Here is a 213322-nt window from a genome sequence, read left to right as displayed (position 1 = left end):
TGCACCAACATTGGAATTATAGGGGTTCCAGAAGAAGAAGAGAAAAAGAAAGGGACTGAGAAAATATTTGAAGAGATTATAGTTGAAAACTTCCCTAATATGGGAAAGGAAATAGTTAATCAAGTCCAGGAAGCACAGAGAGTCCCATACAGGATAAATCCAAGGAGAAACATGCCAAGGCACATATTAATCAAACAATATTAAAATTCAATACAAAATATCTGAAAGAGAAATTAAGGAAACACTCTCATTTACCATTGCAACAGAAAGAATAAAATACCTAGGAATAAACCTACCTAAGGAGACAAAACACGTGTATGAAGAATACTATAAGACACTGATGAAAGAAATTAATGATGATACAAATAGATGGAGAAATATACCATGTTCTTGGATTGGAAGAATCAACATTGTGAAAATGACTCTACTACCCAAAGCAATCTACAGATTCAATGCAATCCCTATCAAACTACCACTGGCATTTTTCACAGAACTAGAACAAAAAATTTCACAATTTGTATGGAAACACAAAAGACCCCGAATAGCCAAAGCAATCTTGAGAATGAAAAACGGAGCTGGAGGAATCAGGCTTCCAGACTTCAGACTATACTACAAAGCTACAGTAATCAAGAGAGTATGGTACTGGCACAAAAACAGAAAGATAGATCAATGGAACAGAATAGAAAGCCCAGAGATAAACCCACACACATATGGTCACCTTATCTTTGATAAAGGAGACAGGAATATACAGTGGAGAAAGGACAGCTTCTTCAATAAGTGGTGCTGGGAAAACTGAACAGCTACATGTAAAAGTATGAGATTAGATCACTCCCTAACACCATACACAAAAATAAGCTCAAAATGGGTTAAAGACCTAAGTGTAAAGCCAGAAACCATCAAACTCTTAGAGGTAAACATAGGCAGAACCCTGTATGACATAAATCACAGGAAGATCCTTTTTGACCCACCTCCTAGAGAAATGGAAATAAAAACAAAAATAAACAAATGGGACCTAATGAAACTTCAAAGATTTTGCACAGCAAAGGAAACCATAAAGAAGACCAAAACACAACCCTCAGAATGGGAGAAAATATTTGCAAATGAAGCAACTGACAAAGGATTAATCTCCAAAATTTACAAGCAGCTCATGCAGCTGAATAACAAAAAAACAAACAACTCAATCCAAAAATGGGCAGAAGACCTAAATAGACATTTCTCCAAAGAAGATATACAGACTGCCAACAAACACATGAAAGAATGCTCAACATCATTAATCATTAAAGAAATGCAAATCAAAACTACAATGAGATATCTCACACCAGTCAGAATGGCCATCATCAAAAAATCTAGAAACAAGAAATGCTGGATGGGGTGTGGAGAAAAGGGAACACTCTTGCACTGCTGGTGAGAATGTGAATTGGTACAGCCACTATGGAGAACAGTATGGAGGTTCCTTAAAAAACTACAAATAGGACTACCATATGACCCAGCAATCCCACTACTGGGCATATACCCTGAGAAAACCATAATTCAAAAAGAGTCATGTACCAAAATGTTCATTGCAGCTCTATGTACAATAGCCCAGAGATGGAAACAACCTAAGTGTCCATCATCGGATGAATGGATAAAGAAGATGTGGCACATATATACAATGGAATATTACTCAGCCATAAAAAGAAATGAAATTGAGCTATTTGTAATGAGGTGGATGGACCTAGAGTCTGTCATACAGAGTGAAGTAAGTCAGAAAGACAAAGACAAATACCGTATGCTAACACATATATATGGAATTTAAGAAAAAAAATGTCATGAAGAACCTAGGAGTAAGACAGGAATAAAGACATAGACCTACTAGAGAATGGACTTGAGGATATGGGGAGGGGGAAGGGTAAGCTGTGACAAAGTGAGAGAGTGGAATGGATATAGATACACTACCATACGTAAAATAGATAGCTAGTGGGAAGCAGCCGCATAGCACAGGGATATCAGCTCGGTGCTTTGTGACCACCTAGAGGGATGGGATAGGGAGGGTGGGAGGGAGGGAGACGCAAGAGGGAAGAGATATGGGAACATATGTATATGCATAACTGATTCACTTTGTTATGAAGCAGAAACTAACACACCAGTGTAAAGCAATTATATTCCAGTAAAGATGTAAAAAAAGAAAAGATCTGACACAGTCAATAAATAAATAAATAATAAATAAATCTTAAAAAAAAAAAAAAGAACAGTACTTCCCCAGTGGCGGGTTGAGAATCCGCCTGCCAATGCAGGGGACATGTGTTGGAGCCCTGGTCTGGAAGGATCCCACATACCATGGAGCAACTGGGCCCATGTGCCACAGCTGCTGAGCGTGCGCTCTGGAGCCTGTGGGCCACATCTGCTGAGCTCGTGTGCCACGACTGCTGAGGCCCACACAGCTGGAGTGTGTGCTCTGCAACGGTGGAGGCCACTGTGGTGAGAGGTCTGCACACTGCAGTGAAGAGTGACCCCTGCTTGCTGCAGCTGGAGAGGGCCTGCACACAGCAGTGAAGACCCAACACAGCCAAAATTCATTCATTCATTCAAAAAACAAATAAGGAACATGACCAGCACTACAGAAGCCTGTTTCATGCCATCTCCCGCTCATTCCCCCCACATCTCCCCAAAGGTGACCTATCTCCTGATTTCTAGCATCATAGATCATTTTTACCTTATTTTTTAACTTTATATAAATGGAATCATATATACTTTCTTATTTTTTCTCAATTGTTTGTGACGTTTATCCATGTTGTTTTGTGTATATCAGTACTCATTTTTTTTCAGTGTTGTATGGTATTGCTTGATTATACACAAATTATCCCTTCTACTACTACTGGTTGTTTCGTTTTAGGCTATTAGAAATAATGCTGCTAAGAACATCCTTGTACATGTGTTTTGGTAAACATGTGTGCATTTCACTTGGGCATATACCTAGGAGTGGAATTGCTGGGTCAATTTACACCCCACAAGCAAGATGTGAGAAGTCAGAAACTCCATATCCCAGCTAACATTTTCTATTGTCAGTCTTTTAAAATTTTGGTCATCTTGGTAGGTGAGTGGTGATATCTGTGATCTTGTTTCCCTGGTGGTACTAATGAAATTAAGCACCTTTTCATATGTTTATTGGCCATTTGGATGTAATGCAAATCTTAAGGTAGTAAGCAGTGTTCATATCTGATTCGGAGTATCGGGTTTAGTTCTGCCCACTTTATTTGAAGTTCATGGACTATGGAATGTGAGAAATGATGGGAGAGATTGGAAACGTTGTCAGATGATGACATTTGGGTGAAAATGGTCGTTGTCTTCCGGTATTTAAACTGAACTGTGAAAGTTGTGGAGTAACCAGGAGATACATGTGCAAAGTCTAATGCAGACCCCTGAATTTAACAAAAGAATCCCCCTACTTTCTCCCTCAGGTAGGGATTGGATTTGGCTAAGCAAGAATAAACTTCATGGGAGGGCTGAAGAGGGAAAGGAAAGCTGGCGTTCTTTTTCCTCAGTGGAGGGAACTACTCTATCAAAGAATAGGTGACCTTAAATAGTATAAGTTCTGTAGGAATGGATGCTCTGAACAGGCTTCCACAGATGGGCTGAGCAGCCATGAACAGTTAGGACTGAGCAGAACTGAGCAGAGTGTAGCTCTATTCCTCTCTCTCTGGCCCCCTTCATTGACTATCTCAACTTTGCTCTCTTTTACTATCATTTGAAAGAGTGTCAGATTTAGCAACAATATAGGACATCCAGTTAAATTTGAATTTTAAATAAACAGTGAATACTTTTTTAATATAAATATATTTCAAATATTGCATTTTATTTAGCAACCCTACTACCAGCCCCTTCAATCTTGGCAATACCATATACTCTTCACATGCACAGCATGGAATGTTTTGCTTTAGTCTTAAAACTCACACTAAAACGGGTTAGATTGATTGATTGATTGATTCAAAAGGATCAAGTGGGATCAATGGCTGGCAATGCCTGGGAGGCAAATTTAAACAGTGTAAGGATGAACATTGGACCTGGGTAGTCTTAGGAAATATTGGATTTTCTTGTGAGAGACTGCATGTCCATCTGCCTTCAAGGTTGTAGAGGTGATTCTCCTCTTTAGTGGAAATATGAATTAGATGGTTGCCAAGATTCCATTTTTATTGAAGTATAGTTGATTTACAATGTTTCAGGTGATTAAATCAGGTGATTTGAAGATTTAGACAGATTTTTCTAAGTTTACGATTACTAGGTAAGGAAAGTAGATGCATTTGGAGATTACGATGATAAATACAGAAGGGAAACTAGAATAACAAAATTATTTGTTCATGGGCTGAAGAGGCAAAGACATCTAAGATGAACACCTCAGCTTTTCTCATGAACACCCATAAGAACACAATTGAAATTTTCTTTTAGAAGACTTAGTTTTCTGCTTTAAGTTCTGCAACATCAGAAAATGATTAGTGATATGGCACATACCACATTGTAATAATAATTTATTAAGACTTTTTAAAAATAATCTTTTAAAAATTAATTAATTATCTATTTATTTTTGGCTGCATTGGGTCTTCGTTGCTGCACACGGGCTTTTTCTAGTTGCGGCGAGCAGGGGCTACTCTTTGTTGTGGTGCATGGGCTTCTCATTGTGGTCGTTTCTCTTGTTGCAGAGCACGGGCTGTAGGCGCACGGGCTTCAGTAGTTGTGACACGCAGGCTCAGTAGTTGTGGCGCACAGCCTTAGTTGGTCTGTGGCATGTGGGATCTTCCTGGACCAGGGCTTGAACCCATGTCCCCTGCTTTGGCAAGCGGATTCTTAACCACTGCACCACCAGGGAAGCCCTATTAAGAACTTTTTAATGTAAAGCATTTTACAGAGGTTGCCTCATTTAATCCTCAAAACAGCACTGTGAAGTAGGCCTCATCCCTGTTTTATAGATACAGAAAATGAAGCTCAGATGAATTTGCCTTAGGTCACATAGCTGGAAAGCAAGCCCAGGTCTGTGGAATTTCAAAGTCCATATTCTTTCTACTATACTACGGTATACCCCATTTGTATGTTTTATGACACTTTGGGGATGTTTATGACCTAGAGAAAATATGTATTTAATTTTAGAGCATTTTCAAAGCATGTTGATGGTACCCTCATCAAATATTTGGCCAATTCAATAACAATCAAGAATAGAGCTTGAAATGAGAGAGGACACTGAGAAAGCATGAAAGCATCTAGGAATGAGGGTACCTGACAGAGTGAAAGAGCAAGGCCCCAAAGATATACCAACACAGATTTTCCTGAATGGAGGGTGTGTGTCCAGTTTTATTCTCCTTAAAGAGAACTCAGCAGTACCCCCAAAGGCAAATGAAACTAAAGATCAATCAATTATATCCATTATTGTTTCTCTAAATATCGTTTCTAGAAACTTCTAATAGATTTCAGTTTTCATCCCATTTTTCATCATTATGTAAAGTCAGGTTTTACAAGAATCCAAAGGAGATACTCTCAACATAAAGGGATAATGTTATCTGTCACGAAAGCTTACCAGACCACTCTAGTCAAGGCAATTTTTCCTCTGAGCTATTAGGGCACTTAATGTTTGTAAACTTAAGTGCTTTATTATCTATTTAAAAATCCTTGATTATCTATTAATCTGTTTATGGCTTCTCTGAATTGAAGCTTCTGTGTGTTAGAGATCACGTTCTACATATATGTTCGTTTCCTCCATAGTATCTTTCTAGAGCCCCTTCACATGGTAGGCATTTGCTATTTGATGACTGATAAGAAGGATATTATGTTAGAAGATGCAGAAGATAGGTAAGTAGACAGGAAGCTAAAAAAATAGAGCATCTAGGGTAAATGGGATGAGGTAACATTGAAACCTTCAAGCTTCTAACCTCACTTAAATGACTGACACAGATATATACAAGGTGGACCTCCATTCCTAGCCCAAGGCCTTCCCACTTTCCTTAAGCTCCCCAACCTGTCTTCTTCCCAAGGGTTGCCCTCATCTTTAGCTCTGCAACCATTCTTTCTACTCAGACTCCTACTGACACATACCTCTTCTTTCTTCAAGGCTGAGGACAAGTCAGAGCCTAGATTAGGGCCTAGATCTTTCAGGAGTGCAGAAAACAGGAAAGGGGCCTGGATGACATTATTCAGAAGACAGCAGAAGTGCCAGGTCTGTTTATTGCTGACACATAAAATGACAGTTTTGTCTAAAAACCGTTTTCCTGGCCACAACCTCATCAGAAGCTCATTGTTTCATGGGCACTGACTATGCTTCTGATTGGCTGGCACTGCCCTCCCCTCCCCCACCAGCCCGAGTGGGCCTATTGCTCATGCAAGGACTGTTTCAGGTTCTCTAGACTGGATATTTGGGGCAAGGGTCAGGGAGACTGATAAGGCACCAGACTAGTTTTCACAACTCTTTCCCTATGTGGCGGGTGGTTGAAATTAGGCAATAGTTGGTAGGTGATTATCGTAAAGACAAATATCTCCTGAGTAAACACCCAATTTTGGTCAATAATGATTGTGACTTTTACCAGGACTATGAAATTTACATTACAATACTTCTCTTTAGACATTTTTGTGAGGTAAAAATTTGACCTGTCCCTTCTCACTGCTCAAGCCCATACTTCCACTCAAATTCACCCCACAGGTAACAGCAATACAATGTGGCACTGGATTTGAGTTTCTTCATCCCATGGACACTGGCAAAATGTGTTTTAAGAGGGCGTCATATTTTCTTTTCTTTTTTTTTTTTTTTTTGCGGTCTCCGGACGCGTAGGTTCAGTGGCCATGGCTCACGGGCCCAGCCGCTCCGTGGCATGCGGGACCCTCCCGGACCGGGGCACGAACCCGTGTCCCCTGCATCGGCAGGTGGACCCTCAACCACTGCGCCACCAGGGAAGCCGAGGGTGGCATATTTTCTAACAGCTTAAATCAATTTTGATTTTCTAGCTGTTCTTATGTATATCACAATGACAATTAATATTTAGTGACACATTTGTAAAACCTGAATTTTAAAAAGTTGAGCTGAAAAACAAGCAAACATTTTCAAACAAAGCCCAGACCTATAATTAAGTTTACTGTGTATTTCAGAATGTTGAAAAACACAGTTTTCTTAAGGGAGGAGAAAAAGAAGCTCATTTAATTATGTTTGCTGAGTGAATTTTCTGGCATTGTGGAAACCAGTCTTAACATAGTTATATTCATACCTCATATAATTAAACAGACTCCTTAGGGAGAAAGCCAGTATTAATAAATACAAGTACATTCTATCTCTGTTTCATTATATAAACAAGCTCCAGTAAAACTGTTCTGTTTTACCGAGAGGAGTCTAGGCTTTGAGGTCAATCCTTGTTTCGACTCAACCTTTCACCATCATTATAACAACTTAAAAAAACAATCTGTTTACTATGGAGAAACAACAGTATTGATGTACTTTGGATCAATGTTTTTTCTGAAATGAACGCCAAACCATAAAACAGATTAGGTTAAGAATTTATCTCTTACTGAGCCTCTCTACTCCACCTCTGGCCCACCACCCCAAAGCAGCTTGTTTTCTGCTTTAACCTGTGAAAGCCTCAAGAATTCCAAGTTAGGACCTCAGAAGGTGTGCAAATAGGTTAACATATTATATCCTTTGGGCAGCTAAATTAAAACTCCTTTGTTTAAGAAAGTGCTTTTTGGGTCTGTCTTCAATTAATGAGCTTCCCAAGGAGATTGGTTCAAGATGGCGGAGTAGAAGGATGTGCACTAACTCCCTCTTGCGAGAGCAATGGAATCATAACTAACTGCTGAACAAACATCGACAGAAAGACACTGCAACTCACCAAAAAAGATACCCCACATCCAAAGCTTCTCCAAAGGAGAAGCTGCAATGAGACAGTAGGAGGGGTGCAATCACAATAAAATCAAACAAGACAAGGATATCCACTCTTGCCACTATTATTCAACATAGTTTTGGAAGCCCTAGCCATGGCAATCAGAGAAGAAAAAGAAATAAAAGGAATACAAATTGGAAAAGAAGTAAAACTGTCACTGTTTGCAGATGACATGTTACTATACATAGATAATCCTAAAGATGACACCAGAAAACTACTAGAGCTAATCAATGAATTTGGCAAAGTTGCAGGATACAAAATTAATGAACAGAAATCTCTTGCATTCCTATACACCAACAATGAAAGATCAGAAAGAGAAATTAAGGAAACAATCCCATTCACCACTGCAACTAAAAGAATAAAATACCTAGAAATAAACCTATCTAAGGAGGTAAAAAAAACCTGTACTCAGAAAACTATAAGACACTGATGAAAGAAATCAAAGGTGACACAAACAGATGGACAGATATACCATGTTCTTGGATTGGAAGAATCAGTATTGTGAAAATGACTGTATTACCCAAAGCAATCTACAGATTCAGTGCAATCCCTATCAAATTACCAATGGCATTTTTTACGGAACTAGAACAAAAAAACTTAAAATTTGTATGGAGACACAAAAGACCCCGAATAGCCAAAGCAATCTTGAGGGAAAAAAATGGAGCTGGAGGAATCAGACTCCCTCACCTCATACTATACTACAAAGCTACAGTAATCAAGACAATATGGTACTGGCACAAAAACAGAAATATAGATCAATGGAACAGGATAGAAAGCCCAGTGATAAACCCACGCACCTATGGTCAACTAATCTATGACAAAGGATGCAAGGATATACAATGGAGAAAAGACAGTCTCTTCAATAAGTGGTGCTGGGAAAACTGGACAGCTATATGGAAAAGAATGAAATTAGAACACTACCTCACACCATACACAAAAATAAATTCCAAATCAATTAAAGACCTAAATGTAAGACTGGACACTATAAAGCTCTTAGAGGAAAATATAGGAAGAACACTCTTTGACATCAATCACAGAAAGATCCACCTCCTAGAGTAATGGAAATAAAAACAAAAATAAACAAATGGGACCTAATGAAACTTCAAAGCTTTTGCACAGCAAAGGAAACCATAAACAAGATGAAAAGACAACCCTCAGAATGGGAGAAAATATTTGCAAATGAATCAATGGACAAAGGATTAACCTCCAAAATATATAAACAGCTAATGCAGCTCAACATTTAAAAAAACAAACAACCCAATCAAAAAATGGGCAGAAGACCTAAATAGATATTTCTCCAAATGAGACACACAGATGGCCAAGAGACACATGAAAAGCTGCTCAACATCACTAATTATTAGAGAAATGCAAATCAAAACTACAATGAGGTATCACCCCACACCAGTTAGAATGGGCATCATCAGAAAATCTACAAGCAACAAATGCTGGAGAGAGTGTGGAGAAAAGGTGGGAATGTAAATTGATACAGCCACTATGGAGAACAGTATGGAGGTTCTTTAAAAAATTAAAAATAGAATTACCATGTGACCCAGCAATCGCATTACTGGGCATATAGCCGGAGAAACCATAATTCAAAAAGACACATGCACCCCAATGGCCATTGCAGCACTATTTACACTAACCAGTAATGAAGCAACCTAAATGTCCATCGACAGATAAATGGATAAAGAAGATGTGGTACATATATACAATGGAGTATTACTCAGCCATAAAAAGGAACGAAATTGGGTCATTTGTAGAGACATGGATGGACCTAGAGACTGTCATACAGAGTGAAATAAGTCAGAAAGAGAAATACAAATATCATATATTAATGCATACATGTGGAATCTAGAAAAATGGTACAGATGAACTGGTTTGCAAGGCAGAAAGAGAGACACAGATGTAGAGGACAAATGTATGGACACCAAGGGGGGAAAGTGGGGGGAGGGATGAACTGGGAGATTGGGATTGACATATATGCACTAATATGTATAAAATAGATAACTAATAAGAACCTGCTGTATAAAGAAAAATAAAATAAAAAAAAACTTCCCATTTTCTGAAATTTTCTACGTTTTATTTAACACCCGTCATGCACCAGGCACTGTGTTAAAACATTACCTCGATTATCTTGATGACAATCCTATGAACTAAGTACTATTATTTTCCCTATTTTACTCTTGAAAATACTAAAGCTCAAAAACAAACATTAACAAGGTCTCACAGTTAATATGTGGCAGAGTTGGGTTGAAACACAGGGCTATCAGACCTGGCCTTGAGAAAATGTACCTAATGAAGCGATCAATAAGGATTTGTTAGAAAATTCTGATATAGAATTAAACTCAACTAGACTGAGTGATTTTTACCACTGTGAAAGCTTCTTTTATGAAGTTTAGTAGCTACATTGATAGTAAGGACTTCTGGTATACAGTTGCTTTTTTCTAAGTTTTTGAGAGTAGTTATGAAACTGATCACTGGCAGCGAGAGTTTTTGATTGGATATATATTAGAATCTTTAATTTTTAAGATTTAATAGTGGGATGGGTAAAAGTTTTTGGGCAGAAAGGAAGCATAAGACAGTCTGTTGACGGAGCTTCTGAGAATCAAAAGGATTGTCTGTGATTGCATCTAAATGCTACAATTAATTTGACTGACAAGTGGAGCTTAGGAGAACCCATATAGGAAAGAGCAGGTTTTAATGAAAAGCAAGTGAAATACCAATTCAACACGCACATTTTCATAAACTTTTTTGTATCTGTGCCATATTTCATAGCATATGTTTTTCTTAAATGCTTAACCCTAGAAAATACGTACACATGTGTGCATTCACATGCCAAACAAATATAACAGTGTGGCTTGAAAAGAGAAAGCAGTAATAATTTGATGCTTGAGGACCTCTTCACTTTTGCCTGTATCAAATTTTCTAATCCTTCCTCTTCAAAGATGGACAGTGCTTTAATCAACTATACTCCAATATAAAATAAAAAGTTAAAAAAAACCCCAAAAAACTAGACCATGGCAGAAGTGATGGGATATAACTTATGAGATTAGGTTATAAAAAGACTGCAGCTTCTGTCTTAGGAACTCTCTCTCATCCTCTCTCCCTCTCGGATATTTTCACTCTGGGGAAAGCGGCCCTTTTGGTGAAGAACTGATGTCTCTGGCCAAGAGCCAGAGAGGATGTGAGACTGGGCAATATCCATGTGAGAGAGCTCGGAGGCAGATCTCCCCCGAGGTGAGCCTGAGGTGACTGCATCCTGTGATACCCTGAGCCAGAGGCACAAGCCAGAGGCATTCATATGAGCTGCTCCAGGATTCTTGACCCACAGAAACTATGAGATAATAAACATTTGTGGTTTTCAGTTAAAATCACTATAATTTTATTGGTTAAAAAAAATAAAACAAAGATGGACAATGCTGAAGGGTTAAAAGATAAAGTGCAAGGTTTTCAATTGCTAATTGCCAAATTTTGATTATAGTATATTATTACTCAAAAAGTTCTATTTGTCACTTGCTTCTTCAAATTTAGAAATAACTGGCTTTGCTGATTCCTCTGACTACAGTTCTAACCAGGATTGGTTTCACTAGGATTTTCAGAAGAAAGGTCAGTACTCCAAATGGGAATCCAAATCAAATATGAATCCTCATAATGGGGACAAAGGTCACAAACATTTACAGAAAGCTGACTTATGTCCCAGGTACTCTGCTGGACACTTTCTTTCTTTCTTTTCACACACACACACACACACACACACACTGTATTTTATTGGACACTTTCTTAACTTGCCCAAAGTCAGAGATTATAAGTCACACAGCTAGGATTCAAATTCAGGTCTGTCTGACTCTAGAGCTTTTCTGCCACATCACATCAGTTATTGAATATATTTCAAAAATTTACAAATCCTTTGTTACTCTGTAGCTGTAAAAGACTTTCATACAATATACAAAAAATAATATTCTTCACAAGATTCTTCATTTCAAGTTAAAATATTTTAAAACAGTTTGAGGTGTCATGTTGCTGGCCATTCCACAACCCGTTTCTCGCTCTCTTTAGCTCTATTTCCTTTCACTTTTAGCTACTTCATCATCCTTCACTGTACACAGATTATTTAACTTTCCGACTATCTTTTGACTCACTGGAATATGTGTGCTCTTATACGCACACACTTTGGTTGACTAGAACAGAAGGAGGCCAGTGGTATGTATGAGCAGTATGATTTATTATGGACAAATAGTAAAAAAAAAATGTTACTAATATCCGTAGATAAATTCCTTAAGTAATATGTAAAGAGACAATATTATTAAAAGTTTGCTTTATTTTTCTGTTGAATCAAGTACTATCTCCCAATTAGTTAGATTTTATGCCTTACAAATGTTAGCACAGTTAGCATCACCTCATTGACAACTGAGTAATAAATCAAACTAGGTCCCAGTGGTTTGTCCACATCTAGGTTGTTAGGGTGATCAAGAACTCTTATTTGTTTGCTTTAGCTTTTAGTCCTTGGTTATATCTATAAAGAAAACAGAAAGAAAAAAATCATGAATCACAATAGATACATTTATAATAAGAAGGGAATGGGAAGCATATTCCATCTCTTCTTTCTCTCTAGTCAAGAGGCTATACAGTTGTAAATACAATCTTCCCAGAGGCTTATAGGAAGAAACAGGCAGATGGGAGAGTAATCCAAGTAATTCAAATAAAGTTGAATCTGGTTTCCAACTGTCAAAACGTCTTAACTGACATATAGTTCCCTGTACAAAAATATTATTTTAATGTAAGAATATTTTCATTCTGGAACTATACAAGAGTATGACAAACATGTGAATATATGTATAAAGTTTACCAAAACGTGGTCATCTAGAACTTTTAATTTTATACTCACAAAGCATCTTTCCTGAGAATAAAATCAATTGGGAATGGGCCTGTCTAATCACTAAAAATAAAATATAATTCTGTGATGCAGGCAGGCTACTGGGTTAGGAGGTTGTAACACTTAAAGCTTATTGAAACTAAGGACAATTTCTTCAATACTCATTAATTCAAAGAAGAAGTAACCACAAAGCTACAGAGTCTTTCCCTTTTACATCACCCTGGGCTTCATTTACTATTCTTCTCAGCTGAAAATAAAGTGGAAAACTGAATAAGCACAAGAAGGAACTTATTCCATGAAGCCTACCATACCTCCTAGATTTCTCAAAAGGTCCTGATTTCAAATATTCAACAGTATTTTCCTAAGTCCTCCAGAGAGTCCAACATTTATATTTCTAACTAAATCTAATCTGCTATTGTAATTGAAAGGCCAAAAATCCTTTTGTCAAACTAAACCTGAATTTCTGATATTAGAAATAATATTTCTGAATGTGGCACTTAGTGTTCTCATAGTTCTACTATCATGAATTAATATAAGGTCAAAATGAGATGGTGCATGAGAAAAGTACTCTGTTATTAAAATCTCTGTACTAATTGAAGCTTATATTGATATAAGTAAGCCCTAAAAATGGTTGTCAGGCATTGTGTAGAATGAGAGAGTTTATTTATTCATCTATGCGTTATGTGCTAGACTATTATAAAAAGATTACAGAATTAAGCTACTAGTAAAGCTAGGGATGGTACAGATGAATGAAATTAAAATGTACTATACTCTGCAGAATAGAATGCCTTCTGAAAGGAAGGTAAATTATATAGCTCAATGTTTTCTATTTCTTTACTGAAATCATTCAACTTTTTTAGTTAAAGAAAGTTGTTATTCATAATATTGTTTTGTAATTTAGGAAGGTTCTGTGGTTCAAATCAAGCCAGAGCCTTCATCTAAGCTCACTGCAGAGTGTTAACCAGTCACTGACAAATAATATTAATCACTGAATTTTAAAAATTTCCAATGCTCACGGAATACATACTTTCCAATGAAACTAGCAGCCTCACTTTAAACATCATTTCCAATACTATATAACTATACTTTTAAGTCTCACTTTATTATATATGATTGAAAGTAAGTGATAAAAAGTTCATGCAGAAAATTACCTAACATACCCTAAATTATATATGTTATCTTATCTTAATAAAAGAGACTCTGTCAAAGGGCTGCACATCTAGGTAACACACAGATTTAAAACCTAGGTAACATACTGCCTAACACTTTTAACTTAAACCCCCAGGCTTTCTAGAAATGTTTAATGTCTGCTTCAGGCACATCCTGTCTTAGCATTATATATGAATCTTAAAAAGAAAAGTATTGCCAGCCAGATGGCTTCTGAGGCAGATTTTTTTTTACATCTGTGTTAAGCTTACCTCCAAATACGAAAGAGCTGAGAGGCTCCGGCTGTCCCGACAAAGAAATTAACAGCAAACAGACTCCAGTTTTTGGGAATAATTACAAGTGAGTATCTTGACCAAATAAACCCTGTTGAAATAAAATTTTTTTTTAAAAAAGCATAGGTACTGCTGCAATCTTATTTGAACATTTAATATTAGAGTAAAATAATTATAAATAAGACTATGACAACACAAAGTAGGACAAAGAAATGTTATAATTTGAGACTTTAATGAAGTTGCTATAATTCAGCATTACACAAAACACTCAGTTCTTACATCAAAGGGAAATTTTTATAACTCTCCTCTGCCTTCTTTGGCTATAGTCTAATAACTTCCTAGAGATAACACTGTTAATTTCTTCCTGTGTGAGTGTGTGTATATGTATTTCAAACACGAAAACAGTTAAGTACATTGATATAAAACAAAATTATTGAACGCCCTGTATGGAAGATATTCATTTAATTTACCTGTAGCCATCAAAACAGCAGATTGGGCTGTGCTGAGTTTTTCTGCAGGTCTGGCCATGTCAGCCATTCCAGCACACACCAACCCCTGGAAATACACATTAACACATAAGAAAGAAAAAAAGCATCATGAGTATGTAGTAATGGTTCTCAATTTTAACTAAAACACAAACTATTTCAGAGATTTTCAGACTGTAGCTACTACGATTTTAGTATCCATGCATTAAGAAAAAATGTATCATGCCAAAAAGTTACAATGAATTCAGAAATGCTTTTTGAATTAAGTTGTATTTTGTTAATCACATTAAACAGCTTCATATATTTGAAAATCAGTGGTATGTGTATATATTTTTTCTATAAGTATATTTGTATTTTTGTTCTACAAATGATACTTCTTTCACATAAGAATTTATATATTCTTTATGCATGTTGGGAACCACTGGTGTGAAAGATGCCTGAAAGCTATTTGTATAAATTCCTCCTTTCATGTTTTTTGCAACTTTATTCTTTTTTAAAAGTGGAAGTATCAGAAAAACTCTGCTATAATTTTAGTTTCTTGGTTAGATAATTTTTCTTTAATGTCAAAGTATACCTGGTCATTTCTTCTCTGGTATGTTTTTAACACTGTTTTTTATAGAATCATACCCTACCATCAGCAACACTCAGAAAGTCTAGTAATGAGTCTTCACTAGAATATTAGTTATGCTACTCTATTGCAGAGATTAGAATACATAACAGAATGTTTTTTTTGATGAAAAATTCACACCTATGTAAAATAAGAGACTAGTACAAAGAACCCCTACATACCCATCACCTAGTCAACAATTATTGACATTCTGCCATATTTACATCACCTCTCCTCCTCCCTTTCTCCAATTTTAAAATCAAATCCTAAATATGTCATTAGAAAATATGGTTTTAAGAAATTCATTTTCAGGTTTTTTTGAGTTTCTAAAAGATGCTCTTACATGAAAAATATAAATCAGCACAGGGTTTTTTTCTCCTAAATAGAACATATGCATACTTGTGAATTTTTACCAATTTAAACCAAATGCAAATGGTTTTGATTTAATAAAGTCAGTAGATCAAGGAAGCAATGATTCTGGCTTAAAAAAGGGGGGCAAATAGTTAAATACTGAAGTATAAATAGAGGTAAATCATGACCAATACTACTTTTCTTGTTAATTTTCACCCATAGTCCTGTGATTTTCTTGCCAAATGGTTCCTAATCATCACTCTTACATTCTTCTTCCAGGTCCCAATGTACATTTTCTCCGTTGCATATCTGTTCCACTTTGGCAGGGTGGAATACTGCCGTTGTAGAGGGGAAGAAAGGGACTGATTTCTAGCATTATTCTACTCAGTCCACGTATTACTACACTGTAATAGATCTATGATGACTATAGGCTATATTCTAGCATTGTCTTTTGGAGGAAGGTAGCAGCCATGATTTTGTTTATGCTCAGAGTATACATTTTATTTTTCTGGGACATGTTAGTAATTGTGCTCTCCCACAGAGGCCTTGAGGCTCCTCTCCCACATTTCTTTCTCTCTCTCTCTTTTTTTTGGAAATATTTGCTTTATTATCCTCTCTCTTTATATGTATATATATTTTTTCTGACCCATTTACAAAGAAGTTGTAGACATCATGCCCTTTGACTCCCTAGTATTTTAGTGTACATTTGCTAAGAACAAGAACATTCCCATTCTCCTATATACCCACAATCTAATCACAAAATTTAACATGGATAAGACACTGTTGTCTAATACACAGTGCATAAATTTTGACAACTGCCCCCAAATGTCTTTTAAAACATTATTTTTCTTGTCCAGAGTAGTTAGGTCAGGATAATACATTGCATTTGGATGTTATGCCTCTTTAGTCTTCTTCTTTTTAAATTAAAGTATAGTTGATTTATAATACTATGTTAGTTTCCTTTCCCGCATTAAAAAAAAAAAAAAAATCCCTTTCTAGGGGATCTCCCTGGTGGTCCAGTGGTAAAGAATCCGCCTTCCAATGCAGGGGACCTGGCTTTGATCCCTGGTTGGAGAACTAAGATCCCACATGCCACGGGGCAACTAAGCCCGTGCACCATAACTACTGAGCCTGCACCCCTCAACTAGAGAGCCTACGTGCCACAACTACTGAGCCCATGCACCCTGAAGCCTGCACACCACAACTAGAGAGAAGCCCGCGCACTGCGATGGCGCGATGAAGAGCCTGTGCCGCAATGAAAGATCCCGCATGCCTCATCGAAGATCCTGAGTGCCACAACTAAGACCGATGCAGCCAAAAAACAAACAAACAAAAAAAAACACCTTTCTACTTCTATACTACTCTAACCTCATGTAAATTACCTTATAAAATCTTACTGTGAATCTAATCTCTGCCATTTACTAGCTGGGTGACTTTGGTCAAGTTACATAACACATTGTCTTAAATTCCTCATGTATAAAATGAGAATATGAATAGCTACCCTTGCAAAAGAGATATATGATTAAATGAGATAATATGCTTCAAAAATATTTACTATAGTGCCTGGTAAATAATAATATTATTATTATCAACAACAAATAGTAGCTTACATCTTTAGAGAAGCAGAGATAAGGGAATAATTAGTCTCTGTACCTTTTCCTGTATTTCTAGTTTCAGGGCAGAAGGTCTGTGTTCCTATTCTTCTTTGTTATGAACTTTATTCAAATAATAGAACTCTAGAGTCAGAGAGTGTGTGGAGCATATCACAAGATTATGTAAAATACTCCTTAACATGGGGAGAAAGTACCAATTACAGAAAGATCCTCAGTGACTTTTAAAGGGGGTCCTGTAAGTGTTTAAGAGCCTAGGCTTTGAAGTCAAATTAGAACTGAGGGTTCAAATCCTGACTCTGTCACTTACAACAGTTCTAGTTCTTTGAACCTCAGTACCTTTACACCTTTTTTCTGGTGAAGATTAAATATTAGATAATGTATTAAATAACCCAATACAGAGAGTTTGGCATGTAGTAGATTCAAGTTAGTTCTCTGTGTTTCCATCAATTAAAAACTGGTTTTCAAATGTGTGATTCTTTCTGGCACCTGGTTATCTCCACTGGGTGGAGTAAATACTCATCAGATAGTGTAAAACATTTTTTCCTTCCTTTCTTCCTCCCTTCCCTCCAATATTTTCTTCTTTAGTAAAAAAAAAGTCATATGACACTTCTAGAGGAGGGCTAAAAATGAAATACCACTATAGAATATTCCAATTCCAAAATGCTTAGGGATAACAAAGTTCTCAAGATTTTAAACTGCAAATTAGTCTATATAAGTAGTTCCAGCTGGAAAAGCAAGTAGATAGACATTAAAAATCCGCAGAGGTAATCTTGAAATATAGTTTGACTTATTCCTAAGGAGAATAGAGAAGAAAAATTAGCCACACAAAATGGTATACTGTTCAAGAGTTAAATATAACCCAGTCGGGAATTCCCTGGTGGTCCAGTGGTTAGGACTCTGCACTTCCACTGGAGGGGGCCTGGGTTTGATCTCTGGTCGGGGAACTAAGATCCCACATGCCGCACAGAGCAGCAAAAAGAAAAGAAAAAATATATATATATATAACCCAGTCTGCACAAACAGACTATGAACAAAAAGAAAAAAAGCTCCCTCAACTGACCTTCACATAATAGTTTCCCCAGATTAGCCAATGATATCCATTCCTTCTGTAAACAAGCTAACGATGCCCATAGCTGAATACTCACGGCTAGGGGCTATTTATTCTGTATTGCACTCATGCATTTTTGCTCTCACCCGTTGAGTTATATTTTTATCAAGTCACTGTGTTTGTCTTCAAACCTGTTTATACGAGTTTTACTTATTACTGTAATTTACCTAATTTAATGAACTAGGTAAACAGGTGAAACACAGAAAGAGGGTTGTTACTTCTATGAAATCTAAAGTGACTGTTTTAGAAAGATTGAATAAAGGCAAGTTAAACTTGCTGTCAAATTTGGTGTGAATAAGACAGATATAAAAAGATGGGGGTGAGGGGCTTCCCTGGTGGTGCAATGGTTAAGAATCTGTCTGCCAACGCAGGGGACATGGGTTCAAGCCCTGGTCCGGGAAGATCCCACATGCCACAGAGCAACTAAGCCCGCGAGCCACAACTACTGAACCTGCAAGTCTGGAGGCTGCGAGCCACAACTACTGAGCCCATGCGCCACAACTACTGAAGTCCATGCAGCTAGAGCCTGCGCTCCGCAACAAGAGAAGCCACTGAAATGAGAAGCCCGCACACAGTAAGGAAGAGCAGCCCTTGCTCGCGGCAACTAGAGAAAGCCTGCGCGAAGCAAAAAAGACCCAATGCAGCCAAAAACAAATAAAATAAAATAAATTTTAAAAGATGGTGGGGAGACATAAAAATCTAGCAGGTTTCTGTTACATGAAAGTGTCTATAAACTTGCTCTGCTTTAAAGAAAACTAAACTGAAATCATGTAGGATGCACTATGGTATAATTCATCCAAAACGGATGATGTGGAACTCAAAACCAGTGGATCCATACACAGATCAAAACTTTGGCCTTATAGTAAAGGATTGATAAATGAATATATACTTATAGTCTTTAAGTTAAAATAAAATATTTAAGGGTATATAGTATTGCTTTTTAGAATTATCCACTTTGATCTTTATAATTAATTATTTGGTTTCAACTAAAGTGGCTAACAAGGATTCGACCACAGTTAAATCTCTAAAGAAGTATAGTCTAAAATTCCTAATGTACAACTTAGGTGGCTTGCAGCAGCAGCTGCTACGTGTCACGTATAGGTTACCATAGATTAATTATTATCAAATGCTCTGGGAAAGGAAAGCATAAACTAAATATCAAAAAAAGTTTCCCCACCAGAGAACAAAACACAGAAATTTCCATTGCTATGCTGTCATCAGGAGACTATGTATGATGTCAACATGAACTGAAAATAGATATTTTTAAAGGAGACAGTCGAGAAAGCACTTATGAGTATATAATACTGTCCATGTTTCAAAACACTGATGGACCAGATCAAAGAAACATCAAAGCTATTGGTAAAAATCAATAAACTTCTAAACTGTGGTAAATTTGGGGTCAGGGGTGCCCCCAATTCATTGTAAATACATTAAGTCATTCTTATTTTTTAAAATTAATTTTTATTGGACTATAGTTGAATTACAGTGTTGTATTAGTTTCTGCTGTACAGCAAAGTTAATCAGTTATACATATACATATATCTACTCTTTTTTAGATTCTTTTCCCATATAGGTCATTACAGGGTATTAAGTAGAGTTCCTTTTGCTATACAGTAGGTCCTTATGAGTTATCTATTTTATCGTTCTCACTTTTTAAATAATGGTGCTAGAAACAATATTTCAGCAATTAATGCCACTTTGCAGATATATAATTTTAAGCGTTGGTAGGGAGCAAAGAGAACGGAAATAGTAATATACATTTCTTAGTATTATTTTTTTAATATCACTCTTTTAAATGCTTAGAGTACGAGAAGAATCATTAAAGATGATATATTGAAACTTCTTTTTTAAACTGATGGAAGCTTTTCTCAACTTATAAATCTAAAAAGAGAACTGCTCCCTAGTTCTCTGTAAAATATAGCTCCCAACCACTAATTTACTCTAATTTTGTTGTTTTACAGATGAGAGACAAAAGGGCGGAGATTGAACTTGCCTAAGGCCATAAAACTGAGAGACAGGTAATTCCAGTTCTAACATTCTCAACTACTTAGATTTACAGCTGAGTTTCTGAATTGTTCTAACAACTTAAAACAGTACATTTAAGAGAATTAAAATAGCCTACAGTTCCGGGGAAGATGGCGGAAGAGTAAGACGCAGAGATCACCTTCCTCCCCACAGATACACCAGAAATACAGCTACACGTGGAACAACTCCTACAGAACACCTACTGAACGCTGGCAGAAGACCTCAGACATCCCAAAAGGCAAGAAAACTCCCCACGTACCTGGGTAGGGCAAAGCGGAGAGATTCCCGCACAGAGAATCGGTGCCGACCGGCACTCACCAGCCCGAGAGGCTTGTCTGCTCGCCCGCCGGGACGGGTGGCGCTGGAAGCTGAGGCTCGGGCTTCGGTCAGAGCGCAGGGAGAGGACTGGGGCTGGCGGCGAGAACTCAGCCTGAAGGGGGCTAATGCGCCACAGCTAGCCGGGAGGGAGTCCGGGAAAACTCTGGAGCTGCCGAAGAGGCAAGAGACTTTTTCTTCCCTCTTGGTTTCCTGGTGCGCGAGGAGAGGGGATTAAGAGCGCTGCTTAAAGGAGCTCCACAGATGGGCGCGAGCCGCGGCTAAAAGCGCGGAGCCCAGAGACGGGCGTGGGACGCTGGGGCTGCTGCTGCCGCCACCAAGAGGCCTGTGTGCGAGTGCAGGTCACTGTCCACGCCGCCCTTCCGGGAGCCTGTGCAGCCCGTCACTGCCGGGTTCCCAGGATCCAGGGATGGCTTCCCTGGGAGAAGGGACGGCGCGCCTTGGGCTGGTGCAACGTCACGCCGGCCTCTGCCGCTGCAGGCTCGCCCCGCACTCCGTGCCCCTCCCTCCCCCCCCCCGGCCTGAGTGAGCCAGAGTCCCCGAAGCGGCTGCTCCTTTAACTGTATCCTGTCTGAGCGAAGAACAGACGCCCTCTGGCGACCTACACGCAGAGGCGGGGCCAAATCCAAAGCTGAGACCCGGGAGCTGTGAGAACAAACAAGAGAAAGGGAAATCTCTCCCAGCAGCCTCAGAAGCAGCGGATTAAAGCTCCACAATCAACTTAATGTACCCTGCATCTGTGGAATACATGAATAGACAACACATCATCCCAAATTGAGGAGCCAGGAGTCAGTGCTGTGCCTCTGAGGTGGGAGAGCCAACTTCAGGACGCTGGTCCACAAGAGACCTCCCAGCTCCACATAATATCAAACGGCAAAAATCTTCCAGAGATCTCCATCTCAACACCAACACCCAGCTTAACTCAACGACGAGCAAGCTACAGTGCTGGACACCCTATGCCAAACAACTACCAAGACAGGAACACAACGCCACCCATTAGCAGAGAGGCTGCCTAAAATCATAAAAAGTCTGCAGACACCCCAAAACACACCAGCAGACGTGGACCTGCCCACCAGAAAGACAAGATCCAGCCTCATCCACCAGAACACAGGCACTAGCCCCCTCCATCAGGAAGACTACACAACCCACTAAACCAACCTTAGCCACTGGGACAGACACCAAAAAAAAAACGGGAATTACGAACCTGCAGCCTGCAAAAAGGAGACCCCAAACACGGTAACATAAGCAAAATGAGAAGACAGAAAAACACACAGCAGGAGAAGGAGCAAGATAAAAACCCACCAGACCTAACAAATGAAGAGGTAATAGTCTACCTGAAAAAGAATTCAGAATAATGATGGTAAAGATGATCCAAGATTCTATTTCCCAGATCCAAAATCTTGGAAATAGAATAGACAAAATGCAAGAAACAGTTAACAAGGACCTAGAAGAACTAAAGATGAATCAAGCATTGATTAAAAACACAATAAATGAAATAAAAAATACTCTAGATGGGATCAATAGCAGAATAACTGAGGCAGAAGAACGGATAAGTGACCTGGAAGATAAAATAGTGGAAATAACTGATACAGAGCAAAATAAAGAAAAAAGAATGAAAAGAACAGAGGACAGTCTCAGAGACCTGGGACAACATTAAATGCACCAACATTCGAATTATAGGGGTTCCAGAAGAAGAAGAGAAAAAGAAAGGGACTGAGAAAATATTTGAAGAGATTATAGTTGAAAACTTCCCTAATATGGGAAAGGAAATAGTTAATCAAGTCCAGGAGGCACAGAGAGTCCCATACAGAATAAATCCAAGGAGAAATACGCCAAGACACATATTAATCAAACTGTCAAAAATTAAACACAAATCATATTAAAAGCAGCAAGGGAAAAACAACAAATAACACACAAGAGAATCCCCATCAGGATAACAGCTGATCTCTCAGCAGAAACTCTACAAGCCAGAAGGGAGTGGCAGGACATAATTAAAGTGATGAAGGAGAAAAACCTGCAACCAAGATTACTCTACCCAGCAAGGATCTCATTCAGATTTGATGGAGAAATTAAAACGTTTACAGACAAGCAAAAGCTGAGAGAGTTCAGCACCACCAAACCAGCTTTACAACAAATGCTAAAGGAACTTCTCTAGGCAAGAAACACAACAGAAGGGAAAGATCTACAATAACGAATCCAAAACAATTAAGAAAATGGGAATAGGAACATACATATCGATAATTACCTTAAATGTAAATGGACTAAATGCTTCCACCAAAAGACACAGAGTGGCTGAATGGATACAAAAACAAGACCCATATATATGCTGTCTACAAGAGACCCACTTCAGACCTAGAGACACATACAGACTGAAAGTAAGGGGATGGAAAAAGATATTCCATGCAAATGGAAATCAAAAGAAAGCTGGAGTAGCAATTCTCATATCAGACAAAATAGACTTTAAAATAAAGACTACTAGAAGAGACAAAGAAGGACACTACATAATGATCAAGGGATCGATCCAAGAAGAAGATATAACAATTGTAAATATTTATGCACCCAACATAGGAGCACCTCAATACATAAGGCAAATACTAACAGCCATAAAAGGAGAAATCGACAGTAACACAACCATAGTAGGGGACTTTAACACCCCACTTTTACCAATGGACAGATCGTCCAAAATGAAAATCAATAAGGAAATACAAGCTTTAAATGATACATTAAACAAGATGGACTTAATTGATATTTATAGGACATTCCATCCAAAAACAACAGAATACACATTTTTCTCAAGTGCTCATGGAACATTCTCCAGGAGAGATCATATCTTGGGTCACAGATCAAGCCTTGGTAAATTTAAGAAAATTGAAATTGTATCAAGTATCTTTTCCGACCACAATGCTGTAAGACTAGACATCAATTACAGGAAAAGATCTGTAAAAAATACAAACACATGGAGGCTAAACAATACACAACTCAATAACGAAGTGATCACTGAAGAAATCAAAGAGGAAATAAAAAAATACCTAGAAACAAATGACAATAGAGACACAACGACCCAAAACCCTTGGAAGGCAGCAAAAGCAGTTCTAAGGGGGAAGTTTATAGCAGTATATTCCCAGCTTAAGAAACAGGAAACATCTAGAGTAAACAACCTGACCCTGCACCTAAAGCAATTAGGGAAAGAAGAACAAAAAACCCCCAAAGGTAGCAGAAGGAAAGAAATCATAAAGATCAGATCAGAAATGAATGAAAAAGAAATGAAGGAAACGATAGCAAAGATCAATAAAACTAAAAGCTGGTTCTTTGAGAAGATAAACAAAATTGATAAACCATTAGCCAGACTCATCAAGAAAAAAGGGAGAAGACACAAATCAATAGAATTAGAAATGAAAAAGGAGAAGTAACAACTGACACTGCAGAAATACAAAAGATCATGAGAGATTACTACAAGAAACTCTATGCCAATAAAATGGACAACCTGGAAGAAATGGACAAATTTGTAGAAAATCACAACCTTCCGAGACTGAATCAGGAAGAAATAGAAAATATGAATAGACCAATCACAAGTACTGAAATTGAAACTGTGATTAAAAATCTTCCAACAAACAAAAGCCCAGGACCGGATGGCTTCACAGGTGAATTCTATCAAACATTTAGAGAAGAGCTAACACCTATCCTTCTCAAACTCTTCCAAAATACAGCAGAGGGAGGAACACTCCCAAAGTCATTCTATGAGGCCACCATCACCTTGATACCAAAACCAGGCAAGGATGTCACAAAGAAAGAAAACTACAGGCCAATATCACTGATGAACATAGATGCAAAAATCCTCAACAAAATACTAGCAAACAGAATCCAACAGCACATTAAAAGGATCACACACCATGATCAAGTGGGGTTTATTCCAGGAATGCAAGGATTCTTCAGTATATGCAAATCAATCAACGTGATACACCATATTAACAAATTGAAGAAGAAAAACCATATGATCATCTCAATAGATGCAGAGAAAGCTTTCGACAAAATTCAACACCGATTTATGATAAAAACCCTGCAGAAAGTAGGCATAGAGGGAACTTTCCTCAACATAATAAAGGCCATATATGACAAACCCACAACCAACATCATGCTCAATGGTGAAAAACTGAAACCATTTCCACTAAGATCAGCAACAAGACAAGGCTGCCCACTCTCACCACTCTTATTCAACATAGTTTTGGAAGTTTTAGCCACAACAATCAGAGAAGAAAAGGAAATAAAAGGAATTCAAATTGGAAAAGAAGAAGTATAGCTGTCACTGTTTGCAGATGACATGATAGTATACATAGAGAATCCTAAAGATGCTACCAGAAAACTACTAGAGCTAATCAATGCATTTGGTAAAGTAGCAGGACACAAAATTAATGCACAGGAATCTCTGGCATTCCTGTACACTAATGATGAAAAATCTGAAAGTGAACTCAAGAAAACACTCCCATTTACCATTGCAACAAAAAGAATAAAATATCTAGGAATAAACCAACCTAGGAAACAAAAGACCTGTAGGCAGAAAATTATAAGACACTGATGAAAGAAATTAAAGATGATACAAATAGATGGAGAGATATACCATGCTCCTGGATTGGAAAAATCAATATCGTGAAAATGGCTCTACTACCCAAAGCAATCTACAGATTGAATGCAATCCCTATCAAACTACCACTGGCATTTTTCACAGAACTAGAACAAAAAATTTCAAAATTTGTTTGGAAAAACAGCAGACCCCGAATAGCCAAAGCAATCTTGAGAAAGAAAAACGGAGCTGGAGGAATCAGGCTCCCTGACTTCAGACTATACTACAAAGCTACAGTAATCAAGACAGTATGGTACTGGCACAAAAACAGAAATATAGATCAATGGAACAGAATAGAAAGACCAGAGATAAACCCACACACATATGGTCACCTTATCTTTGATAAAGGAGGCAGGAATGTACAGTGGAGAAAGGACAGCCTCTTCAATAAGTGGTGCTGGGAAAACTGGACAGGGACATGTAAAAGTATGAAATTAGATCATTCCCTGACACCATACACAAAAATAAGCTCAAAATGGATTAAAGACCTAAATGTAAGGCCAGACACTATCAAACTCTTAGAGGAAAACATAGGCAGAACACTCTATGACATAAATCACAGCAAGATCCTTTTTGACCCACCTCCTAGAGAAATGGAAATAAAGACAAAAATAAACACATGGCACATAATGAAACTTCAAAGCTTTTGCACAGCAAAGGAAACCATAAACAAGACCAAGAGACAACCCTCAGAATGGGAGAAAATATTTGCAAATGAAGCAACTGACAAAGGATTAATCTCCAAAATTTATAAGCAGCTCATGCAGCTCAATAACAAAAAAACAACCCAATCCGAAAATGGGCAGAAGACCTAAATAGACATTTCTCCACAGAAGATATACAGACTGCCAACAAACACCTGATAGGATGCTCAACATCTTTACTCATTAGAGAAATGCAAATCAAAACTACAATGAGATATCATCTCACACCAGTCAGAATGGCCATCATCAAAAAATCTAGAAACAATAAATGCTGGAGAGGGCGTGGAAAAAAGGGAACACTCTTGCACTGCTGGTGGGAATGTGAATTGGTACAGCCACTATGGAGAACGGTATGGAGGTTCCTTAAAAAACTACAAATAGAACTACCATATGACCCAGCAATCCCACTACTGGGCATATACCCTGAGAAAACCATAATTCAAAGAGAGTCATGTACCAAAATGTTCATAGCAGCCCTATTTACAATAGCCCAGAGATGGAAACAACCTAAGTGTCCATCATCAGATGAATGGATAAAGAAGATGTGGCACATATATACAATGGAATATTACTCAGCCATAAAAAGAAACGAAATTGTGCTATTTGTAATGAGGTGGATGGACCTAGAGTCTGTCATACAGAGTGAAGTAAGTCAGAAAGAGAAAGACAAATACTGTATGCTGACACATATATATGGAATTTAAGAAAAAAAATGTCATGAAGAACATAGGGGTAAGACAGGAATAAAGACACAGACCCACTAGAGAATGGACTTGAGGATATGGGGAGGGGGAAGGGTAAGCTGTGACAAAGCGAAAGAGCAGCATGGACATATATACACTACCAAATGTAAGGTAGATAGCTAGTGGGAAGCAGCCGCATAGCACAGGGAGATCAGCTAGGTGCTTTGTGACCGCCTGGAGGGGTGGGATAGGGAGGGTGGGAGGGAGACGCAAAAGGGAGGGGATATGGGAACATATGTATATGTATAACTGTTTAAATTTGTTATAAAGCAGAAAAAATATATATACAACTTGCTAATCAACTATACTTCAATAAAAAATAAATTTGGAAAAAAAAATAGCCTACAACCCAAGCAAAAAACAACGTTATTAAAACTTGGGTTGGGCTTCCCTGGTGGCGCAGTGTTTCAGAGTCCGCCTGCCGATGCAGGGGACGTGGGTTTGTGCCCCGGTCTGGGAAGATCCCACATGCCGCGGAGCGGCTGGGCCCGTGAGCCATGGCCGCTGAGCCTGCGCGTCCGGAGCCTGTGCTCCGCAATGGGAGAGGCCACAATAGTGAGAGGCCCACGTACTGGAAAAAAAAAAAAAAAAAAAAACTTGGGTAAAGGGTTTAAATAGATACTTTTCCAGAGAAAATGTAAAAATGGTCAATAAGCACATGAAAAGATGCTCAGCATGACTAATCGTATCAGGTAAATGCACATCAAAACCACAATGAGACACCACTTCACACCCATTAGAATGGCTATTATAAAACAACAAAAAAAGTAACAAGTGTTGGCAGGGATATGGAGAAATTGATTGGAACCCCGTGAATTGCTGGTGGAAATGTAAAATAGTGCACCTGCTGTGGAATATGGTACAGCAGTTCATCAAAATATTAAATATACTGAATTACCATATGATTCAGCAATTCCATGTGTAGGATATACCCAAAAGAACTGAAAGCAGGTCTGGAATAGATTGTACACCATTGTTCATAGCAGCATTATTCACACTAGCCAAAAGGTGAAGCATCCCAAGTGTCCATTAACAGATGACTGAATAAACAATATGTGCTATATACGTACAATGAAATATTCAGACTTAAAAAGGAAGGAAATTCTGACACATACTACAGCATAGATGAACCTTCAGGACATTATGCTAAGTGAAATATGCCAGGCACAAAAAGACAAATACTGTATGATTTCACTTATATAAGGTACCAAGAGTAGTCAAATTCACAGATAGAAAGTAGAATGGTGGTTTCCAGGGGCTGGGGAAGAGGGAAATGAGCTAGTGTTTAATGGGTTCAGAGTTTTAGTTCTGCAAGATAAAAAGAGTCCTAGAGATTGGTTGCACACTGATGTGAATGTACTCAACATGAAAAAAATGGTTAAAATGATAATTTTATGTGTATTTTTTTACAGTTAAAAAAAAAGCCTGCAGACCAGTAGTTTTCAAACTTTAGAAGTCCTCAGAATCACCTGGAGGGCTTATTAAAACACAAATTACTGGGTTCCATCCCTATAGTTTCAGATTTAGTAAATCTGTGATGTGGCCTGAAAATCTGCATGTCTAACATATTCCTGGGTAATGCCAATGCTGCAGGTCCAGGGATGACGCTTCGAGAAGCACTGCATTAAGGCAAAACTGGCCCTTCCAACATAAAATCAATGATTTGTTATTAACAGCCATCGCAATTATTTCTTTTCAGCTAAATGAGAGGTTTAGGAATGGAAACTCTGGCATAGTGTAAAAGCATTGGTCTTGGAGTCAGAAGTCCCATATTCTACCATTTCCCAAATATTGATATATATACCCTTGGATAAATTTTTCTAATTTTTGAGAATAACTTTTCTTCCCTCTATTTTAATGTTAGTATCTGAAGTTCTCATACTAAATTAATAACAAAAGTTAATTTGGGGGTGTTCTAATTAATTTAATGTTTTACATAGTCACAAAATTTTAGAATGAAGTTCTATGTTCCTAGGGCCCATAATTATAAGCTTTTTGATAACAATATGTTCCCCAAAAGGCTCTTACCTATCTAAGGAGTTCAGAAAAACTAAAGTAAGTAGTATGCTTTATGCAGTAAAAATGATACATCTGAGAGTATTTGTATAAAATTACTTCAAGACGTACCATGAACATTTAAAAGTACATCCTTCAGAAAAGTTACTTCAAATTAATAAGCTCCTTTAAAGAATATCTTTTTCAGTAGCTTCTGCAAAAATTCAAGACTTACCCATTTCATAATTGGAGCCCAGAAAAATACTGTTTTGGGACCTGAAAAAAAATGAAAAATTTAGCAATAAACCAACTATTTTCAATGTCTTTTAATAGCCATCGCCACATTTCAAAAACTCAAAGGTTTATCAATCTATTTCTAATAATTTTTACTATGCTTTCTGAATACTTTGTATTTAAGTTAAAATTTAGAGTCACCACACTATCAATCTTTCATACAAGTTGTTTTGATCTCCTTGTCAATTATGTGTATTTTTGTGAACTATTAAAATTAGCTAAAGTATAATGGAGATGGTTTCGGAAACCATTCCTAACGTTTTGCCTTGAACATGGAACTTAATGTTATTTCACTTAAGGATAATCCTCAAGTTGAGGAAATGACAAATTATGGAATTTTTGTGATACGAGCCACAGTAGATATTTTTTATTAGTTTTTGGCTGCAGTGAGTCTTCGTTGCTGCGCACAAGCTTTCTCTAGTTGCAGCGAGCCGGAGGGCTACTCTTCATTGCGGTGAGTGGGCTTCTCACTGTGGTGGCTGAGCACTGGCTCTAGGCACGTGGGCTTTAGTAGTTGCAGCACGCGGGCTCAGTAGTTGTGGCATGTGGGCCCTAGAGCACGTGGGCTTCAGTAGTTGTGGCTTGTAGGCTCAGTAGTTGTGGTGCACGGGCTTAGTTGCTCTGCGGCATGTGGGAGCTTCCTTGACCAGGGATCGAACCCAGGTCCCCTGCATGGCAGGCAGATTCTCAACGACTGCACCACCAGGGAAGTCCCAGATATTTATATATTCACTAATTCTATTAATATTTATTATTATAAATGACATGTCACCATGTATTCTAGTAAAACTTCTTATAAAAATTCTATATATTCTAGTAAAAAATTAATGAACCTAACTTTAAAGGGCACATGAGAAAGCGGAAAGCCTAGATTTGTAAGCTCCTTAGTAGCAGGGTCTTTGTTTTAGTTATCCTGGTACTCATCTGCCTCGTGCAAAATGTTCAATAAATGTTGACAGTATTGAAAACGACTATGGTTTCTTAGATAACCTAGAATTTGAGAAGCATGATGTTTCAGAGCTGGAAGGAAACTCAGAGATCATCTAATCTAAATCCTTCATTTTACCGATAAGGCTCAGAGAAGTTCCATAACCTACTCAAGTCATGCGGCTAGTAAGCCCAGAGTTGTAACTAGAACCTAAGTCTTCTAACTCTTAAACATGTGCTCTTTAACCACATGACATAACTGGCCCACTTGTAACTCTTCCAAATTATATGTCTCTTTTAACCTTCCAGGGGATACAGTGACAGGGGAGAAACAGACTTTGTCCATGGTAATTTAAAAGCTAAATCCAATACAAATTAATATGGTATGTACGCTCTCAACACACTGGATCAACAAAAGACATTCATTTCTTAACACAAAAATTAATCAATTTCACATAAGACAACAGTGATTTTAAGCAAATTCGAAATTTAAAAAAATCTAATTATAATTTGTATTCTAATTATATAATTATAAATCTAATTGTATTATTTCTGCCTTAATATTCCACTTTACTTTGTAAGAATAAATAGTTTTTATGGATCACAAAAATCACTTCTAAAATGGCATCATCACCCAAATGTAACACATTTATTTCTCTTCATCTACTCCCAGTAATATTTCTCAAATAGCACCAGCAGGTAAAGATGGATTTATCCAGTTTCCCCCCAGTGGGTGAGCATTCACTGTCATTAATAATCAAGGAATGTTTCTGTTCACATACACATAAATAACATTTAAAAGATAGAATTGACTCAAACCTATTATTTAGGAACAAAACAAAAGATAGTGAAATCGAAAAAGCATGGAGCTAAAAAAATGTAAAAGCACATAGCTAAGTTAAGATCCAGTCATAGTTGTAGGTTTAATTTGTTGCAAAGAAGACCACTCATTCATTCACCCATAATAATTACTGCATGCTTTACAGTGTCGTAGGCACTGGGGATGCACTGGTAAATAAAACACAGTGCTGGCTTTAAAGGACCTAAGCACAAGCTACTAGTCCCCTTATTTAGCCTTGTCTTCATCTGGCTAACTCCTAATATCCTTCAAAAACTCACTTAAGGTTTCATCTCCTCAAGGAAGCCTTCTTTAACATCTCCAGGTTAGATTAAATGCTCCTTCTCTGAACTCCCAAAGCAGCCTGACTACTCTTCTAGTTTTCTGCACTTAACAATTAAACTGATCTATTTACGCATCTGTCACTGTAATTAGGCAAGGTCTAGAAGTCAAAGCCTGTTTCTTAGTTTTTCTTGACAAATAATATTTTTGAACAGAATTGAATTGGATTAACCATATCCAGGAGAGATGCTAATCAAAGATACTCAAATTTTAGGTTTGACCCCGATTTGCCTTGACACTGCTTCATCCTCAGGGCTGGGATTTCAGGTACATCAGGTTCCCTTTACATCAGGGAACTGGTACTAGACTTTCACTCATTAGTTACTCTAATCTTAGACCATGATACTTCCCTTTTTGGCTCCTGAAAATTCTTCCCATGAGTCTGATGCCATAATGCACTAATCCTATAAGTCAATCTTTTCAAACTCTGGTTATTTTATTTAGTTTGAGTTTCTGAGATTCCTATCATCACACCTGGTTTATTTTTATTTGTCATATACAAAGTCATATGCAGTATCAATTACCAAGTTTATTTTTTATCCCTGCATGAAGCTTGGCTTCATCACTCAAGGGTAAGCCAATACACTGTTTTTGTCTCTAGCTTTGGATTCCCCAACAGACTCCTCTCTTCGTATTTCAAAACTGATGCTTCCTCTTCTGCCACCCCAAAAACTGTTTCCTGAGCAATGCCTCTAAGGTTCTGGTTTCTTTACGAGCTGAAATGGTTGACCCTTCAGGGTTAATGAACAGTCAAGCTTTTCAGTAGGCTTGCCTGGTAACTAATTTACTCAACTGCCCTGAGCTGGGTGATAATTTTAAAATAAAAACTGCCCTTCTCCCACACAACTGAACCAAACAAAAACTTTGAACATGAAATTATGGTTGCTAGAACGTGGGCCAAAGAGAAGTTTAAATATTTTATTTAGTGCATAATTTTAAACTATAAAACAAAGCCTAAATTAGTTTAACAATTGGTAAGCACTGAATTTAAAAACATCAGTAGCAAATATATATTAATAAGACATTCTAAGTTTCTAATTTTTCTGAAATATCAGAGGATGCTGACACCTGACACAAATAATTAGGGTTGGAGATCTGTAAGTGCAAACAAGCAGTGTTTTCTTCATTGTTAAAAAAAGGAAAAAATAGCTAGTAATACCCATGATCATATAATAGGTTAACAAAAAATTTTAAAGAAAACTTATTTTAGTTCACCCTTCCATTTTATCTTAGCTAATCATTTTCTACCTTAAAAGTAAAGAAGTCAAATAAATATAGACGTGTATGAATTCAGGAACAGAGGCTATCTTCTTGAAAATAGCAATCAGTCAATAATGGAAATGGTAATGAGGAAACATCCCAACTGATTTTGACATTTAAAATGTAAAGTTTAAAAACATTTGTTTATTTAAGTATAGTTGATTTATAATGTGTTAGTTTCAGGTATACAGAAAAGTGTTCAGTTACACATATATAACTATATTCTTTTTCAGATTCTTTTCCATTTTCTGGTTATTACAAGGTATTGAATATAGTTCCCTGTGCTGTACAGTAGGTCCTTGTTATTTACCTAAAACAAAAAGTTTTGACAAAAACATATTTGAAAACAGGTATCACATAAACAGTGAGAATATAATGTCACATTGTCTTTCTAGACCTGGGAAAAATAGGCTTATGTTCTACAATGACATAGCTATTCTCACTGGAGAGCATTAAAAAAATGAAGTCATTAAATAATCATGATACCTGAAGTGATTATAACACCTTAAAATCAAGATAAGCATAAGTATAAATAGAGTATCTAGTTAACATTCATTATGATGAATGAAAAAACTTGATTAGGCAGAAATTTTTAATTGCTGAAAATATATTGAATAAAAAGCAGCTCTTAAGAAATTTAATTTGAAGTCCAAGATGAGGGAAATGTGTCCCCATCAGATATAAATATACATTCCTTTAGACAAAGAATTAACTAACAGTTAACACATTTTCATCTTGTTTCTTATAAGTCCACTCTTGGAAGTTGGAAAAGGCCTCAAATGCTGACTATTTAAAACTATGAACTATACAGCAAAACAAATATATGGTTACAAAAGGGGAGAGGAAGGCGGGGAGGGACAAATTAGGAGTATGGGATTAACAGATACAAACTGCTATACATAAAATAGATGAGCAACAAGGATTGACTGTAAAACTATGAACTATTTCAAGCATAACAAAAAATACGAAGAATAATAAAATGGTTATTTTCTTTTGTGTTGTTATATGTTTTTCTGATTTTTAAAGTGAAACTGATGTTTTCTAAAGTTCAAACTTTCATGGAAGAATTTGAAAAATTCTGCAAGGGAACATCACAACCAAATACGTAAGAGACATAAGAGACCTACATTTTCAAACAAATTAACAAATCTAGTTGCCTTGATGAACTCTGATGAACCTATTAATAAAACAATGACATAATTTTATTTCCTAATTTCCTTACCTGAGAGGAATGACTGCTAATGAAATACTTTATAAATTCTACCCAGAAAGTATGTCATTTATTGTACGTATGATTCTCTTCCTAGGGAAAGACTTCCTTCTTGGAACAGAATAAGTAACTTTTACACACATGCAAACGTACACATATACAAATATTGAATTGAGGTGCTCCCAGTGTTGAGAATAAAGTTCTTACTGAATGCCGTCCACTACTCCACCGAATCCCTTTCATACCATTTCTCTACGGTTTACTGCTTTCAACATCCCTCAACTTTCCTCTAACGTTCCTTGTATTAAGCAAGCCCATCTGTTTGCTATCATGTAGCCAGCTACTTACAAATTCACACAGATATTGACAGTCAAAGATTACTCATTTTTATTTGTACTAAAGCTAGTTCTGATTTCATACCAAGAACATGAAGGGGCCACCATTTTAGAGCCAAGCAGTCTTTATATCTCGTGGAAGGCCTTGGAAAGAGCTCACTCAAATAGCACCTAGAAAGTCATAGGTGTATAATGATTTTTAAAATGTTGATTGAAAACAGGCTTTGGTGAAAATGCCAAAGAAAAATAACAGATGAAGTGACTAGCTATGATAGCCAATATGCATTTTTGGGTTGATACATTTTAAATTTATACATTTCTTCAGTAACAAAGAATCAATGACTTCTAGATTTAGAAAGACTGTTGAAATCATCTAGTTCAGGCATTCATTTTATAAACCAGGTAAGTGAGGCCCAGAGAGGTAAAATTACTTACATAAAATACATAGCACAACAAGGATAAACTTAGATCCCTAAAACCTAATCTAACAATAATTATATAGTCTTCCCTGATGAAACCTGAGTTTCTTGAAGCCTCTGAAACTAAGGAAAGTCCTAGCAGAAATACCAAATTGTAGACTATTACAGCTGGAAAGAAACTTAAAGAAAATCCAAATTCTTCTACTTTTATATATGAAAAAGGAAAGGCACTTAAAAGTTAAGTAAGTTGTCTCATATTCAGATAGTTCCAGATAGAGCAAGGACCAGAATACAGGCCTCTTTGATTCTAGTCCTCTTTCTGCTATGCCAGACCACACTTTAAATGTATTTCACACTCTCTCATAGACAAAATTAATATTATTACATGACTTGGAAATGACAATTTTTTAAAAACTGAAGTACAGTTGATTTACAATGTTGTGTCAGTTTCAGGTGTACAGCAAAATGATTCAGTTTTATATATATAAAACTGAATATATATATATATATATTCTTTTTCAGGTTCTTTTTGCTTATAGATTATTACAAAATGTTGAGTATAGTTCCCTGTGCTATACAGTAGGTCCTTGTTGGTTATCTATTTTATATATAGCAGAGTATATATAACAAACTATTTATAGCTTCTCTTGGGACTTGCTTCTCCTTTAGTACATCTAGTGAATCAAATTAGATGAGGCATGAACAGTCTTAATTTCTTAAAATTAGTTTAAGATCAGGTTAGTGGGCAAAAGTTATGTTAAGTGTCACACTAACAACTACAACAAGGATTGTATTACTTTTATGATCTCTTCTGAGAATACAAAATCTCTGTGGCTAGAGATTTTAATTTTATTCACTAAAATATCTCAAATGCCAAAACAGTATCTAATATACAGCAGGCCCTCAAAAAATATTAAATAATTCAACTTTCTTGGAGCTAACTAGTTTGAAGATATTCTATTTTTCATCAATGTCTTACAATTGTATTTGAAATCCCAACTTTCCATTTTGGTTCTCATTCCTTAATTTTAAGGTAACAGAGGTTGTAACTGTAAAAAATAATATATGTATATTTATATATTTAGTGTATATATTTAAACATAATATATATTAACAATATGTTTAAGAATATATTTATATAGAGAGATGTATTATACATGGTATATAATACAGATATATTTAATATGATATAGATATCTAGATGTCTATCCTAGACTGGCATTAAAATTCTTCAGATAATCTCTGTAGGAAGAAAATAAATTGTTCTAACAGAGACGCTAAATAACCACGTTAATACATAACTGTGTGGGTTTCTACACTGTTTATTTATTTGACCCCCATTTGGCTTTATTTACATAAAATAAAACAACATATTCTCTGAACTAAGTTGTATTAAACTATCTAGTATAACATCAATTCCCTGAGCATTTAATTTTGAATTTTTTTTTATTAAGATATTCCCTTATGAACACTGCTAATAATGGTTCATTTAGTATGTTTTTATTTTAAAAAATATTCTCTAGGTCTGTAAGATAAAAAGAAAAAAACAATTCTCTTACCTAGGAAAAAATGAAAATATTCCTGTTATGAAGACCTTAAAGTAACTTTTCCCATGAGCCTTCCCAGAGAGAATGCCATGCAATGTAGAGAATATTCTCAGCAACAGCAAACTAAACACTGCAACACGTTTCATAGAAGTATTTCTTCAACAGTTCTTTCACTTAAGCCAAAATGTAATTCAATATAAGCCAAGCTATGGTAAGCAAAAATTATATGGCTCAGATAGATAGCTGTTTTCCCAGCTGACTTAATTGAAGGATAGTTTTTATTTATCTTTATTATTTATTTCTTATTTAATTCTATTTTTCCCCCAGTTCTATTGAGATATAATTTTTTTTTTTTTTTTTTTTTTTCCTGCACCACACGGCTTGTGGGATCTTAGTTCCCCAACCAGGGATTGAACCCGGGCCATGGCAGTGAAAGCACCAAGTCCTAACCACTGGACCTCCAGGGAATTCTCGAGATATAACTCTTTAGAGACTCTTTGGACTCTTTAGAGCTGAAGTCTCCTAACTTCTTTTGAACACATTGCCCCATCAGTTAAAAAAAAAATTTTTGAGCATACATCCCCTATATACAGTCCATATATATACATATATATAAATTAATACATATAGACTCCATAGAATTCAGTTGTGTACAGATTTTCCTTGATTCATGATGGGGTTACATCCCAATAAATCCACTGAAGATTGAAAATATCATAAATTGAAAATTTATGTAATACACCTAACTTATTGAAGTATCATAGCTTAGCCTAGCCTACCTTTAACATGCTCAGGACACTTACATTAGCTTACAGTTGGGCAAAATCATCTAACACAAAGCCTATTTTATAATAAATTGTTGAATATCTCATGTAATTTATTGAATACTGTACTGAAAAACAGAATGGCTATAGGGATGAAGAATGGACGTACTGATTGTTTACCGCATGACTGACTGTGAGTTGTGGCTCGTTGCTACTGCCCAGCATCATGAGAGCATCGTATCACATATCACTAGCCCAGGAAAAGATCAAAATTCGAAATTCAAAGTACAGTTTCTACTGAATTTGTATTGCTTTTGAACCATCTTGTAAAGTTGAAAAACCTTAAGTCCAACCATCATAATAAAGAGACTATTTACACATACATATATATGTGAACGAATTTATTTTTATATTGTAAAACATATACAAAATGGAAACTTTAAAAAGATAAAGTAAGTATTAATAGAAGTCCTCTTGTTTTCTTCCTACATTCCAATGTTTCATTTTGTGCACGCTTTGGGACGATTCACCCCATTTTGGAGCTCATAAATACAAAGGAATGACAGTCCACTAATAAATATTTTTCCCAACTAAGCTTTTAAGTAAACACTGGGCAGCATGACTTCAAGGTTATTTCTTTGAACAAATATCTAGAGGGTAGCTATGCAGCTGGTTAGTGTCAAGTCAAATACTTTTATAGTCAGGAGATGGTGGGGGGAGTGACATATCTTATGAGAACTGAACTTGCTAGGACACACATTTGGTTAGAATTCTACTCTTTTTTTTGTTTTTCTTTTTAACATCTTTATTGGAGTATAATTGCTTTACAATGTTGTGTTAGTTTCTGCTGTATAACAAAGTGAATCAGCTTTTCTTATACATATATCCCCATATCCCCTCCTTCTTGCGTCTCCCTCCCACCCTCCCTATCCCACCCCTCTAGGTGGTCATAAAGCACCGAGCTGATCTCCCTGTGCTACACTGCTACTTCCCACTAGCTATCTATTTTACATTTGGTAGTATATATATGCCAACACTACTCTCTCACTTTATCCCAGCTTACCCTTCCCACTCCCCGTGTCCTCACATCTGCATCTTTATTCCTGTCCTGCCCCTAGGTTCGTCAGGACCAATTTTTTTTTTTAGCTTCTATATATATGTGTTAGCATACGGTATTTGATTTCCCTTTCTGACTTACTTCACTCTATATGACAGACTCTAGGTCCATCCACCTCACTACAAATAACTCAATTTCATTTCTTTTTATGGCTAAGTAATATTCCATTGTATATAGGTGCCACATCATCTTTATCCATTCATCTGTTGATAGACACGTTGCTTCAATGTCCTGGCTGTTGTAAATAGTGCTGCAATGAACATTGTGGTACATGTCTCTTTTTGAATTATGGTTTTCTCAGGGTATATGCCCAGTAGTGGGATTGCTGGGTCATATGGTATTTCTATTTTCAGTTTTTTAAGGAACCTCCATACTGTTCTCCATAGTGGCTGTATCAATTTACATTCCCACCAACAGTGCAACAGGATTCCCTTTTCTCCACACCCTCTCCAGCATTTACTGTTTGTAGATTTTTTTTTTTTTTTTTTTTGCGGTACGCGGGCCTCTCACTGTTGTGGCCTCTCCCATTGCAGAGCACAGGCTCCGGACGTGCAGGCTCAGCGGCCAAGGCTCATGGGCCTAGCAGCTCAATGGCATGTGGGATCTTCCTGGACCGGGGCACAAACCCGTGTCCCCTGCATCGGCAGGCGGACTCTCAACCACTGCGCCACCAGGGAAGCCCTACTGTTTGTAGATTTTTTGATGATGGCCATTCTGACCGGTGTGAGGTGATATCTCATTGCAGTTTTGATTTGCATTCCTCTAATGATTAGTGATGTTGAGTGTCCTTTCATGTGTTTGTTGGCAATCTGTATCTCTTCTTTGGAGAGATGTCTATTTAGGTCTTCTGCCCATTTTTTGATTGGGTTGTTTGTTTTTTTAATATGGAGCTGCATGAGCTGTTTATATATTTGGGAGATTAATCCTTGGTCAGTTGCTTCATTTGCAAATATTTTCTCCCATTCTGAGGGCTGTCTTTTCATCTTGTTTATGGCTTCCTTTGCCATGCAAAAGCTTTTAAGTTTCATTAGGTCCCATTTGTTTATTTTTGTCTTTATTTCCATTTCCCTAGGAGGTGGGTCAAAAAGGATCTTGCTGTGATTTATTTATTTATTTATTATTATTTTTATAAACATCTTTATTGGAGTATAGTTGCTTTAAAAATATGGAATGCGGGCCTCCCTGGTGGCGCAGTGGTTGAGAGTCCGCCTGCCGATGCAGGGGATACGGGTTCGTGCCCCGGTCTGGGAGGATCCCATATGCCGCGGAGCGGCTGGGCCCGTGAGCCATGGCCGCTGAGCCTGCGCATCCGGAGCCTGTGCTCCACAACGGGAGAGGCCACAACAGTGAGAGGCCCGCATACCGCAAAAAGAAAAAAAAAAAAGAAAAAAAAATATGGAATGCTTCATGAGTTTGCATGTCATCCTTGCGCAGGGGCCATGCTAATCTTCTCTGTATCATTCCAATATTAGTATATGTGCTGCCGAAGCGAGCACTGCTGTGATTTATTACATAGAGTGTTCTGCCTATGTTTTCCTCTAAGGATTTTGTAGTGTCTGGCCTGACATTTAGGTCTTTAATCCATTTTGAGCTTATTTTTGTGTATGGTGTTAGGGAGTGTTCTAATTTCATTCTTTTACCTGTAGCTGTCCAGTTTTCCCAGCACCACTTATTGAAGAGGCTGTCTTTTCTCCATTGTATAGTCTTGCATCCTTTATCAAAGATAAGGTGACCATATGTGTATGGGTTTATCTCTGGGCTTTCTATACTGTTCCACTGATCTATATTTCTGTTTTTGTGCCAGTACCATACTGTCTTGATTACTGTAGCTTTGTAGTACAGTCTGAAGTCAGGGAGCTTGATTCCTCCAGCTCCGTTTTTCTTTCTCAAGATTGCTTTGGCTATTCACGGTCTTTTGTGTTTCCATAAACACTGTGAAATTTTTTGTTCTACGTCTGTGAAAAATGCCATTGGTAGTTTTATAAGGAGTGCACCGAATCTGTAGACTGCTTTGGGTAGTATAGTCATTTTCACAATGTTGATTCTTCCAATCCAAGAACATGGTATATCTCTATCTGTTCGTATCGTCCTTAATTTTTTTCATCAGTGTCTTACAGTTTTCTGCATACAGGTCTTTTGTCTCCTTTGGTAGGTTTATTCCTAGGTATTTTATTCTTTTTGTTGCAATGGTAAATGGGAGTGTTTCCTTAATTTCTCTTTCAGATTTTTCATCATTAGTGTACAGGAATGCAAGAGATTTCTGTGCATTAATTTTGTATCCTGTTACTTTACTGAATTCATTGATTAGCTCTAGTAGTTTTCTGGTAGCCTCTTTAGGATTCTCTATGTATATAGAACACTATTCTTACTCTACAGAAGTAGATCATTCTGTGCCAGAGACAATATGTAGGTAAATGGATGATGAAGGCCACAGGTCTAACTCTATATATAATGCAATATTCTACTCTAATATATATTTATATAAAGACATATTTTTGTAACCTGTCTCGAGGTACTTGTCAATGATACAGTGAAATCTCAAAAATTTAGCCTTGCATATTACTGTAAAAACCTCCAGTATGTGAATCTTCTCTAATGTTTAATATAATGATTCAATACATACCATTATGCAAAGTAGTATGCAAAATCCTTGAATATTCACTCTGATAACTCTTGGAACAATAATCAGTGTTTCCTCAGATTTTATTGAATACTTATGAATCAATCAAGAGTTATATTTTTCATGTTTCTTCATTTCGACAATGGTGTGCCTACCCTACAACATTTTAATCACAAATAATTTTGCAGTGATAGCTATTCTTACTCTGCATATTGGTGAAAAGCTTAATAAGAGGGAACTAACACTAATATTTGTTGAGAGTCTATGTGCAAACACTGCTACATGTTTTACAGACAATACAGCACTTAACTTTCACAACAATCCTAAATGGTGATAATTATTATCCCTATTTCATAGATTAGAACTAAAGGTTGGGGTCAAGGTCACACAGCCAAGATTCAAATCCAGGTCAGTCTGGCTTCAAAGCCTATGCTCCTTCCATTACACTGAAAAAAAGGGTTACAATAACTGAACTAGTCCAAGAGTATCCAGATAAAATGCACAATCTACTAACAAATCTCAAACGAAAGATAATTCCTTTTCATTATAAAAGTCGAATAAAGTATTATAAAGAATGATTATAGGTGGTTAAAGCCAAGGTCTTGGAAAAGATCACTATAAAACTACCCTCCAATTCTGTTTTAAAGTAGTTTAAAATTGCTCCTCCTCTATTCTGCCTTTATCCTACAACCCAAACACAGAGCTTAAGAGGGTCAGGGTTGACTACACAGAATTCAGTTGAGTCTGAAGCCCAGATTATTACAGAAACATTGCCCAATTCTCCCTCCTGAAAATCTCTGTCACAAAACACAGCACAATTCCAAAAACTGCGTGTTCAAAGAACCAAAAGGCAAATAAACTAAATAAGCTTCTTCATCAATAAAAACCTCTCCTTAAAGATCAATTTTATAAGGGGTAAACTACTGCAATAAGTAATATTATACTAAAGTATAATTCCAAGACACAGTTCACTCCATTATCAAACTGTAAATTGGATTTAGTAACCATCTCACACTCCCAAGAGCTGCTTCATAGTCAGGTATGTGGGGAGATAGAGAGTTGGAAGAACTGGGATCTTCCAGTTTCTTATAGAATTATTTTTTTCAACCACAAGAACATTGTTTTCCAATAGGTTAAAGAGAGAGCTAACATTTACTGAGTATTTCTGAAGAATCAAATACATACGTTATCTTTAACTCACATCGATCACATTTTACAGAAACTAAGATCTAGGATTTCGCCCAAGGTCACATCGATAGTAAGCAGCAGAGCAGAATTTAAAACCAGGTTTGTCCCCACAAAAAGGTCCAGGGAGAGCTTGTTCAGTAGTAATTTCATAAATAAGGATAGACTTAAACAAACTAGATCTATGGGGCAAGGAATGACACTGACTCAGAAACCGGTTAACACTTCTGCAGGCCTGTCAGCTGGAGCTGAAGGAAGTATGACCTTTACTCCAAACCCTCCAGGGCGGAAAGACAGCTCTTCTCCGCGTGGGTCAATATACCACTACTCATGGAGGGAAAGAGGAGAGAATGAGGTTTCCTGGTGGCCCAGACCCTTTCTTGGCCGCAGAAATGGAGAAGGATCAAACCCAGAGGCCCGGTCCGGGTCTGAGTTGTGCCTAAGGGAAGGGGTGCGACAAAGGTCGCAAAGGGCGCAGACTTGAAAATAACGAGTTTATGAGAGATGCTGGAAAAGAAAACATGAAAAGCAGGGAGCATGGGAAAGTACACGGATTCACTTGAGGGAAGGGGGTTGGGGCTGTGGGTGATGCCTCCAGCGGCAGAGTTGTCAGTGGGCCTCTAAAGGGAGGGAAGGGACAGGGAGGGAAGGTCTCGGTGGGAGCCACTCTGGGTTCATTACCTGCCGGATGGTTGTACAACGGCCTCAGTTTCTCAGGAAGCAGAAGCTCCACTTTATCAAGGACCCGGTGGTAGGTGGCCCGCAGGCCCCGGGCGCCGGCGGCTGCCATTTCTGTGGACGAGAGATCGTGGGCAGCCAGGTAAGGCAGCGGCCGCGTGCTCCTCCCTGGCTGGCAGTGAAGGGCAGCTCTTCACTTTCCCCCGTCTCAATGCCTCGCGACCTCCTCTCCCCCAAGGCAGCTCAGCCTGCTCCCCTGTGAACCGCCCGGCGGCCCGCGCCTAGAGAAGATTGTCGGGGCGGAGACTCTGCGACGGCCCGCCCCGAGCCCGCCTCCTGGCCTCCGACTGTCTAGAGGGAGGAGGAGACATGGAAACAGGTGGCAAAAGGACAGCCTCACCGAGTCAACCCGGCGCCCTACCGGCAGCGCGCTTGCGCAAGCAGAGCGGCCCGCGGTGATTGGCCCGCCCCGGGGCGTGGGCGGGGTCCAGACCAAACCTACAATTTCTTCTTCCTGGCCCGGAGGCCATGTTGGAGAAGGGAAAGTGAAGCTGCACCGGCGCTAATCCCCTTTCACTTTGGTTAAGGAGGCCCCTAGATAAAATGGGCTTTTCAGGCCTTCCATGACCCGACTAAAGATGACGCCGCACAACTCTGTTGCTTCCTTTGGAATGAGACTCGTGAGCGCGAGACCTCCGATTTCAGCTTCTTCCGTCTCTATTCCTCATTTATCCAGAGTATTAAGAATTTGCCTAGAGTGGTCTGAACCCACTTCTCTAGGGTAAGGGCAGCCCTGACACACACCTGCCTCAGTCTCCAGGGTGGTCGTCATCTCGCGAGAAAGGCTTGAAAGGGAGGGTGTCGAGAACGAAGAGAGGGAGGAGTCGAGGCCGCCTCCGCCTCCTCCCCCTCCCCCTGTAGGAGGGGGTGCCGAGGGAGGGGACAGTTGCTGATCTCTGGATGTTCTGGGTAGTCTTGAGAAGGAGAGTATGAGGCGAGCTCAGGCCCGGGTGCGGCCGGGCTTCGGGGGCGAAGGCGCTGCCGCTGCCACCGCCATCTAACTCGCTGCTACCGCGAGGCCCGGCGCGCGGATGGTGCCGGTGCGGCTCGGGTGTTGATCGCGTGTCCCCTCCCCCTTTCCCCTCCCCCACGCGGTGGTCTCCTCTCCTCCCCCGGCCCGGCGGAGCCATGTCTCGGGGTGGCTGCTGCCCACACCTGTTGTGGGACGTGAGGAAAAGGTCCCTCGGGCTGGAGGACCCGTCCCGGCTGCGGAGCCGCTACCTGGGTGAGCGGGGGCCCTGGGGCGGAGGCGCTGAGGTCGCCGCCCAGAGGTGGGGGAGGGGGCCACGCCGCTAGGGCTGTTGGAGGTGGGACAGCGTCTGGGCAGGGACGCCCCGGAGACGCCTAGGTGCTGGGTGGACCTTGGCGGACGGATCCCGTGCCCGTGTCCTCTCATGGCTAAGTCTCCCTTTCATGCTGCCAGCCGCCGCCCTTACTGGGTTTTCCTTCGGGGGGCCGGACAGGGGGCAGACGGTACTGGCCGGGAAAGGTGTTGGGGTCTCTTCTGGAGTGGGACTCGGGAGAAGACTTGTCGAACCTCCCCGAGCTGCCGCGTTCAGAGCAAAAGTTGGCGCTTTTGCTCTTCTCCAGCGCTCTCCTCGCTTAGCCGAAGGACCTAAGTTTGTGTTGACCGCCCCTCACCTAAAGTCTCGGGAGGGCTTAGGTGTCCGTGGCGACACGCTGACCACCCTTGGGGACTCCACGCTCCAAACAGACTCGGTGTAAACTGTTGTGCGGCTCCGAGCCAAAACCTGAAAGTGATAGCTGAGCTCTCCCCACCCCCGCGCGCTTTCCCAGTTGGACTCTGCTGTTCGGTCGTTTCGACCGCTTTAAGGAGGTGTAGGGTTTCACGTTCCCATTCCCACCCCTGTGAAACACACTTGGCATTTACTGTTACTTAGTTAAGCTTTCTAAAAACAACCTTCGATACTTGGGGGAACGGTAGTCCAGTTTTTTTCGTTTTGCGCAAAGTGGATTTATGAGGATTCTGGGTCACGCCTGAGCTAAAAGTGGACGGATTTAGTAGGGGTCTTTTTTCTTCCTTCCTCTGCAATTTTTTCATTACTCTTCTTTTTTTTTTTTATTTGAAGATAAGACAACATCACTAAAAATTTTTGTTTGCAATTTTGTTACTTTTTGCTAGGTATTTGTTGGTGTCATTTGGTTTTGACTTAAAATCAATAAAAGAAAATGAAATTTCGCTACACCTAACAGTTCTGGTTTGTGAGTTATTTGGGAGAAGTTAGGCATTTTTTCCCCCTTGCTCCTGTTTTTTAGTGTCTCAAGTGACATGAATACATTCTCCTTGTAAAAACTTAATAAGAATGAAGCACAAATCCTTGTGATTTCTCCCATTCCAGTTTCACACACACACTCTTTCAGAGGTAACAGTGTTCTCTGTTTCCTGAATATTCTTCCAGACCTTTTTCTTTGTATTCTTACAAGCACATGTGTACATATAGAAATGCTGTAGGAGTGTGTGTGTGAACTGAATATATGGTGTCATACTGTAAACACTGTTTTGCAACTTGCTTTTTTTTTTTTACGTAACATCTTGGAGATCTTTGCATGGCAGTAAAAATAGATCTATACAGTTTTTTAAACTATTGCGGAGTATTTAACAGTATGAAGGTGTCATCGTCGACTCAACCTTTCTTCTTTTTTTGGACGTTTGCTGTTACTAACAGCAATACAGTGAACCTCCTTGCACATGCTTTTTGTGCATTTGTTCTAGGATAAGTACCTGGAGTGGTGATTAATCATTTTAAAATTTAATATCAATAGAGAGTGCTTTTTTAAACCATTAACCTAAAAGTATTAAAAGTATTTCTTTTAACACTTACTTGCTGAGAAAGAACTTAACTTTAGCTTAATAAAAAAACTTGTGTTCTACACCAATGAATTTATATGTGGTCCTTTATCTCTGTTAGTTGGAGCATTTAAATAAGTAGTACTTACATGTAGGTTTATGTATTAATGTTTTTTGCTGGTTCAGTTACTTCAGCTGTATCTATGATAGAGTCAATTAAAATATAAAACCATACATTTTCTTTTTCCCTTCCTCTTCTAGCTCCATAATGGGAGTGGAGTTCGTGTGTTGGGTGGAGGAGAATTGAAGAGTAAGAGTCCACTGTCTTTGGTAGAAAGTCGAAATTATAGATTTTCAAATATATGTATATTCATGCAGGAAATTCCATATCTTACATAATATTTTAAATGTGGTAGTAATATATACTTTATAATTAGTACATCCTTTAAAAGTGTTTTTTTTTAATATTCAAAAATAGCTTGAAGAGTAATTTCTTAGCCTTAGGAGACTTTTTTTTACACCTTTAGTTTATCCATCTCTTTCACACTCCAGTGCTAATCTTGGCTTAGCAGGAAACAGCAAAATCCACATTGGTATTGCTTGAATTAATGAGATTTTTAAAAAGTGATATTTTTACGTACTCTTATAAAGTCTTCTTTTTAAGAAGTCCAAGTGTTTTAAAAAGTAAATAGATTTTTTTGGGGGGGGACTTCAATATTTAAACATTTTGATTGTTTATCTATAGTACTGTAGGTTAAATATTTTTCTAATTTATCTCCATTATATGTATTTCTAATAATGAATTACTTCTAAATAACAGTAAAATTGGGATAGAAGCAATTGACAGATTTTTCTTGTAACATGTGCATTTCAAATTAACCATAACATGTGCCTTTTCAATAGTAGTATTCATGTTTTACAGGTGATTTTATTTAAATTTGGTTAATTTTCTATTTTCCTCCCATCAAAAAAAATTGCAGTTCACAAAACATCCTTTTATATTGTGAGAATAAAGATAATTTGTCATATGTTATTTAGAAGAAGATGTATATGTTTACTTATAGCCCACAAATTCACAAGATTCACCTGAACCAATGAAGTGTTTTGTCTGGCATGGATTCAGAGGCTAGGCCAGGGATTGTAATCTTTATGAGCCCGATCTAAATTTCAATGGAGAATTTATTTTTTTAAAGAGCAATTGTCAAAGTCCAGAGTCAGAGACACCTGTAGGTCTAAATGTTTCTTAAGATACCGTATACTAGTTATAGAGTAGTGCTTTTGGAACTCAATGATTGTTACAATAATTTATTAGCCATACATATTTCATTACAGTTTTATAGAGATAAACATTACTTATAAAAGAAACTATCATCTGTACATTTCTTCTTTCTCTTCCTATTTCTCTCATTTTAGACAGGCTTGCCTACAATTTGGATTTACACTTTTTAACCTTTCTAAATTAAAAGACAGTAATTGACTAACAAAAAGCAATTTAAGGGAAATTTTCAAGGGAGTTGTTTGCTCTAATGTATTATATGTTTAATACAAAATGTTTAAGTTATGATTAGGCAGTGTTTTGGTCAACTTGGGATGCTGTAACAAAATAGCATAAACTGGGTGGCTTTTGAACAACATAAGTTTATTTTTCAAAGTTTTGGAGGCTGGAAGCCTGAGATAAGGGTGCTCACATGGTCAGGTTCTGAGTCTGGTGAGGGCCTGCTTCCTGGTTCATAGCCATCTTTTCACCATAACCTCACAAGGCAGAAGAAGTGAGCTAATTCTCTGGGATCTTTTTTATAAGGGCACTAATCCAAGCCTAATCACCTCCCAAAGATTCCCACCTCCTAATTAGGATTTCAGCAGAGGAATTGGTCCGGGTGGGGTGATGGGGGGACACGAACATTCAGACTATACCACTAAGCCAGTGACAGCCTTATAGTGGAGATTGAAATCTCTTTTTGTTCAGGCGATTAGGAAGTCTATGTCCTTTGAATGTCGTTAGGGTCAGTATGTACTGAAATGGATAATTTTGCATTTAGATTAGTCTTTAGCGTATCTTGAATACATCTATATTCAGACTTACCAAGTTCTTCATAAAGTGTTGCCGGGTTAAAACATATTTTATGAGGGTCAGAAAATTCTGAGTTTTTCCTCCTTGTTAACTACTGGGGAAAAGTTAGTGAAGTATTTGTATTTTATTTCTTTAGTCTTAAAATTTCAATGAAAGCTAAAAAAGGTCTGATTTTAATAGTTAATAATGACAGTTAAATATGACAAATGTTTGTAATAGAATATGCTGTTAATTCCTGAAGATTAGGCCACTAAATGCATGTTATCAGTCATAACAGCAGCAGACAATTGAATAGCTCTACTGTAGATTTCGTTCCTACTTGGTATAGGATGAAAGTGCTTAAAAGGGATAGGAGCTTCTGGTAGCACAAAATTTATATTTCAGGTATGTTTTATGTCAGTGTTTTTCAAATGTTTTGACCATGATCCACAGTAAAAATACATTTACATGGCAACTTGTGATACACATAACTAAAATAAAAGATTCCCCAAATGACATTTACCCTTACTAGGTGTGGTGCATTCTTTTTTCTGTTCCATATCGTGTTATTAAAAATGTTGGTGTTGACCCAGTAGAATATCCACTAATGAGTGTTGGCTTGAGGTTCACAAAGCTGTTCTAGGTGGTGTGTTTTTTTAATAATTGTAATTGAATGTTACTGATTTCAAAGTTAGGGTGGGTGGGTTTCCCAAGTAGTTGTAGTAGACTAAAAAAAATGTTTTTTGAATAGTGCTGATGGCTAATAAAGAAGATATAAATAACAAAACTTTTAATTTATACTTTGGCAAAAATAACTACGGTAGAACACTTTTAAATCCTCACTTTTTTTTTTTTTTGCCACGCCTCACGGCTTGCTGGTTCCCGATCAGGGATTGAACCCAGGCCCTCCTCGGTAGTGAAAGCCCAGATTCCTAACCACTGAACTGCGAGGGAATTCCCAAATCCTCATTTCTTGAGTAATACTTGCAATGGGATTGCCGAGTTGTATAATAAGTGTGTTTAACTTCGTAAGAAACTTTTTCAAAACAGTTGTACCATACTGCATTCCCATCAGCAGTGTTTGAGAGTTCTAGTTGTTCCACGTTCTCTTCTATACTTGGCATTATGAATCTTCCTAATTTTAGCTTTTCTAGTTGATATGTAGGTATAATATCACTGTTGTTTTAATTTGCATTTGATTTAGTCCTAATGATTAATGATTTTGAGTATATTTTCATGGCTTATTTGCCATTCTTATACTTTGGTTAAATATTCAGATTTACCTTCTTAATATTGTAAAAATTCTTTATATATTCTTGATACAAGTCCTTAATCAGATATGTATTTTGCAGATATTTTCTCCCAGTTTGTGTAAGTCAATTTCTCTACCACATTCCATTGATCTCGGTGTCTGCCTTTATGCCATTACTTCCGGTCTTTATAGTGAGTGTTGAAATCAGCTAGTGTGATATTTTGAACTTGGTTCTTTTTTTCAAAATTACTTTGGCTATTCTGAGTCCTTTTCATTTTTTGAATTTCAGAATCAGTTTGTCAATTTCTATAAAAAGGACTGCTGGGGTTTTGATTGATACTGTGTTGAATCTGTACCTTATTTCAGGGAGAATTGTAGTCTTTACAGTATGGAATCTTCCAATTCATAATGGTGGCTTTTCTCTCCATTTATTTTGTTGTTCCTTCATTTCTTTCAGCAATGTTATAAATTTTTCAGTGTACAGATCTTATATATATATTTGCTATATTTATTCCTATATATTTAATGTTTTTATACTATTTTAGATAGTATCATTTTATAAGTTTATAAGTACTGTCAAATTATTCATTGTGCATATATAGAAATAAAATTTTTTTAAATTGGCTTTATATCGTGCAACTTTACTCAACCTACTCATTAGTTCTTTTTTAAAAAAATTAATTTCTGGCTGCGTTGGGTCTTCGTTGCTGCGTGCGGGCTTTCCTCTAGTTGCAGCGAGCAGGGGCTACTCTTCGTTGTGGTGTGCAGGCTTCTCATTGCAGTGGCTTCTCTTGTTGCAGAGCACGGTCTCTAGGTGCATCGGCTTCAGTAGTTGTGGCTTGTGGGCCCTAGAGTGCAGGCTCAGTAGTTGTGTCGCACGGGCTTTGTTGCTCCAGGGCATGTGGGATCTTCCCGGACTAGGGCTTGAACCTGTGACCCCTGCACTGGCAGGTGGATTCTTAACCACTGTGCCACCAGGGAAGCCCTACTCATTAGTTCTAATAAAATTTTTTTTTTGAAGGCTTTTTTGGATTTTATGTAGTTGATTATGTCACTGCATATTAAGATTCTTCCTGGGAATTCCCTGGCGGTACAGTGATTAGGACTTGGTACTCTCACTGCCCAGAGGGACCAGGTTCAATCCCTGGTTGGGGTACTAAGATCCCACAAGCAGCGTGGTGTGACCAAAAAAAAAAACCCAAAAAAACAAGATTTCTTCCTTTTTTACCTATGTTATCTTTTTCTTCCATTTTCAATTTTTTTGCTTAATTGCATTGACCAGGACTCCAGTAGAATCTTGAAAGGAAGTAGTAAGAGTGGACATTGTTGCCTTATTCCTCATCCTGGAAAGCATTCAGTCTTTAACTATTAAATATGTTGTTGACTGTAGGTTTTTGTAGATGCCCATTGAAGAAATCCCCTTCTACTCTTAAATTGCTGAGAGTGTTTATCATGACTAGCTGTTGAATTTTGTCAGGGTTTATTCTGCATCTGTTGAATTGATTATATGATTTCTGTTTCATAGATTATGTTAACATATTGATAGATTTTTGAATGTTGAACCAACATTCAGTTCCTGGGCCAAATCCTACTTGGTTATGATAAATTGTCCTTTATATATTGCTGGCTTCACTTTTGGTAAGAATTTTGTGTTTTTGTTCTTTAAGGATATTAGCTCACAGTTGTTATATTTTTGCCTGTTTTTCGTATCAGGATAATGGTGGCCTCATAAATGTGTTGGAAGTGTTCCTCTCTTTTTCTGACGAGTTTGTGTAGACTTGAAATTACATTTTCCTTAAATGTTTGATAGATTTCATCATTGAAGCCATCTGAGCTTGGAGTTTTCTTTGTGGGAAGGTTTTGTTTTGTTTGGTACTTTAACTTTTAATTTAGAGATAACTGTAGATGCATGTGCAGTTGTTAGAAATTATACAAAGAGATCTCATATACCCTCAATCAATTTCCTAATGGTAATATCTTATACAACTGTATTAATATATCACAATTAGGAAATTGACATAGATCTATGAATCTTATTCATATTTCCCCAGTTTTACATGCACTTTTGCATGTGTGTGTATTTAGTTCCATGCAATTTTAGCACTGATTTTAATTTTTTTAAAAAAATTTTATTTTATTATTATTTTTTAATACATCTTTATTGGAGTATAATTGCTTCACAATGCTGTGCTAATTTCTGTTGTACAACAGAGTGAATCAGCCATATGCATGCATATATCCCCATATCCCCTCCCTCTTGAGCCTCCCTCCCACCCTCCCTATCCCACCCCTCTAGGTCATTGCAAAGCATGGAGCTGATCTCCCTGTGCTATGCTGCTGCTTCCCACTAGCTATCTGTTTTACATGTGGTAGTGTATATACGTTGATGCTACTCTCACTTCACCCCAGCTTGCCCCTCCCCCGCCATGTCCTCAAGTCCATTCTCTATGCCTATGTCTTTATTTCTGCCCTGCCACTAGGTTCATCAGTACCATTTTTTTTTTCAGATTCCATATGTATGTGTCAGCATATGGTATTTGTTTTTCTCTTACTGACTTCACTCTGTATGACAGACTCTAGGTCTGTCCACCTCACTATAAATAACTCAAATTTTGCTCCTTTTATGGCTGGGTAATATTCGATTGTAAATATGTGCCACATCTTCTTTATCCATTCATCTGTCAATGGACATTTAGGTTGCTTCCATGTCCTGACTATTGTAAATAGAGCTGCAGTGAACATTGTGGTACATGACTCTTTTTGAATTATGGTTTTCTCAGGGTATATGCCAAGTAGTGGGGTTGCTTTCTATTTTTAGTGTTTTAAGGAACCTCCATACTGTTCTGCATAGTGGTGTATCAATTTACATTCCCACCAACAGTGGAGGAGGGTGCCCTTTTCACCACACCCTTTCCAGCATTTATTGTTTCTAGATTTTTTGATAATGGCCGTTCTGACCGGTGTGAGGTGATACCTCATTGTAGTTTTGATTTGCATTTCTCTAATAATTTAAATAAATTAATGTTAATCGATTAAAGTGGTTACCACCATATTTAAGGTACAGAACAGTTTCATCACAATAGTCCTTTGTGATCCCATTTTTGGCCACAGCTACCTCCTTCCCTCCCAACAGCTAACCCCTGGTAACTACTAATCTGTTCTCCCTTTCTATAATTTTGTCATTTCGAGAATGTTACATAAATAACATGTATGTAATGTTATAAATAACAGCATGTAAACTTTTGAGATTGGCTTTTTTCACTCTGCCTAATTCCCTTAAGATTCATCCAGGTTGTGTGTACAATAGTTTATTTCTTTCTATTGTTGATTAGTATTTCATGACATCAATATATAACTAATCGTTCATTTGTTGAAGATATTTGTATAGTTTCCAGTTTTTGATTGTTAAATAGAGAGCTGTTATGAACATCCATATACAGGTTTTTGTATGAACATAGATTTTCATCTCTGGGATAAATGTCCAGGAATTGTAGTTACTGCACTGTATGATAAGCACATTGTTTACTTTTGTAAGAAACTGCCATACCTTTTTCCAGTATGGCTGAACCGTTTTATGTTCCCATCAGCCACGTATGAGTAATCCAGTTTCTCTGCATCATCAGCAGCACTTAGTGTTGCCACTGTTTTTTATTTTAGTAATTCTAATAAGTGTGTAGTGGTAACTCGTGGTTCAAATTTATAATTTCCCTAATGGTTAATTTTGAGCATCTTTTTGTGTGCTTTTGTTTTTTTTTAAACTATCTTTATATTTTCTTATTCTTTTTTTTAATTGAAGTGTTGTATTTAATTGAAGTATTTTAAATTGAAGTATCAATTTTTAATTGAAGTTTTTTTTTTTTTCCCAGAAGATTCTTTTATTAAAACTGGGTGACATCGGTAAGGGGACAGTACAAAAAAAATTTTGGTCCATGAAAAAACATAATAATTCAGTTAATAAAAACAGTTATCTTCAGGGACACTGTGTAGGAGTGCTGAGCTTCCTTCTCATGGTTCCAGCCCCAGGGACAGAGGTTGTCTGTCCAGTGTCACTCTGGGGAGAACCTTTCAAGGGAGGAGTGGGATAATGACAGGAAGGGGAAGACCGGGAGAAAGTTCTGCTGTCCCCAGTGTGGGACAGTCAGGGATACGGGCTGGGGGATGTGCTCGCAGAAGCCTGAGGAGGGGGTGGGGAAGCAGGGGCTCTGTCAGTTCTGCGAGTTTAGAGCCCATGCTGAACGGGATTCCCCCTCTGTGCCCAGCTGTCTCCCACCCTGCTGTGTTGAGTCTGCGAGCCTGGGCTATGCTAACTCAGGGGTGATACAACCTGGAAGAAGAATTTGAGGCTCTCCTGGAAAGATGCAAAACCATCTAAGTTGCAAGGGGCCAAGATCACAAGGTCCTGCTGCTACCTGAGGGGTCCGAAGCTTTGAGGGCAGGGGCTGGGGAGTCACAGTCCTGTGAGGCAGGGAGAGGGAAGAGTCACAGACCCAACTCAGAGCTATTCTCCAGCCCTAGGCGCTTTCACTCCCCAGTGCCCTGGAAGTCACCAGTGGGTGTCAACTGGGCAGACAAGGGACAGGAAGACAGGGATGGCCCAGGGCTTTTACCCGTTTGATTTTAGGCCTGTTTCTCCATGAAAGGATGGGGGAGGCAGGGTGGAATGAATGAATGAGTCACACCTCCAAGCAACAGCAGGAAGGAACAGCCTCCGCTGGCAATGACAGTACCCTAGGTGAGGGCCCTTGGGGCTCTGACAGGGAAAGGCAAGATTCCCCCACTCAAATGCCCTGGGTTAACACAGGTAGGAGGGAATCCTAAAAAGCAGCTACAGGGAGTGTGGTGAGAGGGAGCAATACTAAGAGAACAAACTCCAGTACTGATGTGGACCCCCTACGAGGGAGTTAAGAGAAGCACTGAGACAGCAGGCCAATCCGGAGGGCCGCGGACTGACCTGGGGCTCGGGGTGGAGCCCAAGAACCAGGAGTCCTTTAGTGCTAGAGGGCAACAAGTGAAGGGAGAGCATGCTCCAAACCTGTGGAGGGAAGGGAGGAAACTGGATTCTGTATCAGGAAAGCCAAGATCAACTAGCTTATAGAGTGCCCCCAGGCCTGAGTCTCGAAGAAGGGGCTAAAGCTCTCAACTCCTGGGTCTCTGAAGGGCAGGATCAGTGTAGCTGGTCCCCTTGAAGACCACTTGGCCTTAGGCCCAATCCATTCAATGCACTGATTACCACTACGGGTTCTCTCTCTAATACTATCTAGAGGTCCTGTGCAGACCAGGGGAGGGTACAGGCACATGGGAACTTTGTGGGGCAAAGGGAAGCTGGGGGTAGGAAGGGATGGGGTGGGAGAAGAGGGCAACAGGTATCATGTGAGACCCTCTTCATTCTGGTGTTGTCCTAGAACCAACAGCATCCCCTGGAAGGCCCCAAGCAAGACCAAGGCAGGTGCTATGAGGCAGGCAGCACAGGGCCCAAATAAAGAAATCAGTGCAGCCAAATCAGGGCTGTGGGAGAAGCCCTATGTATTTCGGATTCCCAGGGCTTGCTCTAATTCTTGTCGTCTCTGCTGCACCTTGGAGTAGAAGTATCGGCACACGGCCTCCTGTGCCCAAGGCTGGAAGTAGAACTCAGCTCGGCGCTCTTCCTCTGGGTTACCCACCACATCAGTCATGGTCTTGAGGTCCCGGCACTGGGACTGAAGCCAGTCATTGAAACCCTGAGGGTCTCTGGCAAAGCTCAGCATGAACTCTCGCTGGGTCTTCAGCTGATTGATAGTTTCTATGGTCTCATGGATCTTGTTGTCTAGAGTAGCAATCTCCTGCTGGCTGGCAGTAGACAGCAGAAAAGAATTCATCTGGGTCTTCAAGGTATCATCCACTTGCACATCAATGTCATAACAAGCTGTCTTTTTCTGATCATTCGGGTCAACACTGATGACATGATTAATGATGATGGGCTCTGGTGGCATAAGCAAGGCGTGGAGCCGTTGGGGGATCTCTGAAAACTTCATACGTTGAGACTCAAAGATCTGCTGGAGGTACTTGTCACAGATGACAAACTCCCGCTCATGTGGGTCCTGGAGCTTATGCGTCTTAATATATTGCCACAGTGCTTGAATGATCACTGGACGGGTCTGGGTGTGGATGCCCAGCAGCCGAGCCAGACGAGGGTCTAATTTAAACTGAGGAGGCTGGTAATCCAGCATCAGCAGGACAGTACACCGTACATTCACGTCTCCTGGCCGCTTCACCTGGAAGCCATCTGTCTCCTGGGTAGTGGCGGTCCTGTGCCATTCCACCAGATGGTTATCTGGCCCATACAGGTCTTTGTCCAGTTTGATCACCAAGGGCTTAAAAAAAGAAGAGAACTTCCTCTTTTGTTTGGTGGCATCATATTTGGACAAGGCTGAATCCTCCAGGAGCCGTCCTTCTACCCGAAGCTCCCAGGAAGCCACCGTCCCTTCCCCATCCTCCTACCCGAAGCTCCCAGGAAGCCACCGTCCCTTCCCCATCCTCGGCATCTGACTTAGCCGGATTGAAAGTGTTAGAAATGAAAATTCGCAGCTTCCGTTTTTGCTTGATGGGACGTTTCAAGGCCTCCTGGATATCTAGCGTTTCCTCATGATAGTCTGGTCCAGTTTCCTTTCAAAAGCCAAGAGATCCATATAGGCCTGGGATTCTGGTACCAGTTCACGAATCCTTTGAGGTAGAATTTTGTCAGCCATCTTCTTTATCTTTGCATTGTGGTTCCGATTTTGGACCGCCTGCTGCTGGACCTGCTGGATCTGCTGAGGCGCAGGTCTCTTGCGGGACTGGTCCATCCCTGACTGGGCCAGGCCAGGTCGGACTGAAGGGTTCCCCCCATAGCCAGGGGGTCCCATGGAAGGTCCCTGAGGTGTCATTCGGCTGCCTGGTAGCATACCTGCTCTCGGATAGGCCGCTCCGGGCATCGGGGAGCGGTACAGCCCTTGACCTGGCGCCAGGCCATTCGCACCGGAGGCCCTGGAGTCCCGCCCGGACCCAGGGCAGCCGCCGCGCCCGCCCCTCCTGAGGCTCCGGCGCCGCCGCTCAGAGCCACAGACTGGAAACCCGCCCGGGCCGCCATCTTTCCCTTGAGCCGCTGCTGCAGCTGCACAAAGAACCGGAACCGGAACTCCCCCCGCCCCCCGCGCGCCCCGCGCGCCCCGCGCGCCCGCCCGTCCGCCCGGCCAGCCAGCCGGCACGGGAGGCGCGGGGCAGCGAGACTGTGGGCTAGAGCGGGGGGAGACAAGCGGAAAAGGCGTGTTAATTGAAGTATTTAATTTAGTTCCAGGTGCTCAACACAGTGATTCGATATTTCTGTACACTACAAAATAATCACCATGGTCAGTATAGTTACTATCTGTCACCATACAAAGTTATTACAATATTATTGACTATTTCCTATGCTGTACATTTCATTGATGTGACTCATTTATTTTGTAATTTGAAGTTTGTACCTCTTAATCTCCTTCAACTAGTCCCCCCAACCCCCTCCCTTTAGGCAACCGCCTGTTTGTTCTCTGTATCTATGAGTCTGTTTGTGTTCTGTTACGTTGGTTCATTTGTTTTGTTTGTTCTCTGTATCTATGAGTCTGTTTCTGTTCTGTTACGTTTGCTCATTTGTTTTGTTTTTAAGATTTCACATGTAAGTGAAATCATATGATATTTGTGTTTGTCTCTCTGACTTATTTCACTTAACATAATATCCTCCGGGTCCATCCACGTTGTTGTAAATGGCAAGATTTCATCCTTTTCATGGCTGAGTAGTATTCCATTGCATATATATGCACCACAGCTTTTTTTATCCATTCATCTGTTGATGGACAGTTAGGTTGCTTCCACATCTTGGCTACTGTAAATAATGCTACAATGAACATAGGGGCGCATATATTGTTTCGAATTAATGCTTTTGTTTTCTTCTGGAAATTACCTAGGAGTGGAATCACTGGATAGTACAATAGTTCTCTTTTTAGTTTTTTGAGGAACCTCCATACTGTTTTCCATAGTGACTGTACCAATTTGCATTCCCACCAGCAGTGCATGAGGGTTTCCTTTCCTTCACATCCTCTCCCACACTTGTTATTTGTTTTTTTGATAATAGCCTTTCTGACAGGTGTGAGGTGATAGCTCATTGTGGTTTTGATTTGCATTTCCATGATGTTTAGGGATGTTGAGCATTTTTTCATGTGCGCATTGGCCATCTGTATGTCTTCCTTGCAAAAATGTCTGTTCAGGTCTTCTGCCCATTTTGTAATTGGGTTTTTAATTAATTAATTAATTGGCTGCATCAGGTCTTCGTTGCTCTGTACGGGCTTTCTCTAGTTGAGGTGAGTGGGGGCTACTCTTCATTGAGGCGCATGGGCTTCTCATTGCAGATCATGGGCTTCAGGTGCGTGGGTTTCAGTAGTTGTGGCACACAGGCTCAGTAGTTGTGGCTTGCAGGCTCTAGAGCGCAGGCTCAGTAGTTGTGGTGCACGGACCTAGCTGCTCTGCAGCATGTGGGATCTTCCTGGACCAGGGATTGAACCCATGTCCCCCACACTGGCAGGTGGATTCTTTTTTTTTTTTTTTTTTTTTTTTTTTTGCGGTACACGGGCCTCTCACTGTTGTGGCCTCTCCCACTGCGGAGCACAGGCTCCGGATGCACAGGCTCAGAGGCCATGGCTCACGGGCCCAGCTGCTCCGCGGCATGTGGGATCTTCCTGGACCGGGGCATGAACCCAGTGTCCCCTGCATCGGAAGGCAGACTCTCAACCACTGCGTCACCAGGGAAGCCCGACTTGCTAGTATTTTGTTGAGGATTTTTGCATGTGTGTTCATCAGTGATACTCACCTGTAATTTCCTTTTTTGTGTGATTTTTTTTTTTTTTTTTTGGTATCAGGGTGCTGCTGGCTTTATAGAATGAGTTCAGAAGTCCTTCCTCTTTAGTTTTTTTGAATAGTTTGAGGATAGGTATTAGCTCTTCTTTAAATGGTAGAATTTACCTGTGAGGCTGTCTGGTCCTGGACTTTTGCTTATTCTTAGTTTTTTGGTTATTGACTCAATTTCATTACTGGTAATTGGTCTGTTCAAGTTTTCTATTTTTTCCTGATTCAGTCTTGGGAGATTGTACATTTCTAGGAGTTTGTCGGTTTCTTTTAGGTTGTCCATTTTATTGGTGCATAGTTTTTCATAGTAATTTTTTATGATCCTTTGTATTTCTCCTTTTTCATTTCTGATTTTATTGATCTGGGCCCTCTCTTTGTTTCTTGATGTGTGTAGCTAAAGGTTTATCAATTTGGTCTATCTTTTCAAAGAACCAGCTCTTAATTTCATTGGTCTTTTCTATTGATCTTTTAGTTTTTATTTCACTTATTTTGCTGTTTACTATTTCTTCCCTTTTGCTAACTGTGGGTTTTGTTTGTTATTTTTCTAGTAGCTTTAGGTGTAAAGTTAGGTTGTTTGAGATTTTTCTTGTTTCCTGAGCTAGGCTTGTATTGTTATAAACTTCTCTCTTAGAACTGCTTGTGCTAAGTCCCATAGATTTTGGATCAGTGTGTTTCCATTTTCATTTGTTTCCAGGTATTTTTGGATTTTCTCTTTGATTTCATCAGTGATCCACTGGTTGTTTAGTAGCATGTTGTTTAGCCTCCATGGGTTTTTCTGTGTCTGCAGTTTCTCTCTTTATAGTTGATTTCTAGGCTCACAGTGTTATGGTCAGAAAAGATGTTTGGTATGATTTCAGTCTTAAGAAGATTTATTGAGACTTGCTTTGTGGCCCAGCTTGTGCTCTATCCTTGAGATGTTCCATGTGTACTTGAGAAGAATGTGTATTCTGTTGCTTTTTAATGGAACGTTCTTTCTATATCTATTAAGTTCATCTGATTTGATTTTTTTTTCATTTACTGAGGTAAGATACCCAGAACATTTATCTTAACCATTTTGTAAAATGTTTATTTATTTATTTATTTATTTGGCTGCATCGGGTCTTAGTTGTGGAATGTGGGATCTTTTGTTGTGGCGTGTGGGCTCTAGAGCGTGTGAGCTCTAGAGCACGTGGGCTCAGTAGTTGTGGTACGTGGGGATCTCTAGTTGTGGCACGTGGGCCCCATAGCACGTGGGCTCAGTAGCTGTGGCATGTGAGCTCCCTAGTTGTGGTGCATGGGTCTAGAGAGTGCAGGCTTAGTTGCCTCATGGCATGTGGGATTTTAGTTCCCCAACCAGGGATTGAACCTGCGTCCCCTGTATTGGGAGGCGGATTCTTAACCACTGGAACACTAGGGAAGTCCCTGATATGTTGTTTAAAGTTAGTGTTTCCTTATTGATTTTCTGTCTGGATGATCTATCCATTGATGTAAGTGGAGTGTTAAAGTCCCCTAGTAGTATTATGTTACTGTCAATTTCTTTATGTTTGTTAATATTTGGTTTACGTATTTATGTGCTCCTATGTTAGGTGCAAATATATTTACAATTGTTATATCTTCTTCTTTTTTGGCTGTGCCGTGCAGCTTGTGGGATAAGTACACTCCCCTCAGGTCACCAGAGTTGTATGACCTAGGGGTGCCCCCTGTGTGGGCTGTGTGGGCCCTTTTGTTGTGGTGGGGCTGATTGCTGTGGCACTCTCGTACATGGGGCTGGCTCCCAGCCCACTTGGCTGTGGGGCCCTGCATAGTGCAGAGGCTTCTAGCTGCTTGTGGCTGGGGCCAGGTCCTTGTATGGCTGACTGTGCAGTGCAGGAGTCCTGGGCTGATGCTGGGCAGCTGGCAGGTAAGGCCAGGTCCCAACGCAGCTGGTTGTTGGTGCTCGGAGGGGTCCTGCCATCTTTATATTTTCAGTGGCGTGTATTTTCATATCTCTCACTGTTGTGTCTCACTGTTTTTCACTGTTGTTTTTTGAGACTTATTTATATAGTTTAGGTATTAGTCCTTCGTCAGATATGCAGTTTGCAAATACTTTCTCCCAGTGTGTAGTTTGTCTTTTTCTTCTTTTCATAGAGTCTTTTGCAGAGTAAAGGTTTTTAACTTTGGAGAGGTCCAGTTTATCAGTTTTTTTCTTTTATGGATTATGCTTTTGGTCTGATGTCTAAACACTCTTAACTTAACCCTAGGTCCTGGAGATTACCTCCTATGTTTTTTCCCTGAAGTTTTATAGTCTTATATTTTTACGTTTAAGTCCAGGGTCCATTTTGTGTTAATTTTTATATGAGGTATGTGATTTACCTTGAAGTTCATTTTTGTGCTTATGAATGTCCACTTGCCCTAGCACCATTTGTTTAAAAGTCTGTATTTTCTCCATTGAATTGCTTTTGCACCTTTATTAAAAATCATTTGGGCACATTTATGTGTATCTAATCGGTGTTCTCTATTCTCTTGCATTGATCTGTGTATCTGTCCCTTTGTAAATACCATACTGTTTTGCTTACTGTAGCTATATAGTAAGTTTTTACATCAAGTTGAGTGACGTTTTCTCCCCTCAATAATTCTTTTTCAAAATTGTTTTAGCTCTTCTATGTCTTTTGCCTTTTTATATGAATTTTAGAGTAAGGTTGTCCTTATCTCCAAAATACCTTGCTGGGATTTTGATGGGAATTGCATTGGACTCACATATCAGTTTGGGAAGGACTGACATCTTTACTGTGTTGAGTCTTCTGATCCATAAACACAGTACATCACTCCAGTTATTTAGTTCTTTGGTTTCTTTCATCAGCATTTTATAATTAATCAGGATACACATCTTAAGCATATTTTGTTATATTTATGTCTAAATATTTAATTTTCTTCTGAGCAATTATTAATGTATTTTTTTAAATAAATCTATTTATTTATTTATTTATTTATTTATTTATTTATGGCTGAGTTGGGTCTTTGTTGCTGCGTGCAGGCTTTATCCAGTTGCGGCGAGCGGGGGGTACTCTTCGTTGTGGTGCGCGGGCTTCTCATTGTGGTGGCTTCTCTTGTTGCAGAGCACGGTCTCTAGGCGTGTGGGCTTCAGTAATGTGGCTCGCAGGCTCTAGAGCGCAGGCTGAGCAGTTGTGGCGCATGGGCTTAGTTGCTCCACGGCATATGGGATCTTCCCGGACCAGGGCTCAAACCCATGTCTCCTGCATTGGCAGGCGGATTCTTAACCACTGTGCCACCAGGGAAGCCCAAATGTATTGTGTTTAAGTTCACCTTCTACCCATTCATTGTTAGTATGTAGCAGTGTGATTTTTTTTGTTTGTTGATCTTATATGCTGTGATCTTGTAAAACTTACTTATTAATTCTCAGAGGTTTCTGGGTATATTCCAGGAGATTTTCTCTGTGGAAAATCATGTCATCTTTCAATAGGGACTGTTTTATTTCTTCCTTTCCAAACTATGTGTCTTTTTTTTTTTTTCCTTAACATAATTCCAATGTCTAAAACTTCCAGGACTGTGTTTAGTAATAGTGGTGAGAGTGGACTTCCTTGTATTGTCCTGATTTTAAGTGGGAAGCATTCAGTGTTTCACCATGAAATATGATATATTTTAGGTCTTTTATTGGTGCTTATTACCAGATTGAGGAAGTTTCCCTCTGTTGCTAGTTTGCTGAAAATGTTAATCATGAGAGTTCAGTCAAAGAAGCAGAATTACTAGGAGATATACAAACATACACTCGAAGATGCGTTACTGGTATTTGACTTTGTGTAGTTGTGGGAACTCATTACATTGTCTCTGTAAAGTTGTTTTCTTCATGTCTTTTGCTGGGGCTTGACATCCTCAGGACAGACAGTTGGGAAAGGATGATGGTAAATTGGGGATAGGAAGGACAAGCCTGAACCCATGAAAACATAAGATCTATGCCAGTTCTCACTGCCTTATAGATGTCTTATAGTCTTATAGATGTAGGTGTTTTTTTAGGAGAAACTGATACCTTTGTCATGGACCGAAACACAAATTGGCCTAGTATTCCAAGAACCTAAAAGAGGATCTATGGGTAGGCAGGACGGTTATAGGCCTAGTTGCTCCCCATTCTAATGAGGTGAGCCAGACAAGTAACAATGTATATAAACAATATAAGCATCAATAAAAATCAGTATTGCTGTTGCTTTACTTCCACCCACCAATCTTGTGCAAATATGACTGGTAATTCAAGTAACATGAAACATACAGGGAAAAATTTCTGGGAAACATGGTTCGTTGTGAGTTGACACATTTCAAAGCCATCACACTTAACTGCTGCTTGTTGTTCATTGTAAGGCTCTTGGTAGGGATGGGAGCGGGATTCCTGTCCCTCCCTGAAGTGGACGTGAGGGTTTCCTGCCTCTCCCTTAAAGCTAGTGGACCTTTGCTGAGGCTCTTTTTAGCTAGGCCTTCCCCAGTGGCTTAAGACTTTGCTTCCCATGAGAGAAGGGCCTGAAAAGTGACTGGAGTTTCCTTTCTAAGTCTTACCGGACAGGGACTCTCTCAGGCTTCCTGTTGTTTTCAGTGTTTCTTATGAGTACTTGGGGGAGGCTCATGGAAAAGAGCTGGTGACTGAATGTAGATTCTCTCTGTGCCTAGGATCCTAGAGATTCTAAACTGTGTCTCTAGCCCACATTTGGCCTTTAAACATTCATTTGAGTTTTTACTGTTTTCTTCTTACACATTTTGATTGCAGTCACCTCTTTGTCCTGTTCTTTGTCAAAGGTAAAACAGTTCTGTGTTCTTTCTCTCCTCAGAGTTTGTTACACTTTAATTTTCAGTTCTCCTGGTTATCTGGCAAGATGTCTTGGGAGCCAAAGAAGATTATGTCAAGGAGACAGCATTTACCTATGACAGCTAATGCTATGAGGTTATGAAAAATGTGCCTTGAAAGAGACCATTGAATTTACTGATACCCCACGATTTCTGAGAACAAAACCAATGAATAGGAGGGGGCAAAACAGACAGTTCAGGAAAAGGAAGACCTGACAATGAGCTAGAGATGGCAGCGTTTGTAGTTGACTAGGAAGTTTGGCCTTAAAGAGAAGTTGCTCAAAGGGGCAATAGAGTCAAGTAAAGTGAAAAGTTTTGTTAAAGTGCTGTTCCGTCTCTGTTTCTCAGTATCAGTAGCCTTATTCTTTTCTCTTAACCAGTTGAAGTTACCCCAACTCCTTAATGAAGTCATTTTTTAAAAATCATTTTCTCTCGGGACTTCCCTGGTGGTCCAGTGGTTAGACTCCGCACTCCCAGTGCAGGGGGCACGGATTTGTTCCCTGGTCGGGGAACTAAGATCCCACGTGCTACACGGTGTGGCCTAAAAACAAACAAAAAAATCATTTTCTCTCTTTTCAGACATTATTAACTTAGAACAATCCCACGTGTACATACGGAGAGAACAAATCTTAAGTGTCTATAGTAGGTCAGTCACATCTATGAGTTTTGCATATGCTACTTAATTTATTCCAGACAATAAGCCTGTAAAGTTGATGGTATTATTCCCATCAAATATAAAATTTTTACAAATGTAGAACTAAGGCCCTGAGATGTTAAGTTTTGCCCAGTGTATGTGTAGTATGTTCCAAGTTAGATTTAAGCCTAACATTTCTTGTCCCAAGCATCTCAGTCTAATAACAGAGATAGGTACTTGAATAAATAAGTTATGAAGCTGTTTCATAAGTTACAGAGCCATTAAAAATGAGCAGTATGTCTATATTTATTGCCAGTGTGAAAGATGTACACCTTGTATTATTGAGTGGAAACACGTTGAAGAACAGAATCAGTATTATGAGCCTGTTCATTTATTCACTGATTCAGGAATGTATATTGAGTGCCTCCTTTGTCTTAGGCACTGTTCTAGGCACTTAGGATACTTGAGTGAACAAAAGAGTGTTTTTTTTAATGGAGCTTACAATCTATTAATATAGAATAGAATGTAAAAGAGACAGAATTAAATGAGGCAGCTTGCGCTGCAAGAAAGTCTTGGAGAGAAAGCCTCAGTGATAGGTAAATTCATCCATAACAAATAGGTAATTGTTGGGAGACAGTTCTCCACGTCTCTTTTGTATTTCTGCACATCTTGTGAGCAGAGGCACTGGCTGCTTTGTTCTAGACTCTCTTTTCAGGGAACAGACTTGGGAGATATAATAGCTCCCTGTGGAGCAGAGGGCAGATTTATTTATTGTCCAGAATTATAAAGATAATGTCTTCCTTTGGGACAAAGGTTAGGCAGATTTGCTTGATATAAGATTTGCGTTCCTTCAGTTCAGGGTTCCCCAGCTGTGATTCAAACCCATTGCATGTGCAGTATCCCCCCAGACCCCTCTGCATTGCCCTGTGGGAATTGGGGGACAAGGGGAACCAATGTGAACCTGAAGCTCATTCTCCTTGAGGAGTAAAATCCTTTGCCTCTGACTCAAAAGTCCTGTGTCTTCTGCTAGCATCCATGAAATGGTGGCAGGTAGCTTGTTAGCTTGCAAGTAGGCCAGACTCATCACAGTTCTTGATAATAGGCATGAGTTTATTTTTATTTGAGAGGACTCAGTTTTTTTTTTTTTTAAACTTATCGTTCTTATTTTTATCCTAGCTTTCAGCTCCTATTTCTTGGTGTAGTGCATTTAATTACCAAAAGGGTAGAAGAGGTTTATACTAGGTTGTTCAGAAGCCCATTTTATGGAATGTGGGGCAATACAATTTTTTTTTTAAATTAATTAATTAATTAATTAATTTATGGCTGTGTTGGGTCTTTGTTGCTGCGTGCAGGTTTTTCTCTAGTTGTGGTGAGCGGGGGCTGCTCTTCGTTGTGGTGCGTGGGCTTCTCATTGTGGTGGCTTCTCTTGTTGCAGAGCATGGGCTCTAGGCACGTGGGTTTCAGTAGTTGTGGCATGCGGACTTCAGTAGTTGTGGTTCGCGGGCTCTAGAGTGCAGGCTCAGTAGTTGTGGCGCACGGGCTTAGTTGCTCCGCGGCATGTGGGATCTTCCCGGACCAGGGTTCAAACCCGGGTCCCCTGCATTGGCAGGCAGATTCTTAACCACTGGGCCACCAGGGAAGCCCAATACAATCATTTTGATTCCCTAAGTCACATATAAACATATCATTTAGGAGCTGTCTTGTCTCTGTCGTGTCTCAGTGCATGTTTTTATGTACAAGTTCATATGTAAGAATTCTTGCTCAAATTACTCACTTTGTCTTCTATTCTCTCATGTTGCACTACCATTTTCTCTAGTTGGAAATGGCTAGAGCCATGTTTTCAAGCCCAGATTTTAAAAATTTGGAAAAAAAAATTTAATACTTTTTTCTTAGCATTTTATGAATTTTAATTACTGTCGTGTTGTTAATTTGAATACTTTTTTCCTTAACTCTTAATTTATAACTCAGTAGGATTGCCATACCTGCTGATGGACAAAAGGAAAAGATTAAAAATTTTTTTTTCTGTTTACTAGTTAGCATCTTTTTAAAACTGAAAATCAGATTTGAAAAGTTAATTATATATAGTATAACCTAATTCATGAAAATACTTTGCTGAATTTCTGCAGGTTGTTTCATTCCAATAAGTTTAGGAACCATACCCCACCCGAACACACGCAAAATCTTTAACCCACATGTTCATCCATTATCTAGCCATCTTACCAGTTACAGGCAAGGACAGAGAAAACAGTCTGGCTTCAAGACGATCTTGCTCTTTACGTTGAATGCAAGAAAACATCATAGAGTCCCTTGTGACAGTATATAGAGAGCATAGTCAAATTTAATTTTGAAATCTCATCAGCCTGATTACTTAGCTAATTACTATTCTTTGTCATATATTCGGCTTCCTTTCATTACAGCTTCTGAATAAACATGAAGCTTTTTCATCCATTTTTGGTAAAGATGATTCATTTCTTAAAGAAACATAATTTCCCTTTTTCAAAGGAGGAATTTATTGTATTTTTGAAGTATTATAACGTTTCTGCTATTGATGGATATTTAGGCTGATTTAATTTTTTTGCTCTCACATTTCATCACTGTGAAATGAACTTTTGAGTATTTTAGCATTTCTGAAATTGAGATGTGTTTAAAAATAGGTGGCATCTTCGAAAACACTGTTTGCCACCCTTTTTAAAATTGAAAATCCTATTCCCCACCTCCAGTCTCCTCGTATCCCCTTTCTCTGCTTTATTTTTCCATATAGCGTTTTTACCAAGTCACATATTGTTTATTGTCTTGAATTAAGCTAACTAGAGTCAGGGATCTTTTTCTCTTTTATTTTACCATTGTATCCCTAGCTCCTAGAACACGGACCTGGAATGGAGTAAGTACGCAATATATTTGTTGAATGAATGGATGAATGAAGGGAACATTTAAGTGTTTATTGTGGTTCCAGATACTATGCTAAGCCCTTTCTCTCCTTGCATCACTTAATAACCACATGAGGTAGGTAGGTACTCTAATGAGGAAACTAGGGCTAAGGAGGAGTTAATTTGCCCAGTGTCACTCAGCCTGTAAATGGAGGAATTAAAATTAGAGCTTGACTCTACCTCATGACAGTTCCTAGGCTCTTAACAGTGTTACACTTGTCTAAGCAATAAATTGTATGATTTATTTAGTTCTTTCTTTTTAAACAGGAAGAAGAGAATTTATCCAAAGATTAAAACTTGAAGCAACCCTGAATGTGCATGATGGCTGTGTAAGTAATAGTTAATTCTCAACTATGAAGGACTTTAATACTAAGTGTTCAGATGTTTGAGGAACTGCCCCAGTCCTCCCAAAAGAGATTGGACTAAGTATAAGAAAATGGGAGAATTAAGTTTTACATTAAAACGTAAAAGTATACTTTGAATTTAGGAAAGCATATGGGAGATTTTTTAAAGAATGATGAGTTTTCTAACATTAGCCAAAGGTTTTCATCTCTTTCACTCTATTGGTACTGCTTTTGTGACAGTCACTAGTGATCTTCATGTCTCCAAATCTAGTGGTCACATCTCAGAAACTTTAGACGTTGGTTGAATACATTTTCTTTTTTGAAATATTTATTCTCTTGGATTCTGCTAACACCACACTCTCTTGGTTTTCTTTCTATCTCATTGACTTGTTGCATCTTCTCCGTCTTCTTCCCTGACTCCTCCACTTCTCCACCTTCAAATGTTGGATGTACCAACATTCTATCTTGGTTCCTCCCACCCTGTTTTCTCTTCACTTTTCTAAGTGATTTTGTTTAGTCCCATGGCTGAAAAACAAGACTTCCAACTTTCCACTTCTTCCCAGAACTCCAGATTTATATATATAACTCTCTAGTTAACATTCCCAGTTGCATGTCTAATAGCACCCCAAATTTAACAGGGTCAAAACAAAACTTTTGTAAGGTTTTGTTAGAAAAACTTCGGACATTGGACTTCCCTTGTGGCGCAGTGATTAAGAATCCTCCTGCCAATGCAAGGGACATGGATTCAAGCTGTGGTCTGGGAAGATCCCATATGCCGCAGAGCAACTAAGCCTGTGTGTGACAACTACTGAGCCTGGGCTCTAGACCCCGTGAGCCACAACTACTAAGCTCGTGTGCCACAACTACTGAAGCCCATGTGCCTAGAGCCCGTGCTACGCAACAAGAGAAGCCACCGCAGTGAGAAGCCCACATGCAGCAACGAAGACCAAACGCAGCCAAAAATAAATGAGTGAAAGAATAAATAAATAATTTTATTTATTTATTAATTAAAAAAACTTTAATCATGCTTTTCATATACTCAGGACCTGGATTTAGCAGTTAATCAAGATTTTGGCACATTTTCTTTTTCCATTTCATTTTTTTTCTCCTCTTTGCTGAAGTATTTTAAAGCAGATCTCAGATGTGAAATCATTTCACCTCTGTATGTAAGCTAAAAGTAATGGACAATTTTTTATGTAATCAAAATGGCATTATATAATTTAACAAGATAGTATATTTTTGGTATCATCTAATACACAGTCCATAGTCAAATTTCCCCCATTGTTTAAAAATCTCTCTCTCTCTTTTTTTAAACATTCTTTGGAGTGTAATTGTTTTACAATGTTGTGTTAATTTCTGCTGTACAAAACAGTGAATCAGCTATATGTATACATATATCCCCATATCCCCTCCCTCTTGAGCCTCCCTCCCACCCTCCCTATTGCACCCCTCTAGGTCATCGCAAAGCATTGAGCTGATTTCCCTGTGCTATGCAGCAGCTTCCCACTAGCCATCCATTGCCCATTTGGTAGTGTATATATGTCAATGCTACTCTCTCACTTCGTCCCAGCTTCCCCTTCCCACTCTGTGTCCTCAAGTCTGTTCTCTACGTTTGCATCTTTATTCCTGTCCTCCCACTAGGTTTTAGATTGCTTATATGTGCGTTAGCATATGGTATTTGTTTTTCTCTTTCTGACTTACTTCACTCTGTTTTACAGGCTCTAGGTCCATCCACCTCATTACAAATAACTCAATTTTGTTCCTTTTTATGGCTGAGTAATATTCCATCGTATATAGGTGCCACATCTTCTTTATCCATTCATCTGTCAGTGGACATTTAGGTTGCTTCCATGTCTTGGCTATTGTAAATGGTGGTGCAGTGAACTTTGTGGTACATGAGTCTTTTTGAATTATGGTTTTCTCAGGGTATATGCCCAGTAGTGGGATTGCTGGGTCATTAGGTAGTTCTATTTTCAGTATTTTAAGGAACCTCCATACTGTTCTCCATAGTGGCTATATCAATGTACATTCCCACCAACAGTGCAGGAGGGTTCCCTTTTCTCCACACCCTCTCCAGCATTTATTGTTTGTAGATTTCTTGATGATGGCCATTCTGACCGGTGTGAGGTGATACCTCATTGTGGTTTTGATTTGCATTTCTCTAATTATTAGTGATGTTGAACGTCTTTTCATGTGTTTGTTGGCAATCTGTATGTCTACTTTGGAGAAATGTTTGTTTAGGTCTTCCACCCATTTTTGGATTGGGTTGTTTGTTCTTTTGTTACTGAGATGCATAAGCTGCTTGTATGTTTTGGAGATTAATCTTTTATCCATTGCTTTGTTTGCAAATATTTTCTCCAGTTCGGAGGTTTGTCTTTTTCTCTTGTTTATGTTTTCCTTTGCTGTGCAAAAGCTTTTAAGGTTCATTAGGTCCCACTTGTTTATTTTTGATTTTATTTCCGTTAATCTAAGAGGCGGGTCAAAAAGGATCTTGCTGTGATTTATGTCATAGAGTGTTCTGCCTATGTTTTCTTCTAAGAGTTTTATAGTGTCTGGTCTTACATTTAGGTCTTTAATCCATTTTGAGTTTATTTTTGTGTATGGTGTTAGGAAGTGTTCTAATTTCATTCTTTTACCTGTAGCTGTCCGGTTTTCCCAGCACCACTTATTGAAGAAGCTGTCTTTTCTCCATTGTATATTCTTGCCTCCTTTGTCAAAGGTAAGGTGACCATATGTGTGTGGGTTTATCTCTGGGCTTTCTATCCTATTCCATTGATTGATGTACTGTTTTTGTGCCAGTACCATACTGTCTTGATTACTGTAGCTTTGTAGTATAGTCTGAAGTCAGGGAGCCTGATTCCTTCAGCTCTGTTTTCTTTCTCAAGATTGCTTTGGCTATATGGGGTCTTTTGTGTTTCCATGCAAATTGTAAAATTTTTTATTCTAGTTCAGTGAAGAATGCCATTGGTAGTTTGATAGGGATTGCACTGAATCTATAGATTGCTTTGAGTAATATAGTCATTTTCACAATATTGATTCTTCTAATCCAAGAACATGGTATATCTTTCCATCTGTTTGTATGGTCTTTAATGTCTTTCATCAGTGTCTTATAGATTTCAGCATACAGGTCTTTTGCCTCCTTAGGTAGATTATTCCTAGGTATTTTATTCTTTTTGTTGCAGTGGTAAATGGGATTGTTTCCATAATTTCTGTTTCTAATTTTTCGTTTTTAGTGTGTAGGAATGCAACAGATTTCTGTGCATTAATTTTGTATCCTGCTACTTTACCAAATTCATTGATCAGCTCTAGTAGTTTTCTTGTGTCATCTTTAGGATTTTCTATGTATAGATCATGTCATCTGCAAACAGTGACACTTTTTCTTCTTTTCCAATTTAGATTCCTTTTATTTCTTCTCTGACTGCCATGGTTAATACTTCCAAAACTATGTTGAATAATAGTGGTGAAAGTGGGCAACCTTGTCTTGTTCCTGATCTTAGAGGAAATGCTTTCAGTTTTTCACCATTGAGAATGATGTTGGCTGTGAGTTTGTCATATATGGCTTTTATTATGTTGAGGTAGGTTCTCTCTATGCCCACTTTCTGGAGAGTTTTTATCACAAATGGGTGTTGAATTTTTTCAAAAGCTTTTTGTGCATCTATTGAGATGATCATATGGTTTTTATCCTTCAATTTGTTAATATGGTGTACCACATTGATTGTTTTGCATATAGTGAAGAATCCTTGAATTCCTGGGATAAACCCCACTTGATCATGGTGTATGATCCTTTTAATGTGCTGTTGGATTCTGTTTGCTAGTATTTTGTTGAGGATTTTTGCATCTGTGTTCGTCAGTGATATTGGCCTGTAGTTTTCTTTTTCTGTGATATCTTTGTCTGGTTTTGGTGTCAGGGTGATGGTGGCCTCATAGAATGAGTTTGGGAGTGTTCCTCCCTCTGCTGTATATTGGAAGAGTATTAGAAAGGTAGATGTTCACTCTTCTCTAAATGTTTGTTAGAATTCGCCTGTGAAGCCATGTGGCCCTGGGCTTTTTGTTTGTTGAAAGATTTTTAATCACAGTTTCAATTTCAGTGCTTGTGAATGGTCTGTTCATACTTTCTAGTCCTTCCTGGTTCAGTCTTGGAAGACTGTACTTTTCTAAGAATTTGTCCATTTCTTCCAGGTTGTCCGTTTTATTGGCATAGAGTTGCTTTTAGTAATCTGTCATGCTCCTTTGTATTTCTGCAGTGTCAGTTGTTACTTCTCCTTTTTCATTTCTGATTCTGTTGATTTGAGTCTTCTCCCTTTTTTCCTGATGAGTTTAATGGTTTATCAATTTTGTTTATCTTCTCTAAGAACCAGCTTTTAGTTTTATTGATCTTTGCTATTGTTTCCTTCATTTCTTTTTCATTTATTTCTGATCTGATCTTTATGATTTCTTTCCTTCTGCTAACTTAGGGGTTTTTTTTGTTCTTCTTTCTCTGATTGCTTTAAGGTGTAAGGTTAGGTTGTTTATTTGAGATTTTTCTTGTTTTTTGAGGTAGGATTGTATTGCTATAAACTTCCCTCTTAGAACTGCTTTTGCTGCATCCCATAGGTTTCAGGTCATTGTGTTTTCATTGTCATTTGTTTCTAGGTATTTATTTGATTTCTTCTTTGATTTCTTGTGTGATCTCTTAGTTGTTTAGTAGCATATTGTTTAACCTCCATATGTTTTCATTTTTACAGTTTTTTTTCCCTGTAATTGATGGCTAGTCTCATAGTGTTTTGGTCCAAAGAGGTACTTGATTGGCAGGCAGATTCTTAACCAGTGCACCATCAGGGAAGTCCCTGGAATCTGTATTCTGATCAACACTTTAGGTTATTTTAATCTAGGTGATCTGTGGATCATACTTTGGAAAACAGTGCTATGGCTACTAATTGAAAACATGAGACTAGAAAGAGCACATGGAAAGAAATTGCAAACTGAAAAAAGGGTCTAGGCCTTAACTCTAAGGATTCAAACATTTAAAACTTAAGCAAACAGGGGAAAAGTATCTAAAGTCCTATCCTCCAAAATGTTATCTTTTTCCTGTTCACAGTTGTGGTATTATAATTATGCTGTAAATACGCTTTAGGTATCAATATATGTTATTTATTTTAAACCTTAGCACCACTCTTGAGGTTCCCCTGATGCTCATGGTTAAAAATGGATCATAACAAAAAGAAATAGACATGTACTGCCCTTATTCTGTTCTTGTCCTCCTTAAGCCGCCTCTTTTAATCATGTTTTATTTCAGATCTTCTGGTAATTTCTTTCATTTCTGTGTGATAGTGTTATGTTGGTCTTTCTTGAAGTGTCAACTTTGGGTGTTGTCCATTGATTTCCTGCTATGATAGAAGAGGAATTAACTAATTTATACAGTTTTCTAAGATGTAGGCTTCTCAAAAATTTTGTTACTGTTCTCAGTCTCTCCAGCTGTCACTTTAATTTTAAACAACATACTTAAGCATCTTTTTGTTTTTCTGTCATTCATAGACAGTATTTCTTGAATCCCCATTCTGTAAAATATATTTAAGGCTTTCACCCTTCTTCCACCTTCCTATCTCTATTTCACACCCTTTTCAGCTATATATGCTTTTGTATTGTCAATGTTCATTTCATTTGCCTCCTGTTCTGTAGCCATTTTTATTTTCTGAAATTTGTCAATGTATTTATTCTAAAAGTCAAAATATAGTAAGCAGTGTTAATGTCTTATACATATGTATATGTCTTAGTTTTCGTTAAGCTCTTCACAATAGGGAGAGAATAGGAAGAAAATTATATAATATATCATCTGTTTTATAGATGAGCACACTCAGCTGCTCAAAACTCTCTAATGGGTTTCTGGCTTACGTATAGTAAGTCCAAAGACCTTATTGCTTCAGAGACCCTACGTGATTTGACACTTGCCTTCTTTTCCATTTCATCCCTTACTGTATTCCCTGTTATACGTATTTGTTTTAGTCATACTCATCTTTTTGCTGTTTCTTTAAATGCACCTAGTACACCTCTGTCTTACGCATTTTGTTTTTTGCCTAGAACTTTCTTCCTCACATATCTTTGAAGCTTACCTCGTTATTTCATTTAGCTCTGTTAACCTATCAGAGACGCTTTTCCTGACCACCCTAATAGCTCCCCACTCCTCATCAGTATCTTCCTCTTTTTTCTGTTTTTTTTCCACCATAATACGGACATTATAATTATACATTTATTTATTTGTTCATAGTCTGCACACCTGCCTCCCTCTACTCTAGCACTCTGGTCACCAAATATATCTTCATAAATTTATTTTCTTTGTCTAGTGTCGAGGGGAGCGCCTACCACTTATTTGGCACTTATGACGTGTTTATCGAAGAGACAAAAGCATGTGTTACGTATTGGATTTTATGTCTTTCTTTAAGGAACTAAGGCCAAGTCTTTCTCCTTACTCAAAGGAGAATTTTCTAGTTTTAATTTCAGATGGATTCTTGCATAATGTATAACTGCCTTTGTATTCTGAAGTTTTTACAAGCTGTGGATTCTGTATCTTTCCAGTTTTGAATTTACTTTCAGGTTTTACTGAGTATTTTCTCAAATATTTTTCTAAGGATGAGTGGAACATAAACTTTTCTTACAAGCTTAAAGATATCTTTTCTGCTTGCATACTAAAAAAATTTTTGTCCTTATTTTTATTTTGCATTTTTTAAAACAGGTGATGCCTTCTCATGGTACAAAAATAAACTATATAAAAAATACACATTGAGGGACTTCCCTGGTGGTCCAGTGGTTAAGAATCCAACTTCTGATGCATGGGATGTGGGTTTGATCCCTGGTAGGGGGACTAAGATCCCACATGCCATGGGGCAACTAAGCCCACGTGCCACAACTACTGAGCCCACGCGCTGTAGAGCCCGTGTGCTACAACTAGAAAGCCTGCATGCTGCAACTACTGAGCCCACGTGCCACAACTAGCGAGCCTGTGCACCACAACTACTGAGCCTGTGTGCTCTAGAGCCTGCACGCCACAACTAGAGAGAAGCCCGTGCGCCACAATGAAAGATCCTGTGTACCACAATGAAGATCTTGCATTCCGCAACTAAGACCAAACACAGCCAAAATAAATACAATAAATTAACAACAAAAAAGTATACATTGGGAAGTGTGGCTTTCACTCCTGTTCCTGTCTTCCCCATTTTTTTCTGTTCTCTAAAACACATAACCACTTGTTTTAGTTTCATGGGTATCCTTCTACTCTATTTTTCCCCCATCTTTATTGATAATGTACATATATAAATGTATAAGTTTAATGTGTAAAATGTAATGATTTGATACACATATATATTGCAAAATGATTACCACAATAAGCTTAGTTAACACATTTATCACTTCACATAATTTCCATTTTGTTGTTGTTGTGGTGGTGGTGGTGGTGGTGAGAACATTTAGGATTTACTTTCTTAGCATCTTTCAAGTATACAGCACAGTATTGCTACCTGTAAACACCATGCTGTACATTAGATCCCAGAACTTACTCACCTTATAACTGGTAGTTTATACTTGTTGAACATCTCATTTCCTCCACCTTCCAGCCTCTGGCAACTACCAGTCTACTCTCTGTTTCTATGAGTTGAGCGTGCTTAGATTCCACATATAAGTGATATCATACAGTATTTGTCATTCTTTATCTCACCCTCAGCATTCATCCACATCGTTGCAAACGTCAGGATTTCCTTCAATTTTATGGCTGAAGAATATTCCATTGTGTGCATGGGTGTGTGTGTTTATCATATTTATCCATTCATCCATTGACAAATACCTAGGTTCTTTTCGTGTCTTGGGTATTGTAAATAACGACACAATGAATGTGGGGTACCGCAGATATCTCTTCAAGATAATATTTTAATTTCCTTCAAATATATACCCAAAATTGGGATTGCTGGATTATATGGTAGTTCTAGTTTAAATTTTTTGAGGAACCTCCATAGTGTTTCCCGTAGTTGCTGTATTTCCCTTCCCACCAGTGGTGCACAAGGGTTCCCTTTTCTCCACGTCCTTACCAGCACTTCTTATCTCTTATATTTTTGATAATAGCCATTCTAATAGGTCTGAGATGGTATCTCATTGTGTTTTTTTTTTGTTGTTGTTGTCCATGCTGTGCAGCTCGTGGGATTGAACCTGGGCCACAGCAGTGAAAGCACCGAGTTCTGACTACTGGACTTCCAGGGTCCTCCCTCATTTGTGGCTTTGATTTGCATTTTTCTGATGATTAGTGATGTTGAGCACTGTTTCATGTACTTTTTGGCCATTTGTATGTCTTCTTTAGAAAAATGTTTTTCAGGTCTTTGCCCATTTTTAAATTAGACTATTTGGAGTTTTTTTGCGATTGAGTTGTATGAGTTCCTTGTATATTTTGGATGCTAATCCCTTATCAAATGTAAGGTTTGCATATATTTTTCTTCTCTTCTGTAGTTTGCCTCTTAATTTTGTTGGTTGTTTCTGTTGCTGTACAGAGCTTTTAAGTTTGATGTAGTATCACTTGTTGATTTTTGCTTTTGTTACTTGTGTTTTTGCTGTTATGTCCAAAAAATCATTGCCAAGATCAAAGTCGGGGAGCTTTTCACTATGTTTTTTTCTAGGAATTTTATCGCCTTCAAGTCTTATCTTAAGGCTTTAATCCATTTCAAGTTAATTTTATTTATTCTGCATGTGAACATCCAGTTTTCCCAACAACATTTAGTGAAGAGACTGTTCTTTCCCCATTGGGTAGTCTTTGCTCCTTTGTTGTAAATTGATTGACCAAATATGCATGGGTTATTTTCTGGGCTCTCTATTCTGTTTCATTGAACTGTGTGTCTGTTCCTAAGCCAATACCATACTGTTTTGATTAACATAACTTTGTAGTATAGTTTGAAGTCAAGAAGTTTGATGCCTTCAGCTTTGTTTTTCGTTTTCAATATTGCTCTGGCTATTTGGGGTCTTTTGTTGTTCCATACAAATTTTTTTTTTAAAGATTTCTTTATTGAAAACTTTAACTATGCTAATATGTGTTGTGAATGATCATAAGATACATTTAACATACAGTGTTTCCCATACTTAGTTTTCCCCACGGCTCTTCCTTTGGTAAGCATCTCCTGGAAGTATGGTTGCTCACAACACACTTTTGGAAAAGCAAAATTAATCTCGCTGTCAGGGCAGGTGTTTCAGTTGATTGTTTTTACCCAAATGAAGGCTGTAGATTTTCTCCTGATGAGGTTCTTTGATTAGCCTTCACCAGCTTGCCATAATGATTTCTATTTTATATGTATATATGTCAATCCCAATCTCCTAGTTCATCCCACCATACCCCCCTGAACATCCCCCCTTGGTGTCCATATGTTTGTTCTCTACATCTGTGTCTCTATTTTTGCCTTGCAAGCTGGTTCACCTGTACTGTTTTTCTAGATTCCACATACATGCGTTAATATATATTTGTTTTTCTCTTTCTGACTTACTTCACTCTGTATGACAGTCTCTGGGTCCATCCACGCCTCTACAAATGACCCAATTTCGTTCTTTTTTATGGCTGAGTAATATTCCATTGTATATATATACCACATCTTCTTTATCCATTCGTCTGTCGATGGGCATTTAGGTTGCTTCCATGACCTGGCTGTTGTAAATAGTGCTTCAGTGAACATTGTGGTGCATTTGTCTTTTTGAAATATGATTTTCCCTGGGTACATGCCCAGTAGTGGGATTGCTGGATCATATGGTAATTCGATTTTTAGTTTTTTAAGGAACTGCCATACTGTTCTCCATAGTGGCTGTATCAATTTACATACCCACCAACAGTGCCGGAGGGTTCTCTTTTCTCCACACCGTCTCCAGCATTTGTTGTTTGTAGATTTTCTGATGATGCCCATTCTAACCGGTGTGAGGTGATACCTCATTGTAGTTTTGATTTGCATTTCTCTAATAATTCATGATATTGAGCAGCTTTTCATGTGTCTCTTGGCCATCTGTATGTCTTCTTTGGAGAAATGTCTATTTAGGTCTTCTGCCCATTTTTGGATTGGGTTGTTTATTTTTTTAATATTGAGTTGCATGAGCTTTTTATATATTTTGGAGATTAATCCTTTGTCTGTTGATTTGTTTGCAAATATTTTCTCCCATTCTGAGAGTTGTCTTTTCATCTTTTTTATAGTTTTCCTTTGCTGTGCAAAAGCTTTTAAGTTTCATTAGGTCCCATTTATTTTTGTTTTTATTTCCATCACTCTAGGAGGTGGGTCAAAAAAGATCTTGCTGTGATTTATGTCAAAGAGTGTTTTTCCGATGTTTTCCTCTAAGAGTTTTATAGCGTCTGGTCTTACGTTTAGGTCTTTAATCCATTTTGAGTTTATTTTTGTGTATGGTGTTAGGGAGTGTTCTAATTTCATTCCTTTCCATATAGCTGTCCAGTTTTCCCAGCACCACTTATTGAAGAGACCTTTTTTTCTCCATTGTATATCCTTGCCTCCTTTGTCATAGATTAGTTGACCATATGTGTGTGGGTTTATCTCTGGGCTTTCTGTCCTGTTCCATTGATCTATATTTCTGTTTTTGTTCCAGTGCCATATTGTCTTGATTACTGTAGCTTTGTAGTATAGTATGAGGTGAGGGAGTATGATTCCTCTAGTTCTATTTTTTTCCCTCAAGATTGCTTTAGCTATTCGGGGTCTTTTGTGTCTCCATACAAATTTTAAGATTTTTTGTTCTAGTTCTGTAAAAAATGCCATTGGTAATTTGATAGGGATTGCATTGAATCTGCAGATTGCTTTGAGTAATATAGTCATTTTCACAATATTGGTTCTTCCAATCCAAGAACATGGTATATCTCTCCGTTTGTGTCATCTTTGATTTCTTTCATCAGTGTCTGAGAGTGTTCTAAGTACAGGTCTTTTACCTCCTTAGGTAGGTTTATTCCTAGGTATTTTATTCTTTTGTGGCAGTGGTGAATGGGAGTGTTTCCTTAATTTCTCTTTCAGATTTTTCATCATTAGTGTCTAGGAATGCAAGAGATTTTTGTGCATTAATTTTGTATCCCAACACTTTACCAGATTCATTGATTAGCTCTAGTAGTTTTATGGTGGCATCTTTAGGATTATCTATATTTAGTATCATCTCATCTGCAAACAGTGACAGTCTTACTACTTCTTTTCCAATTTGCATTCCTTTTCTTTCTTTTTCTTCTCTCATTGCCATGGCTAGGACTTTCAAAACTGTGTTGAATAATACTGGCGAGAGTGAACATCCTTGTTTTCTTCCTGATCTTAGAGGAAATGCTTTCAATCTTTCACCATTGAGAATGATGTTGGCTGTGGGTTTGTCGTATATGGCCTTTATTATGTTGAGGTAGTTTCCCTGTATGCCCACTTTCTGGAGAGTTTTTATCATAAATGGGTGTTGAATTTTGTCAAAAGCTTTTTCTGCATCTACTGAGATGATCATATGGTTTTTGTTTTTTGTTTTTGTTTATTTTTTGCATTACACGGGCCTCTCACTGTTGTGGCCTCTCCTATTGCGGAGCACAGGCTCCGGATGCGCAGACTCAGCGCCATGGCTCACGGGCCCAGCCACTCCGCGGCATGTGGGATCATCCCAGACCGGGGCACGAACCTGTGTCCCCTGCATCAGCAGGCGGGCTCTCAACCACTGCGCCACCAGGGAACCCCGATCATATGGTTTTTATTCTTCAGTTTGTTAATATGGTGTATCACATCGATTGATTTGCATATATCAAAGAATCCTTGCATCCCTGGGATAAATTCCACTTGATCATGGTGTATGATCCTTTCAGTGTGTTGTTGGATTCTGTTTCCTAGTATTTTGTTGAGGATTCTTGCATCTATGTTCATCAGTGATATTGGTCTGTAATATTTTTTGTAGTATCTTTGTCTTGTTTTGGTATCAGTGTGATGGTGGCCTCGTAGAATGAGTTTGGGAGTGTTCCTTCTTCTGCAGTTTTTTTGGAAGAGTTGAGAAGGATGAGTGTTAGCTCTTCTCTGAATGTTTGAGAGAATTCTGTGAAGGGGTCTGGTCCTGGACTTTTGTGTGTTTGAAGATTTTTCATCACAGTTTCAGTTTCAGTGCTTGTTATTGATCAGTTCATATTTTCTATTTCTTCCTCGTTCAGTCTTGGAAGGTTATACCTTTCTAATAATTCGTCTGTTTCTTCCAGGTTGTCCATTTTATTGGCATACATTGCTTATAGTAGCCTCTTATGATGCTTTGTATTTCTGTGGTGTCCGTTGTAACTTCTCCTTTTTCATTTCTAATTTTATTGATTTGAGTCCTGCTAAATGTTTTTCAATTTTGTTTATATTCTCAAAAAAACAGCTTTTAGGTTTATTGATCCTTGCTATTGTTTTCTTTGTTTCTATTTCATTTATTTCTGCTCCGATCTTTATGATTTCTTTCCTTCTACTAACTTTGGGTTTTGTTTGTTCTTCTTTCTCTGGTTCCTTTAAGTGTAAGGTTAGATTGTTTATTTGAGATTTTCTTGTTTCTTGAGGTAGCATTGTATTGCTATAAAGTTCCCTCTTAGAACTGGGTTTACTGCATCCCATAGGTTTTGGATCATTGTGTTTTTGTTGTCATTTGTCTCTAGGTATTTTTTATTTTCCTCTTTGATTTCTTCAGTGATCTCTTGGTTATTTAGCAACATTGTTTAGCGTCCATATGATTGTGTTTTTTACATTTTTTCCCTGTCATTTATTTCTAATCTCATAGTGTTATGGTTTGAAAAGATGCTTGATATGATTTCAGTTTTCTTAAATTTACCAAGACTTGATTTGTAACTGAAAATGTGATCTATCCTGGAGAATATTCCACATGCACTTGCGAAGAAAGTGGAATGTCCTATAAATATCAGTTAAGTCTATCTAATGTGTCATTTAAAGCTTGTGTTTCCTTATTTATTGTCATTTTGGATGACTTGTCCATTGGGAAAGTGGAGTGTTGAAGTCCCCTACTATTACTGTGTTACTGTCAGTTTCCCCTTTTATAGTTGTTAGCGTTTGACTTACATATTGAGGTGCTCCTATGTTGGGTGCATAAATATTTACAATTGTTATATCTTCTTCTTGGATTGATCCCTTGATCATTATGTTGTGTCCTTCCTTGCCTCCTTTAGTAGTCTTTATTTTAAAGTCTATTTTTACTTTTATGAATATTGCTACTCCAACTTTCTTTTGATTTCCATTTGGATGGAATATCTTTTTCCATTTTTCCATCCCCTTACTTTCAGTCTGTGTGTATCCCTAGGTATGAAGTGGGTCTCTTGTACATAGCATATATATGGGTCTTGTGTTTTTATCCATTCAGCGAGCCTGTGTCTTTTGGTTGGAGCATTTAATCCATTCACATTTAAGGTAATTATACATATGTATGTTCCTGTTACCATTTTCTTAATTGTCTTGGGTTTGTTTTTGTAGGTCCTTTTCTTCTCTTGTGTTTCCCACGTAGAGAGGTTCCTTTAGCATTTGTTGTAGAGCTGCTTTGGTGGTGCTGAATTCACTTGGGTTTTGCTTGTTTGTAAAGCTTTTGATTTCTCTTTTGAATCTGAATGAGATCCTTGCTGGGTAGAGTAATCTTGGTTTTAGGTTCTTCCGTTTCATCACTTTAAATATATCGTGCCAGTCCCTTCTGGCTTGTGGAATTTCTGCTGAGAAATCAGCTGTTAATCTTATGGGAGTTGTAGGTTATTTGTCATTTTTCCCTTGTTGCTTTTAATAATTTTTTTTTCTTTAATTTTTGTCAGTTTGATTACTGTGTGTCTTGGCATGTTTCTGCTTGGGTTTATCCTGCCTGGGACTCTCTGCACTTCCTGGACTTGGGTGGCTATTTCCTTTCCAATGTTAGGGAAGTTTTCGACTATAACCTCTTGAAATATTTTCTCGGGTCCTTTCTCTCTCGTCTTTGTGGACTCAATTCCATTCCACTGATTGATATGTCTATGATCATGACAGTACCACACAGCCTTGGTTACTGTAGCTCTGTAGTAAGTTTTTCTAATTCCTTTTTAGGTGACTTGGTTTTATGTCTCTGGGTATAAAATGGACTAATTAAAATAAATTTAAATAAAACTTAAGAAAGACTCATATTTCATTGTGAATTTATAGAACATTGTGCTTGCCAAATGGCACTCAGTATGTATTTTCACTAAGTAAACTTGTAAATACTATTTACCATAGACATAACGTCATTAGTGATATAAATTTTGAACCATCAGCTAAGTGAAGATGGCATACTTATTTTACTTTCAGTCTGCTTAAATTTCTTTTTTGCTTTCTTTTTAGGTTAATACGATCTGTTGGAATGAGACTGGAGAATATATTTTATCTGGCTCAGATGACACCAAGTTAGTAATTAGTAATCCTTACAGCAGAAAGGTAAAGTGGTTTTAAAATTCTACAACTTAATGAGAGAAAAAAAAAATCAAGAAGCTAGAAATCAAGAAATAGTGAATAATCATGGAGTGGGCATTTGTGAAGAATATCCCTATTTTTCTAAAGTTATATAATTTGGAAGTTATCACATGCAAGTTCCTTAGTTTCTTTAGGAAAACATTAGATTTCATTCAGCCTTTTGACTCTAGAAAATTTAAATATGCTTCATTTTATGCATGTGGATAAAATTGCCAAAAGTGACATTATCTCAATAAGCCATTCTTTGGGGGAAAAATGTGATTTTTTTTCTTTTATGCTCACAGAATCTAATCTTCAGCCAAGCAGTTTAAGAAACTGAATTTTATCAGTTTACAAACAGTGGCTAGGTTCTAATGAAATGCTTCATAACATCCAATTCAGTAAACTGGGATATCATATTGAGTTTTAATTTGGATTATGTGCTGATTTTTATTGGCCCTTCTTCTGACTTTATAAGAGTAAGTATACAAATACTTTTATATGAGTGAGAATACTGTAGATTGGCAGACTGAAGTCATATTTAATATTAGCAATCTTACAGAATAACGTGTTCATGTATTTTTTGTTTTTCTACATTTAAATAGTTAAGATATTTAAATAAATGTTTGTGGTTCTTCAGCCTAAAAAATGGTTTGTATGGAGGCTATCCTTGATTAAAGGACAGGTCATAGTTTTATTTCAGAGATAGCTTTACTTAATTCTCCTGACTTAGCAGAGGGGAGCTTGATGTTTCAGAATCCTCCTTGTCTTAGCTCTGCAATTACTCAGAGAACCTTCCTGGAATAATGTATATGTGGAATGCTTTTTGATAATCACTATCAGAATTTTAATGTTTAAAGTATTTAAATCACTCATCTAGATACCAATGGAATATTTTTTTGTTTTGAAAAGATGCAGAGCTTTACCCTTTAAAAAATTTATTTATTTATTTATTTATTTAGCTGCATCAGGTGTTAGTTGCGGCACACGGGATCTTTTGTTGTGGCGTGTGGGCTCTTCGTTGTGGTGCATGGGCTTCTCTAATTACGGTGTGCAGGCTTCTCTCTAGTTGTGTACAGGCTCCAGAGCACGTGGGCTCAGTAGTTGTGGCGCACAGGCTCTCTAGTTGTGGTGCACAGGCTCTAGAGTGCATGGGCTCAGTAGTTGTGGCGTGCAGGCTTAGTTGTCCTGCAGCATGTGGAATCTTAGTTCCCCAACCAGGGATCGAACCCATGTTCTCTGCAATGGAAGGCAGATTCTTAACCACTGGACCACTAGGGAAGTCCCAGAGCTTTACTCTTTCTTATAAAAATTGTTGTAAAATACGCATTATGTAAAATTAAGCATATTAACCATTTTTAAGAGTTCAGTTCACCGACATTAAGTACATTCATATTGTTGTGATACCATCACCATCATCCAGCTGTAAAACTCTTCTCATCTTGCAAAACTGAAACTCTATACCCATTAAGCAATAACCCTTCATTCTTCCCTCCCCCAGCCCCTGACAACCACTGTTCTACTTCCTATCTCTATGAATTTGTCTACTCCAGGTACCTCATATAAGTGTTTATATACAGTATTTGTCCTTTTGTGACTGGCTTATTTTACTTAGAATAAGGTCCTTAAGGTTCATCCATGAGCAGCATGTGTCAGTATTTCCTTTCTTTTTAAGGCTGACAAATATTCCATTGTATGTATATATCACATTTTGTTCAGCCTTTCATGTGTCAGTGAACACTTGGGTTATTTCCACCTTTTGGCTATTGTGAATAATGCTGCTATGAGCAGAGCTGTACAAATATCTCTCCAAGTCCCTGCCTTCAATTATTTTGTGAATATCCCCACTGGAATAATTTTTAGAAGATCTTGTTTTTCCTTTATTTGCTTATTTAAAAAAAATGATAATCACTTTGATGTATGGTTCCCAGTAGAATATGTATATTTGAAAAGTGATTACTCTTCTTTTTCAGTTTGAGAAATGATTAATCAGATAATACTTTAAAAGATTTTGAGTATAACAGTACTTTATAGTTTTCACATAGTGGTTTTAATAGATCCAAATTTGCTGTCATATTGGAATATTTTTTGTTTTAAAACACTGATGATTCACTACATAGGAAAATAAAGTTTTTTGATCTTGAGTCAGATATTATCTGTTCATATAGTTTTACTCTCTTTTTAAATCCTGTGAGTTCATGGAAAGATTTATCACATATAAAAGTTTTGATACTTTTTAAAAGTAGATTTAATTGTTCCTTATTAATGGCATCATGTCTTAGTTATATATATCATAGATCTCAAATACATAGAAAGAGAAGCTTCTTTTTTCAAGAATTACAGACTAGTTTATTTGGACCAATCCTCCCACTGAAATCAACTCAAAAATGCTTGATTAAAAACTTTAAAAATTATCCTAAAAGTAAATAACTGTCTTGATAGTAAGGAATTATCAGTCCAAAATGGAAGGGAAAAAGGGAATCCAGAGAAGTGAGCATGATAGCCACTTTTTCCCTGAAGATATTTGTCAGTCTTAACATATCTAAACTTTAGTTTTGGTGGCCTTGAAGGTCAAGGTAAATAGAAACAAAGCTCAGGATCCCAGTCAGGTATGGATTCCTATAAGAGACTTTGCACAATATTCTGGGACCCCCAAAGGGCCTCCTCCACAAGGTATAGATGAAAACAGAAGGAAGTTAGCCCTCAGGTAGCCTTGCAGCATCTTCTGTAAAAGAAATCCTGAGCATATGCAAAATTTTTCTTGACTTGGCTTCATTCAGCTACCTTTAGTTCTCAGAGCATAAAATGTTGTTTGTTTCTTCTATGCTTTGCTTCTGCTTTTCTCTCTTTGTGGGATGTTCTGCTGTCCCATGCACCTCCTACCTACTTGGCAAGTTTAATTTCATCCTTCAAGCCTCAGCTCTTATCTGTGATATATCTCTAGCTTACCAAGGCAGATGCAGGCATTCCTTCCTCTATGTTCTCATATTTTATGGATAACTCAATTATTATGTTTGTTTGCATGTTGCTCACCATTAGACTATAACTTCTTTGGGACAATGACCCATTTCTTTTTCCTTTTTGTTTCCTCAACACTTAGTAAATTTCCTGTCATGTAGTAGGTGCCCAATAAATATTAGTAAAAGAAAGGCAAGAAGTTTCTGTATTCAGTGCCTTAGACAAAGGTAGGCATGGGTTGGGGGAGGGGTGATTTTTACTAAGAGATTGAAGAGCTAGCATCTTCTATCTAGATACTCCTGGACCAAGCATGAAGGTTTGAAAGTGTTGTATATAATGTGATGCAGGAGGGAAGAGATACCTGCTTGGCCAGATAGATTAGTCAGAGTAACCTGATGTTCAGCAAAGTGATAGACATTACAGCTAGTTCACTTTCACATTTATTACTAATTGAAGTTAATGTTTTGTTTTGTTCATTTTAGATTAAGTTACTCTGCCAACTTCCACCTCTGTAGGCCATTATTCTTAGATGTTTTCTGAAAAAGTATTATAACGCATTAATCCAAGGAAAGCACAAATAAGAAAATAAATCTAGCTTTCAAAAATTCTAACTGTTTGCAGCTGCACATCTATTTTTTTAAATCGACTTTACTGCTCTTTATCTCCAGTAGCGTGCATATCTGTATTGGTTGTATTGATTCCATTTCAACAATTAAAAACAAATTCTGACCATTGGTGAAATTACTAACTGTATATAGATGAGTACTAGTTCTACCAACAATTATCTATTAATAAATTAGGGAAAGAAGCAGTACAAAATGAAGTTAACATCATTATGCAGGGGTCAGGTAGTAGGTGTGATAGGCTAGATTAAGGAGTTTACTTTTTAGTGTAGTTGAAATAGCTGATCACTAGAGTATTTTAAACATGGAAGTGATATGATTTGTCTTTTTAAAAGTTAGCTGTGGATGCTTTTTGGAGAGTAGAGTTTGAGTAAGATCAGAAGCTAGGAGACAGGAGGCCACTGATGTAAGCCAGAGACTGAGATGAAAATCTCTGAGATTGTAGTTGAGAACGGATGATGGTTGAGGCAGAGATCATGGCATTAAAGGTGGTGAGAAGTAATTTGAAATGTATCTTGGACATGGATTTGCTGGTGGATTTTATATAGTGGATGAGGGAAAGAGAAATGAAGGATGATTCCCTAGTTTTTGAGTTGATCAACTGTGTGGGTGGATATTGATGCTATTAAGATGGGGAATACTAGAGAAAAAGGAGTAAGTTTGGAGAGGGACATCTGAAATCAAGAGATTTGTTCAGAGGGAAAGGACTTCAGTTTTTTACTAATTACTTTAATGGTTACTTTGATTACTTTAATAAAGAAATTTATTTCAATTTTTGAGTGATATGTGATATGCCAGTACACATGTTAATGTATTGAATGAGGTTCCTCCTTTTGTTTCTGGAGCTATACATAAACCTGTTGAATGGAGATAAATCAAAGTGTTAAGAATAATGTCTGTTGAATGTGACTAAAGCAAAGTCAAATGCCTATCAGACTAAGAAACGACTTACATTGTATGTAGTGACTTATATATACTTAGATACTTGGTAAACCATGCTGAAATATTTGACAGCATTAAAGACTATGATTCTATCTTGTTTAAAGACTTTACATTAATTATTCTCTGTGTTATTTCTTGTACCTTAATTGTCCAGGTCTCAGTGTCTTATACTTGGAGAGAGGAATGAAAAAATTTTAAACATTTAACAGTTTTTATTCTCCATTGGCTTTGGTTGATGTAGGTGCAAATTCTCTCCCCTTTTTTATTTGACCTTAATTAAATGTGCATTAATAAGACTTACAGTACAGTACTGTATGGTACTCAGCAAATCCTTATTTTGTTCATGACCCTAGCTCTTAGATAAAATGAGGTGACTTAAATACTTAAGGTGGTCAAGGTAAGTAGCTGCTAATATTTATACCAGATCTGTGTTCTGATGTGGTGTCGTACTCTCACTTATGAGTTTGTCAGTGTTATATAGTAAATACTCACTTAAAACCAAACCAAAAATAAAGTTGAAATATCTTTTCCTAAATTTGTTTTAAGATTTTAAAACTGATGAAAAAGTTGAAAGAATAGTACAATGAACATCCACAAATAGATTGTTTAAAAAGTATTTTAGAGTAAGTTGGAAGCATTATGCACTTCATTCATGAATACTTTGACATCTATCTACTAAGAACAAGAACATTATCCTATATAGCTATAATGCAGTTACCATGGTCAAGATATGTAATATTGAATATAGAGTTGATCATCATTACTTATGGATTCCATATTTGCAAATTCACCTACTCATTAAATTTATTTTTAACCCCAAAATCAATACTTCCAGTGTTTTCCTGGTCATTTATGGCCATGTACATGTACAGAGTGGCAGAAAATTTGAGTTGCCCAGCACATACATCGACACTCACATTCCCAGGTGAGATCAAACAAAGTGACACTCAGACTTCTTGTTTCAAATCGAATACTGTAAACATATTGTATTTTATCCTTTTTGTGATACATTTAGTGTCACAGGTTTTGCATTTTTGTGCTTTTTGTTAGTGATTTCAATGTTTAAGTGGTCCCCAGGTATCATGCTGAAGTACTATCTGGTATTCCTAAGTACAGGAAGTCTGGGATATGCTTTTTGGAGAAAATATGTTAGATAAGCTTCATTTAGGCATGAGTTATAGTGCTGTTGGCCATGAGTTCAATGTTAATGAATCAACAATACATATCAAATAAAGTGTCTTTAAACAGAAACACATGAAACAAAGTTACTTATTGATTAGTTGATGAAAATATTGTGACCAGCGCCTCACAGGAACCTAACCGTGTATTTCCGTAGGAGCAGTGATTCAGCACTTGCTGATTCAGTGTTTGTGGTGACTTTACAGAGCACAGCTACCAGTAGTAATGAGAATTGACTATATGCTGTTATCATATTTGTATAATATATACAGTTTTGTACTGTCGACTGAAAAAAATGCACAACATAAAAGTTGAGAAATATGTTTTATTTGGTGGATATACTGAGGACTTAAGCCAGGGAGACAGCCTCTCAGATAGCTCTGAGGGACTGTTCTGGAGAGGTAAAGGAGGAGCCAGGATATATGAGTTTTTGCAAAAAAACCCCTAGGTAGTCAGAACATCAAAAGATTACTGCTAATTAAAAAACCCCAGACATCTCAAGTTAAAGAATTTAGCTCTTTGTTTGGGAAGATGCAGGAATCTGGGCTTATTGAAATTGTTCCTTTGCTATGTACCTTAACTATCTATGGTCAGTATCCTCTTTTTCTCTATCTTGAATCCCCTCAGGGTGCACCATTGGGGGTGGCTGCAGAGACTGATGGCTTGATGGCTGGCAGCCTGCTTATCGCTGTTCTGAGTTCCCCTCAGGGTGCACCATTGGGGGTGGCTGCAGTGACATCCTTTGTTTACTGATATGGCAGGTGACATTCTTCGTCCATAGTATATTACATATGTACACACATAATACCTGCACATATATACATATATAGTCCATGTTCAAATTTACCCATTTCAGTAACTTTGTCACTGCCATGCCTCCTTCAATCCAGCCCCCAATCCAGCACCACATATTTCATTTATTTGTCATATTTCCTTTGTCTCCTTTAGAACAGTTCATTCAACTTTTTGGTCTTTCATGACATTCATATGTTGTTTTATTGTTATATTGACATATCAGTCAAGTTATTTTATAGAATGTCCCTCCATTTGGATTTGTCTGATTGTTTGTTCATGAGTAGATTAACATTAAACATTTTTGCTAGGAATTCTCCATGGGTGATATTGTAGTACATGATATTAATTTGTCCCCTAATTGGTGATGTTAAGTTTGATCTTTCCATTGTGTAGGTACATTTACCCTTTGTGATTATAAGCTACTGGGGAGTAGTGTGTTGGGACTGTGTGAATACTCTCTTTCATAGCAATCTTTCATACAGTGGTTTCAGTATTCATTGATTCTTACCTTATTCAGTTGTTATAATGTGGTTATCAATAGTGATTTTTAATTCTGTCATTCCTTCTACATTTATTAATTGACATTATTCTGTGAATAAGAGCATTTCCTCTGTCTTTGCCACCTTTTTGAAAAAATTACTGTGGGATTATAGATTTTTATTTTTATTCAATAAATTATAATCTATCACTGATATTCTTATTGATGCTTGAATTGCCCCAGTTTGTTCAGTAAGACATTTTTGGTTGTTCTTTTATTTGTTTATTTATTTAAAACATTTTATTGGAGTATAGTTGCTTTACAGTGTTGTGTTAGTTTTGTTCAGTAAGACATTTAAAGTGAACTAAAGCAACCTTGTGTCTGTGTTTTGACATATTCCCTTATTTTGAACACATTTTTTTTTAAAAAGCACACCAGATATTCCCATTGCATTAAATTCCCATTGTATATAATACGTTGTGGGGATGTACCATAATTTATTCAGCCAGTCTCCTGTGTTTTGCTATTATAAATAACTCAGTAAGTAACTTGGTACTTTTTTTTTTGGTATTACTGGAGGTGTATCGTCAGCGTAAATTCTTAGAAATAGACTTGTCTGATCAAAGGGTTAACGCATATGTGGTTTTGTGAGGTGCTGCTAAATTCCTCTCCATTGGTCTTGTACCATTTAGTAATCCCACCAGAATTGTTTAAAGAGCCTGGTGTCCCCGCCCACCCCCACCCCCCGCCATGCTCACTTATACAGTATGTTGTCAAGCTTCTGAATTTTTGCCAATCTGAAAAGTGGGAATTAGTAATCTCAATGTAGTTTCAATTTGCATTTCCTTTATGAATAAACTTAGATGCTTTTTCACATTTTTAAGGGCCATTTGTATGTCTTTGGACTATCTCTTCAGATCTTTTGCCCATTTTTAAAAAAATCAGGTTTTGTTGGGTTTTTTTCCCCCTCTCAATTTTTAGACACTGTCGGGGGATTTGGTCTTTTACCTGCAGTGTATGTTACAAATATTAAAATGTTTATTTTAAGCTGTATTTCTGTCGCAGGAATTCTGGTCTTTTAAATTATTAAGGAGTTAGAGGTAGGAAGTTCTGCTGTATCCTCATCTGTACCATTTCATTACTTTATGATTCATTTAAATTCAGTTTACTTTTATTTCTTCATCCTGAAAGGGAATAACTTAATAATCATCTAGTAAACAGTTTCAAAAATCAAACAAGATAGTCTTTTTATATTTACTGAGGGTTTATGAATGAGTCAGATACACCAAGTAGGTGGAAATATGTATATTTAATTTTCAAGGCACTGTTGTTGAACCCAAGTTTGTGTGCCTGATGCACAATGAGGCCAAACAAACGTAAATGTCAGAGTTTGGAGCAGAGAAAGGTTTCTTGCAAGGGCCATGCAAAGAGAACAGGTGACTCCTGCTCAAAAGACCCAAACTCCCCATGGGTTTCAGGGAAGAAATTTTTTTTTTTTTTTTTTTTTTATGTGGGTTCTTCCCGGACCAGGGCTCGAACCCGTGTCCCCTGCATCGGCAGTCGGATTCTTAACCACTGCGCCACCTGGGAATTCCCCGGGAAGAAATTTTTATAGGCAGAAATCGGGGGGAGGGCTGCTGGGTGTGTAACCCTCCTCTGGTTGGCTGGTGGTGAAGTAACAGGGTGGTGTTCTAGGAATCTCCAGTTAGTCTGGGGTCCACATGCTTGTGCCCAGCCTGAACTTACCATCCTCTGCCTGGGTGGGAGGGGCTTAGTTCCTATAGAGGAACTCAAAGATATGTATCAAATTGTTATGCACAATCCCTTCTCCTTCCTGCAGAGAACCAGGACCAGTTCCCTTTGCTGTTTCTGCATTTTCTCAGTCTCCTAATTAGTAACTGTTTAATCTGCCCTTTGGAACTCAGGGAAGGCCTAGGAGGCTAAAAGCCTTCTTCCTACAAACAAGAAACAAGGGACATTGAAAGGCTTTTATGCCTGGGACAGCCCCACAGGGTCCTGCTTTCAGTTTCAGTCCCCCGTTTTCTTTGATTCTCCTCAGTCATGAGAGGAACAGGTGTTGGACGAGACGGGGAATAAAATTTGGATAGACAGATTAATCGTAAACTCTGCAGAGGAACTCAGTTTTAGGGGGACTCAGTTTCAGCACTATTCCTGTTGATACTTAATCTTCTTTACATCTCAGAGGGAAATAAAGAAAATATGTGAGATTCTGATTTCTTTTTTTTCTAATTATAATAGTTTGGAATCAAATGATATTTTTCCATTTGAGATGATAATGTTAATGAGAATTTATTCCTGGCTGTGATTATATTGAATTTGAATGTTTCTTTTTAGGAACTAATAAATTACTAAGAACTACTTCCTCTCTGTGTTTTAGGTTTTGACAACAATTCGTTCAGGGCACCGAGCAAATATATTTAGTGCAAAATTCTTACCATGCACAAATGATAAGCAGATTGTATCCTGCTCTGGAGATGGAGTAATATTTTATACCAATGTTGAGCAAGATGCAGAAACCAACAGACAATGCCAATTTACGTGCCATTATGGAACTACCTATGAGGTACAGTATTACTGTGATTTATCTATATGACATATGTGTGTTTGTTTTGTATAAGTGTGTATGTATGTGTAGATAGATATGTGTATGTACATATGTGAAGATTTGTGTGTATGTACACACTCATGTGTAAATAGGTAAAGATATTATTGACAATATCTAGATTTCAGAATTTGAGAAAATGTATCTTGATAGGCTTGTGAATAAAATTAAAGAATAAGATATGAGTAATAGTAATGGGGTTTGTAATTCCTTGAGCAACTATACTTTAAGCAAACAGGTATCAGCCTATATAGATGCTTCTTTATGGTGCTATAGGGCTCTATACTAGGCTTTAACTTCGTAACCACTTTCTCACTGTTTTGCATAGAGTCACTACCGGCATGCTTATCAAATGTTCAGGTCAGAAGGGACGCTAGTACAGTAGACAAAAGAATCCGATTCCTAAAGGATATTAATAAACTCAAGCCCTAAACTGAATTAAATGAGGTGAAATGAATCTGAGACTCAATTATACTGCTTTGGTTCAGAAAAATTGCTTACTCTTCAGAATGCTCTTTTATAATTTTGTCATTTCATTTCTTTGTATCAGATGATTCATTGTTTTCCCATATTCTTTTAGCCTGGTATATCTTTTTCCATTACTTGAATTTCAGTTCTTCTGTACCCTTATTTTATGATGTGTACTTATAAAAATAGTGTTCTATAGCTGGATTTTTTTTCTTATCCATTTCTCACAAATTTGGCTTTTAACTGGAGATTTCAGTCAATTTGTTTATTGTGAGTGCTGATATATTTGGATCTATTTATATGTCTTATTATAAGTTTTCTATTAGAAAAAATTTTCCCCTATTAATTTCCCCCTCCTCTTTTTGCCTTCATTTTGAGTTGCTTGAAGGTTTTGCATTTGGCCCATTTTGTTTCCGCTATTTGCAAGGAAGATGGACATTGATGTTTTACAAGAGTAATTAACAAAGTATAAAGTCAATAAATAACTTTGCCCTTCTCCTGAATGTGCACCTTAGCACATTATAATCTCTTCATCCCTTGTCTAATTTTATATAGATATAAGTTTTATATTGTTCAGAATGTAGTTATATTCTGTTTTTCCCCTCAATAATTAAAATATTATCATTGTTTTATTAGTTAGTGTTTGTTTAGATTTACCGACATACTTACCAATACCTTTGGCTCTTCTGTTACAGATTTTCTATGTGGGGGTCATTTTGTACCTGGTCAAGTACAGTCTTTGCCAGTTCATTTAGGTGAGAGTTTGTTGATCTAAAACAGTTTTAGTTTCCTATTTTCCTTTTCTTTCTTTCATTCACTTCTTCCCTTTTCATCCTTTTCCAGAAAATATCTTTTTCATGTCAGTTCTTCAAAGGTAGTTTTACTAGATACACAGTTATAGTTTGACAGTTATTTTGTTACAGGTGATATTCTGTATTCTGTATTCTGTATTCTGCCCTTACTGTTGAAATTGAGAAGTCAGTCTAATTGTGGTTCCTTTGTAGTTAACTTATCTCTCTTCCTTGACTGAAGGTAATTCTGTTTTTCTTCACTGTTTTTATTTCTTCTTAATTAATGTCACAAGTGTATCAAGGTATGGATTTGCTTTTTATTTTCCATACATGGAATTTATTTATGTTCTTGATCTTAGAAACTGGAATCTTGAAAAATGAGGGAAATTTGTAGTTAGTAAGTCTTTGGTTATTCTCTACCATTCTCTGTATTTTTTTTTGTCCTTTACCTTTTATTTTTTTATTTTTTAATTGATTGATTAATTGATTAATTAATTAATTCACACACACACACACACACACACACACACACACTGTATTTTATTTTTACAAGAGATAAATAAACTGACACCAAGCATTGTAAATACATGACCACAACAAAAGCAACAATGATTGCAATTACCAAACACGAAACACACTCATACTATGTCATGATATTGACATTCAGTCCAGTAATCCTCCACTGTAACAGCTCCTTTACTTTGCAGTGAAAATTGATTTTGCCTCTGAGTCCTTGTGGGTTTTTTTTTTTATTCAAACAGAAAGTCACAAAAATTATAATCATCCTCATCAGTTCACTCAGTCCCATGTAATTAATTTTTTTTAATCTTGATGTTTTGTTAGCACTTTTATGAATTCATCAGTTTTCTATTAGAGTTCTGAAAATGCTTATTGACTCAGTTCAGCAGTATAGTCAGTTACCAGAGAGCTGTACTTGTCAGAGTCTTTTGCATGAATTCCTTGAAGATGAAACCCTTTTATAGGAACATTTTTGCAAAAGCATCAGAGTACACCCAGAACTGTCTGTAAATGACAAAAGACTTAAAATTGACCACGGTTAAAGATTTGATGAAAGTTCATAATAATGCAATTGACAAGGAAATTTAGTTATTTCTGAGATACACATTTTAAAGTAATAACTAGAATTATGACTTATAACATTATACCAGAACATATAAGATTTTTAGAAATTTCATGTAATGCCTGAAACATTTATATTAACATATTTCCATACAAATAACCCAAAGAAAGTTTAGTATTAGTTGTTTTTTGTTTGTTTGTTTGTTTATACTGCAGGTTCTTATTAGTCATCAGTTTTATACACATCAGGGTATACATGGCAATCACAATCGCCCAATTCAGCACACCACCATCCCCACCCCACCGTGGTTTTCCCCCCTTGGTATCCATACGTTTGTTCTCTACATCTGTGTCTCAACTTCTGCCCTGCAAACCGGTTCATCTGTATCATTTTTCTAGGTTCTACATACATGCGTTAATATACGATATTTGTTTTTCTCTTTCTGACTTACTTCACTCTGTACGACAGTATCTAGATCCATCCATGTCTCAACAAATGACTCAATTTCGTTCCTTTTTATGGCTGAGTAATATTTCATTGTATATATGTACCACATCTTCTTTATCCATTTGTCTGTCGATGGGCATTTAGGTTGCTTCCATGACCTGGCTATTGTAAATAGTGCTGCAGTGAACATTGAGGTGCATGTGTCTTTTTGAATTATGGTTTCCTCTGGGTATATGCGCAGTAGTGGGATTGCTGGATCATATGGTAATTCTATTTTTAGTTTTTTGAGGAACCTCCATACTGTTCTCCATAGTGGCTGTATCAGTTTACATTCCCACTAGCAGTGCAAGAAGGTTCTCTTTTCTCCACACCCTCTCCAGCATTTGTTGTTTGTAGATTTTCTGATGATGCCCATTCTAACTGGTGTGAGGTGATACCTCATTGCAGTTTTGATTTACATTTCTCTAATAATTAGTGATGTTGAGCAGCTTTCCATGTGCTTCTTGGCCATCTGTATGTCTTTTTTGGAGAAATGTCTATTTAGGTCTTCTGCCCATTTTTGGATTGGGTTGATTGTTTCTTTAATATTGAGCTGCATGAGCTGTTTATATATTTTGGAGGTTAATCCTTTGTCTGCTGATTCATTTGCAAATATTTTCTCCCATTCTGAGGGTTGTCTTTTCATCTTGTTTATGGTTTCCTTGCTGTGCAAATCTTCGAAGTTTCATTAGGTCCCATTTCTTTATTTTTGTTTTTATTTCCATTAATCTAGGAGGTGGATCAAAAAAGATCTTGCTGTGATTTATATCAAAGAGTGTTCTTCCTATGTTTTCCTCTAAGTTTTATAGTGTCCGGTCTTACATTTAGGTCTCGAATCTATTTTGAGTTTATTTTTGTGTATGGTGTTAGGGAGTGTTCTAATTTCATTCTTTTACATGTAGCTGTCCACTTTCCCCAGCACCACTTATTGAAGAGACTGTCTTTTCTCCATTATATATCCTCGCCTCCGTTGTCATAGGTTAGTTGACCATACGTGCGTGGGTTTATCTCTGGGCTTTCTATCTTGTTCCATTGATCGATGTTTCTGTTTTTTGTGCCAGTACCATATTGTCTTGATTACTGTAGCTTTGTAGTATAGTCTGAAGTCAGGGAGTCTAATCCCTCCAGCTCCGTTTTTTTCCCTCAAGACTGCTTTGGCTATTCGGGGTCTTTTGTGTCTCTATACAAATTTTAAGATGATTTGCTCTAGTTCTGTAAAAAATGCCATTGGTAGGGCCTCCCTGGTGGCGCAGTGGTTGAGAGTCCGCCTGCCGATGCGGGGGATACGGGTTCGTGCCCCGGTCTGGGAGGATCCCATGTGCCGCGGAGCGGCTGGGCCCGTGAGCCATGGCCGCTGAGCCTGTGCGTCCGGAGCCTGTGCTCCGCAACGGGAGGGGCCACAGCAGTGAGAGGCCCGCGTACAGCAAAAAAAAAAAAAAAAAAAAAAAAAAAAAAAAAAATGCCATTGGTAATTTGATGGGGATTGCATTCAATCTGTAGATTGCTTTGGGTAGTATAGTCATTTTCACAGTATTGATTCTTCCAATCCAAGAATATGGTATATCTCTCCATCTGTTGGTATCATCTTTGATTTCTTTCTTCAGTGTCTTATAGTTTTCTGCATACAGGTCTTTTGTCTCCATAGGTAGGTTTATTCCTAGGTATTTTATTCTTTTTGTTGCAGTGGTAAATGAGAGTGTTTCCACAATTTCTCTTTCAGATTTTTCATCATTAGTGTCTAGGAATGCAAGAGATTTCTGTGCATTCATTTTGTATCCTGCAACTTTACCAAATTCATTGATTAGCTCTTGTAGTTTTCTGGTGGCATTTTTAGGATTCTCTATGTATAGTATCATGTCATGTGCAAACAGTGACAGTTTGACTTCTTCTTTTCCAATTTGTATTCCTTTTATTTCTTTCTCTTCTCTGGTTGCCGTGGCTAGGACTTCCAAAACTATGTTGAATAATAGTGGTGAGAGTGGACATCCTTGTCTGTTACCTGATCTTAGAGGAAATGCTTTCAGTTTTTCACCATTGAGAATGATGTTGGCTGTGGATTTGTTGTATATGGCCTTTATTATGTTGAGGAAGATTCCCTCTGTGCCCACTTTCTGGAGAGTTTTTATCATAAATGGGTGTTGAATTTTGTCAAAAGCTTTTTCTACAACTATTGAGATGATCATATGATTTTTGTTCTTCAGTTTGTTAATATGGTGTATCACATTGATTGATTTGCATATATTGAAGAATCCTTGCATCCCTGTGATAAATCCCACTTGATCATGGTGTATGATCCTTTTAATGTGCTGTTGGATTCTGTTTGCTAGTATTTTGTTGAAGATTTTTGCATCTATATTCATCAGTGATATTGGTCTGTAATTTTCTTTTTTTGTAGTATCTTTGTCTGATTTTGGTATCAGGGTAATGGTGGCCTCATAGAATGAGTTTGGGAGTGTTCCTTCCTCCGCAGTGTTTTGGAAGAGTTTGAGAAGGATGGATGTTAGCTCTTCTCTAAATGTTTGATAGCATTTACCTGTGAAGCCATCTGGTCCTGGACTTCTGTTTGTTGGAAGATTTTTAATCACAGTTTCAATTTCATTCCTTGTGATTGGTCTGTTCATATTTTCTGTTTCTTCCTGCTTCAGTCTTGGAAGGTTATACCTTTCTAAGAATTTGTCCATTTCTTCCAGGTTGTCCATTTTATTGGCATAGAGTTGTTGTAGAAGTCTCTTAGGATGCTTTGTATTTCTGCGGTGTCTGTTGTAACTTCTCCTTTTTCATTTCTAATTTTATTGATTTGAGTCCTCTCCCTCTTTTTCTTGATGAGTCTGGCTAATGGTTTATCAATTTTGTTTATCTTGGCAAAGAGCCAGCTTTTAGTTTTATTGATCTTTGCTATTGTGTTCTTTATTTCTATTTCATTTATTTCTGCTCTGATCTTGATGATTTCTTTCCTTCTGCTAACTTCGGGTTTTGTTTGTTCTTCTTTCTCTTCTGATTCCTTTAGGTGTAAGGTTAGATTGTTTACTTGAGATTTTTCTTGTTTCTTGAGGTAGGCTTGTATAGCTGTAAACTTCCCTCTTAGAACTGCTTTTGCTGCATCCCATAGGTTTTGGATCATCGTATTTTCATTGTCATTTGTCTCTAGGTATTTTTTGATTTCCTCTTTGATTTCTTCAGTGATCTCTTGGTTATTTATTAACGTATTGTTTAGCCTGAATGTGTTTGTGTTTTTTACGTTTTTTCCCTGTATTTCATTTCTAGTCTCATAGCATTGTGGTCAGAAAAGATGCTTGATATGTTTTCAATTTTCTTAAATTTACTGAGGCTGTTTTGTGACCCAAGATGTGATCTATCCTGGAGAATGTTCCATGCGTGCTGGAGAAGAAAGTGTAATCTGCTGTTTATGGATGGAATGTCCTATAGATATCAATTAAATGTATCTGTTCTATTGTGTCATTTAAAGCTTCTGTTGCCTTATTTACTTTCATTTTGGATGATCTGTCCATTGGTGTAAGTGAGGTGTTAAAGTCCCCCAGTATTACTGTGTTACTGTCGATTTCCTCTTTTATAGCTGTTAGCAGTTGCCTTATGTATTGAGGTTCTCCTATGTTGGGTGTATATATATTTATAATTGTTATATTTTCTTCTTGGATTGATCCCTTGATCATTATGTCGTGTCCTTCTTGTCTCTTGTAACATTCTTTATTTTAAAGTCTATTTTATCTGATATGAGTATAGCTACTCCAGCTTTCTTTTGATTTCCATTGCCATGGAATATCTTTTTCCATCCCCTCAATTTCAGTCTGTATGTGTCCCTAGGTCTGAAGTGGGTCTCTTGTAGACAGCATATATATGGGTCTTGTTTTTGTATCCATTCAGCAAGCATGTGTCTTTTGGTTGGAGTATTTAATCCATTCACGTTTAAGGTAATTATCGATATGTATGTTCCTTTGCCCATTTTCTTAATTGTTTTGGGTTTGTTTTTGTAGGTCCTTTTCTTCTTTCGTGTTTCCCACTTAGAGAAGTTCCTTTAGCATTTGTTGTAGAGCTGGTTTGGTGGTGCTGAATTCTGTTAGCTTTTGCTTGTCTGTAAAGTTTTTGATTTCTCCATTGAATCTGAATGAGATCCTTGCCGGGTAGAGTTATCTTGGTTGTAGGTTTTTCCCTTTCATCACTTTAAGTATGTTATGCCACTCCCTTCTGGCTTGTAGAGTTTCTGCTGAGAAATCAGCTGTTAACCTTATGGGTGTTCCCTTGTATGTTATTTGTTGTTTTTCCCTTGCTGATTTTAGTAATTTTTCTTTGTTTTTAATTTTTGCCAATTTGATTACTATGTGTCTCAGTGTGCTTCTCCTTGGGTTTTTCCTGTTTGGGACTTGCTGCACTTCCTGGACTTGGGTGGCTATTTCCTTTCCCATGTTAGGGAAGTTTTCAACTATAATCTCTTCAAATATTTTCTCTGGTCCTTTCTCTCTCTCTTGTCCTTCTGGCACCCATATAATGTGAATGTTGTTGCATTTAATGTTGTCCCAAAGGTCTCTAAGGCTGTCTTCATTTCTTTTCATTCTTTTTTCTTTATTCTGTTCTGCAGCAGTGAATTCCACCTTTCTGTCTTCCAGGTCACTTACCATTCTTCTGCCTCAGTTATTCTGCTCTTGATTCCTTCTAGTGTAGTTTTCATTTCAGTTATTGTACTGTTTATCTCTGTTTGTTTGTTCTTTAATTCTTCTATGTCTTTGTTAAAGATTTCTTGCATATTCTCGATCTTTGCCTCCATTCTTTTTCCGAGGTCCTGGATCATCTTCACTATCATTATTCTGAATTGTTTTTGTGGAAGATTGCCTATCTCCACTTCATTTAGTTGTTTTTCTGGGGTTTTATCTTGTTCTTTCATCTGGTACATAGCCCTCTGCCTTTTCATCTTGTCTATCTTTTTGTGAATGTGGTTTTTGTTCCACAGGCTGCAGTATTGTAGTTCTTCTTGCTTCTGCTGTCTGCCCTCTGGTGGTTGAGGCTATCTAAGCGCCTTGTGTAAGTTTCCTAATGGGAGGGACTGGTGGTGGGTAGAGCTGACTGTTGCTCCAGTGGGCAGAGCTCAGTAAAACTTTAATCTGCTTGACTGCTGATAGGTGGGGCTGGGTTCCCTCCCTGTGGGTTGTTTGGCCTGAGGCAACCCAACACTGGAGCCTACCTGGGCTCTTTGGTGGGGCTAATGACAGACTCTGGGAGGGCTCACGCCAAGGAGTACTTCCCAGAACTTCTGCTGCTAGACAAGTGACCTTGTCCCCACGGTAGCCACAGCCACCCGCCGCCTCTGCAGGAGACCCTCCAACACTAGCAGGCAGGTCTGGTTCAGTCTCCCCTGGGGTCACTGCTCCTTCCCTTGGGTCCCGATGTGCATAGTACTTTGTGTGTGCCCTCCAAGTTTGGGGTCTCTGTTTCCCCCAGTCCTGTCAAAGTCCTGCAATCAATTCCCACTAGGCTTCAAAGTCTGATTCTCTAGGAATTGCTCCCCCCCGTTGCTGGACCCACAGGTTGGGAAGTCTGACGTCGGGCTCAGAACCTTCACTCACGTGGGTGGACTTCTATGGTATAAGTGTCCTCCAGTCTGAGTTACCCACCCAACAGTTATGAGATTTGATTTTACTCTGATTGCACCCCTCCTACCATCTCATTGTGGGTTCTCCTTTGTCTTTGTATGTGGAGTATATTTTTTGGTGTGTTCCAGTGTCTTCCTGTCAATGTTTGTCCAGCAGCTAGCTGTGATTCTGATTTTCTCGCAAGAGGGAGTGAGAGCACGTCCTCTACTCCGCCATCTTGGTTCCTCCACCTGAAGTTTTACTTCCTTGACCTTTTAATTCAGCTAAATTGAGGTTCTTTCCCTTGCCTTAGTGTTGTCTGAGGAACACCATCTGAAAGCCCATTTCTTAGGAAGCAAATATTTTAATATTTATTTTGTGCCAGGTATCTGAGGCAGATCTCCTAGCCTCCTCTCTGTATTCTTTTATTCTGGAATTCTGATGAGATACATGTTAAGACCTTCTTATTCTATCTACCATTAAACTTGCTTTTTTCCATTGATGTATAAAACATGTAGGTAAAGTACATAAACACTAAGTATATAGCTCAGTAAAGTTTCACAAAGTGAATCTGTACATATAACAACCACAAAGATCAAGAAATATAAGGCATTGGGACTTTCCTGGTGGTGCAGTGGATAAGACTCCGTGCTCCCAATGCAGGGGGCCTGGGTTCAGTCCCTGGTCAGGGAGCTAGATCTCACATGCATGCTGCAACTGAGAGTTCACATGCCACAACTAAGGAGCCCACATGCTGCAACTAAAGAGGCTACCTGCTGCAACTAAGGAGCCCTGGAGCCGCAAGCAGGGAGTCTGCCTACTGCAACTAAGACCTGGTACAACCCACCAACCAACCAACCAACCAACCAATAAATAAATAAATAAATATTTTAAAAAAGAAAAAGAAATATAAGGCATGAAGTTTCCCAGAAGCCCCTTTATCCTGACTTCCAACGCCTCATTTTTTTTTTTTTTTTTTTTTTTTTTTTTTTTTTTTTTTGTGGTACGCGGGCTTCTCACTGTTGTGGCCTCTCCCGTTGTGGAGCACAGGCTCCGGACGCGCAGGCTCAGCTGCCATTGCTCACAGGCCCAGCTGCTCCACGGCATGTGGGATCTTCCCAGACCAGGGCACGAACCCATGTCCCCTGCATCGGCAGGCGGACTCTCAACCACTGCGCCACCAGTGAAGCCCCCAACACCTCATTTTTCTAACCACCTTAGTTTTTCTGTTTTTGAACATTATATATATGAAGTTAACATTAAATGGTCTTTCTTTTTGTTTTTGAATTTGATGTCTTTTGCTGAACAAAATCTTATCTTACATTTGTGAAATTCATCCATGTTGGGTACAAGTATAATGTGTTCATTTTCATTGCTTTTTAGTATTCCATCGTGTGAATAAACCACAGCTGATTGATCTGTTTTGCTATTGATGAAAATGTTAAATTTGATTTCCAGTTTGGAGAACATTCCTTTACATGACTTTCAGTATATTTATGTTTAGAAGTAAACTTGTTCGGTCACAGGGTACGTATTTGTTTATTTTAGAGATAGCGCCAAACAGTTTTCCAAAGTGTAACAGCTTTCGTTCCCACCAATGGCATATAAGAATTCCTATTGCTCCTCATCTTTGCCAACAATTGGTATTGTTAATCTCTAATTTTGACAGGTTCTTGTGGTTTAAAATGCCTTTTTCTGTTGATACTTCTGAGGTTGAGCATCTCTTCATATGTTTATTGGTTGTTTGGATGTACTGTCTTGTCAAGTGCCTATTCAGACTTCTTTCCTAATCTTTCTATTGTGTTGTCCATTTTATTTCATTATTATTGTTGATTTATAGGAATTTCTTATTTCTTCTGTATATGAAGCTATCTTTTCCACTGTGTGGTTGTATTTTCACCCTCCTGATGGTGTCTTGTGATGAACAGAAGTTCTCAGTGTTGTCTAATATATTGGTCTTTTCCTTTATTGTTAGTGCTTTCTGCATCCTGCTCAAAAAATCTTTTCTTCAGCTGCATAGCACAGGGAAATCAGCTTGATGCTTTGTGGCCACCTAGAGGGGTGGGATAGGGAGGGTGGGAGGGAGGGAGATGCAAGAGGGAAGAGATATGGGGACATACGTATATGTATAACGGATTCACTTTGTTTTAAAGCAGAAACTAACACAACATCGTAAAGCAATTATACTCTAATAAAGATGTTAAAAAAATCTTATATGAAGGTTATGGAGGCATTCTTCTGTTTTCTCTTTTAGAAAGTTTATTGTTTTGCTTTTTCCATTTAGATCTTATAATTCACCTGGATTTGATTTTTCTGATAATATGAAGTAGGAGTCTATTTTTTTCTCCCCTATGGATTTTTTTTGTATAAACATAATTTACTTCTTAGAAAATTACATCAGAATTGCAAACAGCACACAAACAAAAGAGGCAGCCTATATAAGGACATTTTAACAGTATATAACCTTTTGCCAAAGGTGTTTTTTTGCTGAATACATATACACTGTGATTGGAATATAGTTTTTTGTTCAAAACTAAAACTTTGCATCCATTGAACAGTTCTCCTCTTCCCCCTTATCCCAGCATCTGACAACTACCATTCTACTTTCTGTTTCTAAGAGTTTGATAAGTGTAAATACCTCACAGAAGTAGAATCATGCAGAAATCGTCATTTTGTGACTGGCTTATTTTAGTTAGCACAGTGTCCTCAAGGTTCATCTGTTTTGTAGCATATGACAGGATTTCCTTCTTTGTTAAGGTTTAATAGTATTCCATTGTATGTATATACCATATTTTCTTTACCTGTTTACCCATTAATGATCATTTGGGATGCTTCCACCTCTTAGCTGTTGTGAATAATGCTGTAATGAACACAGGAGTGTACAAATATCTCTTCAAGGTTCTGTTTTCAATTCTTTCAGATATATATACACAGAAGTGGGATTGCTGGATCATATGATTATTCTATTTTTAGGTTTCTGAGGAACTTCCATAGTTTTCTCCATAGCAACTGTACCATTTCCCATTCCTAATAAAAGTGCACAGAGGTTGCAATTTCTCCACATCCTTGTCAACACTTGTTATTTTCTGTTTTTTTAAAAATAGTGGCCATTGTAATGTGTGAGGAGATAGCTAAATGAGGTTTTTATTTGCTTCCTTAATAATTGGTGATGTTGAGTTAGCTCTTTTTGTGTATGTTGGTCATTTGTATATCTTTGGAAAAATGTCTGTTCAAGTACTTTGCCCATTTTTTAATTGGATTGCTTTATTGTTGAATTGAAGAGGTTCTATATATATGTATATACACACACATATATATATACACACACATATATACACACACACATATATATATGTTGTTTATGTAGCTGAGTCTGGGTCTGGTCTTAGTTGCAGCATGTGGGATCTTTCACTGGGCACGAAGATTCCTCATTGTGGTGCATGGGCTTTTCTCTGATTGTGGCGTGTGGGCTCCAGAGAGCACAGGTTCATTAGTTGCAGCACATGGGCTCTCTAGTTGTGGCGCGCGGGCTCCAGAGTGCGTGGAGTTTGTAGTTGTGGCACATGGGCTCTGTAGTTGCAGCGCGCGGGCTCTTTAGCTGTGGCACGCGGGCTCCAGAGTGTGTGGGCTTAGTAGTTTCAGCGTGCGGGCTTAGTTGCCCCATGGCCTGTGGGGCTTAGTTCCCTGACCAGAGATCGAACCTGTGTCCCCTGCATTGCAAGATGGATTCTTAACCACTAGCCCACCAGGGAAGTCCCTCTTTATATATTTTGGCTATTAATCCCTTATAAGATGCGGTGTGCGTTTTCTCCCATTCTGTTGATTCTCTTTTCACTCTGATGATTGTTTCCTTTGCTGTGTAGAAGTTTTTAAGTTTGATATTGTCTATTTTCACTTTTGTTGCCTGAGCTTTTGGTGTCATATCCAAGAAATCATTGCCAAATCTAAAGTCATGAAGTGTTTCCCCAGGGTTTTTTTTCTAGGAGTTTTGTAGGGTTTTTTTTGTTTTTTGTTTTTTGTTTTTTTTTTTTGCAGTACGTGGGCCTCTCACTGTTGTGGCCTCTCCCGTCGCGGAGCACAGGCTCCAGACACGCAGCCTCAGCGGCCATGGCTCACAGGCCCAGCTGCTCCATGGCACGTGGGATCCTCCCAGTCTGGGGCACAAACCTGTATCGCCTGCATTGGCAGGCGGACACCCAACCACTGCGCCACCAGGGAATCCCGGAGTTTTATAGTTTTAACTATTACATTAAAATGTCTTTGATACATTTAAATTTTTGTATGTGGCGTAAATAAGGGTCCAACTTCCTTCTTTTACATGTGAATATCCAGTTTTCTCAACACCATTTGTTGAAGGGACTATTCTTTCCCTATTGTGTAGTCTTGGCACCTTTCTCACAGATCATGGGACCACATATGTGAGGGTTTATTTATTCGTGGGTTCTCTACTCTGTTCCATTGGTCTGTAGGTCTGTCATAATGTTTTAAATGTAGTAGCTTTGTAATACGCTTTGAAATCAGCAAGTGTGAGGCCTCCAGCTTTGTTTTGCTTTCTGAAGATTGTTGTGGCTGTTTTGTGTCCTTTGAGATTCCATATGAATTTTAGGTTTTTTTTTTTGATTCTGTAAAAATGTCCTTGGAATTTTGATAGAAATTGCATTAAATATAGGTCACATTGGGTAATATGGACATTTTAACAATATTCAGTCTTCCAGTCCATGAACACAGAACGTCTTTCCATTTACTTGTGTCTTCTATAGGTTATTTCAGCAGTGTTTTGTAGTTTTCAGTGTACAGATCTTTCACCTCCTTGAATAAGTTTATTCCCAAGTATTTTATTTTTTTGATGCTATTGTAAATAGGTTGTTTTCTTAATTTCATTTTCAGGTTGTTCATTGTTACTGTATATAAACGCAGCTGATTTTTAAGTGTTGATTTTGTAACTGTAACTTTGCTGTATTCATTTATTCTAATAGCTTTGTTGCAGAAACTTTAGAGTTTTCTATGTATAAGATCAAGTTTTCTGCAAATAGAGATAATTTTACTTCTTCCTTTCCAATTTTGATGCCTTTTCTTTTTTCTTGCCTTGATACTGTAGCTTGAACTTCTAATACTATATGGAATAGAAGTGATGAGAGTGGGTATCTTTGCCTTGTTCTTGATCTTAGAGGGAAAGCGTTTGGTTTTTCACCACTGAATATATTAGCTATGAGCTTCTCATATATGGCCTTTCTTATGTTGAGGTAATTTCCTTCCATTCCTAGTTTGTTGAGTGTTTTTTATCATGAAAGTGTGTTGTATTTTGTCAAATGCCTTTTCTGTATTAGTTGAGATGATCATATGGTTTTTGTCCTCCATTTTGATAATGAGATGAATTACTTTGATTGATTTGTGTATGTTGAACCATCCTTGCATTTCGGAAGTAAATCTGACTTAAACTATTAGTGTGTTATTGTTTTGGGTTTTTTTTTCTTTTTAGCATTTTGCTGAGGATTTTTATATCAGTATTCATCAGGAATACAGGTTTGTAGTCTTTCTTTTATTTATTTTTTGTGTGTGTGGTATGCAGGCCTCTCACTGTTGTGGCCTCTCCCGTTGTGGAGCACAGCCTCCGGATGCGCAGGCTCAGTGGCCATGGCTCACGGGTCTAGCCGCTTCACGGCATGTGGGATCTTCCCGGAATGGGGCACGAACCCGTGCCCCCTGCATCGGCAGGCAGACTCTCAACCACTGTGCCACCAGGGAAGCCCTTGATGTAAATTTTTTAATGTAAGTGGTGTTGTCAAGCCATCTGGTTCTGGGCTTTCCTTTCTTTGGATGTTTTTGGTTACTGATTCAGTCTCCTTACTGTAGTGTAGCTTTGTTCAGTTTATTTCTATCTATCTATCTATCTAATCTATTATTTAGTCTTGGTAAGTTGTATATTTCTAAAAATTTATTCATTTCTTCAAGGTCATTCCATCTGTTATTGTATTCATAGTAGTCTCTTAGGATCCTTTTTATTTCTGTGGTATAAGTTGTAATGCCTCCTCTTTCATTTCTGATTTTTGCTGAGTCATTTTGCTTTTTTTCTTGTTATTCTAGGTGAGGGTTTGTTGATTTTGATACTCTTTTGAGAAGAACTTAATTTCATTGATACTTTTTTCTATTCTTCATATCCTTTATATCTGCTCTAATCTTTATTATAATTTCCTTCATCTATTAACTTTAGCTTTAATTTGTTGTTCTTTTTTTAGTTCTTTGAGGTGTAAAGTTAGGTTGTTGATTTGAGATCTTTCTTCTTTTTTAATGTAGATATTTATTACTATAAACTTCCCACTTAGTACTGTACCATTTACATTTAAAGTAGTTACTTATAGGGAACTACTCACTATTCCCATTAAAAATTTTTTTTCTGTGTGTCCTGCAAATATTTGGTCACTCTTCCTCTCTTGCTGCTTTCCGTTGTGTTTTATTGATTTTCTTTTTTCTTTCGTAATGACATGCTTTAATTCCTTTCTTGTTTTCTTTTGGCATCTTTTATAGGTTTTTTTCATTGTGTTTACCATGAGGATTACATAAAACATAGTTATAACAATCTATCTTGAACTGATAACAACTTAACTTAAATCACATACAAAAATACTATTCCTTTACATCCTTGCCCCGCTTTGTTCAGTGTCATAAACTATGTCTTTTTATATTTTGTATTCACTAACATAGCGTTATAATAATTTTTAATGCTTTTATTTCTTAAATTCTGTACTCAGAAGTGATTTATGTACCACCATTACAGTATCACAGATTTTTGTATTTATCTGTATATTTACCTTTACCACAATCTTTATATTTTTATATGCTGTGTGTTGCTGTCTAGCTTCTTTCATTTCAACTTGAAGGACTTCCTTTAGCAGTTCTTGTAAGGCAGGTCTTAGTGGTGATAACCTTTCTTAGTTTTTCTTTATCTGGGAAGGTCTTTATTTCTCCTTCAGTTTTAAAGGACAGTTTTGGTGGATATATAGTATTCTTGGTTTGCAGGTTTTTTCTTTCAGTACTTTGAATGTATTATCCCACTTCCCTCTGGCTGGTAATGTTTCTGTTGAGAAATCCACTGATCTAATGGGAGCTTCTTTGTATGTAATGATTCACATTTCTCTTGCTGCTTTCAAGATTAACTCACTTTTGACTGGTTGTTTATAGTATGTCTTGATTTGAGCCTCTTTGGGCCCATCCTAGTTGGAGTCCTCTGAGTCTCTTGAATCTGGATGTTCATTTTCTTTCTCAGATTTGGGAAGTTTTTGGCCATTATTTGCTTCAGATAAGCTCTCTACCCACTCCCCTTTTTCCATCTGGAACTCCTGTAATGGGAATATTGGTCATCTTTGTGATATCCTATAAGTCCCTTAGTCTTTTTCACTTCATTCCTTTTCTTTGTTCCTCTGACTAGATAATTTCAAGTGGCTTATCTTTGACTTTGCTGATTCTTTTTTCTGCTTGATTGAGCCTGCAGTTGATCCTCCTCTAGTGAATTTTTAAATTTAGTTACTATATTTTTCAGCTCCATAATTTTTGTTTCGCTATTTTTCTGCTTTCTTTCTCATTGGTAATATTCTCGTTTTGTTTGTGCGTTGTTTTCCTGATTTTGTTTAGCTGTCTATTTGTATTCTCTTGTAGGGCATTGAATTTCTTTATGACCATTACTTTCCATTCTTTTTTAGGTAATTCATATATCTCCCTTTTATTAGGGTCAGTTTCTGGAGATTTACTTTGTTCCTTTGTTTGAGCCATGTTTTCCTGTTTCTTCATGTGCCTTCTTCGGTGAATTATCTGTTTAATCTTTTGCCCATTGTTTCATTTTGTACTGTTGAGTTTTGAGGGTTTTTAAAAGGATGTTCTGTGTATTTTTCAGGTATGTGACTCAATTTTTTTCTCTGAGTTGATGGCTAGTCTTTTCATTTTCTTTACAGTATCTTTCAAAAAGAAGTTCTTTAATTTTAAAGAAGCCCATTTTATCAAATTTATTATTTTGGGAAGGGAACCAATGTTGTGTCTAAAAATCTTTGTTTAACCAAATGTCACAACGATTTTCTCCTAAAAGTTTTATACTTTTATGTTTTGCATTTGGATCGATGATCCATTTTGTGTTAATTTTTTCATAAAGTATGAGATACTGCTTTAAGTTCATTATTTTACACTTGGATATCTCGTTTTCCAACATTGTTTTTCTCCACTGAACTTTTTTTGCATCATGATCATAAGTCATTTGACCACATCTATTTTCACCTATTTCTGATCAGTACCTTTTCTCTTCCAGTGATTTATGATTATGCTTGTACCACACTGTCTTTATTACTATAGCTTAATATTAACTCTTAAAACCGGGTAGTATAAGTCCTTTCTTCTTCTTTTTCGAAACAGTTTAAGGTATTTTAGGTCTTTTGTATTTCCCCATGGATTTGATAATTAAATTGTCAACTTTTACCAGAATTCCTCCTGGGATTTATTTGAATCTATATATCAGTATAGGGAGAATTGACAACAATTATTAAATCTTCCAATCCATGGTTGCAGTATATCTCCCTCATCTAGGACTTTAATTTTACTTGGCAATGTTTTATAATTTTCAGTTTGTGTGTCTTAAGACCTACCCTTAAATATTTCATATTTTTTAATGTTATTGTAAATGGTATTATCTTTAAAATTTCTAATTTCTGATGGTTTTATTGCTAGTATTTTCACATGCAGTTGATTTTTATATATTGATCTTGTATTCTGCAGTTTTGCTACACTCACTTATTAGCTCTAGTAACTTTTTACAAAAAGATTACATAGAATTTTCTCCTTAGATGATTATGTCATCTGTGAATATAGAGACAATTTTTCTTCTTTTCCCATCTGGACTCCTTTTATTTCTTTGTCTTATCTTATCACACTTATTAGAACTTTCAGTCTAATATTGAATAAAAGTGGTAAGACTAAACATCCTTCCCTTGTTTTGATCTTTGATCTTTCACTATTAACTATGACAGTAGGTATATTTCAATAATGCTTTTTAGCAGGTTGAGTTAATTCTGTTCATATTCTTACACTTATCAGGAATGGATATTGGATTTTGTCACGTGTTTTCTCTGCATTTTTTCATTTTTTGAAAGGATTGTATTGCTTTTCTTTTAGTTTCTTTTTTTATAGTAGAAAAGATATTTTTATGATTTTAAACATTTAATACTTATTAAGAATTGTTTTGTTCTGTGTAGCTACAGTCCATCTTGAAAAACATTTCACATGGACTTGAGATCAATGTGCATTCCACTCTTTTTTTTTTCTTAAACATCTTTAATTGGATCTTTTAGTTTCTTAACATGGTGAATTACATTTATTTTTCAAACGTTAAGACCAATTTAACATTCCAGAGATAAACCTCACTTGGTCATATATTGATATATTATCCTCTTTCTGTGTTGTTGTATTCATTTTGTTAAGGACTTTTTTTTTTGCAGATGTGTTCATGAGAGATGACCTTTAGCTTTGTTTTCTTGCACTATCTTTGGGTTTGTTGTTAGCATAATGCTGCCCTATTGCAATAACTTGGAAAGTTTGTCCTCTTCAATTTTCTGAAAGAGTTTGTGTAGAAGTGGTAATATTTGTTTCTTATATGTTTGGGAGCATTCACCAATAAAGCCATCTGGTCCTAGAGTTTTCTTTGTAGGATGTTTATAACTGCATATTTATTTCTTAAAATGAATATTTGGTGATTCAGGTTATATCTTTCTGCTTTAATGAGCTTCTGTATTCTATCCTTTTCAAGGAACCTATTTCATCTATATTGCTGAATTTGTTGGTGTAAGTTCTTCACAGTACTTCCGTACTATCCTTTTAACATCTGTAGAATCTATAGTGATGTCACCTCTGTCACTCTTTTTTTTTTTTTTTTTTTCTTTTTTTTGCGGTACGTGGGCCTCTCACTGTTGTGGCCTCTCCCGTTGCGGAGCACAGGCTCCGGACGCGCAGGCTCAGCGGCCATGGCTCACGGGCCCAGCCACTCCGCGGCATGTGGGATCTTCCCGGACTGGGGCACAAACCTGTGTCCCCTGCATTGGCAGGCGGACTCTCAACCACTGCACCACCAGGGAAGCCCATGTCACTCTTGATATTGGTAGTTTGTGTTCTCTGTCTGTCTCTCTCTCTCTCTTTATTATTCTTAGCAGTCTGAGGAGAGATTTCATCAATTTTAATGATCATCTCTAAGAACGAACTTTGGTTTCCATGGTTTTCTCTATTTTCTTTTTCTATTTTTGATCTCTGTTTTTTCCTTTCTTCTGTTCACTATGGTGAGTTTCATTGCTCTCTTTCTTCTAGTTTCTTAAAGTAGAGGCTGAAGTTACTGATTTGAGACCTTTATCCTTTCTAATATAGGCAGTTAGTAAAATAAAATTTCCACTGAGTATTCCTTTAGGTAAATTTCACTAATTTTGATATGCTGAACTTCCATTTCTCTTCTGTTAGTAAATTAGTCAATACATTTTCTAGTTTCCATTGTGATTTCTTCTTTGATTCATCATTTATTGAGAAACATGTCATTTAGTTTCCAAATATTTGGAAATATTTGAATATTTGAGTTGTTTTCCAGCTTGGGCTTAATTGCAATTGAATCTATTTTAATCATTTGTGTAACTGTCTTTGTATGGATTGATTTACAGTGATTATTTTCTAGTTAAATCCATCTCAGTCAGAATATGTACTTTGTATGACTTGAATCCTTTTAATTTTAATGAGACTGGTTTTGTGTCCCAGAATATAGTCTATTGGTAAATTTATCTTATGCACTTTAAAAACTGCTTATTCTTTTGTTTGTGGAGTGTTCCATATATATCAGTTATGTCAAGGTGGCTGATAACCATGTTCAATTCATCTATATTCTTACTGATTTTCTGATTACTTGTTCTATCAATTATTGAAACAGGTGTGTTGAAATCTAATATTTTTGGACTGTTTCTCCACTCAGTTCTGTCAATTACTGCTTCATATATTTCAAAGATCTGTTTTTAGGTACATAAACATTCAGGATTTTGATGTTTCTATTCTTGGATTGACCCATTTATCATTGTAAAATGACTCTCTTTATCCCCATTAATACTCTTTGCTTTGAAATTTGCTATTTATATAGTAAATCTAGCTTTCTCATTATTGGAGTTACTGTGGTATCTCTTTCTTCTGTCCTTTTACTTCTGGTCTAGCTATCTGTGTCTTAATATTTAAAGTTAGGATCTTACAGGCAATTTATAGTTGGGTTTTGCTTTTTTATCCAATCTAGCGACATCTGCCTTTTATTTAATTGGGCTGTTTATACCATTTACAATTAATGTGATTATTGATATGTAGGTAGCTGAATTTAAATTTTGTGTCTTGCTCTTTGTTTTCCCTCTGTTCCTGTTCCATCAGTTTTTTCCCCTTCTCTTTTTTTGAAGAACTGAGTATTTTTGTGATTCCACTTTACCTCCTTTGTTGATTTATTAGCTATAACTTTTTTTTGTTGTGGTTGTTTTAGTATATGCTTTAGGGTTTATAGTATACATCATAAACTTTATCACAGTGTACCATCAAGTAATATGGTACCACTTCAAATATAGTATAAGAATCTTATAACACTGTACTTTCATTTTTCTTCTCCTGGAATTTTGGGTATTTTTTCCTTACATTTTATTCTTATATGTTTCATAATTTCCTTAATACATTGTTAATATTCTTCCTTTAATAGTCAATTATCTTTAAAAAGATTTTAAAACAAAGTAAAAATTATATTATATTTACTTACATATTTATTATTTCTAATCTTAAATTCCTTTGCATAGATCCAGATTATGACAGGTATTATTTTCCTTTTACATGAAGGATTTTAAAAGATGTATTTTTTTGTGCTGGTCTGTTATTATAGAGGTTTGGAAAATTATCCTGTAAAATGCCAAATAGTAAATATTTTAGGCTTTGTGTGCCATATAATCTTTGTCACAACTACTCAAATATGCCATTGTGTCAGGAAAGCAGACTTGCATAATATGTAAATGATTGGATGTGGCTAAGTTTCATTCAAACTCTTATTTACAAAAATAATGGGTCATAGTTAGGTAAGAGGCATCCTTTGCTGACTTCTATGCTACTGAATAATCTTTCAGCTTTCTTATTTTTGAAAACACCTAGTTTATTTTTGTTTTAGAAAGATATTTCTGTGGGTATAGAATTCTAGTTTGACAGTTTTTTGTTTTTTTTTTTCTTTTACTACCTTAAAGATGTTACTCCACTGATTTCTGGCAAGAAATCTTATTTTTAATCACTGGTTTTACATAATTTGAGAGCAATGTATTTCTTTATTTTTATTGCTTTAGTATTTTAAGAGTAAATCACAATCTATGTTCTTATTCTCTTACTGGCCATTTGGGTTGTTTCAAGTATTTAGCTAATATGAATCGTGCTGCTATGAACTTTCTGGTACACATCTTTAGGTGCCTTTATGTATACATTTATTTGTAGTGGAATTGCTGGGTCATAGAAGAGGCATATGACCAGCTTTAGTAGATACTGATACATGGTTTTTCAAAGTGATGGTACCATTTTACAGTCCAATCAACGATGTGTGAAAGCCCTAGTTGCTCCATGTCCCCATTGACATTTGATATTAATCTAGTCCCTTTCATTTTGGTCATTCTGGTGATGTGTAGTGATATATACTTAGGATTATAATTTATGTTTAGTTGATCACTAATGAATCTGAGCACCTTTTCATGCATACATAGGAATATACCTTCCATTGTTTATGGGTACATAAAAACCTATGTGAGAATGCTAAATACCCAATTTTGGCAGTTTCTACTTCTAAGGACAGAGAAGGGGAGGAATATGTTGGACAGGAGGGTTCACAGAGGGCCTCAACTTACAGTATTATTGCTAAACCAGAAGTGGATACAGGAATATCTAAAATGTTTCATTTCTTTAAAAAATTTAATTTTTGTAAAATATGCATAATATAACATTTGCCATTCAAACCATTGTTAACTGTACTGTCCATGACATTTAGTACTTTTACATTGTTATAGAACCATTACCATCACTCAAAAAATCTTTGAGAGGTCAGTTTAAATGCTTAATTCAGCATCACATAGTTTTTATAAACATTATCAGGGAGTAAAATTTTACAGTGTATTTCTAATACAAGTGTATATTCACATCCAGAAAACAAAAATTTGGCTATTCAATGTTTGAACAAGCTTTCAAGGGTAGGGTTTTTCTTGTCAAGTTGTTAGGAGTTTATAATTTAAAGAGCTTTCTGTCTGAAGGTACATTAATGTCAAATTTCAAAGTAATGAGTCACATTAATTCAACAGTTACCTCTTGCATATTTCTATATGTATAACACTATTTTGCATTATGATACAGGTAAGTCATAAATAATTAAAATAAATGGTTCTTAGTTGCTTTTGCCATAATCATTTTATGATATAGCAGTAATGTTTTTCAAAGTCATCTGTTTAAATGTTCACTAACATTACCTGTACTTTTGTTTTCATCTTCAGATTATGACTGTACCTAATGACCCGTATACTTTTCTCTCTTGTGGTGAAGATGGAACTGTTAGGTGGTTTGATACACGCATCAAAACTAGCTGCACAAAAGAAGATTGCAAAGATGTAAGAATCAAGTTTTTGTACAAATGATGAAAAAAATTAAGATTATACTTAAAATTGGGTAGTAAGTTATCTCTGAGTTATGAGCTTATGGATAGATTAAGAATTTTTTATTTTATAAAATTTTCAATAAGTATATTTTTATAATCAAAAAAATTTCTTAATTAAAATGTTAATAGTGAAGTTAAGGAACGTATACTTAAATTGTACAGTTCAAATATATTTATAAAAATTTATATGATTGTTCAGTATATACCATAGCATTATAAAAACTTGAAGTATTTATCAGTATATTCCATTTATTTATGGAGGCAATTTTGGCTTACCAATAACAGTGATAAAAGCATGTAGAAGTTTAGTGTCTTCTTTTTATTTTTACCCTGTCCTTTAAACCAAGATTTATTTATATGCTATCTTTTGTTTTAGACAGTTAGATACCATTTTATCAACATGTTCATTCAGATTTAGCTCACTTCTCTAAAGATAGAGCTTCACTATCAATTTTGTATTTTTTAAAATAGTATTTAAGCTTGAAAAAGACCTGAGAAATCAGTCAGTGTAAGGCCTCAGACAACTAACCCTAAATGTTATTTAGAGACAGTAGCTTTTGTCTCAGATCATTTTATAGTAGTAAATGAAGTAAGCAAGTATTGCTAAATACATTTTTACTGATAGTTACAAAAAAAAAAGTTACTAGTAATCAGGTTGAGTGTTTGCTAATTAAACCAGTTAGTATTGTTAACATGCTTTAGGTGGAGAAAAGATTATTTTATACATTGAAACAGAGAAGAAAAAAAATAAAAAAATTTTGTCAGTTTTTATATTGTATACATGTATACACATACACAATTAGGAATGTTGAACTGAAGGCAGAAATAAGTTTAGAATAGCAGGTTGTTTATTAGGGGCATCTGGTTTACCTGTTTCTTAGTAAATTATAGGTCCTAAAATTTGTTATGTCAAAATCTTATAAGCAATATTTTCATATACAATGTAGTTGGATTTAATTTTGCTTTTATAATCAAAAACTCTGTAAAACTAAAGAATAAAGCAAAGCTAATAAGTGAAATATTGTTAAATTTTTTCTCAATAAAACTTCTGATTTCTTTATATGTAAAAAGGAATAGAGAGAGTATAAAGAAAAATTGATAACTAGGGTAATTCTTAAATCCTAAAAATTTAGAATTATGAACAGTATTTGATGAATAAATTCTATGTAATAGGAATAATGTTCTGAGGCCCATAATTAAATACATAAAACTTAGCATAAATGTAACTTAAAAACTTGGCTATTCTGAGAAAAGTGAGGAGTTAGAGTTGTAGATAAAATAGTATAGAATTAACAATACCTTAAAGCTATATTTTTGGGGTGATAGCTCTTATATTTTCTAATGCTTGTATAGAGATAAGTAGTGACATTATAGTGAAGCCTGTCTTTGACATAGTTTGTATATATGTATGTATGTACTTTGTTTTTGAACTGGTAAGGAGGAAGATTTTATAAGTTAACAAAAATATAAAATTTTAATATCAGGTTATGATATTTTTGCTATACTTTAATAGCAGTCATTAAAATTACAATATCATGAGTACCATATAAAATAATGATTATACTTATGATAGACAAAGGTTGATTATACCTCCATCTTTACTGTCCAGTGGACCAATGATAGCAGGCATTTCTAATGACATTAATGACTTAATGACATATTACATAGGTAATGTATGAGTCTTCTAATACTTCTGAAGATGATCATCTTATTCCTGAGTATGAGAATATTTAGGAGGCATGTTGGTTTTTTTCCTTCCTCATTGTCATACTGACTGAATTAGGATTTCTGAAAAAGATTTTCTTGTTCTAATTGAAGGGAAAATGTTTTAAATAGACTATTATCTGTTGTAAAGCTTATGTAACTGGTATTTTTTTATCTTTTGTAGGATATTTTAATTAACTGCCGACGTGCTGCCACATCTGTAGCTATTTGTCCACCAATACCATATTATCTTGCTGTTGGTTGTTCTGATAGCTCAGTACGAATATATGATCGGCGAATGCTGGGTACAAGAGCTACAGGTAAAAAGACATATATTAGAGAAAATATGAGATCCTATCAGTTCAAAGGATAAATCTTTTTTTTTAAATAAATTTATTTATTTTTGGCTGCACTGGGTCTTCATTGCTGCGTGCAGGCTTTCTCTAGTTGTGGTGAGCGGGGGCTACTCTTCATTGTGGTGCGTGGACTTCTCATTGTGTTGGCTCCTCTTGTTGCGGAGCATGGGCTCTAGGTGTGCAGGCTTCAATAGTTGTGGCTTGTGAGCTCTAGAGTGCAGGCTCAGTAGTTGTGGCGCACGGGCTTAGTTGCTCCGTGGCACATGGGATCTTCCTGGACTAGGACTTGAGCCCATGTCCCCTGCATTGCCAGGTGGATTCTTAACCACTGCACTACCAGGGAAGTCCCCAAGGGATAAATCTTTATGATGTATTGCAATTTTAAAATTTCATTAGTTTGACATAAATTTAGTAAATAGAATGTATTTAAATACTATGGATTATTATAAAAAATAGCATTTCACCAAGTTTTTATGACCCATCAGTGTGATACTTTTGCAGGTTATCACTTTAAAAAGTTGTAACACTTGATATATTAATTTCCTGGGTCTGTCATAACAAATTACTATAAACTGGGTGGCTTAAAATAACAGAAATTTATTCTCTCACATTTCTGGAGGCTAAATGTCTAAAATCAAGATGTTGCAGGGTGGTTTTCTGCTGGAGGCTCTCAGGGAGAATCTATTGCCTGCTTCTCTCCTAGATTCTGGAGGTTGCTGACAATCCTTAGCATCCCTTGGCTTTTAAATGTATCAGTCCAATCTCTGCTTCCATATTTACATGCTATTCTCTCCTGTGTATCTGTGCCTGCATTTCCCTCTTCTTATAAGGACACTAGTTACATTGTATTTAAGGGCCACCATAATCCATTATGACCTCATCTTCATAATTACATCTACAAAGACCCTATTTCTAAATGAGGTCACGTTCTGTGTTTCTTGGTGGACATGAATTTTCAGGGGACACTCCTCAGCTCACAACACTTGGCTTTCCTAATTTCTCTTTGCCATCTTTTCAATCAAGGGGATAATAGTAAGCGTGGTGGAGAGAAAAGTTAGGAAAGAACAGTGACTTGGGTGTGTATTAATGTATAACATATTTATGCCTACTTAGTAGCCTAGCTAAAGTACTGTAAATGATGCTGCACTACTGAATTTGAATTTGCCTTAAACTCCTATTTGTTTCTCATCTGCTTTGGGATCAAACCACTTCTGAAATATTCACCTCAAAGCTAACTTCCATTAGCATTTTCTGTCAAGGAAGGTCAAGATTGGACATTCTTTCTCTCTCTCTCTCTCTCTGTCTGTCTGTCTGTCTCTCTGTCTCTCTGTCACACACACACACACACACACACACCCCAAATATACATACATATTACACATTTATATATATATTCACATATTTTATGGCATCAAAAATAAAAGTTGACTTGGGCCAGAAATTAACAATGTTGATCTCAGTGTCAGTTTATGTCCAGTGAAAATGGACATAGATTACTGAAATGGGAAAACCAGATGGGATCTTTTTTCTTTCTTGAACTGTGATTGAGGAGTCTTGTCTATTTGGACATGCATGTTTAGGGGGAACAGAAGTAATATATGGAACTGTAGGCTCAGTTATCATTTCTCAACAGATGGGACATGATTGAAATTTTGGGCAGGGCAGGATAATACAGCTTTGTGGGATTCTTAGAATTTAGCATTCCTGGGTCTGCAGAGCACAAAGTGCCAGTTGTACCTCTCCCTATTGTATTGCATTATGTTGACGACTACCAAAATTAATTAAAATTAGAGTGGTGTTCCCACTCTGTTATCTTATAAGAGGAGAATTTCATGGCAGTCAAAAATCTTTTAATGACATAAAGTAAAAGGTAAATCATATTAAAAAGACACTGTACTGTTTTATCTAGTTTGCTAGTAAATATCAGCTTTCCGATTTATATTATAAAAATTATATTATCTTAATTTGGGGAATTTTTAAGAGATGATTTAGTGTGACTGTAATCACAATATAAAATTGATTAAATAACTCATATTTCCAATAAAACATTGATGTAATCTGGAATTCTAGAAAATCATGAATTCTTTTTGGAAGATATGTAACCTTTATACTATATTCATTTTTATTTTGTTACAAAATTTGACTGATGATTAAAGAGTCTTTTCCAGAAATAAAACATGATAGCTTGGATTTATATTGCTACGTTAAATCACATATCTCATAATTCAGATTAAGAGTTTTTCAAGTGTTTTTCTTGAAAAATATTCTGAAGGTTAAACAATTCCTTTTTTTTAATTTAGGGAATTATGCAGGTCGAGGAACTACTGGAATGGTTGCCCGTTTTATCCCTTCCCATCTTAATAACAAGTCCTGCAGGGTGACATCTCTGTGTTACAGTGAAGATGGTCAAGAGATTCTTGTTAGTTACTCTTCAGATTACATATATCTTTTTGACCCAAAAGATGATACAGCACGAGAACTTAAAACTCCTTCTGCAGAAGAGAGAAGAGAAGAGGTAAGTTTACTCAAAACCATGTTCTTTATTGAATTCAGAAAACATTAATTCACTAACACCTGGAGCATTAATTCAGTAACTCCTAGGGCCTGAAGGGCTTCAAAAAATAGAGCTAATTTTCATGGCATTTACAGTCTAAGGAGCAAAGACATGAAAACACGCCTGAAAGAATGGGAGTAATAAATAAGGATAAGGCACTAGGCGAAGATATTGTAAAAGTATTTTTACAGAGAAAATATTTAATAGCAAAATGTTTTCCCAAGTTTATGGATGCACAGCAGCAGGCAAGAAAGATGAACAGTTCTGACAGTTGCAGAAGAGGCAATTAAAATAATAAATAAATGTGATGTATAAACTTCCAAGGGACTAAATGTTTATATTCATGCAACAATGTTTACTATTCATATGTTGATAGCAGTCCTTCCTGTCTTCTCCTGATTCTGCCTCTTTCACAGTATGAATTAGTGACATGTAATATTATCTCTAGGTACATTTTGTAAAACAATGACCCATATGAGTGAGTGAGAAAAAGGTAAGTTAAAGTGTCTGTACATACACACACAACACAACACATACACAGAATCGGGAGAGGAGGGGATTGCAGTCCTCATATAAATAGTGAATGGTAATAGGTGAAACTCCTATTGGTGCATGAATATAAACATTTAGTCTTTTAGAAGTTTACACATTACATTATATATATCTCTCTATATATCTATATCTGTAGATACCCTCTTTATCAATTTCTAGATATAAATATAGATATATATTATGTATTGGAAACTAAGTGAAAGAACTACTTTTCCTAAAATGACTCTAAAATACTAAATCATTTTTCTTATTTATGAAAAGCAAAAGCCAGAAATAGTATATCCTTGAAAATACACAGCAGTAGAAAAATTTTTGTTTTAACCTTGTTAAGCTTCTTTCCCCACGTTTTTCACTTTGGCTTTTTTATTTTACAATGTCCTATGGTGGTTTTTGTTCTTTTAATTTGGTTGCACCGGCTCTTAGTTGCGCCTCCAGGTCTCCTTAATTGCGGCACGTGGGCTCCTTAGTTGCGGCTCATGGGCTCCTTAATTGAGGCACACAGGCTCCTTAGTTGTGGCATGCAAACTCTTAGTTGCAACATGCATGTGGGATCTAGTTGACCAGGGATCAAACCTGGGCCCCCTGCATTGGCAGTGCAGAGTCTTATCCACTGTGCCACCAGGGAGGTCCCTACAGTGTCCTGTGTTTAATCACTCTATTCTTTGGATTACAAACGTCTTTTGAAATTAACCATTGCTTTTTATTAATTATCAGTGACTTTTAGGTATTGGTCCACTTCTTCTTAATGAATACATTTTAAAGGTACTAAAGAACAATAACAATTTTGTAATTCCTATGAGATGCAAAACTAAATCCAGTTCTTATAGTTGCAGGTTGAGAGAGCTATAAAATTAGAAAAAAATCAAGGTTACTTTATAAATGTGTTTTTGGGATTTTAAATTTGGCACTGTGTTTAAGTGAATTAGGAAATTGGTGAAGAAGAGGGTATGATGGCTTATGAAACAATTTTTGAGTTTATTGGTCTGATTGAAAATGTGAAATCTGCTCTGTCATTTTGTTGTTGCTATGTAATTTCCTCTTGAGATAATGCGCTTCAGTAGAGTTACAGTCATACCTTGTGACTGTTACAGAACGAAAGAGTTGGAAATGCAGAAACATTTTAAGTGAGCCAACCAGCTCTTATCCCATAGAATACTTAGCCTAAAGATGTTTATATAATCAGAGTGAAAGAGGCTTAATTATGAACAGTTGGTTTTTTTGAACATGTTTTTCTCAGTATTCTTTCTTGAATTAACTAAATTAAGAAAAATAATTCTGAAAATGAATTAAAATTTAAAAAATAAATTATCCTTATTGTAATAAATGAAATAATTCACAGGTCTATATAGAAAAAGAAATTAACAACCTGTCCTCCTCTTAATCTTGCCATTTTTTCTTTCAGTGTTTTATGCTAAATCCTTGACAGTAATGTTCAGACAAACTCATCTCAGCTCACCAAATATTTACTGGGTGGCTACTATACTGCATACTATACTAAACTTTAGAAAATCAGGGATGACTGTAACAAAAACATGATCTCTCATTCAGGAGTTTACAAATAAATAAATAAATTTATAAAGGAATAAAGTTTATAAATAAATGTGTGAAACTTAAAATAATAGAATTGTATGTAAGTATTATGTTCTATATAAGTAGACCAAAAGAAGGAATAATTGTTTTTGACTGGGAATGTAAGAAACACTTGAGCAGGGTTTTAAAGTATGAATAAAAGTTTAATATATGATTTTTTTCTTATGTTTTCATATTTTTATATTTTCTTAACTTGTAGGGGTCTCTTTTTATTTCCTATATTATTTCCTTTGTCCTCTAATAATTTGTCTTTCACCCCCGCCCCTTTTTGTTTTGGCCACGCCTCTCGGCTTGCTGGCTCTTAGTTCCCCGACCAGGGATTGAACCCAGGCCTCTGGCGGTGAAAGCTCAGAGTCCTAACCACTGGACTGCCAGGGAATTTCTGTTCCCCTTCTTTATTTAGCATATTCTTTTGTCTTATTCAAATTTTTTCCACTTCTCATTTTCCTTTATTTTGGTATTCCTTTTTCCTTTTTATTGTCTTTTCTTTCTTTCTGTTTTTCTCTCATATCTTTTTGACATTTCCCCCACCTACCTAGCACATTATTGGGCTGCTTTGTTGAAGCCAATCTCTCATTCTCTCCTGGTCCCCATAATTTATCCCTAAAAGAATTGCATGTATCCCCTGCTTTTTGAATGTTTGCTTCTATATATTTTGCTTTTACTAGAGACCTGCTTAGTACCTGCTTTCACTAACTAAAAAATCCAAAGAGGATTTTTGCTTTTACAAAAAAAAGGGGAAAAGCGAAAATGGCATTTGGCGTTTGTTTGCAGTGTGCATCCTGAGCAGCAAGTGGCATTACCAAGCTCCTTCCCAGTGAACTATACTCGACGTGTCAGCATCAAACTGCCATAGCTTTGAATTGTGTCTCTGTCTCAGCCTCAAGCTGTCGTAGCGTTGAATTGTGTCTGTGAGCATCTGTGCTGTTATCTCAGTTTATTCTGTGCATCCATTAGCAAGATGTGTCCTAAGGTAATTGCTTCTTCATTTTACTCCATTTTGACTTATGAAAGTTTTCATAGGAACATTCTGCTTTCAGATAGTAGGGGAAACCTGTATCCAAAATCTGTAGTACTGCTTCCCACTCTACTATTAATACTCTAATCCAAGTCATCAGCATCTCTCCTCCTAGATTATTATGGTAGCTTTCTTACCAGGTCCCTGCTTTCATACCCACCCCCTCCAATCCTTTAGTTAGCTACACAGTAGTCAAAGTAATCCTTTAAAACATAAGTCAAATCATGCCACTGTTCTGATCATCCACACTCCAAAAGGCTCCCCACCTCACTCAGAACAAAACTGAGGTCCTTACAGTGGCTTCAAGATCTTATATCATCTGGTTCTTGTTACTTCTACTGCTCTCTCCTTTATTTACTCTGCTCTAGCTACATCTACTTACTTGTTTACTCAGACAGGCTAAGCTACCTTATGGCTTTTGCATTTATTTTGCCTGATATGATCTCCTCTAGATATCTGGATTTCTTTTTCCTTTACTTCTTATAGGGCTTTTCCTATGTTCCCTTCTCCGTTAGATCCTACCTTACCACATTATTTAAAATTGTAACCCTTAATTATCTGGTACTACCTATCACCCTTTTCTATTGATACTTTTTTTTTTTCTGTAACACTTAACATTTTCTCTGTATATTTTACTTTTTAATTTCATGTATGCTATAAACTCTGTGACATTGGGAATTTTTGTATGTTTTGTACATTGATCTTTCCCCAATACCTAGAGTAGTACCTGACACATGAAGGGTGCTAAAAAAATTTTTATTGAATGACTGATTGAATGAATGCCATATCAATTACAGAATTCTTGAGTAGGTTATTTCGCATATCTCAAAAAATCAAACTTAGGACTGTTTTTAACTTGAAGATCTTGTTGCAGAAATAGTTGCTGAGGTTATAACATCAGTTCTTTGCCTGTATAATATTAAAATTTCTCTCTCGTAACCGTGGAACAGAGCTCTTAATTCTAAGTACAATTTATATACAGGGTGAGGCTCTCTCTTTCTGGAAATGATTATTTGTCTGAGATTTTAGATAACTACCACACTAGGCATCCTCTAATCTTCTGATTATTCTTTGTCACACTTGTGACTTCCTCTGCAGATTTTGTTATTCTCAGTTGCTTTTAACCATACTTACACATAACATGGATTTTGTGTGGTCTTTTTTTTTTTCTGTTTCCTTTGCTGAGGATGGAGACTTTTTTTCCCCCATTTTCCTTGTTGCTTGGTATGTATGGTTTCCAGGAGCAAATAGAAAATTTACAGCTAAGCTGTCACCAGATTTCTATTAAAACCTGCTTAATCGTGAAAGAAAAAAGAATCAATGAATGTTATGTTAGAAAAAATAAAAGGGAGTGACCCACAGGATGGGAGAAAATGTTTGCAAATCACATATCTGGTTTATGATTTAGAATCCAGTATCCAGAATATGTTATATAAAGAACACTTACTACTCAACAATAAAAAGACAAGTATCCTAAATTAAAAAATTGGTAAAGGATTTGAATAGACATTTCTCCAAAGAAGGTATACAAATGACCATTAAGCACATAAAGAGATGTTCAACATCACTAATCAAAACCACAGTGAGGCACCACTTCACACTTACTAGGTTGGTTAAAATAAAAAAGTCAATGACAGTTGTTGATGAAAATGTGGAGAAATTGGAGCCCTCATACATTGCTGGTAGGAGTATAAAATGGTGCAGGTGTATTGTAAAACAGTTTGTCAGTTCCTCAAAAGTTACGTATAGAAGTTATCATATGATTCGGCAATTTCCCTCCTAGATATATACCCAAGAAAATTGAAAACAGGTCCCCGTAAAAACTTGCCCATATGTTCAGAGCAGCATTAGTCACAGTAGCCAAAAAGTGGAAAGAACTCAGTGTTCATCAACTGGTGAATGAATATACAAAATGTGGTATATTCAAAAAGTGGAACATTATTGAGCCATAAAAAGCAATGAAATACTGATATATGCTGCAGCGTGGATGAACCTTGAAAAATATTATGCTAAGTGAAAGAAGTCATACACAAAAAGCCACATATTATGTTATTACACTTATATGAAGTGTCCAGAATAAGCATATCCATAGAGACAGAAAGTAGATTAGTAGTTGCCAGGAGGTGAGTAGAGGGAGAAGTGGGGAATGATTGCTGATAGGTATAGGGTTTCTCTTTACGGTGATGAAAATGTTCTGGATTAGTGTGATACAAGTAGTTGCATAGCTTTGTGAATATACACCACTGATTTGTCTACTTTAAAAGGGTATATATTATGGTATGTGAATTATATCTCAATAAAAAGATGTTAAAATATAATGGTTAAAGGCAGTGATTAAGAGTGTCAGATGCCATAGACATCAAATAAAATAATCTCTGAAAGGTGCTGTTTGAATTGGAAATTGTTTTAATCATTTTATCATTGATCAGTGAACTTAGTCGTTGATCATTCACTGGTGATATTGGTGAGAATGAATTCAGTGGGAAAATGGGAACGTAAGGTTGACTTCAGTGAATTGAGAGAGGAGCGGTAGATAAAAATAGAATGAATATAGACTTATTTTTAAGAATTGGGATATAGTTGTTTTACAATGTTGTGTTAGTTTCTACTGTACAATGAAGTAGAATTCCGTGGGCTATAGAGCAGGTTCTCATTAGTTATCTATTTTATACATATTAGTGTATATATGTGAATCCCAGTCTCCCAGTTGATCCCTCCCCCCAGAATATAGACTTTTTAAAAGAGGCTTGACAGTAAGGCTTCAGAAAGCATGAGAAAAGAGTGTAGCTGGATAGAAATATGAAACTGAGGTGTTCTGTTTATTAAAAATGATAAGAACCTTTAGCATACTGTGAGGAAGAACCAAGAGAGAAGAGATGAATGTAGGTATAGAGAGAATAATTGTTCAAGGAATGAAATAAAAAGCACAGATCTAGATTAAGCTTAAACAAAACAAGTGATCTATCTCCTGAGAAAGATTGGAAGGAATTAAGAAGTAGATATAGGTAAGTTGTAGAATTCAGCTGAGGAAATTGATGTCATTTCTATAGAACTGACTTTATTTTCTCTGAAGTAGGAGGAAAAGTTAATAGTTGAGAATGAGAGCCACAAGGCAGGGTTGGAATAGGTACTGGGGGAGAACCAGAGAGCAAATTGTCAATAATAATAATAAAATAATGATTACTTCTATTGCCAGTTAGGTATTTAGGTACTTTACCTAGACTATATCATCATAGTAGAAAACTTAGGCTCACTGTAGTTAGATAACTTTCCTCTTGTCAGTTGGAAAGTGATACAGGTAGGATTAGATATCATATTTACATGATTTTAAAGTTGCATTCAAACTTTAGGTTGAAGATAATAAGTACAGGCTGTCAACATCAATGGATATGTATGGCTATCTTTCATAGTTTGATTAGCATCTCAGTAAAGGAAGTAAGAAGATGGAAAGAATCTATTAGACTTACAGTGTGCTTTAAGAATTGAGCAAGTGAGTTTTCTCCTCATCTTTTAGTTACGACAGCCTCCAGTTAAGCGTTTGAGACTTCGTGGTGATTGGTCAGATACTGGACCCCGAGCAAGGCCTGAGAGTGAACGAGAAAGAGATGGTAACTATACTTTGGTCAGCTTTTTAAAAATATGGTATTTAAAAATTAATATTTTAACTCGTTTCCATTTTTTTCACTATTATAAGTGATGCTGTAACAAACATCTTCATACATATCTTACCATACTTGTGCAAGTGTATCTTAGGACAAATTCCTAAAAGTAGAGTGTGTGGGTCACTGGATAATTACATTTTAATTTTGATAGTTATCAAATTACCCTCCGAAAAGTATGCACTATTTTGTATTCCCACTGAAAGTGTAAGAATGTCTTTTGCCACAAAAAACATTGGGTATTATCAAATATAGTAATTTTTGCCTTTGTATTTGATATAAAGAGTAATGAAAACTCCCAGTTTCCAATCTGAGAGTTTTATAAGAGCACATAAAGAAATTGATTTTTCCTCCTATCAGATGCCTTTGATAAGCATAAGAAACTACTATTTTGGGAGTGTTAAGATGGCACACTTTTTTTGATACAGAATTTTTTAAAAAAATATTTATTTATTTATTTATTTATTTGGTTGCACTGGGTCTTAGTTGCAGCAGGCAGGCTCCTTAGTTGTGGCATGCGAGCTCTTAATTGTGGCATGTGAACTCTTAATTGTGGCATGCGTGTGGGATCTAGTTCCCTGACCAGGGATTGAACCCGGGCCCCCTACATTGGGAGTGCAGAGTCTTATCCACTGTGCCACCAGGGCACAGTGGATAGAAGTAATGTGTGTGATTTTAATAAACGGATCTATAGCAAAAATCTTATTCTAATGATTTCTGAAATCTTTTAAGATCAAAAGCATATTTCCCAATATATTATTGTTGGTATTATTTAATATATTTTAAAATATAAAGCTACATTATATAAAGGTAATAAAGCATAAAATAAATTCTGTTTTCACAGAAAATTCAAAAACAAATGATTTCCATTTTAAATTATATGATTGTAAAATAGAATTGTCACAGTTTCAATTTGATGTGATACTTAATTTGAAAATGTCCTTAAGAAAATACTCGTATATTTGAGGGGAGACAAGAGGGGAGGAAAGAGATAAATAAAAAATTTTCTGGTTTCCGTTAGTTTCAATTATGTGGAATTTGCAGTAAATGATGATAAAAATAAATTCAGTTTAGGGAAATTTAAGTGAGAGGGCAAACCTTCAGTTGAAGGAAATTTAAGTGAGAGGTCAAACTTTTCTTTCAATCTGTTCGACTTAGAATTCATGAGCCCTTCCTAGCTGTCTGCTCTTAGAACTAAAGATGTGGGTTGGGGTAGGGGTGGTAGTGTGGAAGTACTTAAGAATTGGCAAACATGTAGGAGATGTAAGTCCTGTTCTTGAGGAACTCAAAATAGAGATGGAGAGTCATTCATGTAAACATTTACTATAAAATGTGATGATAGCCCTAATAGGTTTATATATACATTCATATAATTTATTTAGGCAATTTGATTTTTTTAAAATTGCTTTCATTTTAAAGCCTTCAAATCAAGGTTTTTGCATTAATGAAAGATCCTGACCTATTCCTAAATCCACTGACAAGACCTGTGTTGTCATAGGAGAGCAAAGTCCCAACGTGTCATTGATGCAGAGAATGTCTGACATGTTATCAAGGTGGTTTGAAGAAGCAAGTGAAGTCGCACAAAGCAATAGAGGACGAGGAAGATCTCGACCCAGAGGTAATTTTTGTTATTAATTAAAGTTACCAGAAAACCTGCAAAAACTATTTATTGAAGTCAGTTTTATTTATATCATCTAATGTATACCATGTTTTATATCTTTAGTAATCATAAGGTTCTTATTGTATTGTGTGGAGCAGTAGAGAACAAAGGGTATTTGGTATAATTTGCTCCTCTAGACCTAGCCTTAATTTTTTGCTTTTCTCAGAAAAAGTAAGAGAGTCTGATATCCCCTATTGTAAATACTTTTGTATGTGCTCTGAGGAGGGATATAGATAAAACTCTTTAGATAAGTTTTATATAATTAAATAGTTTCTTCTTTTGGTTACTTATATACAATGGCTGTCAATTTCTGTTTCTAGTGTTAGCCGACCTGTTTTCATATTTTGGTTCACTACTTTCCAGCTTTGTGGTCTTTGGCAAGTTACTTATCTCTGTCAAAAATCAGGAGTATGAAAGTTAACTCCTAAATGTTTTAAGTCCCAAAATGAAAAATTCTATTGAATTTCATCCATAAATGGTTCTTGTTAAATTCTGCATACAAACTTAAAAAAATTTCTTAGACTGTGGATTTGCTTAAGAGTTATTATGTTTGTGCTTAAATTTAAACTAAGAAATATTGAAATCAAGATGATTAAAAGAAAAATTTTTATATTCTGTAGTAGTTGGATCTTGCAAGACATGAACTTGATTAGTTCATTCTATCTGTCTTTTAATAATATAGATTTGAAGCAAAATCAAGGAAATTTTTAATGTTTATTGAGTATTCTTAATTATTCCTTTGCAGATAGCACAAGGCCTAGCACAACACATGGTAGACATTCAAGCCTTTTAAAATCATGACTGCATCATGTTATTTTAGTGGTTAAAACGTTACTGCTAATGAAATGGAATCAGGAACTTAATCTTGTTATGACCTATTTGTACCTTTACTCTTGTTAATAAAATTTTTTTATTAAATATTTTACCAAGGACATTATGTTACAGAGTAGAAATATATTAATATAAGTCCATTATCCTGTTATCCAGCTATTAAATCAGAATCATCATCTTCAAACTTAAGGAACTAGACATTATTTATAGGAATCTTTCAAGCTGTTATTTAGCTTTGTGTAAGTCAAGCTACCATACTGAGCATTTTGCTTGAAGGGTTGATTATTATAACAAGAATGTGCCATAGGTAGATTTTTTACCCCTATTAATTAGCCTGGTGGGTGCTTTTGATATCCTGAAATAATCTGTTTCTCTGTGTGTGTGTGTGTGTGTGTGCGCACACACACACGTATTTCTTGAACATATCTCTAGAGTAGTTGGTTTTGGAAAGCATTTAGTATTTGAATTTGTATTACGATGTGTTTTTTGAAGGTGGAACTAGTCAGCCAGATGCTTCAACTCTTCCTACGGTCCCATCAAGTACTGATTTGGAAGTGGGTGAAAATGAAACTGCTATGGAAGTAGACACTCCAGCTGAACAGTTTCTTCAACCTTCTACATCCTCTACGATGTCAGCTCAGGCTCATTCAGCATCATCTTCTACAGAAAGCCCTCATTCTACTTCTTTGCTGTCTTCACCAGTCAGTGAACAAAGGCAGTCTCTTGAGGCATCTGGACACCATACACATCATCAGTCTGGTGAGGATGTTACTCTTTAAATAGGCTATGGTTCATCTGATGATTTCTGATAATGAAAACTTCTTTTTGGGCTATTTTGAAAGATACTACATCACATCAACTTATTCTTGCTGGAATAAATGATCAAAATAACATGTAATATGTGAATGTGTAACTTAAAAACAAAATTCAAGTATGCCTCACTTGCATGAATTTTAGTAAATAGCAGGAATCTTCAGTTTACACAAGACAGTTCTTTAAAAAATGTAAGTACCAGCAGATAGTGTTTTGACATAGTTTAATGCACTTGACTTAACAATTATTTTTATAGACAATTATAGACCAAAATATCTTTCTTAAGCTTTTTTGGTTGTCTGTGTTAAAGTGATAGTGAAAATATAGCCCTGATTATTATTAGATCCATTGTATTTATGTTTTTTTTATTATTTTTCCTCAAATCATGACATACTTTTAATACATTCTTTATGATGAATTTTATGTGGTCTCTTGTCAACAATGTATACAATTTACCAAAAGAATTACTTCTCCTATATTTACATGAAGAAATTATTTTATCAAATCCTTGTCTTCTTGGTATTTGATGTTAGTGAAAAAAATCAACTTCTAAATTCTGTTAAAATTGTGTTTTCCTCTCAATATTACAACTCCTCATGTTCAAACACCTCACCCCACCCCCAGCTATGGAATGTGCTAGTGTTTACATAATAATCTTTAGCAGATATATCTGTAGTTTACTTGACATTTTAAATATATACATGTAATTATAATAACCAACAAGATGTTCATTCATATTTTTCTTTGAGTTTTTCTAAGGAAGTATATTCCTCGATATATAATCAAAAATATTAGCGACTAAGGATACATCTGGCAGGGCTCAGCTAAAGCCTATAAAAAAAAATTCCTAACAGCTTAACTGCCAAGCCGTCACTTTATTCTTGCTTCTCTGAAATCTGATGCCAGATCACCAAATATGGGGTGTTTTAAATTAAGCACTCTTTTATCCGTATATCCCATTTTTGGTAATTCATTTTCAGTTTCTATGGGAATAGAAGCCAGACTCAATTATGTAGCTGTTAAATAACACTTGTGTACAATTTACCTATAATAATAACCTAAAGATGAACTATGAAATTAGATTTTCCATATTCTAATTGATACAGCATTTCAAGTTATGGGAAAATAAAATATTTTGGAGGGTTAAGGAAGTCTGGACAGAATCATTTAAAAGTTTGCTTTTCAAAAGAGGTAAAATTGGTAAAAACAAGGCTTTTTAAAGTGATAGCATTCTTGGGAATAGTCTTAAAGATTCTGATCAATTATAAGTTTGGTCAAAACTTAGCAAGAAGATTCCCTATCTCATGTTCACGTTCCACTGAATCTTAACTGATTCCAATTGTTTCTTAAACACGTTTCTGAGTAAGCTGCTTAGTATGGAATTTCATTTTTCCTTTTTGTCATAGATACTTAACACATTCTAATACTACATTTGAAATTACTAAATCCATTTTAATATTTGATGTAAGTATTAAATACTTGAATACTATTTCTATTTCATTGAATCATTGAAATAGAAAAAAACATTTTTGTGATGATCAAGCAACATTGAACATTACTTGACACTTTTTGTCTATACATTTTTCAAAGAAACATAGGAGATACTTTTAACTGGTAGGTTATGGAAGGAATTTTGGCTGACTAAACTATGGAAAATTGGAATATTTCCATGTTACCAAGACAGTATTGCTGTTGAGGAAGATGATTTGATATTAGATGTAACATCTAAAGATTATGTCTGTGATTGTTTTGACAATAGGCCTTTCATAATCCCAGAGTTTAGCATTTTAACAATAAGGACTTAATGCTCTTTATGTTTTTTTTTCTCAATCTTTTATTCACTTCTAAGTCCAGATGGGTTTGTGGATAGTAGGAATTATCCATGTAGGTGGGAGTATCATCCTAGAGCCATGATTTCTATTATTGCCTTGCATAGAGATGGAGAAAACAAAAAATATGCTTCTTGCCTTGCTGTGGATACCTCTTTATGTAAATGTTTGTATCTTTCATTCAGGTCCCTTGCATTTCCTCTGTCACTTTTACTGGACTGAGGGAGAGGGACAGTGGGAATGTGAAGACTTGCCTGGCAAAACTCCATCTCTGAACCTAATTATTTGCCTTCTCTTAGTCTACAATTGAGTCACTGATAGTGAAGAAATTCATGACCACAGATTTCATTGGTGCTCTGCGTTAAAGCAGTCTTCCAACACTGTTGCTCAGCACCTAGACAGAATGTCTGTTTCACACCTTCATGTCTCTCAAACTTTTAGCACCGCCCTTTACCCTCATCCCACCCCCTAGCTTATAACCTTCTTTCATTCACAGTGGGGAAAAAAAGCGTTCACTTTCCTACTTTTGAATCTCCCAACTTTCCAGCATCTATACTCACATTGTCTGTGACAGAAGCAGTCCCATTTTGGGAAGAAGTGTATCTGCTCCTAACAAAAGCTGGCCAGTGCATCTCTTTCCAGCTTCTCAAGGACTTTGCTCCTTCTCCTGCATCTTTATTATTCCTTTTCTACTGAATTTTTTCTTTCCACCTCAAACATGCTCTATAATTATCTTCTATCTTAAAAATATCTCTTAACTGTCCCATATTCCCCTCCAGACTCATGTCTTTGCTCCTTTTATAATCAGAGTCTTCAAAAGAATAGCTTACATATACTGTCTCCATTTTCTTACCATCTTCTACTTATTTATCAACCAACTCCACTCTGCCTTTTAACCTCCTTTTCCACTGAAACTTTTTGTCAAAGTCACCAGTGACTTCCATTTTGCCTGTTTTAAAGTATACTTCTTTGTTCGTACTTAGTATATTTTTTAATCCAGTTGCATTTAACATAGTCTGTCACTTCTTTTTTGAAACATTTTCCTTTTTTGGCATCTATGACACCACTTTTGCCTACTTACTCTTATTAGCAACTCTGGCTGGTTTTCAGTAACCATTTTTGGTATTTCTTATTCTATAATTCTCAATATTTTAGTAAAACCCCTAGTCTGTGCTCTCTTCTCTACATGTACTCTATCCCTGGTTAATTGCATCAATTCCCATAGCATTTAATATCTCCTCTAAGTTGATGATTCCCAAATGTATATTGACAATCTGATTTTCTACCCTGAGTTATAGACTCCTGTGTCCAACTGCTTATTTGACTTCTTTTTGGTTATCTTTGTACATCTTAGGTTTAATGTGTCCAAACTGAAATTTAATTTATCCTCCTATCCTTTCCATCTCACTAATCTCTTTCATCTTGGTCATTTCATATCTTAGTAAATTGTAACTACTGCTCATGTGCTTATTTTAATGGCCTGTGAATTACTGATTCCTTGCTTTCCTTCGTGTCCCACACCCAATCCATCAGCAAGTTCTGTTGGTTCTGTGTCTAAAATATGTTCTGCATCTTTCCATCTTACATCATTTGTTGTCCACTAATTGATCTCTCTTCATTTACTTTTGTTCCCTTAAAATTTATTCTCCATGCAGCAGCCAGTATGAGTATCTTAAAATGTTAAATCAGATTATATAGTTTTGTTGTCTAAAAGCCCTCAAAGACTTCTAATTGCATTTATAAATATAAATACAAGAGAAAAAACTGAAACTCCTTACTGTGGACCTAAAAGAACCTATATGGCTGGGCCCTTGCCTGTCTCTAGCCTCATTTCATACCACATTCGCACTTCCTAATGATCATTACGCTCCAGCTGTACTGGTTTTCTTTCAGTTCCTTGAATGTGCCAAGTTTTCTTCTGCCTCTTTCTTTTGGATTCTGAGTCTTTGTACTTACTGATCTCTGTACCTGAGAAGCTCTTCCTTTTTTTTTGGTTCTCAGCTCAAATGTCACCCAAGGGAGGTGTTTGATAACTACCGTAGCTAGATTCATCTTCCTTTCCTATCCTCCCTAAAATTTTATTTTCTTTTATATAGCCCTATTTATTTCCTGAAGAGTACTTATACAATTTGTAATTATTTTATTTTTTATTCATTTGTTTATGCCTTATTTTCTCTTATTGGAAAATGCTCTCATAAAGACAGAGGTTTTATTTATCTTGTTCTACGTAAGCCTCTTTTTCTTCCAAACAGTAGTCACTCTTTGACGATACTGTTAAGACTGTTATCTTTAAGCTACTATAACCTATATAGAATATTTAGCTATGTTATAGTCTTTATAGTTTCAGTCCCATTTCATTCATTCTGGATGTTTCCAGTAGGCTCCACAAATTTTATGATACCTAGGGAAGATGCTGTGAATGGATATCCAGCCATTTATTGCTGTTGGATCCATTATTTGCCCTTGGCTGTCCAGACCACATAAGACTGAATAGATATTTTTTCTTACTTCGTTCCAGAAATATTTTATGGAATTACTTTAAAAAATCATTTTGATAAATGATAAAATCAAGACAGAAATATGGGTAGGAAGAAAAAATGGAGCCACAGTGAGGTGAATATATAAAATGCATACCTGAAGAATAGTGTATCTAGAGGGAGCCACAGAGTTGGCTTTGGGTATAGTAGCTGAATTAGGAAGATAAAATATACTAAAGTGGAATTTGAAGTCAGTTGGTAGATCTTTTTTTTTAATTTGGACATCTTCACCCTTCGTATTCTTGAATTCTATTTTCATTCACATAGACCATTTGAAACTACATTCTATATGCATAACTCAGAATCTAACATTTTGATTCTTATGTTATACATGGTCTTTTCTTGAATATTTAACAAAAGACTGTGCCTTTGAAAATATGGTTATAAGATTATCTATTTAAAAACCAGATAGATATGACTGTGAGCTGAAACTATATAGGTTAAAATGAAATCTTCATAGTTTTATTTATAAAAAGTACTTCAAAGTAACTATAAAATATTTTTTTCTTTCTTAGTAATGCCTATCAGACATCACTTTTAGTTGTTTCTTTTTTTTTTTTTGGTACATGGGCCTCTCACTGTTGTGGCCTCTCCCGTTGCGGAGCACAGGCTCCGGACGTGCAGGCTCAGCGGCCATGGCTCACGGGCCCATCCGCTCCACAGCATGCGGGATCTTCCCAGACTGGGGCACGAATCCGTGTCCCCTGCATCGGCAGGCGGACTCTCAACCACTGTGCCACCAGGGAAGCCCTTAGTTGTTTCTTAAACTAAGTCTAGAAATGTCTTCATTTTGTGTGTTATCTGTAATTTTTTTCCATGGTAAGGAGCTTCTTATAATGAGAGAGTGTTAAATGAGGCACTCATTCCAGTGTGTTATAGTTTAATTGCCTACTTTGGTCTTACTTTAAGAAAGAGAAGGTGGTTTCTTTGGATTGGATGGGGATATCAGTACATACAAAACTCAGTTTTGGGGGCTCACCTTGAGAAGTGAGTCACCTAAAGGATCCATGTGTTTCTAATTAATGGACCACTCAGACCATGAGAATTGAACTTTTTAAAGATAGTGTTTCATGGCTTATGCGTGGATTCCTGCTTACTTACAAATTACTGTGTCTGCTCAGGTTTATACATTTATTTAGGTCCTTTCATAATCTTTATAGCTGAATTGAGCTCTGTAGAAAAATTCCTGGGGAATTAAGAACTCTGTTATATGGCATAGCAAAACAAACCTTTCAAAGCCCAGATATTCAGTTTATAGTTTCCTTAAAGGGGATCAGGATCTAGTCAGATGAGATATAGGCAATTTAGAGATTAGAAACAAGTGGAAATATTAGGTTAGTGACTTCCACTTTGGGGAAACTAAAGAAGAGATCAGAGGAACTTGGAAGTCAGTAAAGGAGTGACCAGTTCTAGGAGAAAAAAAACACAAGGATCACCTGGACAAAGTAGCAAGTTGGGAGTGGGGGACAGTTGATAGCAAGCAGATAAAGTACCACCAAATTAGATATAAAAATAATCCAGTGTCCAGGACAAAAGACCCTATGTATTGGAAGAGAGGCAGGACTTGAGGTTAGAACCAAATGGACCTTTGTTGGGTCAACTATAGTTTATTGTTCTTTTCCATCAGTGGGAATTGTCATTAGGGAGACTAGCCTAGAGTCTTTCAGAAAAAAACAAGAAGAGCAAGGTCAGTAGTTTCAGGAGATGAAAGTACAAATTTCCCATTAGCAGTTCCTGACTCATTGTTGAGAATTGTTTTGTTATCGTTTTTAAAATTCAACCCAAAGGTATTCAGTGTATTCACTTTCGATTTTGGCTAATGTTAACAAAAATTAGTTCTCCAAGCATTTATTCATATTACAAATTATATATGTTTGTATATATATTTTTAAAAAGATGTAATGCGGATGTGTCTTATGTGCCTTTAATACTTCAAACTGCTAGCAGAACTATTTGTTTAGACTGGTATTTCTGCTTGGAATTTTTAATTCAATATTTGCCTTTCCTAGTTAGCTGCGTGATGACTTCTTTCCCTAGCCTCAATTTTTTTTTTTTTTTTAAACTTGGTTGGGGAGACATACAACCAGTCTTCAAGTAAGCAAACACGTTCTTCTTTGAAAAGCACTGGGAGCATTGAATTAATGGTTCATGACATTATCATAACTAAATCTTTTTTTTTTTGTAACTAAATCTTAATTTTCCAAGTTATAGAGCACCACTGCTTATATTTAGAGCCTGCTATTGATTTGCTACATCACCTAGTGGGTCTAGGATGGAGACTCATATCCCCGTAAAACCTTTGGCAGTGCAAGAGAGAGGGTTTGAAACAACCAGGAAGTTGGGTGAATTTTTTGTGATTTTTTTTTTTCAGTTTTCTTAGCAAAACTTGACATATCTGTAATCTCTCTCTTTATGGTAATTTCTTTTGAAGTATAAAATGACAAACTTTATGACTGCATAATAATGCTTTATTTTATGTTGCTAAAAGTGTTACTACTATGCTGACAGTAATGATGGGATATGTATATACCTAAAAAGAAGTCACTATACTATTGAGCGTCACAATTTATTTGTTAATGAATACTATCCTACTTGGTACTGGAGAATTTTCTAGGAGGAACTAGCAATGAGAGACTATGATGACACTTGAATTGTTAAACCTTAACTGCCAATTGAATAAAATTCTTTATAAATAGGGGATATGGTAACAAAAGGTTAGTGTCTCTGGCATGATTGATTCTGAAACAAGAAACCAAATTTTACACTCTTATAATCTATATAAAAGAGGCTGAAAGTTATTTGGTTTTGTATAATTTGCTGTCAGTGTCAGTGAGAGAAATTCCATGTGCTCCCTCCATCAAATCTACAACTAATCTCTGCTCATATACTCTGCCTCCTCTTTGGTTAGAGTGGATGACATTTTTATGCACCTATCTAAAGCCAATCCCTCCTCTTATCCACTGTAATTCACCTCCTTTGATCTGCTCAAGGACATCATTCCTGCATTTGCCCACTTCTCATTCATTATCTTTCTTCCTCCTCCCAATTAAACATTGTCCATCAGCATGCAAACATATGTATTATCTCCCAAACTAAGCCAAACAAACCTCCCTTGATTCTGTTCTCCCACCAACAATCAGCCGATTTCTCTGTTCCCCACTGGCAGCAAAACTTCTAGAAGAAGTATATATGCTTTGTCCCTCTACTTCTTTACTTCCCCTTTCTCTTGAACCTGTTCCAGCCACGTTTTGGCCCCTGTGACTTCACCGAAATGGCTCTTGTCAAGGTCTTCTTTGTGGTTAGTTCCCGGTCAGTATCTTTTTCATTGTATCAGCAGACACAACTGCTTACTTTATCCTTCTTGACACACTTTCATCACTGAGCTTACAAAACTTGGCTCACTCAGTTCTCCAGCCTCCTCACTGGATTCTCCTTACTCTTCCTGTTCTTCCTTCTCTTAAACACTGAAGTGGCCCAGAATTTAGTTCTTAGACTTCTTTATTATCACTTACTCTCTTAATGTGGCTTAAAGTAACATCATCAGTGACATCCAGGTCTACTGGTGAATTCTAGACTATTACAGTGAGTCAGTTTCTCCACTCGGATATCTGTTAGTTCTTTTCTTCCCTCTAATACTACTTGCTCCTTCTCTGTTCTTCCCATCGCACTAAATGGCAACTCCATTTTTCCTGTTATCTACACCAAAAACTTTGGGATCACTCTGCATCCAAACTATCAGCAATTTTTTCTGCCATTACCTGTAGTATATATCCTGCATCCAGATATACGTCCTCCTCTGAACATTAGTGCTTGCTCTTTCCTTTGCCTGGAACACTCTTCCTCCAGAAAGCCATGTAGTTTACTCCCTCACATTCTTGAGGTCTTTGTTCAGAAATCATCTTAGGAGGAGAAGCCTTCCCTTTTGACCATACATAAAACAACAACCACTCCCCCACAATCTTCATCACCCTGACCTGACCCTGCCCAATTTACTTCATAACAATTATCCCTACTTGACACAGATAAATGCATACATGTATATTATATATGTGTGTGTATGTGTGCAGTGATGTCTGTTTTCCTCTCAGAACAAATGAGTAGGGACTATTTTTTTGTTCAATGTTTTATTTATCCCCAGAGCCTAAAACAGTGCCTCATACCTAGTAGGTACTCAGTATTCTCTGCAGAATTTCATGTTATACTGTTTTTATTTTTTATCTGTGACCCCTGCCTCAGATAAAGTTTAAGCAAATGTTAAAGATTATGTAAATATTTTTCAGCTCAAAAGAAAAAGTAAATGATAATTCCAACATAAAAAGAAACATTTTAGCTGAAAAATATAAAACTTTTACTTTTTAAAGGGCTCTCTACTAATAAATTTCAAGAGTTATTTCCAAATGCATAACTTTTTCATTATCTTAATTATTATTTGATTGAAATTAGTAGTTTTTGTATAAGAGTAAATGAGATAACTGATTTTTTCAATTTTTCTTAGTATTGTAAAAAGAGATGCAATTAGGAAAGGAATGTTCAGTTTTAAATGTTTTGCTTATGGAAGATTTTACTTTCATTCCATTTAATTACTTAAATACTCTTAGAGAACTCTATGTGTCTAATTCATAGTTAAATAGAAGCATTTGGGTGTGTAAGTATGTATAGTTTATCATAATTTAATGATCAGTAATTTTTTGAGAAATTTGTTTTTAGTATTCCTCTATGAGACATGTGTTTTATTTATACCCTTCTGTCTTTAATGTATAATCAGATTCTTACTATGTTCTGTTTTATTACTATCTTTTCACCTTTCTTTTCCTATCTGTGTCAGAATTTCTAAGGGGGCCTGAGATAGCTTTGCTCCGTAAGCGCCTGCAACAACTGAGGCTTAAGAAGGCTGAGCAGCAGAGGCAGCAGGAGCTAGCTGTGCGTACCCAGCAACAGCCTTCCACTTCTGATCAGTCTTCTCGTGAGGGCTCTTCACAGGACCCTCAGGCTTCAGGTTATTAATGTCAAGTGTCCTTAAGCAGCTGGTAGAGTTGGTTTTTTAACACTGCTGCTGTGTAATAAGATGCTTCCCTTTTCCCCTTCCAAAGAAAGCTGATGCGCTTGCAGCTTTTCCCGCCGTTTCTTGCATATGGTGAAATTTACCATCACATGGCTAGAGGGACAGATTGGCAGCAGCACTTGTTAGAGAGACAAATATAAAATAGTCCATTATTTTATTTGTAGTTTTAGAGAAGGGCAAATATTTATTACTTTTATGGCTAATGAGATACTATGTAATAATCCAGTGAACTTAGAGCCTGCATTGGTAGTTCTATTGAAATTTCCTATATGCTGAGATGATATCTGTACTTATGGCTCCTAGCTCCTCTTCTTTTTGTTTTTGCTTTGAAAGTTAACCAGTATTTCTATTCCCATATAAACCCAGTAATGCCAGATTTTAGAATTATAATGTCGTCTGGCCGTTCTAGCATGCTGACTCAATCATCCCCTTCTGTAATTCTTTGAAATTTTTCAATATTTGCTTACTTATTCCTCCTACACATAATCAACTTTCTGGTATACAGGGCAGCAAAAATATTCCAGTTTTTTGTTGTTGTTGTTGTTGTTTTTTTTTGCAGTACGCGGGCCTCTCACTGTTGTGGCCTCTCCCGTTGCGGAGCACAGGCTCCGGACGCGCAGGTCCAGCAGCCATGGCTCACGGGCCCAGCCGCTCCGCGGCACGAGGGATCTTCCTGGACCGGGGCACAAACTCGTGTCCCCTGCATCGGCAGGCGGACTCTCAACCACTGCACCATCAGGGAAGCCCAATATCCCAGTTTTATGTTCCTGCTTTTATGTGATAAAACTCTGATAAGACAGTAATAATCTGTGCCACTCTCTTTTTCATTGAGTGTTTTAGTGGCTCAAGTTTTTTTTTATGGCCAAAAAGCTCATAATGCTCAATAAACATTTGTTGAAAGAATTAGTGAAAGATATCGCATAAAATAATCTGTCAACTTAATTCTTTCAAGATGGATAGTAGATACTGTGTATCCTGTACTATAGGTACTATAGTAGGTTCTATCATACTAACGAGATTATACTACTTTGATACACTTTGTTTTGGCACCCTAAGGAGTGATGAGTTGGGAATTAATCACTTTGAGAACTCTGATTAAATTACTTGGAATTAATCTGTGTATTGGTAGAACTGGACAACCTCCACTTTATAAATATCTGTTCCACTAAGTGCTGTGGTAATAAAAGCATATTATATAATACCATGGTGAAATAAAATAGATTTAAATAACTGTAATATAGGTGTGATGTTTGGAACAAATTATGGACCTGATTTTTAACTTAGTGTTATATTAATAGAGAGAATATCAGTCAAGCAAAGAAGATGTCTCTCTCCCTGTTTTTTTTTTTTTTTTACTCTAGAGAACTCTTTTCCTGTACTTAAAACTAACAAGAAAGTTTGATTAGATTACAGTTGTGACATTTAATAATAATACATTTTGCTATGATTTTGTGCTGTGTATAAAACTCTAGCTCATAACAGTAAAAATACACAACATATAAAACAATAAGAAGGAAGATAAAATATCCCTACATGTATAAATATTTTTTAAATACTGAAATTTAGCAGATAACAAACCAAGTATTAAAGTGAATTTGAGTATAAAGCAAAACTGTCTACATTATCAGTAGGGAAATGTACATTGTGGACATTAGGAAAATATTGACACTCAGTCTTTATATCTAGTTTATCAACTTGAATCAAAGCAAGTTCTTTTTAGAATCAGAAAGCTTTAGGGTGATCATATGGTCTTTGTAAAATAAGATGCTGTTTTCCCAAGTCTAAGTATCATTCTTATTAAATAGTGCCTAGTTTGATAACCAGTATATTTTAAAAAGCCAAAGTTGAGTTAGATGCCTTGCCAGTTTTGAAGCTGAGAAGCATGTTATCTTAATTTTGTTATTAAACAACTTACTTGGGCTGCTGAGGCTGCCCACGTGGACCAATATTAGAGGCCCTTAGTGCTGTCACTCAGTGTATGTTGCTCCCTTCACCTACAAGGTGAAATACGTCATCTATATCATATGCTTTTAACATAACATTCGTATGAGACCCCTAGTAAGTCTAACCTGTAACATGGCCTGGGTTCATTTGTTAGTGTTACTTTTATCTTATTCTGTCCTCACATGTTAGGAACACTATTTGGTAATTTAAAGCTTTAAGAACAGTTAAATAATGTATTGTTAGTTTGTTACAAAGGACAACTAATAAAGTATATATATTTTGTCCATTTAATAAATTTTGGATGCGAGGAAAGATGAGTTGACTTAATGCAAAATTCTTCATTTCAGAACATTCAAATTATAAAAATACAGAATAGGAATTAAATTTATGAAATTCAACAGGGAGATAGGTTTTATTTGAATAACAATTAGCAAAACATTTTCTTATACTTCATGATGTATGAATACAATTTTGTGTATGTATATTATGGACATTAATTGATCCATTCACTCATGCTAGATGTTACTACTAAAATCATCAATATAGAATAGCACAGAATTAACATTCTAGATTTTAACTTTTTAACACTAGAAGACTGCAATTCTCATAAAATATTTTCCCATTATATGTTGTTGTCTTCACAGTGTCAGCAAGTGATGATACTGTCAATAAATGATACTTCTACCATTTTCTCACCTGTTTAAGCCTTTTAGGTATAAGATCTTCAAAGGAGACATTAATGTGATTTGGAAACCAAGAAATTTTAACAAGTGTAGAATTTCTGAATGATTACATTGTCTGATAAATATTTTATTCTCTTTTCAAAATACAGGACTCATGAGAATATTTTGTGAAAGGCTAAGTGTAAGATGAATCTACCTAATACCTAATTTCTGTAGGAAAATGGGATCAAGCCATCAAGCCATTTTATAGAAATAATCTACATTTTAGTGAGATCAAATGGGAAGGCGCCTGATGCCAAAATTTCTTGGCAGTTGAAAACTAAAACATCATTCCAAGGCACCAAGTGCTATCTAAAATGAGCTAAATAAGATAGATGTTAAGATACGTTTAAACAGTGGTTCCCCCCCACCCCGCTTTTTTTCAGCTGTGAAATCAGAATTTCATAGAGAAGTTCTAATATAAAGTACATAAGAGTGACACTGTTGTGATTGAACATAAAGAGAGTTAAGAAACGACAGCCCAACTCCTTGTCCCTCTTGCCACCCCCAAGCCACCTCCGCTCTCTGAAGCACACTTTGAAAACCACTCCTCTAAAAGAATGTTTGACACCTGTAAATGATAATTATTCATAGCTAATTTCCAAACTTTTTATTTTTCAAAGTCAGTGTATATATATTTTAAAAATATTTTCACTTTAGTTTTTTTTTTTAAAAAGTACACTTTTTTCTAGGCTTTTAGGAAATACATCACAACTTATTTCTAGTCTTTCATTTTTTTTTTTTAATCATAAAGAGATGAATTTGCCTTCATCAGATCACTGCCTGGGTGTTAGACTGGCTGAGTTCTTGTCCCTGGCCCTATGACAAATGACCTTGGGCAGGTCATTTGGCTGCTTTATGCCTCAGTTTCCCAATCACTGATTTATTTAAGTAGCGTGGCCTGCCATAATTTATAGAGATGGCATAAGAATGGGATGGAGAATACTGTATAAAGTTTTTATACTCCTAAGTAGAACAGTACACATAGTAATGGACTGTCTTAATTAAGGTGACTTTAACTTATTACCTCAAGATATCCTCATTTTACGGCCATGTAAGGTTGATAGCATTCAGGGTTTCTTTTGTTTTGTTTTGTTTTTTTGCGGTACGCGCGGGCCTCTCACTCTTGTGGCCTCTCCCGTTGCGGAGCACAGGCTCTGGACGCGCAGGCTCAGCGGCCATGGCTCACGGGCCCAGCCGCTCCGCGGTATGTGGGATCTTCCCGGACCGGGGTACGAACCCGCGTCCCCTGCATCGGCAGGCGGACTCCCAACCACTGCGCCACCAGGGAAGCCCGCATTCAGGGTTTTGAATGAGCTGTATGTATGTTTATCAGATGAATGCCGTAAACAGCTATGGCAGAGGCATTCAGCATATGGCTGATTTTAAACCCAACTCTTTTTTTCCATTTCAGGTCCCCTGAAGTCATGGGTTGCTGGCTCCTGCTCAGAGTGACAACACCCTGTGGAGTCTGCTGGTACTGGCCCAACCACCACAGAGCCCCACTGGAGCATGGAGCCAGCCTAGAGAGGGTGTCAGGTAGGAACTGTTTTTTCACTTTATGGCACGGTTTTGCCGATTGGAAAAGAAAAAAGTAAATTTTATACCCCTTAAAGGGTATAAAACATTGGTGAATATTTTAAAGGGCTTTTCAAAACTGAGCCATATTGGAAAAAATCAGCATTTACCCGGTCCTGTGCAAGCAGGCTCTATACAACATCCAGTTCCCCACAGTGTCCATGATGTCAGGTACACGTAGCACTTCTCAAATGGATGCATTTGACCCAGGTTTTTAGTGATTATAATAACATAAGCAGTTAGTAAATCAGATGTAATGTTGACATAGTTCTGCAAGTACTTTGAATGATAGGGTCCTGAGCAAAATAGTGATGGGTCTCTTGGCACTTTAAATGCGGGACCATGCTCCATGTTTTTCAGAACAGCCTCCTATCATCATTTTTCATTCAACACCATGTTTCTGAAAAACAAGCAAGTAATAACATATATGCTGTCTAAGTAGTTTACATGGATTATCTCATTAAATCTTCATAAGAACAGTATGTGGTAGATATTGTAATTATCCCCATTCTACAGATGGAGAAACTGAGACTTAGAGACGTTAAATAACTTGCCCACGGTTACAGTATTACTGAGTAGGAAAGCCAGATTTGAACCCAGGGAGTCTGACTAAAGAGTTCTTGTTACTTAGATTATAATTCCTTATTTTTTTCTACAGTTGAAAAAGTTCAGATATCAAGGGGCTAAAGAATTTTCTCAAAACTAAAACACGAAATTTTTGGAGATACACAGTAATTAACCATGAGACACCTTGAGCTTAGACTGAAGGAGCTTTTGCTTAAAGTTTATCTCTACTTTAAAAATAATAATAATCTAAGACATTTCCAATAGGCTGACCAACTGTATTACATTTTGTAATAAATTATCATTGGACCATATGGTCAGATTTTTATTTTGTGATAGTGCTTTCTAGAAGACATTTCACAGAAAGATGGAATAGAGTATGCAAACACTGAAGCAATCAGCATTGAACTAATACTTGTTTGTCTTTTTAATATTAGATATTCTGATGATTATTGTGTTAACATTTGGAAATATTTCTGTAAGTTGGAAGTTATGGGTATTGTATTTCTGAATATCTAGTGATATAGAAACATTTTACTTCAAATGTTTTATGTGTCAGGAAAGTAATCCTTCCAAAAACAGTTGCATGGTACCCAAAATTAAAAATAGAATGGAAGCAATGATCAAGAAGGATTTCTTCTTTTTTTTTTTTTTTTTTTTTCTTTTTTTTTGCGGTATGCGGGCCTCTCACTGTTGTGGCCTCTCCCGTTGCGGAGCACAGGCTCCGGACGCGCAGGCCCAGCGGCCATGGCTCACGGGCCCAGCCGCTCCGCGGCATATGGGATCCTCCCAGACCGGGGCACAAACCCGTATCCCCTGCATCGGCAGGCGGACTCTCAACCACTGCGCCACCAGGGAGGCCCCAAGAAGGATTTCTTCTTAAAGATTGGTCTTCAACATGGAAAGAACAGCAACTCCCCAGATGTACACGATATCTGTGACAGACTGTAAAACCCAAACGGGAGCCCTTTTAGCTTAATATCTTTCTGTCTTAACCTAAACTTTGTGAATATTTTAAATACTTCAAGAGTTTGAAAACACACAATTTTGTGGAGATGATAGCATTCTAGATCCTTTCTCAATGTGTTTTATTTAAAAGCTTACATAAGATGCACTTTAATAAGATTTGTACATTCCATAATATTCATGAAAATATTAAATATTTGAAAAAAGATTGCTTGGAGAGTTGTTAGTTTTCTGAGGGTTCTTAATGAGAGTATAATGAAATGTATAACAAATCCAAAGGGATAAAAAATATTTCATAAGAGGCCTTCTAGGAAGATTTTCCAATATTTATTTCACTGTGACTCACATTTTTATTGTTAAAGAATATAATTTTGTTTGTCTCTAAAGACTGACTCGTCTGCTCTTCAAAAAGAGCATAGATAGGAATGTTATATCTAACTCTGAGATGGATATTTGAGAAGTCTTAGAAAAGCAAAGCAAAGCATGGCTAGATTAGGGAACCGATTAAAATACTATCATTCCTGCTTTCTTTTTTGTGTAATACAGATTTGTTGAGCTGAATATTCTGATGAAGAGGTGATAAGTAAGGATACTTTAAGTAAAAGCTATTATTTAAATAATGATCATGCTTTATCAAAATCTAGTAATACAAAAATTTATGAGCACACTGGTTATCTCAGAAGGTAGACAATTTAAGATTGATACCATTAGTCCCAGTAGCAGGATTCAGACTTTTTAAAGTGTACAGATTGAAGCAGTCAACTGGTACAAAATTGCTAAGAATCAAGGATATTTTAGAGAACTCTTAGCTATTGAGTTAAGGACACTTTTAAATCAAAATATTTACCTTTGGGAGAATAATGTGCCATTATGAATAGAAATCGATCAGTCGAAAGTGCAGAGTTTTGTTTTATTAACAGCATTTGCTACGAACAGAGCATAGGCTGTTAGAAACTAGGAATTATTCTTACAGTTAGTAGAGAGCTATGCTTGCTATCCACATTCTCCCTCTTCCTGTAGCTTCACTAGCACACTAGAACCCAAGCCAGGAATAGTAGCCACCTCCTTCTGTTCCCCAGTGCCTTTCTTAGTTACCAGGTCCCTAGGATGACCAGGAAGGAAGGAGAGTGTTGGATCTAAAAATGTGACTTGTCCTCTGTCACATAGCTAGTTATTGTCAAACCAGGGTTGGAATCAACACTGACTAACTCTAGACCGGTGCTTTTTCCATTTTATCCTGCTGCCTTTCATACCAGTGTTTTTCAAGCAATAGAACCCACTTATTTATAAAACAAATTATGGTACATAGAAACTCAGTATATCCAAAGGATAAAAATAAAATGTTCTGTTTGAAGCCAAGATGGAAAGCATGAAGCCCAGACCATAAGCCTTCTCGTTGCCTCTCTTTTCCTTTTCTCACCGGGCACCTAAAGAAACCTAAGCCTTCACAGTACAGTTTTAATATGCACAACATACCACAGAGTTTTAAAAGTTATCTATGTTTCTGTAATGGTAATTACTTCATTGACTATTTCTCTTATAAAACTATTTTCTTTGTCTTAAATCTTCACTGGAGCTCTTTTTTCAGCTCAAGATAACATCTAGCTAAGTGTAGTGAACATCTTATTTCAGGCTCTGAATCCTCCAATCCAAAATGAAAGCCATCTTGAGGAGCTGGAGAGAGGGTTTGAGAAGGACAAGAAGTCTTCCTTTTAGTGAGGGAGATACACTGTTTCTGTTTTATCTACTTGCACCTTGTGCCTGTGCTAAGTGAATTTGGTAAAAGGTATATGCATGGAAGTAGAAGAATATTTTCTCAACTCATTCTCAAAGTTGCTAAACGCTTGCCTGGAATAACATATCTTAAGCACATGGCCCTGCTAACTCACTGCTTGGGAAACACACCACAGTACTTACTTCTATTCCCCAACCTTATACATTTGTTTCTTAAGCTTAGAGATGATCATAACATTGCTGTGCAGTTTTCTGCTGCTTACTTTTAAGTTGAAATCTCATTTTTGTTTCAGATTCTCCTTCTTCTGTGGTTAACAAACAGCTCGGATCCATGTCACTTGACGAGCAACAGGGTGCGTGCAACAGGAGATGCGCTATGCCCATCCATCCATAGTTTTATTGCAATGCATAAACCAAGCTCTCTCTCACTTTTTCAAAGCATTTCATTTCGATTATGGTCTGATAGTATTTTGTGGGCTGAATTACCTTAGGTGGTATTATGCACAAAGGGCCTCCTTGGCCTATACAGATTATTTTCTGTATAAGCTAATTTCTACCTTTGGCCCTTTATGCCAACTTTGGAATCTCTTCCTATAATAGTATTATAATGGATATAATATCGATCCTTTTTTTAATTCTAGCTCTCATAAAATTGTGTAGAACTGTGGATGTGAGGTTAGCATATTACCTAGTGGCTAATTTAGAAAAAGTTATTTGAACATAGTAATGTTCTGTATTACTTCATTGCTATAATAATGATACTTGATTTTATGTCTCACTTATCTGGTAGTTAAACTCCTGTTAGCTTTAACTTTAAGGAATACAATTATGAATGCAGAGATAAGCTCCAAAGCCACCAATCAGAAGGGAAAACAGCTTCCACTTCCACTTGCACTTTTGAAGTAGGAGAGGTATAGAATCCACCTTGAAGCCTTGAGCGGAGGCTGATGACATAGATTATACAAATATTTTTTAAAAATTAAAAAAAAATAACTTAGCACTATAGCCATAAGCTTTAGTTGGCTAAAAGTTTACATATGTAGGATGACTCATAGGTTAGCAGTATTGGGGAAATGAAATATTGATGAAGGACTTATTTAGTGTGAAATAGATCTAATTTTAACTGTCTTCTTAGAGAATTTTTCAGAAACTAATTTCGAAACAAATTAGAAAACTTCTGTACATCTGATCTTACTATTCTTTATAGACCTGAGTTGACAGATATTTGCTATAGATTTTTCTGTTCTTGAGAATGAATGGATGAATTAGTAAATGAATTTGAGAACTAAGAAATTATGCGTGCTTTATCTTTATACATTTATTGTAGAGGTATTATCAGTAAAGAATAATTAAGGTATAACAATTATAGCATTATATTATAATATATTTAACTACTGTTTAAAACTGCCCTCTAATGAAATAATCTGTTTTTGGTAAGGCTATATGAATGTAAATACTACCAGAGAGTTTGTAGCCAAATTCATATTTTATTTAATCTTACAGAATAATTTCCATAGAATTATATTGAATATTATATTTAAGTTGGTAATTAATGTACATATGTTATGGCATATGACAGAAAGAGATGAGAATAAAGGATTACTCCCATATATTTGCCATCAGTGCCTGGGTAAATGATGGTGCCATTTAGTAGGGTAAACTAATTCGGAGGCAGAAATCAAAAGGTTCTTTATTTTTTTGGCCATGTAAAGTATGATATGCCTTTTAGTCATATGAGTAGAGATGTTATATAAAAGGTCAGATATTGCATAGGTTTGGCAGAAGCTGCATGATGATAGACCGTCATCAATGTAGCTTTGCAATAAGTTCTCTGAGCAGAAATGTTCTAATGACAGTATATCCAAATGAATTAAATCCTGAGCTTTTACATGCCTTTTTGTTCAGCAGGATGACATCTTTTAAAGTACTGGGGACTTCTACATTATAGGCTTGTATTACCTAAAGATAACCTCTACTATACAAGTTAACAGAAACTTCCCACAACTGTCTTTCTCACCTGGACTAATGCAGTAACCTCTTAACTGGTTTCCTCACATCCACTCAGGCTGTATCTCTTCTCTACCAACAGCCAGAGTGAACTTTTAAAAATGTACATCTAATCATGTCTTTCATCTGCCTAAAACTTTTAAACTGTGTCCATTTGCCCTTAGGCAATCTAAATCCATACCACTTGGATTGCAGAGCTGTACATGACCTGGCCCCTTCCCTCACTCACTAAGCTTTTGCCAATTAAGCCTTCTTTCAATTTTTCTAACACTCTAAGCTCGTTTCCCTCTCAAATCTCTTGTGTATGGTGTTCCCTCTACCAAAAATGCTTTTCCCTTTAGCAACTTCTACTCATCAAAACTCACTTAGATATTACTTTCCCAAAAGTAATATGACATTCTAATCTGAAATAGTTCTCCCCTCTTTTTCTCTTTGTGACCTGCTATATTCCTTCGTTGCATTTGTCAAAATTTGTAATCATACGTTTATTTAAGGGATTGTTTGTTTAACTGCCTATCTTTCTCTGTATTCTCTAAATGTTTTCATTCACTATAATATACTCAGTGCCTAACACCATATCTGTTTTCATTAAACAGTAAATATTTGTTGAATGAATGAGTAAATCAATTCTTTAAGCAGTGGGATGCTATAGAAATTATTCCAGCTTGGGAGAAACATGACCAGATTTATGTCTTAGATCATTTTGGCAGGTTTATAGATGCCTGATTGGAAGGGAATAAAATTGAAAACAGCAAGACTACATAAGAGGCTATTGCAATAGGCCAGGTGAGAGATGATGAGGGGTCCAATCTAAGGTGATAGCAGTGGGAAATGAGAAGAATAGACAGATTTTTAAAAATATTTAAGAGCTAGAATTGATGGGACTTTGAGACTGATTAGTTATTAAAAATGAGAGAATGGTATCCAGGTGTCTTGATAGGGTGATAGGTAGTAATACTGAACCAAGATAGGGATTTCAGGAGAAACAGCCAGTTATAGGGGGGGAAAGGTGCATGCGATTTTCTTGATATGTGGAGTCTGAAGTACCTTTGGACATCCAAATGGTGAAATATCATAGACAGTTGGATGGAGATCTGATATGTTTCTGGAAGTCACCAGAGAAGCCTGAGATGGAGATAAAAATTAGGAATCGTCAATTTACAGATAACAGTTGAAATCACAAGAGTAGATAAAATTGTCTAGGAAAAGAGGATAAAGTGAAAAGTGGAAAGTCTGTGCCACAAGGGGCAAGCAGAGAAAAGTATCCAGCTAAGGAGACAGAAAAGGAACGGTCAGAGAAATAGGGCAGAAAGAATGCCATAACCAAAGTCAGGAGAAGAGAAAAGTTCAAGGGGAAACTGGTCAGTAGTGCGTTGTGAAGCAGTGAAAGGACAGAGAAATGTTTTTGAATTTGGCCCTATGTGGGTTACTGACTGCTTCGGCACTGCAGTTACATGTGGAGGCAGAAGGCACATAGCACTCAGTGGTTTGAGGAGAAAGATTTTTTTTTTAAAGTGGACACATTGGTATGTAGATGACTTTCAATAAGCTCAATTAAGAATGAAAAGATAGAGAAAAGGTAATGTCTGGGAGTTACAATTTCAAAACTGAGCATGTTTATAAAATAAGAAAGAATCTTTGTAGGAGGTTAAAGGTATAGTGAATAGTTGATGTCCCCAGATAGTCTATTATTTCAAGTTTTAATCTTTGTCAAGACCCTTGTTCTCTATTTTACCCTGTAGAATGGAAAAAGTAGTACTTTTAATAAGTTTTTTCCTGAATATATCTCTAATGATTATTTTAAGCATATTTTAAATGTCTTTTTCATACTTTTAAAAGACATTAATATATTTTTTAATTGATAATTCAGTTTTATACTTACCTGACAGTATTCATCTTCCAGGTGTCCAGGTGCTTTTACATGTTGCTTAATTTAATTTCCCATGGTAGTTCATAGATTTTCTTTCTTTCTTTCTTTTCTTTTTTTTTTTTTTTTTTGATTTATTTTTTGGCTGTGTTGGGTCTTCGTTGCTGCGTGCGTGATTTTCTCTAGTTGCGGCGAGTGGGATCTGCTTTTCGTTGCTGTGCGGTGGCTTCTTTTTTGCGGAGCACGGGCTCTAGGCGAGCGGGCTTCAGTAGTTGTGGCTCGCAGGCTCAGTAGCTGTGGCTCTTGCGCTCTAGAGCACAGGCTCAGTAGTTGTGGCGCACAGGCTTAGTTGCTCCGTGGCATGTGGGATCTTCCTGGACCAGGGATAGAACCTGTCCCCTGCATTGGCAGGCGGATTCTTAGCCACTGCGCCACCAGGGAAGTCCTAGATTTTCTTTATTTTGAGGGATTACTAGGCTAAAAATGTTACTAATAAAATTTTTAAAATTGTAATTGACTTGTTTCATTGAAAAGATTTCTTTTCTTTCAATAATTATATACACATTATTGAACTGGTTGATTGTAAACAGTGTTTTTGCTTATTTATCTTGAATTTTTTAAAAAAGCACCACACTTTGTCTAATACATTTAATGTAAACCATAAGGCCATAAATGCAGCTGCCTGGTTGCCTCAATAGTTTTTATTTTCTTTTATCAAAATAGTTTTTAAAGAAATAAATGATAGGGAAATAAGTGTACAGCATGCACATTGTTTTTATCCTGTGATAAAATACTTTGCACTACTCTCCAAATTTAGGGCTGGGGGTACACACATTGACAACCCTTCTGTGCTAATTAGAAAGTATTTGAATAAGCACAGTTATATCTGTCATGCATTTTGTTTAGTTTGAACAATATATTTTAATGAGTAATTTTGATTTTCCTTTTATTTATATCTCTGTTATAACTACTATATTTTAAGGGGGGAAATCCTCTTCAGACATATTTCTCTTGCCTCTTACTAAAACTAACAAATTTTTCCCGTTAAAAATATTTAGGCCAGAAATTCCCCCTTCTTTTATAAAGTTGCTTTATATTCATTTTACAGTGATAATCATTAAGGGGAAGTTGATAATGCCATTAAGTTTGAAACTTACACCTATAGGCAATTGTGCATCTGTCAGACACTCATTTTCTACTCTAGATTTAAAGAAATAAAAATGCTAATTTGTAGGCGTTAGAAACATAAATGCTAATTATCCATTATTTTATATAAGCAGACTTCTTTTGACATTAATAAAATGCTTACTTACAGAAGGAGACTTGTGGATGACCAGAAAGCAGTGAAACAGATTTTACTAAATCTACTAGGGTAGATTGGGAATGGAAAAACTGGACCTGTCTTGCATTAAGTATTATTCCCTTAAGATTATATACTGTCACCAAGTTGAAATTTTATTTTAATAATATCATCTTGATAATAATACATCAAGCAATATTCTAAGTTGCCATTAAATGTACTTTGATAACTCTAATTTTTATTAAATAAATATCTAATGATTGAAGACTGCTGTATTAGTGGGACATATAAGTTCAGTATTCATCACACTGGACTACCTCTGTATATGTCGTATTTTAAATTCTAGAAAATAAAGTTAGTGAAATCAGACTTCATTTAGATTTTTTTTTATATTCCTTAGAACTAGTTATCACTTAGTTGCTTAGAATGAAGTAGCTAATCCCCTTTTCCCCAACTACTAGTCTAGATTCTTAAAATTAGTGATAATATTTCATCTTTTGGAAGTTAAACACTATTTAATTTTTATTGCATATGCTTACTTGTTACACTCTCCTGCTAACCAAATCAATATCTATATTTCTAGTTAAATTGTTTTCTAACTCAGAATTGTCTATGATGAAAATAACTGATATTTATTGAGTTTTAAATATGTAACTGGCACTGTGTTAAGAATTTTGTATGTATTATCTCATTTGTTGTAATTTAATGAGGTGAATACTAATGTGATCCTCACTTTACTGGTGAAGAAACCAAGACTCTAAGAAATATGTAAAGACAAGTGAAATAAGTGGTAGAGCCATATTTGTATATCTGTTTCATTAATTCAACTCATATTAAATGTCTGTTACCTTGTGGCAAATACTGGGCTTGGCACCAGTTTGCATGAATGAATAAAGCTAATGCTCCCTGTGCTTGGAACAGAGTTGATTAATAATAATAATGATGATAATAATAGTAATAGAGTTGATTAACCATAATAATAACAACATAGACACTTACATTACATTTTCTCTGTGCTAAACATTACTTTGAGCAATTTTTATATATTTATTTACTTAATCCTCACCAAAGCCGTATACAGCAAGTACCATTATTATCCCCATTTTCATATGAGGAAACTGAGGTAAAGAGAGGTTAAGAAACTTGTCCAAGCTCACACACCGTGTGTCTGTGTTAGAGATGTGATTCAAATCCAAGCAGCCTGGTTCCAGTGTCTGTGATCATAACCACTATCCTTTGCTTCATCTAACAGTAAAGACAGATGATGAGAAAAATAAATACAAGTGTCCTAAGTGTTACAAAAGAGGAAGTAAGGTTCAATGGGGAGCATATGAATGAGTCTGCCTCTTCTGGTAGGGGGCCAAATAAGGCATTCCCGAGGATGAGACGTTTTAGCTGCAATCTGAAAGATGAGTATGAGTAAGTTAGGTCAAGGAGAGGGAGGAAAGGGAATCGTGAATAGCATGTGCAGAGGCTCTGAGATAATCACATTAGAATGACTAGAAGCGTCCCAGTATGGCTGGCGTTTGCTCTGGCTTCAAGAGATAGGTAGAGTCCAGATTGAGAAGGACCTTTTAGACTTTTTTATGGTTTTAGATTTTAATTTAGGGACAGTAGGAAGCTAATGAAGGATTTAAAATAGGGAACATGGCCTGATCTGGTTTGTTCTGAATAGAGTACGAAAAATTGATTAGAGACTAATAAATCACTTAGGAGGTTCTTCCGGTAATAAGGATTTTGACCTGACGATAGAAGTAAGGTAGAGATGTGAAGAGATTCATGAAATATTTCAAATGTAGAGTATATGGGATTTGATGAACGAGGCAAAGGATTGAGGAGGAGTCCAGAGTATAAGTTGCAGTAACAACTCCAGAATTTCTATGTGGGAGTGGTTTAGCAATGGCAATCTGCTTGGAGGGAGCAGGGTCAGGGTGTGTCTTAAATCTGTTTTTATACAGTAAATGCAGTGTTTTGACTTAGATTATACATTTATTTGTGGTGGTTTGGGAAAGGTAATAATAGAGACTAGGAGGTGACATTTCTAGGGCTGCAAGGGTAACTCCCAAGTTTTGACTGAGTACAATTGATTGGCTACTTCCTGAAATAGGTGACCCTGGAAAAGGAAGAATATATGGGAGAGGATATATAGAAGGAGGTGGAGATCACAGACTTAGTTTGAATATGTTGAATTTGAGTTATCTGTGTGAGGCATCCAAGTAGGAAAGTCTGTTGGGCAGTTGATTGTATCGTTGTGGCGTTCAGCAAAGATGGCAGAGCTAGAGAAGTAAATTGGAGAATTTTCCCCATGTAGATGATAATTGAAGGTATGAAAGTAGATGCAGTCATCTAGGATGAAAGCAAAAAGTGAGACATCTAAAACATCTCCAAAAAATCAGAAAAAATTCCAGAATTAAATATTTTGCTAGAGGAGAGCTGATAAAGGAGAAGTAACAACCACACTGAGAGGTAATAGGTAAAGTAGAACAGTGCGATGTCATGAGATCAAAAGAAGAGAAAATTTCAAATACAAGAGAGTTGTCTATTTGCTGCTGAGAGGTCAAGTATAAATGGGTTCTAAAAATTCTCTACTAGATTAATCAACACGGAGGTGGATCAATCTCATTAGTGAGAGCAGTTTCACCTGGCTGATAGAGGCCAGAGTAGAGTAGGAGAAGATGAAAAGTACTTCTCAGTGGAGATGAGAATTAAGAAAAGTACTTCAAAACGATAAGCAAGGAGGACAGTAGCTAGAGGGGAAAGTGGTTAAAGAGAGTGTTCTCCTAAGCTGTCTACCTCATTTGTTCATTTTCATCTGGAAGTCACATTTTATCATGTTAAGTAATCTATTCAATCAGAGTATGACAGGTTTGATTTTTTAATAGAGAATATAGGTGAGGAAACAGTCATAAAAAGAAAAATCTTGGATGAGAATTTTGGCAGGGTTTATGTGCCACATGGGGTACGCATTTTTACTTATTTTCTTTCTATCTGTTCTCCCTCCAAACTGAAAGTGAACTAGGAATAGAAGACTTTTATGAACAGAGGGGTATAAGACTAACAGTTCTGAAGTACAGGGAAAGAAAGCTTAGGTAGCATAGGTAAAATGACTACTACATTTCAATCCATAAATTTTAAATATTACAGGGAAAATGGAACCAGGCACAGTCTGATTCTGTATCTATCCCAACCCCATGTTTAAGTTCAATTCACATTGCTGTGTTATGTCATGAAAAAAGGTATTGGATTAAAGTTATTGTCATTGATACACAGGTTGAGTTTTGATTGTCAGGAAGAAAATTTGACTAGGATATTATTTCCAAAAGATTACATAGGGGAGATTTCCTAGGAAATATCAGTATTAAAGTTGCACTTCATTTTTGGCTTTCATAAAATAGTTAATTTCTGTATAAAGTCAGATTGCACTAGTGAGAACACTCAATTTTAGAATAAAAGCCTTGCCTCACAGTCACCTATGTGGTGGATAAGAGTTCTCTGTTTAGAATCTACTCCTAGAAACAGTTTCTGCACTTTGAATCAGAATATGCTTCCTTATACAAATGACTGGAAGACCTGGATATCCAGTAGTCTGAGGTATGCAGAAAAGTTACAGGTTCCTGACCTATAAAATTGGAAATTTTGCATTGGCCTAGAAATTATACTTGAGAAATTTGCCTTTTCTTCTATGTATGCCAAGCAAGTTGGGGTGCAAAATTTGGGGAGATAGTTGAGCTTTATCATTGCTATGTCAGTGTTTTTTCAGAGGATTTCATCATATATTTTGTTTCCTTTTTTTTTTTTTTTTTTTTTTTTTGCGGTACGCGGGCTTCTCACTGTTGTGGCCTCTCCCGTTGCGGAGCACAGCCTCCGGACGCGCAGACTCAGCGGCCATGGCTCACGGGCCTAGCCGCTCCACGGCACGTGGGATCTTCCCAGACCGGGGCACGAACCCGTGTCCCCTGCATCGGCAGGCGGACTCTCAACCACTGCGCCACCAGGGAAGCCCTTGTTTCCTTTTAGATTGATTTTTATTTTAAACATTTGGCAAAATAGAAGGAAAAATATTGACAAGTTCATTGTGCAATAGAAAATCCCTGAGGCAAAGAATATATTATTTCTATATGATCCACAGGATATCTAAGCTACCGTAGGTGCTTAATGGATGATTGTACAGTTAGAATAGTGACCCAGCAGCAGAGAAAATGTTGGGCATAGTGGTTCTAAACAAATTATTGTGGCCATATGCTACTTAATTATCATCATTTTGATAACTTTGTTTAAATTTACAATAGGATGGGTCTCCAGGGCTATCTTAGCTAAAAGACCAAATATCCATATCAATATTTAGATGATATACAAACCTAGTTACCAAGATAGCATATTTTACACTACTTTCAGCATGTTTTTTGAGAACCACAAATGATTAATTTCATAGTTGAAATGCACAGATTGAATGGTTTGAAAACGTGTGTTAACCAAAAAAAAGAAGTTTATTTGTGGTTCTTATTGTGAATCAAAGCTTGAAAGATACCTAATTAAAGTTCAAAGAAGTTGCTTTCAAATTGTATTCCAGCCCATTCTGAGATTTTTTTCTGAGGCAACGCATTAATCTGAAAGGGCTCTTTTGGGAAAGGATCTCTTAAATTTGCTTCCCAGAATCTCATGTTACTGACTATTCACTTCTAACTCCAAAAAATGAAGTCTTTTACAGTATATTGTCTTGATTTTTATGTGGTTATGACTGTGCTTGCTAAAGCATGTATTTTTTTTTTTTTTTTTTTTGCGGTACGCGGGCCTCTCGCTGTTGTGGCCTCTCCCGTTGCGGGGCACAGGCTCCGGACGCGCAGGCCCAGCGGCCATGGCTCACGGGCCCAGCCGCTCCGCGGCATGTGGGATCTTCCCGGACCGGAGCACGAACCCGTGTCCCCTGCATCGGCAGGTGGACTCAACCACTGCACCACCAGGGAAGCCCTAAAGCATGTATTTTAATGGGTGGTCGTTTGCCTGGATAGAGACCGCTCTAAGCTACTAACATCATTATTTGTTTTTAATAATTAAACTACAAAGCAATATATATGGCCATCTTAGCAGTGTTGAACAAGTTAAAAGTGATTTTTCCCCCCACTACACTGTCCTTGTGCTGAGTGCACCACAATTAATTTTATTCTCCTATAATGTTTTTAGAGTGAGAAGAAATAGTTCAGTCTTTCAGTGCCCTGGAAAAGATACAGTGTAGTTTTCCAATACTCTGATACCAAAGTGACAGTTTGGACTACCAGAACTTTTATCAGTTAAAGTTGCTGATATGAATTATACATCACTTCTGAGAAATAACAGTACCAGCAGTTGATATTTCTTAATTAAAATATTTATTTAAGGAATCTTATTTTCTACTGAGTATTCAAATTATTTCCAAGACAGTATAGTAAGTAGGAACTTCATATAGAAAGAAACTTAGGTTACTAGACAAAAAGAATCTAGCTCATTATCATCAGTTTCATCATCTATAAAATGGAGATTAAAATATGTGATACAGAGATTTAACAAAGGATACATATATATCCTGGGACATAGTAATGTTCAAGAAATTTTAGTTACTGTTATGATGGTGCGTTCTACATAAAGTCATTGGGTTTGGTGAAGTTCTAAACCCTAAGGCTGTTAAATTAAAATCTCTACTTGTTAAGCAAAATATTTCAGTAATATTAATATATTTCTGTGCATTATATAAGTAAGGCTTTGAATAATACAGTTTTTAGAATGTGTTTGCTAATTCAACTTTTAACACACAGAGCAAGTTATGGAAAATTAAAATGGTTACAAATATTTCTTCAAATAAAGTAATAATAAATTTATTTTTTAGTTCTTTAAAGTAGATTTTTTGTAGACCTTTTTAGCTTAAAATATGCACTTTATCAGAAACAATTTGTTAATTAATTTACTAGTAAACCAGTGATCTACATTTCCGAGAAAATTCAATTTGATAGGTTGTATATGATCAAGAAGAGAATATTAAACTAGGAAGAGTAGAATGGAACAAGGCTAGGAAATGGATTTTTTTTTTTTTTTTTTTTTTTTTTTTGCTGTACGCGGGCCTCTCACTGCTGTGGCCCCTCCCATTGCGGAGCACAGGCTCCGGACACACAGGCTCCGCGGCCATGGCTCGCGGGCCCAGCCGCTCCGCGGCATGCGGGATCCTCCGGGATCGGGGCACGAACCCGTGTCCCCTGCACCGGCAGGCGGACTCTCAACCACTGCGCCACCAGGGAAGCCCGGAAATGGATTTTTAAACCTCGGATATATACTTCCATTAATGCCTCAGTTGAAGAAACCACGTTCTACACTGCATAGTGTTTCTGCCAGAGACATTATTTATATGCAGTCTACAAGGAGATAACTAGACTAGGAGTCTGAAGTATTTGTAGCTAACAGAAATAATGTGATGCGCCAATTTTACTCCAGGCTGATGACTTCATTGACAACTTAAATGAACAAATTCTGTCAACTATAGTCATTTTATAAATTAAATGAGTACTACTACTGTGCTTTACATGATTTTTACTATATTCCAGAGAGATTAAATAATAACTTGGTAGTAGATAACCTAGGAAGAAGGTTTGAATTAACATTGATCATCTCGGGAAGCTTCTTGCTTTTGGAGGTTGGGGGTGCTCTTGGAGGCTGGTAGGTATTTTCTACACCACTTTGACCTCTTAACAGCTAGCTATTTGTCTACTATATTCCTTTAGTCATAGCATGCAAATATCTATAGCTGCCTCTAATTTTACTCAAAAAGGAAGTTTTGATACAGCATTTAAATGGCTTCTTTTTTAAAATTTTTGTTGGACTATAGTTGATATACAGTGTTGTGTTTGTTAGTTTCAGCTGTTAAACGGCTTCTTAAAACTTATGCTCCCATAACCAAGGTAGATCTATGAAATTTAATCCTACAATTCTCTCACACCTGCTTTCCCCCCCACCATTTCTTCTCTACTTTAAAAGAAAAATAATAGCAAAGCACTTTACAAAATGTTGTGAGAGATAATGAAAGAAGTAGCCCCAGCTCTACCTCTTAGTTTCCTTGATCATTCATTCAGTCTTTCAGCTATCTTCACCAATTCCAGATCCCTAAGGATGACTGTGGTTTTGGCAGCAGTGGGACCAAAATTTTAGCAACATAACTAAAGAATAAGGGAAAACTGTATGTGGACACATGACTGACAGCAAATTTTTCAAAGATTGTCAAGGATAGGACAGATATTTTAAAAGTCCCGTTCAGGAATTCCTTGGTGGTTGAGTGGTTAGGACTCTGGCATTCACTGCCGAGGGATCAGGTTCAGTCCCCGGTTGGAGAACTAAGATCCCACAAATCATGCGGCGCGGCAAAAAAAAAAAAAGTCCCGTTCTTGATAGTTTTATGTAAGTTAAAGATATGTTAATTCGGTTATTTTATCAGAATGCCATTTGGTAAAATACGTCCTCTAAAACATTGAATGTAATATTGAATCTTTGAAAGTCGTAATGGATTGTTAATTTTTTTTCCAGCAGCTGTTTATATCAAGGACATAATCATAAGAAAAGTAGTACAGAAACAAAGTGAATTTATCATTTGGTAGGCCAGCTTTATAATTGATTCATACTTTTATTTTCAAATAGCAATTAATGTTATAGGAGAGGATTTCTCAGGAGTTAGAAGTGAAGACATAAGAATTGATAATCCTGAGTTTTATCAGCTTGGCTTCTCATCTCTTGGGGAGAATCCTTTTTCCTTTCTGCTACAGTTCTGTATTTTTAAGTCTTGTTAATTGTCCTCTCACAGGATAAGAGCTAGAGCAGAGTTTCAGATTCTCTTTTAGTAAGTGCTCCACCGTCTTCAAGAGGAATGCAAAAAGAGATGTCCTTCATTGCAATATAAAGTGGACCTAATAACCAAAAATCCTAAGTAATTTTGATTTCTTTAAGTTGTTAATGCTTTTGTTGATACTGTTTTCAAGACAGAAAGCTTATTTTTAGTACTGTTATATCAAGTCCTTGAACTTGTATCAAGAAAACAGGACACAGAAGAGTTTCTTTATCGAGAAAACAATTATGACACAGAAGCGTTTCCTTTCTGCAAGCGACTGGCAGAAATGTTACATGTTTGATTATATAGCAGTTTTTATTCCCTATATATTTTAATGTTCCCCCAAGCTGTTATTCATCATAAAAAGAAAAAAAATTTAAAGCCCTGTTCAAATTTGTCTTTGAATATCCATGTACTCCTTTTGCGGGGGAGGGGAGAGGTGACTTCAAAGTGGTTTGTATCCATTTCTGTAGAGTTTCTTGATTTTTATTTACCATTTTACAAAGATTTTATATGTTGAGATGGATGTATATTATGATTATCACCTGTAGACTCATAAGGTAGAATTGCCTTTCCATAATTTAGAAAACAAAGTTCTTGCAAGATTAGTCAGCAGAAGAGGATGGAATTATACCGAAATGTATGATCTTATAACATAGAGGTTTAGAAAATAACAGAGCACAATAAAGTTTCTTCTCCCACCTCCTTCCCAATAGTGTACAGGCTGTAATCCCTCCCTAGATTATAAGTCTATGAATTTGGAAGAACAGAAAGAATTTGATAGCATTTAATTGCAGCAAAGTTTTTACTAAACAACTTCTTTTGGAGCCCTTGCATCTTACTTCTCAGTGTTTCTGAAGGAGCCAATGATAGTTATTCTTGATGCTCTAGCAACTGAAGAAAAAGATCCTGAACGTTCCATTAAATAAAAGTACCAAGTTTATAAAGTATGTCATTGCATGTTAATATTCTTTGATTCCCTAAAAACTAAATATGGTTCTCAAATGTGTGTGATTTTCATCTGAATCAAAGGGAGTCATGTACACAAAGCTAGAAAATGATGCAATGCCACTTTTGAAATATAGAGTGTTTCTATAACACTTGCTTTGAACTTTAAGTGAGAACCATACAGATGTGAGAAAGAGTTATGACAAGGACAACCTAATTTAAGTTTTATAAATTTTAGGAAATGTCATCTTTTTATTGGTTTCAGAGACCTTTTTCAAATGTTTTAAACACAATTTTCAGATAACAATAATGAAAAGCTGAGCCCCAAACCAGGGACAGGTGAACCAGTTTTAAGTTTGCACTACAGCACAGAAGGAACAACTACAAGCACAATAAAACTGAACTTTACAGATGAATGGTAAGTTAATATTTTTGTGAAGATGTTCTTAGCCATTTTGTAGGATTGTATTAGATATTATTTTTAGCACTTCATCATCTTTGTTTTGCAATAATACATTGGTTCTCAAACTTTAGTGTGCTTCAGGATCACTTGGAGAGCTTGTTAAAACACAGATTACTAGACCCCACTCTCAGAGTTTGAGATGGAGTCAGAGAATTTGCATTTCTACAAACTTCCCAGGTGATACTAATATTGCTGGTCCTGGGATATTTCTTCTGATAGAAAATGCAAAAGATAAAAATAATCAATCACCAATAGACCACCAGTGCAAAAATTAATAAACCTAACATTTTGGAGCTTTTTGCAGTCTTGGTCCTATGTAAAAGGTATGTGTATGTGTATATATACGTATATATTTTTGGTTTGAGTTTTAAAACATGATTTTAATCATACCTACTATATTCAGTTCTCCCCTGCATTTATTTGAGTTAACTTTATAGGAAATATTCCCACAATACTACTTAGTTTTCATAAGTAGTATTTTATCAGCTGTATAATAGATTCCATCAAGTGGATGTACCATAGTTTTACTTAACCATTTCCCTTTAATTAGGCAGTGAATTTATTTATTTTTACCAAATAAAATTATAATGAATATCCTTGTTTACAAGCTTTTTCCTACCTTTAAGGTTATTGATTTGGGATATTTTTCCAGAAATAAACTATATCTAGATTGAAAGATATTATAGAATTATTTTTAAAAGGATAATCTGTTATTACATTTCTCCCAGCAGCATATGAAAGTACATGTTTTGCTGTCTCCAGACCAATGTTCAATATATTCATTTATTTGTAACATATATTTGATTTTTAAATAATTTTTATTTTTATTTAATTTATTACTGGTGAGTTTGAACTTTATTTAATAGTTGTATAGATTCTTTTTAATGACATTTCTGATTATATTTATTGCTCATTTAATCTAGTTCAATCTTACATTTTAAAAAATCTAGTTATGTGAGCTTCTTGAATTCTTTGCCACTGTCCCATTGCCTGTGTGTGAGAGACAGCACCCAAAATTTTGTATTTGAATTTATTACTATTATTATATAAATTAATATATAGATAATACAATCTTTCTTAATATATAATTAATTATATATTAATATAATTATATGTGATTAATACAGGGTGATTATATTAATCATTTAATAACCAATATATTAATTATCCTATATGATTAATATATTATTATATTAACATATTTAATTGTATATTATTATATATTATATTAGTATAATATATAATATTGCATATAAATAATATATAATATAGTTATATATTGTTTATTAATATATAATTAATTATATGTTGATATATGATAATATTTATTCCAATTCACTGGTTTCCATTTGTGTTTCTGTGTGTTTTTAAATATTAAACTCTTGGATTAAATAGGATTTTCACATATTGTTGAATACCTTTCTACATTCCAAAGACTGTTCTAGACACTGGGAATGCATCAATGAAAAAAATAGACAAACATATCTCTGCCCTATTGGAGCTTACATTCTAGGTATGGGAGGCAGACAATAAACATAATAAGTGAATTGTATAATATGTTTGATAGTATTAAGTGCTATGAAAGAAAATAAGACAGGTAAAGATGTTTGGGAGACCTAGGGAAAGGGTAGGCATCATTGAGAAGATGACATTTGGACAATTTGAAGGGTAAGAAGGAGTGAGCCATGCATATATCTGGGGGAAGAGCATTCTAGGCAGAGAGAAAGCCAGTACAATGGCTCTGAAGCAGGAGCAGTCTTAGTATGTTGAAGGATCTTTAAAAAAAAAAAACAATGTAGCTGGAGTAGAGTGACCAAAGGAGAGAGTAGTAGCAGATAAGGTCAGCCAGGTAAGTGAGAAGGGTCTTTAAAAGTATAAGCATATCTTTGGTTGCTGTGTAGAGAATAGGCCTTAGGTAGAAGCTGGGAGACCAGTTAAAAGGCTTTGGCAGTAAGCAAGGTGAGAGGTAGTGGTGTCTTGGACCAGGATAGGAGCAGTGGAGGTAGTCAGAAGAGATTGGATTCTATATATATATTTGAAGGTACAGTTAATAGAATTTCCTTAGGAACTCTAGTGTTTGACCTCAACTTTTTAAAATAATGATATCTATGGCCCTTTTTCTTAGTACATGATTTAAGATCACAGAAGATTATCATAGTTATTCTTAAGTCTTTTCTATTCTCATGTTTCTGTACGGAAGGGACTGATATCTTACAATCTCATCTGAACATTTTTTAACCAAACATCTTTAGTCCCACTCTTCTTTTGAATGCTACTTTTCCTTCTTTAAAAACTGACCATGAATTATATTCTCTTATTTCTTTATCAAAAAAGTAATTAGCTTTTTTCTGATTATGAAAGTATTCTGTATTCATTGTAAAAAAGAAATTCAAAAGAGTATGCAGTCTGTTTCATCTATGCCAGCATGGTGTCTTGCTTTTATTTTAGTTTCTTTGATCCAGGTAAGGCAATAGAGCACACTGACCAAGAGTGTGGGCTCTGAACCTGACTAGCTGTTGAACCTCTCTAAGTATCAGTTTTCTCATCTGAAAAAGGGCATGTTTAATAGAACCTACTTCAGACTTTGTTGGGAAGATTTAATGAGAACATGCAGAAAAAGTACATAGCACTTAGCACGTGATAGGCTTTAAATAATTGTTAGCTACAACTGTCATCTTTTATAAATTGCCTTTCAAATCCTTTGCCCAGTTTTTTACTGTGGTGTTTATCTTTTTCTTATTGATTTATAAGAGCTATATATTATAGAATTAAGTGAGGGTAATATCATTTGTCTTTCATTTGTTGCAGATATTTTTCCCAGTTTGTTGTTTGTCTTTCAGTTTACTTATGGTAGTTTCGCTTTATGGTTTCAGCCTGTGAGCTAATACTCCTTGTCCTTCCCAGGATTAGGGGAAAAGTTTCTTCTTGTTTTCCTCTTATAGTTCTGTGATTTTATATCAAAAATATATGTTTAATCCTTTTACAATTTATTTTACCATAAAGTATGATGTAGAGCTTATAGCTCAATTTTTCTACATGGCTTTTCCTTTGTCCCAGTACCATTTATTGAGCAATCTAGTCGTTTATCTGTGATTTAAAATGCCATATTAACATATGCTAAATGTATTTACTTGATTACTTTGTCTTTTCCACTAATGGCTCTGTATTCCTACATCAATGCCATAGTGTTTTAATTATCATAACTATTCTACATTGAGCATTTTATTTAAGCCTGTATCATAGCTTTCTTAATGGAAAAAAAGATTTATATATCACATTGGCTTCTCTTTACCAAAATTGCTATGCATTTCTTTCTGGCTAAAAAGAAATACGTGTTCATTTCAAAAAAGAATCAGAATCTAGAGAGAAATTGAAAAAAAAATCACAGTAATCCTACTGAGATGACATTTAACATTGGTGAATATCCTTTCTGACATTTTTCTCTGCTCACGTACCCATGTAGATATACATTTTTCTTAAAACTATATTTTATATGGGTGCCCTTTTAAAAAAATCAAATTGACTTCTGCAATTAGCCTAAAAAGGTTTTTATAAAATTTTGACAAAAGTTCCATGATAATTTGCATTGTTTATTGAGTCACTGCTGTTTGTCTATAATTAACGTTTTTTAAGTTACTGTAGCTGTTCAGTTTCTTTTTCTTGTTCACATCTTTACTATATTTAAGAAATTGTTGCATTTCTGTGAATTTAATTTTAATCTTAGTCAGATTGTTATACATTTTCCTCTATTTTCCTTCCCACTCAGTCCCCTTCTTACACATATGTCATGATTTGTCACAGAATGTTCATTGAAAATTATTTATTTAAATTGGTCTGGTATTCTGCTCTAGCTAAAAATTCTAACAGAATTAGGATCATCATCAGGTAGGTATTAAAACTAAAAGAGAAAACATTATCCTTCTACAAAACCATGGTGCTCAATCACTTGCCATATTTGAACAACAATCTAGAACTGGCAGTGGTCCACAGAGGGCAGTTCAAAAACCAAAGAAATTTCCAGGCCTCTTTTCAAGTGTTAATTTAAAAGTAGCCTAGAACAACAAAGTCTAAAAGGACCTATGGTCAGAGTCTGTAAAATCATTAAGAATTTGAATGTGGTGAACCATCTGTAGTGAGAACAAGAAGAGAGATTATATAATTAAGTTAAAATTCAATAGAGGGACTTGTAAAAATATATATCAGATTGTAGAAGCATCAAAACAGTGAAGAAGTGGTCCTTTCATATTTTTAAATCTCTTTTTAAATATTAAAGTGGATTAGAATAACCACCTAGACTTTCTAAAGTGATGTTTTTCAAGTACTATTAAAATAATAAATCCTGTATTTTATTTGTAGTCAAGTTTTTTGATCAACTTCTCTAGTTGTAAAATATAAAAATTATCCTAAAAGTTCACGTTTATTAACTTCTTGGTGGGAATCACTTATCTTGTCTTGATGGTAGGAGCAGTACTGCCTCAAGTTCTAGAGGAAATGGGAGCCACTGCAAATCTGAGGATCAGGAGGAATCCTTGGTCCCACAGAGCTCCGTGCAACCATTAGGAGGAGAGAATGAAGCAAGTAAGATGTTAATTTTGTTTTTGTCATGACAAAACCCAGTGTTGGATGTTTGCCTATTTTTCTGATACCTCAGTGCTGCAGTTTTGTTTCTTGTTTTTAAGCAGTTACTTTTGCCGCAATAGTCCAGTTACTGCTGTTGATAAACAGATAACAAATGCAAAAGATAAGGACCTTAAACATTTAAGATGGGGCGTCACAGTAAAGCACAGTTCCCCTCTGTGGACACAGTGGCCAGGATAGATGGTCATCGTACTGACAGTACGTTAGATATAAATGTTGGTTTGAATTATCTTTACCATTTTTATACCTAGCAGTGAAATACAGAGTACCTATCTTGATTTTTTTCAAAGAGTATAGGTTGTTTATGGAGGGAAAAAAGGGATGAAATTTAAACAGGTTATGAGTAAATCCTGTTTCATACAAGAAGTGCCATTTAGAGTATGTTTTTAGAACCCTTTACTAGAATATTTTTATGTGATCATCAAATGAAATTTAGGTGTTAGTATAGCCTAGAACAGAGTAGATTTTCAGCACATACTTGATAAATGAAGGAATAAATGAATTGTTTTTCATTAAATGAATACATACCTCAGTATAACAGAGCTAACAAGAATAAAATACATATAAGATGACTGTCTGGTAAGCAAATGTCCAATTAGGAACAAAAAAGACTGATCCTTCATGGGTCTTGGAATTAAATCCAGAAATAAGTATTTTCAATGGCCAAACAGAATTTATGGTGGGGCTAACTTTACTATTTGTTCATGATAGTTCAAATTAGACCAAATGCATGACAAAAGGGCAGAAAAATACTCAGTTTTAAGTTTAGATTCTCTGAAGTGTAGAGGAAAGAAAAGCAAGATTGAGAAATGTCAGTTGTGAGGGATAATCTAAAGCAGAGATTCTTCACATAGAGTTCATGAAGGTCCACACATAGGCTTTAGGAAGAGGCAGTGGGCAGAATTGCACATCTCTTCCTGATAGCGTTTTACAGTTTTGTGGGTACATACATAGTATTTGCATTACACTGGCAGGGCGAGGTTTTATCTGAGTGTCAAAAGTTTCTACGACCCCAAAAGGGTTAAGAACTACTTACATATAGGAAAGCTTGAATATTAAATTGGTGTTTATTTTTCTAAAAAAAAAAATTAGGATTTAATGATAATTTGGTTGAATTCCCAGAAGCTCCTGAAGAATCATCAGAGGATGTGACAACACTTCAGGGAGGTACGTCTGCAGAAAGCACAGTTCAGAACAGTATAGATATAGGTGAGCTGTCTTGTTCTTTTTAGATAATTCCTTCACATAGGAAAATAAGAAGCCTTAATCTGTATTAGTCTCTCCAGAGCTAGAGACCATTTCCAAATAGATGTGTTGTGGAATTTTGTTCTTCATATAGGGGGATTAAACTTTATATTGGAGATTGTCTGTGTCAGCTCTGAAGTTAGATTAAATAATTAGTGTTGCCAACATGACCAATTGTTGCTACTTATTTTCTGACAGCACAATCAGATAAGTTTACTTTTGAGCCATTGGATTCCGGTTCAGGAGAAAGGAATGACTTCAATCTTGATAGCCCTTGTGGGGTTCCAGAAGAATCCACTTTGTCTGAAAAAGGCAAGGAACCAGGAACTTCACACCAAACTAGCACTGAAAGTGCTACCAGTCAGGGTACCAGCAATCCCGAACCTCAGTCACAAACAGAAGCCATTGGGCCTTTGGCTCATGAGGAAACACTGGCCAGGGACTCTGCTCTCCAGGACACAGATGACAGTGATGATGACCCAGTGCTGATCCCAGGTGCAAGGTATCGAGCAGGACCTGGTGATAGGTTGGTAAATTTCTAATTAACATGAACTATAAAGAGTATAATTCACAAGCCTTTGTTTGAACTCACATAAAGGAGTTTCTCCATTTTCGACAGTTTTTTCCTCTAAAGGTGTCTCAGTCATATAAACTCATAGAATTTTCTAAATTATAACTAATTTCATGTATTACATTCTTTGAGCAAACTGTGGAGAATAGAATGTCTCATTGCTCTGTATCTTCAGCACTAAGGCTTGGTCCTCCGTTTACAGATCAAGAGAAAGGAATGTTGAGAATGACCAACAGGTTATTTATGAAGTTAGTTATATTTAGTTGTCAGATTGCCCTGTAGACATCCTGGCCTTTATCAGTTTGGGGTTTTTTTTAATGTTCAGTTTTTCTGCTTCTCTCTTGACCCTGGATTAAGGTAGTGTGATAAAGTTCTCTTTCTGAGAACAGTATGTTTTTCTCTGACTTTTACTAAACTTAGTAACTCAATTTCAAAAATGAAAAATCACACCAAGTAACAAATATTATAACTACAGTAGAGAATTAAATTGCTAATACGTTCATATACCTTTTCCATTTTTCATATTATGTGTTCATAAGGATATATTTTATTTTTTAGTAGATAAAGTAAATCTTTTAAGCTATATTGCATTCCGTACTTCTCTAAAGCTATTTCTATAATCAGTGCCATCATATCTCATTGTGAGTTCTGTCTTCTTCCAGAGAATAAAATTTTATCTTTAAAATCCTAGCTTACACAAGCATGAAGAACCCATATCACGTATTTTTATGCTCAATGTTCTGCTATTTATAAAATATTCTGACATTTCTGTCAAGTGAAAAGATTAATTTCCCATTAAAGAATGGCAATGTTACATAATGATTAAGAGCCGAATGACTTATATTCTGGTTTTACCATTTACTAGCTGCTTCATCATTCAGATTACTTAGTGTCTCTTTAAGGTTCAGTTTCCTTATCTATAAAATGGGGTTATGATTATCTAGAATTGTTGTCAGAATTTAGAAAAAAATCAATCAATCCAAGGACTTGTCTCAAATTGAAAGCACTGAATAAATGACAGGTGTATTAAACAACCAAGATGTTCTGTGTAGCTACTTAGACTTTAAAAAGCAATTACAATAAGAATTGCTACAGGGGTAAAGACTAACAGAGGACAAGCAAAATTCCTGAACATTGTAGCTTGCAGTTCAGTGAAACTGCCTTTTCTTAACTATGAAGATAGATATGTGTCTTCATTTAGTCATATTTGTTCAACATGTTTACTTTGCAGTGACCCTGTTTTTAAATGTAGAGGAAGTAATCTTTGCTTATATTTGTATTTAGAGACTAATCAAACATCTTCTCATTACCTGCCACACATTAGTCTTCAAATTCTTAGTATATATTTTAGACAAGTAAAACTTAGCTTCATTTCTTTCCATACCCAGAGGGAGTCCCTTACAATATTATTACCTCTTGATGTATGCAGATAAGGTTGGCAAGCATAGCACAATTTGAAAATCAAGTTGATGGTTTCTAAAACCCCGGGTGGAGAGCCAGAGTCTGTAATTATTTTAAGTTCGTAAATTTATGGCTTTCTAATGATGTAAGCAAACATATGTCCTTGGTTTTTTTCTGTACTTACATAGCTTAAAATAATACTAAGGTCATAATGGAAAATAAAATTTAAGTATCAACTTTTGGTAAAATGCACCATGTCACTTACCAGGTCTGTTTGTTTAAATAAGAAATCATATATTTTTGGTAAATATTAGACACTTGCAAAAAATCATAATTATTTAGCATCTTCTATTTAGGCTAATTATATACACTTTTACCTAGCCTGCTTTATAGCTGAGGAAACTGAGGTGCTAAGCAGGGATTTTGTATATTCTAGACCTAAGGAGATTTTTTTTTTTTTACACAGTAGTACAACATGAATGAGAAAGGAGGATTTGTGGGGAGAGTGGGTCCTAGAGAATGCAAAATGTCTTGCAGCATATTGTCCTTATTTTGGATATCTGACTAGAAATGATAGTATCTTTCTACAGAGTGTTATCACTTACTTATCATTTTCATAATATTTAGATGATTTATATGTTTTAGGGATTCTCCTGAGATTTGGATCTGCCACAGAATTGGCACCTGATAGCTTCCTTGACCCAAAAAACTCAGGTGCTGAACTAGACTAACAGACTCTTTTAGAGGAGAGATGATCAGGGCCAACAACCTGGAAGTGACCCCACTTCACGCACGTGCTCTTGAATTCATGCTCTCATGGTTAGGCCCAGGTTTGAAACCACCTCTGGGTCTACATTTGCTTCCCTGCTTTTTTTGTTTTTTAAACTAAATATTATTAATATTCTGTACACTCAGTTTAGGTATTTAACCTTAGCTTGTCCTATATATTATTTTGTTTTATTCTATAGGACATAGTAGTAGTAAAAGAAGAATAATAAAATTCTTCCCGTTGAGAAAGTTAATTTACTGAAAAGAGAAGACAGATACACAAGCCATTTATAAGAACATGGAAAACAGTTTTAATAAATATATGAAATAAATACAATATTATATATGTATATATGTGTATATGCACACACACACAAAGTTGTGCATACTGAGGTAATGCTAAAGTGATTATAGTGACTGTTTCACAGTTACATCAGTTTTCCTTTGAAATTTGCATTATTCTTTCCTAGCTATTTACCAAAAATTTGTAAATGGTGGAAAGTCTTCCTTCTGACTTTTTTCCAAATAATTTTGATAGTTCCTAACTTCCTGAGCACCATCTTGATTAAATCTTGGACTACCTATATAAAATGTACTTTTCATTTCTGTACCTTTCTAAGGGCTGTTCATCCTTCAGAAAACTGCCCATTTATCTTACTTCTAAATTTGGAGGAATGGGTATGTTGACTTTTATTCTAAAGAGAGAAAGTTTAAGAAATTTTGCTTCTTCAGAACATGAAAAGAATAATTTACCAGCTTATAAATAGGCATATGAATTTTGAGAACTTCTATTTCCAAAGGGACAAAGAATTTCAAAGCTCTACTGTAAAAATACCATTTGGTTCTTAGAAACTAAGGAAACATTTCACACTTGGATGACATGCCCAACTAAAAGGATGCATGTCTTAAAGGTCATTAAGAAACCCAGTCAAGATTAGTTTGGTTAGGCTAGAGTTGGTCCCAAAATTGAAAATGGTAAAATGGTATATACTTAGATCTGTACTTTAATTTGTATGAAGAATTACATAGTGGATCTTGTAATTTTTTTGCCACATATTTAATTTTTTAAATGAAACCTAAAAAGTTTATAGCTAAGCCATTTTCAACACATTTAACAAAAATATCAAAACAGTTCTTTGCAATGCAAAGTTATGATTTTTTAATAAAGATTTGCATTCTTATAATTTGGTTAAATAAATATGACCCAGGTTTTCATTTTTGAGCTGAGAACAAGCATGAGAAGGAAATGTCTTAGAAAATAAAGGCCTTAACAACTAACATAGGTATTTTAAAATGGAATACTCTGCTCATTAACTGTAGCTAGTCTCAGTATAAATATGACTGGGACTGTCTATAGCAGAGGTCAACAGACTTTTTCCTAAAAAGCCAGATAGTAAATATTTTAGGCTTCGTTGACCAAGAGGCAAAATGGAGGCAGTTATGTAGGCACTTCTATAATCATTTAAAAAATGTAACCATTTACAAATGTAAAAACTGTTATTCTTCTATGGGCCATTAGAATAACAGGCAGCTGGCCAGATTTGCCCCAAGAGCCATAGTTCGCTGATCCCTGCTTTATAGCAAATAAGTCTTATAGAGAGAAACCAAGCTATAGTGTATGGTAAAATGCCTCTATTGACAGATAACCAAAGTTTTAAAACAGTGAAATCTATGAACCACGTTTGGTCCCCTTTAACTTTGTCTACAGCAGGAACACAGAACGTTAAATGGAAACTAAATTGAAGAAAGAAACAAATCAAACATATACTTTCTCATATGGTATAAAAAAAGCAATAAATGAAAGTAGTATGTGTTTCTCTTAGTGATTTTATATATTGGATTTAGAAACATAAATAGGTGCCCTTGGAATGAAAGGAAACGGGTCAGGTTTATTATTTAGATGGTCTTCATGTAAACTGTTTTCACAGCGCCAAATCCATCTTCTAGTAAACAGAATGATGGCCTGGCTGATAGCTCTTCCTCTTGCCAAACCCAAGAGGTTTTTTGCTCTCTAAAAAAAAGACAAGTATATCTAAGTAAGCTTCCTGAAGAAGTTCTCACATAGTCTTGAATAGTTTTTAGTTAATAGACTCAATTAAGATACTGTAAAGAGTTTTTATGTAAAGATTAAAGATATTAACCGTATATTGCCTGTTAGTTACTTTTTAAAAAAATATTTATTTGCATAGAAATTTGGTTCCATTTACCTACTCTGGACTCTATGGAACATGGCCTTCATTCTTAAAGCCAAAATTCTTTGCATACTGTAAATTTGCTATCATCTATTTAGTCATCATTATAATCACTTTTTCAGTATTTCTAGTGATTCAAGTTTATTCTTTATTAAAATTGCAGAGGAAAAGTAATCATAGAGAAAGAACTGAACTCCTAGGGAGTTAAAAGCTCTGTTGTTCTTTGCTTGCTGGTTATACAGTCTTAAGGTTAGGACAAATGAGTCAGCTCAGGGCTTAATTATTTAGTTCCCAAAGAGCAACTCAGCCCTGGGGAGCTAGTGTGTTCCAGCTGAGGGTATTGATAATATGAATCTGAACCTAACAGGGTTAGGTTCTAATTTTTTTTAAAGATAAAAGGGATTAAGTGCAATGTATTCCTTCTAATCTATCTTCAGTGAGTGTTTCTGTTTCCTTAATTTGCTCATACACATTTAGTTGAATGACATATTCTCACATGATACCCTAAGTCACAAAGGGGAACAAAAGTATTTTAGATTTAGATGATTAATGGTAAAAGTGGTGGCCTTAATGCTTTAAATATTTGGTTCTTTGAAGTCTTTGTGAGTGACTTTAGTTATTGTGTTCCCTTCACTAGATTTAATATCAGAGGAACAACAATAGGTGATAGAATAATGAGGTAATTCAGAATGTTCCTTCATTATTTTACTTTTTCTTTATGATGAATTTGCCAGGTCCTCTTTTTCCACAGCTAACCACCTTTCCTATTAACAGTTAATGCTTCTTTGAACTTAACTGAACTCTAAGTGCTAAGTATTATAAAGCGGGTTGCTTTTCACAAACTATATTTAGCTGCATGCACTGCATGGGAATAGAATGAAAAGAAATTTCCTGTGTGCAGATATAATTGATGTTCACTTCAAGTGTGTCATATGATAAAGTAACTATAATCTGAAATGATGTATTTTAAATATTAGTTACTTGCTTTGACTATTTTGTTAAAGAATGCAACTTATGTTTTTCTAAAACTTGATTGGAGGTAACAATTAGCAACTTTTTGGTATTATTCAAAAATACTCCTTTTCCTTGAGATCAGTAACAAAAAATGGACTTGAGTCTAATTCTGTGCATAGTTTTAAGATTCTGATTTTTTTAAAGAAAGCAGTTTTCTCATAAATTGGTTAGTAACTTAGTATCACACGTCAAGTGATACATAACTCTCAAACACTTCTGTAATTTGAAGACTAACAAGGGGGTACATTTTTTTTTTTTTTTTCTGTACACGGGCCTCTCACTGTTGTGGCCTCTCCCGTTGCGGAGCACAGGCTCCGGACGCGCGGGCTCAGCGGCCATGGCTCACGGGCCCAGCCGCTCCGCGGCATGTGGGATTCTCCCGGACCGGGGCACGAACCTGTGTCCCCTGCATCGGCAGGCGGACTCTCAACCACTGCGCCACCAGGGAAGCCCAAGGGGGTACATTTTTAAATGTAACTTTAAAGTGAACCTCAGTTCCATTATTCATTTACCCAAAACCTGGGTTACTGACAAAATCGACCTTGTACCTAATTCTAGTGGCACATGTCTGTTATTTATCATATGTTTCTAAAACAAAGTGGAATATAAAACATATAACAACAATAAGAAATGTAAAATTAGTAGAGCTCCTCATGGGGAATACAGAAATGATGAAATAAACCAAAAATATTGCAGCTACATAGAAATCCCTGGTTACGTCCCATTCTCACAAGGGTTCTCATATAAACATCTCAACATTGTTTTTGCTTTTGTGCTGGTGTTTATAGACTTTTTTAACATTAAGGTATATTTGGAGTAACTTTTTGCAAATTAGTCTGTTGGTAATTAGCACTTTCTAATTAAATTATAGTAGAATGGAATTTGTTTCAGGGCTTTTTGATTTTCTGATTTATACCCTGCATCCTAAGCACACAAAGCCAATTTCTACTTTTACAGTGAAGATTGCAACCTAAAAGTACCATGTCGCTCTAAATGAGTTATAGAAAAGCTAAAACGTTGAAGTGGAAGGCATTCTGTGTTATGGCTGTTGCCAAGAATTGCTCATACTCTCTACATCAGCCATATTCGGAGTGTCTCTGAATACACCTTATGCCTCCATATCTTACTCTGTGCCCTCTAACTGAAATGACTTCCTATTACCATCACCATCATCATCATTTTGGCCACCTCAACTTTCAACATGCATCTTTTTAAAAAAAATATTTATTGATTGATTGATTTTTGGCTGCGTCGTGTCTTAGTTGCTGCACATGGGCTTCTCTCTAGTTGTGGCGCTTGGGCTCCAGAGCATGCGGGCTCAGTAGTTGTGGCGTGCAGGCTCTCTAGTTGCGGCATGCAGGCTTAGTTGCCCCGTGGCATGTGGGATCTTGGTTCCCCAACCAGGGATCCAATCTGTGTCCCTGGCATTGGAAGGCGGATTCTTAACCACTGGACCACCAGGGAAGTCCCCTCAACATGCATCTTAAGCTGCTCTTTTTTGAAATTTTTTCTGGCTATACATTGCATAATCCCAAGTAGGATTGAACATATCTTCTGTGTGCCTCTGTATGTATCTGTTATGCTACCTGTAACACTTTATTGTGTATATGTGTGTATATGTTTCCCTATGTAAGATGTAAGCACCTTTAAGGCCAGCATACTACATACATGAATACATAAATAAAAGTTGACAAAGAAGACACCTTTTTATCTAAAACTATAGCTAACAAAATTTTTATTCATATTTCCTTAGATAATCTGGCTTATTCTTCCTCTGCTTCCTAAAATTTGAAATAAATGAAAAGCTATGAATTACTTTTTTAGGAGTCTGACAACATTCCCACACATTTGTTGACTTGCTAGAAAGACTCACAGAACTAAGAGTCACATGAAATCATGGCTATAGTTTATTATGACAAGGGAAAAACACATCAGATGGAATCTGGAAGAATCCAAGCATAAGCTTCCAACGTTCTCCCACCCAGTGTGGTCCATACAGTGTGCTCATTCTTCCAGCGATAAAATGCAGTTAACACTTGTGTAGTGTTTCTGCCCAGAGAAGCCTGCTTAATTAAGACTCGAAATCCAGCAGTTTTATTGGGGCTGATCATATAGGCACCCTCTGCACCCAACCACAACCCCCTAAATTCCAGACCCTGAAGGAAAGTAGGTGTTCACCATGAATCACATTATTTGTACAGACCGTCTAGGCAAGCAGGTACATCAGGGTTCAGTGTCTCAGACAGGCAGAACAATGGAGGAAACATTACATAAAGGTAAAGTTCTCTTTAGAGGTAGCAGCATCAGGCCTGCTATCCTTTATTTTTATTTACTAACACATTTTGAGGCAAAGAATACAATCTGCCCCCCCCCACCACCACCACCCAGACACAGAAGGACTAGAAACAGCAAGATTCTCTAGCAACTCATCCACCTCTCTTACTTCAGATACTTGTAAAAGGTGTGTGGTGAAATGACTGAAATTCCAATCCAGAGACCTTGTTGGTGACAGTAGATGACTTAGTAACACTAACATGGCTTTTACTATAAACAAGTGCTTTAAAGAACTTAAAAGTATTATTTTTATTTATTTATTTGTTTGTTTGTTCATTTATTTATTTATTTTGCGGGACGCGGGCCTCTCACTGTTGTGGCCTCTCCTGTTGCGGAGCACAGGCTCTGGACGCGCAGGCTCAGTGGCCATGGCTCATGGGCCCAGCCGCTCTGCGGCATGTGGGATCTTCCCAGACCGGGGCACGAACCCGTATCCCCTGCATCAGCAGGCGGACTCTCAACCGCTGTGCCACCAGGGAAGCCCAATAGTATTATTTTTAGAAACACAAATAACATATCTTTTCTAAATTTCTATTCATAGATTCATTTGGCCAACAAACTGTTTTTTATTGACAATTTAAAGGTAAATTTGAGCTTAACTCGGAATAATCACAAACTTTAAATTTAAATGAGATTTAAACTCTAAGCGCTAAATGAGGTTCTCTTTCTAAAAACCACTATGTTAATATGAGAAAAATGTATATATAGTATAAATTAAGAGAATTGAACTACGTATACTGGTATCTAGAGTTCAAATGAGCATATTCAGTGAGGCATAAGTAAGTAGAATTTAACTTACTCTTTTGTTTTAATATCTTTTGCCTAGGGAGTGTTTCTTTGACACATACCATAGCAGCTTGGTTCTCATCCCAAAGTCTTATAGCTGTTCTGAAAATAGAGAAAATACTTATTACACAAACTCTTCTGTTGCAGGGGGCAGGGGAAGAGGTAGGGACTGAGAATAGCATCCGTATGCTTATAAAAACCTAATATTGGGCCTCCCTGGTGGCGCAGTGGTTGAGAGTCCACCTGCCGATGCAGGGGATACGGGTTCGTGCCCCGGTCTGGGAGGATCTCATATGCCGCAGAGCGGCTGGGCCCGTGAGCCACGGCCGCTGGGCCTGCGCATCCGGAGCCTGTGCTCCGCAACGGGAGAGGCCACAACAGTGAGAGGCCCGCATACCGCAAAAAGAAAAAAAAAAAAAAAACCTAATATTTTGATCTTTGAATGGAAAAAGTCAATCTCAAGTTTTGTAAATAAATGCAAACTCAACTTATTTTTATTTATTTATTTATTTATTTATTTGCTGCGTTGGGTCTTTGTTGCTGCGCGTGGGCTTTTCTCTAGTTGCGGACAGTGGGGGCCGCTCTTCTTTGTGGCGTGTGGGCTTCTCGCTGCAGTGGCTTCTCTTTGTTGTGGAGCATGGACTCTAGGCACGCGGACTTCAGTAGCTGTGGCATGCAGGCTCAGTAGCTGTGGCTCGTGGGCTCTAGAGCACAGGCTCAGTCAGTAGCTGTGGCGCATGAGATTTGTTGTTCCCGGACCAGGGCTTGTACCCGTGTCCCTTGCGTTGGCAGGCAGATTCTTAACCACTGTGCCACCAGGGAAGTCAGCAAACTCAACTTATTTTAAGATGGAAAGATTTAATCTTTGATTAAGCCATCTTTTTCTACCCTAATATTTTGTTCTTTTACAAGCTATTTTAATAATATCAATAGTATTGATTAATTTTACCACTCTAGCTATATGTTTTGTTGTTGTTGTTGTTTGGCCACACCACCTGGCATGGGGGACCTTAGTTCCTTGACCAGGGATGGAACACATGCCCCCTGCACTGGAGGCACAGAGTCCTAAGCACTGGACTGCCAGGGAATTTCCAGCTCTAGCTATATGTAAATATGTTTTATAAAAGGATTTTTTTACCATGTTGAAAACAATAGACAAAGTAATTCACTTTATATTTTTAGTGCTATTTAAGTATGTCTTTTTGTAGTTCGGCCTAGTTGTTTTTTTAACTACTAAATGTGCCAGTTCAATATCTTTTTTAAAAAATAAGGCTTATAGACTCTTTCTGTTGATGTAACTTTCTAATTTGAGCTTGGAGACATCTTAAGAAATTTTGCTGACCATTTTAGAAACAGAATTTTCTAGAGTATGAAGTATTAAAAATAAAATGTAAAGACTCAGGGAAGAGAAAAGGATCAAAATGTAAAGTCAAGAATCTAGGTTTTATTTTCTTAGGTCAAATGTACTTCCTTCAGATTCCTTGTCTTTTTTTCCCATCTATTAAATGCTATTTTCAAAATAAAATAATAGCTAATACTTTGAGATGTTTTTACTTTGAAATTCCTGGATAATCAGTTTTGTATTGATTAGTTAATTCAATAAACTATATGAACCAGACACTGTGGTGGATGCTGGTGATATAAGGATAATGAAGACACATCCTCTCTGAGCTGTCAGTTCAGTGAGATACACAGACACGCATAAATAATTACAACACAGTAATTGCAGTGATAGAGCCTTGCATAGGCAGTGGGATTATTAAGGGCCTAATCTGAGGAAAGGGAGAATTGTATTTTTATAATTCTTGGTTTGTGATACACTGTAATTGTTGATTCATGGTTGGCTCATTTTCTTTATTATTTATTAATGTAATAAATACCCATGAACCCACCACCCAACCCAAGAACTAGAAAACTCCTAGTACCTTAGATCTACCTATACTCCTCCCCATTCTGTCCCCCTGCCCACTATACCAGTGGTAATCATTCTTCTGAATGTTATGTGTATCATGCCTTGCTTTAAAAAACAAAGAATTACCAGATAATTACCAGACATAAATGCAAAAACAATGTATTACTTAATTTATTTTACGCACTTTTGAACTTTATAAGAAAGGATATCTCACTATAAATGGGACTTGCTATCTTTTTTCCAGTCAACAATATGTTACTAAGATTGATCCATACTGTTATGTATAGCTGTTGCTCAATCAGCTTTACTGCTGTATTATAAGTCATTGTACGACTATACCATAATTTATCCTTTTTCCTGTTAATAGGCATTTAGGTTGTTTCCAGTGTTGACCTGAAACAAATAGATTGCTAGATATTTCTCTAGCAAAGATGCGTTTATTTGGGATCAGTCAGAGAATTGCAGTTTGGAGTCTGCAACCATGATGAGCTTCACCCAGGTGTCTCCCCCTCCCCCACCCCACCCCCACAAGGGAAGGATAATGCTTTCATAGAGAGGAAAAGGAAGGTGAGAGGGCTATGGTAAATAAAGAGTATGGCTTTTCATTGGCTGAGTCTTTTTCAGGAAAGAAGAGATGTTTTCCTTCTTCCTATTGGGCTCTGCTGTGGTTGCAGGACATGAGATCTCCCCCTTCCAAACTCCCAACTGTATTTAATTCAAATTTCTGTGTTTTAATTTTTAACATTTCCCCCTTTTTTTTTTTTTTTTTTTTTTTCCGTACGCGGGCCTCTCACTGTTGTGGCCTCTCCCGTTGCGGAGCACAGGCTCCGGACGCGCAGGCCCAGCGGCCATGGCTCACAGGCTCCGGACGCGCAGGCCCAGCGGCCATGGCTCACGGGCCCAGCCGCTCCGCGGCATATGGGATCCTCCCAGACCGGGGCACGAACCCGTATCCCCTGCATCGGCAGGCGGACTCTCAACCACTGCGCCACCAGGGAGGCCCCTAACATTTCCCCCTTTTGATCAAGACCTTTCTCTGAAAGCATTGCTGATCAAGAGTCACGTTTTCTAGTTTAGCTTTTTGTCCTTCAGTATCATGAAGGACTTTTGCTGGGTGTAGCATCTCACATTGCAGGGAAAGTGCACAGATTAGAAACCTATTAAGGTCACATTTGAGTAACAAGGAAGGAGGGGTAGGAGGGAAAACTCTAAGGTACTTTATGTCTAAAGTCCATATGTTATCAATATCATAGACATTGGAGATCACCTGAAGCATTATGTCATCATCAAAGGTTTAGCAGCAAACTTCCAACAAGCCTTTTCTGGATATCTGGGGAAAACTGTTTCATCAGATGTCATCTGCGTCAATTCTAGGAAATCTTTTCTTTCAGGTCACCAGATTATGTGCAGGTCCAGTCAGGGTTTGGTGCTTTCTTTAGGTGTCTCATGTGAATCTAAGAGTCCGTTCCTTGCGAGTTTGGCAGCACAAGGGTTGGTTAGCAGTACTCGATAGGGGCCTTTCCAACAAGGTTGAAGAGAGTTCATCTGGAAGTGTCTTTTTTAAAAGACAAAATTTCCAGATTGCAAGGTGTGATGCTTCAAGTTTTTGTCTCCCAAGGGCGCATTGTGAAAAGATTGCTCTGTCAAAACTTTTTTTTTTTTTTTTTTTTTGGCCGCACCACGTGGCTTGCAGGCTCTTAGTTCCCTGACCAGGGATCAAACCTGGTCCCCCTCCAGTGGAAGAATGGAGTCCTAACCACTGGACCACCAGGGAGTTCCCAAAACATTATTTTTAATAGATGCAATTAGGCTTTTGCAATATTAGAGTATCTCTCCTTTTATCAGTTTTAGGTCAAAAGAAGCAGAAGCCAAGTGCATTGGGTTTATGCTAAGGGTTTATGAGTTCCAAAAGGGGCGGACCTGAAATTTAGAAGGACCAGCCGCAGTGCTTTTGGCCAAGGTATTTGGAGGGCCTTTACAAATTTTGCCAGTTGAATCTTAATACCAGTAGTGTGTTCGACTAAACCAGAGGATTGAGGGTGGTAAGAACAGTAATAGTGTTGTAAAACTAGCCAAACAGCATAGACATTTTGAAGCACCTGGGCAATCCCTGTGAAGTTAAGGAGAATTTCCCCAGGTAGGGATAATCTTTTCCAAAAGAAATTTATCCGCAGAAGAGGCAGTAGCCTGTCTGCAAGGGAAGGCTTTGGTCTAGTGTGAAAACATACAGACCATAACTAAAACATATTTATATCCATTAGATGGAGTAAATAGTGTGAAATCCATTTGCTGGATCTCTAATGGTCCATTAGGCAGCTTAAAATGTCTGGGAACAGTATGAACAGGCTTCCCTGGGTTGTACTTTGGAAAAGTGGGACAAGTGAGATAGGTGCTTTTTGCAGCCTTATTAATGTTTCCCCATCAATACTGATTCATGAAGACTAACATTTTTTTAGTAGATTAATGGTTTAATGCATGTACAGTGGTGAGAAGTGGGAATTTTAGACTCCAGGGTAAAACTGGGTTCTTACTTGGTCCAAACCAGAGCTTTCTCTTTTTTATCACACCAACAGTTGTTGAATTTCCCATCTTGTTTTCCCTTTTCTGAGGCCAATTGTTGGGATTCTTTAGCCAGTTTTTCTAAATTATCATTTGGGGAAATATCCCTTTGGACTATGACAGTGGTTTGGCTACTGTTGGTTCCTTTAAGGGCAGCCTTCCTTTAAGAAATATCGGCAAGGTGATTTCCCTTAGCTTCCAGAGAGTCAAGTTTAGAATGCCCCAGAATCTTAATAATAGCTGAAAGTGGGAGGTAAGAGTATTGCATTCATAATTTCTGAACATAGGGGCCATTTTAAAATTTTATGTCCACCGGAAGGAAGGAAGCCACATTGCTTCCATAACATTCCAAAACCATGAGCTACTCCAAAAGCATATCTACTATTAGTATTGAGTTGGCTAAAAAGTTTCTTTTGGTTTTAAGTAAAAATAAGAGACATTTTTCATTTTCACCAAGAATTTTACTGAACAACGTATTCACTAACCGAATGAACTTTTTTGGCCAACTCAAATATAATATTGGCAGTTTTATCCTTGGCTAAAGTACAAGCCTGTGTAAGGGTGTATAATTCAGCCTGTTGGGTCAAAGTAGCCATAGAAAAAGATGCTGCCTCAACAACACTAAAAGGAATTGGAATAACATACCCAGCACAGTATTCGCCATTGTCACCTTTTAAAGAACCATCAGTGAGCCATGAGAAGTCGGCATGATTACCTGATGGAATTTCCTGTAGATCATCACGAGGAGTCGGGAGTTAGTTCCTCAGCATTAAGCAGTCATGAGGGACTTTGAAAATGATGGAGGGGAGAAGAGTAGCCAGGATAAGGTATTACAATGTAGAAGAATGCGGTGAGGGGCAGCTAACAGAAGGATTTAACAGGAGGTGAGGTAGCTGGCAGAGAAACATTGAGTGTGATGAGAATTCAGGAGAGCTTCTACTGCATGAGGTACAAAAACAGTTAAAGCGGATCCCATAATGATTTTCTCAGTGGCCTTAACCAAAAGGGCAGTGGCCTTAATAGCTCGAAGGCAAGGGGGGTATCCCTGTGCCACAGGGTCCAGTTACTGGCTGTAATACCCTATGGGGCGATGTTTTTGGGTCAGCACCCCAAGGGCATTCCCTTTTCATATACAAAAAGAAAAAGGGGGATGTGGTAATTGGGATGCCCAAAGGCAGGTGGGTTCATCAAACTCTCCTTTAAGGCCTTTAAAGTCTATGTTGTCTCCTTCTTCCCATAAAATTGGGCCGGGGTTGTTATTGTTAAGGAAAACATAGAAACTTGGCCATAAGAGAGAAATTTGGAATCCAGTTTCATCAATAACCAACCAAACCAAGAAAACCTCACAGTTGGCACTAAGTTTTGAGTTTTGGGAAACTTAGGACATCATGAAGTCTGTCAAGGTCTAGGTTTAGCCCTCATTCTGATATCAGATGCCCTAAATATTGAATCTGGCTTTGGGCAAACTGCAATTTTTCTTTGGCAACTTTAAGCCTTTAAAGCTAAAAGCTTTAGCAAGTGAATACTGTCTTCCTTTGAGGAGGCTTGAGAAGGAGAGCAAAGAAGCAAATCATCCACCTATTGCAAAGTAGAACCTCTAGGGAACTTTTCTGTTTTGTTTTGTTTTTTATATTTTTATTGGAGTATAGTTGATTTACAATGTTGTGTTAGTTTCAGGTGTACAGTAGAGTGAATCAGTTATATCTACTCTTTTTTTTTTTAATTCTTTTCGCAGATAGGCCATTCAGAGTATTGAGTAGAGTTCCCTGTACTATACAGCAGGTTCTTATTAGTTATCTATTTTATATATAGAAGTATGTATATGTCAGTCGCAGTCTCCCAGTTTATCCCTCCCCACCCTTGTCCTCTGGTAACCATAAGTTTGTTTTCTACATCCGTGACTGTACTTCTGTTTTGTAAATAAGTTTCTAGGGAACTTTATATCAGCCTTCAGAATTTGTCATAAATAAGAACTCTTAGTAAAACGCTGAGGCATTACTGTCCAGGTGAAAATTTTTTGTTCCTAAGTGAAGGCAAAAAGGTATTAGCTAGCTTCATCACCTGGAATACTAAAGAATGCACTGCATAAATCAATTACAGTAAAAAAAAAAAAAATTGCTTCCGGCAGGAATGGCTGTTAGTAACGGATGAGTGTTAGGAACAACAGTGTCAAGGGATGACAGTGTTACTTACTGCTCAGAGGTCCTGGACAAACCTTCACCCTCGGCCCTTACATTTTCTCACCAGAAAAATGGGAGAGTTATAGGGGCTAGTATAAAGGGTAATGAGACCTTGAGCCTTGTAATCTTCTATTATGGATTTTATGCCTTGAAGGGCTTCTATACTTATAGGATATTGATTAATTCTGGGAAGAGTTTTGAGGGGCTTATTTGAATTTTGATGGGAGGTGCACTGTGAATTTTGCCAACATCGGTTTGCCCGTAAGGAAGGTGGTAGTTGATTCAATAGGGACAAATGGTCAGTGTTTCCAAGACTCTGCTCTAGTTCTGTTAGAAACTAAACAAATAAAAGATGTCGAAGGATCATTTAATTCACCTGGTGGGTTACTTCGATGACTACTATCAATTTCTAGAATTATTTCTCCCTTTTGGGAGAAATAAATTCCAGCATGATACTTCTCTAAGAAGTCTTAGTTTAATAAATGGGTAGGAGTAGAAGGATAGAGGAACTAAGGAGAACAGGGCATGTATCTCTCAAACACCTAAACAAGAAGGAATAGATTCAGAGACAGGAACCCCCTTGAGGTTCATTAGAGATCCCCACCATTTGAATTGTTTATTACTCCAAGCCAGGGGCTATTTTATAGTAGTGGGTTGAGCACTGAGTGTGGCTTTGGTGTCAGGCCTGGAAGAGATTCCCCAATCTGGAGAAATGTTTCTCCAAGCCAGTTAAGAGGGAGGATCGGGAAAAGCCAATATTCCTCAGAGCTCCCATCTTTGAGAATTGGGAGGACATTGGAAAGGCTGATTAGAGGGGCTGAAGGTGCTTAAAGCACTTAGTTTGTAACAATCTCTTTTCCAGTGTCAGGATGCAACATTAGAAACAGAAGGTAGAATGGTAGTTGCCAGAGGTTGGGATAAGGGAGAATAGGAGAATTGTTCAATGGACACAGAGATTCAGTTTTGAACAAAAAATTACATTCCAATCACAGTGTATACGTATTCAGCAAAAAAACATCTTTGGCAAAAGGTTATACACTGTTAAAATGTCCTTATATAAGCTGCCTCTTTTGTTTGTATGCTGTTTGGGATTCTGATTTAATTTTCTAAGAAATAAATTAACAGCATATCTGTTTTCATTAAACAGTAAATATTTGTTGAATGAGTGAGTAAATCAATTCTTTAAGCAGTGGGATGCTATAGAAATTATTCCAACTTGGGAGAAACATGACTAGATTTATGTCTTAGATCATTTTGGCAGCTTCATAGATGGCTGATTGGAAGGGAGTAAAATTGAAAACAGCAAGACGACGTAAGAGGCTATTGCAGTAGGCCAGGTGAGAGATGATGAGGGGTCCAATCTAAGGTGATAGCAGTGGGAAATGAGAAGAGTGGGCAGATGTATGTATGTATGTATGTAATCATATATTTATTTAAGGGATGGTTTGTTTAATGCCTGTCTTTCTCCATATTCTCTAAATGTTTTCGTTCACTGTAATATATTCAATGCCTAATTGTCTCCAGTTATAATAGTGGATTCATCTATTTCTCCTTGCAGTTCTATCAGTTTTTGTCTCACGTATTTTGACCCTCTGTAGTTAGACATGCACATTAAGGATTGTTATGTCTTCATGAAGAGTTGATTCCTTTATCATTATGTAATCCTCTTTTTTACCCCTGAGAATTTTGCCTACTTTGAAGTCTACTCTCTCTGAAAAAATTATAGTTAACCTCTGCTTTGTTTTGACTAGTGTTAGAATGGTATATATATTTTTTCATTCATTTACTTTTACTCTATGGGAGTCTATATTTAAAGTGAGTTTTTTTGTAGACAACAGATAGTTGGGTCGTATTGTTGGATCCACTCTGGCAATCTCTGTCTTTTGATTAGTATATTTAGAACATTGACATTCAAAGTGATTATTGATATAGTTGGATTAATGTCTACCATATTCACAGGTGTTTTCTATTTCTTGCCCTTGTTGTTTGTTCCTATTTTGGTCTTCCACTCTTTTTTTGCCTTTTGTGGGTTTTTTTTTTAACATCTTTATTGGAGTATAACTGCTTTACAGTGGTGTGTTAGTTTCTGCTTTATAACAAAGTGAATCAGTTATGCATATACATATATCCCCATACCTCCTCCCTCTTACGTCTCCTTCCCACCGTCCCTATCCCACCCCTCTAGGTGGTCACAAAGCACTGAGCTCATCTCCCTGTGCTATGCGGCTGCTTCCCACTAGCTATCTGTTTTACATTTGGTAGTATATATATGTCCATGCCTCTCTCTCACTTCTTCTCAGCTTACCCTTCCCCCTCCCCATGTCCTCAAGTCCATTCTCTACGTCTGCGTCTTTATTCCTGTCCTGCGCCTAGGTTCTTCATAACGATTTTTTTTTTTTAGCTTCCATATATATGTGTTAGCATACAGTATTTGTTTTTCTCTTTCTGACTTACTTCACTCTGTGTGACAGACTCTAGATCCATCGACCACACTACAAATAACTGAATTTCGTTTCTTTTTATGGCTGAATAAATACGTGCCACATCTTCTTTATCCATTCATCTGTTGGTGGACACTTAGGTTGCTTCCATGTCCTGGCTATTGTAAATAGAGCTGCAATGAACACTGTGGTACATGACTCTTTCTGAATTATGCTTTTCTCATGGTATATGCCCAGTAGTGGGATTCCTGGGTCATATGGTAGTTCTAGTTTTAGTTTTTTAAGGAACCTCCATACTGTTCTCCACAGTGGCTGTATCAATGTACATTCCCACGAACAGTGCAACAGGGTTCCTTTTCTCCACACCCTCTCCAGCATTTATTGTTTGGAGATTTTTTGATGATGGCCATTCTGACTGGTGTGAGGTAATATCTCAATGTAGTTTTGACTTGCATTTCTCTAATGATTAGTGATGTTGAGCATTCTTTCATGTGTTTGTTGGCAATCTGTATATCTTTGGAGAAATGCCTATTTAGGTCTTCTGCCCATTTTTGGATTGCGTTTTTTGTGTTTTTGATATTGAGCTGCATGAGTTGCTTGTAAATTTTGGAGATTAATCCTTTGTCAGTTGCTTCCCTCGCAAATACTTTCTCCCATTCTGAGGGTTGTCTTTTCATCTTGTTTATGGTTTCCTTTGCTGTGCAAAAGCTTTTAAGTTTCATTAGGTCCCATTTGTTTATTTTTGTTTATATTTCCATTTCTCTAGGAGGTGAGTCAAAAAGGATCTTGAGGTGATTTATGTCATAGAGTGTTCTGCCTATGTTTTCGTCTAAGAGTTTTATAGTGTCTGGCCTTACATTTAGGTCTTTAATCCATTTTGAGTTTATTTTTGTGTATGGTGTTAGGGAGTGTTCTAATTTCATTCTTTTACCTGTAGCTGTCCAGTTTTCCCAGCACCACTTATTGAAGAGGCTGTCTTTTCTCCATTGTATATTCTTGCCTCCTTTATCAAAAATAAGGTGACCGTATGTGAGTGGGTTTCTCTCTGGGCTTTCTGTCCTGCTCCATTGAGCTATCTTTCTGTTTTTGTGCCAGTACCAGACTGTCTTGATTACTGTAGCTTTGTAGTACACTCTGAAGTCAGGGAGCCTGATTCCTCCAGCTCCATTTTTCTTTCTCAGGATTGCTTAGGCTATTCGGGGTCTTTTGTGTTTCCATACAACTTGTGAAATTTTTTGTTCTAGTTCTGTGAAAAATGCCACTGGTAGTTTGATAAGGATTGCACTGAATCTGTAGACTGCTTTGGGTAGTATAGTCATTTTCACAAGGTTGATTCTTCCAATCCAAGAACATGGTATATCTCTCCATCTGTTTGTATCATCTTTAATTTCTTGCATCAGTGTCTTATAGTTTTCTGCATACAGGTCTTTTGTCTCTTTAGGTAGGTTTACTCCTAGGTATTTTATTCTTTATGTTGCAGTGGTAAATGGGAATGTTTCCTTAATTTCTCTTCCAGATTTTTCATCATTAGTGTCTAGGAATGCAAGAGATTTCTGTGCATTAATTTTGTATCCTGCTACTTTACCAAATTCATTGATTAGCTCTAGTAGTTTTCTGGTAGCGTCTTTAGGATTCTGTATGTATAGTATCATGTCATCTGCAAACAGTGACAGCTTTACTTCTTTTCTGATTTGGATTCCTTTTATTTCTTTTTCTTCTCTGATTGCTGTGGCTAAAACTTCCAAAACTATCTTGAATAATAGTGGTGAGAGTGGGCAGCCTTGTCTTGTTCCTGATCTTAGTGGAAATGGTTTCAGTTTTTCACCATTGAGAACAGTGTTGGCTGTGGGTTTGTCATATATGTCCTTCATTATGTTGAGATAAGTTCCCTCTGTGCCTACTTTCTGGGAGGTTTTTATCATGTATGGGTGTTGAATTTTGTTGAAAGCTTTTTCTGCATGTATAGAGATGATTATATGGTTTTTATTCTTCAATTTGTTAATATGGTGTATCACATTGCTTGATTTGCATATATTGAAGAATCCTTGCATTCCTGGGATAAACCCCACATGATCATAGTGTACGATCCTTTTAATGTGCTGTTGGATTCTGTTTGCTAGTATTTTGTTGAGGATTTTTGCATCTATGTTCATCAGTGATATTGGCCTGTGGTTTTCTTTCTTTGTGACATCTTTGTCTGGTTTTGGTATCAGGGTGATGGTGGCCTTGTAGAATGAGTATAGGAGTGTTCCTCCCTCTGCTATATTTTGGAAGAGTTTAAGAAGGATAGGTGTTAGCTTTTCTCTAAATGTTTGATAGAATTTGCCTGTGAAGCCATCTGGTCCTGGGCTTTTGTTTGTTGGAAGATTTTTAATCACAGTCTCAATTTCAGTGCTTGTGATTGGTCTGTTCATGTTTTCTATTTCTTCCTGGTTCAGTCTCGGAAGGTTGTGCTTTTCTAAGAATTTGTCCATTTCTTCCAGGTTGTCCGTTTTATTGGCATAGAGTTGCTTGTAGTAATCTCTCATGCTCCTTTGTATTTCTGCAGTGTCAATTGTTATTTCTCCTTTTTCATTTCTAATTCTATTGATTTGAGTCTTCTCCCTTTTTTTCTTGATGAGTCTGGCTAATGGTTTATCAATTTTGTTTATCTTCTCAAAGAACCAGCTTTTAGTTTTATTGATCTTTGCTATTGTTTCCTTCATTTCTTTTTCATTTATTTCTGATCTGATCTTTATGATTTCTCTCCTTCTGCTAACTTTGGGGGTTTTTTGCTCTTCTTTCTCTGATTGCTTTAGGTGTAAGTTTAGGTTGTCTATTTGAGATGTTTCTTAAAGTAAGATTATATTGCTATAAACTTCCCTCTTAGAACTGCCCTTGCTGCATCCCATAGGTTTTGGGTCATCGTGTATTCATTGTCATTTGTTTCTAGGTATTTTTTGGTTTCCTTTTTGATTTCTTCAGTGATCTCTTGGTTATTAAGTAGTGTATTGTTTAGCTTCCATCTGTTTGTATTTTTTACAGATTTTTTCCTGTAATTGATATCTAGTCTCATAGCGTTGTGGTCAGAAAAGATACTTCATACGATTTCAGTTTTCTTAAATTTATCAAGGCTTGATTTGTGACCCAAGATATGATCTATCCTGGAGAATGTTCCATGGCTACTTGAGAAGAAAGTGTATTCTGTTGTTTTTGGATGGAATGTCCTATAAATATCAATTAAGTCCATCTTGTTTAATGTATCATTTAAAGCTTGTGTTTCCTTGTTTATTTTCATTTTGGATGATCTGTCCATTGGTGAAAGTGGGGTGTTAAAGTCCCCTACTATGATTTTGTTACTGTCGATTTCCCCTTTTATGGCTGTTAGCATTTGCCTTATGTACTGAGATGCTCCTATGTTGGGTGCGTAAATATTTACAATTGTTATATCTTCTTCTTGGATCGATCCCTTGATCATTATGTAGTGTCCTTCTTTGTCTCTTGTACTAGTTTTTATTTTAAAATCTATTTTGTCTGACATGAGAATTGCTACTTCAGCTTTCTTTTGATTTCCATTTGCATGGAATATCTTTTTCCATCCCTCACTTTCGGTCTGTATGTGTCCCTAGGTCTGAAGTGGGTCTCTTGTAGACAGCATATATACAGGTCTTGATTTTGTATTCATTCAGCCAGTCTATGTCTTTTGGTTGGAGCATTTAATCCATTTACATTTAAGGTAATTATCGATATGTATGTTCCTATTACCATTTTCTTAATTGTTATGGGTTTGTTATTGTAGGTCTTTTCCTTCTCTTATGTTTCCTGCCTAGAGAAGGTCCTTTAGTATTTGTTGTAAAGCTTGTTTGGTGGTGCTGAATTCTCTTAGCTTTTGCTTGTCTGTAAAGCTTTTAATTCCTCTATCAAATCTGAATGAGATCCTTGCTGGGTAGAGTAATCTTGGTTGTAGGTTTTTCCCTTTCATCACTTTAAATATGTCGTGCCACTCCCTTCTGGCTTGCAGAGTTTCTGCTGAAAGATCAGCTGTTAACCTTATGGGGGTTCCCTTATATATATTCTTTGTTGTTTTTCCCTTGCTGCTTTTTATATTTTTTCTTTGTACTTAATTTTTTTTTTTTTTTTTTTTTTTTTTTTTGCGGTATGCGGACCTCTCACTGTTGTGGCCTCTCCTGTTGCGGAGCACAGGCTCCAGGCGCGAAGGCTCAGCGGCCATGGCTCAGGGGCCCAGCCGCCCCGCGGCACGTGGGATACTCCCAGACCGGGGCACGAACCCATGTCCTCTGCATCAACAGGCGGACTCTCAACCACTGCGCCACCAGGGAAGCCCTATATTTAATTTTTGATAGTTTGATTAATATGTGTCTTGTCATGTTTCTCCTTGGATTTATCCTGTATGGGACTCTCTGCACTTCCTGGACTTGATTAACAGTTTCCTTTCCCATATTAGGGAAGTTTTCAACTATAATCTCTTCAAGTATTTTCTGAGTCCCTTTCTTTCTCCCTTCTTCTTCTGGGACCCCTGTAGTTCGAATGTTGGTGTGTTTAATGTTGTCGCATAAGTCTCTGAGACTGTCCTCAATTCTTTGCATTCTTTTTTCTTTATTCTGCTCTGCAGTAGTTATTTCCACTATTTTATCTTCCAGGTCACTTATCCGTTCTTCTGCCTCAGTTATTCTGCTATTGATTCCTTCTAGAGAATTTTTAATTTCACTTATTGTGTTGTTCATCATTGTCTGTTTGTCCTTTAGTTCGTCTAGGTCCTTGTTAAACATTTCTTGTATTTTCTCCATTCTGTTTCCAAGATTTTGGATCATCTTTACTGGCATTACTCTGAATTCTTTTTTAGGTAGACTGCCTATTTCCTCTTCATTTGTTTGCTCTGGTGGGATTTTACCTTGCTCCTTCATCTGCTGTGTGTTTCTCTGTCTTCTCATTTTGCTTAACTTACTGTGTTTGGTGTCTCCTTTTCGCAGGCTATAGGTTCATAGTTCCTGTTGTTTTTGGTGTCTGCCCCCAGTGGCTAAGGTTGGTTCAGTGGGTTGTGTAGCCTTCCTGGTGGAAGGGACTAGCGCCTTTTGTCTGGTGGATGAGGCTGGATCTTGTCTTTCTGGTGGGCAGGTCTGTGTCCAGTCGTGTGTTTTGTGGTGTCTGTGACCTTATTATGATTTTAGGCAGCCTCTCTTCTAACGTGTGGGGTTGTGTTCCTGTCTTGCTAGTTGTTTGGCATAGGGTGTCCAGCACTGTAGCTTGCTGGTCGTTGAGTGGAGCTGGGTCTTAGCATTGAGATGGGGATCTCTGGGAGAGCTTTCACCGTTTGATATTATACGGAGCTCGGAGGCCTCAGATGGACCAATGTCCTGAACTCAGTTCTCCCGCCTCAGAGGCACAGGCCTGACACCCAGCCGGAGCACCAAGACCCTGTCAGCCACATGGCTCAGAAGAAAAGGGAGAAAAAAAGAAAGAAAGAACAATATAAAATAAAATAGCATTATTAAAATAAAATATAATTATTAAAAATAAAAACATATTAAAAAGTAAGAAAAAAAAGAAAGAAGAGAGCAACCAAGCCAAAAACCAAATCCACCAATGATAACAAGCTCTAAAAACTATGCTAAAAACAAAAAAAACCCGGATAGACCCCAGGACAAATGGTAAAAGCAAAGCTACGCAGACAAAATCACACACAGAAGCATACACAAACACACTCAGAAAAAGAGAAAAAGGAAAAAAATATATTTATCGTTGCTCCCAAAGTCCACCACCTCAATTTTGGGATGATTCGTTGACTATTCAGCTATTCCAGAGATGCAGGGTACATCAAGTTGATTGTGGAGATTTTAATCTGCTGCTCCTGAGGCTGCTGGGAGAGGTTTCCCTTTCTCTTCTTTGTTTGCACAGCTCCTGGAGTTCAGCTTTGGATTGGCCCCGCCTCTCGGTAGAGGTTGCCTGAGCGTGTCTGTTCTTAGCTCAGACAGGATAGGGTTAAAGTAGCAGCTGATTAGGGGGCTCGGGCTCACTTAGGCCGGGGGGAGGGAGGGGTACGGAATGCGGGGCGAGCCCAGGGCTGCAGAGGCTGGTGTGACGTTGCAACAGCCTGAGGTGCGCTGTGTGTTTTCCCGGGGAAGTTGGCCCTGGATCACGGGACCCTGGCAGTGGGGGGCTACACAGGCTCCCGGGAGTGGAGGTGTGGATAGTGACCTGTGCTCGCACACAGGCTTTTTAGCGTCTCATACCCATCCCTGGTGTCCACACTAATAGCTGCGGCTTGTGCCCATCTCTGGAGCTCATTTAGGTGGTGCTCTTAACCCCCTCTCCTCACACACCCCGAAACAATGGTCTCTTGCCTCTTAGGCAGTTCCAGACTTTTCCCCGGACTCCCTCCCGGCTAGCTGTGGTGCACTAACCCCCTGCAGGCTGTGTTCACGCTGCCAACCCCAGTCCTCTCCCTGCGATCCACTGAAGCCGGAGCCTCAGCTCCCAGCCCCCGCCCGCCCCGGCGGGTGAGCAGACAAGCCTCTTGGGCTGGTGAGTGCCGGTCGGCACCGATCCTCTGTGCGGGAATCTCTCCGCTTTGCCCTCCGCTCCTCTGTTGCTGTGCTCTCCTCCGCGGCTCCGAAGCTTCCCCCTCCGCCACCCGCAGTCTCCGCCCTCAAAAGGGCTTCCTAGTGTGTGGAAAGCTTTCCTCCTTCACAGCTCCCTCCCACTGGTGCAGGTCCCGTCCCTATTCTTTTGTCTCTTTTTTCTTTTTTTCTTTTGCCCTACCCAGGTACGTGGGGAGTTTCTTGCCTTTTGGGAGGTCTGAGGTCTTCTACCAGCGTTCAGTAGGTGTTCTGTGGAGTTGTTCCACATGTAGATGTATTTCTGATGTATTTGTGGGGAGGAAGGTGATCTCCATGTCTTAATCTTCCGCCATCTCGAAGGTCACCTTTTGTGGTTTTAATTCAGCATTTTATATGATTCCATTTTCTCTCCTTTCTTAGAATAGCATTTGTACTTATTTTTTTACTTCTTTTAGTGGTTGCCCTAGAGTTTGCAATATAAATTTACAGCTAATTCAAATAACACTATACCGCTTCATAGGTAGTGTGAGTACCTTATAATAACAAAATCCTAGTTCCTTCTTTCTGTGCCTTGTATCATTGCTGTAATTCATTTCACTTTAATGTAAGCATACATAAGCATATATATATATATATATATATATATATATATATACACATATGCGATAGATAATGGAATGCTTGTTGCTATTATTATTTTGAACAAAGTGTTATTTGTTAGAATAAGAAAAGTAAAAGTTTTTATTTTACCTTCACTCATTCCTTCTTTGATGCCCTTCTGTTGTTTATGTCAGTTTATGTTTCTGACCTTTATTATTTCCTTCTCTCTAAAGCACTTCTCTTGCAAGGCAAGTCTACTGGCAACAAATTTCTTCAGTTTTTGTTTGAGAAAGACTTTATTCTCATTCACTTTAGAAGGATAATTTTCCAGTGTACAGAATTCTAGGTTGGTGGTTTTGTTTTGTTTTTTTTCTCTCAACACTTTAATTATTTCACTCTATTCTCTTTTTGTTTCATGGTTTCTGAGGAGAAGTAGGATGTGATTCTTATCTTTATTCCTTTATATGTATGATTTTTTTTTTCCTCAGACTTCTTTCAGGATTTTTTCTTTATCTTTGATTTTCATATTTTGAAAGTGATATGCCAAAGTATAGTTCTTTTTTGGCATTTATCTTACAAGGTGTTCTCTGAGCTTCCTGGATCTGTGGTTCAGTGTCTCACATTAATTTGGGGAAATTCTCAGTCATTATTGTTTCAAATATTTCTTCTGTTCCTTTCTTCTCACTGTGATATTCCCATTATGCCTATGTTACACTTTTTGTATTGATAGTTATCCCACAGTCCTTGGATATTCTGTTTGTTTTTTTCAGTCTTTGCTCTCTTTGCTTTTTGGTTTTAAAGGATTCTGTTGATATAGCCTTTAGCTCAAAGATTCTTTTCTCAGCCATGTCCAGTCTACTAATAAGCCCGTCAAAGGTAGTCTTTGTTTCTGTTCCAGTGTTTTTGATCTCTTGCATTTCTTTTTGTTTCTTTCTTAGGATTTTCATCTCTCTTCTTACATTGCCCATCTATTCTTGCATGCTGTCTACTTTATCAGTTAGAGAGCCCTTAGCATATTAATCATAGTTGTTTTATATATTTTTAAATTCTTTTAAAGGGGAATGAGAGCCCTGAAGACAAATCCCCCAGTTGCTGGGGGAGGAGGCTTTATAAGCTGGCTGGTGTTGAGAGAGGTCAGGAAGCTTTCAGAGCTGTTGCAGTAGTCTGGGGGACAGGGGAGGTCTGAGGATGCTGATGTCAGGAAGGATCTTTTTTTTTTTGGCCACGTGGTGCAGCAAGTGGGATCTCAGTTCCCCGACCAGGGATCAGACCCGCGCCCCCTGCATGGGAAATGCAGAGTCTTAACCACTGGACTGCCAGGGAAGTCCCAAATCATAGTTGTTTTAAATTCCTGGCCTGTCGCAAGAGGGAGGAGATGTGAGGATGTATGTATATGTATAGCTGATTCACTTTGTTATAAAGCAAAAACTAACACACCATTGTGAAACAATTATACTCCAATAAAGATGTTAAAAAAAATTAAAATTAAAAAAATAAACTCCTGGTCTGAGAATTCCAACATCTCTACCATATCTGGTTCTGATGCTGTCTCTTCAGATTGTGTTTTTTGCCTTTTGTTATGCCTTGTAATTTTTTTTCCATAGCTGTATATGATGTACTAGGTAATAGGAACTGCGGTACATAGGCCTTTAGTGATGTGGTGATGTGGGGGGAGGGGATGCATTCTAGAGTTCTGTGATGCCTGGTGTCCTCCACTCTCTTTGGGATCCAAGAAGAGTTGTTGATTTTTCAGTCCATTCAGCTTTTACTTATTAGCTGTGAAGTGGGAACCTTCAAGCTCCTTGCATGCGGAAGCAGATTAAACAATCTTTATACTCCTGAGATAAATCTAACTTGGTCATGGTAGATTATCTTTTGGACATGTTGGATTTAGTTTGCTAATATTTTGTGAGGACTTTTGCATCTATATTCTGACTGAATTTCCTTTCTTATAGTCTCATGACCCTTTTTTTTGGTAAAAAGTTACAGTAGCCTCAGAGAATGAGTAGAAGAATATTTCCTCTTTTTCTTTTCTCTGGCAGAGTTTGTATAAGATTGGAATGATCTTTTCTTTGAAAATTTAGTAGACCCTACTTATAAAACTATCTGGAACTGGTATTTTCTTTGGGGTATGGTTTTTAAGTATTATTTTGACTCTTTAATAATTACAGGACTATTTCAACTCTCTCTTCTTTAGTCAGTTTTAGGTGATATTTTTCAATTTGTTGATTCATCTAACTTCTCAAATTTATTATAATATTTTTATTGTCTTTTTAATTCCTGCTGTGTCTTTAGTTATAGGCACCTTTTTATTCATAACATTATTTCCTTGAACCCCCTTAATTTTTTCTCCATTATCCTGGTCAGGGAACTAAGATCTGGCAAGCCATGTGGCACAGCCAAAAAAAGAAAAAGAAACAACTTTGGGCTTTGTTGATTTCTCTCATATTTGTTAACCCCTTTGTTTTATATTTGTACTTTTCTTCTCTCTTTATTATTTCCTTCCTTGTATATTATTTGAGATTCCTTTGTGGTTCTTTTTCTAACTTCTTTAGTTGTATACATTCAGCTTTTTTTCATTAACATTTAATTTATGGTCAGAGAACATGGTTGGTTTAGATGCATACTTTGAAATTTGTAGAAAGTGGCTTTGTGGCCTTGTACATGATAAATTTGTAAATGTTCCATGTGTGCTTGAAAAGCATATGACTTTAATTTTTAATGTAGAATTTTATATGTGACCATTCGATTAAGACTTAATTATGCTGTTCATATTATCCATATTTTTTGCTAGCTTGATTTATAAAATAGTGAGAGAGATATATTGAAATCATTAAAATGGTTTATGTATGTAATTCTCCTTGTAGTTCTGTCATTTTCTTTTTTAATGCAGTTTGAGGCTTTTTATTGTGTGCATATATGTTAAATTGTTATATCTTCCTGGTAAACTGAACTTATATGTAGTAATCCTCTCTACCTTTAATGCTACTTTTTATCTTAGTCTGTTTTGTCTGATATTACTGTAGCTATGCCACCTTTCATTTGATTAGTATTTGCACAATATCCTTTTCCCTGAAATCTTTCCTTGTCGTAATACTTTAGGTATGCCTGAGACAATCTCATTTTTCTCCATTGGTGAATTTAGTCTCTTTATTATTATCATGGCTACTTTTGGACTTGTTTCCAACTTTTTACTTCTAATTATCCTGTTTTACCTAATTTTTTTTTAACTTTCCTGTCTTTTTTAGGATTAAGATTTTTATCTTTTTGCTGTTGTTGTTTTGCTTTTTTCATTTTTTTTCCTCCATTGGGTTGGAATGTATACTCTTTATTGTTTACTTCTGAAATTTTCCATGCTTACTGAACTTTATAATGTCTTTTATGAATTTTAAATTGCGTGCCAAGTTAACATAAGCTATCATATGTATATAAAAGAATTAATAACTAATATTCTCAAAAACAACTTTGCAAATAGTAGGCTTTTAATAAATAGTTATTTGCTGATTGGTGTTCTTCATATGTATGTAACATTTTAATTTTAATTTGATTAAATTTTCAAAGTAATAAATTACAAATTTATTATTTTCAACATCTTATATTATTTTGGTGTTTCTTATGAAATATCCTCTAGGAAAGTGGTTTCAGTGTGTTAATTTTCTTTTTTTTGGCCACACAGCCAGAGGGATATTAGTTCCCTGACCAGGGATTGAACCCAGGCCCTTGGCAGTGAAAGTGAGGAGTCCTAACCAGTGGACTGCCAGGGAATTCCCCTCAATGTATTCATTCTAAGTTTATTCATCTCTTTAAAACTGTTTGCTGTGTTGGACATTACCTGACTATATATAGTATAGCATTTACTGTCACTTTTTATCATCTAATTTGAAATGTGTGTACTTGAAGCTTTTTTTTTCTGTTTTAGATCATTTTCATACAGCAAGATAGTGGTAGGTGCCCTAATCTTTTATTAAAACTGTACATTACAAACTGCATAGCTTGAGCTCTATTTTTCAAAATTATTCTTTATCAGGATTGTTAAGCCAAACAAACATTAAGCAGTAAATTAGACCATATTCTACAACAAACTTTTAAGTGAAATGAACACTTATGATTTGGTACCATCCATTCTTAATTACTATCATCTCATTACTCATTCAACTTTAATTTTGCCCACATACCTTGTTTTAAATGATTTGAGCTTTTGTCTAATTCTTAATTTATCATATAGTTTCTTTTTCCATTTATAGCTCCCAAGGCCTTCAGTTTATCAGCAGGATTATTTCTATTTCCTCTACTACCTGATACTCTTTTTTTTTAAAATTTATTTTATAGAAGTATAGTTGATTTACAATGTTGTGTTAGTTTCTAGATACTCTTTCTTTTCTTTTTTTTTTAATTAATTAATTTATTTTTGCTGTGTTGCGTCTTCATTTCTGTGTGAGGGCTTTCTCTAGTTGTGGCAACGGGGGGCCACTCTTCATCGCGGTGCACGGGCCTCTCACTATTGCGGCCTCTTGTTGTGGAGCACAGGCTCCAGATGCGCAGGATCAGTAGTCGTGGCTCACGGGCCTAGTTGCTCCGCGGCATGTGGGATCCTCCCAGACCAGGGCTCGAACCCGTGTCCCCTGCATTAGCAGGCAGATTCTCAACCACTGCGCCACCAGGGAAGCCCTAGATACTCTTTCTTAGCAAGAGTTTTTTCTTTATTGGTTTCTTGTTAATCACATTTTTAACTGATTGAGTGTCCTTTTCTCTTCCACTTTAGAAAAAAGAGAGTTTCAATCATATTAATTATGTTTCTTTTGAGAACATTTGAACTCTCAGCCCTTCCCATTTATCACTTCCCAATCAGAAAGAGATAATCAGAGTAAACTAAACATGTCAGCTTTCTGTGTGGTAGTTTCTAACGATATCTAACTTAAAATTTTGGACCCTTTTTTTTTTTAACATATATATAGCATAGGATAAAGTTTTTTAAACACTTTTTAAATATTCCTATAGAATTTATGATACCATTTTATGAAAAAGAAAATACCTTTTATTATAAGACTACAGAATTGTTATGTAATTGTTTTAGAAAGTGTTATTAACAATTTAGTGTCTGGTTTTCTAGACTCTTTCTACGTATATATATACATTTTTCCCCTATGAATTATTTTTTAACTATGTTGTAGATTCAGTAGGATAATGCTGACATTTTTCATGTTCTTGCTTATGGATCTTTCTTATTATTTTTAATGGTGGCATAAGTATTCCAATGTATGGATGTACCATATTTATTTAACCTATCCTTTCTGTGTATAAGACATTAAGATTATTTCCATTGTTTCTCAAAGTACTCAGTGAATATATGTGTGTGTGTGTGTGTGTCTGTATATATTGTGTGTGTATATATATTTGCATATTCATTTTTCTACAGCATACATTTTTAAAAGATGAAATTGCTACATCAAAGCAAATATATGTTTTAAATTTTAATGGATATTATTTAATTTCTCCTCAAAAATATATTGTACTGGAACACTGACATATTGCCAGTGGAATTATAAATTGCTGTAACCACTTTGGAAAATTGTTTGGGAGTATCTGTTAAAGCTGACCATATGCACATACTGTGGTCCAGCAGTTCCATTCCTGGATATATACGCAACAGAAATATGTACATATGTTCGCCAAAGCACTATTTCAGTAATCAAAACCTGTAAACAACCCAATGTTCACCAACAGTTGAATGGAAAAAGTAAATTATAATGTATTTATACAAAGTAGTACTCTACAGCAAAGAAGATGAATGAACTATAGCTAAATTCAACATGGATGAATCTTACAAATGTAATATTGAGGTAAAGAAGCTAGACACAAAATATATTTTGTATGATTCCATTTAGTTAATGTTCACAAACAGGCAAAATTAATCCATCATGTTAGAAGTCAGAATAGTGGTTTCCGATAAGGGGAGCGTATAATGGGAATGGAGCATAGAGAGACTTCTGGAATTCTATTTATTCTCTATCTGTCCTGGAATTCTATTTATTCTCTATCTCTCATACTGGTTACATGGGGCTATTTTGCAAAAATGCATTGAGCTACACATTTATGATTTTATACCTTCCTGAATATGTGTTCTACTTCAGTCAAAAGTTTACAACAAAAGGGTGCACTTTTTTATATATAAAACTTTCAAACTCCTACCAGTAGTGCCTATTTTCCTGTATTCTTGCCACTCTGATAGATGTAAAAAATTTTTTAATCTGATAGACATACAAAAAGATCAATTTGTTTTTATTTTTATCTTAATATTAGTGAGGCTGGGCATCCTTCTGTATATTTTTTAAGTCTCTTTCTTCTATAATTTCCCTATTCATGTTCTTTACTTTTTTTCTATTATAGTGTTCATTTTTCATACTGATTTGTAGACACTTTATATATTTTGGATTTTTGGTCTATTATATGGCAAAATATAATGTTTTAAATAAGAAGTTCAAACTAACAAAGTTATTCAGTAACATGTGTTAGGAAAAGTTCCTTCTAATAAAAAAAACTATTCTCTAGTTTTGTGACCAACTCAGTTCTTAGGAGAGTAAAATCAGCCTCATTAGCTCCAAATCTGCACTCTAATATGGAGTTCATATAGAATAGATTCTATTTGAAGGCCCTTGTTTTATTCATGTATATTAATATTGTTTTTCTTGACTAGTCTGTTTTTTGCTGAGAACAAACATCTTTAAACAAAATCTCAAAACATAAGTTTATCCACTGAAATTATATGTTAACCTTAGTTTCTTCTTCTGGTTTCTCTTTATGCCTTTACATTTCCTAATATGGAGAGGACAAATAATATTGAATAGGTTTTGTTTTATTTGTAGTAAATTGCATATTAATTTTGTATTATGTTTTTATAAAACAGCCGTTTAAAAAGTGTGCTGCATGCTATTTCCTTTACTCTCTCAACCAGTACCAAATTTCTAAGTGATCTCTTAACTAAAACATTTTGTTTTAGTAACTCAACTAGTCTGATGTAGTCTCACTGTTGTGTCTGCCTCTTTATGCTTTTGGTTGGGGATGCCTTATTGACATAATATTTAGTTTAAATGTCTTCTAGACTTTACCATATTTTAATATTGCTCATTTTCATTCTGTAGTGGCCTGTGAATGTTTTTTACTTATTTCTGTTTTTTCTTATAATATGTAATTCATAGACGCTCTGCTGTTGCCCGAATTCAGGAGTTCTTCAGGCGGAGAAAAGAAAGAAAAGAAATGGAGGAATTGGATACCTTGAACATTAGAAGGCCACTAGTAAAGATGGTTTATAAGGGCCATCGCAACTCCAGGACAATGGTACCATATACTAATGACATTCTTTGGAAGAACTGCAATTTCATAATACGAATTCTTTTCCATAATGATTATTTTCATATATGCCAGTGTGATTCCAATATATTATTGCACCTTCACAGTTATCTCTTTACCCTAATATAGTTCTTTTCATCCTATAACATATTGTGAAAGACCATCATTTTTTATAAGAAAACTCTACCCTACTGAGGAACTATCATAGAATTTAAAAAATTTTAGCTTGTACAAGTAACCATTGCTTCTTTTTTTTTTTTTTTTTTTTTTTTCGGTACGCGGGCCTCTCACCACTGTGGCCTCTCCTGTTGTGGAGCACAGGCTCCGGACGCGCAGGCTCAGCAGCCATGGCTCACGGGCCCAGCCGCTCCGCGGCATGTGGGATCTTCCCGGACCGGGGCATGAACCCGTGTCCCCTGCATCAGCAGGCAGACTCTCAACCACTGCGCCACCAGGGAAGTCCCCACTGCTTCTTTTTTGCTCTCTCATACTTGTTGTCTACTTTCCTAGTAGATTTTTTTAGTTCATATTAGTACCCTTTGTTGGTTTTGGAGAGAAAGATTTGGATACATGAAATCCAGGTTCCTTGCAAAATATAGTCAGATTAATCATAACTCTTTTAAAGATTGACAAGTAAAAATTTGTTTTAGTCACCTTGTCTTTCTAGACTTTAATTTCCTCATCTATGAAATAAGAATAGACCAGATGATCTCTAAGATCTTTTTAAGTTTTTATAACCCAGAAGTCTATATACCCAATGCAATATTAACTGTTTACTATGAGAATCTTGTGAGATGATTAACATAACTGTTACTCCAAACCATTCATATCTAGAAAGTGTTCTCATATATTCATTGAGTTATCAAAAAGTATCTACAGAATCAGTTTTAATCTGCTTTCTTTAGAGTCAAGGCAAAAAGTAACTTTGGGATGGGGAAATAATTAGCTGTCTCTATAGATATCATTGGTAGTAATAATTTAATCATTCTGGAAAGCACACTTATTATTAATAGAAGTAACCAATTTATATTTCTTGCATTTTGCCAGTTAAAATTTTGGATGAAAATAATTAGGGACAGGAATGGAAAAAAAAAGACTAGTAAATATAAAAGTAATGTAATTCCAAGTAACAACAAAATTGTCTCCCCTCCTTTGCTTTGCCAAAAATAGCAAAGTAGCAGCTGTACATAAAATGATTTCGAAAATTCTGACATGAAGTACAAAGGTTTTTGATGGTTCATTCATGTGCATCTGCTGAAAACTTCCATCATAACCGTTCTAACACATCCTTTGTCTCATGGCTTCATAAAAGTAAATATGTATTTATATCTTTCCTTCTTGATTGTGAGAGCTTCTAATAGCTAATAAAAAGATTGGTACTTTTTGTTCTTTTGGCATAAAGCAAGATACAGGAGGGAACAATTCATTTTTTTCTATGAGTTGTTATTATCTTGTAAAAGCTAAAATGGAACCGTTTTTGGAAAGTTCAGTAACATATATATATATATGTTTCCATTATACTGTTCAAAATGCAGAAATCCCATTCATTCATTTATATATTCATAACATATCGTTATTAACTCAGTTAATAAGTTATTAACTCAGCACCTACTGTGTGCCAGGTACTGTTTCAGGCACTATAAATATAGCATTGAACAAAACAAATCCCTGTCTTCATGGGGGACTTTTCATTACTTACTGCCACTTTATCCCTGCTGATAAATCTCTATCATGATTTCAATATACTAGAAGACAAAGGCTCTCTTCAATTTTTTATTTTCTGAGCTAATTAATTGTTTTAACTTGAGAATAGAATAAATCTTTTTTAATAACTTTGATTTGAATTCTCTTATCATTTCCTTTTTTTTAACCCTTAGATAAAAGAAGCCAATTTCTGGGGTGCTAACTTTGTAATGAGTGGTTCTGACTGTGGCCATATCTTCATCTGGGATCGTCACACTGCTGAGCATTTAATGCTTCTGGAAGCTGATAATCACGTAGTAAACTGCCTGCAGCCACACCCGTTCGACCCAAGTAAGATGACCTTTTATAAGGCAAGGGCTAGAAATCATTAGTATGATTAATCAGCTTCAACTTTTTCCTAGTTGTTAATATAAAAATAATCCAAATTATCCTAGTAGGCAGCCACTAGGGTCAAGTATTGCTATTTGGGGTTTAAAACAAAAAACACTTATAACCTGCTTTTGGCAGAACATATGGGGAAATAGGTTAAAGAGTTTATACTCCTAAGAGTGCTTCTAAGTTTTATCAGCTGTAAGAGGTTTGGCTGATTGAACTTTTCACTACTTAACCAAATTGAACCTCCAAGCCTTTTAGTCTTCACGTCTGAATTAATTTACCAGAACAAAGGAGCATTGGCTTGTTCTTGCCTTCCATTGAAATTGCCCGTGTTTCTCATAAAAGAGCAGTAAATAAGAAAAAAATTTGAGTGATTTCAAGACAGTCTTAAAATTGTGTTCTAGAGTAACTTTTAGGAAATCTTCAAAATAATATTCTCAGTTAACAATTAAATGTATCAGTACAATTTCCATTCTAACTCAATTTTGCTGAACATAAACATACATGCATATATACATTATAAATTTACATGAATTAATGGAATATTTCTAAGCTTTATATTAATGTGAACATTTTATTTCTAGTTCTAGCCTCGTCTGGCATAGATTATGACATAAAGATCTGGTCACCGCTAGAAGAGTCAAGGATTTTTAACCGAAAACTTGCTGATGAAGTAAGATTTTTATTATACTTATTATAGAACATATGTCACTTTGTTCCTGAACTGCTGTTTTAAGAAGAATCAAAGCAGCTCATTTTGTTATTAGTTGGTAACATAAAACAAGTTAATTCATTTAATGAGGTCAAATTTTAAGAAAAAGAAAAGTCAAGAATAAAACATGCCCACAATACTAGAGAGGTAAAAATTGGAATATTATTTGGATAAGTAGAATATTGATTATTGGTAGTAACAGATATAGTATATTGTTGTTTAAGAAAAATAGGTTGACTATTTGTGCTTATTGCAATGAAGAATCATTAAAAAAAAACCACTATGTCCTTTTAAGAAAATAGTTTTACTATAGCTGTTCTCCATAATCATAGCCAAATAGGTAGCAGAACAAACGATTGGAGACTCTTTTCCTTTATGATTATATTTTAAGATTTCCTCAGCTTCTGAAGCTACTGTTATATCACTAGTTTTCAAACTGAGTTCTCTGAAGCTCTAGGTTTTTTACAGGATTGGAAGCAGGAAGATGGATGATATGAAAGCTAAACCCTGGGCATTTCCTTCCCAACTGCAATGAGGGTTTTCATTTTTGGGTTTCCATATAAGATTTCTTATGAAAATAAGGATCCATTGCATTAATCAGCTACTAACTAATTGTTGAACTTCTGTGAAGAGGGGAGTGCAACTAAGGTTGATACTACCCCCTCTTAAAACAATAAAATAAGAGTTCATTGCTAAAAATATTAATGAGTTGGAAAACTAGTTCTCTAGGCCAAGGTTGACAGTTCACAGTGAAATTCCCACATATACTTTTACTCGTTTAATAGACATATAGAAGACACTTGGTGTATGTCAGGCACAGTGCTGAATTTACAAAGATAAACCCTTCCTTCAGAACTTAAAAGACTAGTGGAAAAAACAGACATATAAACAGCTAGAATATAGTGTGCTCAGTGTCAGAGATGTACACATAGTGTTTTGGAAGCCTGTAGAAAGGAACAGCCGTGCTTCCAAATGGAATAGATGGGATGTGAAGGTCTTCACAGAGGAAATAAGAATTGGACTGAGTTTACCAGGCATACAAGGATCAAAGGAACATTTGAGACAGAAGGATCAGCGTGTTTCAAGTTACTGTAAGGTAAATGAACCAGCAGTGTGCTGAAACCTAGAGGACACATGAAAGCAGCTCAGTTGGACTAAAAAGCTAGGTTGGGGCATGGTTGTAAAGGGCCCTGTCGGGCACCCCCATGAGTTGAAAACGTATTGTAATGCCACTGGGGGACTGCTGACCAGGTTAGCATCTTCTTCTTCCTCTCATGCTTTCCTTTCTTTCTTCCTGTTTTTCCTTTGCCATGACCTTCGCTTTTCCTCTCTTTTTTCCTTTGCCTGTGATTATACATTAGCTCCCTTGGTGTTCATGGATGTTCATTTAGTCCAATTCTTGGTACTTAAGACACAATTCATTGGTAACTCTTATCCAAAGGTTTATTTTTCAAGATTACTTTGCTTCAGTCAAGGTAACATTTTTCTTGAGGGACCCAAGTGACCCAGGGATAACAATTTAACACTACTCTGTCACTAGAAGTATCAGTTCTACTAGATGGGAAAATAATAAGCAGACACAAAGTAGACTGCTCTGGAAAACAAATTATAAGTAAAAATAAATTGAACTCTTGAATGTTTTAAGTAGCCTCAAGGTTTGATCTTTGTCTTTCTGCCAGTTGAAAGAGTAGTGTTCTCTGATCTTACTCTGTCGAATGCAAGTTAAAGTAATTATTTGGCACTGAGTAGCCTTAAGGTGGAAATGTAGACATATATAGATACATATGAAGAATGAAATAATTCCTGCTAATTTTTTACTGTTCTCCTAATCTCTAAGGAAAAGGTACAGTTACCCTGTGATCTTTGACATGGTTATTTAACTTGCCTCATAGGTTATAACTCGAAATGAACTCATGCTGGAAGAGACTAGAAATACCATTACAGTTCCAGCCTCTTTCATGTTGAGGATGTTGGCTTCACTGAATCATATTCGAGCTGGTAAGAACTGTCAGTGTACTATTAAAATCATTATTGTATTTGAAAAACATTATTATTTAAGATCTACTTTAAAGGGATTTATTTTTAAGAAAAAGGGACTTCCCTGGTGGTCCGTTGGTTAGGACTCCGAGCTTCCACTGTAGGGGGCATGGGTTCGATTGGTTGGTAAGGATAAGATCCTGCGTGCCATGCAGCACAGCCAATAAAGTGAAGTGAAGTGAAGTAAAAAGTAAAGTAAAAGTAAAAAGTAAAGTAAAAATTTCCTTAAATTACAAAATCAAGGCAGCTTAACTTTTTTTTTTTAACACAAGAGAAGTTTATTTCTTGCTGACATTAAGTCCTCTCAGAGGGAACAGGTACATGGAAGGCAGCTTAACTTTTGAACGAGGAGTTCTATGAATTCTTGATCTTAGTACAGTAATTTATATCCCCATGAGCCAACTTTATTGAAAAGTGTCAAAGTGAAAAGATGAAGTCACTTGAAAACTTTTATCAGCTGTGCTTTTCTTCTCAGAGTGGAAGATCATACCATAAACCTTAAGATACGTTATAGTAAGTACCCTTTAATGGTAGGTTTGGTCAAAATCAGCCACAGCCCAGACAAAAATAAATGTTAACGTATTACTACAGAGGTTGAAACAGATAGCTCAGTATGTTTTTTTCAGTATTTTTTTTTGTTTTAGATGGTAAACTGTGAGGTTCAGTGCCACAGATACAAAATTGTGTATATTACAACTAATATCCAAGAAGGAATGGAATAACCTGTGTTCATAACAGTAGAAAATATCCAGTATCCATTATGAACAAAGTGTTTATCACTCTTCACTGATATCACAAATTTCTTCATATGTTGGGTATTATTTAATAATAACCACCACCACCATTTATGGAATACCTGTAATGTATCAGGCAATATACCAATCATTTCACAGATTTATCCTCAGTTAGCTGCAGCCCTTTACAAAGTAGATTATTTGTAATAACTCACCCCAGGTCACATAACTGATAAATGGTAAAACCTGAATTTGAAACTAGCTTCCAAGCACTTACTCCCCTTTTACCTACAAATTTCACTTTCGGGAACACGTTCAAGTCATGGATAAGACATGCAGTCCTCTGGATGACCTGATCTCAAACTGCTTTTCTAGTGCATTCTTTCCTTCTGTATCCACTCTGGCCCTCTCTGAATTTTGGGGTACATCAAAGTCTTTCCCAACTCAGAGATCTTTATAATCATGATGTCCCCTCCCATCCTCACTCTTTGTTAGGATAACTTCCATTTCAGACCTTCAGGTCTATATAAGCAGTAGATTATGTATCACTTTCTCAGAGGGTGGGGAAGGGAGAGCTAAGTATTCCAGGCAAAATAAAGAGTATGTAGCATTTGTCTAAGTCCTGGAGGAGAGAGACTATAGTACATCTGAAGAATTGAAAGAAGCCCCTTATGTCTGTAATTAAAAGAGCTGGAGAGAAAATAACCCTCAAATTGTAAATATTAACTATTACAAGGAAAGAGTGAAAATTTCAAATAGTCAAAACAAAAAATAAACCTAAAATGTAAGCAGAAAATGTTGGTAGTCCAACAAAATATTATTGTAGTACTTCTAATCACTGTTAACATCTTTTGATCTATTTTCTTCAGTAACAATCAGTAACCTTTAAAATTCACTTGGATTTCAGATTTGAGGAGGCAGCATTTTATAGAACAAGAAAAACATTTGCTGATTATGACAACTAAAATTTGCTTGTTCTTATGAAGAGTTCATCTGGTGAATGGTTCTTCCTGAGTTTTCCTATAGGAAACTAATTCTCTTTTCATTTGTGCAAGAATCTATTTTATTTTTTCTAATAAATTTATTTATTTATTTATTTTTGGCTGCATCGGGTCTTCATCGCAGTGCACGGGCTTCTCTTTGTTGCGGAGCACGAGCTCTAGGCATGTGGGCTTCAGTAGTTGCAGCACGCGGGCTCAGTAGTCGTGGCTTGCAGACTGCAGGCTCAGTAGCTGCGGCGCACGGGCTTAGTTGTTCCTCAGCATGTGGTATCTTCCCGGACCAGGGCTCGAACCCTGCATCAGCAGGCGGATTCTTAACCACTGCGCCACCAGAGAAGTCCAAGAATCTGTTTTAAATAGGTGCTAATGTGTCAATGGTTTGTTAATAGTTATTACCATCCTTCTTTGATTTTAGAATTAGATGTTTTATAATATAAAGGTTCCCTTTCTTCTATTTCTTTTTGTCAGCAATCAAGGTTTATTCAACTTAACTCACCCTCTTGTTTCTCTTAGGTAAAAGACTAGATAGAAAAAGGTACCCAAGAGTTTGTATTTCTGCTGCTTTTATCCTTAAGATGTCTAGTCATTTGATGAGTCAACTACTCCTTTCCTCTCCTTCCCTTCATTGTCCTGTATTCCAAGTACAACAATGTCTGTGTATTCAAGGAGGGTTAGTAATAGACTTTGGTCATGGAAGCACAATCTAGCCACAGAATGCTTCAGCCTTTCCATTACTCCACAAGGCTTCCTGGGAAATCAGCTCCATCCTGCTTAAGCTGTGCTTTTTAATGAAGAGTGCACTTTAAACCCCCTTTTTAAAACTACAAATACCTGGTTCCTATCCATTAAAGATTCTCATTCATTTCATCTGAATAGGGTTTGAGCTCCTGCATTTTAAAAAAGCAACCAAAATTATTCTCATGAATGCTGTACTAAAGACTTTTAGTCTAGGCAACTTCTTGAGAGAGAAAGGCAGTTCTGAGATTCCTAGAAGTTTTGACAGGCTTTGGAGAGATGGTGTGTGAACCATTCTAATCTTTTCTAAAAATCTGATCAATTTACTCCCCTCTTTAAAATTCTCCTGGGCCTCCTCGTGCTCTTAGGATAGAGTCCAAATATGTTAACATGATTTATAAAACCCTGAAGCATCCCTTTATACCTCTGGACCTTGGTACATGTACATCTAGATAGCCATAGTGTTCTCCACGATGGATCTATAGAGCGTAACATCATATTGAGCTCACAGGCACTTACCCAGTCATACACAGATTCACTCCATCAATTATGGTAGCTTTACTCCAGAATATTATCCATATTCATCTACCTTGGTCTCCCTGTTTCTGCTCTCGCCTTCATACAATCTGATTTCCACAGCACAGAGGGAGCTTTTTAAAACACAGGTCAGGGACTTCCCTGGTGGCTCAGTGGTTAAGAATCTGCCTGCCAGTGCAAGGAACATGGGTTCGAGCCCTGGTCCGGGAAGATCCCACATGCCGCGGAGCAACTAAGCCTGTGCACCACAACTACTAAGCCTGCGCTCTAGAGCCCGCAAGCCACAACTACTGAAGCCCACACGCCCTACAGCCCATGCGCTGCAACTGCTGAGCCCACGTGCTGCAGCTACCAAAGCCCGCAAGCCTAGAGCCTGTGCTCCGCAACAAGCAGCCACCGCAATGAGAAACCCACTCACTGCAACTAGAGAAAGCCCGCACACAGCAACGAAGACCCAACACAGCCAAAAATAAAAATAAAACGTGGGTCAGTAAACTTTTTCTTTAAACGGCCAGATAGTAAATAGGCTTTGTGGGCCATGTGGTTTCTGTTGCAGCTACTCATTTCTGACATTGTGGTGCAAAAGCAGCCATAGATAATGTGTAGATCAAGGGCATGGCTCTGCTTTAATAAAACTTTATTTACAGAAATAGGCTGTGGGAGGATTTGCCCAGGGGCCATAGTTTGCTGACCCACTTTTTTAAAATATACATTAGGTTATGTCACCCTTGCTTAAAAATTCTCAGGGACTCCCCAGCTGCTCTTAAAATAAAACCCAGACTTCATACGCTGATCTACATGACCTGGACCTGCCAGCCACTGAGTCGACACATTCCAGTTTTCTCCTCGCCCACTACATTTCAGCCATAGATGGCTACTTTCCTCCTCCTCAGATTCATCAAGCTTGTTAGCATATTTAGGACCTTTTCACTGGCTGTTTCCTCTGCTTTTTAGGCAACTTCATCCCCCAGCTTCACTAATAATTGAACATACAATTGAGGTCTCAGCCCCAGTGTTACCTCCTTAGAAAAGTCTTCCCTAGTCGCCCAGTGTGAAGTTGTTTCACGTGCCTTCTCACACCCTCCTTCTCATTCAGTTACTCTCTGGTCATTGCCTGTTTCATCAAGTACTTATTCTAACTTCATTTCTTTATTTTTGTCTTGCTACACAGATTAAAGGAGAAAAATACATTTCTTATTTTCTGTTTTTATCCTCTAGAAAGTGAGCTCATTAAGACCAGAGACCTAGTTTGTCTTATTCACAGATGGATAGCTAGCTTCTAGAACAGTGCCTAGCATATAATAGTGTTTCGTGAATGAATGGGTGAACGAATGAATGAACTTCTAGTACCAAATGTTTAGCTAACGATGAGTCTTGTATTGACTCTGTTTTGTTGGAACACAGGTTTCCTTGGGGTATTTTTTCATATCTCCCTTGTCCCCTCCCCACACCCCAGCAAACTTAATCTCTCTTCATATCTTATCTTTTCCGATCAAAAATAATTTCTTGAAGAAATATTTCTAACAGAGAATTACAGGAACCTTCCCACAAATGTAAACCTTACTTACAGGAGCAATTTGGTGTTGCCAACTTTTGAAAACAGTGGATATAGAAGTGATTATTTCTAGCTTTCATTTAAAAGAACACAGTGTTCTCAGATCTCCGTGGTCTGTAATTGCCAACCAGAGATTTGTGAAAGTGTTGAACTGCTTAGCAGTTTTACTACCTCAGTAGCACTTTGTGGACAAAAAGATTTCATTTAATTTATTCTTAGAAATTGGGTTTATATTCTGAGAGACATGACTCGGCAGCAGTTAAGTGAGAAGGATTTGAGAGACAAACAACTGTTCCGCCCTCTTCCTCATGCCAGAAGCCACTGTCAGTTACTGTGTGACCTATATAAGAGACTCTGTTGGGCCCTCACTCGACTTCTTATCGCTTGCTTTGGACTCTGCAGAATTCTAACGTCTACTGTAAACTCCTTGATTTGAAGGCTGTGACATTTCCTCCTTCCCCTCCATTTCCCCATCTTCATTCGTAAGTGTGACAACCAAAAAGAATTTGGGTCATCCTACACATTTTGAAATAGGCTGACAGTGCTGCCTCATGCTCCACTAATATGACAGAATAGGTTTGTTGAATGTAGTCGTTGTATCCTATTCATGATACTCTAGTTAAGCAGAATAGCAACTTCATGTTTTTTCTCTCATGAAAGTATATCACACAATAAAAATAGTGTAATCTCCTTTATACTAACATCCCTTAAGTAGCCTTTTATTGATCAGAAAGTCTTCCACTGTGTTTAGATTCCTTAGTGACCTGTGAAGGTCTATCATCATCTCATTTTGTTCATTTATTTTACAAATGTGTATTGAACACTTATTATATAGTAATAACTAAAATTTGTATAATTCAGGTTACAAATCATACACACATTATCTCATTAGTTTGGCATTAAAATGGAGTTGGCGTAGAGGGGATTTAATCTAATTCACTTGGACAATTACACATACAATCCCTTCTGTATCCTGGTGTTGTTGACTTAGAATCCAATGGGAGTGTTTAAGCCTCTGTAGATAATAAAATCTCAGGATTCGGTTTTCTCTTGGTGTTGACAGTGGGACTGAACTGTTTCCCCTGTGTCTAAGCCTTTTTTCCCCCAGCTTACCCTGGAGAAATCTTTCTGTGATAGAAAGGGTTCCATGCTAGTGGTGGTAGTTATTCGGTACTGTTGCCTTCTTTACATACCCTAATGTAATATATCTTATCTTAGTAAAACTTATGTTCATTTATTTGATAAACCTTCATTGAACCTCTTGTACTAGACCCTTAGGACATACAAGAAATAACTGCCACCTTCCCAGGAGCTCACAGTCTAGTCTGTAAGAAGATAGGCCAACAAACTATTACTGTAATTATTATATGACACATATAAAATATTCTGGAATGTGAAGGAAGGAGTTCATAATTCTGCAGGTTGGGTATTTGAAAAAGTCTGGGGAAAGTTTCACACAGGGAATAATAGTTGTATCGAGATGAGTAAGCAGAACCATTATAGCTAAAGAACTGGGTGAAGGTGTCCCAAGCAGAGGAACAGCAAGTGTAAATCATGGAACTTGAGAGGACGTGCCGTGCTCACTCGCCGGGTTGTAATTGTACACTCCCTTGAGTGTTCAGTCTAGATAAGCTCCTTGAGGACAGAGACTGTGACTGTTTGGGTCACCACTGTATCCTGGAACATAGCAGGTATTTAAGAAATATTTTTATAAACAAATACACAGATCCTCAAGAATGATCACCAAATTCTCTCGCACGGCTTGCCTCTCACTCCCCTCGGTGACACCTGATACACCTCCTAGGGCTCCCAGACTCCCAGGAACACAGTTTGAAATCATTGCAGTAGACCACAGTAGATCAAGATCTTTAGGGCTTTTTCTTTGTACTTTTTATATCTTTGGAATTACATGAATATTCAACGTTGAGAGTGCTGTTTCCTTTACTCTTTGTCTCTAGGGGCAAAAATAACTTTTCTACACACAGCTGTGAACTGATTTTTATATGATGATGTTCTGAATTATATACATTTTAATCCATTTTAAATAAAAGGCACTGAAAATTATTTTAATTGTAATAATAAAGGTATTTCTTTTTGTCTCATATCTGTGTTTTCCAGACCGGTTGGAGAGTGACAGATCAGAAGGCTCTGGTCAGGAGAATGAAAATGAGGATGAGGAATAATCAACTCTTATTGGCAAGCACTTAGATGTTCTGAAATTTGTATAAGACATTTATATTTTTTTCTTTACAGAGCTTCAGTGCAATTTTAAGATTGTGGTTTTTTGGAGTTTTTCCCTTTTGGGGGGATAACCTAACATTGGTTTGGAATGATTGTGTGCATGAATTTGGGAGTGTGTGTAAAACAAAACTAGCGAAATGTTTTAAAAACTTTTTGCCATGTATGAGGAGTGCTAGAAAATGCAAAGTGCAATATTTTCCCTAACCTTCAAATGTGGGAGCTTGGATCAGTGTTGAAGAGTAATTTTCATTATAGTGAAAATATTGGTTCCAATAAATTTCTACACTTGCCATTTGCATGTTTGTTGCTTTCTAATTAAAGAAGTTGGTTGTTTTAAGATATCCTGACTTTGACTATTTAATGCCTTGATACCTTGACCCACGTTTTCCAAATCTTTTCTTGTAACATAAGGTTGTCTTTCTCTGTTCTTTTCTGGATTAAATAACCTTTTCAGTTTTGACTTCTGTGTGACAGAATCACATAGAAGAGCTTTTTTTTCACTTCTCCTTCCAAAGTACTTTATCTGCACCCCCAATCATCATCTCTCATGATTAGTGGTCCCTCATTACCTGAGTACAGGGCTTAGGCTATGAGCAATCCCAGAGCATCATGGATACTCACACACCATATTAGCACAAGCCCGTTCCGAGAGCTCTGGCTTCTGGCCTTCCTTTCTCCAACTTCTAGATTTCAACTGAAAGTGTTGACCATCCAGTCTTCTAATTCCTGGTCTTCCTCCTCTCTGGTGTCCACCTTCACTCGACTTAAGCCATCTACACCCAGGTCTGTGTCTTACCGGTTACGACTTGAAGCTGCTCCTGCAGACTTAACCCTTCAGTCATCCTCTCTCCTGTCTCCTAAACTGTCATGCTGCTCACTCTCGTTGGGCCATGAACAGACTCACAGGTGTGGCCGGGCAAAGCATCCCTCTCCCGTGTGGAGACCAGGGATGGCTCCTCCCCGGAAGATGGCTGCAAGCCCAAGGACACCTGCTGCTGAGAGAAGAGAGATTGGCTTTCTGGATAGAGGAAAAATAACTCTAGTTGGCTCGGTAACTTCAGTTGGACTTCAACATCTAGCTCTTAGCCTGGGCAGGACGCATATGTCTCCATATTAGGAATATGCTAAATGGTCAAAGTGAAAGAAAGGAGTTAGTTAGAAGTTTAGCCAAACAGGGCAAATGCGTGATTTCCAAAAAGTGCCAGGTCTCAGTTTCTGGTACCCAAATAGTTACGTGATCTGCTCAAGCCATGTGACTTCTTTGGGCTTCTGTTTCCTCCTCCCTCAGGTAGAGGTAGACATATTTGCACCACCTATGTCCCAGGGGCTGTGTTAGGACCCCATGAGAGGTTGAAGGGTTTACAGCATAACTGAAAAGACTACTGCGGCGCATAATATGACACTACATAATATGACAGTAAGAGGGATTATGCTATAGAGAAGTGCTGGGAAACCGACAGCCTGGACTGGAGTACTCAGTGGGGTCAAGGGGGGACTCTGGCGGGAAGAGCACCGGGAGAAAATCAACGGCGTCTGTTCACGCTGGCGCAGGATGTGGATAGTGGAGGAGGCTGGGCAGGTGGGAGTTCGGGGATTCTGAACTTTGTGCTCAGGGTTGCTGGGAACCTAAAACTGCTCTAAAACTGTTTTTGTTTTTTAAACCCAAACATTACAAAGTGGTATTTGTCCAAGGAATCAGGCCCCCTACCTTTAGCGATTTTGTAGTTTTGGTGTTGTATGTTATAAAGGAGCAGCGTGGGCCAGACAAGCAGTCAAGGAGGCAGCTAGGAGAGAAGACATTCTACAGAGGCGCAGAGTTCATGAGTCCTGGCCGTGTCCATGATCCAGTGTTTGTTGCAGGGGAGACACTGGACCCCAGGGCTCACCCACTTAGAAAAGGAATGCGGCTTTAGTGGTGGCAGGTGTAGGGCCAGACAAAGGTGGTGGGCTCTGTGCCTTGAGGCTGTTCCAAGTCTCTGATAATCTACCACCTGCCCTTTGACTTTGGTTATGGGATGGACATATCGAGAGACAGCACAGCTCTTCATTAAACCTCCTTTAGAACTCTGGGTTAACAGTGTTTGTTTGTTGTCTCTTTCTTGGTCACTTCCAGGCCATTTAACAATATTCCATGAAGCTAATTGTCTTGCGGGAATTCATGAAAAAACACATGGATAGATGTACCCAGGCGACTGTGGTATGGACTGTGCAACAGTTGGCCCCTTCCTGCTCAGTCTCCTTCCTCTCTTTAGCCCATGGGAAGGGAGGCTGGAGACAGAGACATGTCTGTGGAAAACAGGGGTGGGGGTAATGGGGGAGACACCCAAAAAAGTCCACAGTCCACAAGCTCAAGCACAAGTTCACAATTTGCACAGCCCTACACAGACCAAAAACCAGATACTTAATCAGGTAAACAAAACTAAGTACACTTTTACTTTTTGATAAATATTGGTTTATAATAATCCTAAGCATTTTTAAATCTTAAAAATAAGCATCCAGAAACTTCAAGTGAACTGTATTTTAGGATCAGCTTGTCTTTATCTTGAAGGTTGGTTTTTAACCACCTTTGCATCCAGGGGTCCATTATCAGAACACAGCACAGGGCTCTGTCCCTTAAGCATGTCCACATCACTGACTGACAGACCTATTTCCATCCAGACAGGCTGTTTCCCCTGCACTCCCAGTGTGGCGCCGCTGCCTGCTCAGGCCTGTGATCCTCCCTAGGGCTGTCTTTTCCTTTGGGAGGGTCAGACTCACCAATGATTAGTGATACTTCAAAACGGTGGTGTCAAAAGGAAAAACAGAAGGGGCTTTTAATTCTTAAGCTGTTAATACTGCTCAGGAAAATGCTTTCTGAGGGAAATGAACACAGCTTTGCGTGCTTTGTTCTCCTAAAAATAACAGTGAGCAGAACCGTGCTCTTGGTACCTGCAGTTTTTTATAGGTCTGGCAAGCAGATATTCCAGTCTCGCAAACTCCTTGGTTTACAGTAGTCCTACCTACCCAGTAAAGCCCGACTGGCCTTCTAATCATGCTGACTATTAACTATCCCTCCTCCTCCTCGAGCTGCAAAGCTGGCTCTTTCCTTCTCTCAGTCACATGGCCAAGACCTGGCGTTTCAGCCCCGACCCTGGCTTAATCCCCTTTGAGACCTTGGACAATTCCCTTCACCTCCCTAGGCCTCCTTGGATTCTGTGTGTGCCCCTCCCCAGCCCAGAAGGACGGTCCGGCTCTGCCCGCTCTTGTAATCACATACGGCTGTCTTCCTTTGCCTCAGGGTGAAAAGTGTGATTTCCCTTCACTCTCGCACGGAATTCACCTGGGGTTCTGTGTACACTGTGGGTGGCAGCATGGACTCCTGCCCCTGCGCTGCCTCTTCCCTCAGGGGCTCGGAGACTCAGAGAGTCTGAACCCAAAAGCCAAGGCCAAGCAGTCACTGTCACTGCAGGATGGGGCTGCCCTGAGACTCCAGGTCACATCTCAGGGCGAGCATCCCTCTGGGCTGTAAGGGAGCTCAAAGCTGAGCTTGTGCTTTGATTCCAGATGCCACAGCAGCCTGGGGCTCTACCATCTTCAATAGCCAGTAAGAGAAAAGCTCAGTTTCACCCCTTCAGATCTCCTGAATCCCAAGTGCCACTTAGCCTTTCCTTTCTCACCACGTCTTCTCCTTTCTCACCACATCCCTTCATGCTGTACAGCAGACGTGACGATTCCTACGGCAACAACCTTCAACACCTCTTATCTAGGATAACAGTTATCTTTTTAAGAGTCTCACTTCTTGTCACCGAGAGCCCTGTAAAACAAGAATACTACACCCACCTGCAGAGTGGAGAAGAAACAGCAGGGGTTCAGCATCAACTATGCCCCAGGCACTGTGCTGGATGCTCTAATCCACATAATCAGAGGCCCCCCTGGATTCTGTGTCCCCACACAGAAACAGAATACAAACTTCATTTTATAGATGAGGAAACTGCAATACAGAAAGATTCAGTAATTAGCCCAAGGACACCTTACTAACAAGCGGCAGTGTGGAATCCGAACCCAGAACGTCCCATACCAAAGCCTGCACTATCCCCACTATATCGTATTTGCAGTGAGATAAAGCATTTGGAAGTGCCCAACCAATGCCTAGCACATGACAGGCACTCAGATGTCTTAACAGGTCAGGCACACAGTAGGCACTCATTATGTGCTAGCTCCCTGCCTCATCCTTTTGTAGCCACAGCACCTCCACAGTTCCTTCCAGACGAGAGACGGCTGGGGCTCAAGGCTGAACCCTTGTCGTGAGTATATCCTGCGGTCCATCCGTAGACCTGTCTCTAATCTGCAAGTATTTCAGGGACCCACTATCAGGATAGACAAAATACTCATCTAGTTAAATCTAAACAGTAAAGTCTCTCACTGTATCAAAGCGCTTTTCCCCCCTCTCCTGTCCACCCCAAACTACCTTGGCCTATTGCAAACACTTGAGTTAGTCTCGCCGTTCACTCAGAGACTACACAGCAGCTCCTTAAATGAGAATCAAAGAACATTAGCACCAGATGGCCCTTGTCTCAAATTCCTCAACCCCGTTTCTACAGCAGTGATTTGCTTAAGATCATACAGCTGAGCGTTGGCAGTACCTGCAACCCCAAATGGGGTCACACTTGTCAGCAAGCTAGCTGGGTGGTCCTTTAAAGGCCGAGGACTGCAGTGGAGACCAGGAGCTCAGAGTAAGTGCTCGAAGCCACAAGCAAACGAGCCTTCAGCTTTATCCTTAGCTCTTCCCGGTGGGGAACTGCCAGCGGCATCACAGCCACGCTGCTGCCACCTAGTGTCGAAGGCCCT

General features: G+C 37.0%; 3 protein-coding genes across 9 annotated transcripts; 1 reads left to right on the top strand and 2 right to left on the bottom strand.

Annotated features, from left to right (window-relative positions):
- Positions 1 to 12089: 12089 nt before the first annotated feature.
- On the bottom strand, positions 12090 to 42712 carry MPC2 (mitochondrial pyruvate carrier 2). Its single transcript, XM_082612966.1, has 5 exons — positions 42323 to 42712; positions 29019 to 29059; positions 14669 to 14753; positions 14178 to 14289; positions 12090 to 12399 (listed from the first exon to the last, which is right to left on the bottom strand). The coding sequence occupies exons 1-5, from the start codon at positions 42429 to 42431 to the stop codon at positions 12363 to 12365; spliced, it is 384 nt and encodes a 127-aa protein (XP_082469092.1). The 5' UTR covers positions 42432 to 42712; the 3' UTR covers positions 12090 to 12362.
- Positions 42713 to 43247: 535 nt separating this feature from the next.
- Positions 43248 to 208834, top strand: DCAF6 (DDB1 and CUL4 associated factor 6). 7 transcript variants are annotated; one of them, XM_082614235.1, is made up of 21 exons: positions 43248 to 43604; positions 66014 to 66075; positions 80403 to 80495; positions 89884 to 90069; positions 112061 to 112174; positions 114110 to 114245; positions 116582 to 116796; positions 123510 to 123603; positions 125153 to 125272; positions 126638 to 126904; positions 136150 to 136320; positions 144188 to 144247; positions 158157 to 158274; positions 162782 to 162897; positions 164080 to 164124; positions 164401 to 164728; positions 196714 to 196852; positions 198742 to 198898; positions 199528 to 199616; positions 201548 to 201653; positions 208373 to 208834. In XM_082614235.1, the coding sequence occupies exons 1-21, from the start codon at positions 43508 to 43510 to the stop codon at positions 208435 to 208437; spliced, it is 2778 nt and encodes a 925-aa protein (XP_082470361.1). In that variant the 5' UTR covers positions 43248 to 43507; the 3' UTR covers positions 208438 to 208834. The 7 variants fall into 7 exon arrangements, with proteins under 7 accessions (XP_082470361.1, XP_082470360.1, XP_082470364.1 ...); XM_082614234.1 differs by having other exon boundaries at positions 164080 to 164166; XM_082614238.1 differs by lacking the exon at positions 136150 to 136320 and having other exon boundaries at positions 164080 to 164166.
- On the bottom strand, positions 53494 to 55596 carry LOC309800939 (SWI/SNF-related matrix-associated actin-dependent regulator of chromatin subfamily D member 1-like). The gene is given in 4 exon segments (XM_082615250.1): positions 53494 to 54958; positions 54960 to 55101; positions 55104 to 55472; positions 55475 to 55596. Coding segments are annotated over 4 exon segments (1581 nt in total). The 5' UTR covers position 55596; the 3' UTR covers positions 53494 to 54009.
- Positions 208835 to 213322: the final 4488 nt, after the last annotated feature.

This window comes from Mesoplodon mirus, assembly GCF_964341445.2.
Source record: "Mesoplodon mirus genome assembly, chromosome: 3".
Classification (NCBI taxonomy): Eukaryota; Metazoa; Chordata; class Mammalia; order Artiodactyla; family Ziphiidae; genus Mesoplodon; species Mesoplodon mirus.
Note: the sequence above shows the minus strand (reverse complement) of the source record. Positions and strands in the feature narration are given on the sequence as shown.

Bases quoted from the DNA above. Each gene is read 5' to 3' on its own strand.
- MPC2 (XM_082612966.1), bottom strand. From the start codon at position 42,431: ATGGCAGCCGCCGGCGCCCGGGGCCTGCGGGCCACCTACCACCGGGTC. The intron at 29,060-42,322 runs GTAATGAACCCA...ATTTTTTTTCAG, and splicing joins GTTGTACAACCATCCGGCAG to GTCCCAAAACAGTATTTTTC. The intron at 12,400-14,177 runs GTAAGCTTAACA...TTTTCTTTATAG, and splicing joins CAGCTCTTTCGTATTTGGAG to ATATAACCAAGGACTAAAAG.
- DCAF6 (XM_082614234.1), top strand. From the start codon at position 43,508: ATGTCTCGGGGTGGCTGCTGCCCACACCTGTTGTGGGACGTGAGGAAA. The intron at 66,076-80,402 runs GTAAGTAATAGT...CTTTCTTTTTAG, and splicing joins TGAATGTGCATGATGGCTGT to GTTAATACGATCTGTTGGAA. The intron at 80,496-89,883 runs GTAAAGTGGTTT...TCTGTGTTTTAG, and splicing joins GTAATCCTTACAGCAGAAAG to GTTTTGACAACAATTCGTTC.